Here is a 288,358-nt window from a genome sequence, read left to right on the forward strand (position 1 = left end):
TTGCATGCACCAACCATAACAAATAATCTTTTGTCTGTGGGTCAAATGGCAAAACTGAATTTGCAAGTGAGATTTAACAAAGATGGATGTTTCATTAAGGAGTATGGAAATGGCTGCAAGCTAATTGCCAAGGGCAAAAGAGATGGCAGGATGTTTACTTTGGATGTGACCATTCCAGGACTTAAGGCAGCCATGTTTGCTCATGATGAGAGTGCCATTCGGGATGTAGAGATTTGGCACAAGCAGATTGGACATGTCAATGTACAAAAGCTGAAATCTATGTAGCAGAAGGAAGTAGTACTTGGATTACCTAAATTCAAGTATAATGACTTTGGTCATGTATGCCCTGCATGTTAGTTTGGGAAGCAGGCACGGTTTTCGTTCATGAGACATGTAAAAAACAGCACTAGGCCTTTATAGTTGGTACACTCTGATGTCTGGGTTCCTTCACATAATGCTTCATTTGGAGGTGCATGGTATTATGTCTCATTTATCGATGATTTCAACAGGTACATTGGTTTTATATTTTGAAGCATAAAGATGATGTGTTTGATGCATTCAAAGATTTCAAGAAGCATGCAAAGAATGAGTTGGGCTGCTACATATCATGTTTGAGATCAGATGGAGGAGGTGAATATGTCTCTAATTACTTTGATAGGTATCTTGCTAAATATGGGATCAGAAGACAGCTTACTTGCAACTATACACCGCAGCAAAACGGTGTTGCAGAGAGGAAAAACAGGGTCCTGATGGAATCAGCTAGAGCTATGCTAAATGAGAAATGTTTACCAAATGGTTATTGGGCTGAAGCAGTGAAGACTGTTGTCTATGTGTTGAATTGAACCCCTATAGTAGGGATTCATGATGTCACTCCATATGAGAGGCTGTATGGTCATAAACCTGATATTTTGCACTTGAAGGTATTTGGAAGCATTGCATATGTGCATATACCAGATGAAAAGAGGAAGAAATTGGATCCTAAGGTAGTGAAGAGTGTGTTTCTGGGATATGCACAGGAACGGAAAGCTTATAAGTGTTATGTACCTTCTAGGCATGAGACACTCATAAGCAGAGATGTGGTATTTGACGAGTTAGCATCTTGGTATGGGAATCCTGTTGTAGTGCCTACTGATGGCTCACCCAGTATGAGTCGTGCTGAGAATACTCCTGCAGAGAGTACTTCCATGAGTGGTCAAACAGGTGATGTATCATCTGTAGTGAGTCCTTGGACAGGACGATTGCGTAATCACACTACTGCATCCACTGACATGGATATGTCAGTGAGGGGGAGAACAGATAAGGGAAAAGAAAAGGTTTCTAAAGATGTAATAGATCCACTCACTGCAGGTTATGAGTCATCTAGCAGTGATAACTTAGACAGTGAATTGGGGATTCCATCTATTATGACGCCAGGTGCTAGGCAGAGTCGTTATGTGCTGACTCATGAGAGGCAAGCTCATAGTGAGCCACAGCTCAGGAGATCAGAGAGGGTCAGACGACCTGTTGACAGATGTTGAGAAACACGAATCTAGAGCTAGTTGGCTATGGTGGACGCAAGTCAAACACACGATACATTATCAGAGTGAGAGATTGTAACTCAAATGAATTAGGTTCCAAGATAGATTAGCTTGGACTCATAAAGGTAGTTTTGAGTGACTCAAATTAATAGTGTCATTGCATTGAAATGAGTGTCAAGTACATGCCTTTATAGCTTTTTGGATAGTACCACTGTACCTCACTCTACATATGGGATTTTGAACATCTCTTCTTAGAGCTTCTAGAGCATACATCTTTGTCATATCTCTCATACAAAGCCACTTATGGGGAAGCCTCTTTTGGGCACACATTCAGCCTCTATGGGTATACATCATTTGCTATTCTCAACACCCCCCCTCAAATGATGAGTCTCTAACCTTGCTCGCTTTTGCCCCCCTACATGTAGACATGGACCAAGAGACTAGCTCTTTGGCAGCCTAGTCAAGTTAAGCCTTGAAACTTTACATCTTTGGTAGGGTTTTCACAATATCCACTACGGGAACAAATTCCTTAAGACAGTTTATCATAGTTGTTGATGGTAGCAGAAGTATCTTTTTCTTCTTCTTCATTAATGAATTGATTTTGGTGGTGGTTATTCTGCATCTGCTGTGCTCTTTTCGTGGAAGCATTCACTGGCAATATGGCCAGTTTTACCACAATAATGACATGTCATCCGATTCCTGTTGTCGGTGTTGAATCCTCGACCTCTTCCCTTGGGTCCAGTAGCTCCTCTAGTGTATAAGAGGTTTTCCCTTGAGCTGGTCTCTTTTACATCTTTGCTTTTAAATTTGTTTTCTCCATCAAGCAGTGAGTGCTCAATATCTTTGAGCGAGAGACTCGGAACATTACTTAGAGTGGACACAAGGTTCTCATATGGATCCTTGTTTACACTTGCAAGCAGTATGGCTATTGCTTCATCTTCATCAATATTCTTTTTAAGAGTTGCAAGCTGAGTATTTAAACTCTTAAACTTATTAATGTGTATGGTCATAGAAGCACTGTCTTTGATATCCAGTTTATAAAACTGCATGAGAAGTTTTACCTTTGAGTTCTTTGCTTGGGTACCAAACATTCTATCCAGTTCCTCCCAGGCGGTTCTAGCATTTCTTATGCCAGATATATGATGTGGCACATCATCACTTAGTCCCCAGGCAATGATGCCTAGTGCCTTATTATTCATCTTCTTCCATTCTTTCGATTTGAACTGGTCTTCTTCAACGAACCTGTCTTCATCATCTTCCTTCTTGTTATCTGCATCATCTTCAAACAAGTCCCATAAGTCCTTCCGCATAAGATGGTACATGGTCTTCTCCTTCCAAGCATGGAAGCCTTCACCATTAAATTTTGCTATATGTTCCACTTCGGTCATCTTTAGTAGGAGATCTTACCACGAGAACTCTCGGGCAGTGTCTATCCTTTTACAAGAATATAAGGGATTTGATAATTGTGGCAAGCAAATAATTTCATGCGGGAAGGTCTTACCAATTGGCAATCTTGCTCAATGGCAGTGTCTAATCACGTACAAGTGCTTCAGATATTGAAGAAATGGCACAAAATGCTAGTGTCTAAAGAAACTTGATGGAGTAGAAAATCGATATTAAAAACTAAGATCGTCGTGAATAGCTTAGAGTGTGGGAGCGTTGGTTTGAAACAAGCAGAACAAGGGTATTTGAAGAAAGGCTTATTGAAGCCTTAGAGATAAGGCTCTTTAAAAAATTTAGTCGTGAATTTCTAGAAGAGCCCGCCGATTCTGCACATGTCGCTTAATGTAAGCTTTGTAATAGGAGGAAAGGCGGCCTCTACACCACCAGTATCATCCGAATTCACAAGAGGATATGGGAACGAAAATGCAACAAGAGCATCCGTAACATCTGAAGCTGGAGCGACTGGTTCGTGCTTGTTTGAGACATCAGCAGTACCTTCCACGGAAACTGCTACGACGTCTACATTTTCCTTTAATGTTGGACGGGTGTAGTAGCGTCGCCGTGAAATGCCAGGCTGTAGATTAGCCGAAAGATCTCTTGCTGGTTGCAGACTTGTTGCAGATGGAGAGAGCTGGCCGAGTAGATTCGAGGTAGTAACGATGCAGATCAACCTTTCATATGGCCTGTCTGCGCTCCTGGATGATGCATCAGTCGTCTTCTCAAGCGTCGATAAGGGGCACAAGTCGAACCCTTTTACCAGGACGGTCCGTCAACAAGACAGATCAGTCTGATCTGAGGTGGTTCCAGAATCTCCACCTAACAACCCAAACACCAAGTCTTCTCAACTTGACCTCTCTTCCTTCCTCTCTATTTCTCTGTTCAAAAAAAACAGCCCCTGTGCTTTATGGAGTAAGCAAGCCCTTTGCTCCAGGTAATAAGCTGAGGATAATACCAAATGATTTGATCTTGAGGCTGGCCTTCAATGGTTGCAGCCTTCTTCTTCTTCTTCCAAACGATAACTTGAGAAATGGAAATAGCAAGACCTTCCATACCCTTGAATATAAACTCTAAACTGATCTTCTTGAGTAGCAGCACTTTCTTCCTTGAGCTCCTTTGGTAGCACCTCCTTCCTTAAGCTTCTTCTCCTCGTACACACAATGGATGTTGGATGGTTTGAAAGATTGGGATTAATGAGCTTGTAAAAGGAGAAGAATGAAGGAGGGAAAATCCTAGAGCGTGCACAGAAGAATAGATTCCACCTACTAGCTTCCTAGCTCAGCCATGGCTCTAATACCATGTTGAGAAACACGGATCTAGAGCTAGTTGGCTATGGTGGACGCAAGTCAAACACACGACACATTATCAGAGTAAGAGATTGTAACTCAAATGAATTAAGTTCCAAGATAGATTTGCTTGGACTCATAAAGATAGTTTTGAGTGACTCAAATTGATAGTGTCATTGCATTGAAATGAGTGTCAAGTACATGCCTTTATAGCTTTTTGGATAGTACCACTGTACCTCACTGTGCATATGGGATTTTGGACATCTCTTCTTAGAGCTTCTAATGCATACATCTTTGTCATATCTCTCATACAAAGCCACTTATGGGGAAGCCTCTTTTGGGCAAACATTCCGCCTCTATGGGCATACATCATTTGCTATTCTCAACACCCCCCCTCAAATGATGAGTCTCTACCCTTGCTGGCTTTTGCCCCCCCCCTACATGTAGACATGGACCAGGAGACTAGCTCTTTGGCAGCCTAGTCAAGTTAAGGCTTGAAACTTTACATCTTTGGTAGGGTTTTTACAATATCCACTATGGGAACAAATTCCTTAAAACAGTTTATCATAGTTGTTGATGGTAGTGGAAGTAATCTTTTTCTTCTTCTTCATTCATGAATTGATTTTGGTGGTGGTTACTCTGCATCTGCTGTGCTCTTTTCGTGGAAGCATTCACTGGCAATATGGCCAGTTTTACCACAATAATGACATGTCATCCGATTCCTGTTGTCGGTGTTGAATCCTCGACCTCTTCCCTTGGGTCCAGTAGCTCCTCTAGTGTATAAGAGGTTTTCCCTTGAGCTGGTCTCTTTTACATCTTTGCTTTTAAATTTGTTTTCTCCATCAAGCAGTGAGTGCTCAATATCTTTGAGCGAGAGACTCGGAACATTACTTAGAGTGGATACAAGGCTCTCATATGGATCCTTGTTTACACTTGCAAGCAATACGGCTATTGCTTCATCTTCATCAATATTCTTTTTAAGAGTTGCAAGCTGAGTTTTTAAACTCTTAAACTTATTAATGTGTATGGTCAATCGAAGCACTGTCTTTGATATCCAATTCATAAAACTGCATGAGAAGTTTTACCTTTGAGTTCTTTGCTTGGGTACCAAACATTCTATCCAGTTCCTCCCAGGCGGTTCTAGCATTTCTTATGCCAGATATATGATGTGGCACATCATCACTTAGTCCCCAGGCAATGATGCCTAGTGCCTTATTATTCATCTTCTTCCATTCTTTCGATTTGAACTGGTCTTCTTCAACGAACCTGTCTTCATCATCTTCCTTCTTGTTATTTGCATCATCTTCAAACAAGCCCCATAAGTCCTTCCGCATAAGATGGTAGATGGTCTTCTCCTTCCAGGCATGGAAGTCTTCACCATTAAATTTTGCTATATGTTCCACTTCGGTCATCTTTAGTAGGAGGTCTTACCACGAGAACTCTCGGGCAGTGTCTATCCTTTTACAAGAATATAAGGGATTTGATAATTGTGCAAGCAAATAATTTCATGCGGGAAGGTCTTACCAATTGGCAATCTTGCTCAATGGCAGTGTCTAATCCCGTACAAGTGCTTCAGATATTGAAGAAATGGCACAAAATGCTAGTGTCTAAAGAAACTTGATGGAGTAGAAAATCGATATTAAAAACTAAGATCGCCATGAATAGCTTAGAGTGTGGGAGAGTTGGTTTGAAACAAGAGAGTGTGAACAGGGGTATTTGAAGAAAGGCTTATTGAAGCCTTAGAGATAAGGCTCTTTAAAAAATTTAGTCGTGAATTGTTAGAAGAGCCCGCCGATTCTGCACATGTCGCTTACTATTGTAAGCTTTGTAATAGGAGGAAAGGCGGCCTCTACACCACCAGTATCATCCGAATTCACAAGAGGATATGGGAACGAAAATGCAATAGGAGCATCCGTAACATCTGAAGCTGGAGCGACTGGTTCGTGCTTGTTTGAGACATCAGCAGTACCTTCCACGGAAACTGCTAGGACGTCTACATTTTCCTTTAACATTGGACGGGTGTAGTTGCGTCGCCGTGAAACGCGAGGCTGTAGATTAGCCGAAAGATCTCTTGCTGGTTGCAGACTTGTTGCAGATGGAGAGAGCTGGCCAAGTAGATTCGAGGTAGCAACCAACCATGCAGATCAACCTTTCATATGGCCTGTCTGCGCTCCTGGATGATGCGTTAGTTGTCGTCTCAAGCATCGGTAAGGGCCACAAGTCGAACCCTTTAACCAGGATGGTCCGTCAACAAGACAGATCAGTCTGATCTGAGGCGGTTCGAGACTCTCCACCTAACAACCCAAACACCAAGTCTTCTCAACTTGAGCTCTCTTCCTTCCTCTCTATTTCTCTGTTCAAAAAAAACAGCCCCTGTGCTTTATGGAGTAAGCAAGCCCTTTGCTCCAGGTAATAAGCTGAGGATAATACCAAATGATTTGATCTTGAGGCTGGCCTTCAATGGTTGTAGCCTTCTTCTTATTCTTCCAAACGATAACTTGAGAAATGGAAATAGCAAGACCTTCCATACCCTTGAATATAAACTCTAAACTGATCTTCTTGAGTAGCAGCACTTTCTTCCTTGAGCTCCTTTGGTAGCACCTCCTTCCTTAAGCTTCTTCTCCTCGTACACACAATGGATGTTGGATGGTTTGAAAGATTGGGATTGGAATGAGCTTGTAAAAGGAGAAGAATGAAGGAGGGAAAATCCTAGAGCGTGCACAGAAGAAGAGATTCCACCTACTAGCTTCCTAACTCAGCCACGGCTCTAATACCATGTTGAGAAACATGGATCTAGAGCTGGTTGGCTATGGTGGATGCAAGTCAAACACACGACACATTATCAGAGTGAGAGATTGTAACTCAAATGAATTAGGTTGCAAGATAGATTAGCTTGGACTCATAAAGATACTTTTGAGTGACTCAAACTGATAGTGTCATTGCATTGAAATGAGTGTCAAGTACATGCCTTTATAGCTTTTTGGATAGTACCACTGTACCTCACTATGCATATGGGATTTTGGACATCTCTTCTTAGAGTTCTAGAGCATACATCTTTGTCATATCTCTCATATAGAGCCACTTATGGGGAAGCCTCTTTTGGGCACACATTTAGCCTCTATGGGCATACATCATTTGCTATTCTCAACACCCCCCCTCAAATGATGAGTCTCTTCCCTTGCTGGCTTTTGCCCCCCCTACATGTAGACATGGACCAAGAGACTAGCTCTTTGGCAGCCTAGTCAAGTTAAGCCTTGAAACTTTACATCTTTGGTAGGGTTTCTACAGTATCCACTATGGGAACAAATTCCTTAAAACAGTTTATCATAGTTGTTGATGGTAGTGGAAGTAATCTTTTTCTTCTTCTTCATTCATGAATTGATTTTGGTGGTGGTTACTCTGCATCTGCTGTGCTCTTTTCGTGGAAGCATTCACTGGCAATATGGCCAGTTTTACCACAATAATGACATGTCATCCGATTCCTATTGTCGGTGTTGAATCCTCGACCTCTTCCCTTGGGTCCAGTAGCTCCTCTAGTGTATAAGAGGTTTTCCCTTGAGCTGGTCTCTTTTACATCTTTGCTTTTAAATTTGTTTTCTCCATCAAGCAGTGAGTGCTCAATATCTTTGAGCGAGAGACTCGGAACATTACTTAGAGTGGATACAAGGCTCTCATATGGATCCTTGTTTACACTTGCAAGCAATACGGCTATTGCTTCATCTTCATCAATATTCTTTTTAAGAGTTGCAAGCTGAGTTTTTAAACTCTTAAACTTATTAATGTGTATGGTCAATCGAAGCACTGTCTTTGATATCCAATTCATAAAACTGCATGAGAAGTTTTACCTTTGAGTTCTTTGCTTGGGTACCAAACATTCTATCCAGTTCCTCCCAGGCGGTTCTAGCATTTCTTATGCCAGATATATGATGTGGCACATCATCACTTAGTCCCCAGGCAATGATGCCTAGTGCCTTATTATTCATCTTCTTCCATTCTTTCGATTTGAACTAGTCTTCTTCAACGAACCTGTATTCATCATCTTCCTTCTTGTTATTTGCATCATCTTCAAACAAGCCCCATAAGTCCTTCCGCATAAGATGGTAGATGGTCTTCTCCTTCCAGGCATGGAAGCCTTCACCATTAAATTTTGCTATATGTTCCACTTCGGTCATCTTTAGTAGGAGGTCTTACCACGAGAACTCTCGGGCAGTGTCTATCCTTTTACAAGAATATAAGGGATTCGATAATTGTGCAAGCAAATAATTTCATGTGGGAAGGTCTTATCAATTGGCAATCTTGCTCAATGGCAGTGTCTAATCCCGTACAAGTGCTTCAAATATTGAAGAAATGGCACAAAATGCTAGTGTCTAAAGAAACTTGATGGAGTAGAAAATCGATATTAAAAACTAAGATCGCCGTGAATAGCTTAGAGTGTGGGAGAGTTGGTTTGAAACAAGAGAGTGTGAATAGGGGTATTTGAAGAAAGGCTTATTGAAGCCTTAGAGATAAGGCTCTTTAAAAAATTTAGTCGTGAATTTCTAGAAGAGCCCGCCGATTCTGCACATGTCGCTTAATGTAAGCTTTATAATAGGAGGAAAGGCGGCCTCTATACCACCAGTATCATCCGAATTCACAAGAGGATATGGGAACGAAAATGCAACAGGAGCATCCGTAACATCTGAAGCTGGAGCGACTGGTTCGTGCTTGTTTGAGACATCAGCAGTACCTTCCACGGAAACTGCTACGACGTCTACATTTTCCTTTAACGTTGGACGGGTGTAGTTGCGTTGCCGTGAAATGCCAAGCTGTAGATTAGCCAAAAGATCTCTTGCTGGTTGCAGACTTGTTGTAGATGGAGAGAGCTGGCCGAGTAGATTCGAGGTAGCAACCATGCAGATCAACCTTTCATATGGCCTGTCTATGCTCCTGGATGATGCGTCAATCGTCCTCTCAAGCATCGCTAAGGGCCACAAGTCGAACCCTTTTACCAAGATGGTCCGTCAACAAGATAGATCAGTCTGATCTGAGGCGGTTCCAGACTCTCCACCTAACAACCCAAACACCAAGTCTTCTCAACTTGACCTCTCTTCCTTCCTCTCTATTTCTCTGTTCAAAAAAAACATCCCCTGTGCTTTATGGAGTAAGCAAGCCCTTTGCTCCATGTAATAAGCTGAGGATAATACCAAATGATTTGATCTTGAGGCTGGCCTTCAATGGTTGCAGCCTTCTTCTTCTTCTTCCAAACGATAACTTGAGAAATGGAAATAGCAAGACCTTCCATACCCTTCAATATAAACTCTAAACTGATCTTCTTGAGTAGCAGCACTTTCTTCCTTGAGCTCCTTTGGTAGCACCTCCTTCCTTAAGCTTCTTCTCCTCGTACATACAATGGATGTTGGATGGTTAGAAAGATTGGGATTGGAATGAGCTTGTAAAAGGAGAAGAATGAAGGAGGGAAAATCCTAGAGCATGCACAGAAGAAGAGATTCCACCTACTAGCTTCCTAGCTCAGCCATGGCTCTAATACCATGTTGAGAAACACGGATCTAGAGCTAGTTGGCTATGGTGGACGCAAGTCAAACACACGATACATTATCAGAGTGAGAGATTGTAACTCAAATGAATTAGGTTCCAAGATAGATTAGCTTGGACTCATAAAGGTAGTTTTGAGTGACTCAAATTAATAGTGTCATTGCATTGAAATGAGTGTCAAGTACATGCCTTTATAGCTTTTTGGATAGTACCACTGTACCTCACTCTACATATGGGATTTTGAACATCTCTTCTTAGAGCTTCTAGAGCATACATCTTTGTCATATCTCTCATACAAAGCCACTTATGGGGAAGCCTCTTTTGGGCATACATTCAGCCTCTATGGGTATACATCATTTGCTATTCTCAACACCCCCCCCTCAAATGATGAGTCTCTACCCTTTCTAGCTTTTGCCCCCCCTACATGTAGACATGGACCAGGAGACTAGCTCTTTGGCAGCCTAGTCAAGTTAAGGCTTAAAACTTTACATCTTTGGTAGGGTTTCTACAGTATCCACTATGGGAACAAATTCCTTAAAACAATTTATCATAGTTGTTGATGGTAGTGGAAGTATCTTTTTCTTCTTCTTCATTCATGAATTGATTTTGGTGGTGGTTACTCTGCATCTGCTGTGCTCTTTTCGTGGAAGCATTCACTGGCAATATGGCCAGTTTTACCACAATAATGACATGTCATCCGATTCCTGTTGTCGGTGTTGAATCCTCGACCTCTTCCCTTGGGTCCACTAGCTCCTCTAGTGTATAAGAGGTTTTTCCTTGAGCTGGTCTCTTTTACATCTTTGCTTTTAAATTTGTTTTCTCCATCAAGCAGTGAGTGCTCAATATCTTTGAGCGAGAGACTCGGAACATTACTTAGAGTGGACACAAGGTTCTCATATGGATCCTTGTTTACACTTGCAAGCAGTACGGCTATTGCTTTTGCAAGCTGAGTTTTTAAACTCTTAAACTTATTAATGTGTATGGTCAATCGAAGCACTGTCTTTGATATCCAATTCATAAAACTGCATGAGAAGTTTTACCTATGAGTTCTTTGCTTGGGTACCAAACATTCTATCCAGTTCCTCCCAGGCGGTTCTAGCATTTCTTATGCCAGATATATGATGTGGCACATCATCACTTAGTCCCCGAGCAATGATGCCTAGTGCCTTATTATTCATCTTCTTCCATTCTTTCGATTTGAACTGGTCTTCTTCAACGAACCTGTCTTCATCATCTTCCTTCTTGTTCTCTGCATCATCTTCAAACAAGCCCCATAAATCCTTCCACATAAGATGGTAGATGGTCTTCTCCTTCCAGGCATGGAAGCCTTCACCATTAAATTTTGCTATATGTTCCACTTCGGTCATCTTTAGTAGGAGGTCTTACCACGAGAACTCTCGGGCAATGTCTATCCTTTTACAAGAAGATAAGGGATTCGATAATTGTGCAAGCAAATAATTTCATGCGGGAAGGTCTTACCAATTGGCAATCTTGCTCAATGGCAGTGTCTAATCCCGTACAAGTGCTTCAGATATTGAAGAAATGGCACAAAATGCTAGTGTCTAAAGAAACTTGATGGAGTAGAAAATCGATATTAAAAACTAAGATCGCCGTGAATAGCTTAGAGTGTGCGAGAGTTGGTTTGAAACAAGAGAGTGTGAACAGGGGTATTTGAAGAAAGGCTTATTGAAGCCTTAGAGATAAGGCTCTTTAAAAAATTTAGTCGTGAATTGCTAGAAGAGCCCGCCGATTCTGCACATGTCTCTTAATGTAAGCTTTGTAATAGGAGGAAAGGCGGCCTCTACACCACCAATATCATCCGAATTCACAAGAGGATATGGGAACGAAAGTGCAACAGGAGCATCCGTAACATCTGAAGCTGGAGCGACTAGTTCGTGCTTGTTTGAGACATCAGCAGTACCTTCCACGGAAACTGCTACGACGTCTACATTTTCCTTTAACGTTGGACGGGTGTAGTTGCGTCGCCGTGAAACGCCAGGCTGTAGATTAGCCGAAAGATCTCTTGCTGGTTGTAGACTTGTTGCAGATGGAGAGAGCTGGCCGAGTAGATTCGAGGTACTAACCATGCAGATCAACCTTTCATATGGCCTGTCTGCTCTCCTGGATGATGCGTCAGTCGTCTTCTCAAGCGTCGGTCCACAAGTCGAACCCTTTTACCAGGATGGTCCATCAACAAGACAGATCAGTCTGATGTGAAGTGGTTCCAGACTCTCCACCTAACAACCCAAACACCAAGTCTTCTCAACTTGAGCTCTCTTCCTTCCTCTCTATTTCTCTGTTCAAAAAAAACAGCCCCTGTGCTTTATGGAGTAAGCAAGCCCTTTGCTCCAGGTAATAAGCTGAGGATAATACCAAATGATTTGATCTTGAGGCTAGCCTTCAATGGTTGCAGCCTTCTTCTTCTTCTTCCAAACGATAACTTGAGAGATGGAAATAGCAAGACCTTCCATACCCTTCAATATAAACTCTAAACTGATCTTCTTGAGTAGCAGCACTTTCTTCCTTGAGCTCCTTTGGTAGCACCTCCTTCCTTAAGCTTCTTCTCCTCGTACACACAATGGATGTTGGATGGTTTGAAAGATTGGGATTGGAATGTGCTCCTGGATGATGTGTCAATATGATCTTGATACAAGGCCAGGCTGGTTGCAAAAGGGTATGCGCGAGAGTATGGTCTTGATTATGAGGAGACTTTTAGCCCTGGAGCAAAGATGGCTACAGTTAGAATTGTGATTGCTTTGGCAGCAGCTAGAGGCTGGAAACTATGGCAGATGGACGTAAAGAATGCATTTCTGAATGGAGAGTTACAGGAAGAAGTTTACATGGAACAGCCTGAAGGCTATGTGCATCTAGAATTTCCAGCACATGTATGCCGGCTGAAAAAGGCACTATATGGGTTGAAATAGGCACCCAGAGCATGGAATGCTCGCATCAGTAGTTATTTGCAGCAACATGGTTTCCGATTGGGTGATGCTGATCATAGTTTGTTTGTGAAGAAGACAGATCGTGGATATGTATTCCTAGTTGTCTATGTTGATGACTTTATCATTACAGGAGATGATGAAAGCGGGATTGCTAAAGTAAAGACATGTTTATAGGCTGAGTTTAAGGTCAAGGACCTAGGAGAGCTGAAATATTTTTTGGGGATTGAGGTTGTCTCTACACCTCAAGGCATATGGCTGCTACAGAAGCAGTATGCTCAGGACACGTTACAGAAATATGGTATGGCTGAGTGCAAGCCTATGGATACGCCTTTCGAGCAGAATGTCAAGTTGTAGATTGATGTTGAATAGAGATGGAGAATGTTACCATGTACAAACAAATGGTAGGCAGCTTGATCTATCTCACGATCACTAGACCTGACTTCAGTTATGATGTGGGGCTGATCAGTCAGTTCATGCAGAAGCCTCGCAAACCACACTTGGATGCAGTCAGGAGAATTCTGAGATATGTAAAGAGTGCCATAGATCATGGGCTGTTTTATGCATATGGGAAACCCCTTGACTTGATGGGGTATACTGATGTTGACTGGGCTAGTTGCACTTATGACAGGAGGTCAACCAACGGCTATGCATTTGGATTGGGTAGTAGCTTGATCAGTTGGCAGAGTAAGAAACAACCTACAGTTGCACTGTCCAATACGGAAGCAGAGTATCGTGGTGCGGCCTTAGCGGCCTGTGAAGCTATGTGGTTACAGAAGTTGCTGAATGACATGGGAATACACTTGGACAGCAAAGTAAGGCTGTACTGTGACAATTAAAACAGTGTCATGTTAGCAAGCAATCCTGTTTATCATGCAAGATCGAAACACATTGAGGTCCACTACCATTTCATCAGGGAAATGGTTTTAGCAAATCAGATTGACTTGGAGCATGTGAAGATTGAAGATCAGGTAGCAGACATCTTTACCAAATCACTTGGTAAAGATAAGTTCATTCACTTTAGACAGCTACTTGGAGTGATGCAGATGGTTTGAGTTTTTTGGTTTAAGCTTGAGGGGGAGTGTTAGAAATCAAGCTCCACCCATCAGTTTGTCTTGGTGTGTAACCGACATCTGTGAGACAGCTAGTGTACACCTGTCTCCATGTGACTATATTAAATAAGTCGAGTTAGTAGTTAGTCAGTGACTTGACTAGAGTTAGCCAGTCTAGTAAGTCTAGTTTACTATACATTGTATTGGGTGGTTTAGTGTTATGTTGAACAATGAAGAAAAGACATTGAGAGCCTGAAGGCTCATGGAGATGGAGTTTTCCCTATCTCTCTCTCTCTCATCTTTGAACACAAACCCCCAAAACGGTATGTCCACAGCCTCAAGCAGCCCCTGGGCACCTAGCACCACCAAATGAACAAGGTGGAACATCAGGAAACTCTAAAGCAAAGAACAAGGCCAAGGCAAAAATGAAACGAAAGACGAAGGCGTGCCAAGAAAAATATGGAAACACAAGAAGTGTAGAAAAGTCCTAAATCAAGGAGAAAGGTGTACAAGAAAAAGCGCAAGTCAATACTTTTGTAAAGAAGCGCAAGGTGCACCATGATTTATTTTAAGAGTGTTGCATGCAAATTGTAAAGGTAGATGGGCGGTAGGAAGGAAGCCAGGAAGATAGGAGGACAATGGAAAAAAGAGTCTAGGTTATGACCGGCCATGTAAAAAGGGGATGACCGCCCAAATGGGATTTAGGGCTTTGTATATAAAGTTCAAAGGGTGAATGAGAGCTCATTATTTGGTGTATGGCAAAGTGGACTCTTCTTCTTCTCTCCTTCTCTTCTCTTTGCTAGCTTGTGTGTGCTTGAGGGAGGGAGTGTGAGAGTGTGAGGGAGTGAGTGTGTGAGGGTGAGGGATCGAGGAGGTGAAGCTCTCCACTATCTCCTCTCTTCTTCTTCTCTCCTCTTCTCTTCTCTTCTCTTCTCGCATGTGGCTATGGAAGATGGAGCTTAGAGGTGGAAGTTTGAGGATGCTTGAGCTTGCATCAAGAATTGTGGAGCTATCGGAGTGCTTGAGAGAGGAAGAAACTCAATCAAGCATCAAGGTAAACTCACTACATTTGTAGAGAGAGAGATACGACGCATCAACTATGTGAGAGGTAGCCATTAGTGCTCGCTTGAAATTCTTGAATAATAAGCGGTCCATGGGTCTTGGCGGTAGAGCTTGTGCTTGCCTCAAGAGGAGCTTGTCAATACCTTGAGTGAGGAAGATGTGTCTTAGTAGTCCCCCAGCTTCAAACTTCTTCAACTTCTCCATTGACACTAGTTCTGTTGATCCAAAGTGGTAGCTCATGGCGAAGCACAAGTGTTTGAGTAGTGGAATGTAGAAATAGAGGAGAGGATCCACGAGTGCTACAATAGGCAATGCTAGATCTAAATTGGGATTGAAAGGCAGAATTCGATCTTCTTTGGCAGTACATTCTAGAGGAATAGTAGGCTAGAGTAGCCCAAGACATAAAAAAGACATGTATTCCCCATGTGAGTTAGGATTCAATGGACCCATGCCCTACACCAAAACGTCATCAGAGTACATGCCTCCAGTCCCCAAGACTCAAGTCAGGAGGGAACTGTGCATGGATCACGGAGAAGGATCTCTGAATCCTGATGACCTAAGAAAAGGTCAAGGAGGGGAGATTCTAATCCTGATGATCCACTCTTTGAATACCCTTCCACTGCCACCTCTAATATCCTAAAGTTAGCTAGTATTAGGGTGCACCTCACCGAGTCTAAAGCCCTCTCCCTCAAGTGATGGCACTGCATCCATGCCCTCCTTAGTGCCAAGTATATGCATAAATTGAAACTTGGAGGAATCTAAGCTTGCCTTGTTCAGATTACCTTTGAGTGTGACCAACTGTAATAGCAAATCTAGCTCAAAGTTGTCTACCTAAAGAAGCCAGCAAACTGAGCTCATCTACCATCATGTCTTGCATCCTCCTCTCTAGACTCCCATGAATATTTGGTTGCAGAAGCACTACCCTTAGTATATCTCGTTCTCCCCTACTCTGACACCACTCCCTCAGACCAACGCCTATGGCCTCCTCCAAATCCCAACCTACCCCACCCTTGGTCCTCATCGCCCCACCTCTATCCATAGACCAGATCAAAGAGGACGATGTGCCCAACACATAGGATGAAGGCAACATTAGCAAGGAAGTAATTTTGTGGGTTCAAGTTCACTATGCATGCCAATGTTAAAGGAAACAATAGTTAGCAGCCTTTAAAGCTAGGAGCAACCAATGGCACATTAATGAGCCGACGGGTGCAAGAACAGTGGACCATTTGGCACAACACATGGGTGGAGAGAATGTCACAATAGGTAGTGGGCTAAATAAGGAAGGAAGCGAGGAGATCAAGGGTTGTACAATCCAAGAGTTTAAGGATCAAGTAGCTAAGGGAAATTAAGAGTTAAAGGCAAAGGGCTCCCATACTTGACTCTTAGACCCTTCGCGAGCCCCTTTGGTCAACAACGAGACTGGCATCCTAAGTGATATCTAGTAGAGTAGAGCTAGTTCTTGTGTTTTCCTTAGTCACAACATTTGGTAGTAGTACTTCCATTGTCATGCATTCTATAGTTGTCTTGTATGCACAAGGGTTTTGTGATCCCACACTAGTTGTTCCCTAAGTATTGTATCACTATCACTTTCCATCTCTGCTAAGACAATTGTATTGTGTTTTTTCATATAGTAATATACATTTGGGTTTGATCATTTGAGTACACATTGGTATCTGATTTCATTGTTGTGACCATGTCGAGCTTTGAACCTTGGACGTTGATAGAGTATGATGTCGATATCCACTTATGTCGATTTTGAGTATGACCCCACTCACTTTGTTAAGGCTCAAAGTACACTTTTAACCTTAGTATGCATGTAGATGTCTTATTTACTATGTATGAAACAAAGCTTGAATGCCATGTGAATGCCATATGAAGGGTGGATGTCCTAGTTGTAAATCATTGTATGCATCTTTTTGGATCTATCTTTGATATATAGTCAAAATCCTTTAGGGTAGTGTCCTATTAGGATTGTAGAGGTCATAACTTGAATATCTGTCTCTGTCTCTTGAAAATCTAATGTCATTCATTGTAGTTTCTTCATTTTAAAAATATATGATTAGCAATATTTAGAACATGATTGTTCTTGGCTGTCTATGATGTGACTTAAAATCCTATACGAGTTTCCTAAAAATTGAATGTTGTTTTCTCATTCAAGAAGAATGTAGATCGTAGTATTTTCAAGATAGTGTTTTCCTTATGTTTTCTACAATGTAACCTAAATTCTTATACTATTTTCTTGAAGAATATTTATTGTTCCAATACAATTTGGCAATCTTCCCTAGTTCATGTTGCATTGTATGATCATTGCATGATTATAATATCTAGAGATCCAATGTAGCTGAGGATTTAGATCTAGTCAAATAAAATTTTAGTCATGCCTATAAGGCAAATCATTCAAGTTTCATCTTTCTTCTTGAAGTTCTTGTTGTAAGTTTTATTTTGATGCTCTAATTTCAAGATTCATGCAATGAAGCAATGTATTGTTGCAATGGTTTAGTTGATAGCCAAAAGATCTCAATTTATCTATTCAAGAGTTCTCAATGATGTGGATTCAAAGCAGTTTGGTTCAAGTTGAAATCTCAGATATGTGATAGCTAGTAGTTTCACGATGTAGCCCTAATTTCAAGTCTTTAGGTTTCTTCTTCAAAATTGAAATGTTAGTAGAAGAAGATACAAGAGTAGCAAAAGAGAGTGCAGTCTGTTGAGAGGAAACTGGAGATGATGAGAGAAAGGCGACCTTTTTCTAGGAAGACATTATGATTCATTTCTATAAATGGAGGATATTATGTTATCCTTTCTTTAAAATGTCTTACATTCAAGCTATTTTAAAGCAAATAGAGATTTAACTAGTTTTAGGGTAGACATACACTCAAGAAGATTCTTGTAGTTCAAGCATATTCTTGCAACTGAGGTAGTTTCTTGCAATTTAGGTAGATTCATGCAATTCATGGAGATTCATGTAATTGGGATGTTTAGGAGAGATGGTGGAAAAGAATATGAAGAAGACTTGCCAGAAAAGTGCTACCAACAAAGAAGGAGATTAGAATCAACTTCAAAAAAATGCAATAATGAGGAATGGATTGGTAGGAAATACTTATTAGGCTAAGATGATGAATAGGAAGATATAGAAGAAGATAAGATAAAGAACAAGGAGAAGAAAGAAATTCACTTCATGGAAATCAAGCTTAAGGAAACAATCTAAAGTGCAAAAGTGTCAAGGATTTGTAGAGATAACAAGAATAACCTAAATTGCAATAGTTTCAGGTATAACCTAGAGTGCAAAAGTGTCAGGACGAGCTACAAAAATGGCAGGAGTAACCTAAATTGTTGAAGATCTATTAGAGATGGCTTGATAAGATAGAGAAATCTAATTCAAATAATACTTGCAAAAGAGTTTTTTAGGTAGCCTGAACTACAGAAATTGCAATAATAACTTAAATATCATAGGCTGAAAACCTATTACTTTATCATTGGAAAAGTTAGGAGGTTGACAAAAAAGAAAAATAGGTCATTTGCTAACTATGTGCATGTTTCATCATGAGTAAATCTAAGAAAAAGCAAAAAAGATACAAAGTCTACTTTGAGCATGGACATACCTCAAGATGTTGTCCTTATATTTATGAGTCTTGTGAAAGAGGAAAATCTTGCAAGTATTTCTACATGGTTCATTTATGTATGCAATTCAATAGTATCCGCAAGAAGCTTTCTTTAGTAGCAAAGAGAGGTGTAGGTTCAGGGATGGATAGAGCATGGGAATAGTTGAATTCTTTTGAGAATGTACTTGATGATGCTTATGAGTGGCATGATGACCATGAAGGCCAAAAGTTAAATCTTGCTCCAGTTTCACAGGTTGCTTAGAGCACTTGAGAAGATCAAGGAGAAATACAAAGGTGTTCTAGTCTCAAATTCGGATAAAAGTTTAAGTGACTATGATGATGATTGCTACCCTTTAGTTATGGCATTGCCAATAATTGAGGCTGAGGGAGTAAGAGAGGACAAGAGCCAAAGTAGCCAAGGATCCTTGAGGGCTCCAAAACCCAACAAAGGAGCTTACCAATGGGAGATTGGAGCATCATATACCTTACATGGATAGCTTGAAGGTATTTTATATATTTTGGTCTCTTTGCAAACTATCATAATCAATCTCTAATCAGTTTTGATGAAGTAGGAAGAAGTAATGAAGTTATCATTAAGGAAATGGATCAATTTGGCGATCAAGAAGATTGGTTTTGTGTTTAAGAAGATGATGTTATCATCGATGAAAATCGTGAAGATTATGATTTTCTCAATGAAGATGCTATTATGGATTATTTTCTTGGTTCTCTTATTGGTTTTGAGAAGGATAATGCAACTAAGAAGTCAAATTTCAATGAAGAGACTTTACAACTACTTGAAATGCCATTGCCAGTAGTACAAAATGCATCATTTTTAGATGTAGTTTTTTAGGGTACCTATATACCCAAAATGATGAATATTATTACATGTCATTATATTATTCAATTTGAAGAAATTCAACAAGTTTATGATGCTGTAAACTTTTAGGTTAATTGCCTATATGAGTAGTTTTAAGGACAACAAGTTTCAAGATAGCAAATGAAAGCTTTTTACAGTGTTCAGATTTACACTAGTAGGCTGAATGTAAAGATTTATAGAAATCAATAAATTCATGTGGTTTTCTTGAAGATTTGCAAGAGATATTCTCTATGAATTGATCTTCAATTGAGATGGTTCAATTGATTTCTTTTGAGTTGGAAAAGGAAAGGAATGAATCAAAAGTTGCAACAATTGAGGCTTTGTTTATTATCAATTGGCTTCGAGAAGAGAAAGCTTTCCTTCAACAAGAGATTTCTCATGTCAAGAATGCAATGGAATTGTAAAATTCACATTATTTTTAGGTTATTAATGCTCTTGATATGAAATTGTTGATTTGCATACTCAATTAGCATTTTCTCGTATTCCAAGTTAGGATGTTATTCTTGAGGATCTGTATAGACAAATAATTAGTTTGGTGGATGATGTAGAGGGTAATAAGAAGGAGTTATTTCTGCAGGAAAATCCTTCAGTGGTTCTAGTGTGATACAAGAATCAAGAGCAGCCTATAAGTGTAGGAAATGGAGTTTATGGACATCAAACTATTCAACCTGTAGTTCAAAACTTGTCACGACACCATCCTGAAGATCCTTTTACAAGTCAAAACCAGTTTGAATTTTAGGATAGGTCAGGAAGTGAGTAGTATGAAGTGGTTCAATACCATGCAATTAGTCATCTTGAATTTGGAAAAACAAATGGTCCCCCATGCACACCCTTCTTACTAGCACTATCCCATACCACCCTTAAAGAGATAAAAGTATACATGCTTTACGGATCTGTGAGTAAAAGTAGTTTTATGCATGTCATCAGATCTCGCATCCAATTGTAGAATGATGCTCTGATTCCAATGAAATATCCCCCTAGGATCCAGTCATGAGACACAATACAAGCCATATCCACAAATGAAAGCGATTGGACATCAAACTCACTGCTGGCATGTTGAGCTATCAAAACTCATCTTTAATTTATCCTAATTTTTCCACGATCGGCCATGTAAAAAAGGGGACGACCGCCCAAAAGGGATTCGTGGTTTTGTATAAAAGGCAAAAAGTTAATGAAGGCATAAGTGAGGAAGAAGTTCCAGAGGGGTTGCAAAAGCCAAAGATCCCATGGTGTTATATGGAATGACTATGATTCCCTTATTTTAGTGCTCATGTGGACACACGTCCTCTGTGGTATGAATGCCATGTCTTGGCATGCCCCCCTCTCCCCCACCACCTACTATGAATATTACTAAAACAAAAACCTATTGTAAAGGAAGAGTGGTTGCCGCACAATACAGTCAAAAGAAGCTTCTATTGTCAGTTTTAAGAACTTGAAAATAGACTTGAAAGTCAGTAGATACATGTTTTATTAGTTTGAATCAATAGCAAGCAATACTTTGTATATGGCATGATGCAAATTGAAGTTATGGAAGATAATGATGTAGATGTTTTCTTTTGCAGGTTTCCTTCGATTATCTTGCATATTTCTTTGGTGATACTCTTTCTTGTTTGAGATTCAACTTGTGTGGTATATTGCCATATATCTCTTATGATGCAGATGCTGAGCATCATCGATATATTTCTTTGTTGAGATAGCAAGCTCAACATGTGCAGATGTTGATGATGGACCGCTTGGTTAGATGGGTTTGCACATTTACACTTAGCGTGTTGGTAGTCATTATGATCCTCACATGGCCACTGACTTATCACTTATTATATTTAGTTTGTTGCACCTACCCACAGCTGGTATAGTTATAGTGCAAATCAATTAGTATAATTAGTTATGCTCTATTTGACCTAGTAGGCCACTTTCCTTTATGTTGTATCTTATCTATACTTTGTGTACATTATATTGTGTGAAGAAGACGAAGAAGAAACCAACAAAAAAAACGCTTTGGTCCCTATCTCTCCTCTTGTATTCTTGAGTGAGCTTCCTCTTGCATGTATGGTGTGTGTTTGGTGCAACATCTCAAGAAAGTCCCCCCACCGTGCGATTTGTGACATGGTATCATAGCAGTGCCACTGAGAGAGACTAGTTTTAAAGGCTGAAGTGAAGCAGAAGAAGCAAGGATTCAAGCAAGCAAGTAATGGGTAAGAAGATCTCCCATTCTTTCACTCTTTGCAAGCGTTGTAACTTATGAGCAAGGAAAAGTTTCTTAGGGATGATACTTACCTTGACATCATTGAATTTTCTTCCCAAGTACTCTATTTGAATAATGGATACCTTATAATCTACTATCTATGTTTAGGTAGGAATAACTACCTGGCATTTTGGCATACCCTTTGCATGCTTCAGCATACTGTTGCCACACTTTTCCTTGGCTGATCATAATTCTTGATAGTAACTTTTCTTTAAAACTTGGGATTAGATCTAAAATTTGTTCTAGGTCAATTGCAAGATGACTTAGCCAATGCTATAAACAACTCATTAGAGCCCTCTTATTATTTATGCACACTTAAACCTTTATGATCATCATCTTTTTGCTGCAAAATCTCTTTCTGACATTCATGTTTTTCAACAAATTCTTGTCTTTTCTACATTCCCTTACAAAGGATCTATGGGGCTAAACTAATTTATCAATCTTTTTCTTTGTAGTCTTTGCACCTCATTTGATGCTACTTCCCTACACTTTCTCTTGCACATCCCAATCTATCTTTTTCTTTGCTTTGGCTTTGGTAATGGCTAGAATTTGTGTATCCTCTAGACAATCCTCCAATATAATACAATATGAGCAATCACAACCCATGTGTTATTCCAACACCTATTGACTCGTAGACTATTCCTTTATGCATGACACTCTTTGTTAAATTGAACTTCCTTATGTAATTCTTTGCTTAAGTTGTTGACCTATTATTTTCCCTTATTTGATCTCTTTAGGGATTTCTCCTAGGACAATTGCTATATCAGTTTGGTGGTTATTGACCATGAGGCACTAGTACTGGTTGCACTTCTTATAGATTTTCAATCTGCATCCCTCTTTTAGCCCTATGGTGTACCCATAACTCACACTTTGGCCCTAAGATATGTCCCTCTCCACAGTAGTAGCAGTGTTCTTTTGGCCTTTATGGTGCATTGATCCATTGCCTTGGCTAGTCATTATTCCATTGTTTGGGTTCTTGAACTTTTCTAGCAAATCCTCTAAGTCCTCATTGTTGTGATGTCATCTCGAATGCAATTTGATTTACATGTGTTACTTGCAATGTTGGTGGCATCCTAGCATTCCTAACACTTGGGTTGTACCAATGTTCTTTTGCCTCGTGTCATATATATTGACAAATGTTGTAGAATCTTAGGTTCTATGGAGTATTCACCAACCCCATTTCCATCAAACTAATTTTAAATCTTTTTCTCCAGCCTCCTTTTTAAGGACATCTTTTCTTCTTTATCCTTGCCTTTGCTCCTATCTCAAAAGGACTCTTTATATTTTTTAGAGTTATTTTTGTGTCTACTTCATCTTCTTTTACTATCTTAGTCTCTTGGCTAACTATTGGAGTCTTTGACCCTAAGGAAGAATCCTCCTCTTCACTACTATCATTTGAATTAGAGTCTTTTGATTTTGAATCTAAAGACCTCTTACCCATTTCTTTAAAAAATTGCTTTCCCCCTAGTCTTTTCTCCACCCTTTGGGTAGCATGAGCAAGTACATCAATGATGCCATTAGACCAAAACTCAATGTTAGTAGTAACACTTACTATAGTCTTATCTAGGCCCTTTGCAAAGTAGAAGCCTTGAAATTCTACTAAAGGTCTATCATAGCAGCATCCAAACCTATTCAAGTGCATTATAGGTAGCAAAATAGGCCACATTATAGTATAGTATCAGTCCATAGCTTTCCCCTTAAAATTAGTAGCAAATTGTTGAAGCTTGGCTTGATCCTTGTACATATTTTTGAAACCAATGACAATCCATCTTGTTTCAAATTGCGCCATGGTAATCAGGATCCGATTTGCTTTTTGCTAAAAATTTAGAGACTTCAACCTTAGGGTTAAGTGGTGGTTGTTGAGCCATTATGGGTTACTTATTTTTCTTCTTCAAAAGAGCTAAAGTGTTGAAACTCAAATATTTCTTTGTTGGCACTAGAAAAGTCAGCAAAAGGACTGCATTACCAAGCACTAATCATTGTAGTCCTTCAGCCACTTTCCGAGGAGGAGTGGTCTGGTTTTGAAGTAGAGATACTACTTCTTCTTCATTGGTAGAACTTGTAGGACAATGATACACTAGGTACTCCTCCAGAGGTACCCACATCTTGGTAATCCTTTGTGTAAGTTGTATCTCTTTCCTCATATAGGGTTGCGAATTCTCCTGCTTCTCCTCCTTCATTCTACAATGACTCCTATTGTTGTACTTTGCTAATAATTCCCTCAACTCCTTGGGTTTGCTTCTTGTCAAAATGACATCGGATGGGTGAGGTTGATTTTCTAACATATAAGCAGTAAGACAAAACCATCCCCTTAATGAGCACCATCCCAATGAATATAGTGTGCCATCGACTTCAAGGTTTGTAGGAATTTCAAAAATTTGCAATCAAATAGTCTCATTTTTGCATGAAATTTGAAGTAGAGGTATAAGGTGTTATAGGCAAGATCACCAAAGTGTTACAAGCCTAAGCCTAATACATAATAGAAGAAAGAATTGCATTACTAATGTAAGTATTATAGCAAAATTTGAATAATTATATAAAAAACTATAGCAATGAGGCATAAACACTATTATAGAACCATGTAGAGGAAGCATACAATGAGAATAATGATATAGAATGAAGAACGAACAAAGAATAGACACAAGAAACTTGGGTGCAATCATCAATGATCATTATGTCATCTTGCTTGCATATAATACTCTCATCCATAATGCTCATCATGGTGTCATGATCAAGAATGATGTCTTGAGCTGTAGGCCACACCTACCATAACAACATACAAACATACTGATTACAAGAAAGATAAAGTCACTTTGCATATAATCCAAGTCTATGACTCGAGTAGAATAAGGCATACTATTGTATAATAATACTAGCAAATGTCACTATCAAAGTCAAGGCATAGCTTCCCACCCCAAAAGTAACCACACACACACACACACATAAAATACATAATAGGAAGAGAGAGCTTGTTCTTGGCTATGCAAGCTTCGAAAGTCCTTATCTTACCTTGTTATGACCTTTCATAGGATATTTGAACTTTTAATTATTATTTTATTAATTGACCCCTTCACTTTCGTGAGCTTTGAGTTTTCATTTTCATGAATCTTTCACTAACATGATTTGTCATTCTTATTTTTCTTCAAGAATGCACTATGAACATGCTTGTTGCTCCCAATCTTTTGTAGTGCCTCTTTGTTCAAGTGCTTGCTTATTTTAATTGATTCCTCTTTCACTTCAAACTAAGGAATACCCATAGTTTACTACTTTTGTTTATATGCTTGCTTTCTTAATAAATTGTCTTTCCTACCATTGCTTTTAATTGTTCTTAGATCAATCACTAGTTTTTGCAAGTACTATATCATGTGCAATGGTTATATTCCTTGCATATAGAACATATATGAATAAAATATGAGATCTAGCCTTTTCAAGATCGGAACATGCCAATATTTGAGGGAGTGTTTTCTCTAGTCTAGAGGAGACAAGCTTTTTTGTTAACTCAAACAAGACAGTGAGTTGAAGGAAAACATATTAAACTCTTACTAAAATCTTTCCCAATGTTATAGACTATCCATCCATCAATAAGGTAAAGCAAGAAGTTTGACCCATTCATGACCCACATATATAAGAATCTTATGTGGTGAAAAGTTGCAAGTCTTATAGAGAACATAAAATAAGTTGCCTCTAAAATCAACCATATTATTGGAGAATCTATTTGTTCTACCCATGTAGGTCCCTCTTAGGTAACGAAAAGCCCCTTGGAGCTATCAAAATCATCCCCATAAGATAGAAGTAGAGATATGATGAGGTGAAGTTGACACATGTGTGTTTAATGGGGCTGGACAAAATGAAATTAATGTTTCAAAGGCATTCACTCATCGGCTATCAATTAAAGAGAGCATTTACCCTATTTTGCAAACCACTAATTTTCTTGTATGGCCTTCTTAATTGCTTGCATATTGAGGTGATGGCTTTGAATAACATAAGCAAAATCCACATCCATGCACTCAATAATTGCATTGTTACATTTGGTTAGGGAATACCTTTGTAGGGAGATGCTTCTTTAATTGCTTGCATATTGAGATGATGGCTTTGAATAACATAAGCAAAATCCACACCCATGCCCTTAGTAATTGCGATGTTACATTTGGTTAGGGAATACCTCTGTGAAGGGAGGTGCTTCACCACTTAGTAGGAGGAGATTCTTGTAAGCAAGGAGTCACGAACTCCATATCATGGATGCATGTTAACAGGGGTTTTTTTGGATGAAAAATCATGTCAACCATGACCCCGAGCTGTATTTGTTATCTTTTACTTATAGCAATGATAAGGTGCCTTTCTAAAACAAAAGCCAAAGTTTGCATATATTTTTGCCACATGTATTATGATTGACCAAGAAGAGATACATTCTTTCCTCTCCTCCATGGGGACAAAATCATAGACAAAGTGCGCATTGTTTTAAGCATGACTACATTCACCACATAAAGTATCAAAGAGCCTAGGCACATGCTAGTTGAAAACTTGCATTTGACAGCATGAAATAACTCCATATTAGCACCAACCACATGTAGGTTTAGGACCCAGGGCTTGATGGGTTGTGCAAAGGAGAGAGAAATCGAGATCAAAGGAGAGAGACACAATTGTACATCAAATGAAGTAAAATCAAGTACCTCCATTTTTAGAGCTACTTGGTGGACTCGATTGAGTTCCCCTTTTCAGGGGGTTGAAGTCAATGCTACCAAGACATGCTGCCACATGAGCGATGGAGTATGGAAACACACCTCACAAAACCAAAGACAAGACGACAAGGAGTCTTGATAGTAATGTTAGACTCTTTCTAGGTACTAAACTCGACTGGAAACTCCAAGAACACATGACCAAACACTAGCAAGCCCCATCCTCAAAACAACAACAATGCCTCATATAACCTCAAACACACACAATAAGTAGAGCCTCAATGACCACAAAACGAGACCAAAAAGTCTTGAGTTCAGATTTCATTCATAATAGATACTACTACTTGAGGAAGAATAACCAAAGCAGTGCCTTATGTAACTCGAGAAAAGCTTTAGGATATCATTGTAAATCTTACTCTTAAACAAACAACAAAATCTTATCCTTTATCTCAAAACATATGGCTTCTGTTCTAAGACAATCATTACAAATCCTCGAGAGTACTAAATCACAACCACAAATCACAACAATGCTTCTATAGTTTTAGACATAGCATCAATATTGATATTCCTTTCCTTTAACAATTCCAATGAATTCACATGCATCATGTTACTTGACAATGCTTATATCAAAATCCATCTTCCCAAGACAGCTTCTATTCTTGAATTAAAGCAACATCATGCTCTTACAACCATTTAGCAATACTAATGAAAAAAATTCAATACTCTCCAAACATGAAGCAATGTATTCAGCATAAAATAACAAGCCCTACTTGTCAAATTTCTTCACCACCAATCCGTCAATTTAGTATTGGACAACTCCACTATTATCATGATGTGGTAGTCGATGATCCAAACATAGGCTGGGGAAACTCTTCACTTCAACCAACACACTAAAACACAATCTGTTTCTCCCCTTGATCATGCTAGCAGCTCAGCCATAAAGCCCACCATAGAAGCCCTCTTGATTAATGCTACCACTTCCCCTCTCGCATTGACTAGTTGTGCCCTTAGTTTCCCAACCACCAATCAACACATAGGTTTGTATTCAAGAATAGTACTCCCATTACATGCAAACCACCAATTCTGACAACCAGCTTGCTCTTCATATTCCTCTTTCTACTCAGCCACACAATGGCCACTACAATCATGATTGCATGCTAGTCTTCTTCCACAACTCTCACTGGCTCTACTCAATCTAGATAGGGCTGGCCCTTTGCCCACAACATAGGCCTTAAAACATGTAAATAGGCAACTCCCTTCAAGCACACTGACTAGACAATCAATCAACATCATAGCCACCTTTTCGTTTTCTTACAATAGCCCCTCCTAAGGCTTTTAAAAGACTTAATTTTTTTAAAAAGCAAAGCTTTTAACGTTTTGTCTCGCACCTTTCTTCAAATTTTTAGAAAAAAAAATTCAATTACAAAAGTTTTTCTTCCTCCCTTAAATCAACTATTGGGTCTTGAGTATGTCCTAGAGTCCAATAATTTTCAAAATGCCGAAGTATATTGTCACTGGAACTACCCCTTTAAAATTCCATAGCCAAACCTCTTTTGACATCACCGAGCATCTTAAAACCAAAATCACACTAAGCTAAATAAAATATCGATGTTGATCATAAGAGAAAGTATGCCAAGAAGGACTCAAGTGTGTCCTAGCTTCCCTTTGGGCCTTCATTAACATCTTTAACTTCTTTGAAACCTCCTCATGCGGCGCTTCTACTAGAAATATGCCTTGTTGATGTACCAGGTGCTCAACCAATCTTGCTTTGGAAGAAATGCAAAGTGAAAGCAATGCTTGTAGTTAGCTAATCGACATAATACACGAAAGATGAATGCATTGAAAAGATTTGTGACTAGCTTGACTATAAGTGTTCGTGTATTATGTAGGATGCAAACACAATTCCTTTATTAAATTAAATTCCTTATCCTCACCTCTCATCTCTCAATTGAAGAAAGAATTGTTGTGCTCCCCTCCACCCACCCAATTCTCACAAACATTGAGAAAAATAATGGTTCTCATGATGTTTGACCAAATAAAAAATTCCATCTCACAACTGGAGGTGTCCTTTACGACTCTCAAACTCACCCAACCATCTTTCCCACTTGCCCTGAGATTCTTAATTTAGCGAAGAATATCCCAACTCTCGTGTGTGCTTAAAAAAACAATGTGTGCACAATAAAAGGTGCTTTCTCAAGTGCGCATGCATCTAAAGTTTACTGCATATAGTTGTAGCGGGCATCGTGCCATGCTAGTGCTCAACAATGGTGTAATTGTGCATTAACCCAACCCATGGCATGGAAGTAATTGAAAAAAATAAGAGATAACCCCCAAGTGCAATGTATTTGACAAGTGGCAAAAAATATACTTGATTGAGGATGTCAAATAACTACCACAAACTCTTGCTCCAATCTGTCCAAAAAAACACCAATCTCGACCAATGCTATCAAGTTTTCAAGCACATCAAATCCAAAGAAACGACACAAACAATTCCTACTCTAGACAAACATGAAAAGTTCAGCTAAAGAATAAGTCAATTAGTCACACAAATAACTAAATAAACAAAATCCTACTACCAAGACACAACTCTAGGGGTTTTTAGTTTATGCAAAAATGCATGCCAATGCATAGATTTTTGAGCTCCATGAGCCCTTACCTCACCCGCGGTGTCGCGTCGTGGTGGAGAGCAGGTTGATATTGCGCCATCCCGTGCCCGCGAACCTTGTGCCTTGCACGTTTCGCGCCGTGTTACCTTTGCGAGCCTTCGTGCTGCCTTCGTAATATACTCAGGACCTCAAGAGGGGCCCTTCGTTTTTAGCCCCGTGCTACTTGAAGTTGTTGCATCTGTTTGGGCATGTCAATTCACTTGTGTGTCTCGTGGCTCAAAGTAGGCATGCCCCTCCACGTGTTGATCAAATGAACCATGTTGAGTCCACCAACAAATTTTGCCTCTAGGCGGAGGCGCTATTACTTGCAAGCAGAGTGGTGATCTCGTGAAACAAATATAGTTTGAGCAGTGAAGTGATGACACCATGCAAGAGTTCTCCATTTTGCTAGAAGCGACCTTTCTTTCGCGCGCGCGCGCGCGAGAGAGAGAGAGAGAGAAAAAGAGAGAGAGAGGGAGGAGGAGGAGGAGAGTGTGCGTAAAAGAAGCACAGAGAGAAAGAGAGAGCTTGCTTGCTTCCAGTGTCCCAATGAAAGAAATCGTCACGCTCCAAGTGGGTAGCTATGCCAATTTTGTGGGGTCTCACTTCTGGAACCTGCAGGTGAATAATCTCGTGTAACCATATTCTTTTGCGAGGCGCTTCAATCGTCTTAAGAATCTCACGTCTCATGTCTTTCAGGATGAGTTGCTGGGCCTAGAGAATGACCCAGAGGCTGAACCTGTATTTGCCAATACTGGTATCGACTTTGATGTCCTCTACAGAATCGGTGAATCGCGCTCGGTATGATAATTAATCCTTAAGTTTGATGTGCCCTTGATAATTTGTCATTTTTCTTTTTCTTTCCTTTGAAGGGCCCTTGTGAAGTATACCAATAGAAGCACATTCTTCAGCATTTTGCCGCTTTCCAATCAGATGTACTAAGGGTCATCGAAGGCGTGACAATTTTTCATGGATGATAGTTTTTGATTTTTATTCTTTGAATGGCCCTTACAAATCAGTCCTGATTTTGTCCCCAAATCTTATGCATCCTGCTCATCTCGTGCTTGTGAGCCTCAGTCAGTTAGTGAAGGACATTCGGAGCTTTGACATTGTGTTTGTGTGTCATGTTATACGTCCTAGGCACTTTAGGTGGAGGGTACACTAGTGCATTTCATTTCTTGCATGGTGGCCGTTTTTTTAGTGGGTGGGTTGATTTGGGTGCCCTTTTTGGGCTCCGTCCAACTAGTGTGCTAGTGTGGCATTAGTTTTCCTACCTATAGGCAGCCTGCCTCACTGCATTCATCCATTCTTCATTCAGCCAGCCCTCCTCATTCTTCTATCTGTGTTTGTTGTCCACAATGATGCTCGTAGCTGTGTGTTGCCCCTGGCTGTTGGAGCCTTGCTACATGGAGGATGAATTTGCATTTTGATGGACCATCTTCAAACCCTCTGTTTACCACATTGGAGATAACTTTACCAAATTAGCAGATGGATAATTGGGGCGACTATTCCTCAGATGAGCTTCCAGGCCAATGTTTTTAAATGGTCAAGCCACATTCCCATAATGCACTTAATCTCTTTCAATTTACTGAATAGCTGCCGAATTTAGAATATAAAATGCTGATGCTCAGATGGGGAAGGTTCTAGGCTAGTATTTGGTGATGACTATTGGCTCAAATACCATTTTTGGGAATCATGATTAGTAGATCTAACAAATCATATATGTTGTATGCCTTAATACATAGCAACAAATCGGTCTTGATTTTGTCCCCAAATCTATAATGCATACTGCTCATCTCGTGCTTGTGAGCCTTAGTCAGTCAGAGGAGGACATTTGGAGCTTTGACATTGTGTTTGTGTGTTATTTTATATGTCCTAGACACTTTAGGTGGAGGGTACACTAGTGCATTTCATTTCTTGCATGGTGGCCATTTTGTTAGTGGGTGGGTTGATTTGCGTGCCCTTTTTGGGTTTCGTTCAACTAGTGTGCTAGTATGGCAATAGTTTGCCTACTTATAGGTAGCCTGCCTTACTCCACTCATCCATTCTTCATTCAGCCATCCTCATTCTTTTGTCTTTGTCTATCGTCCACAATGATGCTCCAAGTTGTGTGTTGGGGCTGGCTATTGGAGCCTTTAGTATTTTGTCAAATTGTTCCTTCTCTTTTCCGCATTTCTTCCAGCCTCCTTTATTCACTCTGTATTTACTTTCCTTTCTACTTCATACTCTCACACAGTATCGTTTGCCTTAGTGGGAGCCAAAGTTGTTTGAAGAGGAGCATGGTTTTGAGATTAAGCTTGCTTGGCGCCTTCATTTTAGTCCTATACACTTGCATTCTGATGCAGGTTAGCCTGTTTACAGCCTGCACTAGTTGCATTGTACCTCGAACCTGTGAGTGCGCAACGGAAAGAGAAAAGTGAATTTAGAGAGAACAACACACATCTCTACGCATCCGTGTGGGCACCGTATGGTAGCAGGGGGATGAGAGAATGAGAAGGGTTGGCTGATCACGAAGGATCAATGATGGATAATGGATAATCAAAGTGGGAGGGTAGGCTGCCTATATATAGGTGAAAAAGGGAAAACCTTAAATGTGGTCAAATCCCTAAAAAATATCCAAAAGTGCACAAAAAGAGACGTTCTATGTGCCCTCCACCTAAAGTGTCTAAAATACAGAAAATGACAGACAAAGACAATGTCAGAGCTCTTAATGTCCTTATCTGACTTAGACTGAGGCTCATATGTAGGAGATGGCCACACAAGACACATGACTGCTAACACCCCCTCTTAGGTTCTGGATGTCATGGAAGGCCAAAGGAGATGCGGATTTGAGCGTGATAGGAAGAGTGTCAATGCTGATGTAGTTTGTCGATGAAGAAAGCTAGCCAAGGAGCAAGACACTGATCAAACGAAAGGCCATCAAAGAGCAATGGAAGTGGAGAGGCCTTGAATAGATCATGCTAGAAAACTCTAGGTGGGGATGGGTGAGTGAAGCCTCTAATCCAACTATGAGACGATACCGAGGAACTATTGAAGGTGCCATAAGTTGCATAGAAACACCAAGGACCAAGGGCCAAGCGGTAGGGAATGGTGACTTGATGATGAAGAAAACGGGTAGTCGCATGAAAGAAAGGCCCAAAATAGATTGGAAAACCTTGAAGCAACTCCTCACGATCTTGGAAATCCCCCTCTGAAACACAAAGGGCTAGGAAATCCACAGGCACATCACCGATATTCCCCTCTGAAAGGGATGGGAGGTACGAGGGAACTACTAGAGGAGATGATGGGGGATGGGATGGAACCTGTGGGATAAATGGTGCACAATTGGGAACGGGTGCGGTTATAGAAAATTGCCTCGGAGGGCCTTGTACAATGAAAGGGGAACGGAGCATAGACCTCTCTTGCCAGCTTGTCACAAAAGTGGCTCCAATAGAAGAATCCCCACTAAAGACGGCTAGCCCGATGAAGGTAACGTGGGTCCTGAGTCTAGGAAGGCCATAAAGTGAGGGAAGAGGGAAGCCCAAGTTAGGAACATATAGGGCCTCAGAAATGGAGCTCGATGGACGGTTAGACAATAGAGGCAAGGTGCCAATACCACTAATAGGCACTATGAGGAAATGTCACTAGCAGTCATGATACCCTCAGATGGATGGAGAATTTGTAGCATAGGACTCCAAGCACCACTAGCAACGAGCCAAGGTTGCTTAGAGGAAGAGATAGTCAAAGAAGGCTCCTCCACTTGATAAAGTGGAAATAGCGGGTGACGAAGTAGAGGTAGATGAAGGTTCCGATGTAGATCCACCCTTTGCTCTTGACGAAGGCGAGGATATATCCTTCAACACTTTTCCTTGGGCTATGAGGTCTTCCCTCAATGGGGACACATGGGATATCATCTATGCTTCCCCACAAAATCTGTATTAGAGTCGAAAGAGGACTCCAACTTATTTCTTTTCGTTTTCTTTAGCTTGGCGTGTCCTGTACGTGTAGATAAACCCTCACAAGCACGGCCATGTGCACCAGCTCCTCAAGAATTTGGCTCACTGTGATGCGCATCCTGCTCAAGCACCAATGGGACCAGCTCCTCCCAAGTGAGTCTCTCCCGGCTACGAGAAGCGAGAAGATTGGTGTAGAACACATCATAGGTCGGTGGCAAAAGATGTGAGAGAAGTGTCACAACTAGGTTCTTGGAAGACATGCTTGTACCAAGGGATGCAAACTCATCCCAAATCTCCTCCATTCGGTGGATGTGATCCCTTATCACAGGGGAATTTGCGACGATGGAAAGTTGTTGTAGTTGCAACTCAAGAGATAAGGGATGCCCAAATGTCAAGATCCAGAAGAGAGATGCCAATCTCCAAATCTTTGCAGCAGTGTGGAGATGTTGAACATGCATGAGCACAAGATCTGTACAATTCAAAAGGAAAGAGGAGCGGGCTTTGGCATTCAATTGATCCCATAGAGCTGCCGAATTCATAGTCGTACCATCATAAGGATCCATGGTAGGTCAGGGTATAGGGACCGTAACAAAATCCCAAAGGTCACAATTGTTGAGGAGACACTCCATGTGGCACGACCATAGAGGGTAGTTCGTCCCATCCAGCTTGTTGGATGCGGAGAGAGGGAGGGTAGGATCGGCACTTGCTTAGGAGATGCCATCAATGCCAATTGGGGACTAGAAGCCTTGGAAGAATATAATAGGAAAGAGTAATAAGATGGTGGTCGGTCTGAATGATCATGGAACCATACAATCCCCCATAGCATACACATCGGCCATAGATGTCCTTCAATAAAGTACTTGCAAGAAATAAAGAGGATGTTGCCACTGGAATAAAGGTGACCAAGAAGAGGTGTCCTCGAGATAATTGGGCTTTGTTAGGCCACAATATAGAAGAAAATTGATTGGGGCAAAGTAGATGGGGAGTATCCGATGCCAAAGGGCACACATAATGCTAGGTAGAGAAAGGGATCAATAAATGCAGAGGAAAATAGGGCGTCAACCGCCGCCAAATGAGTGTAAACGCAAACTGTGGATGTCGCTTGGATGGCAAGGAGCACTGACACCTATCGCACCTGGAGGAAGAGACACCAAACGCAAGCAACTGGAGTGTGTAGGAAGATGCTAGCGATGGCGGGAAGATGCAATGCAGCTTGGAGGAAGGCGCCAAACAATGGGTGACAGCCTGGAGGAAGGTGCCAGGGCATTGCAAGGGCTGATGGAGAGGTGGTAGAAGTCTCGAAGGCTGGACAGCCACGTAGAGATAGACTAATGGACGAAATCTGCACTCAAGGGTGTGAAACCTGCAGAGACGGGAATGAGGTTGAATAGGGGTAGCCTGTCTATTTATAGATGTTGAAGGGTCCCCCAAAGAATTAGGGTTTTTGGGGAACCACTGAAACTCTCTCAGACCGCTCTCCTTTTTAGGGTTTTTCATTAATTAAGTGTGTTTTGGGGCTGTTTTAAGAATGCTAATTAGTTGAAAAGTGTGTTTTAGCTCAACACCCCTCTCAGGCCCAAAATGGAGTCTAAAGGTTAGGCCAACCACTTTGATTTTTACTTACCCCAAGGTGTCCACTCAAGGGTGTCGATGATGAGGAAAAATATGATGAGGAAGTATGGTGGTGTGGTGTCAACATCCGCCGTTGAAAACAACTTAGGATCCGCTCAAGTGGTGCTTTGCACAATGAGATGCAAAGTATGCTACATGCTGAAGAATGCTCATGGAGCAGGTGCCACTTGGACAATGTCCGTTGTGGGAAAATTGTTTACTTGTCTAAGTGTCCTAGTACAAAGATGATGAAATCATGCAATGCAAAGGGGAAAGTACAACAGGGGAGAAGCTGATGTCAAAGAGAAAGTGCTGGAGCCTATAGAATACCAAGAAGGGTAGGAACCCCCTCTCAACCTGGATGTAAATGCGGAAGAAGGAAGAGGAGCTTGATGTCGGTCTTTGTGTGGTGCTGAGGACCCTAAGGAATGGAAGAAGATGAAGTGGATGAAGCACCCGGCTAGAAGAGCAAGGTAAAAGTCACCGCCATGATAGCATCGAGAGAGATGCTGCACGATTCACCTCGGGAGGAAAAACCTCCATGCTAGAGGAAGAGCAAGCACTCCTAGGATGATGAAACCATGAAAGGAACGGTGCGCATCCCCATGTCTCTAGCCCAGGTAGGACCAAAGCAATCGGCAAGTTAGCCCTACACTGAAAGACAAAACCCTACAAAAGAGATGAGAATATGCAAACATAGAGGTCAATGATGAGATACTCCAAAGCAAAACATAACAGAGAAAATTTAACTGAAAAGACAATGCAATGAATGTGTGTGTGTGCGCGAGTAAATGCAGCGGAAGACTTAAAAATGGAAAAGCTAAGGACAATGAATCCCATGGGTCTGTTTCTAAGAGTGCGAAAAATGGATGCTAGATTAACCTAATGTATCCTAAAGGACCTAGAGACATTCTAGTCTAAGAAGGTGTCCACCATCGCGAAGGTCTAGTAGTAGGTCTCTGCCAAGGGAATGCTTGACGAGGTGGAGAGGAAGGTGAGATGGATGCATGAAATGCAACGGGATCGGGACGTGTAGACCAATCAGCCAGTCCCTCAGGGGTAGTGAAAGAGACTGTTTGCTGAGGTTGTGCTTGGGCCACATGTCCAGCAGCAGCAATGGGTATTGAAGGAGCAGATGAAGCAGGAGCGGAAGGCGTAGCCCCACTAGACTGTGCAATCACAGTGGTCTGCTGAGGCTTTTTAGGTGGAAGACCTTGGGCCTTGGAGTGACACTCCTTGTCCATATAGCCTGCTCTTTGGCAATGTGTGCAAAACCGGTTTTTCTTAGGGAGTTGTTGCCAGATAGGTCTAGATTCTTTGGTTCCATTTAAGCAAGAGGAGTCACTCTTTGATTGGCTTGTCTTCGCATTTGGTGAGTTCTTGCTATTGTTGGTTAGCATAGGCTCTAGACCAATGACGAGGTCCCAAAGACCCTGAGACTCAAGTACTTGTTGCATGAAATTTGACCAAGTGGTGAAATTCGACCCGTTAAAACGAGTTTTATCTGTGAAGGTATTCTTGGCGTTGCAACAAGAGTGATAGTGCTCGGAGATGGGTAGTGTGAAAAAGTGTAATGGGGGTGAGATGGGGGAGTGGAGTGCACTTGCGAATGGGCCGTAGAGTGCCCATGAAGCATTCGGGTAGTGTGTAAGGTGGATCCATAGGTCGGGATGGGCTGACTAGATATGGGCATGGTAGTCGTATGAGTAGCCCATGGTGGAGGTGGGATGGGAACACATGGAGCGAAAGATGGAAATCCTTGCGTAGATATAACCCAAGGTAAGTGGGATGATGCACCATAAGCAGAGGATGGAATCCCTTGCATCTGAGTGGTCATGTGAGAGGTGAATCTGGGGGTAGTGAGGGGGATGCCCATCACAGCCATCCCAAGTGCCATGGGTGTGCTCATTTGCAGAAAGGTGAGAGGCATTGCGTTAAAGGGTGGCATTCCCCCTAATGAAGTACCATGGAGCAAAGAGGTAGAGAATGGGATAGAGAAGGAGAAGGTGCTAGGAGCGGAGATGGAAGATCCAACCCCTAGTATGTGTGAAGCGGATGTGGAGTATAATCCGAAATTTTGAAAGGATGAAGAGAGATGACCAAGGGTGGAGGTAGAAGAGGGTGGGATGGGAAGGAATTGAGAAGTGTGTGTTACATGCTCAAATGGAACAGAAGCTATAGATGTATCTAAATTCCGTCTGCTTCATGAGCTCCCTCTATTAAAGTTCACATACGCAAAGCCATCCGGATCCTATGTCTCAAAAGAAGAAATAGGCGAGGGTTTTGATTCATTCAACTCAAAAGGGTTGTACAAACGTGACACTAGACCTGGCTGACATGATGAAGATGGTTGGCGAGACGCTCCAAATGCCATATGTCCTCCATGATCGAAGAGGTGGCCAGCCTTGCCAACCGGTCCGAATGTAGTAGCAAAGCTTGTAGGGGGGGTGTAAACATTACCATACTTGTTGCGATAGTACTCCTCAAAGTCCTCCTCTGTCATGTTAGTGAAATTTGAAATAGAGTAGAAAAAGAAGGTGAAGGTGAAAGTGGAGCGTCGTCCTCCTCACTGAGTCCATAATGCCGTTTCAAGGCCTCCAGTGATGGAGAAGCTTGATAGGACATCATAGGAACTGGAGAAGAAGGTGTTTGGGACATTGTGATTCGGTTACGAGTTATATTGTGTGTCTTGCACAAAGACTAGCTCTCCACAATATCCGTAGGATACTCTTTACAAGAGCATTGGCTCTGATACCATGTAAGGAAAACTGCTAGGGTTTGCACCGAGGAAATAGAGTGTACGACCACGACAAAAACACAAAGAGACAGACACATACACAGACACAGACTCAAACCCTAAACGCAAAACTCAAAACTCAAAAACTCAAACACAAATTGAAGAAGGGAAAGAAGAACACAACTTTGAAGTGAATGAATACTGCAAATGAATGTAAGTGTATAGATACTCAAGGGCAGAGGAGTGTGTCGGAGAGTGACATCCACTGGAGATGGATCCCAAGTCTGTGACCACGAGTCGGAGTGTGTAGTCTGCAAAATGATGATGCCAGAAGGGCATGGAGCACCAAATGCTAGTAGGAGAAGCAGTGGAGATGGAAGGCGGCCCCCAAACGAGTATAAACACAAACTATGAATGTCGCTTGGATGACAAGGAGCACCAACACTTGTCATGTGGAGGAAGAGACACCAAACGCAAGCAATTGGAGTGTGTAGGAAGACGTTGGTGATGGCTGGAAGATGCCAAATGCAGCTTGGAGGAAGGCGCCAGGGCATTGCAAGGATTGATGGAGAGGTGGCAGCAGTCTCGAAGGCTGGACAGCCACGTAGAGGTAGAGTGATGGCTGAAATTTGCACTCAAGGGTGTGAAACCTGCACAGACGGGAATGAGGTTGAATGGGGGCAGCCTATCTATTTATAAATGTTGAAGGGTGCCCAAAAAATTAGGGTTTTTGGGGAACAACTGAAACTCTCGGATCGCTCCCCTTTTTGGGTTTTTCATTAATTAAGTGTGTTTCGGGGATGTTTTAAGAATGTTAATTAGCTGAAAAGCGTGTTTTAGCTCAACACATGTGAGAGTGCAACAGAAAGAGGAAAGTAAACACAGAGAGAAGACAAAGAGAATGTAGGAGAGAGAAGGAACAATGTGACTACAATCGCTGAAGGTACAAGGCTGCAACAGTTAGCCCCAACACGCAACTCCATGCATTAGTTTGGGCACCAGATGGTAGTAGGGGGATGAGAATGAGGAGGGCTGGGTGATCACCAAAAGCCCTAAATGTGGTCAAGTCTCTAAAAAATAGCCAAAAGTGTACAAAAAGAAATGCACTAATGTGCCCTCCACCTAAAGTGTTTAAAACACATAAAATGACAGACAAAGACAATGTCAGAGCTCCTAATGTCCTTGTCTGTGAAGCTCATAGGTAGAAGATGACCACACAAGACACGACTGCTAACAAAACCATCATCTCTTTGCTATCTTTTCTATTTTGCAATCTCTAGGTAAAGGTGCCTGTGCCTAGCTGCCCGTGTACTAGTTACACTTATAGTACCCGCATACCGGCACACCTGTACATTGCAGGTGGTGGGCACCCATCACAATCACCTCATTCTTTACTGTGACATTTGAATAAAGGGAAGGCCGGTCACACATTATGACTGTTGGAGTTTCCACATTGTGTCTCTCTCTTTCCACATTGCACTTGAAGTGCATCTAAATTGTATTGAGTTTGTATACCATTTTGTACCTACTCACCTAGTTCACCATAACACTAGATAGTTGCTTTACTAGGACTTGGAAAACTTCCCAAACATTTTGTATGTAACCTTTTGGTCTCATAGGCCAAGTTGGCCTTTTGTAGACGTTCATATAACTCTCTCTCTCTCTCTCTCTCTCTCTCTCTCTCTCTCTCCCACAGCTCTGACTTCCACTCCGTGCTACTTCAGGGCTCACTTCCTTCAACTGATATTAGAGCCATCTTCCTTGAGAGGTTTAGCCTGACCCGGTATTGCTTCAGGTTGTGGAGAAAAGCTTCAGCTCACAGTTTCAATGGCAGCCATGGATTCTTCTTTCCAAGGTATGAATCTTGCTCCCGCTTCTTTCCTGGTTGCTCCCTCCACTTGAGGCTTGTTTTAGAGCTTCAAGACCATTGCCCGAGTTTCGGCAAGTGCTCAGTAGCACTCATCACTAGCAGTAGGAGGAGCAACAGGGGCAGCAAACTCAGTGTGATTTGTGCCTGTTTGCTGCCCCCTTCCTCCTGATCAGTCTGCCCTGTCCTCTAGCTCCTGGCACTCTTCTTTGCTCTTGACAATCATCCCTGACACTCCCCGCCATTGGTCACTTGAGTCTTGGAGCTCTCAACCTCCATTCCTTGCTGTCATAAACAGCAGACCTGCTGTCATAAACAGCAGACCTGCTGTTATACAGGTCTGAACAGAGCTTTCTCAGACATTGGAGCTTGTATATGCTTCCCGGGATGTCCGTATGCTTATGTATTGATGTCGGATACTTGGGGGATGCTATGACATTGATGTGAGATGGCGTTGGACTGATTTGAGCACTCTTTTGCTCAATTTTACAGAGGCTTTTCATTGCTGTTTATAACAGGGCTGACTGCTATTTATCAGTGAAAGCATATGCCTATTGCTCCCAGGTGGTTACCGATTATTTTGGGTGATATATCGATGCTTATGGTTCATGTTATATGCTTGGTTATGCTTTTGGATTACATTTGAGTTGAGATTGGAGCTTTAAATCTTGACATTGGCTGTCATTCACTGTTATGTATGGTTATTTGATGCTCTAGTAAGAGCTTTGCAAGATACTTGGGTCGGATGCTCCTGGATGTATGCTACTTGGATCTTGGATGTATGGATGCCTTCCATATGATGTTTGAGCTTTGTTTGCCTGTTTGGCATTCGACTTTCATTCCGATGGAAGCCACTTCTTGACATTTGGAGATTACATTGAGCTTTTGGTTACGTGGTTGAGCTTGAGGGTCTTATAGTGCGACAATGGGACTTGGTGACATGTATATAGTCTTGTCATGCTTTATGTATGCAGTTGATGCTTAGCGGGCTGATCTAACATTACTTTTGGGCCGGTACCTATCTCTGTCATGATATCAATGATGTATGCATCTTGGTTGGTTATGTATTGATCTTCCGTTATATTGCTCAGTCCATTGTGCTTGTAGTTTTTTTTTCTAGTAAAATATGGCTGATTATATTACTTAGAAAAACTGATTACAACGGAGTGCTCATGCTCAATAGACTAGCTGGAGCTGATGAAAGTCACAAGTACATCATGTATACAAGCCTCTCAAGGTGGTCTGGGGGGGATGGGGGCAAGAAGCCATGGAGGGGGGGTGTATCGCCATTTGGGGCTGCTTGCCTGCATTACGAAAAACAGGTCCTAGCCGCCCCAAGTGCGCATGAAATGACATTGGAGCTCTTGATGAGCCCTGGAATCACCCTGCACCTGATCCCATGAGTTGCAGAGGGAGTGGATGATGGAGGTCCAGAGCTTTGCTAAGGCCACTTGTACTGAAAGTCTCTCCGCCTATAGCCTCCTGACACTGCGCCTTCCAGATATGCCAACTAGTAAGACTCCCAATGATCTCCCATACCTTTGAGCGGTTTGTAGTGGGCTCCAGTACCTGGCGGATGGGTAGAGCCTCCAAACCGACCACTGCGCACAACCGTGTCTCGATAAAGAATATCGTATCCTGCATCCCGGCCTCATACAGAAGGTGGCGGCCCTGGCTGACTACTTGCCAAGAAAAAGCTCTCCATGAGATACATCCAAGGTTGGGTGCTATACGGAAAAGGATGTGGCATGCACCTCTCCACACGAGCTGCGCTGCCTCACACGACCAAAAGCAGCGCTTTGGTGTTTCCAGAGGCTGCTGTGTGCAGCACATACAACCTCCCTCTTGCATCTGGGCAAGCCAACTTCCCACCACCAAGCCTCCATGTGCCACCAGCCATAAGAAATACGATACCCTCCTCGGCCTCTAGCTATCCCATAGGCGGCGCTAGAAGGTCCCTCGAAAAGGCTTCGTGATGCCATGCTCCATCCAGTGCCTACTACGAGACGACGCCCAATCCATATCCTCCTGCATCAGTATGTGTCTGCCAATCCTGGCAATGTACTCCAAGAACCTCGGTGGCTTCTTGGCGACCACTGTGGCCGGCCATAGCCACTCTCTCGGGTTCCATTCCAGCTCATCAAGTGGCCTACCCTTCCAGATCCAGAGGTGCCACTCCCTGAGCTCTTGCCAGAAGACAAAAGGGTCCAGCCACCGTGACTTTTCCTAAAGGCCAACCACCCGGATCCTCCTTCGTGAAAGGACAGCTATCCTCTCATCCTGCTGCCCTCTGTCAAGGGCCAAACTGTGAGAGTGCGCAACGGAAGAACACGAACACAGAGGAGGAGAGAGAGACAGCAGAAAATGAAGGAAGAAAAACTGCACTGACTGTAATGAATGCTGAATACAAAACTGTGGACTGATCAGTCCCTGCACGCAGCCCGAAGCGTCAGTGAGGGCACCAGATCAGGCTGATGATGACGGCAGCACCGAAGACAGAGGAAGATGACGGAGTCGGATTGTGCACCTGCCAAAGAAGGAGGGAAGATGATAATACAACTGACTGCCAAGTGGGAAATGGCTATAAATAGCCAAAAAACCCAAAAATTGGCCGACCTGAAATTTGAGGCCATAAATATGTCCGACCAGCATTTAATGCTGATCCGACCAGCATTTAATGCTGGTAAAAATGCCAGGAATGCTCAGAAAAATCTTGGAAAGGGTGGACAATGTCCGGCAGGTGAGGCAGGCTGAAGAATGCAGAAACTGCCCCGGGAAATGCACATAAAATCCCGACTGGAGGAGAAAATGCACTGAAATGCAATAAACTGAGTGCTCTAGAATGAGCTACCTCCTCCGTCAAAACAAGTGATAGACAAGTCAGAGCTCCTAAAGTCCTCGTCTGACTCAGACTGAGGCTCACAGGCAGGAGATGACAAGGCATGACAAACATGACTGCTAACACCCTCTCTCAGATCTTGGATGTGGCAGAAGGCCAAGGGAGAAACGGATCCTGGGGTGGCAAGAGGAATGCCAAGGTCGATGAAGTCCGTCCATGTAGACTGCTGCTGAAGGAGCTCCTCACGATCCTGGGAATCCCCCTCTAAAACACTAGGGGCTAGGGAATCCACAGCCGCATCACCGAGATCGTCCCCCTCTGAAAGGGATGGGGGGTACGAGGGAACCACCGGAGGAGGTGGGGGATGGGAAGAAACCTGTGGAATAGAAGGTGCACAAGCGGGAACGGGTGTAGCAATAGACTGCCTCGGAGGACCCTGCATCAAAGAAGGGGAACGGAGCTTGTAAAGCCCGCTCTCCTGCCAACCTGTAGATAAGATAGCTCCTGTAAAAGAATCCTCAATAACAACGGCATGCTCGGTGAAGATCACTCGTGTGCCAAGCCTCGTAAGGCCATAAACTGAGAGGAGGGGAATGCCCAAATCCGGAACATGTAGGGCCTGTGAAAAGGAGCTTGAAGGTCGGTCGGGAAACAAAGGCAATGTGCCAACACCATTAATAGGCACCGATAAAATGTCACCAACAGTGACTGAACCCTCTGATGGACGGAGATCCTGTAACAAAGCACCACTGTCCACTAACCAAGGCTGCGCAGAAGACACTGTAGCCACGGAAGAAGGATCCTCCTCCAAAGCATGGATATGAAGGAACACTGACTCATGGGTAACAGTTGGTGTAGAGGTAGAAGAAGGCTCCGATGTAGATCCACCCTTCGCTCCCGGACGAAGGTGAGGGTACTTCTTCCAGCATTTCTCCTCGGGATGTGTCCCTTTCCCACAGTGTGGGCACTTCAGTCTCTCTGAATCTGAGTCAGAGCGTGAAGAATTGTCCTTCTTCTTAGCCTTTCACTTCTTCTTCTTCTTCTGTCCTCCTGAACCTGCAACAAAGGCTCTAATGGAGTCGGATCCACTAGCACTGACCTCTCTGAGTCGCTCGTCATGCTCCCAGACAAGCGGGGATAGCTCCTCCCATAGAAGCTTCTCACGGGTCCTCGATGTAAGAAGGCTGGTGTAGAAGACATCAAACCGAGGCGATGGCAGCTGAGTCAAAAGAATCATAGCCATATCTTCAGAAGATATTATCCGACCGAGGGATGCAAGCTCATCCCTCATATCCTGTAATTTGTTGATGTGGTCCTTCATGGAAGGACTATTATCAATAGCGAGCATCCGCAACTTCTTTTCAAGAGATATCCGGTGGGCAAACGTCTTCTGTTGATAGAGAGACGCGAGCTTTCTCCACACATCTGCTGCAGTCTTCAACCTGTGAACATGAACAAGGACAGAATCTTGCAAACTCAAAAAGAGGAAAGATCTGGCTCTAGAATTGAGCCGATCCCATAAGGCTGCATGATCCATAGATGTCCCATTTGCAGGATCCGCCTTAGGCCGGGGAATAGGAACAGAAACAAGCTCCCAAAGATCGAAGGAGTCCAAGATACACTCCACCTTGCAGGACCAGAGAGAAAAGTTGGAGCCATCCAACCGGTCCTCTTGGGGCAGTTGAGGAAGTACGGGTACCTGCACAGGGGGTACCAAAGGCTGCATCTTCGGCCCACTGGAAGGGGATCGCCGAGATACATGAATAGAAGGGGGACGGGAAAGAGGAATAGACTCTGGACGACGGTCCTCGTGATAGAAATCACGCCTCCGTTCACATGAGTGTCGAGACAAAAGCTCGTCATCTGAGTCATCAAAGCCCGTAAACTGATGAGAAGACATCTTCCAATCTGCAAAACACCAAACACCAAAGAAAATTGTGCCGAAGCCGAAGTAGGACCAGCAGTTTGGTCACCAACCACCAAGACGCAGGCTATGATAGCCTACAAACACCTGGAGCTGCAAAACGCAAGGGTATCTGATGAAGATCACCAGAACAGAAACCGCCAGCACCAAAACGCAGCCTGGGAGTGGGTCGCCAGCAGGAGATGAGCCACCAGGAGTGGAAACGACCACCAGATCTGCAAAACGCAGCCTGATGATGTGTCCCCCAGCTGAAGGAGGGGCCGCCTGATGGTAAACGCAAGCAAGAGGGGTCGCTTGATGACGTGGCAGCCTCGGGAGTAGTCGTCTGCAGCAAACGCAAGAAGAATGGCCACCTGGAGGGGCCGCCTGGGCAGTTGGAGATGAGGCGACAGCAGCAGAAGAGGGGTGAGGTATCTCTCCACAAGGTTAGGTCCTCCGTGCTCTCAGTCAGGCGATGATACCATGTGAGAGTGCGCAACGGAAGAAGAACACAAACACAGAGGAGGAGAGAGAGACAGCAGAAAATGAAGGAAGAAAATCTGCACTGACTGTAATGAATGCTGAATACAAAATTGTGGACTGATCAGTCCCTGCACGCAGCCCGAAGCGTCAATGAGGGCACCAGATCAGGCTGATGATGACGGCAGCACCGAAGACGGAGGAAGATGACGGAGTCGGAGTGTGCACCTGCCAAAGAAGGAGGGAAGATGATAATACAACTGACTGCCAAGTGGGAAATGGCTATAAATAGCCAAAAAACCCAAAAACTGGCCGACCTGAAATTTGAGGCCATAAATATGTCCGACCAGCATTTAATGCTGGTAAAAATGCCAAGAATGCTCAGAAAAATCCCGGAAAGGGTGGACAATGTCCGGCAGGTGAGGCAGGTTGAAGAATGCAGAAAGTGCCCCGGGAAATGCACATAAAATCCCGACTGGAGGAGAAAATGCACTGAAATGCAATAAACTGAGTGCTTTAGAATGAGCTACCTCCTCCGTCAAAACAAGTGATAGACAAGTCAGAGCTCCTAAAGTCCTCGTCTGACTCAGACTGAGGCTCACAGGCAGGAGATGACAAGGCATGACTGCTAACACAAACGCCCCCCCTCTTGTATGGTGAACAGGGTCCCAGGTGGAGCGCTGCCTACTCTACTTGCCACTTGGAGGGGGATGCCTGCTGGTGAAAACCTAGCAGCCCATACCTCCCCGGGCTCTATCGGTTCTCGTCTTGGGGAAGCAAGCCACTCCTGAGGTATTGCTACGCCTATCTCCCTTCTCCTCAGCTCCACTCCTCTCTGGCAGCCTGATACTCACTGTAGCACCTCCTCGTCCACCGTCATGTATACCTCCTGCCATGTCCTGATGGTACAAGCCGGGCCGGCCTCCCAACTAGCCCACTGGATGTGGGGGCGCTGTCAGAGTGCAGCGGTGCGGAAGTGTAGGACTGAGAGAGAGAGAACGCAGAGAGAGAGAAGAGAGAAAGAGACAGTGGAAGATGAAGATCTGCTGTATAAAGTGTGCTGTATACAAAGATATGCAGATATATACATGGGCGCAGTGCGCTGAACTATGTGTCTCTACCTAGACGATGCAACCTGCTGTTCACTTCGAAGTCCGTTGCAGTCTGCACGATCTCCTGTCTGAAATCTGCGAACAGAGACGGAATCTGCGCGAGCCTCTAGCCTGTAATCTGCGAGCAGAAGAATGTAGGAGACTGCCCTTGCCGGACGGATCAACATCTCCCTCCTCAATGTCTATGCCCCTACAGAGGTTAGGGCACGCAACAAGTTTTGTGTGGAGATCGTGGATAGACTCCCAGAGGTAGACTCCAAGATCGTTGGAGGAGACTTCAACAACCTGGAGGCTTTGGAGGACCAGCAGGGCAGAGGCAGAAACTACCGGGGCATGGCCGGGGAGGAGCAGGAGACATGGAAGGTCTTTCTACTGGCAGTAGGAGCACGTGATGCATGGAGAGACCCTGACTTCCACAGGAGGGAGAGGTCGTTGGACTTCTCTTGGGGATACAGGGGGCTAGGTGGAGTCCTGCTAGAGCGGTTGGACAGGTTTTATGTGGGAGAGTGGGGAGGCTCTCGTGGAGGCCAGATTGGGCAGTTGGCAGGCACCACATTGACCGATCATTGCCCGATTCTCCTCACACTAGATCCCCCACCATCTACCCTAGACACTCAATCTTGTCGGATCGCTGACTCGATTTATAGGAGAGAGGAGGTGATGAGACAAATAGTGCAGATTTGGACCAGGGAGTGGGGAAAGAGGAACCAGATCGCAGAGGATCCTAGCCGAGTCGAGCAAAATCTGCCAAGAGGCAACCATACAAGCCAGGCAACAGAGCTAGGAGGAAGAGAGAGCACTCCGGCGGGACCTTGCAACCACACAGAGATTATTACAAGAGGCACCAGGGGATCCCACCCTCCACGCATAGGTGTGCGCACGAGCAGCTATTGCTGGTCTAGAGGACATGCACTCAGAGTTCTCTTTCCACACCTCGGCAACTTTCTGGGCACGAAAGAGAGACACGATGTGCAGGGAATTTTTCTAGGCGCACCAACCTCACACCTCAGGAGAGCAGATACGCAGTCTTCAAGATCGGTGTGGGAGGACTCGCTCTAGCCCAAACGAGGTGATGGAGATTGCCGCCGACTAGTACAACCCCTGTTCCAATAGGAGACAGCCTCATCTAGAGGACAGCGATGTAGGCAGTAGGTCTAGGATCACATCTCGTCCCTCATCACAGAGATGGGACGCTCCCTCCTAGCCCCCTTCATAGAGAAGGAATTGGAGGAGGCTTTCCATACACAGGATGGGCAGAAATGCCTGAGAGAGAATGGCCTCTCTAAGGCCTTTTTCACTACCTACTGGGAAGTGGTGAAGGAACCCCTACTGATGGCCTTCCAGGAGATTTTCACTTCAAGACAGATGCTAGGGAGCCTTTCGGCAGTCCTTATCAGTCTTCTCCCCAAAGGGGAAGACCGGTTGAAGCTTTCCCAGTGGAGACCGAGCACCTTATTGTCAATGACCTATAAGGCACTGTCAAAGATTCTTGGTAGGCGACTATGCCCCATGCTTCCAAATATCATCCATGATACATAGACAGGCTTTGTCCAGGATAGGAGCATCCTCGACAATGTATTCACCTTCTTTGAGGCGACAGAGTGGGATCAGCACAGTGGGCAGAAACTGGTTGTACTACTCTTGGACTTCGAGAAAGCTTATGACAGGGTGGACTGGGATTTCCTAGAGGGCACCATAGAGAGGTTGGGTCTCCACCAAGCTTGGATTCGCGGGGTCTCCCCACTTTACAGATCGGCCACCAACAAGGTTCTCATAGATGGTAGGCGAGAGGAGGAGTTTCGGTTGGAGAGATCGGTCCGACAGGGCTGCCCCCTGGCCCCGTACCTATTTTTACTCTTTGCAGAGGCGATGTCTCATTTCCTCAGGTCACGTGTGAGCAGATTACACGGCGTCCAACTTCCCGTGAGAGAGGAGACTGAGTTGTTAGACTCAAAGTATGCAAATGATACATCACTCTACATAGAGAACGATGAGTTGATGCTAGAGAGAGTGAGGCTGACTCTTGAGGTGTTCTGTTCTGCAGAGCAGGAGAGAAAATCAACTGGCGAAAGTCGGTTGATTTCCTCACAGACCCGGGCTCTAGTACAGAGTGGAGCGTCCACCTGGGATTTTGATGGGTGAGCAGAGGGCAAACCGTACGGCCATGCCCCGGTAGTTTCTGCCTCTGCCCTGCTGGTCCTCCAAAGCCTTCAGGTTGTTGAAGTCTCCTCCAATGTTCTTGAAGTCTACCTCTGGGAGTCCATCCACGATCTCCACCCAGAACCTGTTGTGTGCCCTAACCTCTAGAGAGGCTACAGCCTGCCCTTGCCGGACGGATCATCTTACTTCTACAAGAGCACAAGCTCACTCCCACCCAGGCCCAACGGGTAGGAAAGGTACTCTTGGGCAGCTCGCACACTTATTGGGAACTCTCCACGCTTTGAGGTAGTGGGAACTATCCACTCTCTGCAACTCTCAGGTAGGACCAGGGGCCACTGCGGAAGAACTCTTGTGGCAACATCTGTGCTTGTCTCGAGAAAGTGTATCGAGACGTAGGGGCAGAAGAGCTAGTAGCTGTGTGGTGTTAAGAAATACCCTAACACAGAAACATAAATAGAAACCGTATGACAAAGCACAGACTGATAAAAGAACACAGTTAGGGTTAGGGTAACTCAGAGACAATGAACACAGTGAATAAATGAAGTGATATAACTACTGAATAATACGATGCTCATGCAGCAAACACACTATGCAGTGAATGAATACTGAACCTCGAACTCCTGTATCTCAAGGATCAGGGCAGGGGTAATGAGCTGGAGAGTGTGTCATACTCCGGACGAATCCTGAATCACAGCAAGGCAGCCTCTGGATGTTGAACACCAGCAAATGCAGTAGTGAGAAGTTGGATTTGATGTAGACAGTAGTGAGGAGAGAGAAAGACTAAAAACGCAGGTAGGACAGCCTGCAAGAGAGAAAAAGACTAAAAACGTAGGCAGCAGGTGAGAGAAAGACTAAAAACGCAGGCATGACAGCCTGCAAGAGAGAAAGACTGAAAATGTAGGCAGCAGGACTGTGATGACGTGACAGGCTGTACAATAGTAGGTTTGCACAAGAACAGTAGTTGCCTAACTGAAATCAGTTCCAAACTGCGTGAAGAGGGCTGGACATCAAGCGCCAACTGATGGAGACAGCAATGGATAGCTTTGACTGAGATGTCCTCCGCAAACGGGGTGTGGGTAGCAAGCTGAAACACTTGAAATCTGCACAAATGAGATTAAGGGAAGAGTGAAGGGCTGGCTGCCAATTTATAGGAAATTAGGGTTCTAGATTCTCTCCCACTTAACTCTCTCGATCCGCTTCCCATTTTAGGGTTTTGGCTAAAATAAACCTAAAATAAGCATGTTTTGGGGCTGTTTAAGTGACTAAGTGCATTTCTTAGCACAACACCCCCTCTCAGGCCCAAAATAGGGCTAGAAAAGTAGGCCAGCCTAAATTTTGATTTACCCCAAGGCGCCCCACCCCAAAGTAGCCAGGGCATCGGACAAAGGGTGCGCATCGGTTGCCTAGTGGCCTACCAAGGTTATAGAGGTGATGGTTATCTTACCAAGGGAGCCCAAGTGATCACCCTAGAGAGGCTAGGGCATCGGACCAAGGGTGCACATCGGTTGTCCAAGGGCCTACCAAGTCTTACAAAGACGGATGGATACAACAATGGACTGTGTTGGTTGTGTTTTGTTTTTTTTTTTTTGGGTTGGAAAAGTGTTTTGAAAATACATAAGGAATATAGGGGAAGCGGTCGATTAAGTGACAGATAGGAAATGATAAAGAGAGTTTTAAACCCAAGGCATTCACAAAACTAGCAAGCCAATCCCTCACACTGACTAGGATAAGTGCCTAAGGGTGATAAAAGTGTGTGTGTGTGCCAATCATGTGGTGAATATATGTAGAGTAAAAGAAGATGATGGTGGGCTTAGCAAGATAAGCAAAGCAAGTAAGTAAGCAAGCAAGTAAGGGTAAGGAAACTGCCTTTTAGGAGAACTGCCATGTGTTATGCCACGAATATGGTGGATCCTAGAGTCGACCACTCCAAAAGACCGAAGAGGGATAAATGCGCATAGATGCATATTTACATGAACAGAATGTCAATGCAGGGGGTAATGCAAAGGGAGATGCAAGATGACATACTCCTGCAAAATGCTATGCAACGGTGCCACTTGGACATTGCCCTTGCAGGGGAATTGTTCACTTGTCCAAGTGCCCTTTTACAATCATGTCATCTTGACAGCGCGGATGAAGTTACAAATGTCCATAATACAATACAAAAGAATAAATGAATGTAATGTCTAAAAAATGTAAGCATCATTACTGTCACTATCAAGAGTAGAAGCCACCCCCTCTCAAACTGGAAGGGAAAGCAAGAGGGAAGCACCCTCTCCCCGTCAAGCTGAAGAAGTAGGGGAGGGTGTATCCAAGCTGATCCTCGGTAGCAGGTATTGAAGAACCGGCCGGTTGACCACTTTGGTCAAAATGTCTGCAAAATTATCTGATGAAGGCACGAACTCTAGGCGAATAGGGCCTAGCTCAACCTGCTCTCTGGAAAAGTGAAAGTGGACTTCCACATGCCGTGTCCGTGGTGTGATGATCGGATTGCCCGCAAGGGCAATGGCACTCTGGTTGTTGCAGTAGACAACTGTGGGAGAGTCACATGGTAAATAAGGTGCCGCTAGTAGACTCCTCAGATAGATGGCCTGGGTGGTACCATCAAAGAGAGCCCGGTACTCGGCCTCAGCCGTGGAAGCCGCCACCATCTCTTGCTTACGGCTGGACTAAGAAATGGGAGCCGTGCCCAAGGTAAAGAGGTAGCCGCTATGGGAACATTGGGTGCCAGGATCTCCTACCCAATCAGAATCAGTGTACCCCTGCAAACATAAACCAGAACCATATGTCAGGCCATAAGAAAAAGTACACCGCAAATAACGCAATACACGAAGACATGCAGTCCAATGTGACATCCTAGGTGTTGTGAAATACTGATTGAGTATACTAACTGAGTAAGCTAAATCTGGCCTAGTGTGAATTAACCAAAGAAATTTTCCTACAACAGAGCGATAGGTATGGTCATCGAAGGGCTGTCCTAGGGTATCCTTTGACAAGTGGACAGTAGGATCAAGAGGCGTGGCCACTGGCCATGTCTGATCCGTAGTGTACTGGTCCACGAGTTGAAGTGCATACTTCTGCTGTGACACAAAAATACAGCCTGGATATAGCTAACCCCCTCGACAGTAGATCGAACATATAAGTTCGGGTCATAAGGGGTAGAATGGTATCCATGAGTCTGTAAGAACTCATCCATCCTATGGAACCAAGACCGCGGCACTTGCTTCAGCCCATAAAGAGCTTTATGCAAGCGGAATACCTTATTCCTCGGGTTGCTAGTAGGAAAGCCTGGTGGCTGCTCCACATAGACCTCCTCCTCGAGAAAACCATTTAGGAAGGCACTCTCGACATCCATTTGATGTATCGGCCAACCGTGGTGAGCGGCTAGCGCGAGTAGCAACTGAAAGGAAGTCAACCGTGCACTAGGGGCAAAGGTCTCTTCATAATCAATGCCATGCTTTTGTCGAAACCCTTGCACTACAAGGCGAGCCTTGTACTTGTCTAAAGTCCCATCAGCTTTTAGCTTAGTCCTAAAAATCCACTTTGTCCCGATGACTTTCTTGTGGCTCGGACGATCTTTCAATGTCCAAGTCGCATTTCAATCAATACTCTCTCGCCATTGGGGGTGCTGAAGAGCGTCTTGCCATGTATCCGGCTCAGAATGCGCTATCTAATCAGCTGTAAACGATGCAAATGGTGCTTGAGGAGCAAGCCGGGTAGATCTTCTAGGTCTCTCCGTAGTGGAATCTGGTGGTAGGATCCCCGAATCTCGCAAGGTCTGTTGGTACCAGCAAGGTAACGGGTCTTGCGAAGGGGGCCTAGAAACTGAAGAATTTGCGGGAGGGTCAGGAGCGGGAAGTAGACCAGGCTCAGTGGTCACGATCTCCGATGATGTGGAAGAAGGAATCGCCGGTGCAGAAGATTGCACAATATCCCTCTCGTCAAAGATGACATCCTGCCTAACGATCACCTTGTTTGTCTGAGGATTGAACAAACGATAGGCTTTCGCCTTAGAGGAATATCCCACAAAAATAAGAAGATTAGCTCTAGGAGTGGGCTTTCCTATCTTGGCGTCAGGCGTGTGTGTGTACACACGATACCCAAAGACTTTGAAGTGGGAAATAATAGGCCGAGAGCCAAAGAATGCCTCATACGGGGTCTTCTGAGGAAGAGCCGCAGGCGGGCACCGGTTAAGGATGTATACTGAAATGTTAACAGCCTCGACCCAAAGGCTCTTAGGAAGCTCTGCTGAGAACAACATAGAGCGTGCCATGTCCATGACTATCCAGTTCCTACGCTCTACAACTCCATTCTGAGAAGGGGAGTTGGTAGAGGTGAGCTGGCGAGAAATGCCATGCTGCTGTAGAAACTCGGAGAACTCGTTGGAGATAAACTCACCACCGCTATCACACCTCATGCAACTAACATGACGACCAGTCTGGTTATGAACTAGCAGCACCCAAGTAGAAAAGTATGTGAGAGCATCAGATTTATGCTTGAGGAAGTACACCCACAAGTATCTAGAATGATCATCCACTATCAAGAAGAAGTATAGTGCGCCATTCAAGGCAGCAGTGGATGTCAGCCCACAAAGATCAAAATGAATCAATCTAAGAGGCGCCTCGGCTCTATGAGAGGACTGTTGAGGAAATGGGGTACGGTGCTGTCAGAGTGTAGCGATGCGGAAGCGTGGGACCAGACTGAGAGTGAGAGTGAACACAGAGAGGAGAGAGAGAGAAAGAGAGAGTGGAAGATGAAGATCTGCTGTATAAGGTATGCTGTATACAAATATATGCAGATATGTACACGGGTGCAGTGCATGGGACAGCGTGTCTCCACCTCGATGATGCAACCTGCTGTTCACCTCGAAGTGCGCTGCAATCTGCACGATCTCTTGCTGGAATCTGCAATCACAAGTGGGAAATAATGTGCTGGTTGCCGGCTATAAATAGCCTGGGAATATGCGATAAAATATGGCAGGTCGGCTGCATTAAATGCAATCGACTGGTACAGATCTGTCCGACCTGCACCAGACTGCCACATGGCAGCTGACGTGGCACTGGTGACGTGGCTGCCTGCTCCGCCAGGGGATGACAATCGCTAACACCCCCTCTCAGAGCTTGGACGGGGCATAAGGCTGAGGGATCTGGCATGTCTCCGAAGTAGAGCCTGGGGAAGCGCCTTCGTAAACAAATCTGCAAGATTGTCCTCCGTCTTGCTGTACTCCACAGCTATGGTCTCATCCAGAAGCTTCCTGATGAAGTGGTACTGGATCTCTATGTGCTTCGTCCGGGCATGGAAAACAAGATTCCGTGCCAAGGCAATGCAACTCTCATTGTCACATCGCAGAGAAGTAGGACGAGTTTGGGGGCATCCAAGCTCCTCCAACAATCTCCGAAGCCACACAACCTCACATGTGGTGGAAGACGCGGCCCGATACTCCGACTCAGTAGAAGAAAGGGCTACCGTGGGCTGCTTCTTGCTACTCCATGAGATAACACTTGCACCCAAGGTAAAACAGTAGCCTGTAGTAGACCGCCTGTGGTCCACATCGCCAGCCCAATCCGAGTCGCTCCAACCTGCAAGTACAAGATCTGAACCACCTGTGCTTGCTGGATAATGAATCCCTAAGTACAAGTATCCTCTGGGCAGCCTGCCAATGCACCTGTTGAGATTCACTCATGAACCCCGCCAAGAGACTTACAGCAAAACAAAGATCAACATGAGTGTTGAGGAGCCAAATCAATGATCCAATCAACTGACGGTAGCGAGAAGCATCCGCCAAGGGAGAATCTGAATGTGAAGTGGCCTTCCAGTTCGGATCCATAGGAGTAGAAATGGTCCGACAATTCTCCATCGCAAAAGAAACCAAGAGCTCCTGTACATATCTCTGCTGAGAGATGAAAATCCCCCTTTGAGACTGATAAATCTCATGGCCCAAGAAGAAGTGGAGTAGACCCAAGTCCGTCGTCTCGAACACCTGATGTAAAGTTGCCTTCGTCTCGTTAACCTTCTGTGCATGATCACCTGTGACAATCAAATCGTCAACATACAATACAAAAAGCACACAACCAGCCTCGGAAGTGTGTATATAAAGCTGCGGATCGGCCTTGGAACGCCGATATCCCAACTGTGACTGAAGGAACGAGTCAATCTTCTCGTTCCATGCACGCGGAGCCTGCTTGAGGCCATATAAGGCCTTCTTTAACCTGTAGACTTGCCCATCTGAAGATCCAAAGCTAGGAGGCTGCTCTACATAGATCTTCTCCTGCAAATCACCATTGAGGAAGGCCGACTTCACATCCAACTGGTAGACAGGCCATCTCCTATGGCCAGCCAAGGCAAGAACAGCTCGAATAGTCGCCATACGAGCAGTGGGGGCAAAAGTATCATGACAGTCAATCCTTAGGCACTGTGCAAAACCTTTAGCAACAAGGCGAGCCTTGTGCTTGTCTAAAGAACCATCGCTAAGGTACTTGGTCTTGAAGACCCATTTGACGCCAATCACCTTCTTATGAGAGGGGCGAGGCACGAGGTACCAAGTGCCATTCCTCGCAATAGCCTCCAACTCGGCTTCCATAGACAAGCTCTGTAGAATGTGCATGGTGCCTCCGTGACCGCCGTGGACCATCCTGCGGTCCCCACTCCTCAGGGACCCCCTCGATCCCTGAATCTCGGACTGTGTCACGGGCCCAACGAGGAGGAGGCCGGATCTCTCCTCGTCGCTCTCCATCAGCTGAAGACTCTGGGATATCCACTGGTGGTAACTCCTCGGGGGTGACCGGTGGAAGAGTAGGCTCTGTATCTGAAACAGAATTGGGATCAAAAGGCGCTGGCTCCAAAGGAATTGTCTCGGGAGCCCAACTCTCCCTTGGATCTCCAAGAACGGGATGCTCCCCACCCGCTGCTATGGCCGGAACCTCCACGAACCGCACATCTCGACTGGTGTACACATCTCGCTTTACGGGATCATACAAGCGATAGCCTTAGGATTGAGAGCTGTAGCCAACGAACACCTGTCTTCGGGAAGCCACTTCAAATTTATCACGACGAGTCTTGGGAATGTGAACATAGGCATCACATCCAAAAATCCTAAAATAAGAAACATCGGGCTTAGTCCCAAAGTAAGCCTCAAAAGGTGTCATCCCATCAACGGCCGAAGTGGGTGATCGGTTGAGGATGTGAATTGCAGTAGCCATAGCCTTGGCCCATAGAAACTGAGGTGTCTGTCGGTGCTCCATCATGGTGCGCGCCATCTCGATCACACTTCGGTTCTTCCGTTCAAGAATGCCATTTTCTTGAGGAGTGTTGGTGTTAGCAAACTCCTGGTGAATGCCTCTATCTGCACAAAAACGAGCAAACTCATGAGAAACAAATTCACCACCCTTGTCTGAGTGCAAGGTCTTCAATCGCCGGCCCGATGGTTCTCCTCAAAGAGAAGCCAATCCTTGAAGTGGGAGAAAGCCTCCGACTTCAACACCAAGAAGTAGGCCCAAGTCATCATGCTGTAGTCATCTACGATCAACATGAAGTAGGAGCTTCCTTTCAAGGACTCGTTCCTCATAGGGCCACAAAGATCCGTAGAGACAAGCTCCATCGGTGAAGTAGACCGCCGCGAAGCTTTGGTGGGAATCGCATCCCTATGCTGCTTCCCACGAATGCAGGAGATGCATGGCTGCTGGCTTACCACTATGTCCCGCAACCCTCGAACAAGCTGTCCACGTGACGCCCTCTGAAGATAATCATAGTTTAGGTGACCAAACCGAGCATGCCATAGCTCGGACTGTGTCTGAGAGGTAAGAAGAAGAGTAGGGAGAGCGGTAGAAGACGTCAATTTGTAGATGCCGTTCTCATATCCTGATGAGAGAACTTTCCTTGATCCACGATCAAGGACTCGGACCGAGTCACTATCAAACTCCACCAAAAGTCCAAGTGAACAAATCTTATAAACCGAAAGTAGATGATATCGTAAACCTGGCACATGCAACACCTCTGAGGTATGGGTACCACCACGTCCATCTGGAATAAGTTGCATCTCACCCCGTCCTGCAATAGACACTGAAGAGCTATCTCCAATGAGAATCTGCCCACGCGAAGGTCGCAACTGGGCAACACCAACTGATGAAGGAGTCATGTGTTGGGAGGCACCACTGTCTATGATCCACTCTCGAGCCTGTGGGGCTGTCATCGCAGCATCAGAAGCCTTTGGTGTAGAGTCCTCAAGGACTGCTAAATGAAGAAACGCAACTGATGAGGGTGCAGCCACCGCTCCAGAATCCTTCGAGTCCTTGTTGGTGTCCTTCTTGTTTTTGTTGGGGCAATCCTTTTTCCAATGGCTGGTCTTACCACAAATATGGCATGTTGATTCTTTTTCCTTGTCCTTCTTTGGCTTGTTGTCCTCCTCCTTCTTCTTTTGGTCCTTCCCCTTCTTTTGAGAGGCTTGACCTGTCAATGCTTCCGACTTGGAAGCATGCTGTCCCTTCAGTTGTTCCTCTTGGTCCAAGACCATAGGAACCAACTCTTTCCACCGAAGAGTAGACTCACGCCCCGAAGCAATAAGGGCGGAGTAAAAAGCACCGAATCGTGGCGGCAACTGGGACAAGAGTGTGATCGCCATGTCTTCGGAGGAAATGGGCTTCCCTGCATTCTAAACTCTTATCTGAAGCTGTCTAAGCTTGTTGATGTGCTCCCACAACGAAGAAGACTTGTTCACGGACAAGGTCCGCATCTGCACCTCCAAAGAAACCCTCTTCATAAGGGTCATCCGGTTATACATTTGATCAATCTCCAGCCATATCTCCCGAGCCACCATCAAGTGCTCGATGTGGGCTATTACGGTTGTAGTACAAGACAGAAAAAGAAAAGTACGAATCCGGGCATTCAGTTTGTCCCAGTGAGACTGGGCCTTGGCCAACTCTGCACGAGCATCGGAAGAGAGTTTGGACTCATCTCTCGTCGAGGGCCGGTTGATCTCCTCCTATACAAGCTCTGCCAAATCGTAAGACTCAAGGATGGTCAACATCATCACGCGCCAGATGCGGTAATTGTCACCATCGAGCTTTTGATTTGAGGGAAGAGCCGGTAAGACAAGCACCTTCCGATCCATGATCGTCTGGAACTCCAAGTCAATCTCTGTAGACATTTTCACCTGCAATGCCTGCACAAACGCAAAAGCAGCCCTCTCTGACTGTGAAAACGCATCTTGCTAGGGCTCTTTCTTCTGCATCTCGAAACTTCTTCAACTGCCGAAGGCGATGAAAAAGTAAAACCTGCACTTGAAAGCTGAAAACACAGCCTTCCTCCTCTTCAAACAGCAGCAAACAGCAGCAAACAGCAGCAAATTTACCAACTGGATTCCTTTCCCGCACGCCCACGCTCGCTTCAGCCTTGTTCCGATGCGCAGCCTTCCCGCTCGCCCTCGAACGCTGGAAACGCAGCCTTGTGTTGCGATGGAATCTCCTCTTCAGGCAGGTTCTTCACTCAGTCAGCCCTTCTTCACTACTTTGATACCATGTCAGAGTGCAGCGATGCGGAAGCGTGGGACCAAGACTGAGAGTGAGAGTGAACACAGAGAGAGAGAGAGAGAGAGAGAGAGAGAGAGAGAGAGAGAGAGAGAGAGAGAGAGAGAGAGAGAGAACACAGAGAGAAGAGAGAGAGAGAGAGAGAGAGAGAGAGAGAGAGAGAGAGAGAGAGAGAGAGAGACAGTGGAAGATGAAGATCTGTTGTATACAAGGATATGCAGATATGTACACGGGCGCAGTGCATGGGACTGCGTGTCTCCACCTCGATGATGCGACCTGCTGTTCACCTCAAAGTACGCTGCAATCTGCACGATCTCCTGCTGGAATCTGCAATCACAAGTGGGAAATAATGTGCTAGCTGCTGGCTATAAATAGCCTGGGAATATGCGATAAAATATGGCAGGTCGGCTGCATTAAATGCAGTCGACTGGTACAGATCTGTCCGACCTGCACCAGACTGCCACATGGCTGCCTGCTCCGCCAGGGGATGACAATCGCTAACAGGTGCTGCTTCTCGAGCTGACAAGCTTTACAGACATCTCGAGCGAGCTTCAGGCGCGGAAGGCCCTCAACGAGCTCACGGCGTGACAACTCATAAAGTGAGTCATAACCAAGATGCCTTAAGCAAAAATTCCAAAGGCGCTCATTGTTCGTAGGCTCCCGAGAGATGGCTAAGGCTTGGAAGCTATGGAACACGGAGCCCTCAGTTATTGGCTCGGTTAGAAAGTATGTCATGTGGTGTAGACCATTAGACTGTGCCTCACCACGAGCAATCACTAAACCAGTCAGAGAGTCAAGCATCTCGACTGTGGTTGCTGTAAAGAAAACTGCTCGCCCCAACTGGCAAAGCTGTTGAACAGATAACAAGTTCACCCCAAGCTGAGGGACATGATATACATTGTCGAGCGTAGCGAGATCCGGATCCTTATCAGTGGCAAAAATGATGCAACCTTGTGTCTGAATCTTGACCGAGGAGTTGTTTCCTATGCGGACCCGCCCAACTGCAGGGGCTCGGTTACGGAATATGTTTTCTATAGGAGTCATGTGATGTGTAGCTCCATTGTTCACAATCCAAACAGGAGCTGAAGTGCTTGGTTGTGTCGAGTGGGCCTCTGTGGTAACCTCATCAGGAGGCAACTCACAGATGTGGACGAGACTTGCATCTGATGTCTCTATGGAGACAATGTGGGCCTCTGCAGACTAGTCAGACAAGCTCTCCGGAGTTGAGAACGTTGTCGATTGAGATGGTTGTGCGGTGGCAGTGTGAGTCTGACCTTTAAATTGCCCCTTGCCATCACCCTATCTCCCCTGCAGGGGGTTGCTCGACTGAGGGGCGGGGGTCTGAGACCTAGGTTTTGGTGCTGTGCCTCTTGCCTTTGATCGACACTTGTTGTCAAAATGGCCAGCCTTTTGACAATGTTGACAATACTTATTCTTTTTATATACATTCTGCCACCCAGGTTTGAGAGATTGGGATGTTCCTTGTGATTTCCCGCATTGATTTTGCTTTTGATTTTGATTTTGATTTTGATTTTGAGTGGAGGTTTGGTTTTACTTTCCCTTCCCTTGTTACCCTTTCTGAGAATGAGCAACAAGAGCCCCCTCTGAAGAGGAATTCATATGAAACTGATCGAACAACCGTGCGCAACGTAACAACTGACACTCAAATTCATAGAATGTAGGCATGGTAGGTGGGTCTTTTTTTCCAATAGGGGGGGCCATCCCTGACGGAGGTCTCCGGCCCTACAACATCATTAGACTTACGCGCAAAATTTGAAGAGAGAAATCCATGCATACCGTCATTTAGGAGATTTTCTTGAAGGACAATCCTTCAATCGAGCTCCTCAAGCTTCTTTCATCTATAAGCTATGATCAGTTTATATTCTTCAGAGGTCAGCTTGCCTATCTGTTCTTTCACGTAATTAGAAGTGTCATCCACCATGTCGAAACTTTGTGGAGCAAGGTGATTGGCCCACTCTTGCTCGGTTCTCGACATAGTTGGTTTTGGAGACTGAATCGATGTTGTTATGTTCGAAGTCATTTGAACCTATTGTTGTTCTTGCTTCTTGTGAAGAGCTTTCAGATCAAAGGCCTAGGTTTCTCAGATAGTATCAGGCTCTAATACCATGTTAAGAAATACCCTAACACGGAAACATAAACAGAAACCGTACGACAAAGCACAGATTGATAAAAGAACACGGTCTCAGAGACAATGAACACAGTGAATAAATGAAGTGATATAACTATTGAATAATACGATGCTCATGAAGCAAACACACTATGCAGTGAATGAATATTGAACCTCGAACTCCTGTTTCTCAAAGATCAGGGCAAGGGTAATGAGCTGGAAGTGTGTCGTACTCCGAATGGATCCCGAATCGCAGCAAGGCAGCCTCCGGATGTCAAACATCAGCAAACGCAGCAGTGAGAAGCTGGATCTGATGCAAACAACAGTGAGGAGAGAGAAAGACTAAAAACGCAGGCAGGATAGCTTGTAGGAGAGAGAAAGACAAAACGTAGGCAGCAGGTGCGAGAAAGACTAAAAACGCAGGCAGGACAGCTTGTAGGAGAGAGAAAAACTGAAAACGTGGACAGTAGGACTGTGATGATGTGGCAAGCTGTACGGTAGCAGGTTTGCACAGGAACAGTAGTCGCCTGACTGAAATCAGCTCCAAACTGCGTGAAGAGGGCTGGAAATCAGGCGCCAATTGATGGAGACAGCAATGGTAGCTTCGGCTGAGTTGTCCTCTGCGAACGGGGTATGGGCAGCAAGCTGAAACACCTGAAATTTGCGAAAACGAGATTAAGTGGAGAGTGGAGGGCTGGCTACCAATTTATAGAAAATTAGGGTTCTAGATTCTCTCCCACTTAACTCTCTTGATCTGCTCTCCATTTTAGGGTTTTGGCTAAAATAAGCCTAAAATAAGCATGTTTTGGGGCTGTTTAGGTGACTAAGTGCATTTCTTAGCACAACATGTGGGAGGGTGACAATTGTTGGTGTGAGGAGGATGTCGATGTGTGTGACTCCTTAGCTCTTGTGGGAGGGGGAGGGGTGGATCTGGGGGGGATCACCTGAACTGGATGCGGATTAGGGGGGATGCTTGGCAGGGGAGGTGGTGGTGGGGGGGGGGGGGGGAGAGGATTGAGGGATGGTCTGAGGTACGTGGCGGGTGTTGGGGGGGGGGCTGGTGGCCCTGGAGGGGAGGGGCTATGAGCCAGTGTTAGTGGGGGGCGTGGGTGGGTGTGAAGGTTGTGGGATCTTCGGTAAGGTAGTTTGTGGCGCGGGTGGTGGATGTGGGGGATTGCGGTCCTGCCAGGTGGGGCAGTGGGCTACGGGGTGCTCTTTCGAGGGGGCGTCGCTCGGCCTCTTGCTCCTTGTTGTCGAGGTTGTGTTTGAGGAGCTGGTTGTGGCTCCCTCTGCCGTCTCCCTCTCTATTGTCTTTGGACCCGTGTGAAGCCGTCAGTGTCCACCTGCAGGCTTATCGGCGGAGCCGCCTTGGCTCCGAAACGTGTGCAATCTATTGCCTGATTCCCAAAGTCGTGGCAGCGTAGCCGGTTGCCTAGTCACGATGACCTGCTGCCTAAAGGAGTAACCTCCTGTCTCAATCTCCAGGAACTTTGGTATATTCTTTGTGTCTTTCATAGCCATTGGTACCTTTGGGACTCTTGCAGCTGTCACTGCATCCGTGAAGGAGGCATGAAAAACTATGCCAAAGAGTCGTCCGAAGTCCTTCACCAGCTGGTGGTACTCTGCTGCCAGTTCGGGGAAAAGTAAGGTGACTGGGTGTCTGAGAAATATGTTGTGGAGCGCAAAAGTCTCCACAGTGAAGCTGCTATACTAGGGAACCATGTAAATGACCCCCTTTGTGGAGGCATAGGGTGAGCTCTCCACTAACTCCCGAGCTGTGTCCGCAGAGGTGAGTCGAACCATGAAGATCCCTCGGCCCATGAGGACTGTCTCCACGATCTGTGTTGTGCCAATGTGCAACGTGGAGTGGAGCCAATCTCGCACCTGGGCCCTTGTTGGGGAGTGGCCAACTACTTGACCAAATATCGCTATTTTTTAAAGCTCCAACTCTGTGGCCGGACAGCTAAGAGCTATTCCTCAGAAAGGACGATGTGCAAGGTGTTTGATTGGGGGGCACCGCAAGGGCAGGGCCAGGGCTGGTGTAGGCAAAGGGGGGGCAGGGTGGGCGTAGGCGGAGCGGAAGTGCAAGTGGGGGGGGGGAATGTGACGAGCAGGTGCTGGATGAGGCAGGGGCTGGCGATGGCGCTAGATGAGGCAGGAGGGGGGATTGGTGATGGTGATAGGGGGGAACGGCGGGGGCAGGTGCGGTGAATCCAGCGGGGGAGAGGTGGCGCAGTGAACAGTTGGGGGGTGGGGTAGCTTGCGCGACGTGACGGGTGGCCGGTCAATGGTTAAGATTTAAAGGCTTGTTACAAATGTGCATATATATTGTGCTTGTAGTTGGTCTCTTTTGTTACCCATGAGACCCACTCTATGCATGATGGTTATGCCTATGGGATGTATCTCAGTTTGACATATTGATTCTTTGACAGTTCTTGGTGTTAGTCGCATATTCACTCATTGCTAGTTGGATGTATTCCTTGGCAGTTGTAGTTTGTCTTATATCAGTGATTGCCCCTCTTTTGCATTGACTTCTTACTGATGTACTTCATCTTCAGCATGCTGTTATTGTAGTTTACTACACTATTTATGCAAGCAATCACCTTCATTTGATAGTTCTTTGCATTGAGTTTGTGGACAGTTCATTACTTGGTTAGTACCCCTTGTTTTCAGCTTGATCTGGTAGTGGTTTCAGGGCTGTTTGTAGTAACTACAGCAGCAGCCCATTTTGACAGTTTGTGCACTTGTTTGCCTTTATTATGGCAGATGGCTCGATTGATAGTGCTATCTTTAATATTGATAAGTTGGATGGCACCAACTATAGCTATTGGAAGGCCCAAATTTAGCAAGTTTTAGTGTAAAAAATGCAGGTTAGGCCCTTGAAACATGAGTGTCAAGCTTGAACTTATTGATGTAGATGATTGCACTCAATTAAATGAGCTATGTAAGTCCACTATCATATTATCACTCTCTAAGCAGTTGTTTTATAATGTTGTCTCTAATGGGCAGTCCGCATGGGAATTATGGGAAAAGATTCACAATATCTATGATAAGCAAAGCCTCACTTCTTAGATGTATTGGTTGAAGCAACTCATGGACCTTTGCATCAAGGAGGGCACTTCTATATGAGCCCACTTAAACGAGTTCCATTGCATTATCAATCATTTGTTTTCACAGGGGATTGAATTTAAGAGCACTCTTCTTTCCTTGTTTCTCTTAGTTACATTGCTTGAGTCATGGGATACATTTTGTATTGCTATGTGTGTCAACATACCTACTGATGGGTTATAGTTGTAGGATGTAGAGGGTGCACTCTTAACCAAAGAGATTAACAAGAAGAATGTCGATGCTTTCCGCACACCTCATGCTTTGACAGTTAGAGACAACAATGGTAGGGGCGGTAATGATTGCCGTGGTAGAGACTCTCAGCAGTCTCACTCTTAGTCACATGGACAGTCTCGTAGTAAGTCCCGTGGTCGTAAGTTCTCATTGACTTGTCATTATCGTGGGAAAGCAAGGTATATTCGGCTGCAGTGCCATAAAATGTGCAAGGATAAGCGCAAGGAAAAGGGCAAGGGTAAAGCATTGGACAAAAATGATGATTACAACATTGTCCCTAGCAAGTCTAGTGTTAAGATTGAAGAGATTAATGTTGTGTAGATTGACTGTGATGATGATTTTATACTTGTAGCTTCTTCTCTTGATACTTCATAGCTGACTGATGCTTTGTCAGGATATACTCAGTGTTGGTGATAGATTCAGGGGATTCTTTTCATGTGACCCCTCATGGAAAGTGGTTTCACTCCTATTGTTGTTTGATTGGATTTGTTTGTTTGGGTAATGATCTAGGATTGGAGATAGTTGGTATTGGTGATGTTTAGCTATTGTTTGGTTCAAGTTGCATGTTTACTCTTCATGATGTACGTTATGTACTGGCTCTCATGAAGAGTCTCTGTGCTGGCACTTTGGATAATGCAGGTTGTGTGGTTTCTTTTGGTGATTCCTTATGGAAGATTACTCGTGGGAATCTTGTCATTGCACATGGTGCTAAGTCTAAAACTCCCTACCTCTTGCTTGTATTTGGGTCAGTTGATCATATTTTGACAGTGGATGTAGTTTCACATGTATCTCGTTAGCATCATTGCCTTGGGCATATGTCCTTGAAAGGAATGAAAATGCTGACTTGTTTGCGGTATCTTCCCCTTCTTGACTATAAGTGTTTTGAGTCTTGTGATCATTGTTTATATGGTAGGCAAATATGCAACACACATAAAAAGTCTGGTATGACATGCACAGGTTGCTAGTAGAGCATGTTAGCTTATGTGCGAGTCTAAGCTTGTATTGTGGGTTGGCACATGTTAAGCATTTTTATTGTGTAGCATTTTATGCTTTATGGCATTTATTGTTGCTAGTTGGCTAGTATTAAATGCTAGCCGACTTGACATATTTTATGACATTATTCATGCCTATATATTCTAGGCTTCTCTTTGTCAGTCAGTTAGTTCACCACTTGGAGGTCCCGTGGAGAGAGGAGCTAGTGGTGTTGCCCATGCAATTAGTGACTCAGTGTTGTATGCGACAATCTCGTGTCTGATATATGGATTCCGTTTCTTGAGCATACATTTGAGCTCACATCTGTATTGTGTTCTCTTTTTCTTTTCTCTTTTGTCTTGTGTTTAGTAGTTTATTTCAGCATACGTTTACTCTTCCATTGCTGCTCCACTTTTGACATGGTATTAGATTTCAGGATCTATGCTCCTGTTGTGTTTTCTTGCTGATTTTAGGACTGTTCAGACCATTGCTGATTAGGTGACTGCTGGTCCAACTAGGCAACCTGTTTTACCTGCGTTTTGTGCCGATGTCAACATCCGTACAGCCTGCGTTATTGTGTCTCTACATCTCCTCTTGGCTGGGCGCTTGCATTATCAGGCCATTTTTGCTATTTCTGGCAATTTTTGATTGATTTTTTGACTTTTTGTAGTAGCTTTTGTCTTCTATTGGTCAGATTTTGGGTTATACAGTATATTGAATGTGAACTCTCATTTTTTGCAGTCTCTGCTTGTGGTTTGGCTGTGTTCCCTCTGCACATACTTTCTATTCTCTACTTCTCTTCTCAATCCTCTAGAGATGGCTCCTCCATACACATCCATTGATATCAAGCTCCATGGACCTGATTATCACACGTGGAGTGGGGTGATGAAGGCCTGGTTTATCTAGAAGCGGTTATGGTACGTGGTTTGCGGAGCTATTGAATGTCCTCAATGACCTTCTCCTGTTTCAGCTGATTGTGATGAAGACAACCATGAGGAAGCAATGCTTACATGGGATTTAGATGATGCCCGTGCTTACTCGGCCTTACTTCGGTGTATTTCCAAAGAGGTTTTAACAGCGGTCACTTCTTGTAGGATATCTTTTGAAGTATGGATGAAGTTGCAGCTGATATATGAGGATCCTTCCATCATGAGGGCCGTTATTCTCTATGGCCAGCTGCGGCAATTGAAGTTTGAAACCAAATATTTAATCCAATCATTCCTACTTCAAGTTACCCAGATCCAAGACCAGCTTCGGACTATACAGTCTGCCCTATTAGAGGCACATCTTGTTGGTACGGTACTCTACAAGCTTCCTCTAGAGTTTGATGGAGTGGCGAATGCTTTACGAGCATAGACATCTATGACTCTTGTAAGTTTTCTTCATATGTCCTCGATGCTGCTTCAGCATGAGGCGACTTTGCGACTATAGGGGCGGCTTCCATCACATTATGGAGGTTCAGGTGAGGCTCTTATAGCCTCAGAGAGAGGTTTGAAGAAGACGAAGAAGTTGAAGGCCCAGTGTTACCATTGTGGCAAGAAGGGCCATTTGCGGAAGGATTGCAAAGAGTTAGCGGGTTCTCGGAAGAAAAAGAAGCAGAAGACAAAGCGTGATGTGGACTCCTACTACGAGTCATTATTTGCCTCAGATTTCAACTTAGATCCTTTGGCTAAGGTGAAGTCCAAGGTGCGGAAGGGATTCTCTTCTTCAGATTGTGGGAAGGGCCTGGTGGCCTCTTTCTTAGTTGCTTTCAAGTGGTGGTGATGAGGTCATCCCTCATGACTCTCCAGTGCTAGAGAGAGAGTGTGAGAGGATGGTGAGATGGGGCGGCTGTATCTCATCTACATTTCTATACAGATGCACAAGATCCAGAGAGGGACGTCCCTGACGCATCAACCGAAGTCTGGCAGGTTTAAATCCTGGAGCTAAGATTGACATCTAGGTTTATGATGGGGTGGTTATTTGACAGAGAGTGGGTGGTTTTTATCTGGAGCTCACATGAGGGGACACTTTGGCAGTCTGGCCAAAGAAGAGGGATCCATGGTCATTTACGTTACGTGGCATTGGTGACAGGATGGTCATGTGTGCTACATCAGAGGTATTGTTGATAGACATTGAGAGCTACTATGATCTTCTCTATTTTCAAGAGCTGGTACGATCGACATCGACATCAGGTTCTCTCCGAGGCACCTTGGTGGTGGCTTGATCACTCACTACCTTGGTATCCATGGTTCTACTTGGTGGTTCTTTGTTGTATGGACTATGATGAGTCATTTATCATTGTATCATTGCATTGTATTAGATCACCCATGATTTGAGAGAGGGTGTAAGTAGAGTATGTCAGCTCACGTATGAGTCTGAGCTTGTATTGTGGGTTGGGCACATTTTAGGTATTTTTTGTGTAGCATTTTATGCTTTATGGCATTTATTGCTGCTAGTTGGCCAGCATTAAATACTGTCCAACCAAACATATTTTATGGCATTATTCATGCCTATATACTTTGGGCTTCTCCTCTTTAGTTAGTTAGTTCACCACACCTGGAGGTCCCGCGGAGAGGAGCTGGTCCTGGTGCCTACGTAGCCAATGACTCATTGTTGTATGCATCAGTCTCGTGTCTGATATATGGATTTCATTTTCCGAGCATACATCTGAGTTCTCATCTGTATTGTGTTCTCTTTTTCTTTTATCTTTTGTCTTGTGCTCAGCAATTTATTTCAGCATATATTTTCGCTTCCATTGCTGCTCCACTTCTGATATGGGTGAGCCTTTGTCTCTTGTTCATTTGGATATATGTGGTCCCATGCCCTCTAAGTCGTTAGGTGGTGCAAAGTACTTTGTTACTTTCATTGATGACTATATGCATAAGGTGTGGGCATATCCTATTAAGTAGAAATTAGAAGTCTTGGCTACATTTCAGGGTTGGCTAGTTTTGGTTGAGAACCGGTTTGGGTATAGGTTGAAATGTCTAAGGTCAGATAATGTGGGTGAGTATATCTCTAAAGCCTTTAAGCAGTTTTGTGACGAGAGGGGTATTAAGCGTTAGTTGACTGCTTCGTACACCCCACCCTGGAATGGTATAGTTGAGTGTATGAATAGGATGATTCAGGAGCGAGTTCGCAGTATGCTTAGCTAGGTAAGCTTACCATAACATTTTTGGGCTGAGGCAGTTATTATTGTTGTACTCTTGATAAATCGGTCCCCATGTACTGCTCTTGATTATCAGGTCGTAGAGAAGGTAGTGTCTGGAAAACCTCCCTCGTATGCTCATTTGCATGTCTTTGGTTGTGAGGCTTTTTGCCATGTATCCAAGGACAACCGCAGTAAGCTGGATCCTAAGTCTAGGAAATGCATCTTTCTTGGTTATGGGGATATAGGTGAGATGGGCTATCACTTATGGGATCCGCATGCTCGGAAGGTTATCCCCAACCATGATGTTTTTCATGAAGAGAAAATGCATAAGTAGCTTGAGCATGTTGTTGAGGTACAGAGGGTGAATTGTAGGAGGAACCTCCTGTTACTATATAGCTAGCTCGATAGCTTGCAGCAGCAGTTGATGCCCTAGTGGCCCAATGTTAGTAGATATGTCAGTTCATGTGTGAGTCTGTGCATGCAGAAGCTGGGCACATTATTTAGGATATTTTAGGCATTTTTTATGGTCTTCATTTTGGTCATATTTAGCATTTATTGCTGGCCAACCAGCATTAAATGCTGGCCGACTTGATTATATCGAGGACATATTTTTGTCCTATATATTGAGGCTCCTCCTCCTCACTCAGTCACTCATTTGCCATCACACGTGTGGAGACTCCGTGGAGAGAGGAGCCAGTGCTAGTGCCACACAACCAATGACTCATAGTTGTATGCGACTGTGCTATGTTGGATCTATGAATTCCATTTTCCCAGCATACATTTGAGTTCTCATCTGTATTGTGTTCTTTCTTTCCCTGTCTCTTTTGTCTTGTGTTCAGCAGTTTATTACAGCATATGTTTATGCTTCCAATGCTGCTCCACTTTTGACATGGTATCAGATTTCAGGTTCTATGCTATTTCTGCTGTGATTTGTTGATTTCAGGATTGATTCTCTCTCTTGCTGATCAGGCAACAGCCGCTGTGACATTAATGTGACATTAAAGTGACATTAAGGTCACAAACCTTAATGTGACATTAATGTGACATGAAAGTGACATTTAATGTGACATTAAAGTGTCACAAACCTTAATGTGACATTAAAGTGACATTTAATGTGACATTAAGGTCACAAACCTTAATGTGACATTAAAGTGTCACAAACAGTGACACTTTAATGTCACATTAAGGTTTGTGACCTTAATGTCACATTAAATGTCACTTTAATGTCACATTAATGTCACAAGCCGCTGTCCACCATTCAGCCTGCCCTACATCCCCAACTGCTTGGGTTTTTTGCCTAGAAGGCTGCATTTACAGCTGGCGACACCTTTCAGCCTGCAGGCGACATTATTGCTGCATCAAATTTTTTCTCAGCTTGCATTTTTACACTTGCTGTCATTGTTTTTTATTTTCTGAGTATTTTATTGCAGCGATTTCAGCATTTAATGCCTGCTCTTGCTGGGCGACAGCATCTTTTACATTTGCCATTGTCTATTTGCTGTTTTCCATTTTCTGCAGTTGATTTGTGTGATTAGCCTGTGAATACTACGTGTGAACTCATTTTTGTGTAGTCTGTGCTTGTGTTTTGGCTGTGTTCCCTCTCCAAATACCTTATTTTCTCTACTTCTCTTCTAAATCCTCTACAGATGGTTCCTTCCTGCACATCCACTGATGATAAGTTACATGGACGTGATTATCTTACATGGAGTGTTGTGATGAAGGCTTGGTTTATATAGAAGCAGTTACAGTACGTGGTTTATAGAGATATTGAACGTCCTTAGCAGGCCTTCTCTTGTTCCAGTTGATTTTGATGAAGACAACCATGAGGAAGCGGTGCTTACGTGGAATTTGGATGGTGCGTGTGCTTACTCTTACTTTGGTGTATTTCCAAAGAAGTCCTATCGGCGGTTACCTCCTCCAGGATATCTTTTGACGTATGGATGAAGTTGCAGCTGATGTACGCAGCACCTTCCACCATGTGGGCAGTTACTCTCTATGGACAGCTCCAATAAATTCCTTTCGTAGCCAAAGATACTATCCAGTCTTTTTTACTTCGTGTGATCCAGATCCACTCTAGCTTCGGCAAATGCAGTCTGCTCTTCCAGAGGCTCTCCAAACTCCCTCCAGTGTTTGATGGAGTGGCAAATGCTTTGAGGACGCAAACATCATTGACTCCCGTTAGATTTATATATATGACCTCCATGCTGCTCGAGCATGAGGTATCATTGCGGTTATAGGGGAGGCTTTCGTCAAGTTCTAGTGAGATTCTTGTAGTTTCAGAGAGGGGTTTGAGGAAGAAGAAGTCGAAGACCCAGTTTTACCACTGTGGGAAGAAAGGTCATTTACGGAAGGACTGCAAAGAGTTAGTGGCTTCTAGGAAGAAGAAGGAGAAGCAGACGAAGCCGATTGTGGACCCCTCGACGAGTCATGATCTGCCTCAGACTCGGACTCCAATTCTCCAAGCAAGGAGAAGTCCAAGGCATGAAAAGGATTAGCTTTTTCGGATGGTGGGAAGGGCTTGATGGCCCCTTTCTCAGTTGCTTTCTAGTGGTGGTGATGACGGCATTCCTCACGACTCTCTAGTGCTAGAGAAGGAGTGCGAGAGGGTGGTGAGATGGGGCAGCCGTGCCTCATCTATACATCTATATAGATGCACATGATCTAGAGAGGGACTTCCCTGACACATTGATTGAAGTCTGGCAGGTTCAAATCCTAGAGCTAAGATTGACATCCATGTTCATGATGAGCTGTTTATTTGAAAGAGAGCGGGATTGGTTCCTAGTCATGAGCCCACATGAGGGGACACTTTGGTGGTCTAACCAACGATGGGGAATCCATGGTCACGTATGTTTCAAATGTATTTTTGTTGACAGGATGGTCATGTATATTACTGAGAGACATTGGGACAAACCCAGAGATATGATATAATCTTCTCTATTTTCAGGATCTGGTATGTTCGACATCAACATCAGGTTCTCTCCGAGGCACCTTGGTGGTGGCTTGATCACCCATTGCTTGGGTATCCATGGTTCTACTTGGTGGTTCTATGTTGTATGGTTTATGATTCATTCTCATTGTACCATTGTATTGTATCAGATTACCCACGATCTGAGAGAGGGTGTTAGCAGATATGTCAGTTTATGTGTGAGTTTGTGCATGCAAAGGTTGGGCACATTATTTAGGATATTTTAGGCATTTTTTATGGTCTTCATTTTGATCATATTTAGCATTTATTGCTGGCCAACCAACATTAAACGCTGGCCGACCTGATCATATTGAGGATATATTTTTGTCCTATATATTCAGACTCCTCCTCCTCTCTCAGTCACTCATCTGCCATCACATGTGGAGACTCTGTGGAGAGAGGAGCTAGTGCTGGTGCCTATGTAGCCAGTGATTTATTGTTGTATGCGATTGTTACTTGTTGGATATATGGATTCCGTTTCCTAAGCATATATTTGAGTTCTCATCTGTATTGTGTTCTTTCTTCCCCTTTCTCTTTTGTCTTGTGTTTCAATAGTTTATTACAACATATGTTTATGCTTCCATTGCTGCTCCACTTCTGACACCTAGGTTCCTAATTCTCCACAGGATGTATAGGCCCCCAAAGCCAGCTTTGAGGTGGTCTACTAGAGATAGACGATAGCTTGCGTGGTTTGAGTCTTCAATGGATTATGTTATGATGATAGATGCTTGTGAGCCTCTTACTTATAATGAGGCCATGTGTAGAGGTTATAGTCACTCTAGGGAGAGAGCCATGTAGTTAGAGTATGACTCATTGCAGACAAATCGTACGTGGGATTTGGTTCCTTTGCCTAGTGGCAGGTGTGCTTTACCATGCAAGTGGGTGTACAAGTTGAAAAGTACCCTTGGATGCCCCAAGTCGGGATACAAGGCTAGATTAGTTGCCAAGGGCTTCAAGCAAGAACGTGGTGTAGACTTTGATGAAGTATTTTCTCTTGTTGTGAAGATGATTACCCTACTCTGAGTACTGGCTTTGGTTGCTCAGCTTGACTTGGATCTTTATTAGATGGATATCAAGATGGCTTTTTTTCATGGGGACTTGCATGATGAGATTTACATGGAGCAGCGCAAGAGTTTTGCAGAACATGGCAGGGAACACCCAGTGTGCAGATTGAGGAAGAGCCTTTATGGCCTTAAGCAGGCTCCTAGAGAATAGTACCACAAGTTAAATCATTCACATGGATATTCCCGTAGTGATATGGATCCGTGTTTATACACGAAGAAGGCTCGTGATGGAAGCCTTACGATTTTGATTCTCTATGTGGATGATATGTTGATTGCTAGGAGTGCTCATGATGAGCTGGATGCCTTAAAATGTTAGCTCAAAAAGAGCTTTGAGATGAAGGACATGGGACAGACCTCACATATTTTTGGAATGCACATTACATGCGATCACTCTAAGGGGCTCCTCTACTTGTCAGAGAAGGAGTACATCTAGAAGGTCCTTGAGCGGTTTCATTTGCAGGATGTTAAGTCTAGTGGCTGTCCCTTACCTTCTCATGTGAAGGTTAGTCAGGCTAATTGCCTGCAGTTTGATGAGCATAAGGCCAAGATGGCCAGGATTCCCTATGCATCTATGGTGGGCAGTTTGATTTATGCTATGATAGCCACTCGTCATGACATAGTATTTGTAGTGGGAGTTGTGGCACGCTATATGGTTACACCTGGCAGTCCAGAGTATCATGAGGTACTTGAAAGGCACAACAACTATGTGCATCTGTTATGGTGGCCGGGATACAGGAGTCGTGGCCCAGGGATTCCTAAGTGTGTATGTGTGTGCCAATCATATTGAGAGTATGTGAAGAGAAAGGAAAAATGGGGAAGCAAGCAAGACGAGCAAAGTTAGCTTGCAAGCATAGGGAAAGATTGCCTTTGAAGAACTGCCGTGTGCAATGCCACGAATATTGTGGATCCAAAGTCGACCACTCATGAAAGACCGAAAAGGGACAAGTGCACACAAATGCATGTTTACATGAATATAATGCCAATGCATAGGGTAATGCAAAAGGGTATGCAAGATTTCATGCTCATGCAGAATGCGGTCGTCTTTGTCGAGGGTTCTATTTTAGGATCCATTCTTGCGATATATTGGCAAAAGAGAGGGCTCTACAAGCTCCGCTTCTCTTCTAGAGTGAAGGGTCTTCTGAGGCAGTTTAGCCCTTATGTGAGTTTGGGCATGTGTAGTATGGGGCCTAGCATTTTCATGTTATTTAGGTATTTTTTGTTTTTTAGTATGGTGATCATTTGGGCATTTATGGCTAGCTGACTAGCATTAATTTCTGGCCGACCTGATCACTATATTGGCATATTTTTGGCCTTTATATTTAGGCTTCCTCCTCCACAATCAATCATTTACCACTTGCAAATTCTAGTGCAGGGTCTTGTTGGAGAGAGGGAGCTGATGCCAGTGCCCATACAACTAGTGACTCTTTGTATGCAACTATCTTGTGTTTGGTAAATGGATTCCATTTCCCGAGCACATCTTTGAGTTCTCTTGTGTTTTCTCTTTTCTCTCTCTTCTGTCTTGTGTTGGGTAGTTTATCTCAACATTCTTCTATGCTTTCATTGTTGCATCCACTTTTGACACCCCCACTATCTCCTCTAGTGATTCCCTCTTATCCTTGTCCCTTTTAGAGGTGGACAATATTTGAGGTGTGGCAGTGGATTTCTTGGTCCTTTGTGTTCCAAACGGGGGATTTTCAAGATCGGGAGGGGACTCTCTGGGGTTTTTTTTTTGCAATCTTCTATAGGCCTTTCCTTCATTCTACAACTTCTTTTCTTAATCATTGAGCTACCATTTGTTGCTTTTTGCATGGCCATTCCATGCTCTTGGTTTTTGTTGCTATTTTTTGGTAGGTTATGTTGCCTTGATAAGCTCCTAACTTTCATCTCTTAGTTGGGTTAAAGGTGTCGCTCAACCCTTGACTAGACATCGCCACAGTGATCATTCACATCAGCCTATGGTAGCCTCACATTGATCACGGGCTTTCATTTGGAGAGGGGGTCTTATGGTAGCCTATGGTAGCCTCACATTGATCACGGGCTATGGTAGCCTCACATTGATCACGGGCTTTCATTTGGAGAGGGGGTCTTATGCCTTGGTTGGCATTCATCATTGACCGACTTTCACATCGGCCTATGGTAGCCTCACATTGATCACGGGCTTTCATTTGGAGAGGGGGTCTTATGCCTTGCTTGGCATTCATCATTGACTGACTTCATCAACAGTTGTACTCCTGCTATCCTCAGATCTATTCCATCTTTGGCCTTCCGCAATGTCTAGGATCTAATGTTGAGCAAAAAATTCATCCCATTCTGATTAGCTCTTTAAAAAACAGCCCCAAAACACGTGAATTACCAAAAATGTCATTAAAAGGGGGGTAGTTCTAAAGAGTTTCTGTATCCTACATACAAAATCCTAGTTTGGAAGGATATTGCTGTATCTATAAATAGACAGGCTGCTCACCATGCAGCCCCCCCCATCCTTGTCTTGCAAGTTGTGGTCATAAGCTCTCTTCCACTAGCTGTCCAGCCCCCAACGACTACTGCTACGTGGTCTATGTTATCGCCCATCCTTCTATTGTTTCTGGTGATCAGTTGTCATTGTGAGAGTGTGCAATGGAAAGAGGAAAGTGAACACGGAGAGGAGGAGACATAAAGAATGCAAGGGAGAGAAGGAACAATGTGACTACAATGGTTGAAGATACAAGGTTGCAACAGTTAGTTCCAACACATAGCTCTATGCGTCAATGTGGGCGCCAGACGGTAGTAGGGTGATGAGAGGATGAGGAGGGCTGGCTGATCACGAAGGATCAATGATGGATAATGAATGATGAGAGTGGAAGTGCAGGGTGCCTATTTACAGGCAAAAAAGAGGGAAAACCCTAAATGTGGTCAAACCCTAAAAAATAACCAAAAGTGCACAAAAAGAAATGCATAAATTTGCCCTCCATAAGTGTCTAAAGCACATAAAATGATAGAAAAGTATAATGTAAGAGCTCCTAATGTCCTCATTTGACTCACCTTGAGGTTCATAGGCAGGAGATGACCACAAGAGACACACATGGTTGCTAACACCCCCTCTTAGATCTTGGATGTGGTGGAAGGGCAAAGAAGATGCAGACCCATGATTTCGGAAGAAATGAGAATAAGAAAATAGGGTGCGATAATGGCAGAACCTCGTGATAACTACTCCTTTTCCTACCCGGGATTGAGGCCCCATAATAGGGAAGCACTCGGGTAGGTATTCCCGCTTTCAGAAGGCTTTGAAAGGCTTTCGAAGGCTTAGTACTTCCAGCTTTAAGCTTGCTTAAAGGCAGTAGCCTAGGGAAGTTCTTCATTGAAAGAGAATGCCTTAAAGGTCTTCTTTCAAGGCCTCGCCAACGGTTCCAGAGCTTGGAATAAAGGCAGTAGCCTACGGGATTCCCTTTGAAGGCTCCTAAAGTTTAGGGATTCCAGCTTTTTTTCAAAGGGTCGTAGGAAGAGTGCCAATGCTGATGTAGTCTGTTGATGAAGAGAGCCAGCCAAGGAGCAAGACCCCTCTCCATATAAACAATGGATCAAATGGAAGGCCACCAAAGGGCAATGGAAACGGAGAGGCCTCGAATGGATCACTCTTGAAAACTCCAGTCGGGGATGGATGAGCCAAGCCTCCAACCCAACAATGAGACAATAGTGAGGAACTATCGAAGGCGCCATAAGCTGCATAGAAACACCAGGGACGAAGAGCCAAGTGGTAGGGAATGGTGGTTCGATGACGAAGAAGAGGGTTAGCTGCATAAAAGAAAGACCCAAAGTAGATTGGAAACCCTGAAGCAACTCTTCACGATCCTGGGAAGCTTCCTTTGAAACACAAAGGGCTAGGAAATCCATAGCCGCATCACTAATATTGTCTCCCTCTGAAAGGGATGGGAGGTAGGAGGGAACCATCAGAGGAGATGGTGGGGGATGGAATGGAACCTGTGGAATAGATGGTGCACAATCGAGAACAGGTGCGGCAATAAGAAACTGCCTTGGAGGGCCCTGTACAAAGGAAGGGGAATGGAGCATAGATAGCCCCCTCTTCGGCCAACTTGTCACAAAAGTGGCTCTTGTAAAAGAATTCTCAACAAAAATGGTTGGCTCGGTATAGACAGTGTGGGTCCCAAGATTAGGAAGACCATGAACTGAGAGTAGAGGAAAGCCCAAGTTAGGAACATGTAGGGCCTCAAAAACGGAGCTTAACGGACGGTCAGACAATAGAGACAAGGTGCGAGCACCACTAATAGGCATTGAAGCTGTGTCATTAGTAGTGATGATACCCTCTAACGAATGGAGAACATGTAATAAATCACCTCGGGGAGTCACAAAACTTGATGCACCACTAGCAATGAGTGAGGGTTGCTCAGAAGAAGAGATAGTCAAAGAAGGCCCCTCCACCTGATAAATATGCAGAAACACTAACTTAGCGGAAATAGTAGGTAATGAGGAAGAGGTAGACGAAGGCTCTAATGTAGATTCACCCTTCTCTCTCAGACGAAGGTGAGTATATTCCCACAATGAGGACACGTGGGATATCCTTTACACTTCCCGACAAAATCTATATCAGATTTGGAATATGACTCCAACTTCTTCCGCTTCCCTTTCTTTTGCTTGGCTTGTCTTGTATCTGTAGATAAAACCACATAAGCATGGCCATGTGCACGGGCTCCGCAGGAATCTTGCTCATTGGGACGTGCATTGTACTCAAGCACTAATGGAACTAGCTCCTCCCAAGTGAGAGTCTCCTGGCTATGAGAAGTGAGAAGACTGGTGTAGAACACATCATATGTCAGTAATGAAAGATGTGAGAGAAGTGTCACAGCTAGGTCCTCCCAAGAAATGTCTGTACCAAGGAATGAAAGCTCATCATGAATCTCCTTCATCCTGTGGATGCGATCCCTCATCGTAGGGGAATCTGCGATTGACAAAAAGCTGTTAGAGCTTCAACTCAAAAGTAATTGATGCCCAAATGTCTAGATTCGGAAGAGAGATGCCAATCTCCTCCAAATTTCTGCCGTAGTGCGGATATGTCTAACCTGCACGAGCGTAGAATCTGTACAACTCCAAAGGAGAGAAGAGCAAGCTCTGACATTCAACCGATCCCATAAAACTATTGAATCCGTGGTCACACCATTATGAGGATCCATGATAGGTCAAGGTATAGGGATTGTAGCAAAATCCCAAGGGTCACAAGTGTTAAGGAGACACTCTATGCGACACGACCATAGAGGATAGTTCATCACATCTAGCTTGTCGGATGTAGAGAAAGAGGGTAGGATTGGCACCTGCTCAGGAGATGCCATCAATGCCAATCGAGGACTAGAAGCCCTGTAAGAATATAATGGAAAAGAGTAATAAGATGGTGGCTGGTCTCAATAAACCACAAAATCCCCGATAGCATACATGTTGGCCATAGATGTCCTTCAATAAATTTCCTGCAAGAAAACAAAGAAGATGCTATCATTGGAATAAAGGTGACTAATAAGAGGCATCCTCGGGATAATCAGGGTTTGTAAGGCCACAGTATAGAAGAAGACTGACTTGGGCAAGGTAGATGGGGAGTATCCTATGTCGAAGGGAACACACAATGCCGTGCAGAGAAAGGGAGCAGTAAATGTAGAGGAAAACATGTCTGGAAACACAGCAATCTAGGGGCTGGCAGAGGACTACGAGTGCCTGGAAATCGAGTCCCTGCAATGGAGGCCTCCTAGCATAAAAAAGAAGTCACGTTGGTCAGCAAAGACTAGCCAATATGAGAACACATCAAATAAAGAAATCTGTCCACTTGTAAACAGGCCGCCCAGCAGAGAACAGGTGCTGCCCAGCCTATAAATGGGCTGCCCAGGAGGACTAATGACCTACCTGCACAAAATGCAGAGATACAGGGACTGCCTGAACAAAAACGTAGGTAATGCAAGGTCTGGTTCTACAGCATGTGTGCCAGGGGCTGCCTGCAGAAAATGTAGTTCTGTTCTGGTGTTGCCCAGCCAATAGAATGGCCGCCCAGCTTGTTTGACATTGCCGGGTGTAGTAATGGTGCCATCAAGCCTGGTAGAGTCTGCCCAGGAGCAAAAACAAAAATCTGCCCTTGTAAACATAATCTTAAAAAGGGCTGGAAACATGCCGCCCTGCCCTATTTGACTCCAAGCTCAAGGTTTACAGCACGTGGGGATAACACTTGGCAAGTTTTGTTGCGGATAGCACGTTCCTCTTTGAGATCTCCAACTTCCACGTATGGCTCTAATACCATGTGAGAGTGTGCAACAGAAAGAGGAAAGTGAACACGGAGAGGAGTGAAAGAGAGAATGTAGGAGAGAGAAGGAACAATGTGACTACAATGGTTGAAGGCACAAGCGTGCAACAATCAGCCCTAGCATGCAGCTTTACGTGTCAGTGTGGGTGCTAGATGGTAGCAGGGGGATGAGAGAATGAGGAGGGCTAGCTGATCATGAAGAATCAATGATGGATAATGATGAGACTGGGAGGGTAGGCTACCTATATATAGGCGAAAAAGAGAAAAAATCCTAAATGTGGTCAAACCCCTAAAAAATAGCCAAAAGTGCACAAAAAGAAATGCACTAATGTGTAAAGTGTCTAAAACACATAAAATGATGGATAAATACAATGTCAGAGCTCCGAATGTCCTCATCAGACCAGATTGAGACTCACAAGTAGGAGATGATGAAACTAGCCTTCCTTTTGGGAAAAGGGTGGTAATTCCTTGATTAATCACTTAACTACAACAATCAGCAAATGAATATGACTTGAAATGCACAAATTACCTCAATAATCTCGGACATTGGACACCTTGTTGGCCCTAAAACTGACATCCCTTTTGGTATTTCTTTAACTTGATTGCTAATGGAACAAGTACAAGCTGAGATTCATAATCTCCTTTGTTGTTTCAAAAAGCCTCTTTGCTGTAGCAACGATCAGGAAATCAATTCAGGCCAATTGCCCCTTGATTTTTTACCCAGGACTTGCACAAACGGAACCACCAATTGGCCAAATGCTGCCCCAAATTACAATGAATGGGCTGGCGTTTGAATTCCCTGACAATTACACAAATTTCCGGTGCTGAATTTAGTGTACGATGTCTGCACCAATTGGCATGGGTCTCAAGGTGGCTATCAAACCCTAATTTTTACAAAAATTTAGTTTATAGTAGAGATCTCTCTGCTGTCCACCAAATTTGATAGAGATCTGCTAAAAATGCTTGAGAAATGTTGAGATCACTTGAGAATGGGTTGGTGAAGGTGAGAGAAAGCCAAGATGAGATAGAAATTTGCTTTTCTTCATGAGAAAAACCTTAAAGTTTGCTTGCTATCTGCTCTAGCTTGCATTTAATGTAGTCACCTACTGCCAGGCATCTCCAAAATGCTGTCACCTAATCAACAATGTTGTTGTGAGGCCCTGGAAGGTGACTCCTGGCTGTCTCTTGTCTCGACTGAGGCCCCCGAACGGCTGTGTTTTGCAACAAATTGTTATTCTTTGATCACAAAATGAACTAGCAGCTCTCTCTTTCTGTCTCTCTTTCCCAAGCTGTAAACTGATTGAATGACTGAGATCCAGCCCCTAAAAACGTTTTCTCAGTTTGCATGGGCATTTTTGCTAAGTGGCAACATTCTAAACCCATTTTTCACCATTATCAGGCCATTTAATTAAATTTTCAGAACTAAATAATCCCAAAAATTAATATCAGCCCTTTTGATCTTGCCCAAAATTAAACCATCCATAATTAAATTGGCTAGGTCATTTGCAACTTGGAGTGGTCCCCAATATCTGTTGACTCTTAGATTGACATTAATTAACTACTTAATGCTAGTCCCTAGTGTCATCACCGACACTCATTGGCCAAATAACTGTCCTAGGGTCAAAACTGATACCAATTAACCCCCAAAGCCTAGCTAGGATAACTTATTACAACTTTTATCGTTGACACTGTCACGGGGACGTGAAGTTTTGAGATGCTTTAATCTTGTTGGATAACTTTTGATTAAGATATTAATAAAATGTGCAAGGTTGTTTAGCACATGTGATACTGTTATTTCGTGGTAACAGGCTAAGGACCTCGAGGATGCACTGGGCGTCAAAGGCAAAAGTTGTAATTAGTTATGTCTGACAGATACTAAGTGGTATCCAATGTTAGATTTGGGCCTACACCAATTTATTGGTCTCTAATATTAGTGGTGACATTAAAGACTAGGCAATAATTAATTAATTAATGCCAGTCTAAGGGTCAATAATTTCTCAAGGATACTTGGAAGACAAATTGGCCTGGCCAATTTAATCATTGGTTGGTGAAATTAAATTTTTGAGCACTTGGAGTACTTATTAAATTAATTTTCAAAAGTAATATTTTTAAAAATTAATTTAATAAGCTGAAAATGCTAAAAAATGGGATTAGAAGACTGTCACTTGGCAAAAATTCCCCATGCAAGTGGGAAAAACGTTTTTAGGGGCTGGTGGAGTATTCTAGCCATTGTGAGCGAGGAGGCTATTAGAAAGCAAGGAGAGGCAACTCACATGATTTCCCGCCGCCATGGATTAGTCCTATAGCATGTGACAACAATTTGGAGTCCCCCAGGAGCAAGTGACAGTAGCCCAAGGTCCTTCTGGTGCAAATGATTGCATACAAGGGGGGGCAACAGTTTTTTTGGTGATTCTAAGGTCTGTAGGTGACAGCTTTCATGGCTGTTTGAGCAGGGAAGCAACAAAATTTCAGTGTTTTTCATGATGAAACTTTGAAATTTCTCTCTCTATAACATTCTTTCTCATCCCCAATTGTCTCTCAAGTTATCTCTACATTTTCCAGCAGTTTGAGCTATTAGAGGAAGAGATTTCAGTCAATCTTTGCTGTAAGCCCTACTTTACAATAGAAATTAAGGTTTTGATAGTCGCATTGGGATGTGTGCTCAGAATTGAGGGCCTAGGACTTGAATTCCAGTAGCTGAAATTGAGGAATTTCAAGGAGACTCAAGAGGCCAGCTAGCCAATATTAGATTTGGGGCTAAATTTGTCTTTTAAGGAGCAAGGTGAAGGTCAATCCCTAAGCAAACCAAGGGACAAATTGGTTTGGAGGCTTGCTGGTTAATTTTGATAGCAAGAGGCACTTGGATTAGCAAAGGAGGCCGGAGGATCTCAGATGTCATCCATCCATTTGTAATAAAAGTTAAAAGAAATACGTCAAGGGGTGCCAGTTTTGGGGCCAATAGGTTTCTAATGTCAAAGATTGTATGTTGAAGTGTGCATTTCAAGTTATATTCATTTGTTGATTATTGTAGTTAAGTGCTTAATCAGGGAATTACCGGCCTTTCCAAGAAGGAAGGCCGGTTTCATAGTTCCATTGCCGGGATACCATTCAATCCCTTGATTTGGTGGGCTTGAACCACCTGATTGCAAGCCAAACCTTTGTGCTAGTACTGATTTTTGCTCTTAGCAGAGAAATTATAGCAATATGTCTTTATACAGTGAGATACAATTGAGCAATGATGATGCCTCTTAGTATGAACATTCACATGGAAATGAAGGAAATGTAATGCCAGATCTTGGACAAGGCTTAGACCATGGACAACAAGCTGAAAATGTTGCTATTGGGCAAGATGCAGGGCCTTCAAGGCATAAGGAGGCTGATGACCAGCAAAGTGAAGAGGAATTTGATGGTTAGTTTAAGAATCAGATGAGGACAATAGCAAATCTCTTTGCTAAATTGGCAAAGGATTCTCAATTTACTTGATTCTTGAATGCTCCGAAGAAGGACAGCAAGGGCAAGAAGAAGAAATCTTCTACACCTTTGGGACATCAAGGTGCATTGAAGGTAATGCCAAAACCTTTATTTGAAGCTCCTAAAGATGCTAATGAAACAAAACAGTTGGTACCTATGGGGCAAGGAATGCAAATGCAAAGCCTTTCATGGAAGTGCTAATCCAATGGATTTTGGACAGCCGTGCATGCATGCTACGATGGGGTAGCGAGGATACTTTGGTAGAAGCACGATTTCTCATGCTATGATTGGACAAGGACCTCATATGGGAATATATGGTGTAACGGTCAATGCATGGTGTGCAAGGCCCAATGTATTCGGATATGTTTGGAAATATGCAAAACCCTATGTGTGGTAGCATTGGCTTGATGCCTGGGGCACAAAGTAGCATGTTTGGTAATGCATCTGCACCCCTTGAATGCTTATGGGGCTCAAGGAATGAATGTTGGTCATGCAAATGCTCCATTTGGTGTTGGTTTTGATGTAAATTTAGCAAGTGTACCTTTTTGCAGCAACCAATGTATGACAACTTGACACCCAAAGGGGTAGCAAAAGACTATGACGAGGGTGGAAAAGCAGTGAAGTTGGAGTCCTTCAGTGGTGCACAAGATAGGTTGAAAGCTTTGACTTTCATTCAGGAGTTTGATGTAGTCTATTCAGGGGGGAACTTCATCGAGTCCTCAAAGATTCGAAGGGCAGTCACTTTCTTGAAAGGGAATGCATTGTAGTGGTGGTCCACTCTTTTGATGCAAGGCAGAGCACTGTCAACGTGGATACAATTCAAGCAAATGTTTGTATTGAATTGGTCGACAAGTACCTTTGAGGTGGACATTATGATAGCTTGGAATAAGTTGGATGCTAAGGAATGTAAGAATTTGGAGCAATATAATAGAAAGTTTTGGGATGCATTGTTATCTATTACTTCTTATTGCCCCATACCCCTTCATGATCAAGTGGGAAAATATATTTGTGGGCTGCCCAAAGGAATTAGGGATTTTTGGATGAATCCATCGTGTCTAGTATGTCTTAGCTCATAGAGACTGCTGCTACAACTGATGCTTTGCTACGTGGAAAGGATTCGGGCTTTCTAGAGAGTGGAGAGAAGCAGAATAAAAGTTGTTTAAGATTGAGAAAAGTGGTTGATTTGAAAATCATCCTGCAAGAGGCCAAAACAGCAAAGAAAGGGCTTGAAAACATTGACACAATGTAGGGAATTGATGACTGCAATAAATGTTTTATTTGTGAATATAGGAGGGTCACATTGCAAGGGACTGTCCCAATAGGCAGTAAGCTGGAAAATCAAAAAATTAGGGAGATTCTAAAGGAAAGAAGCCCAAAACATTAGCGGGATTGGTGCCTGATGTTGTTAGTGATCAGTTCAATGATAATGCTAGTGAGTTGTGTAGAGCATGGGGTCAAATTAGGGATTAGTATGCATTGATTTTCTTTGACAATGGTATACATGTCAACTTTATCTCGGTTGACATGGTAGCTTGTCTAGGCATTAGAGAGGATGAGATGGGACCCATGGGAGAAGTTGGAATGGCATGTAAAGGCCATGTAGAGTCTATCACTCCACTCATTGAAAAGCTTTGCTTGCATATACAGGGATGTGTGGACAACAAAGAGTTCTTCATTGTTTCGCTTGAGGATTGTGATGTATTACTTGGTATGCCATGGTATCACCATATGCATGCAGTAATTGATTCCTGTGCAAAAGAGATCACTATTTGGTATAAGGGAAAGGCACTCACACTTGATGTAAAGTTGAAAAGTGAATCTGTCCCTGTTGTATTTGTAGATGCCATTTCTAGAGGAATGAAAAATCATCTTTCAAAGTACTTGGTTTTTACTAAGGATAAAGACGATAAAGGGAGATGTTTGTCACAAGGACGTGAAATTTTGAGATGCTTTAATCTTGTTGATAAATTTGATTTAGCTATTAATCAAATGTGCAAGGTTGTTTAAGCACATGTGATGCACATGGTAGAGATTCTAGAGTAACAGGCCAAGGACCCCAAGAATGCAATGGGTATCAAAGGAAAAAGTTGTGATAAGTTATGTTGATTGGGTTCTATTGGTCAATTGGTATAAGATTGGACCCTAGGGTAGTGGTTTGGCCAATAAGTGTCAGTGGTGACACTAGGGACTATCATTAATTAACTAATTAATACTAGTCTAAGGGTCAACCGAGGTTGGGGACCACTCTAGGTTGCAAATGGCATAGCCAATTTAATTATGGATGGACACATTTAATTTTGGGCAGGGTCGGAAGGGCTGAAATTAATTTTCAAGATTATTTAATTTTGAAAATTAATTAAATGGATGAACAATGCTGAAAAATGGATTTAGAAGGTTGCCACTTAGCAAAAATTTATAGCTTGGGAGAAGGAGAGAGAGAGCTGTTGGTCCATTTTTGGATAAGAGAATAGAAAATCACTATAGAAGATAGCCAGCTGGGGCGACATCAGGGAGGCACCTTCCAGGGGCTAGCAACAATATTGTTGATCAGGTGACAGCATTTTGGAGGTGCTTAGCAGTTCAGGTGACTGCATTAATTGCAGGCTGGAGCAAGCAACATGCAGAATTTACGGTTTTCTTTCGAAGAAATTCAGATTTTTCTCTCATCTTGGCTTCTCTCACCTTCTCCAACCCATTTTTTGGAGATCTCAGCATTTCTTAGCCATTTTGGGAGGATATCAACCAAATTTGGTGGACAACAGAGAGATCACAGTTGAGAATCCTAAATTTCTTGAGACACATGTCAATTGGTGAAGGTATCGTATACTGAACCCAGCACTTGAAGTTTGTGTAATTATCAGGGAATTTAGATGTAAGCCCATTCATTGTAATTTGGGGCAGCATTTGGCCAGTTTGGTGGTTCCATTTGTGCAAGTCTAAGGTGAAAAATCAAGGGGCAATTGGTTCGAAGTGATTGTTGATTGTTACTACAGCAAAAAGAGGCTTTTTGGAACAACAAAGAAGATTGTGAATCTCAGCTTGTACTTATTCCACTAGCAATCAAGTTAAAGAAATACTAAAAAGGATGCCAGTTTTGGGGCCAACAGGGTGTTCAACGTCTGAGATTATTAAGGTAATTTGTGCATTTCAAGTTATATTTATTTGCTAATTGCTGTAGTTAAGTGCTTGATCAGGGAATTACCGCTCTTTCCAAGAAGGAAGGTTGGTTTCATGGTTCAATTGTAAAGGGGATGTAAAGTTTTGAGATACTTAATCTTGCCAACAAGGTTATTTAGCACATGTGATACACGTGGTAGTTATTTCATGGTAACAGGCCAAGGATCTTGAGGATGTAGTGGGTGCCAAAGACAAAAGCTATAATTAGTTATGTTTGATAGGTACCACGTGGTACCTGGTGTCAGATTTGGGCCTACACCAATTATTGGTTACTAATGTCAGAGATGACATTAGAGACTAGGCACGAATGAACTAATTAATGCTAGTCTAAGGGTCAATTAGTGCTCAAGGATACTTGGAAGACAAATTAGCCTAGTCAATTTAGTTATTGGCTAGTGAAATTAAATTTTTGAGCGCTAGAGTAATTATTAAATTGACTTTTAAAATTAATATTTTGAAAATTAATTTAATAAGCTGAAAATGCCCGAAATTGGGATTAGAAGGTTGCCACTTGGCAAAACTTGTAGATCGTTATGTGAAAAACTTGGATGTAGCCTATGCAAAGATAAAATATGCACTTCAAAGATCTCAAGAAAAGCAAAAGAGAATAGTTGATTGCACAGATGTGCTTTGTAGTTTGTAGAGAGTGATTATGTATTGCTACGTTTTAAAAAGGCAAGGCTGAAAAAGATGAAAGAAAGAGAAAGATTGTATTCGAAGTTGAGTATGAGATACTATGGGCCCTTTCAGGTGTTGGAGAAGATCAGTGATATGGCATATCGGCTGAAGTTACCTCCACATTGGCGGACACAATGCCTTTCATGTCAGTTTGTTGAGGCCTTTTCATGGTGATGTGTCAAAGGATATGTTTGCTAAAATTCAGCTTGAGGTTGAGGAGCTGGATGAGATTTTGGTACCTGAGCAGATTTTGGCATATAAGGAAAGAAAGGTCAAAGGTAAAGTTTCCAGGAGATATTTGGTGAAATTTCAGAATTATTCACCAATGGATGCTAAATGGATGGAAGAGAATGACTTGGTAGACCATTCTCGGTTGTTATAGCTTTACCTAGATGCCTTTCAGTTAGAGCCGACTTTAATTCGGGCTCTGTTAGGTTCAACTGAGCAAGGGTCCGGAGCACTGCATGATGCTCAAGGGGGCTCTTCCACTCCTCCAGTTATGGACAGGTCTCGTATGGATCTCGGATGTATTCAGCATGCATCAAGGTACTGCACTAAGAATATGTTTGCCGTGAGGTCACTACTTAGTATACTAGTCATTGTGAGATGTATGTAGATGAGAATGAATTTCACCCGGGCATTGGAACTATACTTTTGCATCAGCTTATGATCAATTTGGCATGAATTTTGCCTCAATTTTGAGACAAAAATTCTATCACGAGGACATGTATTTTTGAAACCTCACTTAATTAACATGCAGATTAACTTTTAATCACATGATTAAGTAAATGTTACACATGTGAGGTGCAACTGGGGTTAAAGTAAATTTACGAGCTCGAGACTCGAGAAAATCACGGAATGTCAAAGGCAAGTGTTGCTATAAGTTATGCGGCACAGATACTTGGTGGTATTTGATGCGAGTTGTTGGCCTAGGTCATTCATTTGGTATAAGTGTCAATTGGTGATACTAGAAAAGTGACGTTTAATGGTATCTAACGCCAATCTGATGGTCAAAGATGACGCAGAGGCACTCAAGAGTGGAAGATGCCTAGCCAATTTAATTATTGGCTGGTCAGATTATTTTTCAGGGCACCAAAATAATTATTAGATTAATTTTCAGTATCTAAAGATTGAAAATTAATATTTAAATATGGATAATGTTGGAAAAACCATTTGGAAAGACTGTCACTTGTCAAAAATGCCCATGCAAGAGTGCAAAACGTCTTTAGAGGCTAGAAAGAGGCATTTTTAGTGTATTCAGTCTGCAAGAGAGTGGGAGAAGATACTGCTGGTCAGATTTGCAGCCATTGAAGAACCTTCTGAGGCAATTAGGGGCTGTAGAAGACCAATCAACAGCAGTTGACAGCATCTATAGGATGTTGAGACAGGGCAGCAGCAGTAAATGATTGATTTTCTTCAGCTCTTTGCATCTGCAAGCTGTTGAGACAGGGCAGCAGCAGTAACTTTTCAGATTTTCTTTAGTTCTTTACGAAGAAACTTTGAATTTTCTCTCTCATCTCCTATCCATTTCACAACCTTGCTCTAAAGATCTCAGTATTTGGAGCCTTGGAGGTTGAGAAATTGCAGATTTCTTTGCTGTAAGAAATTAGGGTTTAGCAACAGCCTCGAGAAGCGTGCCAAAAATTGGAAGTTCCAAGACTTGGATTCAACAGGGCTGAGGCTGTTTTAGCCTATTCAAGTGGAGAGACTAGTAAATAATTGAATTTGGGGCATTTTCCATCTCCATCAAAGTAGGTGAAGGCCAATCAAGGGGCAAAACAGATTGAAGACTTGCTGGTCACTTTGGATAGCAAGGGGAGTTTGGATTGCAAAGGGGATCGAGAGAATCCCATTATAAATGAACTTCTTCTTCAATAAAGTTAAAGAAATACCGAAAGGGGCGCCAATTTTGGGGCCAATTGGGTGTGCATTGTCCAAGATCAGTAGGTAAATTTGTATTTTCAGATTTGCATTAATTGCATGTTGCTGTGATTAAGTTGTAATTAGGGAATTATCACCCATCCACGGAAAAAAGGATGGTTACAAATTCTGTTAAGTTTCAGCTCAATTTTTGATGCAAAATGAGTTTGTGATCAATTTGGAGTCACATTTGCAAGAGTTTGTGATCAGTTCTTAGATCAGCAAGCGATCAGCTTATGATCAGATTATACTCAATTTTCAATGCTTTACATCTAGTTCCATAGACAACAACATATGTTATGATGCCATTGATGTTTTAGCCATGGTTTATACTTGGTTATGCTATGCTATGGTTTTGTTTTGCCAGATGAGTTGAGCTCATGAGAAATACACATGTCACATGATTAATCTGGCAATATTTTTGAGATTCTTTGTGAGTCTTATGTTATGTTGTGATAGGTTGGTAATTTTCAGCATGTGCTAGGCATATGGAATGGTTGAGCAATAGTGTGCAATATTTTGTTAACTATGATGCCTTGTGGAAGTTCTAATCCACTATTTTATTTTTGATACATTTGATAGTGCAATTGAGGACGATTGCAAGGATTTTAAGGGGGAGGGTTGTCATGAGGACATGTATTTTTGAAGCCTCACTTAACATGTGGATTAATTTTTAATCACATGGTTAAGTAAATGTTGCACATGTGAGGTGTAACTGGGGTTAGAGTAAATTTACGAGCCTGAGACTCCAGGAAATCACGGATGTCAAAGGCAAAAGTTGCTATAAGTTATGCTGCACAAGTACTTGGTGGTATGCGGTACTAGTTGTTGGCCTAGGTCTTTCATTTGACCATAAGTGTTAGTTGGTGACACTAGAGAAGTGGCGTTTAATGGTACCTAACACCAATTTGATGGTCAAAGATGATATAGAGATACTTGGGAATGGAAGTTTCCTAGCCAATTCAATTACTGGCCAGTCAGATTATTTTTTAGGGCACCGAAATAATTATTAGATTAATTTTCAATATTTAAAGATGAAAAGTAATATTTAATTATGGATAATGCTGAAAAAGCCATTTGGGAAGGTTGCCACTTGTCAAAAATGCCCATGAAAGATTGAAAAACGTCTTTAGAGGCTGGAGAGAGGCATTTTAGTATATTTAGCCTACCAAAGAGAGGAAGGAGATGTTGGTTTGATTTGCAGCCATTGGAGGACCATCTGAGGCAGCTAGGGGCAGAAGAAGACAAATCAACAGCAGGTGACAGCATTTGCAAGCTATCGAGACAAGGTAGCAATAATAAATGACTGATTTTCTTCAGTTTTTTGCGTCTACAAGCTGTGGCAACAGTAGTAAATGACATATTTTCTTCAGTTCTTCTTGAAGAAAGTCTGAATTTTCTCTCTCCTCAGCATTCTCTCTCATCTACCAGCTTTTTTATAACCTTGCTTCGAAGATTACAACATTGAGATCTCCGGAGGCTGAGAAATTTCAGATTCTTTGTTGTAAACCCTAATATGTAGTAGAAATTAGGATTTAGCAGCAGCCTCGGGAAGCGTGTTAGAAATTGGAAGTTCCAAGACTTGGATTCAATAGGGCTGAAGTAGTTTTTAGCCTGTTCAAGTGGAGGGACCAGCAAATCAATGAATTTGGGGCATTTTCCATCTCCATCAAAGCGGGTGAAGACCAATTGATTGCCCGAATCAAGGGGCAGATCAGATTGAAGACTTGCTGGTCATTTTGAACAGCAAGGGGAGTTGGAATACCGAAAGGGATTGGGAGAATCCCATCGTACATCAACTTGTTCTTCAATTAAGCTAAATAAATACTGAAAGGGGTGCTAGTTTTGGGGCCAACAGGGTGTGCAATGTCTAAGATTATATGGTAAAGTGTACTTTTCAATTTTGTGAATTTGTTAATTGCTGTGCTTAATCAAGTTATTTACCGCCTTATCCGAGGAGGAAGGCTAGTTTCAAGACTTCTACAGATCGAGTAGCCTTGTGGGATCGACTCAATTCTCAAGCATGATTCTTTCTCTTCATGAGTTTGCAGGATTCTTTCCTTGTGCATGTTTGCAGGTTGAAGACCATGGCGAAAGTGTGGAAGAAGATTGTGCCTTTGTATCGGCATAAGATGTTTACCCACAAGATTTCCCTTGAGAAGAAGTTATGGATGCTCAGTCTTGATGAGTCCTCCTTTATGAAGGAGCACGTCACGAAGATGGAGGACATGAGAGGTGAGCTTGCGTCTCTTGGTTAGATGATATCCTCTGCAGACATGGCTATGATCCTTTTGACTCACTTGGCATCTCCTTGATTTGATGTCTTCTGCACCAATCTTATCACATCAAGGACTAGTGAGACACTCTTAGAGGAGGAGCTTTCACCGCTTATCTTAAGAGCATGACGAGCGACTCAAAGAGGTTGGGGCTAGTGGTCTTGGCTCCACCAAGGCATTTACTGTAGGTACAGGTGGAGGGAAGAAGAAGAAGGCACATGCCAAGGACAAGAAGTAGGAGGACAAGAAGGATGAGAAGGAGAAGAAGCCCAAGGGCCCACACTATGGGAAGGGCATCCATCCCGAAGAGAAGTGTTGGCAAAAGTACCCCCATTTGAAGCCAAGGAGAAGGATTCAAAGGATACAAAGGTTGCCTTGGTGACAATAGAGTTTGTCTTTGTGTATGTATCTACTGAGGAGGACACAACCCTTGCTTTCGCTCAAGAGAAACCTTGGTTCATTGACAGTGGGGCCTCTTCTCACATGATCCATAGACAAGATTGGCTTTAGGATTTGAGTGCTAGAGGGGCCACAGTCACCATCAGTGACAACTCTACCGTTTCTGTTCGAGGAGTGGGGACTATTCCTTTATTGCCAGACAGGTAGTCTTATTTGGCCAAAGTTCTTGTCTTGGATTTAGGTTTTAATGTATTATCTATTCATGGTCTTACATGGCTTGGTACCCGCGTGGTATTACACAAGATGCGGTGATAGTGGAGGACTTCTATAGGTACCGTTCTTTGGACAGGATCCTAGGAGAGTGGGCTTTACATGCTCACAACCTTAGTCGCGAGGCCTTCCCACAAGCTTTGGCATGCTCGTTATGGTCATCTAAATTTTGACACTATACAATGGGCTTCTTGGAAGAAGATGGTGGAGGGACTTCTTGATTTTCCTCCTATTGACATTTTGTGCCCTAGTTGTGTGCGAGGCAAGTAGCATAGGCAGCCTCATCCCTAGGTTGCCACTTGGAGAGCTTCTACTCCAATCGAGTTGGTTCATACTGACCTTTGCAGATCTACGGGCATGGTTTTTGTCATGGGGATGTGAAATTTTAAGATGCATTAATCTTGCCGATAACATTTGATTAAGTCATTAATCAAATATGCATGGTTGTTTAGCACGTGTGATGTACATGGTAATTATTTCATGGTAGCAGGCCAAGGACCCTAAGGATACAATGGGGTATCAAAGGCAAATGTTGTGATAAGTTGTGCCAATTGGTATTTGGGGATTAATTGGTGTCAATTTTGACCTTGGGACAGTTATTTGGTCAATAAGTGTCGGTGGTGATAGTAGAGACTAACATTAATTAGTTAATTAATGTCAATCTAAGAGTCAATAGATGTTGGGGACCACTCCAAGTTGCAAATGATCTAGCCAATTTAATTATGGATGGACATATTTAATTTTGGGTAGGGTCAAAATGATTGAAATTAATTTTCAGGATTATTTAATTTTGAAAGTTAATTAAATGGTTGGATAATGTTGAAAAATGTGTTTAGAAGGTCTTCTGCTTGGCTTGTCTTGTACGTGAAGATAATGCCACTTCAGCACGGCCATGTGCATAGGCTCTGCAAGAATCTATTGCACTTTGAGGCCCATCTTGCTTAAGCACCAATGGGGCTAGCTCCTCCCAAGTGAGTCTCTCCCGGCTATGAGAAGTGAGAAGACTAGTATGGAATACATCATATGTTGGTGACAAGATGTGAGAGAAGTGTCATAGCTAGGTCTTTCGAAGAAATGTCTGAACCAAGGGATGTGAGCTTATCCCGAATCTTCTACATCATGTGGATGTGATCCCTCATCGTAGGGGAATCTACTACAGAAAGCTGTCATAGCTTCAACTCGAGAGAGAATTGATGCCCAAATGTTTGGATCTAGAAGAGAGATGCCAATCTCCTCCAAAGCTCTAAAGCGGTGCGGATACGTGTAATATGTATGAGCATAGAATTTGTACAACTCAAAAGGAGAAAGGAGTGGACTCTAGCGTGCATGGAGAGAAGAAGGAGACGAAGAGAGAACACAGGAGAGAGAAGGAACAATGTGATTGCAATGGTTGAAGGTACAAGGCTACAACAGTTAGTCCCAACACGTAGTTCTACGCATCAGTGTGGGTGCTAGATGGTAGTAGGGGGATGAGAGAATGAGGGCGGGCTGATCACGAAGGATTAGTGTTGGGTAATGAAAGTGGGAAGGCAGGCTGCCTATATATAGGCAAAAAAGTGGCAAGACCCTAAATAGGGTCAAAACCCTAAAAATGGCCAGAAGTGCCCAAAAAGAAATGCACTAATGCGCCCTCCATCTAAAGTGTCTAAAACATATAAAATGATAGACAAATACAATGTCAAAGCTCCTAATGTCCTCGTTTGACTTAGACTGAGGCTCACAGGCAAGAGATGACCACACAAGACACATACGACTGCTAATAGATCCTTTGTGAAGATGTGTGCCACATTGTTGGCTGAAGATTAGAATTTTTGATGAAGCCACAAAAACCCCAATCATGAATGATGTACAACTTGGATTTGTGGCCAAGTGTTTTTTGGTAAAGTTTATGACAATATTGCAAGGATCTATTGTAGTAATCCCCAGGAATGAGCGGAGTTTTGGTGCTGTCCAGTAACTCATTAACCTGCTACTTTGTGTCTTATAGACTTATCGACCTCCAATAAATCTTGTACCTTTATGGTGTGAAAACAATTTCCACATATGATCCTTAGCAACCTGCTCGTGCGTGGCATGCCTTGAAGCTGGCAAAGGCTCCAAACAGGCCACCAATCCTCCAGATGAAGTCATCCATGTGGCAAAACTAGAATGCACATAATGAAACAGGCTGAAACCAGTGTGATCAGGCTGAAAACAGCACTAAGACATGAATCCTAATGCATGCACATGCAAAGACATGTAGAGCTCCTTCATCTCCATGAGGCTTTAATAGAGCTCTCAACCAGGACATGACAGCAAAACACACAGAATGTTAACACTTTGTGCTCCGTAACATTACCACATGCTTGTCTTGCTACTGCTTCTAAATTCTCTTGGACCTTTGCGAACTATCTAGCCATTGCTGAATGAGAAATTGAACCCTTGACCCCTGCATTAATTGTTTTTTTTTTTTGGGTGTTTTTGGGTTTTTGGGGCCGCGGGGGCGTGGGGTGGGGTGGGGAAGCAGCAGCTGTCATAATAGGCAACTCATGGCTTAAATCTCCATAAATAGAGACTTCATCTGGTGGGTCAACTTGAACTTTGAGATTTTTTTGTACAAAGCATTTGCCCATCTACTAGTTTGCACATTTTGCAGAACAATGTTTCAGTTTCCTCATTTAAAAAGATGTACCTCCATGCCTTCTTTTGATGAGGAAATGCAAGATTTCTAATTGTTATCTTACTGTCCATTATTTCTTTCAGGGTATCGCAACCTATACCCCCCGCCTACTTGCTATTGATGCCCGAGGTAACATTTGGAGCATGGTTATGTCAAATCTCATACTTTTAGCTTGGCAATTAGCTGTGTGTTTAGATTAGGAATATACTCAAAATCGTTGGATGATTCAGTGTCTATGTGACATGGTTAACAATGCAGGCAGCTTGGGAGCAGTAAGAGCAGCTGGATCATTGTATGGCCAGCCTTCAGCTGATGAAACATCTATCGGAAGTTCTTGGTAACCTCCTTAATCACCCATTAAATTTAACTCTTAAGTTTCCCAACTTTATATTGTATATCAGTGCAAAAGTCATATTGTATGAATATGGAAAAGACAGAAAACTGTATTTCCAGAGATAAGCTGTTGGGTCTAATGGATGATTGTGATAGTGCAACCTTATAATGGTGTGATAAGCAATCCACACTCTTAAGAAAAGCTTCAACTTGCTTAGACGTGTGATGATAAGCCTTGGTTATATGATGGCTCATTTATTATGGACATGTGCAACATCTTTTTGTTTTAAAGAGAAAAGTAAAAATTCTATTAACACATAGAACAAAGTGTCCCATGGCAAAAAAGCCAAGTACAAAGCAGCCCTGTAAGGGACTTCCATATCAAGAATTATATAACAAGGGGAAGTCTATTACAAAGCTCGAGTGAATAGCCAGTTGGGAGGTCTATAATGCCAAAGCATGTGGGTCTGGAAGAGGAAAAAGGTGCGAGAATCCCTTGTCCTAAGAAAAGCAACTCTCCTCTTCCTCATAGTCTTTGAGCTGCCTTGTATTCTCTCCCATCTCCCACGAAGAGTATGCATAGTCTTTGTCTAGATCTTGGAGAGAGTCTTTGTAGTAGATATGTCCAAAAAATCAATAGCCTAGCTACATTTGGCTCCATATGTAGCAAGCAATAATGCTAGCTATGACTCATGAGTTCCCATCTGTGACAATGTCCCTGAGTCCTTATTGTCTGTGAGAAATCTGGCACGAAAGTCCTGCTCACAAGTTGCCTCAAGATGAGATAAGTGTGACAACCTTGTACATCCTCATACCCACAAACCCCATGCAAGTGTTCTCCACATAGCAATCATAGAATTTGTAGTGCCACAAAACATTATCCTAAGGGCTCTCCTCTAGACCTTCTGAGCCCGTGGTGGACAATCCCATAAGCAATGCCTCCGAGTCTCCTTATGCTCCCCACATATAGTGTAAGGAATAGGGTCTCTACCATAGCCAAGCCATGTACCAATTGCTAAATTCTTGTGTGCTAGTAACCAAAGAAAGAGTGAAATCTTTCTTGGTCTAAAGCTATCCTCCAATCTCCTCCAGGATTTTGCTAGGAAAGGCTGTGATATACCTTGGATAGTCCAATGCTCAGTTGTGCAGCTGGTACAACTTTGGTCTTGTTCATCTTTATCTTCTCCCCAACCTAGTGGTATAGCCAAAGAAGGGGACATCCTGAGACGTCTTTGCAAATGGATCTCTCCATACCCACTCCCCAGGGTCCCATTGAAGCCTCTGCATCGGCCTCCTCTATATGCCCAATGTCTCCATCCATCTTCCATACAAGTCTGAGGGTTCGGGTCTAAGTACCAAGTCCTATCACAATGAGCCACAACTCTAATCCTTTGTCGAGGGCGTCTTGTGAACTCTAACTGATCCAAATCCTCTTGCCTTAGTTTGCCGTTCATTTCTACTAAAAAAGTAAAAACACACCCTCTCCATTGGTGGCAACCATTGCAAGAAGGAGCTCTCCTGTGGTAAAGAGCCCTATCCATGTCTGATTTGTCATTGTGTCATTCCTCCATTCAAAGGATACCACCTCAGTGATGCTCTTCATTATGTCTCTAGCCCCCCTGATACCTCGAAGTCTCTGTCTTTGTATATGGACCAATAGCTCCAAAAAGGCATACTTGTCCCCCACTGTAAAAGCTACCTATGTCGAGAATCTCCCCCAACATAGGAGGGTCCTCTCTCCAATGGTGTGGTCTCTCTGTTGGGGATAAAGGGCCATTGTGCCTTTTATATGTGCACGGGTGTGAACACACCCTTAGGACATTTGTACATTCATATATATATCTATCTAAAAACTTAAAGAGGTACACTCGTCATTGTACCCAAGAACGTCGTGCTCACTCTCCTCTCTACTCTGCACTCTCTCTCTTTGTCTCTCTGCTATGAGAAAGCATTGTGTGTCTCGATCCTCGTGCTCTGTCTTAACAAATTGGTATGAGAGCAGAAAGTGTCGCAAGCAGGCAAGTGTTGCAGGTGGGCAGGTGTTGCAGGAGTCCCAGGCGGGCTTGACGAGTAGTAGACGGCAGTTTGTAGATGTCATCGGAGGGCATAATATAGGTCATGGACAGGGGGGGTCAGGTAACTGATGCGTTGCTAGACGGATGGATCAGGCAGATGACGCACGGCGACTAATGGGCTGCAGACGACACGCTCCAGGCAACACGGGAGGCCACTCGACTGACGGCGGGCAGGCGAGCTAACAACACATGCTGCCGGGCGCCAGGCGGGATGCGACACATGTGGACAGGCGCCAAACGGGACGGACTCTTTTTTTTCATCATTTTTTGTCAAATTCTTGGAATTTTTCCTTCTCCCCTTTGTCGGACGTTCATATGCACAAGCACAATGTGCAATTTTGACCTAGAAAAATCAGGGCTTTTCTCAGATTTGGGGACCTTAATATAGAACTGGACAATCTGACTCAGAAATTGCAAAATCAGTGCGCATTTGCTTAGGAGTTTTGGGGCTTTTCACATTTTAGTGATTTTTTTTCAATTTCACTGAAGTTTGTGCACATTGGACTCGAGAAATTTGGGGATTTGTCTAGATTTATGCAAAACAAGACCATTTGTCTCAGAAATTGCAGGAATTTGTGACATTTTGCCTTTGACATTTGGGGCTTTTCATGTACATGCAAGAATTGGGCTGAAATTTGCCCAATTTCTCGACATTGATGCACATTGGTCCCTGTACAATTTGGGGCTTTTGTTGTTTGGGCGAAATTTCTGTGCCGTTTGGTCATTTTATGTACATGCGACTTTAATTCGATGCAATTTGGGCACTTAGCACTTGGAAAAATTTGGGGGTTTTGCTGAAATTGCTCTATTTTGGCAAAATTGGTCTATTCTATGCATGTCAAAGACAGTGCAGATGTATGGTGGATGCTTTGAGCACAAAAAATTTTGGGGCTTTTGACCGTGCGTGTCAAATTTTGTGCCCGTGGGTGCATGTACAATAGAAATTGCAGCTAAAATTTGGGACTTCTCATGTAATGTGATGTATTTGCCCTTGAAACAGTGTAATCAGTTGTGGAGTGCTGTAGCACAAGATTTAGTGCTTCTGAAAATTTATCTGCAGATCTGAAATTTCTGCTTCTATGTGGTTATTTATTGCTGGTTGGTACTTGTTTGTACCTTGGTCACTTGTGTGCAGTTTGGGCCTGCATTTGCTGAATTTTTTGGTCACATTTGGGCTGAAAATCATGGCTGGCAGCAGTGACAGGAATAATCTCATGCACATTAAGAAGCTTGAAGGAGCACATAACTTTGCAGTCTAGCAAAAACAGTGCTATAATATCCTGTTGCAGAAGAAGCAAGCAAAGCCGATTAAGACCAAAGGGGCAAAGCCTGCAGATATGGAATAGAAAGATTGGGATGAGTTAAGTGAGCTTGCACGCTCAACCATCGAGCTATCGATTTTTTATGCCTTGCTGTTTAACATTGAAGGTTTGGATTGTGCCTATGCTATTTGGGCTTGATTGGAAGAATTGTATGCACAAAAGAGTGCCGCAAGCAAAGTTTATTGGCTGAAAAAGCTTATGGATTTGTGTATGAAAGAGGGTATAGTAATGTCTACTCACTTGAGTGAGTTTAACTCCATTTTCAGCCAGCTAGTTGCCTTGAAGTTCATGATTGATAAAGAATTTAAGGCTACGTTCTTGCTTTGCACCCTGCCAGAGAGTTGGGTTACATTCAGGACTGCTATGAGCAATTCTAATGCGATCCTTCTGTATGCTGATGTAGAGAGTGCTCTACTCATGGAAGAAATGAATCGGCAGGCATATCACAACAGAAAGGCAAATTTGATAGCAAGGGACGCAGTAAATCACGTAGTAAGGATGTTGAATGCCATCATTGTGGCAAGAAGGGTTACTTTAAATGTGACTGCTACAAATGGAAGAAAGAGAAAGAAAAGGGCAAGAAGACACATGATAGCAAGAAAGATAAAAAAGAGAGTCAGCCTAGAAAGAGCACTGTCAAAATTGAAGAAGTGAATGTAGTCACTCATGACAGTGATAGTGGGAATGACGTACTCTCTGTCTCTTCACACTTTAGTACACATGCTTTACTTGCAAATACGGATGATGACATGAATACTTGGATTCTAGATTTAGGTGCTTTCTTTCATGTCACCCCTCATCATGAGTGGTTCTCTAACTATACAGGGGGTTGACATGGTGTTCATCTTGGGGACAACTATGCATGTGACATTGCGGTATTGACAGTGTGCAGTTGCAGTTTCAACATGGTTTTGTCTTCACACTTCAGCATGTACGGCATGTACCTTAGCTCAAGAAGAGCTTGATTAGCACATGGCAGCTAGATGATGATGGATTTCATACCACCTTTGGTGATGGGAAATGGAAGATTTGTAAGGGATCTAGAGTGATTGCCAGAGGTTGTAAAAGTGATACCTTGTATTCTCTCCATGTATCTAGTGTGCTTGACCATGTTGTTGCCGTCAACCCAAGAAAAGGACAGTCAACCTAAGAAGAGCAGTGTAAAAATTGAAGAGCTGAATGTAGTCACTCATGACAGTGACAGTGGGAGTGATGTACTCTTTGTCTCTTCACACTTTGGTGCACATGCTTTACTTGCAGATACAAATGATGACATGTATACGTGGATTCTCGATTCAGTTGCTTCCTTTCATGTCACCCCTCATCGTGAGTGGTTCTCCGTCTATATAGGGGGTCGACATGGTGTTGTCCATCTTGGGGACAACTATGCATGTGAGATTGTAGGTATTGGCAGTGTGCAGTTACAGTTTTAGCATGGCTCTGTCTTTACACTTCAGCATGTACGGCATGTACCTCAGCTCAAGAAGAGCTTGATTAGCACAGGGTAGCTAGATGATGATGGTTTTCATACCACCTTTGGTGATGGAAAATGGAAGATCTATAAGGGATCAAGAGTGATTGCCAGAGATTGTAAGAGTGATACTTTGTATCCACTTAATGTATCTAGTGTGCGTGACCATGTTGTCGTGACCGAGCAGCCAAGTATTTCTTTGTGGCATGGCTGGTTGGAACTTGGGACACATGAGTCATAGGAATGAAAGTGCTTTCTCGTTTGGGTTATTTGCCTTGTCTTCATTATGCGTATTTTGAGCATTGTGTTTATGGTACATTCCGATGTATGTTAGATGCCAAGGTTATCTTTAGGGGGAAAGAAATACTTTGTCATTTTTGTCGATGATGCTACATGGAAGGTATGGGTTTACCGTGTTCGTAGCAAGGATGAAATGCTTGACAAGTTTAAAAAATTCTTGGCATTGGTTGAGAATTAGACTGATAAGATAAGTGTCTTCGCTCTGACAATGGTGGGAAATATGTGTCCAAGGCCTTTTAGGCATAGTTACTAGGAACGGGGAACGGGGAACGGGACCCCCTGGAACGGGGGAACACCCAAAGCTAGGGAACAGGAACAGAGGGAACGGCATATATATATATATATATATATATATATATATATATATATATATATATATATATATATATAGAGAGAGAGAGAGAGAGAGAGAGAGAGAGAGAGAGAGAGAGAGAGAGAGAGAGAGAGAGAGAGAGAGAGAGAGAGAGAGAGAGAGAGAGAGAGAGAGAGAGAGAGAGAGAGAGAGAGAGAGAGAGAGAGAGTAGGAACGGGGAACAGCGAACGGGAATGGGACCCCCTGGAACGGGGGGAACGCCCAAAATTAAGGAACGAGAACAGAGGGAACGGCACGCGCGCGCACACACACATACATACATACATACATACATACATACATACATACATATATATATATATATATATATATATATATATATATAGAGAGAGAGAGAGAGAGAGAGAGAGAGAGAGAGAGAGAGAGAGAGAGAGAATCAACACTTAAGTCTTAGAATCTAGAGAGAGATATCATATCAACCATAATTGGTGAAATTAGAGACATAATAATCAAGTTTCAACAATAATAAAGATTCAAAACATTGTAATCGGAAATAAATTGTTGCATTCATGATTCAACATTGTAATCAACAATGTTGCATAAGTCCAACAAGTGTGCATTGCAAAGACACAAAATATGCACGAAACTTTAAAGTCTAAAGATCCAAGTTACAAGAGCCCCAATTTCCAAGTCAATACTCTAAAGTTCCAAAAGGCTAGCTGCTAAGGCTTAAGTGCTCTAATTCATGGAAGATGGCTCCACTGTGCTTGAATGCTCATCCTGTTGAACAACATTCTCGCTATCACCATCTCTATCATCATTATCATCGTCATCTTTTTTCCAACGTATAAAAGAATCAGCCTTTGCAAGTGATGTACGAGCTAGCAAGCGAAGATTGGAGCTCACATAAACTAGGTCATTTGTCTTCATTGTACCAAGACAATTTCTCTTCTTTGAGTGAATGTGATTGTATGAGCTTCATAGTTGCTCTAAACAAGAAGAGCTAATTGTTTGGCTAAGAATACAGATAGCCAAACTCTGCAACTCTGGAAGTTCTGCCTTGTAGTCCTCCCACCATAAAGCAGCCCCAATATTGGTCTTGTCCTCTAGTGCATCCTCTGTATCAAACATCCCTAATGTTTGCCGATACACAGAGAGCTGATTTTTAATTTTGCGTTGCATTTCACGGCTAGGATAAAGCCTGGCAAGCAATGTGTTCCAAGCCTTGACCACCTCAAGGTCTCTTTCTTGCATCTTTCCTTGAAACTCAAGATCAAGCACATATGCTACAGCAGGCATAGGAGAGTCATACTCATTCCATCTGTTGATGCATAACTCCTTGATCTGCTCATACCTGTTTGCATTTGGTTCCAAACTCTCCAACCTCTCAATCATGCGATCCATACCTTCATAGATCTTTCCAATGCATGGATCCATGCCATTTGCAAGCCTCAACATGTGCATAATAGGATCAACCATTTGGTTGGTGCGATTCACCTCATCCCAAAAATCTCTATCAGAGACATATGCATTGCATAACACAGCTGTAGTAGTGGCAGCCCCAGTCCAATTTTCATACTCATCACTAGCAAATAGCTCCCTAATTGCACCTTTGCAATAGTGCAATCGACCAAGCATAAGAAAGTTATATGCAAATCGTGTATCCGAGTATTTGAGAAGTTCTTTGTCACTTCTCTTGCGAAACTTAGCATGCAAGTACTGATGATTACATATAAATGTGATAATCTTGTTGCCTTTCGTAACAAGAGATGCAATCCATGGAAAGTCCCCAATATCTTTCAACAAGTTATTCAAGCAATGCGCCATGCATGGACTAAAGGTGATATGTGGATACATTGCCATTAAAATGTTTCTTGCTGCCTTGTTTGTAGGTTCACCATCTGCCACAAACTGCACTACATTTTCTACCCCAACAGCCTGCATTGCCTCGCACCACTCGAATGCCAATACATTTGCACTCTTTCCAGTCTTTGAAGCATCATGACTACCAATAAAGTATACATCTCCACAAGAATATGCGACAATGCCATGTCTGGATCTATGCTATGTTTCACTTTATCCATCTGCTATCAATGTCACTCCATTTCTTGCCCATTGATTGCGAATATTGTTGTTGCAATCTCGATGGCTGCTTTCTCCTTGTGAAGTAATGTAGTCCTGATAGTTTTTGATGAAGGGGGCTTATATGTGGGTCCATACTCTGCAATCTTTGTCACCATATTTAAAAAATAAGGTGACCTGGCTGATTTGAATGCAATATGGTCATGGTAAAAAAAAGCGTGCCACTGCTGCATCTGTTTCCTCTTTTTTCTTTGGTTCCCATGAAGTGTGCAATGAACTCTGTCTAACGCCACGACCTGCTACCATTGATGGTCCACGAGAAGGCTGTGCAGCCACTAAACCTGGTGGTCTTCTACATGAAGCACCATGCCCTGCTGGCCTTGGAGTCCATGTTGTTGGATCCACTACTATATTTGGAGTCCTCCTAGCATGTGAATTTCCCATAGAAGTGGCTATGGGGTCAAGTAACTCCTGCCTTTTCTCAATTGATACATTGGTGCAAAAACGCACCTTTCCCCTCCTTGTGTAGAAGATGGGCTCTCACTTTATCAACCCCACTAGTGCAAGCATAAGAGCAAAGTTTGCATTTCCAAGGGCGAGCCCCTCCACATCTCTATGGCGCCCCTGCATCTACCTCATCCCACCATGACCAGGTAGTGCTTCGACTTCGTCGAGTTGTTGACGAAGTACTTGCTGAGGATGATGAAGATCCCATAGATGTCAATGTTGCCATCTATATAAAAGTGACAAATAATCAGCAAAGTTCAATAAAATTGCAGAAATTTGCAGCCAAAATTTCTACATGTGTGTGTTAAATTTTTAGCAATGCTAAAAATTCCAGAACTTTGGTGCTACTTCAGCTTGCATTCCTTTTACTGAAAATGCCACAAATTTGGGGCATTCTAGCCTGCATTCCCTTGCTGAAAATGCCCCAAAGTTTGGCGTATTTTCAGCTCCCAAACTTGGGGCAATGACTGACTCAAAATGCCCCAAATTTGGGGCATTCCAGCCTGCATTTCCTTGCTGAAAATACCCCAAAATTTGACGCATTTTCAGCTCCCAAATTTGGGACAATGAATGATTTAAATGCTTCAAATTTGGGGGCTCTTTTAGATCTCGGGATGATGGATCCCAGTGCCCCAAATTTGGGGACATTGCAGCCAAATTTAAGTCCCAAATTCCAATCCTTGAGAAAGGCCCAAATTATGGGGCAACTACCAACAATTGAAGTCTGATCCAGAACGCCCCAGATTTGGGGGAGAATCGAGATAATGATCCTCGAAACCTCACCTGATCGCGGGCAGGAGTCATGCCAGGCAAGAGAGGCAGGCCAGGTAGGCAGGTCCCGAGGGCAGGTGGGAGTAGGTAGTGGGGGCAGGCGGGGCAGGTGAGACAATCGGCGGAGTAGGCGGGCAAGCGGGGCAGGTGGAGCGGTCGGCAGGATCAATGCAAGCGAGGGATAGTCGACGGGCAAGAGCAACAACGCGATTGCAGTCGACGGGCAGGAGCAGCAGCGTGACTTGCGAGCAACGGGTGCAGTCGGCGCGAAACGGGCCAAGGAGTCGGCGGGAGCGCAACAGGTAACATGCGTGAAACGAGCCTGCTCAAATAAAAGTAAAAATAAAAAATAAAAAAAATGTCTTGTGCTTTGGAACGGACAGGAAACGGCCCAGAACAGGAGGGAATGGGCCATGGAATGGGCTGGAACGTTCCGCTAGCGTTTCTTGGGCTCAAACCTCTTGAAACGCGTTAATCCGTTCCTATGTACTGGAATGGGCGTTCCTTGTCTCTATGCTTTTAGGTATTTTGTGACAGCAAAGGGATAAAGAGGGAGCTCATTGCCCCCATAATCCACCCCAAAATGGAGTTGCAGAGCATATGAATCGGACCATACAGTATAAGGTCCATACGATGTTGTCTCATGCTGCTTTACCTCATGGTTTTTGGGTAGAGGCTGTTATGACAGCCGTACACTTGATTAATCAGTCACCAAACAGGTCTTTTGGGGGGGGGGGGGGGGGAGTTTCCCAAGAAGCATGGTCGGGCAAGCCACCTTCATATGCACACTTGAAAGTGTTTGGGTGCGAATGATTTGTGCACATACGTAAGGAAGAACGCAACAAACTTGAGCTAAAGTCCTGTAAATGTATTTTCCTAGGATATGGTGATGAAGGTGAAATGGGATCCTACGAAAAGAAAAGTAGTACACAACAATGATGTTATCTTCCAGGAAGATCGCATGCACAAACAATCCGAAAGAATAGAGGAAGTCCGTAGGGTTGTATTTCGGGAAGAAATACATTTTGGACAGTAAAATGTGCCTGCCGTACAGCAACAAATACTTGCTGTAAATGAACCTGCAAATGCAGAAAATAATGCTGGAAATGATCAGCCAGCTATTGCCCCTAATGATGAGCCATTGGATGTGTAGGAACAGCTAGGACAACAAGCTGTTAATGCTGATTTGCAGGCTGAAATGCCAGGAAAGCAAGCCGAAAATGGAAATTTGCAGGCTCAACAACTAGCGAACAATGATCATTGGGTTAGGAGATCGTCTAGGGCTACTAGACAATCTGATAGATTCGTTCTTGGTGCAAACAATGTGGCTGATTATGTCATGTTGACAGACTGTAGTGAACCGTCTTGCTTCAAGGAAGCAATGGACATACAGGATAGCAAGAAATGGTATAAAGCCATGTTTTCAGAGATGGAATCTCTTGAGAAAAATGGCACTTGGGACTTGGTGCAGTTGCTGAAAGGGAAGAAAACACTTCCATGCAAATGGGTTTACCAGATGAAGGTCACTTCTGGTTCCTCGTCAAAGTACAAAGCAAGATTGGTTGTGAAGGGGTACAAGTAGGAACATGGAGTTGACTTTGATGAGATCTTCTCTCCTGTAGTCAAGATGACTACATTGAGAACCATTTTGGGCTTGGTTGCAGCTGAAGATATGGAGCTCATACAGATGGATGTAAAGAGTGCATTCTTACATGGTGATCTGCATGAAGACATATATATGCAGCAACCTGAAGGGTTTGTGGCAAAAGGGAAAGAGAAGATGGTATGTAAACTCAAAAGAAGTTTGTATGGGTTGAAACAAGCACCAAGAGAATGATATCATAAGTTTGATACATTTATGTAGTCTCAAGGTTTTTATGGAAGTCAAGTGGATCACTGCTTGTACACCAAGAAGGCAGCAGATAGCAGCTTGATTATCGTGGTTCTATATGTTGATGACATATTGATTGTTGGTAGGGATGCTTATGCCTTGGCCTCACTGAAGCCAAGTCTTCATAGCAGCTTTGATATGAAGGATCTTGGTGATGCAAATCACATTCTTTAGCATGCGAATACTCAGAGATAGGTCAAAAGGATTACTCTCTCTATCTCAATAGTAGTATATCTCCAAGGTTTTGCAACGTTTTAATATGGAGGGGGGGAAAACAATTCGGGTTCCATTGCCTCCATATGTGAAACTTAGTGCAGAGGACAATCCTACCTTTGATGATGAGAAGGCTAAAATGACCAAGATACCATATGCTTCAGCTATTGGCAGTTTGATGTATGCTATCGTTGCTACACGTCTTGACATTGCCTTTGCAGTGGGAGTGGTTAGCAGATACATGGCAAACCCTGGTAAAAAGCATTAGGAAGCAGTGAAAGGTATTATGAGATACCTCAAAGGCACAAAGGAGTTGTGTATCTGCTTTGAAAAGCAGAAGGTATCTGTTGGCTTTACGGATGCAGACTATGCTGGTCATGTGGACTGCAGAAAGTCCACTTCTAGGTATGTGTTTACCTTCATAGGAGGAGCAGTCTCTTGGATCTCTAGACTACAAAAGTGTATTGCATTGTCTACTACAGAGGCAAAGTATGTAGCTGCCATTGAGGCATGCAAGGAGGCTTTATGGCTTTCACGTCTGGTGGGAGAGCTTGGCATTACAGAGTTACCTATTCTCCATTGCAATAGTTAGAGTGCTATCATGCTAGCACGGAATCCCGTCTTCATGCAAAGACGAAGCACATATAGGTGAAGTATCACATCATTAGAGATGTACTTGACAGCAAGAGCATTAAGCTTGTCAAAGTGCATACAGATGATAATCATGTAGATCTTCTCACGAAGGGTCTTGAAGCAGAGCGGTTTGCTCATTGCTGACAGATGATGGGAGTTGGATAGATATATGTATTTCAGCTTTGTACATACCTAGACTTAGCTGATTCTTTTCTCCCCTTAAGGCACATTGCCTTTAGGTGGGAGGTTGTTGGGAATAAAAGGCCATTGATTGTGCCTTTTATATGTGCACGGGTGTGAACACACCCTTAGCACATTTGTACTTTCATATATATATATCTATCTTAAAACCTAAAGAGGTACACTCGTCATTGTACCCAAGAACATCATGCCCACTCTCCTCTCTACTTTGCACTCTCCCTTTCTCTCTCTGGTATGAGAAAGCATTGCGTGTCTCGATCCTTGCGCTCTTTGTCTTAACACTCTCTTTGTCTTGGGTAGCTGATTAAAAAGAAATGGCTGCATCAGCTTCTCTTCAACACTTGCTGGGTTAATTGGATGAAGTCATGTTGATACTGATCTCTAAGCCCATATAATAGATGCAGCAAATTTGGCCTCAAAATTGTTCCCAAGCCCTGTAGCTTGGATATGCTGAAATAGCTAGTGTGTGCTAGGCTGCCATGGCTCTTCATGAGCAGGAACAATGGTCTCTAATCTCCATGATAGTTGCTTCTTCCATGGCTCCTCACCTGGGAGCAGGTCCCTCTCCCATCAATGCTCTACTTTGACAATCTGGGTCAATAACCCCCAAACCACCCCTGGATCTAGGCTGGATGATAACATCCCAAGCTACCTTAGCCCTCGTAGGACTAAGGTAGCTTACATGGCAGCCTAGGTATCTCACAGAAGTGCCATGGGGGACCCAAGTGAAACTCACATGTGGTTTCCAGTCTATTTGTCGAGTATCGCAAACCCAAAATCCATAGGATTGGTGCCAGTTAATAGGAGCTCCTGAGGCTCTGCAGAAGACCTCCATTGCAGCCACAAAGGCCCTAAAATTCTCCTCCTCCCCATCCAAGTAAACAGATGTTTATCTGCAAACTCTACATCCAACAACTGTTAGAGATATCATCATCCCCTGCATTCATTAGAGATGGGCGTGTTACATGCATTTCTTGTCAGTCTGGGCATCCTAGAGTAGTCACTTGCAGTTGTGGTTATCACAGCAGGTTTCCCGCACATGTGAGCAGTCGGGCCAGCCAAGACCAGTCAGCAGCATTAGCCTTGTGTGATGGTCAGCAGGTGATGCATTTATGATGGCAGTTGTCACTTTTCTCATAGCAGTCGGCAGCTTTTTATCACATGTGCAGCTGCATTTTATGGCTTTGCTTTTTCAGCCTATTTATACCTTCCCCCCATCCCACACTTTAGCATATCAGATCGCAGATCTTCAAGATCAGCGCATGGAGATTGGTGCAGACTTCGAGATTCACAGCAGGGTTAGATCGTCGAGGTGGAGATACATAGACATACACACTTTGCCCGTGTACATATTTGCTTCCCTTATTCAACATTCCTTCATTGCAGATCTTTCGTGTTCTTTTGTGTGTGTCTCTCTCTCTCTCTCTCTCTCTCTCCATGTTCACGCTATCTCTTAGTCTTGGTCACATGCTTCCGCACCTCTGCACTTTGACATGATATTAGAGTAACATAGAAGGATTGATTGATCCGTGGCAGACCTGAAGGGGAGATTTTAGTGTGACACAAGGCTACGTTTTCAGTATTTGAAGGCGAGTGGGAGGGCTGCACATTGACAGAAGGATGAGGTGAGCACAGGTGTGTGAGAAAAGAGTCAACTTGCGGAATTTGCTCATTTTTGTTGTTTTTGAAGGAAGAAGGTTGCATTTTCAATTTGCCTTGGCAGATTTTACCTTTTCATTGTCCCCGGCGGGTAAAGAAGGTGTGGGATGAACATAGAAGAGTCCTAGCAAGCTACATTTGCATATTCAGAGGGGGCTACTTTTGTGTTTTTGTAGGATTATAGGTGAAGATGTCTTTTGAGGCTGACACAAAGTTTCAAGTGATCATGGACCGGACATCCTACTGGCTCTTCCATCGGATCAAAAGTTCGATGGTGAGAACTACCGCATTTGGCGCGTTATGATGCTTGCCATATTGGAGTCCTACGATTTGGCGGAGCTTGTGACGGAGGCTATCGACTGCCCTTCATTGAGAGACGAGTTCAAACTTTCTACAGTAGACCGTTTAGAGTTGGCCAAGGTTTAGACACATTGGGATAAACTGAATGATTGCATCCTTTCGTTTCTCTTTCTTTCATGCACTATAGCCGTGATTGCCCATATAGAGCACCTGATGGTGGCTAGGGAGATATTGTTGGAGCTTGATTAGATGTATAACAAAATGACTGTTATGAAACATCTCTTTGGAGGTACAGAGATGAGGACCTTGAGTGCCAACAAATCTTTTATGGAGCAGTATGTGAACAAGTTAAGGCAGCTTATAGATGCAGGTGCAAAACACGAGGAAGGTGATTACTTCCGAATACATGGCGATAAAGCTCCTTTTGCAGTTACTGCCTAGATTCAATGCATTTTACTCCACTTAGATTGCTTTAGGGTGGTCAAAGACTCTTCGTTGGGAAGTGTTGGTTTCTATGGTTTTAGACTAGTAGAAGCAATTGAAAGAACAAAATGCGTCCAAATCGGAGGCATTGAGAGGTTAGTCCTCTTAGAAGAAGGGGAAGCACTAAAAGAAGAAAGAGGACAAATCAAAGAAGGACAAAGAAAAGGATTCCACTTGTCACATTTGTGGCAAGACAAGTCATAGAAGAAGGATTGCCTCGACAAGGAGAAGAAAAAGTCTTCAAAGGATTTAGGAGCGGTAGTTGCTCTGTCATTAGTTGCCTTCCTCCACTTGGAGGTGATTGAGGCATCTATCCCTAGGGCTTCTGATGTTACATTGACAGCAAGATGACATAGGGTTATTTTCTGAAGCTGAAGTTGGAGGCTTTCTCCAACTTTACGAATTGGTTGTTTTTTGAGGAGAACTGATTGAGACGGAAGCTAAAGACCTTATGATCAGATAAGGGCGGAGAATTTGTTTCTAAGGAGCTTGCTCGTTTTTGTGTAGATCGTGGTATGCACTGGGAGTTTGTCAATACAAACACCCCTTAGGAGAATGGCATATTGGAGTGAAAGATTCGTAGTGTGATCGAGATGGCCCGTACCATTAGGGAGCACTGTTGAACACCTCAGTGCCTATGGGCTATGGCTGTGGCTATTGCAATTCACATCCTTAATTGGTCCCTTGCATTCGCTGTTGTTGGTATGACTCCATATGAGGCGTACTTTGAGTCTAAGCCAGATGTTTCTTATTTCAAGGTTTTTGGGTATGATGCCTATGTTCACATCCCTAAGACACAATGTGACGAATTTGAAGCGGCTTCCAAAAGATAGGTGTTTATGGGCTATAGCTCACAGTCTCAAGACTACCGATTGTATGATCCTGTTAAACGGGATGTCTACATGAGTCCTGATGTTTGGTTTGTGGAAGTTTCAGCCTCAGAGGGGGGTGAGGAACATCCTGTTCTTGGAGATGTTGATGATAGCTGGGCGCCAATGACTGTTCCTTTGGAGCCTGTGCTTAATTCTCAGCCATAGGATTCACCGATTGCTCCCTTGCCATCGGTGGACCTTCCAGAAACTTCAGCAAATGGAGAGCGATGAGGGGAGAGCCGGCCTCCTTCTCGTTGGGCTTGTGATACTCTTCATGATGCAAGGATTGAGGGGGTCCTTAAGGAGTGGTAGCTATAGGATGGTCTGTGGTGTTCTCAGAGGAACCAAGTACACCGGACCGAGCTTGTTTACACTAATTACTATTTGATGACTCTTGTCATGTAGCAAGATCGGGAGGCCACCTCCATGAATGAGGCTTTACAACATGATCATTGGCGGCAAGCGATGGAGCAGGAGCTGGAGTCAAATGAGAGGAATGGCACTTGGTATCTTGTGTCGAAGCCTCCTCATAAGAAGATCATCGGAGTCAAATGGGTCTTCAAGACCAAGTACGGCAGTGATGGTATGTTGGACAAGCACAAGATCCACCTTGTTGCTAAAGGTTTTGCACAATGCCCAAGCATTGATTTCCATGATACTTTTGCGCCTACAGCTTGGATGGCTACTATTCGCGTTATTCTTGCCGTGGCTAGCCATAGGAGATGGCCGGTCTATCAACTGGATATAAAGTTTGCCTTCTTGAATGGGGAGCTGAAGGAGGAGATCTATGTTGAGCAGCCTCTAGGTTTCGGTTCTTCTGATGGTAGGGTGCACAAGTTGAGGAAGGCTCTCTATGGCCTTAAGCAGGATCCTTGTGCTTGGAATGAGAAGATTGACTCATTCCTCTAGGAGACTTTGGGATTTCGGCGTTCTACAGCCGATTCCCAGTTGTATGTACACACCTCAAGTGGAGGTCGTGTGTTGTTTGTCCTCTATGTGGATGACTTGATTGTGACAGGTGACCATACTCCGATGGTTGAGTAGATGAAGGTAGCACTTCATGAGAAGTTTGACATGACAGATATGGGCCTTCTTCACTTCTTACTAGGTCATGAGATTTATCAGACTTCGAGAGGGATCTTTATTTCCTAGTAGTTGTATGTCCAGGAACTCTTGACTACGTGTGAGATGGAGGGATGCAAGTCTCTTATGAATTCTATGGATTCGAATCGGAAGGCTATGGCCATTCCGATTCTCCTTTGGCAGATGCTACCTGTTGTAGGTAGTTGGTTGGTTCCTTGATCTAGCTTCTTAATACTCGTGTTGACTTATGTTATGTTGTAGGTGTACTGGCTGGGTTCATGAGTGAATCCAAGATGGTGCGTTGGCAGGCTGCTCAGCGGATTTTGCGGTTCCTACAAGGGACTCCTGATCTTGGGATCTATTATTCCGCTGGTACAAGTGCTACAAACTTGGAACTTAGAGGATGGAGTGATTCAGATTGGACTGGCGATGTGGATTGTCGGAGGTCCATGACAGGTTATTGCTTTATCTTGGGCAGTGGTACTGTTTCATGGAGTAGCAAGAAGCAACCCATGGTTGCCCTCTCTTCGATTGAGGTAGAGTATTGGGCTGCGTCTTCTACTACATGTGAGACAATGTGGCTTCACAAGCTCTTGGAGTAGCTTGGCTGCCCGCAGAGAGGTCCTAGTGTTCTGCAATGCGACAATGAGAGTTGTATTTCCTTGGCCAGGTGTCTCGTGTTTCATGCTTGGACGAAGCATATTGAGATCCAGTACCATTTCATTTGGGAGAAGATTTTGGATGAGACCATTTCCTTGGTCTTTTGCAAGATAGAGGACAATCTTGCAGACTTGTTTACCAAGGCGCTTCCCCAAGCTTTACTTCGACAACACTCCAGATTCCTTAGCCTTCTATTGTGTCCATGATTTGAGAGGGGGTGTTAGAGCTGGATAGTTGGACATTCCTTGGAGGGGCGTAGCAGTAGAAGTAGGTGACACATGGCACACGACAATAGTTTTTAAGGTTGGATAGGCTGGTTTGACAGTATTGCGATAGGTCGGCTGCATTTAATGCGTCGACATGGTATTTTGTGCCATTTTCTGTTGGCCTATTTATTAGCCCTGCCTTTTTGCAGTCCCTTACAGTTGTGCACTCAGATTTTAGGCTATAGACTATGGAGACTACCCTTGGGGTTGACGGAGACTAAGATCTTCGAGGTGGAGACATACGTAGACATTCTCTCTGCACCCGTGTATATTTCTGCATCCTTATATAGCATTCTTCACTACAAATTTCGCGTTTCACTATCTCTGTCTCTCTCTCTCTCCTCTCTCTGTTCACTCTTTGTCTTGGTCATTCACTTTCGCATTGCTTCCCTTTGACACCTAGCTCCTAAGATCTATTAGACTCGGAGGGGCATTTTCATCTCCCAACAATGGTATGTATAGGAGCTGTTGACTACGTTTTAGATGGAGGGATGCAAGCCCATTTCGATTCCTATGGATCCGAATTGGAAAGCCACAACCCATGCAAATTCTTCTTTGGCAGATGCTACTTGCTATCAACAGTTGATTGGGCCTTTGATTTGGCTCCTCAACACTCATATTGACTTGTGTTTTGTTGTGGTTTTGCCGGCAAGGTTCATGAGTGAACCCAAGATGGTGCATTGGCAAGCTACTCACAGGGTTTTGCGGTTCTTGAGGGGGACCCCCGATCTAGGGATCTATTATCTAGCAGGTGTAGATGGTTCGGATCTTCTACATACAGGTTGCAGTGATTGAGATTGGGTTGGAGATGTGGACCACAGGAGGTCCACGATAGGTTATTGCTTTACCTTGGGTGCTGGTGCTATTTCATGGAGTAGAAAGATGCAGCTTGCGGTTGCCCTATCTTTGACTAAGGCGGAGCATCGGACAATGTCTTGTACCACATATGAGACAATGTGGCTTTGGAGGTTAGAGGAGCTTGGCTGCCCGTAGATAGGTCTTTCTACTCTTCAGTGCGACAATGAGAGTTGCATTGCTTTGGCATAGAACCCTGTGCTCCATGCTCAGATAAAGTACATTGAGATACAATACCATTTCATTTGGGAGAAGCTTTTGGATGAGAATATCGATGTGGTGTATTGTGAGACGGAGGACAATCTTACAAACTTGTTTATGGAGGCGCTTCCACAAGTTTTACTTTGGTAGCATTCCAGATTCCTTAGCCTTATGCTGCATCCAGGATTTGAGAGGGGGTGTTAGAGACATGGTGTAATATCCTTCCCCCTTAAAATTAATCGAAAAATCCCCTGTCTCCGCCCCCCCCGCCCCTCCCCCCCCCCCCGGGTTGTCACCGACAACAGGTGGCGAGGAGGGGGGAAGGGAAAGGACGAAGAGAAGGAAGCTGATGATGTGGCAGAGAGAGAGGGAGACAATGGCGCCAACACTAATGATGTGGAGGAGATGATGATGACGGCAACGAAGGAGTTGAAGTGTAAGATGATGGTGGGATGGCAGAAGAGGATGACGATCAGTTGACGATGAGATCGAAAGAGGAAGGGGCACATGTGTGCCACCTCACTTCCCCCTCCCCCCGCACCCCCCACCCATCATGAGCAAAGGGGAAGAGGAGGCCTTGAAGTGCTCGACATGCTAAGAGAGAGAGATAGAGGGAGGAGAGGAGGCCTCGATATGCTGATAGGGAGGGAAAGAGGGAGGTGAGAAGAGAGAGAAGAAGAAAAAGGAGAGGTGAGAAGAGAGAGAAGAAGAAGAGGAAGAAAAAAGAGAGGTAAGGAGAGAGAGAGAGAGAGAGAGAGAGAGAGAGAGAGAGAGAGAGAGAGAGAGAGAGAGAGAGAGAGAGTCCTTCAACCTCCTTTTCCCCTGCGTAGAGGGTGTCTATACGCATTCTTTCGTTCCCCGTTGCTTGCGAATCCGTATCCCGTTTCCGCAAGATTATCCTTCAATCGCAAGCTCATTTCGCTCCCCAATTGGCCCCCACTAATCGAGTACAAGGCGTGGATGTCTTGTGTAATTCACGTCTAAGGGAGACGAAGATCGAGAATGGCCCCTAGGCGGAAAATGTCGTGTGCGGATGGCAACCCCGCAACGAAAGCCTCGAGCGAGGACATCACTGCCCATTCAACTGCGGTATCGATCGTAAGTAACGTATTTCCAAATTGATGAATGCTTGCTTTGATTCTCGCATGAAGTTCGTTAGGCTCCATATATACTACACGAGAATAGGTCTTCAAAAAGGATAAATTTCATTTCACATATTTGAAAGGTGGAGTTTACAAAGTGCATCTAGATGCTATGCGACAAATCCATACGTAGTATGAATGACATACAAGGTTCCAAGGTGTTGTTGACTCTCTTTTCTGGAAAATAATAGTTAAGTATTTTACCAAACTGAAAGTACATTGAGCTTGCACGCTTGATTGATCACATGGTAAGTAATCTGTCCTAGAGGTAATTCAATCTCGAAACTCTAATGCGTAGTTAATACAAACAACAATCATAAGGATTAGAATTAAGAGACCTTGAGACCCGTCCAATAGCGACTATGTTTATCAATTCTATTCGGGGTTGGGCTAGATGCAACAACAACTCTAGGGCAAGGGAAGAGCTCAAGGATTAGGAAACCCTAAGTCGAAGGAAAGACCGATGCTTTTGTACTTGTTGGGAAGAAGGTTGGGTTATCGATCAATGTAAGTGATTAATAGAACTTATGTCTTGTTTAGTGTTTGAAACCTTAATATACGCCTTAGTCGAAAGAAGGGTGTGTTAAGTAAATTTTACATAGAACCGCTCTTGGTCCCAAGGGGGAGAGCAAATGTGCAAAGGAAATGTTATCGCGTCTATTACTGCAATGTTTGGAAAAGAATACCATTGTTTTTGTGATTGATCGAATAACGTCCTAAATGCTTGTGCATTAAACTAATTGTGGGATGTGATTTGAATGATTATTCCAAGTGTTTGTGTTTGATGGTAAATGCATGGTTTCAATGTTGACAAGTTGCCATGGGGAATAAAAGAATGTTTTCTTGGAAGATGATATTAGGGTGATTGCCTTGATTGTGCTTGATTCTTAATTGGATTAATAAAGGAAGGATATTTTGCGTGGGTGGGTCATCTTGAAGGTCGCGCCACGTTTCAATCGGAGAGGGCATTGCTCGATTCATGGGCCGAAGGTCGAGTAGTGAAAATACCATCCACGAAAATTGTCTCTCACTCCTAGATCGCTTGGGGTCAGTGGAGCTTTGGACACCTCTTGTCGAGTTCGGGACGGAGGTGGAGACTATCGTGAGCCCAACGTCTGTGGTGTTGGAAGATCCTATTCTAGATAAAGGATGGAATTTGTGGTGCCATGTGATTTGAACCAGTTACTTCTGCAGGGCAGAAGGGGTACTTCTATTGCACAAAAGGGGATACATAATTTCTCCTGTATGGGCAGGAGACAAAGATTAACTTGAAGATAAGTTAAGGAACTTGTTTGTTAAAAGGACTGCTTGCTTTGTTTTTGTGTTGTGCCATAAATTATGCAAATGAACCCTGTTTTCTGAAAGGTTTAATTAAGGAAGCTGATTTTGAATGTCACACATAAACGTGATAGGACCTAATTAGAAAACTAAAGCTATCAAGGGAAGCGGGTGGGCAGAACACTGACGGGTCTGTCCTACGGTAGGGTGGTCCCAGAGAACTGGGAGGCTTCTGACAAGGTTTTACGGTTGTTCGACCTTTAGGTATTGCTAGGTTAAAACTTGATTCATACCGTTTTAGGGGACCGGAATGAGACTATGTCCTACGGGCAAAGAGGTTGAGCGTTGCATGCCTCTCGTTTCCCATTCTCTTTGAACCAAGTGCGGCGTGGATTTGCTTCGGCTTTGGTGTCTCTGCGTAAAGTAGGATATGCAAGACCTGACGCCAGAATGCTGTTAGGAGACCTTGACCACTGGGAACCGGGATTTCAAGTCGATCCTAGTGGGTTCAGCTGCGAACGTTTTGTTGTAAGGCGGACTCGGGAAACCCTAGACGACAAACCCCGTGACATTTCATGGGAGTGATGGGCGGCGTTGCTTAGACTTGTCTCTTGATGGACCGCTAAAAACGTGCCTAGACAGTCGATAGGTGGGCATGCTACACATGGCCATCCCTTGGACAAGCATTCATTAGAGATGGGCAGGTTCCATGCATATCTTGTTAGTCTAGGCATTCTGGGACAGCCGCTTGCTGTTGTGCACTCTCGTAAGGCAGTTTGGATAGGTACCCAATTGTGGGCAGGCAAGAGGTACCATGTGGTATGTCTGATAGGTTATTGTGGCAGGTTTCTCACACATGTGAGTAGTTGGACCAGCCAGGATCAGCTGGCAACATTTGCTATGTGTAATGTTATGAGGACATGTATTTTTGAAGCCTCACTTAACATGTGGATTAATTTTTAATCACATGGTTAAGAAAATGTTGCACATGTGAGGTATAACTGGGGTTAGAGTAAATTTACGAGCCTGGGATCCGAGGAAATCACGGGATGTCAAAGGTAAAAGTTGCTATAAGTTATGTTGCACAGGTACTTGATGGTATCTGGTGCCAGTTGTTGGCCTAGGTCATTCATTTGGCCTTAAGTGTTAGTTGGTGATACTAGAGAAGTGGCATTTAATGGCCCTTAACGCTAATCTAATGATCAAAGATGGCGCAGAGACACTCGGGAATGGAAGTTGCTTGGCCAATTTAATTATTGGCCAGTCAAATTATTTTTTAGGGCGCTAAAATAATTATTAGATTAATTTTCACTATTTAAAGACTGAAAATTAATATTTAATTATGGACAATTCTGGAAAAACCATTTGGGAAGGCTGTCACTTGTCAAAAATGCCCATGCAAGACTGAAAAACGTCTTTAGAGGCTGGAGAGAGGCATTTTTAGTGTATTCAGACTGCAAGAGAGAGGGAGGAGAGGCCGTTGGTCTAATTTGCAGCCATTGGAGGACTTACACGACAAAACTTTGAATTTTCTCTTTCTACAACTTTCTCTCTCATTTCCCAGCCGTTTCACAGCCTTGCTCCAAAGATCTCAGCATTTGGATCCTTGGAGGTTGAGAAATTGCAAATTTCTATGTTGTAAATCCCAATTTATAGTAGAAATTAGGGTTTAGCAGCAGCCTTGGGAAGCGTGCCAGAAATTGGAAGCTCCAAGACTTGGATTCAACAGGGCTGAAGGTGAATTTCAGCTAAATTTAGGTGGAGGACTAGCTAGCCATTGAGTTTGGGGCATTTCTATCGTCTATGAAGTGGGTGAAGGCCAATTAAGTGCCCAAATCAGGGTGCAAATCAGATTGAAGACTTGCTCGTCACTTTGGACAGCAAGGGGAGTTTGGATTGCGAAGGGGATCGGGAGAATCCCATTGTAAATCAACTTTTTCTTCAATAAAGCTAAAGAAATACCGAAAGGGGCGCCAATTTTGGGGCCAATTGGGTGTGCATTGTCAATTAGTAGGTAAATTTGTATTTTCAGATTTGCATTAATTGTTTGCTGCTGTAATTAAGTTGTAATCAGGGATTTACCACCCTATCTGAGGAGGAAGGCTGGTTACATGTGATGGTCAGCAGGCAATGCATTTATGATGGCAGTCGTTACTTTTCTCATAGTAGGCGGCAGTTTTTTTTATCACATGTGGGTAGTCGGCTGCATTTAATGCAGCCGACTTGCACTTTATGGCTTTGATTTTTCAGCCTATTTATTCCTGGCCCCCAGCCCATACTTTAGCATATCAGATTGCATATTGCAGGCTCAGCGTGTGGAGATTGGTGCAGACTGAGAGATTCACAGCAGGGTGAGATTGTCAAGGTGGAGATATGCAGACATACGCATTGCACCCATGTACATATGTGCTTCCCTTATTGAGGATTCCTTTATTGTAGATCTTCTGTGTTCTTTTGTCTCTTTCTCTCTCTCTCTCTTCTCTTCATGTTCACTCTATCTCTTAGTCTCAGTCATGCGCTTTGCACCACTACACTTTGACAACAACTCAAACTCTGGAATGGGGAGTCTGATGCCTTGAATACTTGTATTTCTATCCCTAAAAAAGGAGCTCATAGCCGCTGCAACAAATAAGAAAAGGAGAGGTGCAAGGGGGTATCCTTGTCTCACTAACATCTGAATACTGAATCTGGCACCTGTGGTCCCACCAATGAGGACCTTGCTGTGAGCTGATGAATATAGAACCGATATACCTTTGATCCACCGCTCCGGGAAATCCATCCTCAACATGGTGCCCTCTAGAAATTCCCAATCAACTCTATCATAGGGCTTCTTGAAATCGAGAAGCAAAACAATGAGATTTTGTCCCCTGGATCGTGCGTGAGTTGTGGATTCCGAGAAGGTGAAAATATTGTCAAGGATGCTATGCTCTTGAACAAAACCAGTCTGGGTAGGGTGAATGAGGTCTGGCATCAAGAGAGAGAGTTTGAGGCTGATCATTTTGGCTAGGATTTTATATGCCGTTCCAAGCAAAGTGATTGGTCTCCACTGGGTGATCTCCAGTTTGTCTCACATGTGCAGCATCTTTATTTTGACCATTAAATATCAAAACAACAGTAGGAGTACAAACACATAAGGACCTTGAATCTTCTGTCAGCAATTATGCTAGGGAGATAACATTGGGCTTTCTTTGCCAAGCAAGTCTGCTGTCCCTTGTAATATAATGGCATGCTGTAAAACATAGTGTATGCAACCTTATCTGCATATGGCAAGTTGCAGGAGACGGTAAGATTTGAGGCAGGAAGGTTCATTTTTTGAGAACTGACATAGTTGTACTTATGGCCCTTGTTCTGGATCTGTGTAGTTATGGCCCTCTCACAGTAGATTGGACGTCTTATGATCATTCTGTCATTGTGCTTGATGTTATGTAGGTTTCCCTGTTAATTGAACAGTTGAATTGTAGCACTTAAAGAAAGCTTTATAACCTGGGTTGCATTGTCCCAGCCTTATAGCCAGGTGGAATATAGACCTTGACAATTTAGTTTTGTAACTTCAAAAATAAATGGGACGTTAAGGTGAGCGCAAGACATCTATATGTTATAGTAAGGTTTTGTATGCTTTTGTGAGCTTTGGAGGGTTTATTTGTTGTCAAAAAAAATCCCATATGGAAGTGAGATGCTTGGATCTGTTGGTTGTAACAGGAAAGGAAAAATATCCAAGCATACAGCCGATCCAGTCCCCAAGAATAAATTTCTTCAAAGTCTTGAGGATGAGGAAGTTGAGAAGCAGCAGGGGGGATTGGGTGAGCCACTGAGTAGTATGGAACACAAGGACTTAGAAAAAATCACGAGGAGCAGATTTGAAGAAAACATCATTCAAAACCTGGAGGAGAATGTTTCCTTCTGGACAGACTATTCCAAGGTTCATTTCCATCCCTCAAGCCTTTATGAAATTGAAGGTTTATGGCAGGGGATCTCTCCATTTGATGACTTTGGGAGTGGTAGAGGGATCTTGACACGTTCCTCAAAAGAAGATATTCATGACAGATTACGCCTTCTCATTGAGGAATCTGACCATATGCAGGTAATGTAGTGAAGATTGTAGATATCTTCATTAGTCTAGAACAATAGGACAATAGTTGATTTAAATTTCATCACAAATGATAATGCAGGGACTGCAAACTATTGTGGATGATTCAAATGGCTTTGCAGGACTATCATTAGATATTCTTGAATCTGTTGTGGATGAGTATGACAAAACCCCGGTCATGATTTTTACTGTGAGGCCCCCATCCAGTTTTGTGAAGCCAAGGAATAAGTATGCTTTCACTCTAAGGGAACTTCATGATGCTGTCTCATTCAGTGAGCTGACTTGTCTCAATCAATTCATGATTCCCATGGGGATACCCAGCTTTTCCAAAGGTTATTAGACTGTTCCCATAACAAATGTGATGAGCTGTATCTGCAGCTGCTTATTGTCCTTACCCTAGGTTGTACCCATCTGATATCTCTCTCTTTGATACAGGCAAACTATCAAGATTTTTGCAGATAAATGAGGGGAAAAGTTTTCACACTAGTGCAATTTATGGAGCGGCTTTCAGCTGCATCACGCTTCCATTGCGCTTGAAATCCTCACAGCAAAGTGTTCCCACTGTGGGTTTGGGAAGCATTGATATGGGAAGTCTAATATATCTGCTATCAGGCCAAACTGGAAGGCAGGTTTCTGTTCTGGATCTGGCATTGCCAGGACATATGGTACCAGGTAATTATCTTGATTTCTGCAAAGAGTGCTATTTTTGAATTGCATTTTGGCGATGACATTCTAGCACGGATGGTCCATCCCTCACATGATTGTTGAATTCGCCTGAAATACTATCACTTCATGAGAGAAATCTGTTTTGGCATGTCGATTCTTCTCCCATTGGTGTTCCTTGCTTATTGTGCTGCCAAAAACATTGATTGATATGCAAATAACATGCCAAGGTGACATTTTGGCAGTTATTTAAGTGTGTATATGCCGCTCACAAAAATTAATGGTCCTCCAAATTCCTGGCTTCACATGCTATGGATGCTCCAACAGCACATCACCGATTTCTGGACAACCAACCTATTTAACATTTATTTTGGTGCTAGATGAGGAGACCAGTATTGTGAAGATGGGAAGCCAAGGTACCTACTAATGACTTTATCAGCAAGCAGTGGGATGCTTGATTTAGTTGTGCAATACATGGCTGGATATTTAATGTGTGGTCATCTTTGAGAAGATTCATGCATAATCCAGATACTCGCATTGGCAGTAAAAAATGAGCCTTTTGTTACTTAAAAGTGTTAGTAGTATAGTGAGCTCATGAGTGAGTTTGGAATGTGATTCAGTGGGCCAAACATTTTAGATGATTTTTGGCATTTTTTTAGTGGTCATTATTATGAGATTTATGGCATTTATCGCTGGCTGACCAGCATTAAATTCTGGCGGACTTGATGCATTTATTGCATTATTTTTGGCCTATTTATTTGGCTTCCTCTTGTGAAGAAATACCCTAATACAGAAACACAAATAACACCGTATGACAAAGCACAGATTGATAGAAGAACACGGTTAGGGTTAGGGTAACTTAGAGACAGTGAACACAGAGAATGAATGAAATGATATGACTATTGATTATACAATACTCATGCAACAAACACACTATGCAATGAATGAATATTATACCTCGAACTCCTCTATCTCAAGGATCAAGGCAGGGATAATGAGCTAGAGAGTGTGTCGTACTCCAAACAGATCCTGAATCACATAGCAAGCTAGCCTCCGAGTGTTGAACACCAGCAAATGCAGCCAAGGAAGGTTGAATCTGATGCAAACGGCAGTGCAAGAGAGAGAAAGACTAAAGCGCAGGTGAGAAGAGAGAAAACAGTGAATGTAGTTGGGAGGAGATAGAAAACAGTAGCGACAGGCTGAGAAGAGAGAAAATCTGCAAGGTGGCAATTGGGGCCTGCAAACACAGCAGTATTTTGACATGGTAAGCTATATGACAGTTGGACGACGGACAATAGCAGTTGTCTAGTTGGAAACAACAGCTAAATAATGATGGAGGGTTGGAAATAGACGTCAGATGAGTGAAGACTGCAATGGATAGCTTGGACTGCGATGTCCTTCACGAACGGGGTGTGGACAACAAACTAAAACCACTTGAAACTTGCAAAAACGAGATTAAGGCTAAACAGAGGGCAGTGTACTTATTTATAGAAAGATTGAGTCATTCCAAGTGGTTTTGTGCTTATGGAATATAGACACTCTCTAGGAACGCATTTCTTTTCAAATAAACAATGTTTCTTTCTTAGTTAAGTATGTTTTGCAACGACTCCACGAGAAGTAGGCTAGCCAAGCGCTTTTTTTCTTTATCTTTTATCCCAATACATCCCATCCCAAAGCAACCAAAGCATCGGACAAAGGGTGTGTGTCGGCTGCCCAATGGCCTACTAAGACTAAAAAGGCGATGGTAATCTTACCAAGGGGCCCAAGTGATCACCCTAAAGAGGCCAAGGCATCGGGCAAAGGATACATGTCAGTTGCCCAGTGGTCTACCAAGTCTTGCAAAGGTGGATGGAATCAGCTATGGACTTTAAAAAAAAAAAGGGCTTTGTAGTTGTGATAGATTTAACATCAAGTGAGGGTTTTAAATCAGTTTTCGCCCTATTGAGTATCCGTGCCCCAAACAGGAGAGTAATAAGGAATGGTTAGATCCAAGACCTTCACAAAACAAGCGTACTATCCCTATCAATATTAGGTGTCGGTGAAGAAGGAAAATGACTAAGGTGTTGGTGACACAAATATAACAAAGATGTGAAGCAAGCAAGACAAGCTAAGCAAGCAAGCAAGCTAGGGGGAACTGCCTTGGAGATTGCCATGTGCAATGCCATGGATATGGTGGATTCAGAGTCAGCCACTTCAAAAGACCGAGAAGGGATAAATGTGTATAGATGCATATTTACATAAACAGAATGCCAATGCATGGGATAATGCAAAGGGAGATGCAAGATGCCATGCTTATGTAAAATGCAATGCAACGGTGCCACTTGGACAGTGTCCTTGCAGGGGAATTGTTTACTTGCCCAAGTGTCCTTTTACAATCATTTCATCTTGATAGTGTGGATGAAGTTACAAATGTCCATAATTACAATGCAAAAGAATAGATGAATGTCTAAAAACTGTAAGTATCATCACTGTCACTATCAAGAGAAATAGCCACTTTCTCTCAAACTAGAAGGGAAAGCAAGAGGGAAGCACTCGCTTCCCATCAAATTGAAGAAGTAGAGGAGGGTGTACCCAAGCCAATCTTGGGTAGAATATAGTAAGAACCGGCGAGTTGATCGCTTTGGTCAAAATGTCAGTAAATTTGTTTGATGAAGGCACAAACTTTAGGCGGATAGTGCCTAGCTTAACCTACTCTCTAAAAAAGTGGAGGTGGACTCCTATATGTTGCATCTGTGGTGTGATGATCGGATTGCCAGTAAAGGGCAATGGCACTCTGGTTGTCGCAGTAGATAATGGTGGGAGAGTCACAAGGAAAGTGGAGCACCGCTAGTAAGCTCCTCAGGTAGATGGTCTCGATGGTGCCATCGAAGAGAGCCCTATACTTGGCCTCGGCCAATGGAAGCTGCCACTATCTCTTGCTTCGGACCAAGAAATGGAAGCCGTGTCCAAGGTGAAGAGGTAGCCGCCATGGGAATGCCGGGTGTCAGGATCTCCTGTCCAATCAGAATTAGTGTACCCTTGCAAAAATAAACTAGAACCATAAGTGAGGCCATAAGAATAAGTATATCGTAAATAACACAACACATGAAGACATGTAATCTAATGTGACATCCTAGGTGTTGTGAAATATTGACTGAGAATGTTGATTGAGTAAGCTAAGTCTGGCCTAGTATGAATTAACAAAAAAAGTTTCCCTACAATAGACCTATATATATGCGCATCAAAGGACTGACCTAGGGTATCCTTGGACAAGTGGACAGTAGGATCAAGAGGCGTGGCCATTGGTTGTGTGTTTGATCCGTAGTGAATTGTTCCACGAGCTGAAGTGCGTACTTTTGCTGTGACACAAAAATACAATCCACAGATCAAACTATCTCCATCCCTAAGAAGTAAGACAACAAACCGAGGTCTGTCATCTCAAATGTAGCACTAAGCTTTGCCTTGTTTCCGCTATGGCAGCAGAATCTGAGCTTGTGATAAGTAAGTCATCAACGTACAATAGGATATAGTTGATCCCCTCTGCAGTAGATCGAACATATAAGTTCAGGTCATAAGGGATAGAATGGTATCCGTGAGTAAGTAAGAACATGTTCATCCTATGGAACCAAGACCGTGGTGGCTGCTTTAGCCCATAAAGAGCTTTCTGTAAGCAAAATATCTTATCCCTCAGGTTCGTAGCAGGAAATGTGGATGGCTGCTCCACATAGACTTCCTCCTCCAGATAACCATTCAGGAAGGCACTCTTGATATCCATTTGATGTATCAGCCAACCGTGTTGAGCGGCTAGCTCAAGTAATAACCGAAAAGATGTCAACTGCGCAGTAGGTGTGAAGGTCTCTTCATAATCAATACCATGATTCTGTCAAAACCCTTGCAGGACAAGGCAAGCCTGGTACTTGTCTAAAGTCCCATTAGCATTTAGCTTGGTCCTAAAAATCCACTTCGTTCTGATGACTTTCTTGTGGCTCGGACGATCCACCAATGTCCAAGTCTCATTTCGGTCAATACTCTCTAGCTCCTTCTCCATGGTCTCTCGCCATTGAGGGTATTGAAGAGCCTCTTGCCATGTATCCGGCTTAGAATGTGCTATGTAATCAGCTATAAACAACAACGCAAATGATGCTTGAGGTGCAAGCCGGCAGATCTTCTAGCTCTCTTTGGAGTGGAATCTAGTGGTAAGATCCGTGAATCCCACATGGTTTGTTGGTACTAGTGAGGTAATGGGTCTCACGGAGGGGGCCTTGGAGTTGACGAATTTGTAGGTAGGTCAAGAGCAGATAGTAGACCAAGCTCAATAGGCACGATCTCCAATGATGTTGAAGGAGGAATCGGATTGAAATCCGGTGCAGAGGACTGCACGATATCCCTCTCGTCAAAGATGACGTTCCTCCTAACGATCACCTTGTTCTTTCGAGGATCAAACAAACGGTAGGCTTTCACTTCGGAGAAATATTCGACAAAGATAAGAAGATCAGCTGGAGAAGTGAGCTTTTCTATTTTATCATCAAGCGTGTGTGTGTATGCACGATACCTGAAGACTCTAAAGTGGGATGTGATAGGCCGAGAGCCAAAGAATGTCTTGTACAAGGTCTTTTGAGGAAGAGGTACAGTTGGGCACTGGTTGAAGATGTATGCCGCACTGTTAGCAACCTCAACCCAAAGGCGCTCAAGGAGATTTGTTGCGAACAGCATAGAGAGATGCCATGCTGTTGTAGAAACTCGGAAAACTCATGGGAGATGAACTCACCGCGGCTATCACTCTTCATATAACCAACACGATGATCCGTCCGGTTATGAACCGGTAGCACCCAAGCAGAGAAATATGTGAAAGCATTGGACTTATGCTTGAGGAAGTACAGCCACATGTATTTCGAATGATCATCCACTATCAAAAAGTACATTGCGCCGTTTAAGGCGGCAGTGGATGTTGGCCCACAAAGATCAACGTGAATCAATCTAAGAGACATCTTAGCTCTATATGTAGACTACTAAGAGAATGGGGTACGATGCTAATTTCTGAGCTGACATGCTTTATAGACATCTCAAGCTAGCTTCAAGCAAAGAAGGCCCTCAACCATCTCACAAAGAGACAACTCATAAAGAGATGCCAAAGATGCTCATTGTCCGTAGACTCCGGAGATGTGGCTAATGCCTGGAAGCTATGGAACACGGAGCCCTCGGCTATTGGCTGGGTGAGAAAATGGGTCATGTGGTATAGGCCATTAGGCTATGCCTCATTGCGAGCAATCACTAAACTAGTCTGAGAGTCAAGGACCTCGATTGTGGTCGTTGTAAAGAAAATTGCTCACCTCAACCGGCAAAGCTGTTGAACAAACAACAAGTCCACCCCAAGCTGAGGGACATGGTATATTGTCAGATGGGAGAGGATCGAGGTGCAGCTGAAGTGCAGTAGACAGTGTGAGAGTGAGAGACAGAGTTGAGCACGATACCCAATGCAATAGTACTGAATGAAGTGTTAGCTGAAAGTACAAATGATAACCCTTATACCTTAGGGTTATAAGGGGCTGTTCACACCCGAACACAGTAAGTGCCCGTAAGTGTGCACCACAAGCACATACAAAATAGTACACATAATCTGGGGGAAAAAACCTCTCCTACCGAGAGTAAAAAGTGCCCCAGTGTCCTAGTGATCACCCGCACACTCCCATATGAGCGTAAGCGTAAGTAAGGCGTGTGAGATACCCAACAAACCCCCCTGGAGTGAAGAGTGATCAAGTGTACAAGGATCATCCGCCACCAAAGGGCGTCAAATTCAAAGCATCGCGAAATGCTTCAAATTTGTCTCGTGGAAGAGCTTTGGTGAAGATGTCTGCCACATTGCTGGTGGTAGGGCAGTAGACAAGGTTGATATCACCTGCATGTAGCCTCTCTCTGACAAAGTGGTAGTGAATCTCTATGTGTTTCGTGCGAGCATGAAACACAGGGTTCCGTGCCACTGCAATGGCACTCTGACTGTCAGTATATAAAGGAGTAGGCTCCGTAACAGATACATCCAAATCAGCAAGTAAGCGTCTAAGCCATACGCACTCAACTGCAGTAGTGAAGGCTGCCTTGTACTCAGCTTCACATGACGACGTGGCAACAGTGGATTGTTTCTTGCTAAGCCAAGAAATGCATGACGAGCCAAGAAAGAAACAATTGCCACTAGTGGAGTGACGAGTATCAAAATCACCAGCCCAATCAGAGTCACTGTAAGCATGTAACTGCAGTGGTCCCCCCTTGGCATAAAGCAATCCAAGAGCTCTAGTACCCTGCAAGTAACGAAACACACGCTTCACAGCTTGCCAATGCGACATATGAGGCTGATGCATGTACCTGCTCAAAACTGAAACGGCAAACTGTATGTCTGGCCGAGTGTGGCATAGATAGATGAGACATCCCACTGCTGGAGCATAAGTATGGATATCAAACAAATCACTGTCATCATGTAATGACAGTTTGAGCCCAGGTTCCATGGGTGTACAAACTGGCTTGCAATCCTGTAAGCCAAACTTCTCAAGAAGTTGCCCAATGTACCTTGACTGACATAATCCAATGCCTCTAGCATCATGTACAAACTGGATGCCCAAGTAATAGTGCAAAATACCGAAGTCAGACATGTCAAAAGTTTGCTGTAAATTATTTTTGAATGCTGAAATCTGATCAGCACGTGTTCCAGTGAGCAAAAGGTCGTCTACATATAGACACAAAATCAGCATGGATCCCCCCTCTTTATGTACATAAAGGGTAGACTCAGATGGGCTGTTTACAAACCCCTGACTAAGCAAGAAGGCATCTATCTTTGCGTACCAAGCTCGTGGAGCTTGTTTCAAACCATATAGAGCTTTTTTCAGCTTGCATACTAAATTTTCTGAGCCTTCAACTGCAAAACCAATGGGCTGCTGTACATACACTTCTTCCTGAAGTTCCCCATGTAAGAATGCAGTCTTTATATCCAGCTGATGCACTTTCCAACCAAAATGTGCAGCCAAGGCAATCATAGACCGAATGGTCGTCATACGGGAGGTAGGAGCAAAGGTCTCCTCATAGTCAATGCCCTTTTTCTGTGCGTAGCCTTTAGCTACCAGCCGTGCCTTGTACTTATCTATGGATCCATCTGCATTCCTTTTCAATTTGTAGACCCATTTCGTACCAATGGCACGCTTGCCAACTGGCAAAGACACCAAATCCCAAGTATGATTCTTATGAATAGAATCCAATTCAGCTTGCATGGCTGCCATCCAATGCACACTATGTCGTGCATCCTCAAAACATTCAGGCTCCTCATTATCATGAGTACATGCTGCCATAACAAACTCCATGGAATGTGCAGAATCATGCAGTCGAGTTTGCCTTCGAGTACGACCAGCCAAGGGTGTTTCCAAATGACTATCTCTCATAGTCTGCGTGTACCATCTAGGCACCTGTCTTGCTTCCTGACTGTGTACAAGTTCCTGCTGAATTTCAGTTTCAGCAATGTGCTGATTTACTGCATGTTCCATAGGAGCAGCTGGCTGAACATTAGGTTCATTTGCTGAAGTACCAGCTGAATCACCAAATGTGATGGGCAGCAGCCCTTCAAAGACATCACGGGCAGCCTGATATGTATCAAAACCAGCCAAGGATAATTCTGATTTTTCATCAAATACAACATCCCTGCTGACAAAAACCTTCTTGGTCACGGGATCATAGAGTCTGTAGCCTTTGCTTTCGCTGCTATATCCCATAAAGATGCATTTTACAGCCTTGTTGTCCAACTTCTTTCGAAGTACCTGTGGAATATGGGCATATGCAAGACACCCAAAAGTACGGAAGTGGCCAACAGAAGGTTTGCGGCTGTGCCAAGCCTCAAAAGGTGTGACGGTTTTCAAGGCCTTGGTAGGGCATCTGTTCAAAATGTGGCAAGCGCTCATGACGGCTTCCATCCAAAAACTATGAGGCAAACTCTTTGCCTTCAGCATACATCTGGCCATCTCCATGAGTGACCGATTTTTCCTCTCTGCTATCCCATTCTGCTGTGGAGTATATGCAGTAGTGTACTGATGGATAATGCCCTTCTGCTGCAAATAAGAATTCAGCATAGAGGACATGTATTCCCCCCCTCGGTCCGAACGGAGAGTCTTAATCTTGCAACCAGACTGAGTTTCCACAAGTGCACTGAAAGCCAAAAATGCATCATACACTTCTGACTTCTTTTTCAAGCAGTAGACCCAGCAAAAACGTGTAAAGTCATCAATAAATGTTACAAAATAGTAACAACCACCCAATGACTGTGTCTGCATGGGCCCACAAACATCCGAATGCACAAGCTGCAATCTGGCTGTTGCTCTAAAAGCAACATCACGGGGAAAAGAGAAACGATGCATTTTCCCCAAAATGCAACCCTCGCATAAATGCTCAGGAGGTCTCTCCAAGAGAGGTAATCCATCCAACATCTGAGTACGCTGTAATAGCATCAAGCTGCCATAGTTTACATGCCCCAAACGAGCATGCCATAACTCTGCCTCTAACATAGCAGGAGTAAGAGTGGATGTCAAATATGCAGACTGATCTACCGAAAGAGCATCCAACTCATATAACCCATGACACAGAGAACCTGTCAAGACCAATGTCATGTGTTCCTTGTCACGGACCATGCAACGGTCATCATCAAAGGTGACCTGCAAACCACAACGTGCCATAGAAGAAATGGAAAGCAGATTCTTCTTAATGCCAGGCACATACAAAGCATCCTGTAGGCGGAGAATTGAGCCATCAATGGCTGTAAGCTGAATCTCCCCAATACCACGAACAGGGTATGATGCATTATTAGCACACTGAACAGACTTCCCAACGGGAGGTGCACCAAGAGAAGCAAACAAATCTCTACGAGATGTGATATGCCGTGAAGCACCACTGTCAAAGAACCAAGTGTCAGCATCTTCTGTAGAGCTAAATGCTCTATCAGCCCAAGAGACATCATAACTGCAAGTGTAAAAACAATAGTCCCTGTCTGCAACAAAGGACGCGGACTCACTAGCAGTGGAAGGAGCTGCAGAAACAGACATCCCTGACTCCTTCTTCTTCTCTTTGGCGATGCGCTTCCTGCACTCAGTGATATAGTGGCCAGGCTTCTTGCAGTAATGGCATTTTCCTTTCTTGGCTTGCGTGCCCCCCTGTTTCTGACTTGTCTGTGAAGTGCTACTACTACCAGAACTCTGCGAAGCATTTTTCCCTTGGCTGTTTTTACCCTTCTGCCTTGACATAAAAGCCTGCTCAGAGGCTATACCATCCACACCACTGTTCCGTCTAGTTTGCTCCTCCTCTAGAAGCAAACTGACAAGCTGAATGAAAGTGATGGGCTCTTTCGAAATCCTCATAGTGAGGTTCAAGGCAGTATGAAAAGCCAAGTAAGAGGGAGGCAGTGAATTCAATGTCGTAGAAAGCAGCTGCGCATCTGAGTAGTACTCATCCACATTCATGAGTTGCTCCCGCAAGTCCTGAATTTTGTTGAGATGATCCTGCATAGAATCACCCTCATTCATCTTTAGAGTCTCTAGCTCTTTCTTCAAGAAAGAGATGCGAGTCTCATTCTTTCCTGCAAACATCTGCTCCAATGTCAACCAAGCTTCTTGTGAAGAAGCTGCTGAACGAATATGAGGAATGATAGAACGCTTAACTGCCAATGCAATCAGCGACATAGCCTGTGCATCCCGTGTATCCCAAGCTTTCTGAGCTGCAGTTCTTGGGGGAAGTGGCTGAGCGGGCTGAGGTGGAGGGGGCTGAGGTTGCCCTCTTGCACGTCCTCCTGGAGGAGGAGTAGCGGGAGCCACAACTCCCGGTCGTGCTTTCTCTCCACTGATATAATCCCACAAATTTTTTGCCACTAATACATTCTTCATCATGAAAGACCAAAGGGAATAATTGTTCCCATCCAATCGGTCTTCCTTGGACACATAGGTGAATACATCTCCTCCCTGATTTGCCATTATTTACCAAAAGGCAATTGAGCAATGTCAATGCAGTACGGGCTGGAAATCTGCAAATTTCCAGAAATTGCAGCAAACACAAGTCTGCAATTAATGTGCAAAGGGTACTCTGTCACAAAAACTGTCACTGATGCACGCTTTCCAAGGTGCAATTAGTGCTCAGCAGCACTAAAACATCAAAAGCCCCAAAATTTTCTGCCCAAAATTTCTGTCACAAATGTCTGTTACAAAAGCCCCAAAATGTGCATTCAATGTGTCACAGACAGACACAGCACGTTTCCCAATGCTGAAAACTGAACCTGCTGTTCAGCACGTTTCCCAATGCTGAAAACTGAACCTGCTGTTCAGCACGTTTCCCAATGCTGAACCTGAACCTGTTGCAGGAACTCCTGTGTAAAAGAAAAGTGCAGAATGTTACCTCTGCGTGTTGACGACGGGCACGATTCCCGAGGTAATGACTGCTGGGTACAGTCGGACTGACGCACAGGTACAGGCGTGCAGGTCCAGTGACACGCGCAGGCAGGACTGGGCGCGCGCTGGGCAGAGGAGGCGGCACCCAGGACTGGCTGGTGGAGACAGGTGGCGCGCTGGCAGCTGGAGCTGACGGCACAGGCTAGCTCAGCGCAGGGAGGCTGCGCAGGCAGACTGACAGGCGAAGGGGCACGCTGGGCAGACACAGGGCAGAGGACACGCTGGGCAGAGGTGGCAGCACGCAGGTACAGGTGGCGCGCTGGGCAAGGCGGTGCTGCGCGCTGATTGTTGGAGCTGCACGCTGGGCAGAGGAGTCGTCTGGTGCTGCGCGCTGACGGACTGACAGGCGCAGGCAGGACTGGGCAGGAACAGGCGGCTGGGGCAGAACTGGCGGGGGCTGCAGACTGCAGACTGAAGACTGCTCTGAGCTGAGCTCTGATACCAAATGTCAGATGGGAGAGGATCGAGGTGCAGCTGAAGTGCAGTAGACAGTGTGAGAGTGAGAGACAGAGTTGAGCACGATACCCAATGCAATAGTACTGAATGAAGTGTTAGCTGAAAGTACAAATGATAACCCTTATACCTTAGGGTTATAAGGGGCTGTTCACACCCGAACACAGTAAGTGCCCGTAAGTGTGCACCACAAGCACATACAAAATAGTACACATAATCTGGGGGAAAAAACCTCTCCTACCGAGAGTAAAAAGTGCCCCAGTGTCCTAGTGATCACCCGCACACTCCCATATGAGCGTAAGCGTAAGTAAGGCGTGTGAGATACCCAACATATATATTGTCCATCGAAGCTAGATCCGGACTCTTGTAAGTGGTAAAACTGATGCAACCTTGAGCTTGGATCTTGATCGAGGAGTTGTTTCCTACACAAACCCGTCTGGCTACAGGGGCTCAAGTACAGAATATGTCCTCTATAGGAGTCATGTGATGTGTAGCTCCACTGTCCATAATCCAAACATGTGTTGATGTGCTCAGCTGTGATGAGTGGGCCTTTGCGATAACCTCATTAGGAGGCAACTCACAGATGTGGACGAGACTCGCATCGGATGTCTCTATGGAGATGATGTGGTCCTCTGTATACCAGTCAGACAAGCTCTTTGGAGTTGAGAACGTTGTTGGCTGAGATGGTTGATCGGTGGCGGTGTGGGTCTGACCTTTCCACTGCCCCTTGCCATCACCTTGCCTTCCCCTTGATGGGGGTTACCCAACTGATGGGCGAGGGTTTGTGACTTGGGTTTTGGTGCTGTGCCTCATGCCTTTGATCGACATTCATCGTCAAAATTGCGAGTCTTTTGACAATGTTGACAATACGTATTCTTCTTAGGTATATTCTGCCACTAGCGTTTGAGTTGAGATTGGGTGTTTCCTTGTGATTCCCTTGCTTGATTTTGTTTTTGATTTGGATTTTGATTCTGATTTGAAGTTTGATTTTCTTTACCGTTTTCTTGCTGCCCCTTTTGAGAATGAGCAATAAGAGTTCTCTCTGAGAGATTATTTATATGAAACTAATCGAACATCCATGTATAACGCAATAGTTGACAAATTCATGGAATGTGGGTAAATTGAGCAGAGAAGCCATTTGCTGCACAAAATTGAACTATTTATGCGGCAGCTTGTTAATAAGCAATGTGACCTGATCGTCAGAGAACTTAGAAGTTCGTGTAGTGGAGGATTCGGCAAGGAAACGTTGATACTTAGTCAACTTGACTTTTAAGTCATCCCGGTTAGAGATCTTGAAGTTTTGAAGCTCATGGTCAAGATTTATTTGACGGGTCCTATCCCGAGTTGCATAGTGGTCAATCAAGTGTGCCCATTGCTCTGATACTAAGTCAAAATGTTGAAGTTGAGAATGAAACTTAGGCAATAAGTCCTGCATCAGCTCGACAATAGCGGAGGCATTCCTAGCCTTTCATAAGCGGATGACCTTGTATAGAACAAGTGCGAGATCGGGTTGGGATTCCAACAGTTGCATAAGATCCCATAGGTTTTGTGAGTCGGAAGATGAGGTAGAACCATGAGGTGGGAATGTGGAGTAAGATGGATGTGGAGGATAAGATGATGGTGGTGGTGGTAGTGGAGGAGGTGTCTGAAAAGGAGGAGGGGGAAGAGGTGGGTAGGCAAAAATAGGCCGTGAGTGTCCAATGAATGCTGATTGATGCGGAGGCACTAGAACATGAATATTTCCATGAGGTGCTGGTGGAGGTGGATGCACAGGGACACGTAAGCCTTGTCCAAATATCGATTGGGACACAGCATAATGACCAGAGGGTCTACTAGGTAATGCCATGGAGGCAAATTGTGGCACCAAATGATCACCATTCAGGAGAGATTGGGGGGAATACCCAGGTTGCAATGATCTCGAAAGTGTATAAGAAAGAGATGGAACACCACGTGGCTGAGGAAGAGATGAGGTCCTAACGGTTATGCCTAAGTTTGAAGAACCTCTCGATGTGGTGAATGAAAACACATGTGATCCTACATGAGATGCAACATGTGGTGCACTTAATGGAGGCTAAAAGGATGTGGCAACGGAATAAGAGGGTGGGATGGAAGGAAGATTAAATGGATTTGTGATAGGTGTAGATGTGGAAAATAATGTGGGTTTCTATTGTCCATTAAATGCATTAAATTGAAATGATGATGATGAAGATACACCTACTTTATTTTGATCTTTGAAAACAATATTGTTTGAAGGAAAAGGAGGAGGAGGAGTACTCATAGTTTTTTGTTTCAGTTGCTTACCTAGGCTTGAGTTCATAAAGAAATATCTGTTTTCCTCATTACTTATAAACCAAAAGTTGTTTTGCATATGTCCTTCATTATGAAAATCATCCATACCAATAGGAGAAGGGGAATCATCATTAACAGAATCTGAAATGATAGACATACCTAGCACTGGAGAGAATAAGTATGAAGGCAATGGAGTGTACTCTATGCCAGTTTCCACTTGCGGATGGCCAGTCCTAAGTGGAGATTCCACTCTTCCAGCATGGTTAGTAGATCCGTGCATCGAATCTAAAGGGTGAAATTCAGACTTACCTTTTATCTGCTATTGGGCTCTATGCATCAAAATGAGATTGTACTCAGCTGTAGTGATCTCGTAAGGTCATGGAACTGCATGGTAGTCCAATGTTTGTTCGGCCATGTCGGGAGCTTATGAAGCAAGCTGTGAGGCCCACTTCGACTCGTTCCTCATTTAGCTCGGATGTGAGAAGTGGTACAAAGGTAGTGTTTGAAGTCATCCGCCCTTCTGTTGTTCCTGCTTCTTGTGTAGAGCTTTCAAATCAAGGCCTAGGTTTCTCTTAGAGAACTCGGCTTTGATACGATGTGAAGAAACACACTAACATAAAAACGCAAATAACACTGTACGACAAAGCACCGATTGATAGAATAACACAGTTAGGGTTAGAGTAACTCAGAGACAATGAACACAAAGAATGAATGAAATGATATAACTATTCAATATACAATGCTCATGCAGCAAACACACTATGTAGTGAATGAATATTGTACCTCAAACTCCTGTATCTCAAGGATCTAGGCAGGGGTAATGAGCTGGAGAGAGTGTCGTACTCCGAATGGATCCCGAATTGTAGCAAGGCAGTCTCCAAGTATCGAACACCAACAAACGTAGCTAAGGGTGAATTTGATGCAGACGGTAGTGCAAGAGAGAGAAAGACTAAAAATGCAGGTGAGGAGAGAGAAAACAATGAACGTAGCTAGGAGGAAAGACAAACCAATAGCAATAGGTTGAGGAGAGGGCGACAGTCTGTCTTAATCTCCGTGCCTAACCGGTCCCTACAAACTGGTATCAGAGTGTAAGGTGATGCAGACTATCATCAGTCTGAGGCAGAAGACTAGCGTGGTGACGAGACAGCTCAAAGGCGAGCAGAAGAGTCACAGGTGTGAGCTGCAGGCATCGTGTTGTTAGTCATAACTGACGGGCGACTCCAGCGAGACGGGCTGTGATGTGACATGCAGGTAGTGGGTAGCGGGAGCAGCAGTCGACTGCAGTTGACGTGAGTAGAGAGAGGGGGTGTGGCGTGACATGCAGGTAGTGGGTAGCGGGAGCAGCAGTCGACTGCAGTTGACGTGGACCAGGTGTGCGACGGGCAGCAGCTGATGGGTGACCTGCTAACGGCGACTGCAGCGGACCAGACGTCTCCAGCGGGGTGGGACCAGCGGGTGCTGACGAGTGCGACCAGCACGGACGGAACCGGCAATGGGGCTCACGACGCTTGACTGACGGGTCAATGGACTCGTCATCTATTCCTTTTTTCAAAATTTTTTTTGTGGAAAAGTCCTCTCCCTTCTAACCAAGGTTCGCGCGCATAAGCACAAAATTTGGGGCTTTTCCCAGATTTGGGGAATGTGATGCAAGACAAACAAATTTGTCTCAGAAATTGCAGGAATTTGTGACATTTTGTCCCCGACATTGGGGCTTTTAATGTACATGGCCAAATTGAGCTGAAATTTACCCGATTTCTCGACATTGATGCACATTGGACCCCGTGCAATTTGGGGCTTTTGCAATTTGGGCAAAATTTGTACAGCATTTGGTCATTTTATGTACATGCAGGTTGAATTCCACACAATTTGGACATCAACACTTGGTAAAATTTGGGGGTTTTGCTGAAATTTCTCTATTTTGGCAAAATTGGCCTGTTCTATGCATGACAGAGAAAATGCAGATGTGTGTTTGATGCTTTGAGCACAAAATTTTGGGGCTTTTGATCATTCGTGTCAAATTTTATGCACATGGGTACATGTACAACAGAAATTGCAGCTGAAATTTTGGGATTTCTCATGTAATGGGATGGATATGCCCTTGGAACAGTTGTAATCAGTTGGATAATGCTGTAGCACATGGTTTGGTGCTTCTGAAAATTTAATTACAGATCTGAAATTTGTGTTGGTTTTTTTGGTCACATTTGGGCTGAAAATCATGGTTGGTAGCAATGACAGCAGTAATCTTATGCACATAAAGAAGCTTGAAGGCACACATAACTTTGCAGTTTGGCAAAAGCAGTGCTACAATATCCTATTACAAATGAAGCAGGCAAAGCCGATCAAAACCAAATGGGCAAAGCCCGCGGACATGGATTAGGACGATTGGGATGAGTTAAATGAGCTTGCACGCTCAACCATAGAGCTATCGATTTCTGATGCCTTGCTCTTCAACATTGAAGGTTTGGATTTTGCATATGCTATATGGACTAGACTGGAAGAACTGTATGCACAAAAGAGTGTTGCAAGCAAAGTGTATTGGTTGAAAAAGCTTATGGATTTGCGTATGAAAGAGGTACATCAATGTCTACTCACTTGAGTGAGTTTAAATCAATTTTCAGCCAGTTGGTTGCCTTGAAGTTCATGATTGATGAGGAATTTAAGTCTACTTTCTTACTTTGCACTCTACTAGAGAGTTGGGATACATTTAGAACTGCTATGAGCAATTTTAATGTGATCCTTTTGTATGCTGATGTAGAGAGTGCTCTACTTATGGAAGAGATGAATCGGCAGAACAATGCATCCAGTAAGTCTTCCAGTGCTTTGCATACTAGGGGCAGATCACAACAAAAGGGCAAATATGATGGCAAGGGACGCAGTAAATCACGTGGCAAATATGTTGAATGCCATCATTGTGGCAAGAAGGGTCACTTTAAATGTAATTGCTACAAATGGAAGAAAGAGAAAGAAAAAGGTAAGAAGATAGATGATAACAAGGAAGAGAAAAAGGACAGTCAGCCTAAGAAGTGCAGTGTAAAAATTGAAGAGCTGAATGTAGTCACTCATGACAGTGATAATGGGAGTGATGTACTCTTTGTGTCTTCACACTTTGGTGCACATGCTTTACTTGCAGATACAAATGATGACATGCATACTTGGATTCTCGATTCAGGTGCTTCCTTTCATGTCACCCCTCATCCTGAGTGGTTCTCCGCCTATATAGGGGGTCGACATGGTGTTGTTCATCTTGGGGACAACTATGCATGCGAGATTGCAGGTATTGGCAGTGTGCAGTTACAGTTTCAACATGGCTCTGTCTTTACACTTCAACATGTATGGCATGTACCTCAGCTCAAGAAGAGCTTGATTAGCACAAGGTAGCTAGATGATGATGGTTTTCATACCACCTTTGGTGATGGAAAATGGAAGATCTATAAGGGATCAAGAGTGATTGCCAGAGGTTGCAAGTGTGATATTTCATATCCACTTCATGTATCTAGTGTGCGTGACCATGTTGTTGCCATGACCGAGCAGCCAAGCGTTTCTTTGTGGCATGGTCGGTTGGGACACATGAGTCATAGGAATGAAAGTGCTTTCTCATTTGGGTTACTTGCTTTGTTTTCGTTATGCTGATTTTGAGCATTGTGATCATTGTATTTATGGTAAACATACACAGACGTTTCACAAAAAGTCTCTTTCTTTGAAATCTTCTCCTCTAGAGTTAGTACATTCGGATGTATGTCAAATGCCAGGATTATCTTTCGGGGGAAAGAAATATTTTGTCACCTTTGTCGATGATGCTATACGGAAAGTATGGGTTTACACTATTCATAACAAGGATGAAGTGCTTGACAAGTTTAAAAAATTCTTGGCATTGTCTGAAAATCAGATAGATAAAACCTTAAGTGTCTTCGCTCTTACAATGGTGGGGAATATGTGTCCAAGGCCTTTCAGGCATTTTGTGACAGTAAATGGATAAAGAGGGAGCTCATTGCTCCTCATAATCCGCCTCAAAATGGAGTTGTAAAGCGTATGAATTGGACCATACAGGATAAGGTCCGTATGATGCTGTTTCATGCTACTGCATTACCCTATGGTTTTTGGGTAGAGGCTGTTATGACAGTCGTTCACTTGATTAATCGGTTACCAAACAGGTCTTTGGGGGGAGGGGAGTTTCCAAAGAAGCGTGGTCGGGCAAGGAACCATCATATGCTCATCTGAAAGTGTTTGGTTGCGAGGCTTTTGTGCACATTTGTAAAGAAAAACACAGCAAACTTGAGCCAAAGTCCTGTAAATGCATTTTCCTAGGATATGGTGACGAGGGTGAAATGGGGTATAGATTGTGGGATCCTGAGAAAAGGAAAGTAGTACGCAGCAATGACGTTATTTTCTGGGAGGATTGCATGCACAAACAGCCCGAAAAGACTGAGGAGGTCCGTAGGGTTGTATTCCGGGAAGAAATACATTTTGGACAGCAAAATGTACCCGCTGTACAGTAGCAAATACCTGCTGTAAATGAACATGTAAATGCAGGAAATGATCAGCCAGCTATTGCCCATGAAAATGAGCCATTACATGTGCAGGAACAGCCAGGACAGCAAGCTGTCAATGCTGATTTGCAGGTTGAAATGCCAGGACAGCATGCTGAAAATGGAAATTTGCAAGAACAGCCAGCAAACAATGACCATTGGGTTAGGAGATCGTCTAGGGCTACTAAACAACCTGACAGGTTTGTTCCTGGTGCAATTAATGTGGCTGATTATGTCATGTTGACAGACTGTGGTGAACTGTCTTGCTTCAAGGAAGCAATGGATAGATAGGACAACAAGAAATGGTATAAAGCCATGTTGTCAAAGATGGAATCTCTTGAAAAAAATGACACTTGGGACTTGGTGCAGTTGCCTAAAGGGCAGAAAACCCTTCCATGCAAATGGGTTTACAAGATGAAGGTCACTTCTGGTTCCTCACCAAAGTACAAAACAAAATTGGTTGCAAAGGGGTATAAGTAGGAGCATGGAATTGACTTTGATGAGATTTTCTCTCATGTAGTTAAGATGACTACATTGAGAATCATTTTGGACTTGGTTGCAGTTGAGGATATGGAGCTCATACAGATGGATGTAAAGACTGCGTTTTTACATGGTGATCTGCATGAAGATATATACATGTAGCAGCCTGAAGGGTTTGTTGAACAAGGGAAATAAAAAATGGTATGTAAACTTAAAAGGAGTTTGTATGGGTTGAAACAAGCACCAAGAGAATGGTATCATAAGTTTGACATATTCATGCAATCCCAAGGCTTTCATAGAAGTCAAGTGGATCACTGCTTGTACACCAAGAAGGCAATAGATGGGAGCCTGATTATCTTGGTTTTGTATGTTGATGACATGCTGATTGCTGGCAAGGATACTCATGCCTTGGATTCATTGAAGCAAAGTCTTTATGGGAGCTTTGACATGAAGAATCTCGGTGATGCAAATCACATTCTTGGCATGCGAATACTCAGAGATAGATTGAAAGGCTTACTCTATCTATCTCAGCAAGAGTATATCTCCAAGGTTTTGCAACGTTTCAATATGGAGGGGGGGAAAACAATTGGGGTTCCATTGTCTCCATATGTGAAACTTAGTGCAGAGGAAAGCCCTACATTTGATGATGAGAAGGTTGAAATGGCCAAGATACCATATGCTTCAGCTGTTGGTCGTTTGATGTATGCTATGGTTGCTACACGTCTTGACATTGCCTTTGCAGTGGGAGTGGTTAGCGGATACATGGCAACCCCTGGCAAGAAGCATTGGGAAGTAGTGAAAGGTATTATGAGATAGCTTAAAGGCACAAAGGAGTTGTGCATCTGCTTTGAAAAGCAGAAGGCATCTGTTGTTGGCTTTACGGGTGCAGACTATGTTGGTCGTGTGGATTGTAGGAAGTCCACTTTTGGGTATGTGTTTACTTTCACAGGAGGAGTAGTCTCTTGGATCTTCAGGCTACAAAAGTGTGTTGCATTGTCTACTACTGAGGCAGAGTATGTGGCTGCCACTAAGGCATGCAAGGAGGCTTTATGCCTTTCATGTCTGGTGGGAGAGCTTGGCATCACAGAGTTACGTGTTCTCCATTGTGATAGTCAGATTGCTATCATGCTAGCATGGAATCCTATCTTTCATGCAAAGAAAAACACATACAGGTGAAGTACCACTTCATTAGAGATGTACTTGATAGCAAGAGCATTGAGCTTGTCAAAGTGCATACAGATGATAACCCTGCAGACCTTCGTGAACCTTGCAGACCTCCTCACGAAGGGTCTTCCAGCAGAGCGGTTTGCTCATTGCTGACAGATGATGGGAGTTGGATAGATATATGTATTTCAGCTTTGTATATACCTAGACTTAGTTGATTCTTTTCTCCTCTTACGGCACATTGCCTTTAGGTGGGAGGTTGTTGGGAATAAAGGTATCGTGTCTTTTAAATGTGCTCGGGTGTGAACACACCCTTAGCACTTGTACTTATACATATATATCTATTTAAAAAACCTAAAGATACACACTCGTCATTGTACCTACATACGTTCTCACTCTCTACTCTGTTCTCTCTCACTCTCTCTATCTCTCATTGCATGTAGCGGCAGTTTGTCTTGATCTCTGTGTCTAACCGGTCCCTACAGATAGAGAGCTGGAAATAGACACTAGATGAGTAAAGACTGCAATGGATAGCTTGGACTGTGATGTCCTTCGCAAACGGGGTGTGGGTAACAAACTGAAAACTCTTGAAATTTGCAAAAACAAGATTAGGCTAAATGGAGGGCAGCATACCTATTTATAGAAAGTTTGGGCCCTTCCAAGTGGGTTTGTGCTTATGGGATATAGACTCTCTCTAGGAACGCATTTCTTTTTAAATAAACAAGGTTTCTTCCTTAATTAAGCATGTTTTGGGGCTGTTAAAGTGAAGCTAATGCATTTTTAGCTCAACACCTCCTCCATAGTTTGGTCATTTATCACTTGCAGATTCCAATGCATATCTTGTTGGACAGAGGGAGCCAGTGTCAATGTCCACACAACCAGTGACTCATTGTTGTATTCGACTGTCTCATGTTTGGTATATGGATTCCATTTCCTGAGCATATCTTTGAGGTTTGCTTTGCAGTGTTCTTGTGTTTTCTCTTTATTTCTTTTTTGTCTTGTGTTCAGTAGTTTGTTTCAGCATTTTTTTATGCTTGCATTGTTGCATCCATTCTGACATGATATCAAATTTCAAGATCTATGTTCTTGTTGCTGTCTACTGTTGATTATTAATCATTTGTGTTTGTTGTCTACTTTTTTCAGCTAAGGCAACATCAGTTTGTTGTCAATCAACTTGCCTATTGCTCCCAATTCTATGTTTTCATCAACAAAACATGCGTTTACTACATTCAATACTGTGGCAGTCTACATTTTGACATTTTGCACCTGTGTTTTCAATTACATTATCTCTTGTAGTGTTAACCCCAGTGCAAAGCAAGCAAAAAGAAAATTAAAAAGACGTAGGGCGAAGTGAAAAAAGATGCCGGCTGAAGAAATAGGAGGAATTAAGGCCAAAAGCGCAAGGATAACCTTAAAAGTTCAAGGCAAGCACAAAAGAGAAAATGTGTATTTTAAATATAAAAGCGCACTCTAAATCCTTGTAAAAGAGCGCCAGGCTCCTTGTGCAATTTGTAAATGTAGATGAGCATGGGTGAAGGCACAATGTAAATTGGAAGAGAATAGGAAAAGAGGACCTAGGCTAAAATGGCCGGGCATGTAAAAAAGGGATGGGTGTTCAAAAGGGATTAGGGTTAGGGTTTTGTATAACAGGTAAAAAGTGAATGAAGAAGCTCATTCTTGTGTGTGGCCAAAACTAGCTCTCCTCTTCTCTTCTTTTTCTTGTTCTTGCTTGTTGAGCTTGTGCTTGAGAGAGGGAGTGTGAGGGAGCAAGGGAGTGAATGTGTGAGGGAGAGCGACCACGGTGAAGCTCTCCATCTTCTCCTCACTTCTTCTTCTTCTTCTTCTTCTTCTTCTTCTTCTTCTTCTTCTTCTTCTTCTTGTCTCATCTCGTGCGTGGCAATGGAGCATGGAGCTTGAGGATCGAGCTTGCACCTTGGATTGTGGAGCTACTGAAGTGCTTCAAGAAGGAGACAACTCAATCGAGCATGGAGGTAAGCTCACTACACTCATAGGTGTGAGAGTGCGTACTGCTATGTGAGAGGTAGCCATTGCACTCGGCTTGAAACGCTTGAAGCAATAAGTGGTCCTTGGGTCTTGGCGGTCGAGTGAAGGATTTCACATTTTGGTCCCCTTGTCGGGACCAACGGATTCAAGCTTTGAGTTGCGTGCTCCGAATTGAGCATTGAAGTAGGGTTTGCCTCGAACTGATGCTTGAGATAGATAGGAAGCAAGGGAGTTGAAGAGGTATTCGATCTTCTTTGTAAGTAACCTCTTCTGGTTTTTTGGATTTAGGGAAGTAGATTAGAGTAGTGTAAGTTGTTGCTTGTGATTTGAATGTATTTAGGTAAGGAAAAAATCAGAAGAAAAAAGAGAAATACACAGCAGGGTGTATACTGTAATAGCAGGCCCAAAATAGGAAAAAGTGAGCTTCAAGGCATTAACACAGCAAAGAGAGTGAAGGGGGAAGTAACAAGGCAAGAGAGAAAGGGTTTAAGAAGCCGCGAGGGCAAAGAGAGCTCATTTGTCATTTTTGAGTTGAGGGAGAGAGCTTGATAGAGAGAGAGCTACGGGGTTGGAAACCATTTCGTACTTGGCAATCTTCACCACTACGTCTTCCAGCCTTGGAGGTAAGCTCTGAGTGTGCCTTTGTGTTGGTTAATTGCTTCCAAGATCATAGTCAAAGGATTGATCCAGGCGCGTGTGAGATTCGGTGAGATTTTCATCATCCTAGGACTTCTGCCACCGCGTTTGGACAATCGGAATGTTCGACTGCCTTAAAGTCGTCCGATTGCAATCAAATCGTTGAATTGGACAAAACTTTGACCAATCCACAATCAGACTGCCCAGAATTGGATATCCTAGAATCGGATAGTCAATTCTGGAAATTAGACGGAAAAATGTGCAAATTAGTTGGGAATAGAACATCAAGTTTTGATAAACTCTGACCTCATTGGACCTTGCAGAGACCAAGCTTGCTATGAGATACCCCAGTGGATCCCCAGTTGAGTGAACGGGGCAATAAAGCCAATTAACTTGAGAGTAAGATTCAACAGTCCAGAAAATGACCGCAACATTGACCCTCAGCCCCGTGTCCCGATAGAGATCCGGACTAATTGACCAAACTTGCTACCCTTTAGACCACACGTCTAGGATGCTATAGAGACCAGAACAAACTAGCTAGAGTGGTTGTTAAATGCACGGACAAATCAGGAAAGCGTATGCTGCACTGTATTGTTTTCATTGGATTCGCACATTGCATCAATTAAACATTTGACGTGCACAGAAAAGCTGAAATCTTGATTTCGCACAACACACTTTGAAGAGCACACCACTAGCATTTGAGTGCCCATAACATTGGGGATTACTTTAAAGAACAAGAAATTCACCCAAGATAAGATAAGCTGAACAAACCTACTAGTAGGAGGAGACCCCAGACATTGAACAGTGGCCAAGGACCCCAATCACGAAAGACTGAGAGACTTGAATCGTCAACACGTTTAGGAAGCAACAACAACATGCACGATTAAGGACATAGCTCTACCCGGTTTGATCAATCTGATCGACGCCCTAGTTGCTCAAGAAGTCAACAATATGTCAGGAACCAGTATCAGCCCAGAAAATGACGACGAGCTTGACCTGGGAGAATTCCCAATCGACACCCAACAAACTGATGATCCGATATGACTTGTAGACCAAAATGAAGCATCATGGTAGACCAATCGAGGACATCTTAACTGATCTAGAGGAGGAGAGAAGGTTAGCAAGGGAAGCACTACAAAGCATGGCCATCTACAATTGAGAGCAGCGAGCTCAAAAGATGAGATAAGATATAGAAATGCGCGAGGTTCAACGTGTCTTAGCTCTCGTCAAGAGAGCTAGGATGACAGAACCAAATGTTGAGAGGGAGAGAGTCTTAGGGGCTGATCTTACGCTAAGCAAGCTTCTAACGAAGCGACTCTTAGACAACACAACGGAGGAGCTCTAGCGATTACGTTGCTAGTAGGATTAGGAATCACCTCAAACTCTAGGAGCCGGACCAAGATACTTGCAGTTGCTAAGCAACTTGGTAAGTATTAGCTTGACCTATACAACTTTGTGGAGCAATTTGAGCAAATATGCAAGGTGAATGGCCTCACAGACCTTGCTCAGTCCGCATAAGCTTTCGGACTTTGCCTAAGAGACAAAGGATGGATGTGGTACGCTAGTCTAGACAATGCCAAATGCAATAACTTTAATACCCTTAATAGTTTATTCATCAAGAGATTCTCTAAGGTGGGATACTCTGACAACGTCATCGTTAGATTGATGAACGTCAGTCAAAAGGACAAGGAAGATATTCAAGACTATGTCACCTATGTGCGAAGTCTCTTTAAGAGAATCCCAGCCGCAGAGCAACCTAGCGAACGAGTGGTCTCCATTGTGTTCATAAGTGGAATCCGAAGTGAAGAGCTTTACAAGCTTTGGTGAGCAGCAAAGGGATGTGCTAGCTAGGGACTTCGAAGAAGCCATACAAGTAGATAACCTACTCAAGGAGAGGAGCTCAAGATCCACAACCTGAGACATCATTGTTTTGAGAACTTCAGAAAGGGTTACAACCATTGGTGAAAAATCTAACCAGAGTACCTAACAAGACGAGGGAAAGAGTGTCGACCAGAGCCAAGAGTTGGCAGACATGAAACTAGAGTTAACTAGGCTTCAAGAGATGATGAGAAGGCTTGTATGACCTCACGGGCAATGTGTGCATTATTGTGGAGGAAATCACCTTTCGACCGAGTGTATGAATTCTAGATCGAGACCTTGGTTAATTGTGGTAGGTTTGGCCATGATGCAATGCATTGCCAATTACTGAGGCGATTGCTACATCCACAGCCATACAATCAGCCTTACTACCTAGGGAATAGACCGCCACATTACAAAAGGGGAGCTCCACTAGCTCTTCTAGCACCTAATAATTCAAAGCCAGCTATCCCTAGGATGGACATCAACCCCATAAGGATACCTAGACTACCTGGATCCATCGTGACCCATCCATCGAGTGATGCTCCAATACATTACGTAGAGGAGCTGAACGAGGACGAAGCATACGTGAACCCTTACGTCTCATATGATGAAGAGAGTAATCCCATCTTGATGGATTTCAAACGAGAGCCGGTGATGGTGTTGGCCAGGGGAAGAGGTAGAGGTCTAGGAGGACAGAACCGGGAACCCATTATATACTAGACTTGTGGTCACCCAAGACACATCTCATCTCGATGCCTTGAAAGGGAGTGAGTTAATCAAGAGAAGACCGACCTAAGATGCCATGAGTGTGGAATCACACACTTGTACGCTGAGTGCCCTAGGTGGAAACCGTCCACTAGTTCGGCTATCGTGCCATCTGTACCATTGAGACTGTTCAGAGTTGAAATACTTGATGGCAAAGCATTACCAATTCCGTTGAATGTCATGATGCGAGCATAGGCAAAGCTAGCCGGTATTTTGTTACCAGGATTTAGCAACCTTGATGCAACCTCAATAGGGAAGAGAAGTCGAAGAAGGAAAAAGTGGAATGAGACGAGGATTATGCTTAAGATAGATAGTGCCACCATGTTACCAAAGGGGAAGCAAGTCACATATGTAGAAGCAGAGACATTTGCTCCTAAGATGTCAGAAAGGGGAAGTGCCAAGGTTGGAGAATATTCCGATTTGAGGCACCAATTAGAAGTGGTTGATAAGGTTAAGGAGTGGGTGAGAGAAGCCCAAGCGTACCTAAAAGATGCAAAACCCATCATGGAAGACGAGATCGATGAGCTCTCTAGTGTGAGCACACCAGTCTTGTCTACTCAGTTCAGATCAAGAGACGCATCTACACCCCACGCAACACTGCATAGACAAAGCCTAGACGCCACAGGTGGGCAGACTGCCCAAGATCATTGGCAAAAGAGTGTAGAGCCTAATGAAAAGTAGGCGGTTGGCAACTTGCTCACGACATTGATATCGGCTCCTGTGACCCTACCTCTGGGAGAGCTGCTTAGGTAGAACCTGATGCTATGGTAAGGGTTGAAGTAGTGGGTAGAACGACATGACGAGTTTGGAATGACCGACTTACCTGACCACGACATAGTAACACACATATCAAGCTTAATCTTAAACTCAATGTCTAAGTCTTTGCACATAAATGCCTTTTGGGAAGGCACAGAGATACACGCAGTCTTGCTTGTCAACGCATTAGGAGATGCTACAAGAAAGGGGATTGTAGATACGGGAGCTAGAGTCGGTGTACTTAGCCATGCAGTCCTATAGGCTTGAGGTAATCCACCTGTGGAGACCGCAAGGTTTAATGTCACATTCCCTAACGGAATGAAGGTCCGTTTGGAGTACTAAAAGACTGGCCCTTGAAAATAGCGAGAATCTAGTTAGTGAACTTCATAGTTATGAAGGGAGTGGATTATGATACTTTGGGAGGGAGGCCATGGATGAGAAATGCATGAGTGATAGAAGATTGAGGCAACGGTCTAGTGTTCTTAGGCAACAGATCGAAGGTTGTAAGAGTCAAGATGTATACTTGGAAGACCACTCCGGTCAACCTAGATGCCATCTCTGCTATGTTGAAAGGAGACACTCACAAGTCAACAAATCCTATGGGCCACTAATAAAGTGTATCCCTTGCTCCGAGGATGAGCGAGATTGAATACATGTGCTAGCCACCATCGACGTGCTGTTCTCAAATGATGAAGAGGATAATAAACAGGCTGCAAAGACAGCCAGTGAGTCCCATAAAGTCACAACATCTCAACTGCCAAAGGGTAAGGTCCCACTATCAATACCACTTTACATGATGGCTAGAAGCTCTAGTAATTGACCAATACGAGCACATCTACCACACTAGCCTCCAATGCTAGAACCCCTTGTAAAAGTAAGAGTAGCCACCATCATTGAGATTGAGAAAGAGGGTGAGGAAGTAGTGGCACCCGCCTACCTACGCATATCAGTGACTGCCCAAAAGACACATGTCTTTGACGCACTCATTGATGAGGGAGCTTATTGTAATATCCTTATGCACGATCATTGGACTCTCATTGGTCAGCCCCAACTGCAACCTACCAATGCCAAACTCAACCCATTTGGGGGATAGTCCTATCCACTACTGGGGAAATGTAAAATAGCGGTCTCTATTGAGATTGAAAGCCTACCTATGATATTCTGTGTGATGTCTAATACCGAGGCCGTTGGCAAGAAATCGTTGCTAGGACGCGCATTCAAAAAACAAGCACACTGCAATGTCGACTATGACTCGCAGCGCATTCACCTCGCCATTGGCAATGTTAAGATAGTGACAGCTTTCAGCAAGGGTAGGGCAACTCCATCAAAACCTTCAATGCCATTGGCAGAGGAATCTAATGCAAGGTCTAAGGAGGGGGGTTGCGACTTGTCCCACCCTGCCAAGACAAACCGTTTGCAACCCAAAGGAGACATATCCAAGACCATTGAGCAACAACTGAAATGAGCGCCCAAAAGCCAATTGCAGTCATCTAGAAGCCAAACTGCACAAACTTGTGACCACAGAACATCATGTCCTAGGCCTAGGAGGCAAAGTTGGTGCTATTGAAGCAGACAAACGATCAAGCTGTGATGGGTTCCCAAAGACCTTTTGCGTGCTCAAGGCTACTACGAAGGCAACAATTGGATTCGGTTGCCCAAGACTAGGAGTGGCACGTGAGCTTCTCAATCCCGGCCCTCCAATCCATCTCCACAAAGTGGTGAGCCAACTAGGAATGAGAAATTCATTGAATCAAAAAGCACCAAAGCCATAGGACCTCAACGAGTCTATCAACCAAAGCCGCCAGTAGCTGGCCCTAGGCCATATCAACCTAACACTTCCAATGTTCCAATCGCTCCACACGTCGAGAGTAGCACATCAATTGGGCCACAAGACCAATCCATCACACAAGTGGCCGATAGACACCCCATTGAATAGCCCAGAAGACAGACATTAGTAGTTGAGCCATCTAGCTCAACCAAACCCCAACCTCCCACATGCCTCAGACCCTCCTACAAGCGTAGATCTATCCTTACGTTGGCCGTGGATCTCGTCGTGAATACGGGGGATGCCTTAGTCACCTGCATCAAATGCTTGGATGCCACATTCACCATGCTAGCTAGGAACTATGAATGGTTGGATTTAGGCCTCCTTGATGAGACATTAGTAATGGAAGTGCGCTCCTTGTCATGCACTTGGGAGGACTATGAGTTCGTGTTCGTCAAGATTCTCGAGGTAGTTGAGGAATTGATTGACAGAGAGATCTCACGAGAGCAAGCTTGTACACAACGGCTGATCACATTCTATCACAGGTGCAAAGTCTTTGCAACAAGCCACGAGTTAGAAGAGTTGACAAAGCTAGCCAACTTTGACTCTTCCTTTCTGCGAAAATGGTACGCTCTGTGTCTCCAATGGGAACAAGAGGGTTGCCAAATCATGACCAATGCCAAGCAGAGACACACAATCAAAACCGTTGAGTATGAACTTCCCTATGTGGCTTCTACCTCGTTCAGAGTCTTGGCCATCATGTGCAAACGACCTTTAGAGGAATATGTCATGGCCCACCCCTATTTTGATCGAATTGTGATCAAGGAAGAACTGCATATTGCTACCAAGATGAACTACGGTGACTTCCTCATTGATGTCTTGATTTACATTACATATGTAGGTATTAGATCTCATGACATGGACTACCACACCCACTTGGAGTATAACTCAAACTTCTACAATTGGCTCATGACGAAGTAGAGCACAACAAGCATGCGAGTAAATGCCCTTAACCCTTCATCCTTCAATCCTAGGAAAGATTTTCATCATTCTCGAGGTGGAGGGGGTAAGATGGAAAAGAAAACATGACTTGAACTTCAAAACTTCAAACCGAATTTCAAAAGCAAAAGAAGAAGAAGGAAAAGGGATGAATAAAGGAAACTTTTACTTCAAGAAAATCTTTTATGAAAATTGTGCTTGGAATGTATGGAGTGGTTGAAGTATAAAAAGTTCTCATTCCCTACTGAAACAATCACACCATTCTATAATGTTTCATCTTAAATTTTTTTCTTTTTTGCAAAAAGTACTCTCTTAAAGGAGCTAATTGTAAGTTGTTCCATAATAGGAACTCAAAATGGCAGGCCAACTTCCATTCTCAGAGGAAGAGTACAACAGGTACTGATTGGCCATTGAAACACAAGTCTACAACTAGCTAAAGTACTGTAATGTTAGCAATTTGAGAGAGTTGGTGAACAAGAAAGACGTGGTGAGACAAATAGTCGACCATTGCAATCTCCACAGATACATGGAGAAGGTTGGCTAGAAAATTGACCACGGCAGATGCACAGAATTTCTAAGTACTTTCGACGTAAGAAGAAACATTAACATGGTAACCATCAAGCATCCCACCATTCGCTTGTAGGTTAAAATGGTCTACATCCTTTTCTCAAGCCAGAGATATAATGTTTTCATGAACAAAATAGGTATACCATTGTTGGAGAGTCTTGCAGCCAATGCCTTAGACAAGGAAAATTGGAATGCCTATGTCTGGAAGATAATACAAGCATCGGCAAAGGTACTGGCCACATCATCAAGGGTGGCAAAAAAGGAGTCTCCGGCTACCATAGCAGAGTTCGAGAGAAAACAACTTGCCTCCCAAGCTTTGACTGTAGGCTTTGGAGGAGTGCTAATTGCCTTCATTCGTGAAACTCGGGGAGATGCAGAAAGAGAAGTAGCAGAGAAGACCTTGGAGCCGTCACCAAATCGGAGAGGAGCATTGCTCTTCCACCCCAGGAAGTCCAACCATCTTACTTTCAGCAGGAGAACAAGGGGGAGACGAAGTCCACAAGGATCAGCAGAACAACATGGAGAGAGTTACTAATGAAAAGGAGAATGATCAATCATCTCAACAGCAAGAGCGAGAGGACAATTAGTGAGCAACAAGGCTCAAAATTGTTGAGCTAAGGGGTGAGGAAAAGATCACTCTTAAAATCCCCATAAGAAGAACTCAATCCACCTCCAAGGGAAACAGAGAGCTACAAAGGGTGGAGGAGGAATTGAAGAGACATGCACATGATGATGCCTTTGAGCCTTGGTTAGGCTTGATGGGATCTACAGTAGGAATGGTGAAAGCCGCCTCCATCTCCAAATGCTGTATAATGCTGTGCTCAGCTCAATGCATGCCTCTGGTGAGGCCCCAATTATCATAATCTGCATAAAGTTATGTCTACCACATTCAGCAGACATACCCTAGGACAAATGTTCAGGTATTTTAGCTGTTTGTATGTGCTTGGAGAGGTTGAGGTTCACCTGCTAAGATATTCTGTCCGTTCGTGTACTCTTGGAGCTGGAATTTCACTTATGCCTCGACAAATTTCTCTCTTCAAAACCTCCGTTTATGCTTCTAATGTTTAGATTGTTTGGAGTTTTTCCAGTTTCTTTTTCAACCTTCAAACTCTAGCTGTTAGTCTTGCAGATGTATTGCTTGTAGTTTCCTCAATTTGTTATAGCAGTAAACGCTTTGTGAGTCAGTTAACAATCCAATGTGTTTACCTATTTAGAGGATAAAAGGGTATTGCTTGTAGTTTCCTCAATTTGTTATAGCAGCAAACTCTTTGTGAGTCAGTTAACAATCCAATGCGTTTACCTATTTAGAGGATAAGGGTATTGCAGAGAAAACAACTGATCAATGAACTTAGCAGGAAGCAGCCAGTAATGTGGGCCAAAAGGAACAGTTTGTATGCCATGCAGAGTAATGCTATGTACTGCGTTTCTCAAAGTTAGAATAGAAAAGGAGCATATTTGCATTTCTTGTATATTGTGCAAAAATACTGCTGTCTTTCAATTTCTTAAGAATGCAAAACCTGCTGTCCTTCTATTTCTTAAGAATGCATATGCAGGATGGAGGTTGTGATGTTGCAAGTTTTGGCTTCTGTCACCTTGTGTTTTTGCTGATTTTACTGTTTTTTGACTTTAGATGTGAAGGGGAGGGCATCCTATGACTTTTCAAGATTCCAAAGGTTGACTTCAGATGCAGGCTCACCAGATAATGCTGCTGCAGACTCTTCAGAGGCATTGGTTCTTCAAGGTGCACTGATGGAAGGTACACAAGATCTGCTACAACTTTACACTGGCTTTTAGAACAATTCTTTCTATCAATTTTAGATGAAATCAGACTGCATGTGCATGCACACGTCTTTCATGGGTCTATGCGTAGTAAATGTGCACTTGGCTGTTTGTCTCTCTAAAGGGGCAGTTCTTACATTAAATAGACAGTATCCTAATGCTTTCAGGTTTTCTAAGCAGAACTGAGATTAGTTGAGAATTGCAGAAATTTTACTGGTGAGGTTAAACCAGTTAGTGAAATTTTCTTGTAGATTCAGACAAATATGGCACTATCAAAGAATTGGTGAATGGCTTGGATTGGCAGCATGAGGCAGTCAAGGGATTTCGTTCAACCCATCATCACTTATCAGCATCCCTTTGCCCTATGGCTGTTCCCTTGCCATTTCCTAGAATATTTGGCCCTCTAATCGGCCAGAGGGGGCAAATATTGAAGAATGAGTTAAGGAGCGGGTCATTGGTATGGTCTGTGCCCGTAGCTGCACGCCTTTGTGCAAGCCCAGCAGTACTGCCCCACATGGAGAGCAGGCTCCACTGTCTGCAGGACCTGTCAAGTGGCAGCAAGTCCATGGGAGCTCAAGTGCTTGAAGGATGGGGTATTGAAACAGATGAACTTCGGGAGCTTCGCGAGGGTCTTACCAAGACAGTTGCTACTTATGGAGGGGACACAGATTTTTCCGCTTCTTCAGACTCAGACTAGTACTGGTACTAAGGATTTTATTGTAAGTTGATTGAAATGTCTGCCTTGCTGAAGCTTGCAGGGGTAGGATCAATCTGAGAGTTTTTATCATCTGTAGCATGCAAAAAGTCACAACATTTGGATTGAGATCATAGCAGGATTCCCATCTCAAGACCTGTATTATAGCTGACAAGTGGTTGGAATGGTTGTCTATGGGTTACTTTTCTGTATTATAGATGGAGTGTTGGCATATTAGAACAAATGTAGAAAGACATAGGGTGTTTCCAAATTTTATTGTTGGAAGAGAGACTGTAATAAATGGTAGGTGAAAGTTATGTAATATTTTATCAAAGAAAATTATATGGGCATCTAACTTATGGGATCACACACCATGAAAGCTTTATCAAAATGGCATACCCTATGCAATGCAAAATGACAACTTTTGGCATAGTTAGGATGACATGTTTTCACTCGATCTATGATCGACAGTCCAAATCATTGGTTTATCCGACTATCTTTGAAGAGACACTAAGTGTGAAAAGATTGAGGATTTTGAGATGTTTTTCTTTCACCTACAATTCATGAACATCATTGTTTTCATCCTAATTTGCTAACATTGGTCTACATGTTCCTTTGTAGTGTGATAACATTTTAATTGCATTGAGAGTCCATCTACAAAAACTTATGGTATAAAACTTTGATTGTTGTGTTATTTAATGTCACTATGCCAAAGCTTTGGACACTTATGTAAAAGATGAAGTTTTGTATCTTGCTTGCCATATTTTACATCGTCAATAACTTGTCATGGAAAATGTCTTGCTATGTTAAAGGTGGTTTCATATAAATTTCCTTCCATACAATTCAAAACACAACCATTCTTATCTATGTTTGTTGAAATTGGTCCACATGCTCCTTTGGTAGGTTGTGAACCTTTCAGCAAACTCACAATACCTTTGATGCTTTGTATCATATTTGTCTTATGCATCTCTATAGGGAAACTTTGACTATCATATCATATCATTTTCATATTGTCGCACCATGCTATTGATAAGTATTATTGTTATAGGTTCCTTGATGCATTTTCAATTTTTGAAATTGTCTTTCTATGGTTTGATACATTTTACATTGGTCTTTTGATGCATTTCCAACTTGTGAAGTCCTCTATTTGTTTTAGTTATTTTAAGTGTACATTGCTATATTTTTGAACGAATTTCAATGAAAAAAGCACCATTGTACTTATCACATGTAGGTTATTGATAGTTATTTTAGAGTATTATTAGTATTTGATGCTAATGTCTTCTCAAACGCCATCATACTTTTATTCTTTCATCGTGTGTGTAACTTATGTTGTAGGGTTTTAAAAATGTGTTTCTTTTTTGAGGGAATAGTTTGTTGATTTTCATTAAATAATATTTATAGTTATTATCCTTGCCCATAAGGGCATGCTTAGATGATAATTTACCTTGCTCAAGCTTTAAGGATTTATCCCAAGTTAAACTTGAGTTAGATAGGCGTGTTACACAATTGCTATATTACATTTTACTTGGGATAAATCCATGCATTCTTGGGACACACATGCACACACACACACACATGTAAAGGAGCAATACTTCAACATAGGTTGCCTTGTGTGCAACATTGATTTTGCAACAAACTCTGCGATGTTTTTGTCATCATGTTTTGCCTTCCAAAGAAAATAGCAACTCATAGTAGGACTTTTGTCCTTGGAAGATGCTTATTATTACAGTCAACTTTACAACCATTAAGAAAGCAAGTAATTCATGATTTGCCATCTTATTAACCATGAAAACTTTGTGGTGTTGAAGTTTTACACTCTTTGGTAGTATAAGATGGTTATGGGGAAAGTAGGAAGGAAAAGAAGATAGAAGCATTAACTTTTCAAGTTTGCAAACCCAAGAATGAGAGTTTTATTTCTTTTCAACTTTAGATACTTATGGTGTCATAGGTAACCACCCTTAATCCTCCTCCACTCTCTTGTTCGATTTATTAGTGTCAAAAAGACGGATCTAGAGTATGGCAGGAGCTATGGAGGTTGGAAAATGAATATAAGACTCATGATGACATAGATAATGGACTGACTGTTACACAAGTGAATTAGGTTCCAAGATGGAAGCTTGGACACATAAACACAATTTTGTATAAGAGATTGACAATGACACTAACTAAAAGAAAAAAGCATCATGATATATTGCATTCAACTTTGAAAGTGATAATCAAGTACAATGCTTTATGGTAGTTAGATAGTAGCATTCTGTCTCATTGTGCTTATGTGATTCAAAGCATCTCTTTTTAAAGCATATATCATTTGTCATATCTTTCAATACCTCCCCTCAAATGACGAGTCCTACATTTGCTAGCTTTTGCTCCCTTTACATGATGACGTGGATCGAGAGACTAGCCTATAAGTAACCTAGTCAAGTTAAAGCTTGAAACTTTATATCTTTGGTAAGTATTTTATTACAACATGGAAAAACACAAGATCCAGTATGGGAAATATACAATGAAAATTTCTTCAAAACAGTTTATCAGAGCTGATAGCGGAAGCATCTTCTTCATTCATGAACTGTTTTTGATGGTTATCATTTTGCACTTGTGTTTATCTTTTTCTATGAAAACATTCACTGGCCATGTGTCCAGTCTTACCACAATAATGACATGTGACCTGATCCTTGTTGGTGTTGAATTCTCATCCATGTCCTTTTGCTCCATAAGTTTCCTTGGTGTACAAGAGATTGTCTTTGGAGATGGTTTCTTTTGCATCCTTGTTTTTAAGTTTACTTTCTCCATCAAGTAGAGAATGCTCAATGTCTTTGAAGTGAGAGATCAAGAATATTACTCAGGGTGGACACAAGGTTCTCATATGGTTCTTGATTTACACTTGCTAGTAGTACTGCTATGGCTCCATCTTCGTTTATATTCTTCTTTAAAGTTGAAAGTTGTTTTTTAGGCTCTTAAACTTGTTAATGTGTATGGCCATAGAAGAACTATTCTTTATATCTAGCTTATAGAACTACATGAGTAATTTTACTATTGAAATTTTAGCTCGAGTTCCAAAGATTTTGTCAAGCTCATCCCATGTTTTTTTTGTATCTTTGATATTGGAGATATGGTGCAATACATAATTAGATAGTCCCTAGGCAATGATGCCTAGAGCTTTGTTGTTCGTCTTTTTCGATTTTTTTGTCTTGAGCTGGATTTCTTCAATGAACCCATCTTCATAATCTTCCTTCTTACCATTTGTATCTCTAGTATCATTCTCAAAAATAGATCCCAGAGGTATTTCCTCATGAGATAATACATTATCTTTTCTTTCCAAGTATGAAAGCCTTTACCATTGAATTTAGCTATTTGCTCAAGTTTAAACATTTTGAAGGAGATCTTACCGTGAGACTACTCGGATAGTGTCTCCTTTTACAATGAGATTGAGGCTTACAAGGGATTTAATCAATTGGGCATTCCACATTAAGAATCTTCATGTTTATCATTGCAAGAACTGAAGTAAAACTAACAAATGAGTTGTTCTTGAATGTGCTAAGAACATAAGTGCCAAGAAGCAATGGGTTAGTATTAAGAGATACTAGCTTGATTTCAGGTGGTATTCTTGATCTTCAGATGGATTGCTTGAAATTAGGTGGGTTGCTCCAAATCTTCTTTTTGAGGTTTGACTTGTTGGAAACTTCAGATCTGAGTGACAGAACCTTTAGTGTACTAGAACGGATGATAAAATAAAGTGGAAAAGAGCTTGAAGAGTACTTGGCTGTAGAGTCTCTATTTAGGGTTTCCTACAGATCTAGTTTTTTGCTTATAGCAAGAGTTGTAGTACATCATTTGAAGAACCGTCTAGTGGGGAGAGAGCTTATACAATGGGCTTCAAATGCCCTATACTCGCAAGATGTATCACAATGCATAGATGTAGATCAGGCTACTGAACGACACTAAACACGTGCAGATATGACAATGAAGACAAAATCACGCAATGTTGGTTGGTCCGTGCATCAATCGACTCAATTTTTGTGATGGGATAAAGCGCCTTGGATTGTAGAGCAACTCTCCAAAAGAAATTGATTTGAGATATGGCATGTAGAGAGAGTTATGATTATTAATACGAGATTTTTATGTGCGAATATGAGACCCACAAATTGAATACAAGTTGTATGACAGTGAGTTCCTGATGCTTGAATTGTACAATAATAACTCTACATGTTGCAAGTTTCATAAAATGAGTATAGATGTATTGAGGTCTAAAATCATTACAAAAAATCGTTTTTATTAAATTTTCTTTTTGGGCTTGACCAGTTGCTTTCTTGATGTTCCTAACTTTAGGATACACACTGTTATATTTACTAGTTTACATTCACATATATGCTATTTTTGGTAGTTTGTTGCTTATAGGTTCTTAGCTTTTTTATTATTGGAGTATCGGCATTTGTTGACTCTATTTGACTTTTCTTTGATTTCCTTTGACAACTTTGACTTACTTTAATCTCTAGTCCTTGCCATTTTGGGTTAACAATATTAAAAGGAAAAATTTGAAGTGAGGCTTTTCTTACAATGTGCATTATAGTGTAATATGAAATTATGTGGAAATGAACTAACCAATATTGTGAAATAGAAAAAATTCATTTTACATTCAAGCCATATCAAATGTTTATAATCTTAAAAAGGATGTACAAACAACCATATTTCTTCTTATTGTCTTTAAGTCTATGTCAATACATTTATTAGCTTGCACGTTATTGAAACATAGTTTGTTTCCACCTCGAGATCATTTGTATTGCTTTCTTAGAATAATAAAATAATAAATAAATAATTTCTTAAATTCAATTCTAATTTAATCTTAGTTTATACATATTTGGTTTGTTATATTGTAAGCAAATGATTTTTATAAGGCATTAAGGTGGAAGATAAAGGTAGTTGCTGTGTGTAAAAATCACGATGAGTTTTTCCAAGACACATTGCGATTGTAGATTTTTAAAATCCCTTTTAAGAAAACTCTATTTCCCATAATCAAAAACCTTATTCTTAGTCTACCAAAGGTAGATGCCATTGTGATCCAACAATTGATCTTAGTTTACCAAAGGTAGAGGCATACATAGCTCATCAGAAATTATTAAAGTGAACATGTAACTATTTTTTAATTTTGGATATTTGGACCAATTTGCCTTGTTGATATGGCAAGGCGCGAAATATGAGTCCTAGATTACGAGATACCCAAAAGGTCGATATAATTCTCTTTGAGAAGAATAAAAGTCTAAGAATTCCTAAGAAAAATGCTTGTCTTGTTGACTCATGTAATCTCCAAGGAAAAATCACAATTCCAAGATTCGATTATTTTTCACAAATTAGGATAGATTCTAGATTCCTAAAATGAAGTTAAGTGACCAACCTTTGACAAGGGTTATGATAAATTACGACGAAAGACTAACATTAACCAATAAAAGACCCAATTAAAAAAAGTTAATTGAAGTTTAGATCTCAAAAAGAGGACTTAGAAAAGACAAATCTGAAGAGAAACTAGAAAAAATCCAAGAAGATAGGAAGAGGACCAAGTTAGAAAGAATTGCCTCCAACTTAAGGTTTTGCTTGAATTGCCTCTCTATTTGTTACGAATATTGTTTGAAGAAGAATTGCTTATGCTTGTAACGGTGCATACAAGTTTAACTTGATACACTTAGGTAATTGATTGAATTGAAGCGAAAATCCTAATATACTAAGTTTGCAATCGGATAAACAAGGACTAGACCTTTTCCAAGGCTACTTGCAAGTGTTGGGACAAAAAATGGGCTCGACATGAGATTTAGTCAAAAGAACGCATTTGTAGATTCAGACCCTATCGCCTAATGGCCAGGAGTGTATAGAAATTATGAACTAATTTATCAAAAGAACGCATTTGTAGATACTATCTCTAGATTGTAGTCCAACTTGATGTCCTTCCCAACCCCAAGCATAGCAAGTACACAAACATATCGGTGACTAGCACCTCGTAGCACAAACGAAGGGAGTACCCCCTAGCTTATTGCTGTGGCCCCACTATGACTTTGCTACACCGGATTAGCCCCACGATGCGTCGTTTCAACATAAAGCACACACACAACATAGTCCTTTCTTTTAATAAAACGTTCAAGGAGATAATATAATCCTTACCATATCAACCCCCAAAGAAAATGATAACACTAGACCTATAGCTTAGGGAACCTCACACTTAATGTGGGTCGATCGTTCGAAATCAAGTACTATGCATCCAGGAGATAATACTCTCGATACCATGTATGAAAATTTGGATGCAAAGTGAATGATATAGGTGCTCAACCAAGTAAACTTATAGATCAATCAGTGTGGATGTGTATAAAAAACCCTTCCATGATTTCACTCTAGCGAGTGCATCGTTGCTAAGGCAGCACTGGAATAACTCGTGCTATTGTCCTCTTTTAAGACTCAAATCAAATGCATCCTATATGACACAATATGCATAAAATCAGAATTCAAATGATAACTCCCACAAACCCCTTTCCCCTACCATTTAAGATTTTGCATTCAATTGGTGGGTATGTTAAAAGGATTTTTCATGTATATTTCTTTATGGAGAAAGCAATAAACATGCAATTTGATATACAAAAGGGGGTAAACTAAGGTCAATCCTCATGCTTTACCTTTTTTATACTTGCACAATCATAATTCTAATCTTTCATAATTTTCTAGATGCAAAACTATTTTTTTCGTATATTCTTTGGCAAAAATCACATTTTGAGTATTTTTATTATTTTATTTATATAGATTATTGTATTTTTTAATTTTTTTGATTCAAAAAATTAATTCACATTGTGAACCATCATCACATTTGATTTAATCCCACATGAATATGATTTGATTCCTCAATAAAAACATCATTTTTTCACTTGAAACACACATTTTGAGCTTTTAAAAATTAATAGCTCATGATTATGAATACGGTTTTGCATTTTATGATATACAGTCCTCACACCCATTGCAACCAAGTTTCAAATAAATTTACATCGCATATGAACAAGATTTGCATCATGAAATGTCAAAAAAGATCCAAATCTCTATTAAAAAGCAACTTACCGCCATTTTTCGGGTTTTGGGTATCGAGAATTGAATTTTTAGGCAGCCACCGGTTTTGCTATTAATCTCCAAAATAGCACTGGTTATCACTCCTCAACGTTGGATAATTGCTTATCAATCCGATTCAAGCGGGACAACTAGTCTTCATCCCAATCTCTTCCAAAGAATACTTGCATGAACAACCCATTGGAGTAGGGAGAGGGAGGAGAGAGAAAGATTGATTTTGGTTCTTCATGATCAGGCTGCCATTTTTGGATCAGAGACAAGCAATTTAGAGCAAAAAAATCAAGGAGTAGGCTGGCATAATCAGATTATAGGCTTGCTTTTGAGTCCCATAGCCCCTCTCCCAAATCGTCATGGCACTTGTCATGGTGGCCGTTTTTTTTAATGCGTCTTCTAAAAAACGACCCCCCTCCCTCCCTCACCCTCACCCTCACCCTCACCCTCACCCACACCCCCCCCCCCCCCCCCCCCCCCCCTCGCAACAATTTGAAAATTTGGGCTATCAAGGGCCCCAAAGGGCATGACCCTTTAAGTTTTAAGCCTCTTTTATACTATACTTGACCCTCCTCTTTCCGGCCTTTGACTTCTTCCGCGTTTGGCATCCAACTGATAAATCAAAATTTTTTGCTTGATAGCCTTGGAGTCCTGCACTGCTCGAGCTTGTCGTACTTCATTTCAGCACACCCGAAAAAATTATGAAGAATCCGAGACCACTGTGAAGTTTGTCTTCAAAAGTGATTTGAATTCTTGTCCTCCACGACCACTTAATATTGTCAGATTTGCATCTGTCGCTTCCAATGAGCTTTGAGTTCTGGTTCAAATTGACAAAATTTGGCAGTCTTCATCAACAGTCAACTTTGAACTCTTGTCCTTTATCATCATGTAAGCCCACCAAAGAATCCTCATGCGTAGATTATTGAATGGAATTGATTTGCCCAAAGTCGTAGGTAGCCTAGAGGTAAATTACAACAAAAGGCAATCACAACAGTGGCCTAATAGATCCTAATAGGTGCAACAACATTGAAGCACAATATCTTATTAAACAAATGACAAGCAATATTGACAACAATTTTGAAAGTATAGCTATGTATTGATTTTTCCATAAACATGCAAAATCTGTAAAATTGCACTTGTGTTAATGGCGTTCTCATGGAATGAAAATGATTCTTAGAAAGTCTAATTAAGTCAAATAAAAAAATCAATAAATATTAGTATTTATTGATCAATAAATAGAAAAACATAGAGAAAATATAAAAAAATAAGTTTTTAATGCTTATAAAATAGAAAAAAATAATATATGTGTCCGTGGATGTATGGTAGGACTGAAGCATGATGTTTTCAATTTAGCCCTATCTTTATGCTCAAGTGAGCATTTATCGCTCTTTATGAAGAAAAAGACATCAAAACACTCTCTAAACCTACCACGAAATGCACAACCCTAATAATGGTAGGGAGAGGAGGGGATAATAAGTGCTGATTGAATGGTGAATCTAATTTTTTCTGATGCACTTTGCATATAGGATACATGTGTTTTGAGAATTAAAGGGTTCAGAAGTACGAGCATGCTTGGTGCTGATCCTATGTAATGCAGCAATTATGTTTAGAATGAAAGCATGAAAAGAGATGGTTTCACATTGTCACAATTTCTATTTTAAATGAATAAAAATGGTTGAGCACTATGAATCATTCACAGTTGCATTGCATTCAACACATGGTATCATTCTGGGTGCATGGAAATTGTCTTCATAAACATTGACGCATGCTGAGAGTGAGGTATCCCAAGCCATAGGATTAGTGATTCGTTTTCTTTGGGGAGTGTGTAGTAAGGATCATATTCTGTCTCATGGAACAATTGGCCCATGCTGAGAGTTAGGTATCCCAAGCCATAGGATTAGTGATTCGTTTTCTTTGGGGAGTGTGTAATAAGGATCATATTCTGTCTCATGGAACAATTGGTTAAAAGAGAGGATTATATATTGTACATTCTTTATGTGTTCATTGGGCATCTCAGGGCTAATCCTCGAGGTATAGGAGAGCTATAGAGAGGGGCCATGACAATTAGCCAAGGGATGCTCCCTTGTGTCTAGTTTATGTGCTATATAACACTAAGGTAAGGAGCTGGGAATAAGGACTTAGTGTAAAAATAATATTGATACTATGCCATGTCACACTGACATTGGTATAAAAGGAGAGGACATGTAAATTTTCACATCTTTTTGACACATTAATACAATTACTGTTCTTCTCTCCCATCTTGCTCACAACTTCCATGGCTTCTCTCTCTTTCTTGTCTTTCTCTTTCTAAATCTAGTCTTTCTCTCTCCTCGCCATTCTCTTTCTCTCTCTTCTGTAGCCTTCTCTCTCCTCTTTCTCTCTCCCTAGTTCTTTCTCTGAAAAGTGGCATCAGAGCATTGTTCTTTTTGATCCATTTTTCCTTCTATTTTCAGTCCTATTTTCTTCCATCAAAATCAATTTCAGACAAGTATTGTACAAGACAGTGACTAGTGGAGTGTTGCAGACCATGTACAGTTAGTAAGAGTTTACATCTAGAGATATCCAAGGTCAGATATAGCGGAGGATAGCTAAAGTGGCAGGTCATCATCAAATTTCATGCAAAATTGGAGGTAACTAGGGTAAAGGAGAGTTAACCAGGCTTAGTTTGGGAACAAACTGTGGTTACTTTGAAAAGAGGGAGTTCTCTTTCCCCTTTCTTGGAGCTTCCTGCAGGTTTCATGGAGTTTCCAGCCAAGATCTCTTCCTCCCACACAAATCAGTGATCATAGACCTCATCTAAGCTGGGAATCAGTTGCTTCAACCCTTCAGCTTCAAGTTCATAACCATTGTGGAGGGCCATTGCTGCCCAGGTAGGTCCCGAAAATTGTGGCGCAATTTTTGGGCTGCATCAGGCCTCATCTCCCTCTCCTCCTTGACTGATTCTCATCAATCTTGGATGCTCCAATCTTCAGTAAGATAAATCCTTCACTGAATGCTCAAGATTGTACTCCTATTGTGGATCTTTAGCTCTCCTGTAAACCCTAGATGAACAGTCCATGGCAGCCATGAAAGCTTCAGCCCAAGCTCTCATTCTTTAACAATTTCTTGAAGATTCTTCATCTTTTCAGCCCGTGGGATCATTTCAATAAGGATTCTTCAACAAATTGCAAGGATTAAGCACGAACAGTCAAAGATTGAAGCTCAAGAGCTTCCATGGAGCCAAAATTTGGGGGAAACGGGTTTAATGCTTCAATCCCAAGCATCTGAAACTTCAAGATTGTTCTTAAGCATTAAATACACAAGTCTTGAAGATTATTTTGGCAATATTGGACCATGGAGGCTTTATCAAGCATATGAATATTGATCAAGTCATCATCAACCATGTCAAAGGTACTCTTCTTCAATTTTTAATCTCTCTTATTAATCCATTTACTGAGCTTAATCCATTTGATTGAGAGATTAAAGAATTGAATAATATCCATGAAATTTCAGCCAACCCTTGCTTGAATCAATCCATTCATGTAATGCAATGTTTGCTCTATGCATATTAGTTCTAATAAGTGAATTAGAGGCTTCAATCTGAAATTTCCAGCATAACACTTAAATCCAATTGATTGAATTTATTGATTGATGAATTTTCTCACTCTAATCCATTGATTGGTTGAATTCTTTACCCAAGCTGAAATATTGTAAAAGGGTAAGTACTAGCAATCAGTGAGTCACTCAATTGCATTGGTAAGACCCTTATCCTATCCAGTTTTGCAAAATTCTATACAATTGCATCTCATGAAAAGGACTGAATGAATATTTTAAAAATGCATTTCATACTGATTGATTAGATTAGCAAGCTACTGCCATGTTGATATTCCCACCGGGGAAAAAGGTGGATGGCCGGGGAGATAGTGGGACAAAAGAGAGGTGACCCTCCCTCACTATCAAAGATCCCGAAGGGGTGCAACCAACCGACATGGGGGGAACTTTGCCCACCTCCCGGTGATTTAGAGCGCGTGTAGGGAGCCTGTCATGCCATTTTATCCCTCACATAGTTACAACAAGTGGAGAATTGAATATTGAAGAGTTTCCAAAGGCTCAAGTATCTTCAGGATCAAAATAGGGTAAAACAGGGATTTTACAGGGCACTGCAGGGCATTTACAGGTTGTTACAAGTACACCCTTCATTATTAAAGTACAGATGCAAGTACTACAAGGTACCCATAGGTCCTACTCAGCCTTCTACAGGGTTTGGTATGGTAGCCATTTTGGGTTACTATTTTACTTTATAGGGTCAAAATAAGGCACTTACAGGTTAAAACAAGGTGTAGCTCTGGACAATTTAGACTCAAAAATTGAGTTGCAGAATTTTCTTTCCTAAATTTCTTATAGCGTGCTATAGCTCATCTCGAAGAGGGAATTCTTGGCTTCGATTTGGACTAAAAAGTTTTGAAATCGGAGTTCCGTAGAAAAAATTATAGCCATTTTTCTGACAGGGGTACTGCAGGACTGCACTATTATGGCAGGACATAAGGGTAAAAATAAGGTCCAGGATGATTATGCTCAATAAATCAGAGATTCCATTTTGGATAATGCACCTCAAGAGAGCCCTGAAGAGCGTCAATAACAAGGGGAAGTTAGTATACTCAATAATACCCTGTGCGTACATGAACAAAGACACAGAGTACGTCATGAGGCCCTATTATCAAGAATGGAGCAAATGGTTTTGTCTACTGATTAAACGAAGTCCTTCATTGAGAAGTTAGTAGATTCAACGAATCAAACAAAGGCTTCTATTCACAAGTTGGTGGAATCTAATGCTCAAAATATGGCACAATTCTCCCAATGGATGCAAATGCAAATGGGATCTAAAGAAGCTAAGGAGAAAGCCTATTCAAACAGTGAGCCTTTAGTCCCACTTCAGCCATCTAACCAAAATGGTCATGGTCATGGGATTATTGGAAGAAGAGGCATCCCAAATAGCCAATATGAAGTAGGTGAGGCTTCACAAATGCATGATGACTATTTGGGCAGTTTGAATGGAGGTATCTCTCAAGCTTTTGGGCTAAATACTCAAATTCCTAGGGGTCCTCTACCAACAGGAAGATTGCATAGTGGTTCTCAACCACCTGTTGTGGGAGATTTCCATGTCAATTTGGAGGTTCAATGCATGGTACTCATGATCAGTCTATTTTGGGACAGCAACCATTCCATAAAAGAGCGCTAAAGGACAAGATTGTTTTAGCTAAATTTAATGGTCACTCATCTTCACCATCTGATTTAGAGGAGTGGACTTCTAAGATGGAATCCTACTTTGACATATTCCCTAAAACTGATGACATGAAGATTCATTTTGCTTCCTTGCATTTGGAGGGATTTGCCCATACTTGGTGGAGATATATAAAAAAAGAAAACATACTTGTAGAGAATTGGGAAGCTTTCAAGGCACTTATGGCTGAAGTATTTGTCTCCCCTCTTGAAAAAGAAAAATTAACATGGAGATGGTATGGTTTGGAGCAAAGAGGCCTAAGTATAAGAGAGTACACTAACCAATTTCTCAACCTAACTATGTATGTAGAAAGCATGAGTGATGAGGCCAAGCTCCACAAGTATATGTATGGTTTAGAGCCATCTTTATCAGCTGATGTCATGGCATAAAACCCTACTTCCCTCTTTAAGGCTATTGAGCTTGTGGGGCGCTATGGAAGAAAATATAGAAGATAATCTTCATTTCAGCTTGGTTTTGGACAACGAAGGACTGTTTTTAAATAGGGGCAAGTTAATAACACTTATGGCAACAATCATGTGCCAAATGGGAGCTTACGGGCACCAACTTATCCACCATTCAATGCTTCTAGAACTCAAAGTAATTTTAGGATAGCAAACATGTCAAGAATCACGTGGTGGGGGGATTTGCTTGAGCTACTGCGCCAAACACACACTGTATACACAAGAGGAAGCTCACTCAAGAACACAAGAAGAGGGATGGAGGCCAAAGCGTTTTCTTGCTGATTTTTCTTCTTCTTCCACACACTATACAATGTACATAAAGTATAAATAAGATACAACATAAAGGAAAGTGGCCTACTAAGTCAAACAGTGCATAACCAACTATACTAATCGACTGGTGCAATGTCTTTGTCAGCTGTAGGTAGGTGTAACAAACTAAATATAATAAGTGATAAGTCAGTGGCCATGTGAGTATCATAATGACTATCAACGTGCTAAGTGTAGACGTGCGGACCCATCTAGCCATGTGGTCCATCATCAATGTCCGCATGTGTTGAGCTTGCCATCTCAAACACACTCCCTTAAGCTCAACTCTATCTTTGCAACTCCAAGTAAGCTTCAGAACTTTTGAAGCTTCTCTGCACCCAATGCCTTTGTGAAAATGTGAGCTATCTGATCGTGTGTGCTAACATATACCAGTTCAATCTCTCATGCAAGTACCTTCTCTCTCACAAAGTGGTAGTGCACCTCAATGTGTTTTGTCCAAGTATGGAACACTGGATTTCTAGCTAGCTGTATGCTGCTCATATTGTCACAATGAATGACAACCGGACCATCTCCATGCACGTCCAAATCACCTAATAACTTTTGCAGCCATACCACCTCACACGCTGCCACAGCACCTCTATTCTCAGCCCTGTACTTGATAAAGCAACTGTAGGTTGCTTTTTGCTGCTCCATGTAACTGCTGCACTACCAAGGGAAAACATGAATCCACTTGTAGATTTTCTGTTTGACATGCTACCAGTCCAATCTGCATTTGTGCATCCAAAGACCTGTACGTCCTTACCTGCCTCATAAAAAAGTCCATAATGTAAAGTGGACTTTATATACCTCAATATACGTCTAACTGCATCCAAATGAGGCTTTCTAGGCATCTGCATAAATTGACTGACAAGGCTAACAATATAGCTCAAGTCTGGCCTTGTGATAGTCATGTAAATCAAACTCCCTACTATTCTCCTAAACATAGTAGGGTCTTCTATCTCATCCTCAATATTAGGACTCAACTTCACATTTTGCTCCAATGGTACTGAAAGAGGCTTACATGCTGCCATACCATACTTGGATAACATATCCAAGCCATATTGCCTTCTTTTGCGACCAACCTGCATTTATCATTAAAGTCTTCTACAAAACAACCTTTTGCATTGAATCGGACCTGCAACCCTTGCTCTATCATTTGGCCAACATATACTAGATTCTTTGTAATTGATGGCACATGTAATACATCTGTCAGACTCTTTGTATGGCCATCATACAAGGACAAGGGAACCTTTCTAATGTGTGAAATTGGGTGGCATGAATCATCACCCGTCTGCACATAAACTGGATTTTGTAAGTCTTGCATCTCTCCAAACCATTCAACATGATTGGTCATATGATTAGATGCACCTGAATTGACATACCATACATCATCATGTATCCCCTTTCCTGTAACTACCTTCATCATATGCTGCATAACAAACAGATGCTCATTTTTGTCTTCATTCTATCGTGAAGACGATGCATAGTTTCCTTGCTGCAATTTACCACTGCGAATATCATCCTTCTTTGTATAGCAATGAGATGCAATATGGCCTGTTTTGCCACAATAATGGCAAACAATAACAGAATTTCTAGAGCCTCTATTCTGCCATCCACCTCTTCCTCTAAAGCTCCCCCTGCCTCTAAAGTTTCATCTACCTCCAATAACCTGCATTTCACCAAACTGTTGATTGAACCTGTTTTGCTGGTTATCGCCAGCACGTCCCATACCATGGCCTCTCGAAGAGGATCTACCACGTCCCCTTCCTGAACTCGAGTAAAATGCTTGGACTTGTTCACCATTTCTTTCAGAAGAATTACCCTGCATATTGATCTTTTCAGTAATCATGAGAGAGATCAGCTCATCAAAATCTGGAAATGGCTTCTGTACATATACTGAAGTAACAAATGATTTCCATGCCTTCTCATTGTTAAGGCCACTCAGAGTGGATGAAACCAAATCATCATCATTCAGCATTGCATCAATCGTTGCTAAAGCATCTGCAATGCTCCTCACCTTCAACACATACTCATTGACAGACATTTTCCCTTTCTTCAAGTCATTCAACTCTTGCTTGAGTTGAATCTTTCGTGCCTTTGTATTTACTGAAAACATGCTCTCAAAAATTGTCCAAGCTATATGTGAAGTTTCTGCATTCCTGATATGTCCCAACATCGTATTATCAATGATTGTAGATAACTAGTACATCACCTTTTTGTCTTTTGCATTCCATTCTTTCCATGCTTTTAATTCATCTATAGTCGGAGGGATACCTAGCTCTGGCTCCTTTTCTTCACCTGAAACAAATTCATAAAGGCCCTTTTCAATGAGGAAGTTCATCACACAGAACTTCCATGAAGGGTAGTTGTTCTTGTTGAGCTTCTCAATAATGGGATTTCCATTGTTCTCTACCATTATCATAAATAAGGATATAACACATCAAGCTAGTCTTCTGCAATCTTTCACAACACGTGCACAGCAATACACCAAGTAATCCTTTTTACTGATTGCTCAATAGTACATGTAATCTGCAACATGTTTGCAGATATATCTTATGTTTGCTTCATGCAAACACCTCAAAAATTATAGATTCGCAATCTGTAACTTGTGCACCCACTTTTGATCAATATAGCCGAAATCATAGTGTACCCATAAACTACTGTACGCAACCTTACGGCTCTAAAACGGGGCCTGAAACGGCCTCAGATGCCCAAAAGAATTGCAGGAAAACCTTGAAGGGCCTATCTGCAAAATATACAGTGATCTGCTCGCACACCAAATCTCACAGCAATCTGAGATTTTTGCTCGACCCTGCTTCCGGTGCCTCCACAGGCACTATCCAAGAGAGAGAGTGGAAGAATGGGAGAGCTTCTTACCCATTTCTTGCTTGCTCAGACCTTGCTTCTTCTCCTTCACTTCAGCCTTCAAAATCAGCCTCTCTCAATGGCGCAACTCTGATACCATGTCAAGAATTATGTGGTGGGAGGATTTGCTTGAGTTATTGTGCCAAACACACACTGTATATACAAGAGGAACCTCACTTAAAAACACAAGAAGAGGAATGGAGGCCAAAACATTTTCTTGCTGATTTTTCTTCTTCTTCCATACACTATACAATGTACACAAAGTATAGATAAGATACAACATAAAGGAAAGTGGCCTACTAAGTCAAACAGTGCATAACCGACTACACTAATCGACTGGCGCTATGTCTTTGCCAGCTGTAGGTAGGTGTAACAAACTAAATATAATAAGTGATAAGTCAGTGGCCATGTGAGTATCATAATGACCACCAGCGTGCTAAGTATAGACGTGCGGACCCATCTAGCCAGGTGGTCCATCATCAATGTTCGCATGTGTTGAGCTTGCCATCTCAACAAAACAGTCCTAGAGTTGACTTCAAACAAGGGGATAGTAAGCCTAAATCTATTTCAACCAACATGAATCCTAAGTCTATTCCTATGGATCTTTACAAAGAAAGAAAGGAGAAAGGCTTATGTTTCAAGTGTGGAGAAAAGTATACACCTGATCATGCCTCAAAGTGTATATACAAAAATGTCAAACCCAAGCTTCAGAGTATGTTAGTCTTTGAGGATTTTGAAGATGAGATGGATGAAGCTAATGCAATTGCACTTAATGCTGAAAATGAAAATCTTGAGGAAGAAGTTGGGCAAGAGTATTTCTATGATCAAGTTGACTCTTTTCCTTTTGATCTAGGTGGAATTGTTCCTTTTGATCCGGGTGGAACTTGTCAGGAGCCACTTGTTGCCACTAATTGTTCTATTTCCATGGATGCTTGGACAGGATCTAAGAGCCCTAATATGGTCCGTATGAAGGGTAACATTCATGGAAAGCTAGTGTTCATTCTGATAGATAGTGGCAGTACCCATAGTTTTGTGAATAAGTCCATCATGGACAAGCTGAATTGTATTCCCACAGATTTATAGCAACCCATTAGAGTTCAAGTGGCCAATGGTGAAGAGGAATAAGCCATACAAACACTTATTTGGTTAGATCAGTGCACAACCTCTCTGGATGCTGCTATGGCCGCAAGGCTGCGGGGTATTTTGGTTAAGCATAGAGGCTCAACTAGAGCCTTAGAGCCAATGTTGGGCCCGTTTTAGGTCTTGAGAGGTGCTGTGTTTGTTGGGAGCCACTAATAAGTGGCAGTGTTTGAATCTTAGTTGATTGTGATCAATTTATTAGTGAATGCCAAACAATAGTGAAATGGATCCAAAAGACCATCAAGTTGAGCTTCAAAAGCAAGAAAGAGTTGATACGGCTTGATGGGAGGCCGATATTATTAGGATATATTCTCATGAATGGAATGGTTTGATGTCCCTACAAGGGAGGGGTTTTAGTAACCCTAGTCCCACGAATAGTTCGTTAGGAGGAGGAGGAAGTTCTAGTACTTTCCCTCTTCTAGTTAGTCAACCAGCTCTTGAGGTGGGGTAATAGTTCCCATAGTTTAGGGATCCTTAGTGAATCCAAAAATTTTGGTGCCATGTGATTTGGACCAGGTACTTCTATTGGACAGAAGGGATATATAATTCTCCTCTATGGCAGGAGACAAAGAATAACTTGAAGATAAATTAAGGAACTTGTTTGTCAAAAGGTCTGCTTGCTTTGTTTTCGTGTTTGTGCTGTAAATTGCGCGAATGAACCCTGTTCCCTAAAAGGCTTAATTAATGAAGTTGATTTTAAATGTCACACATAAATGTGGTAGGACCTAATTAGAAAACTAAAGCTATCAAGGAAAGCGGGTGGGTGGAATCCCCGACGGGTTCGTTGGGTGGTGCCAGAGAACTGTGAGGCTTTTCACAAGGTTTTACCAACGATGACTTTAGGTATTGCTAAGTTAGAACCCGATTCATGCCGTTTTAGGGGATCAGAATGGGACTATGCCCTATGGGCAGAGAGGTTGAGTGGCATATCCCTCTTGTTTCCCATTCTCTTTGAACCAAGTGCGGTATGGATTTGCTTTGGATTGGGTATCTTTGCGTAAAGTAGGATGTCCAAAACCTAACGCTACGATTCTGTCAGGAGAATTTGTCTACTAGAAACTCAAATTTCAGGTCGATTGTAGTGGGTTCGACCATGGACATTCTGTTGCGAGATGGACTCGGGAAACCCTAAGCGAAAAACCCTGAAACATTCCATGGGAGTGCTAGGCGGCGATGCCCAGAATTGTTTCTCGATGGACCGCTAAAACGTGCTTGGACAGCCGAGCACGTTACAGTTGGTATCACAACAAAAATTCATGATGATGTGTGATTGATTAATATTTGGTTCATAGACATATCCTAAACAAAAATAACCTGAGTGGTATGGCTTGATTGTCAGGCACCTTCTGCACCCACGAATGTTGACATTCAAGAGAAGAAATTCCTTCTCAAGAAAATTAAGGCACCCAAGTTTGATGGAGAAGGGATAGATGTTGTAGTAGAGGCGGAGATATGGATTGAGTTGATGGATGAATATTTCTCTGCTTTGGGAACTGCCTCCATGAATCAAGCAATGATAGCCAAACTTAAGCTAGTTGGCCAGGCTCGGTTATGGTGGAAGTAATGATGCAAAGATCAAGGTATTTCTGAAGCCGTTATCACTTGGGCTCAGCTAAAAGATGTTGTACGTGGATGATACCTCCACCAACCTACCAGACATTGAAGATGAATGAATTCTTCAATCTCAAGCAGCTGGAATTAACCCTGGAAGCTTACTACTCAAAGTTTGTAACCCTACTAAAATATGCGCCACCTATGGATATTGCATAGCAAGTATCCAAGTTTTGCCATGGCTTGAACACTCCTCTGAACCACCGTCTTGAAGCAATGCATCCGACAGACTTGCAAGATGCATTACTTAGAGTGAATCCAATCGTCCAAAAACTTAAAGTAGGCAATTGTAGCAAAGATGACTCCCGAGATTAGGGTAAGAAATGCCATACGTGCAGAGAAATAGGACACATCTGTAGGAGATGTCCATACCATCAATGCTTCCATTGTAATGAGCTAGGACACATCCAAGTAGGCTACCTTGATCTAAGTCCAGAAGACATTGAGCCACCAAGAAAACGAAGCTACACAGGTGTAGTCTATGGATATATAGAGGAATCAGATGAAGACGAAGACCTAGAACCCACTACACCTTATTAGGAGGACTAAAAATCCTAGGAGCTTAATTAACATGTAATACAATTGAGAATAAATCCTACTCTTGTACCTATGGTTAATTGGAATAATATAAGTTGCACTACATGAAATAATAAGAGTAGCGCAATGGATGCATGGTGGGTCCTAACCCATAGGCCCTAAGCCCCATTAATGCTTGCCTTCCTCGGTTTCTCTTGAGATGAGGACATCTTGATTTCTCTACGGGGGGGAGGATGTAATATTTCTATGAAATAAAAGTTAGTTGGTTAGTTTGAAAGTTAGTTAGTCAATTAATAGTTAGTAAGATTACTAACTAAAGACTAACTAAGGTAAAAACTAACTAACATTAATAACTTATAACTTTTATTTAATTAAAAATATATTTTAAAATAAATTGAGAGTCGTAAACTGATATTTTTCTTGGATTAACAAGGATCGTAGCCACCCTACGGAAGTTACAATGTGAAGGAGACTTATGAGAGAGATTAATCACTAGTATTAATGTGTATAGTTTGGATGGTCCAAAAATACTAGTATATTTTAGATATTATCCTAAAAGATAGAACTGAAAGTCATTTAAAAGAAAAGACAAGTGATGTTTTAGTTAGTTTTGGAGATTTTATAAAAATAAAAATAAAGAAAAGTGATGGGAAAAATCGTGCGTACTAATCTTAGTCTACATGTAGTAGACATCACTTCAAACAAAGAAAAGAAGGAGTGGATTGAGAGCTTTCTAAACAAGTATCTTGCGATTTTAACCCCCTATTAGATTTATGATCCAAGCATCAGATCACTCAATCTTCCAAGAGTCCCTTCACTCTTGTTCTTAGCCTTATCCCCTCCTCTCTAATTCATTATAAATATAGAGGCTGCGAGAGAGAGGTAGAAAGAAGGATACCCCTCAAAGAGATTGCGAGGGAGAGCTTGAGAGAGAGAGAGAGAGAGAGAGAGAGAGAGAGAGAGAGAGAGAGAGAGAGAGAAGAGTCACCCCGAGAGGCTGCAGGGAAGAGAGTTAGCCCAATTCCCTCTATTTTGATCCTCGACTTACCCATCTTCTCTTACGCTCTTCCAACTCGAATCTATTCTACCTTAATCTCTTGAGTCTTTTTGTGGACGATGGCCTCCAAGCGAAGAATGTCGCGTGCGGATGGCAATCCTACAACCGGCAACGAAGCTTTGGGCGAATGCATCACTGTCAATCCAACTGTGGTTCTGATTGTAAGTAATGTATTTTCTAAATTGTTAGATGCTTCTTTTGATTCTCACATGAGATACATTAGGCCCATGCTAGGACATATGAGAATAGGCCATGGGAAGGGATAAACCTCTTCTCACATATTCAGAAGATGGAGTTTGCAAAGTGCATGTATCAAGGGAAGTTAATTGCACTAGTTGCATATGGCTTATTCATTGACAGGGCAATCAATTAGGGGTTATGAATAGCATAATCGTAAAAAGAATACATTAAGAAGTGTGCATGCAAGTATTAAGTAAATTTTGCATAGAATCGCTCTTTGATCCCAAGGGGGAGAGCAAATATGCGATGGAATTATTATAGTGTCCATTCTTGTATTGTTTGGGGAAAATACAATTAGTTTGTTGGATTGATTGAACAACACCCTAAATGCTTTTTACAATCAACTGATTGTTGCATTGTGATTTGGATAACTATTCCAAGTGCTAATGTTTGATGACAAAAGCATGGCAAGGGTTAGAAATGACAAGAAGCCATGGGAAATAAAGTAATGCTTCACTGGAAGATGTTATTGGGCTGTTTGCCTTGATTGTGCTTGATTCCTAAATGGTTTAATTAAGGAAGGATATTTTGTGCGGGTGGATCATCTCCAAGATTGCACCGCAGATTACCCCAAGAGGGCACCGCTCGATTCACAGGCCCATGGTCGAGTGGTGAAAAGGCCAACCACGAAAAGTTTATCTCGCTCCTAGGTCACTTGGGGTTAGTGGAGCTCTAGACACCCCTTAGCGAGTCCAAAACGGAGTTGTAGACTGCCGTGAGCCCAATGTCTAGGGTGTTGGAAGATCATATTCTAGATAAAGGATGGAAATTTTGGTGCCATGTGATTTGGACCAGGTACTTCTGTTGGACAGGCGTGATACATAATTCTCCTCTCTCTATGGGCAGAGACAAAGATTAACTTGAAGATAAATTAAGGAACTTGTTTGTCAAAAGGTATGCTTGCTCTATTTTCGTGTCTATGCTATAAATTGCATGAACGAACCCTGTTCCCTAAAAGGGTTAAATAATGAAGTTGATTTTAAATATCACACATAAATGTGGTAGGACCTAATTAGAAAACTAAAGCTATCAAGGGAAGCGGATGGGCGGAATCCTCGATGGGTCCGTCCTATGGTTGGGTGGTCCTAGAGAACTGGGAGGCTTCTCACAAGGTTTTACCAACGATGACTTTAGGTATTGTTAAGCTAGAAGTCGATTCATGCCATTTTCGGGGACTGGAATGGGACTATGCCCTATGGGCAAAGAGGTTGAGCGGCACATCCCTCTCATTTTCCATTCTCTTTGAACCAAGTGTGGTATGGATCTGCTTCAGATTGGGCATCTCTGGGTAAAGTAGGATATCCAAAACCCGATGTTAGGATGATGTCAGGAGACTTTGTCTACTAGGAACCCAAATTTTAGGTTGATTGTAGTGGGTTTGGCCGTGGACATTCCGTTGTGAGGCGGACTCGGGAAACCCTAGGCAACAAACCCCGAAACATTCCATGGGAGTGTTGGACGGCAACGCCCGGAATCGTTTCTCGATGGACCGCTAAAACGTGCTTGGATAGCTAATAGGCAAGCATATTACATCAAGGATGAGATGTATGATTAAAAATTTCTTTCAATCTTAAATGATATGCATGATTGATCAATGAAATATTGGAATGAAGAAATAAGGGTTGGTTGAGGGTTTTATTAGTGCAATTTAGTGACTCAACTAATTGCAAGTACTTTACAACATTTCTTTCTTGGGTAAAGAAAATCATATAACCAAATCACGGTTATGCATCACAATAATGTAAACATCCATGATGAAATAGAACTAAACTGCATGTTGAATTTCAATGAAAAGGGCTCTAATCAATGAAAAGAACACTAATCTCTGATCTATTGATCAATTTAGAGAATTAATTGATCAGTAATCTATCAACAAGTGGACAAGCTTAAAAACAAGTGAACATTGAGAGATTTTAGAGATTAAGCAAGTAAAATACCTTGATCAAGCTTGAAGAAGATAGTTGATTCAAACCTCAATCCAATAGTTGAAGAAAATTCCATAATCCATTATGAAGCTCCAATAATCCATAAGATTCAGTCCATACATGCTTGAAGCAGATTAAATTCATGAAGAATCAATGCCCCAAGCTTGCTTAAATACTTGAATGTCAAAGATTCAAGCTCCTTGAACAAAAGCCCCAAAATATATCTTCATTATAAGCTTCAAGAGGCTCAATGTGCTGACATCTTTGAAATGTCTTCAATCTTGAAGCCAATCCTGCTCCAAAATGATAGTAGAGAAGCCTTGAAGGTTAAGAAGAGCCAAATATTAAAGAAATTGAAGCTTCCAGGTTTGTGGCTATGGCTGTTGCTCTATATTAGGGTTTCTAGCCAAGAGAATGAAGTTTAGAGCTTATAAAGTGTGTATCCTTGCTAGGAATGACATAGGAAACTTGACCAAGAAGTAGACAAGCAGTAGGGAAGAGCTTGAAGCCTACCTTTAGGTAAGAATGGACAATAGTAATTCAACATATTTTGTGGCACATTTTTTGGGTTGGAACTAGAGTGTCTCTACTAGTCAATGCCTCAAGCTAGTTGTTGACATGATCAGCAAGGGATGAAGAATCATTGCCCCATGCTTCTAGATGAAAATAAGATAGCTATTACTGATCAAAAGAAGGGGATCTTTGCTATCCACAATGAGAGCTTCAGCCAAAAACTTGAAAGAGAGATGAAAGAGAAAGCTTGTCTTGAAAAACTGGACTTCTAACCAAGACTAACTCCATTCTTCTTGTCTTTAACCATTTTACCTCCAAAATGGCCTATTATGGATGGACAACTTGATATTTTATCCAATATGCCTCTAACTTTGTCTTCAAGTATTCCAGTTAGCTTTGACTAGCTATCCTTGGTCTCCTTGGTCATTGCACTTGTCCATTTTCACAATTGATACCTTGTCCTTGAGTAACCAAGAAGCAACAAGATTGTAGGAGAAATCCAAGAAGAGATTGTACCAAATGGATCAAAGATCAATGCTTTGATACCACTTTTCAAGGAGAGGGTTGCTAGGTGAGAGAAATAAGAGTAGAAGAGAGAGAAAGACCAAAAAGATAGAAAAGAAGAGAGAGAAGACATGAAAGTTGAGTGGTCCAAGTAGGTGAGATGAGAGATTGTAATTGTATTATGATCAAAGATGTCAAAAATTACATGTCTCACACCTTTTATACTTGTGATAAAAATCATCATGACATTGAGCATGATCATAATCTCCCATAAAATCAAGGTTCTCACAATCCCCTTGAAATGATTAGTTATAGTAGACACCTCTTAATCCTTTGCCCCTTAAAATAGTTAATTATAGTGGATAGCCCTTTGTCCTTTTTCAAACTAATTGATGAGGATATAACTATATTTTTTAGAATAAAAAATGAGAATTTTCAATTCACATCTATTACATATACTGAATTTTCAATTCAAATGTATCACATATGCTGAATTTTCAATTTTCAATTCCTCTGTTTGCAATGTTGAAACAAAAGTTAAAGCAATGTAGATCACCTACTAATGCTTTGAAGTAATGTTGATGCAATATACATCACATGGCAATGTATTGAAGTAGCAGAGTAGCATTCAATTGAGCACCTTGTCTAGGCTCTCTCTCAGGCATCATAGATCTTCTCGGAGAGTTAGGCTCTCTCTTAGGTTACATCTAAGAGAAAAGGAACACATAGTAACTATGATGTTTCATCCATGAGATGAGAGGACATGAAAATATACAACAAGGTTTTATTAGACAATTATGCATGTGCAACCACACCTTATATATTTTCACCATTTTTCCTTTTCAAAATGAGCACTCTTGATATCTTGGGCTATAATAACTCTACTCATATGTTGCATTAATATGCATTATAGCAACAATCATAATAGTTTGGAAAGATCACTATTTATAGTCCACAACTACACTTCAATGTGCATGGGATCATGGTTATACACACATTAAAAGAAAGCAAAAAATATGATAGGCTTTGACATGTCCAATGAGAAGCTTAGTGAACCATGCTAATTGAGTTTGAACATCGGAAAATATGATGGTTAATTGGCTCAATTGTAGTTAGGAATCATCCATTGCACATCAAAGTATTATCATTGTAGGTATGCCTTTTCATATCATGTGTGTAGGGTCTGAGAGAGCTGGGTCTACACTTGGATATAGAGTTGCGTTTACACTTGGGTATAGAGCATGTGCCATGAATACCTTCATGTGTGAATTTTTAAGTTCACATGAACTAGCACATTTGGAATCCAAGATAAACCTAAGGCAAATGGCATATCTATATGTTGGTTGCTTTGGAAATATAACGTTTTGATCACATATAGACCAACACTAAATATATGATGATCTCACTTTGATGTAGAAACACCAAGCCATATTTTGCCAGCTCATGCCTTTCATTCTTGAATTAGACACCACTAAATTATCTAGTTGATGGTCACACATGTTCATGATTGGAGGAGATTGGATGTTCTGGTAATAGAAGGTAGTTCACCTAAGCAAATGCTACCATCTATTGTTTGAGAGTGCTATGGCATGTGTCATAAACTAGTTGTTCTTCTTGATCCTCACATAGGTTTCTTTGATCGAAAACCCATGGGCCCTCCCTAGATTGGGCATATTGATCTTGCATGACCTTCCAACCATTACTGTTTTATGAAGATTTTTGCACCAATGATCTCACATTACTATCAAGAAGATTTTTGTATCAATAATCTCACATTATCGTGTTAAGAAGATTTTTGCATCAATGATCTCACATGAGTGCAAGCATGATGGCATCCACTTCATCAAGCTATCGGCTACATGCTATTGGTATTTGTTGAGGCGTAGAAGATATTTTTGTGGATCAAATCAAAATAAATTAAAATGAAATGAATAGAGAGAGGAAAATTTCTATGTTGCAAATTAACTAGGTTCTCTGAGAGCCTCTATGCTATTTAGCAGGTTTCAACAAAAATGAGGCTTTACCACAAAATGTTTATTCTTGTGAGAGTAAAGTGAGAGAGAGAGAGAAGGGGGGGGGGGGGGGGGGGTAATGTAGGCATCATTGATCCTATGTGGGTGCAATCAAGTTGTTGGAATTTTGATCGTCCAATAAAGAACTTCCTCTTTTGCTTTGAACATTGTAGACATGTAAATGCCACACCTAAGTGAATATAGTACTCCTCTCAAGACTTAATTTATACCAATATATCACTCAAAAAAATGATAACTTGGTCTCAAATGTTTGATGTGCCTTTCACAACTCTGTGATGCTATCGTTTCTTCTATTTTCATATTTTGGTTGTGTTACTGATGTTTTATCTGCAAGTGCTATAGAAGGTTTTACTATTTTACACCTCTAGCGCCTTGGTGTTCATGAGCTTTCAAATGCTATTGCTGATATTTTCCTCATTGTTGAGCTCTTTCAAATGCTATAGAAGGTTTTACTATTTTACACCTCTAGCGCCTTAGTGTTCATGAGCTTTCAAATGCTATTGCTGATATTTTCCTCATTTTAGAGCTCTTTTTAAATTGGGAATGTTTTCCTTGCTATAGTTGGAATTGGAAGTGGAAGTGGTGGATGAGTTGGCAAAGTCTACCTTTTTTTTACAGTCAAAAGTGCTCCAATTGGTTTTGGACATATTTAGCCCAGCTTTTCATTTCTAGAAATAACAAACTGGTTATAGGGAATAGATGTTGAAAATATATGTATTAATGTCTCTAAAGAGGCAAAAATGGTTTATGAGACCTAAACAATGAGTACATCTCTTAGTGTTGTCTTGTCAATTGCAACAACAAAATGAAATAAATGTGGCATGAATGAACTAACAAATCTCATGGTCATACGGGATGCAAGTGTCATGTATATTGTCTCTAGCGCAATCGAGGTGTCATTGGTTTATGTGCTAACTAGAATGCTAGAATTGGAGAAATCTATTGAGGATCCTCTATCTAGGGAGTCAAAGGACCTGAAACGTATTATATTTTGCATGAATCCATTTGACCAATACATGGACTAGAATTTTGACCTATGGAATGGTAAAGATAGGGTACAACCAACCAAAAAATGATGATAAATATGTTATTTTAATGTGACCAAATCCATGTTGGTGACTAAAGAAAGCAAGAATGGATGACAAAAAAAACTATATAATAGTTTCACATAGTTGTTGTGGAATAGCTCTATATGGTTGCTATGGAATAACTACATTTGTGGGATAAGAAGTAGAGGAAACATGGAGCTTGGAAAAGGAGTGTGGATTGGTTATGCTTGTGAACAAGGGTGGGCTACAAGCTTCCGATTCAAGATGGAGTCTATTAAAGTGCTCTAATCAATAGATATGTGTTGCATAGGCTTAGTAAGAAAGCTCTAACTTTCTTTAGAAAAATGTAAGATGAGGGCTTTTCCTATAAACACAATGAATTTTTAAAGCAATTTAAAATCTTGCGGTAGCATAGGAGCAATCAAAGAGTGAAGAGATACATGGGGAGTGGGAAAGCAATTGGGGGGTCTAGTAAAGCAAAGAAATAGTAGTTGGCATTGTGATCATGAGACACAAAGAATGTTTTTATTTTATTATGATGGTGATCATGAGACACCTTGAATGTTTTCATTTGATCAAGATAGTGATGATGACAAGGAGGAGTAAAATTTGGGGCTTACTTGCAATAGAAATTGTGTCCAATCTACTTGCATAGATTCATCCATCCTTCCATAATAGGTGATGAAGTTAAGAAAATTCTAGACAATTCCAGACAATTCTAGACAATGATCATTTTTTGGATCCCAAACAAAGTAATACCATGGAATCTTACCTCTACGCTTCATTGAGGACTTGTTTTCATAACCAAATAACGTTTTCTCATATTGCTCCATGGAGCAACTATCTTTGCTTGCACTACTATTTGGGGTTCATGTCTCCTTTGGCATAATACTCTGGTGTCTTGTTGATTTCATCCCCTCCTTACACTTCATCATTGGGGGCTTCAGTGGGGTGGTGGATTTAATAGTCCCCCTTTCTTGATGGAGTCCTCGTGACAATATGCAAACTAGGTGCAAAGCACAAAGAAGAGTGTTTGAGTGGCACAACAAAGTCCCCCTTTCTTGATGGAGTCCTTGTGACAATATGCAAACTAGGTGCAAAGCACAAAGAAGAGTGTTTGAGCGGCACAACAAAGAGCCCTAGGGGCTATGTTGAGAGCTTAATGGCTAGAGGGGTCTTGTGTTGTATCTAGGGAAATGAGCTTTAGTATGTCTCTTGTGCCTCCTTAATTAGATGATGGTGAGATTCGTTTATGGGATAGGATGTTTCTTAGTAGTTCAAACTCAAGTCTACTTAACTAAACTCCATCCATAGGCAATAATGATACCATATACATATCTCGCGACTTGACATAATTTGAACCAATGATATGCTCGAAATTATTTACAATTTTAAGTTTTTAAATCTAGGGTTTTCCATCCAAAATCAAAATTAAAAATTAATGGAAGCACCAACCAAGCACAAACAAATTTGGTCCTTTTCTTGTACCACCAAACCATGCTTTCACCTACCAAGGGCTAATTTTTCCCTGGATTGTGTTTTTTTCCCCAGTGGTGTATTTTATCAATTGCATAGCACTTTTTCTCTCCTCAATTTCTTAGAAACCAAGAATTGACCTCAAATCTGCCCTAATGGACTCTTGAAAATTGTTGTATTTATCAATTGGCATATCTTGTACCTTGATGCTCAAGAAGCTCTAATTTACTCATTTGCTATGATAAGTCCAAGGTCTTTGTTTGAGCAATGTAGGAGTTTTGCTTATATGCAAGGCATTTGCTGTTAGTTAATTTTGTGGCTTAATGTTTGAAAAGATTCAATTTATTCAATTGATGCGATAAGCTTAGGGTCTTTAATTGGGCACTTTAGGAAATTTGCTTATATGGAATGGATATATTCATTTATTCATATGGTGTCGATGGGAGAGATTTTGCAAATTGATCTTGATTGTAGAGATGTTTTGATCAATGGTCTTTATGTGGTCTAGTCTACACATAGTGCTAAATTTGATGAGACAATGGTAGTTGCTGTTTGCTTGGGAGTTGACCCAAAGAGGTCATATTAGGTACACAACCTTCTTCAATTCTTTCAATGTCTTAATCGTACACTATTTGATGCCTATTAGTGGCTTTTATTGCTTTTTGCATATTCTTGGTGGTGCTACAACTTTATTGCATGGTTGTGACAATGTCTTTTATCTTTAATGAAATATGTGTTTTCTGTAGGCAGAGTTTGTTACCTTGGATTTTGGAGGCATTAACATTCTCCCTATTCCATCACAAGTTGTATGAGTCACTATTTTTGCTGAAGATTATGGGGTTGAGGAAGCTAGGCATGCATGTGCTAATGTGGTGGGGTTAGATGATCATGATGATACTACAAAGTAAGCCATTTTAGTTTTTTCATGTTTATTATGATTGCTATTGTTTTATGTGACATAATGTTCTTGTTTGAATTCCTTTTTTCATGTAATGGCTTTGTTGAAAAGGTTCTACTTTGGCAAAGAAACATTTCAAGTGGAGTCAAGCTTGATTTTGACAAATGTATTGCCACACCAACTATGATCCCTAAGATCAGCAAGGTAATTTTCTTGAGCTCCTAAGATCAGCAATGTAATTTTAGAAATTTATGACAAAGCTTCAAACTTCTAGGTAATCTTTGTAGTTGGGTCATGATCTTTATTTAGAACATAGATTGCTAATGTCATGAATATACATGCTTGTGTATACAATTGTATGAGTACTTGCATGTTGCAGCCTAGCCAAATGCACAATTTTCTCTTTTGTGTGTTTATTTTTAAGACAAGATCACAGTTATTGGCATAAATGAAGACATTCAAGTATATTCCTTGTCTAATTGCCCCATTATAGTATACAAAATTCTTTTCAAATTGACAAAAAAGTAAAAAAATGAGTGTTTTTATTATTGCACTTATTCTTAACAAAAACAAGTATGCAAAAACGAGTTATCAAGACCTAAAATGGGCTCAACATTGGCTCTAAGGCTCTATCCAAGGGCCTCTATACTCAAGCAAAAAACCCCATGCCCTCACGGCCAAGAGTGTCCGGAGATTACACACTGATCTAACTAAATAAGCATTTGTATGGCTCATAGTCTAATGGATAACCCTTCCAAAAATCCTCACAAGGAGTCCCTATACATATTGGTGTTATACACCATGTAAAATAAACACAATGACCACCCTCGGCTAATTGTCAGTGGGCCTTCTCTACGGCTCTCCTACACCTCGAAGATTGGCCATGAGATGCACCATAGACACATAAAGCACATATGATACATAATACTCCCTTTTAAACAATCATTCCAGGAGACATAATATGATACTCATTGTACAATCCCCAAAGAAGACAAATCACTAACCCTACAGCTTGGGATACCTCACTCTCAGCCTCCTGTCAGCGTGGTCAATGCTTATGAAGAAAATTTGCTTTGCATCTAGGATGATACCATGTGTTGAATGTGATGCAATTGTGAATGATTCATAGTGCTCAACCACTTTTATTCCTTTAAAATAGCATTGTAATAGTGTGAAACCATCTCTTTTCATGTTTTCATTCTAAACGTAATTGCTATGTTGTTGCATAGAGTGGTCAACATGAACATGCTCGTGCTACTAAACCCTTTAATTCTCAAAACATACGTATCCTATATGCAAAGTGCATATGAAAAAATCAGATTTAGTATTCAATCATCACTTATTACCCCCTCCTCTCCCTACCGTTTAGGGTTGTGCATTCAGTGATAGGTTTAGAGAGAAATAAATACTCACTTGAACATAAAGATAGGGCTAAAATGAGGCTAAAGCTCATGCTTCAACCCTCCCATACATCCATCGACACATATTATTTTTCCCCATTTTATAAGCGTTAAAACCTATTTTTTTCCATTTTCTCTATTTTTTCTATTTATTTATCAAATATTGATATTTCCTAGTTTTTTAATGTGCTTGATTAGAATTGTTGAGAATTATTTTCATCCCTCATTTCACCCCATGAGAATGCCATTAACATATCAAAATCCCCAAAATCCATGATTTACCCTAAAATTGCAATTTTGTAGGTTTTGCATGTTTATGGAGAAATCAATAGATGATCGATTCTTGTTGATTTTCTTAGTTTTTCTCATAAAACATATCATTGACAATCAATTTCAACCATTTTCAACCATTTGCAAATCAATAGATGATCGATTCTTGTTGACTTTCTTAATTTTTCTCATAAAACATATCATTGACAATCAATAGCAACCATTTTCAACCATTTGCAATAAAGATCTATCATAAAATGATGAAATTTATCACCTACTCATAAAAACGTGCTTTATCTCACACGTATCTCGTATTTGGAAGGTTGATGATGCTCACTAATAGTTGCTAACGCTCCTCCAAACATCAATCTATGCTCCATTGTGTCTCAGCATAATCTTCCAATCAAAATATCTCAAATCATCCCACCCCCTTTTCTCATATATTGAACCATAGAAACATACCCACATAGAGAGAGAGAGAGAGAGAGAGAGAGAGAGAGAGAGAGAGAGAGAGAGAGAGAGAGAGAGAGAGAGAGAGAGAGAGAGAGAGAGAGAGAGAGAGAGAGAGAGAGAGAGAGAGAGAGAGAGAGAGAGAGAATTTGGAGATCTCCATCCAGGTAGCCATTTCATGCAAGGAAGGTAGCAATTGAGAGCAAACAAATTGAGTAATCCATAGCAACGATTAATTTTCTTACTTCTTCTCAGCTTCACATCTCCAAAAATCAACGCCATGAAAGAGGATGTCATCTCTGATCAGTGTCATCACAAAAAATGCCCCCTCCCAAATCATTAATTGTTGGGGATCCAAGGGCCCCCCAAAGGCTAAAAGGCCATAACCATTAAAATCTTGCACTTTTTGACTCCCAAAGTGCTCAACTTTCTGCAGCTTCCGTATTTGACGACCGATTCAAGATTCAGAAAATCCTATGCATTCGGCTTGAGGTCTTGAATATCCAAGACATCATCTTACTTCGATCTGGCACTCAAAAAAAAAGAAGAAAAATTTGCAACCATTGCAAAGGTCAAAATTTGTATTCTCCTCTTCCACGGTCACTTAAAAATCATCGAATCTGCATCTTCCACCTCCGTCGAGCTTTGAATTCCGTATAAAATTTGCATCATTCCACTCCTTTATAGTATGTCCTAGGTATTTAAATTCTACTCTTATTGGCGACCACACGATAGGACAACTCAACCTGTCGAATCCACAAACTGATATGCACAAACTGTAATATTTTGATTTTTCCAAAAACACGCATGAACCGCCTCTATAAGTCGTGAGGATAATTAAATGATTAATTGCAAATTTTTTTAATCCCTCTCTCCTCCAGCCGCCTATCGTGCTGGAGGACAAGGGAATAGCAAGGGGTGAGCAAGCTCCTTTGCTGGAGCTTGCTGAAGGAAGGAAGCATGTGAGATGCCACATGGGGGAGGGAGGATCCCCCTCCCCTCACCTATATAAGTAGGTGGGGGACATAACCAAGGGGGTGGTCTCGCTGCCGTGGAGAGAGAGCAGGGAGCCATCGGACTGTCTACACACTACCATAGAAGGAGAGGGTGGTCGTGAGAGGAGAGGAAGGCCGTCACTCTGTTGCATCGTGTCGCCGCCGAGAGTGGAGGGAGGAGCCATTAGTGTTGCCGAATCGAGGAGCAGCCGCCGTCATACGCCCCGTTGCATGTATTTGCCACCGTCCCAGTCTGGCCATGTACTAGGCCACAGACCAGAAGCTTCTAAGGCTCTTAGAAGTTTCTAAGGGGGAGGGTCCTTAAGCCCCTTTCCTCCCCCCCAACACACACACACACACACACACACACACACACACACACACACACACACACACACACACACACACACACACACACACACACACACACACACACACACACACACACACACACACACACACACACACACACACACACACACACACACACACACACACACACACACACACACACACACACACAAAATCCCTTCCTAAGGGTCTTCTACACCTTTTTTTTTCCCCCACCTAAAAACCCCTCTTCAAGGTCTTATACACCCCTTCCTTCCTCCCCCTTTTTGCCCACATAGGGCATCCAAAAACTACCCCCTCGAGGTCAAATAAAAAGCCCCATTCCTGTGGCTTTATTAAACCTTCCTCTCTAAGGGTTTTATAACCCCTTTTCCACCCTCCCTGAGATTTAAACCCTTTCCAATCCATTAAGTCCAGTTAGTCCCCCTTTCCAGTGAGTGGGTCCTATCCAAGGCCTTTAAAAAGGCTCATTAAGCTTTTTCCCTTGGATTTCCTTGAATCTCCCAATTAGCCCGAGTGCTAAACCCCTTTCTGTGTATATAATTTGCACCAGAGCTTTTACGAAAAGAAGAAAAAAAAATTCATAAAGGACGGTGGAATTACAAAGGGAGTTTCGCAAAGCCGCATCCAAGATGGAAAGGCCGCATTCGCGATGGCTCCTAAGAAAGCACAAGTCGCAATCGTAGGAGGATCGTCTCCTAACATCCATGTGGACATTTCACCACAAGTCCAGGTTTTTTCTAATTTTTGATTTATGTCGTTATAATCCAATTGTGCATGGATCATTTTTGGAGATAGGATGCACATCTTTCGTTTTAAATACTTTGACTAATTTAAAAGAATTTGCTCACGGCGAAAGAATTCGGTCATTAGTATTTTCAATAAAACGAACAAAATAAAGTGAGCATAAGATTCCTATGCATTTCTAGCAAGTAGTTTTTATGCATTGCAATGAATTGAAATTAGATTAATGTCCATTTTTACAAAACAGAATTATGATAGTACATGTCAATTAAGCATGGAAGAAATAAACCGCATATTGCATTATCGAACATCTTTTTCGAAATGATTCCTAAAGAAAGTTGCTAGCAACCATAGGAAATTGCTAAGGTTGCATGAAGAAGATTTAACTCTAGGCAAGTGGCCTAAAAACTTAAATCAACGAAAGGGTATGTAAGTTCAGCATATGACAAATTCATTCGGAAAAGAAAGTAGAAAAAGGCTGCATGTTCAAACATAAAATCCTAAAGCTTTAGTAGCACGAATCTTGTTTGCATATTATAGGATGACCAATTGAAATTATGCCTATACTTTGATCTTAACTCGAAAGGTTAGGGTTTGTAAATCAACTTATATGTAGACAATGAATCATGTTCAAGACCAGACAAGTTAAACTAGTTTAAACCTAAATACCTAAAACCATGAAGTACTCATTTAGGAAGGGTTAATTCAATGCAACGTATCCGAAAGAGCTAACTAGGATTTAACACATTGAAAACATTATCTAGTCGCTCGTATTACCAAAGATGAAACTCCTATACCCTAAAAGACTTGCCTACATTCACGCAATGTAGGGACATTGGAACATATGTGCGAGAAGTGATCTAGGGTTTTCCCTAAGAATCTCTCACTAAAAACATGAATTTCGGAACCCTAGGACCGACAATGTCAGCCTAATGCAATCAAGAACAGATTGTTATATCTAATCACGATACCGTAATTAGAAGACACCGTTGATGGGTAGAATAGTCCCATAGTTTGATGTGATACTTGTGCAACAAGTTGCAGAGTCGCATGATCTTGTGATTTAATCACAAGGGAATGGACAATTCCTCGGAATGAGGTTGGCAGATTCTTACATAAGTTTATCTTGCAAGAGGATGAATAAATTGTCCTGATATAGTACCTTTCTTGGGTAAAGATAATTGCCTGGAAGCAAAAGACCAATCAATAAATTGGAATAACATATGAACTTAAGGTATTGATCAAGTCGGTTTAATAGAGTATGACCCTAATCCATGATATAGGGGATCTTGCCAAGTCGCAATTGATCTCGGATTGAGTGCTGGACGCATTCAGAAAGAAGGATTCGCTCCTTAGCAGTTGGCCAAAAATAACAATCAATGGAAATGATTGTGTTTGTAACAGCTTTTAGAGCACTGTTTTGCTTTGTTTGCTCATAGAATTAAAGGATAAATGGATATCTAATGCTTCAGGTTGAAGGCCTGAAGGGAGAGGCAGCTTCAGTTACCCCCGACTGCCTGCCTGACCCTAACCAAGGGGGTTGTTAACCGCACCGAGAAGGTGGACCAAACCCGCCGTGAGAGGTCTCTTCGTTGAGCGCTACTTGGAGCAAGAGGACGCTTGGGTACCAGAGGGGGCTCTGGCCGTAAATCCCTTGCCTTCTGGGCCCTGCACAAGAGGCTAATATGACTCGGGATTGGATCTCGAGGCCCGCATACTAGTCTACGGGCAGAATCTTGGATTAGTAATCCCTGTGGATTGCTGGATAGCATTCGGGCGGATTATGGATAAGCCTACGGGCTGGACTATATGTATTTCAAAGATAAATATGATAACCTGTTGAAAAGGAACTTGTTTGACATTGTTTTTCTATGTCAAGTGCCAGTGTTACGTGAAGGAACCAGTGCCTAACGGGCTAATCAAGGAAGCTGTTTGATGCATGTCCAACTAAATGTGGTAGGTAATTAGATAACTAAAACAACCTGAGGAAAGTGTGGTGGATGTGGCCATAGGTCCGTCCTACGGATGGGTGGTCCCGGTTGGCCGGGAACTTTTCTCAATCAAGATAGATAGCAAGAAGATCGTTCAAAGAACACGAACAACAATAGCGTTGACCTAGAGTCTAAGTATAAATGAACCCGATTTACACTATTTTAGGGGAACGGAATGGGGCTATGCCTTATGGTAGAGAGGTTGAGCTTCGCATCCCTCTCGTTTCCCATTCTCCCTGAACCAAGTGCAGCGTGAATTTGCTTCGGACATGGCGTTTCTGCGTAAAGTAGTTCCCTCGGGTTCGACGCTAGTTGCCGTAGGAAATGACCAATAGGGAAAACCCAAATTCAGGTCAGTCCTAAGTGGGAATGGCCGGAATACTTCCGTTACGTGGCAGGCGCAGCAAGTCCTAGATTGCAAACCCCGTAACATTCCATGGGAGTGCCGGACGGAGCTTTCTACACATCCTTTCCGATGGATTGCTAAGATGTGTCCTGAAGATAACAGGCGGACACGTTACACAAACAATGACCATAAAAAGCATCAAGCTGTCACAAAATAGAATACATAACAATGCACAAATACAACTCTCATTCTACCCATTTGGAAAGATCAAGGCATGAAACCCACAAGGGATAGGCCCAACATAGTTTAATAGAAATCTAGACTAAGTCGCTAATCAACTACTCCAACACAGACAGTTGAAAAGAACTATCAAAGAAGTTATCCTAGGTGGTGACCTGAACTTCCTACCCAACTTAGGACAACTAGACCAAGAACTCCTATTAGGCGAGGAATCCTATAGCCTAGTCAGCATATATTTTCATTTTATGATAATTTTTCTTCAAGTTTTCATACTTGAGCGTGTAAAAAGGAGGGAGTTGAGCGTAGTGACCCAAAAAAATTAGGGCATCGGACTTAGGTCTTGACTTGATACCCAAGAACCTACCAAGCCCTCGTGAGGCGACACTTAAATATTTATTTCTTCTTCTCACTTTTATTTTAGCTCCAACCTTCCTTAATCTTTTTCTAGCTAGATGCCACCCCTAGGAAGACAAGGCATCAACCACATACCTACTGACTCGTCCCCAAGAATCTACTAGGCCCTTGCGCAAGGCGATGATCAATTGGTCTCAAGATTTTTCTTATTTTTCTTTACTATTTGAAGGGTTAGAACCCCTTTTTACACACCTCTGTATTTTTATATTATAAGTATATTGAACATTTTTTCTTCTTTTTAATTTGGCAGGCTCCTCTAAGTGCCTCACTACGAACAAAAGCTCCTAAAAACAACTACCTAGTAGACTAGCAAAACAGGTCACTAGGGCTACCTTCTAAAACAGTTCTTAGAATGCTTGACGGGACAACTGCTCAGAATTTCCTCAGACACACCTAACCTAACTCTAGGACTTCATGCCTTGATTGCCAGTCCCCAATAAAGGAAAAAAAATCCCCTCAAGTACATAAACACATATAGCATAGACAGAAAGTACTCATGTAAAGGAAAAGTATCACATGGACTTGGCCACAAGAAGGTTCTGTGTAACAAGAGATTCTCCTAGGTTCCCTAAATCTATATAGCACAACACAAACAAAACCATTAACCACACTTGCACTAGAAAGGCACATGGCCCTCTTGGCCTAATGAAATAATTCATGAAACGACCATTCAGCAATTTACTATTGAAACAAATCCCTGGTCCTGACATAATTCTACTAAAGCATAGGACCAACTAAGATTGAGGGCTTCTCTGGCCCTACACTAAGTGTATTAGGTTATTAGCTAACCCCCTACATAAATAGCAAGGGATATCTGACGAATATGACAATAAACAATCCTATGTATCCCTAACAGAATAGGAAGGTGATATCAACTACTATTCGACTCATAATCTATCCTAACTAGTGGTAGTTAAAATAGGATGTGTCAGTAAGAAATCCCCAAAGTATCTGTGAAATAATATTAGGAGGCAATTGTAAAAGTGTCCTAAGACCACAATTGAAAAAGATATCCTTGACAAAATCATAATTGGCCAGGGAGTCAGCAAAGTGATTCCACTATCGCGGGGAATGAGCTCGCAAGTCACTACCTAAAAAATGTATATCATATCCAAGGCTGTACAGTGGTACATCCATAGAATAGGATCCCTCACACTATAGGTCCCATTCAATTGATTAATCACTCACTAGCTACGAGTTACCTTTTACCAATAACCGATGGATACCACCACATTGGGCTACATGCAGTCCCATGATTAAGGCCTTGTATTCTACCATGTTATTAGTAAAAGAAATACCAAGATATGCTCCCATTTTCATAACAACTCTACACTGAGGATCTTTAATGACCACACCAACACTCTCATGCTTAGGGGGCCCTCTAGAAGCTCTATCAAAATACAAAGTATAGACCCAGTCTTCATTGATAGGCCACACCAAACTGATCAGCTCACTCATACTTATGATAATCAAACTTGAGTCAAGAGAAAGGATGTGTAATAGTTATAATCCCTCCTTCCTTGCTAAACTCAATAGGGACACTTGTAAGAATCCTTTGATAATGGTGGCATCCTAATATTCCATGTGAAAGATCTATCTTGCCACTCAATAACCTGATAACCTTCACTCCATCTAATCACTCGACCTTGGTGGTAATGTTTCTCTAAATACGTAGGATAGTCAAGATAATGAATGATTCTTCCCATCCCATTGTCTTGGTACCTACTACAAGTTAAAGCTGAATCTTGAAGGACCTGCACAGGCACTAAGCCCAACGTAAACCCTTATATGTAGTAAGGCTTCAACTTATTCAAGTTTATCTTATCTAAAAGGGCTGTAGAGCCATTCTTTATTACACACAATGTTATATGGCCCATCCCATTTGGGTTCTAGTTTATCAATAAATAACTCATGATGAGCATAATAGTACATCACCAACTAACCCTTCATAAATTTATGTTTTTAAGCCCGAAGGTCATGAAGTGCTTTCATTCTCTTCTTCCCTACCTCTTGATGTAATAGAGCCTACATTAATAGTGCTGCAGTCACTTGGAGCAGCAAGAAACAGCCTACAGTTGCCTTGTCGAGCACAGAGGCTGAGTATAGGGGTGCAGCAATGGCTGCATGTGAGGTAGCTTGGTTGCATAAGCTACTTTATGATATGCATCAGTCTAGAGATGGGCCAGTTGTCATTTATTGTGACAACATGAGTAGTATACACTTGGCAAATAACCTAGTCTATCATGCTAGAACAAAGCACATTGAGGTGCATTATCACTATGTGCGGGAGAGGGTTTTACTAGGTCTTATTGATCTAGTTTATGTCAGCACAGAGGATCAGGTAGCTGACATATTCACGAAGGCATTGGGTGCAGAGAAGCTGCGCAAGTTTAGAGACCTGCTTGGTGTGCAGGAATTGGGATTGAGCTCGAGGGGGAGTGTTGAGATATCGAGCTCCACTCGTGATATGCCAGGGTGACCGTTGTGCATTTATGTCACCGACTTGTTAGCTGCAGATGCGGTTGGTACACCGCCCATGAATAATAGCTAGATGACAACTATCCTTATCTACTCTAGTTCGTGGCTCAGTTAGTATGCCACCTTAGTTAGTTGAGTTTGGTTTGAGACCCATATATAGGGTTCTTCTATTTCTTTGTACTTGAGTTCTTTTGGCTTACACAACTAAGAAGAGGAAAACTGTTTTCAGCCTCCACCTGTGTGTGTATTCTCCCATTTTGCAAGCAAGAAAGCTACAAGTGAGACTCCTTCCTTCTCTCCCACAATCTTGACGAAGTATGACCAACCATATGGACTAAAATTGAAGAATAGGAGTAGGCCTCACCTATATACATGATCTGGAATACTTCAAAAGTATATGGAACCATAAAATCTTCAACAGATAATCTCAAAATGAAGTAGACAGCTTGCTATGTAAACAGGCCCTACTGGACCAAATCTGCCATAACTTCTGGTAAAAGTGTCCAAATGAGATGTGCCATATATCAAAATGGAGCCCTTGAAGAGTAATTTAAGCCTATGTAGATAGCTTAATTCTAAAAATTAGGCACGATAAAAATTGTTCTAAAACAACATGCTGTCTTGATCCTGTCTATATCATCACTAGCTCCATAATCAATAAGCTTAAGCCACCAATGTATCCCTTAAGAAAGAAACTCATCCAATATAGAATCAGGCCTCCAAGAAGCTTCCTCAGGTGGTAAACCTATCCATTTGATCAAATATTTCATAATAGAATGAGATCAAAGCTTCTTCTCACGCTGACCTATAACAACCTCTGGGATGTATTGAATAAGGCATTCTTCATCAATAGATGACAGCTCATCAACTATATCCACTCAATCATCATAAAAAGGCTTGAGCTGACTAACATAGAAGACATTGTGAATCTTTGTGGAAGAGGGAAGCTCTAATCTGTAAGCCAAGTCTCCAATACACTTAAGGATCCAGTAAGGGCCATAAAACCTGTGAGCAAGCTTATTACTAGATCCATCTTTTAATGTAGAGTACCTAGACTTGGGCACCTTCAGAAAGACCAACTCTCGTTCTTGGAACTCTAAAGGCTGCCTCTTCTCATCAGCATACATCTTCATTTGGTCTTGAGCTTTCCTAAGATTCATCTTGCATTGTGCTGAAGAAGGGTCTGCATTCTTTCTAACTCTTTCTTCCCATGAGGATTAATCCTTTCATTAAAGATGACTGTGGGTAAGGGCACCTTGTAACCATACAAAGCCTCGAAGGGTGAAATGCCGGTACTAGCATGGGTAGAATTGTTATAAGCAAACTCAGCCAAGTGTAACCAAGAATCCCATGAAGTTTGGACATCATAGCAGAAATGGCAAAGATAAGTCTCCAACCATTTATTGACTCTTTCTATCTGTCCATCAGTTTGTGGAGGATAGGCCGTAGATGGAGCCAATTTAGTGTCCATAGATGTAAATATCGCCTACCAAAAGTTACTCATAAACTTTGAGTCTCTATCATGAACAATCACCTTCGGTAATCCATGTAGTCTAAAAATTTGCTCCATAAACTGACTGGCCACTTGAGAGGCCGTAAACTAAATCTTGGTTGGAATAAAATGGGCTGCCTTGGTGAGTCTATCTACCATCACATATATACTATTCCATCCCTTCTTGGTAGTAGGCAAGCCAGTAATGAAATCCATAGTAATATGAGTCCATTTACCTGCAGGAATAGGTAATGCCTGTAACAAACTTCCTGGCTTATGGGTGCTGTCCTTATTCTGCTGACAAGGCATACACTTCATGACAAAGTCCTTGATATCTTTCCACAGTCCTTTCCAATAAAAACTTTTACTGATCCTATCATAGGTCTTGAAAACTCCTAAATGTCCAACTAAAGGTGAAGAATGTTGTTCCTCCATATTTTCCGTGTAAAACAAGAGGTAGAAGGAATAACAATCTTGCCTTTCAACCAAATAAAGCCATTTTTGAACTGATAATGCGAGTTTTCTTCCATAAGACCTTGCTGTAATTTTTGAAAAATATGGCTGAATTCTTCATCCAAAAGATAAGCCTCCTGTAATTCTTCAATCCAATCATTATGCAATTCAGTCATAGCTGAAACTTTGCAAGCCCACATACGAGAAAGAGAATCGGCCACTATAGTCTTTGCCCCTTGTATGAGTGATGTCAAAATCATAATTCTATAGTGTAACTACCCACCGACGTTGCTTAGGAGTAAGATTGGACTGAGTAAGGAAATACTTAAGAACCTTGTGATCACTGTGTACTTTGAATCGACTGCCATATAAATAATGGTGCCGCTTCCTAATTGCATGCAAGATAGCCAACATCTCATGGTCATAAACATTCATGGCCATTTCTTTATCTATAAGATTACGGCTCTCAAAGGCAATCACTCCATGCTCATGTAATAAAACAGCCCCAATGCCATGGCCACTAGCATCACACTGTATGGTAAATTCTTTGGAGAAGTCCAGGCATACTAAGATAGGAGCAGAGGTAAGGAGTTCCTTTAACTAGTTGAAGCTACTATCTGCAAGAGCATCCCAAAAGAAAGCCTCCTTCTTCAGCCTATCAGTCAAAGGAGCTGCAATGGCCACATAATGCTTGATGAATCGACGATAGAATGAAGATAAACCAAGGAATCCTCTAAGAGAAGTACTAGTAGTGGGTGTTGGCCAATCTTTTATACATTGCACCTTCTTGGGATTAGCTTATATTTCTTTTTCACTAACAATATGTCCCAAGTATTCCATTCAGTCTGCATGAAAGAACACTTCTTCTCCTTAACAAAAAGCATGTGATGTCTCAATACATCAAAAGCCCTCCTCATATGTGCCAAGTGATCATGTAAAGTCTTATTGTAGATCAGAATGTCATCAAAGAACACCAAGACAAAGTGAAAGAGGAAAGGCTATAAAATCTTATTCATGAGGCTCTCGAAAGTAGTTGGAGCATTTGTAAGCCCAAATGGCATCACTAAGAAATGATAGAGTCCCTTGATCAGTCCTGAAAGCAGTCTTGACTTCATCACCCTCTCGCATGCAAATTTGATGATACTCGGACCTCAAATCAATCTTCGTAAATCATCAATCCTGGGTATCGAATACTTGTTCTTCAATGTGATCTTATTAAGATCCCTGTAGTCAATGCACATTCTGAAATATCCATCTTTCTTTTTAACTAACAGAAATGGAGATGCATAAGGTGAAGAACTTGTCAAGATTGTGGGAGAGAAGGAAGGAGTCTCACTTGTAGCTTTCTTGCTTGCACAATGGGGGAATACACACAAAGGTGGAGGCTGAAAACAATTTTCCTCTTCTTAGTTGTGTAAGCCAAAAGAACTCTCGTACATAGAAATAGAAGAACCCTATATATGGGTCTCAAACCAAACTCAACTAACTAAGGCGGCATACTAACTGAGCCACGAACTAGAGTAGATAAGGATAGCTGTCATCTAACTATTATTCATGAGTGGTGTACCAACCGCATCTGCAACTAACAAGTCGGTGACATAAATACACAACGGTCACCCTGGCGTATCACGAGTGGAGCTCGATATCTCAACACTCCCCCTCGAGCTCAATTCCAATTCCTGCACACCAAGCAGGTCTCTGAACTTGCGCAGCTTCTCTGCGCCCAATGCCTTCGTGAATATGTCAGCTACCTGATCCTCTGTGCTGACATAAACTAGATCAATAAGACCTAGTAAAACCCTCTCCCGCACATAGTGATAATGCACCTCAATGTGCTTTGTTCTAGCATGGTAGACTGGGTTATTTGCCAAGTGTATACTACTCATGTTGTCACAATAAATGACAACTGGCCCATCTGTAGGCTGATGCATATCATAAAGTAGCTTATGCAACCAAGCTACCTCACATGCAGCCATTGCTGCACCCCTGTACTCAGCCTCTGTGCTGGATAAGGCAACTGTAGGCTGTTTCTTGCTGCTCCAAGTGACTGCAGCACTCCCAAAAGAGAACACATATCCACTGGTAGATCGTCTATCAGAAATGCTACCAACCCAATCAGCATCAGTGTATCCATGCAACTGTATCTGAACCCCAGTCTCATAAAATAGTCCATACTGCAATGTGGACTTCACATACCTGAGTATGCGTCTAGCCGCATCCAAATGCGGTTTCCTTGGAGCCTGCATAAACTGACTTACCAATCCAACAACATAGCTCAAATCTGGCCTGGTAATAGTCATATAAATCAAGCTTCCTACTATGCGTCTGTACATAGTAGGGTCTTCTAGAAGCTCACCTCCATCTGTGCTCAGCTTCACATTCTGCTCCAAAGGAACTGAAATAGGCTTACAGCCTATCATCCCATATTTGGACAGCATGTCCAATCCATATTGCCTCTGCAAGAGCTGTATTCCACTTGGTGATCTAATCACCTCAATGCCCAAGAAATAACGCAACTCTCCCAAATCCTTCATCTCAAACTTCTGCTTCAATAGCATTTTCACATGAAGGATATCTTCATCACTGTCACCTGTCATAATCAAATCATCAACATAAATGACAAGTAGCATAATACCTTTCTCTGTTTTTCTCACATAAAGTGAGAAATCTGCCTTGGAAATCTGAAAGCCAATAGTGACAAGATACTGTCCTATCTTGTCAGACCATGCTCTAGGTGCTTGCTTCAAGCCATACAAGGCTTTCTTCAACTTGCAAACAAACTCAGGATAAACAGCATGCACATAACCTGGTGGCTGCTCCATATAGACCTCTTCTTGCAAATCACCATGCAAGAAGGCATTCTTTACATCCATCTGATGTAAAGACCATCCCTTTGATGCAGCCATAGCAATGACTGCTCTTACGGTTGCCATCCTTGCAACCGGACTGAATGTTTCTTCATAGTCAATGCCATATGTTTGTGCATACCCCTTGACTACTAATCTTGCCTTATATCTGTTCATAGAACCATCTGCATTGTGCTTCACCTTATAAACCCACTTACAGCCAATTGCATTTTTACCTTTAGGCAAAGGTACCAATTCCCATGTAGCATTTACTTCCAAGGCATCCATTTCTTCATCCATGGCTTTCTCCCATTTTTCTTTTCCCATGGCTTCCTCAAAAGAAGTGGGTTCTGGTTCCTGTATCACTTTAACCATATATGCATAATGAATGGCTGTAAATCCATCATATTTCAGCCTATCCACAGGATACCTAGCTCTGGTAGACCTGCGCAAAGTAGGTTCACTCCCAGGTGCTCTCAAAACATCCCTGGTCTTCCTTACTCTAGGTGTAACAATAGAAGGAATACCCAACTCATCATCAATGCTCTGTTCTGAGCCACTGGATTCACCATACACATAAAAGTGACCTGCATTCACATCAAACATGGGCTGATCAACCTTCTCTTTTCCTTTTCGTGATACCTGCATACCACTATCTGCATTGCTTTGAGAAGATTCTCCTGATCTCAATCTGCTTGTCCATGGCGAAGAATGTGAACCACTGCTAGAGGACGCTCCAGGTCCACTAATATTTTGTGACTGCTGCTGTGAATTCTGTGCAGCATTACCATTTTGTGCATCTACATCATCAATCACATTTACTGGTTTATACCAGCTACTCATCTCATAAAAAATAACATCTCTGCTCACTGTAAACTTACGAGTAGAAGGGTTATAGCATCTATACCCTTTTTGCTAGAGAGTAACCAATAAAGATGCACTTCTCAGCTTTTGGATCCAACTTGGATCTCAACTCATCTGGCACATGTACATAGGCAATGCAACCAAAAATTTTCAAATGAGAAATATCTGGTTTCCTACCAGTATACCTCTCTGGAGTCATCCCATGTATTGCTGCAGTGGGAGTCCTGTTCATTATGTAGACTGCTGTAGCAACTGCTTCAGCCCAGTAAAAATCTGGCAAGTCTTTTTCATTAAGCATGGCACGAGATACCTCTCCAATATGCCTATTTTTCCTTTCTGCAATTCCATTTTGTTGTGGGGTATGACTGCATGAATATTGCTGCTTTATGCCATGCTCCTGCAAGAACCTTGCAAACTCATTTGAGAGGTACTCTCCCCCTCCATCTGACCTTAGGCATTTTATTTGCAGGCCTGTTTCTTTTTCAACCATAGCTTTAAGAGTTTTGAAATGCCCAAAAACTTCACTTTTCTTTTTCATAAAATACACCCAAACTTTTCTGCTATAGTCATCAATAAAAGTGACAAAATAATGACAACCTCCAAGAGATGCAGCTTTAGTAGTCCACACATCAGAGTGGATTAATTCCAATGGCTTCTCACTCTCTTGAACATGTCTAGGAAATGGTTTCCTTGCCTGTTTTCCAAATTGGCAGGCTTCACATACCTTATGCATTTCTGTAACCTTGAATTTAGGCAATCCTACAACAATATTTTGGGCCTGCATTGATTTAAGTCGCTGTACATTAACATGACCAATGCGTTTATGCCGGATATCAATATCTGCAACTACACCGGTCCCATGTGCAAACATTGCTGTACTCAATTCAGGCATGTCTGCATCCAACGTAAACATTCTGCCCTTCTTCTTTCCTTTTGCTATCAAGCGACCTTTATTTTTCATATCCTCAACAAAGCATCCATGAGGATTAAATCTGACCTGCAAGCCCTGCTCAACCATTTGACCAACAGAAACCAGATTCTTGGTGATATTCGGGACATGAAATACATCAGACAGGTATTTCTTTTTCCCATCCTCCATAGACAAAGGAAATTTTCCAATCTCCACAATAGGATGTGCAGTATCATCACTAGTCTCCACAAATCCTGGTTTTTCCATTTTCCTTGCATTCTCCATCCATTCTGCATGACCTGTCATGTGGTTTGATGCACCTGAGTCAACATACCATACATCGTTGCTTTCTTCTGCACTTGTCACAGAATTGTTCATGTGCTGCACCATAAACAAATGCTCATTTCTGTCATCACCCTGTCTACTAAAAGATGCATAATTTCCTTGTTGCAGTTTTCCATTCATGATGTCATTCTGATTTTTATAGCAGTCTTTAGCCATATGACCCATTTTACCACAGTAGTAGCATTCAACATTACTGTTTGCATTTTGACCTCTTTGCCATCCACCATGACCTCTTTGGCTCCCCCTGTCTCTTGAGTTACCACGTCCTCCTCCATAGGATAGGTTTTCTTGAGTTTGCTGCATATTCTGATTTCTACCACGGCCTCCAAATCGGCCTCCTCTACCTCTGCCTCTACCTCTTCCAGCATTTGAGTAGAAGACAGCTTCTTTTGAAGTTCCTCCTGAAGAGGATGCACCACCATTTCTCTGCTCCTCAGAAATTAAAAGAGCAATCAACTCCTCAAAATCAGGAAATCTTTCACGGACGGAAATGGATGTTCGGAACTGTGCATAGTCCTTTCCTACACCATTCAAGGTCACTGAGACTAAATCATCATCTTCCACTGGCGACCCAATGGAAGCAAGTGCATCTGCAATCTTCTTCACCTTCATGTGGTAGTCATTGATGCTCATACTTTCTCTTTGCACATTGTGCAACTCTTGCTTGAGCTGCATTTTCCTGGCTTGCGTATTTGTGCTATACATTTTTGACAAAGTATCCCATGCCTCCTTTGGCGTACTTGCATCTTGAATATGCACAATCATAGAGTCTGAAATGTTGATAGACAGCCAGTACATAACTTTCCTGGCTCTCTCATGCCATGCTTTAAATGAGTGCATTTGCTGTTGATTGGGAACATCAGGAAGAACTGGTTCTTCTTCATTTCCTGCAACAAATTCCCAATATCCTTTTCCCATAAGGAAATTCGTCATTCTAAACTTCCATGCTTGGAAGTTGTTCTTGTCAAGCTTTTCAGTGACAATCTGTGAGAGAGAATCAAACGCCATTACAGAACACTGCAAAAAATTCTGTCACTGCAAAGAACATAGCTTCAACCTCACAAAGGCAAATCTGCAAAACTGACGAGAGTGGTATTTGACCACACAGTCACTTCCTAGTGACGATTTTGCATCAACAGGCAACGAGGATGATTCTGTAACTCCCAATGTCTCTGCGCACAGGTATATGATGCAATTTCTACAGTAACTTTTCACCGACCTGTAGAGCAGTGGTCGCATAGCATAAAACTGGGCCTTTTCCTGAGTGCGTGCAGAAAACTTCCGCCTCCAAAACAGGCCCCGAAATGGCCTCAAATAAAAAAAACAGGGTCGCCAAGGGCTAAAGCCCTATCCCGCAGCATATACTGCCCTCTTGCTTCACCGCGAAGGGCGTCTCAACCTGAGACAATGCACTCTTGCAATTTCTGACTGTGCTACGTGCAGAGATCTGCTCCCAAAACAGAAAATGAAAGCAACACTGCTCCTCTTACCAGAACACCGCGAGCTTGGCTTGCTTTCTTGAGCTCCTTACCACGAACAAGGGTCTGATACCATGTCAAGATTGTGGGAGAGAAGGAAGGAGTCTCACTTGTAGCTTTCTTGCTTGCACAATGGGGGAATACACACAAAGGTGGAGGCTGAAAACAGTTTTCCTCTTCTTAGTTGTGTAAGCCAAAAGAACTCTCGTACATAGAAATAGAAGAACCCTATATATGGGTCTCAAACCAAACTCAACTAACTAAGGCGGCATACTAACTGAGCCACAAACTAGAGTAGATAAGGATAGCTGTCATCTAGCTATTATTCATGAGCGGTGTACCAACCGCATCTGCAACTGACAAGTCGGTGACATAAATACACAATGGTCACCCTAGCGTATCACGAGTGGAGCTCGATATCTCAACAGAACTTGGTTCAATGAATCCCATCTCAATTGATTTGCTTGGCTACTTCCTCTCATTCACACTTTGATAATCTGTAAGGTGGCTTATTGATTGTCTTTGAGTTGGGCTCCAAATCAATGGGGTGATCTACTGCTCTCTTAGGAGGCAATGAAGTAGGTACCTCAAACAAATCCCTATACTCCTTAAGAAGAGCTGTCAAGGCTGGATGGTTTGCTGAATTATTGGGCTGATCTTGTATCTCTTCATTCAAATCCAAAACAAATATTTGTGAGCACCTCTTGTACTCCCTTTTGAGTTGTTGAATGGTAATAAGCTGAAAATCTAATCTACTAGGAATTCCCTGTAAATTGATGAGCTATCCATTGAAGATAAACTCCATATACAATTGTGCAAAATCCATAGTGATCCTACCTAATGTCATCAACCAATCACAATCGAGTACGATGTCTATAGGCCCCATTTCCAAAGTGATCAGGTTTACTTTTGCTTCAAAATTTTCAGCCAGTTGTAAAGAAACCTGTGGGCATATCTGTGTGCTAATTTCCTCTTCACCATTGGCCACTTGAACTCTAATGGGCTGTTGTAAATTTGTGGGAATACAATTCAACTTATCCATGATGGACTTATTCACAAAACTATGAGTACTACCATTGTCTATCAGAATGAACACTGGCTTTCCACAAATGTTTCCCTTCATACGGAGTGTATTAGGGCTCTTAGATCCTGTCCAAGCATCCATAGAAATAGAACAATTAGTGGCAGCAAGTGGCTCATGATAAGTCCCACCTGGATCAAAAGGAAAAGAGTCGGCTGGATCATAGAAATACTCTTTCCCAACTTCTTCCTCAAGATCTTCATTTTCAGCATTAAGTGCAATTACATTAGCTTCATCCATCTCATCTTCAAAATCCTCAAAGACTAACATACTCTGAAGCTTGGGTTTGACATTTTTGTATACACACTTTGAGGCGTGATCAAGTGTATACTTTTCCCCACACTTGAAACATAAGCCTTTCTCCTTTCTTTCTTTGTAAAGATCCATAGGAATAGACTTAGGATTCATGCAGCTGAAATGGATTTAGGCTTGTTGTCCCCTTGTTTGAAGTCAACTCTAGGATTGTTTGCTGTCCTGAAATTACTTTGAGGTCTAGAAGCATTGAATGGTGGATAAATTGGTACCCGTAAACTCCCATTTGGCACATGATTGGTGCCACAAATGTTACCAACTTTCCCCTGTTTAAAAATAGTCCTTGGCTATCCAAAACCAGGTTGAAATGAAGATTCTCTTCTATATTTTCTTCCATAGCGCTCCGCAAGCTCAATAGCCTTAAAGAGGGAAGTAGGGTTTTGTGCCATGATATCAGCTGATAAAGATGACTCTAAACCATACATGTACTTGTGGACTCATCACTGATGCTTTCTACATACATGGTTAGGTTGAGAAATTGGTTAGTGTACTCTCTTACACTTAATCCTCTTTGTTCCAAACCATACCATCTTCGTGCCAATTTCTCTTTTTCAAGAGGGGAGACAAATACTTAAGCCATAAGTGCCTTGAAAGCTTCCCAATTCTCTACAAGTATGTTTTATTTTTTTATATACCTCCACCAAGTATGGGAAAATCCCTCCAAATGCAAGGAAGCAAAATGAATCTTCATATCATCAGTTTTAGGGAATATGTCAAAGTAGGATTCCATCTTAGAGGTCCACTCCTCTAAATCAGATGGCAAAGATGATTGACCATTAAATTTGGCTTAAAAAATCTTGTCCTTTAGCTCTCTTTCATGGAATGGTTGATGTCCCAAAATAGACTAATCATGAGTACCATGCATTGAACAAATTGAGATGGAAATCTCCCAATAGGTGGCTGAGAACCACTATGCAATCTTCCTGTTGGTAGAGGACCCCTAGGAATTTGAGTATTCAGTCCAAAAGCTTGAGAGTTAGCTCCATTCAAACTGCCCAAATAGTCATCATGCCTTTGTGAAGCCTCACCTACTTCATATTGGCTATTTGGGATGCCTCTTCTTCCCATAATCCCATGACTATTACCATTTTGGTTAGATGGCTGAAGTGGGACTAAAGGCTCACTATTTGAATAAGCTTTCTCCTTTGCTTCTTTAGATCCCATTTGCATCTGCATCCATTGAGAGAATTGTGCCATAATTTTAGCATTAGATTCCACCAATTTATCAATAGAAGCCTTTGTTTGAGTCGTTGAATCTACTAACTTCTCAATGGAAGACTTCATTTGATTAGTAGACAAAACCATTTGCTCCATTCTTGATAATATGGCCTCATGACATTCCCTATGTCTTTGTTCATGTATGCACAAGGTATTATTGAGTATAATAAATTCCCCTTGTTGTTCAGGCTCTTCAGGGCTCTCTTGAGGTGCATTATCCAACATGGAATCTCTGATTTGCTGAGCATAATCATCATGGACCTTATTTTTACCCTTATGTCTTGCCATAATAATGCAGTCCTGCAGTATCCCCCTGTCAGAAAAAGGGCTATAACTTTTGCTAGGGAACTCCAATTTCAAAACTTTTTAGTTGAAATCGAAGACAAGAATGCCTATTCGAGATGAGCTATATCATGCTATAATAAATTTAGAACAAAAAATTCTGCAACTCGATTTCTGAGTCTGAATTGTCCAGGCCTGCACCTTGTTTTAACATGTGAGTGCCTTGTTTGACCCTGTAAGGTAAGATAGTAACCCCAAATGGTTACCAAACCTTGCATAAGGCTGAATAGAACCTATGGGTACCTTGTAGTACCCACACATGTACTTCACTAATGAAGGGTGTACCTGTAACAACTTCTAAATGTCATGTACTGCCCTGTAAAATCCCTGTTTTACCCTGTTTTGATCCTGAAGATACTTGAGCCTTTGGAAATTCTTCAATATTCAATTATCCACTCGATGTACCTATGTGAGGGATAAAACGAAATGACAGGATCCCTACACGGGCTCCGAATCACTGGGAGGTGGGAAAAGTTCCCCCAGGGTTGGTTGGTTGCACCCCTTTGGGATCTTTGATAGTGAGGGAGGGTCACCTCTCTTTTGTCCCATTATCTCCTCCGGCATCCACCTTTTTCCTTGGTGGGTATATCAACATGGCAGTAGCTTGCTAATCTAATCAATTAGCATGAAATGCATTTCTGAAACATTCATTCAGCCCCTTTCTTGAGATGCAATTGTATGAAATCTTGAAATTTTGGATAGGGAAAGGGTCTTGCAAATGGAATTCAATGACTCACTGATTACTAGTACTTACCATTTTACAATATTTCAGCTTGGGTAAAAGAATTCAGCCAATCAATGGATTAGAGTGAGAAAATTCATCAATCAATAGATTCAATCAATTGGATTCAAGTGTTATGCTGGAAATTTCAAATTGAAGCCTCCAATTCATTGATTAGAACTAATATGCATAGACCAAACATTGATTCAAGCAAGGGTTGGCTGAAATTTGATGGATGTTATTCAATTCTTTAATCTCTCAATCAATTGGATTAAGCTCAGCAAATGGATTAATGAGAGAGATTAAGAATGGAAGAAAAGTACCTTTGACATGGTTGATGATGACTTGATCAATATTCATAATATGCTTGATAAAGCCTCCTGTGGTCCAATGTTGCCAAAATAATCTTCAAGACTTGTGTATTCAATGCTTAAGAAAAATCTTGAAGCTTCAGATGCTTGAGATTGAAGCATTAAACCCGTTTCCCCCAAATTTTGGCTCCATGGAAGCTCTTGAGCTTCAATCTTTGACCAATCGTGCTTAATCCTTGCAATTTGTTGAAGAATCCTTACTGAAATGATCCCACGGGCTGAAAAGATGAAGAATCTTTAAGAAATTGTTGAGAAATGAAAGCTTGGGCTGAAGCTTTCATGGCTGCCATGGACTATTCATCTAGGGTTTAGAGGAGAGCTAAAGATCCATAATAGGAGTTCAATCTTGAGCATTTTGTGAAGGATTTAACTTGCTGAAGATTGGATCAGCCAAGATTGATGAGAATCAGTCAGGGAGAAGAGGGAGATAAGGCATGATGCAGCCTGAAAATTACGCCGCAATTTTCGGGTCTGTTTTGACCTGCTTGGGCAGCAATGGCCCTCCACAATGGTTATGATCTTGAAGCTAAAGGACTGAAGCAACTTTCTCAGCTTAGATGAGGTCTATGATCACTGATTTGTGTGGGAGGAAGAGATCTTGGCTGGAAACTCCATGAAACCTGCAGGAAGCTCCAAGAAAGGGGAAAGAGAACTCCCTCTTTTCAAAGTAACCACAGTTTGTTGCCAAACTAAGCCCGGTTAACTCTCCTTTACCCTAATTATCTACAATTTTGCATGAAATTTAATGATGACCTGCCACTTTAGCCATCCTCCGCCATATCTGACCTTGGAGATCTCCAGATGTAGTCTCTTACTAACTGTAGATGGTCTGCAGCACTCCACTAGTCACTGTCTTGTACAATACTTGTCTGAAATTGATTTTGATGGAAGAAAATAGGACTGAAATATAGAAGGAAAAATGGATCAAAGACCAATGCTCTAATGCCACTTGTCAGAGAGTGAACTAGAGAGAGAGGAAGAGGAGAGAGAATACTGCAGAAGAGAGAGAAAGACTGCAAGAAGAGAGAGAAGAAGAGTGACAAGGAGAGAGAAATACTAGATTTGGAGAGAGAAAGACAGGAAAGAGAGAGAAGCCATGGAAGCTGTGAGCAAGATGGGATAGAAGGATAGTAATTTTATTAATGTGTCAAAAAGATATGAAAAATTACATGTCCTCTCTTTTTATACCAATGTCAGTGTGACATGGAATAATATTAATATTATTTACACTAAGTCATTATTCCTAGCTTCTTACATTTTGTCATGCTTATCTTCTCCTAATTTTGAGCATTGCCATGTGACCAAGCCTTACTATGCTTTGCCATTTGAATAAGGTTAATATTCTTATTCCATAGTTAATATTGATGGTGACATGGGGATAGTGTACAATATGTTGGACCACTTTAGCAACTCCATCAATAGAATCTAATAATAAATCTCAAGGTAGGGTGGTATTTTGAAACACTATACATACATACATACATACATACATACATACATACATACATACATATATATATATATACATATATATATATATATATATATATATATCTCAAGAATTGATTTTAAGTTTCATTGCTCTATATAGAAAGTCTTCTTGAGTTGAAAGCTTACTTAGTTTTTGTAAAAAGAGGATGAAATGAAGATTGAAAACTAAATTTAATAAAATTTCTTGAAAAAAATTCATATAATTTGAGTTACATGGTCACTTACCTTGATGTATTATTTGGTGTGTTCTCTCAAACTTCATTAAGAAAGTAAGCTTGATTGTGCCTTCTCACATGTAGCCTTTGGTACCTTTACTCTTTTATATTTACTCTATCCATTTGATTTCCATGCCCGAACAATTGAATCAATAATTTCCCATACCTTTGGGTCTACCTTGTTCTCTATCCAATAATTACTTCAATAGTCATGATATACCTCTACATCATTCGTACATTTTCTTTTTGCACATGGTGCCCAATATTGTATGAAAACCTTTTGGTAGTTTGGTGATGCCTTATCCACCTCAACATTTGATTGAGCAACATCAAGCCAAATGGGATAAATGGTGGTGTCATTTAGATGTTGTAGGAGAAAATATCCTTACTGCACATCAATACATTGTTGAGATATAAAGCTCTACATGAGTTGGCATCCATTATGCGTCTTGGTGATGTGGCAAGATATTATTCATTGGCATGCTAGGTGACTAACACAAGGATATGCCAGAGATCTACAAGTAGACTACACCCATATAGTCCATCCTTTGCTATGGCATATCATTGTGCCACCTCTTCTTAGAGGATTCATACTTAGTGTCTGCTTGTACATACATTGTGATACTTTCATATTAGTATTTTATCATATTGTAGACTTATTTCTTTTTGTGTGAAAGTAGAAGAAAGAAGAAGAACAAGAATTTGGCCCTATCTCTTTGTGTTCTCAAGTCTCCATTGCTTTTGTGTATATGCTCCTGGGTTCTTCATCTCTCTACCCTCTTGTCTATTTTCATGGTATTAGAGCCATCCTATGGTGGTGCAAAGCTTGATTAAAGGCTAAGGTGAAGGCATTAGAGCACAAAAGCAAGAAAATGAGCAATGGATAAGAAGCTCTTCCACCTTGATCGATTTGCCTTAGGTTATAGATGTAGGAGGCTCCTAAGGCTAGCAGGGTTGTAGTCTTCGATTATAGTGAAACTTGATTAGCAGGGACAACAATTTTCTAGACCTACAATTGGTCTCATAAGGCCTTGTATGGGTTGAAGCAAGCACACATGGTATGGCATGATAGGATTGTAGAACACAATGTTAGCATTGGATTTCACAAAGCACAAGTTGATTACTCACTCTATGTATGTGAGAGTGATGTAAGTAATGTGGTCATTACTATATATGTGGATGATTTGATCATTATGGGTGATAGTGAGATAGAGATTGAACATGTGAAGGGTCTCCTCAAGACTAAATTTGAGATAAAGGATTTGGGAGAGTTGCACTATTTTCTCAGCATAGAGATAATTATACTTTAGAGGGTATATGGTTGTCATAAAGATAGTATGCATTGGATATATTGAAGAAGTATGGTATGGTTTATTGGAAGCCTATTTCTAAACCTTTGGATGTTAATGCTAAGCTTAGTGCAGATGAGGGTGACTTGATTGAGGATGTCACTATGTAGTATCGGAAGATTGTGGGCAGCCTTATCTATTTAACAATCACTAGGCTAGACCTAAACTACACAATTAGTTTGGAGAGTCAATTTATGTAGCTTCCATGAAAGCCACACTTTGATGTAGTGCAATGCACATTGCACTATGTTAAGTCCACATATTCTATGGTGTAGGTGTATCATTGGATTTGCATGGCTACACAAATGTAGATTGGGCTGGTAGTATATTTCAGATAGGAGATCTACTAGTGATTTTATGTTTTTCTTTGGCCCGGAGTGTTGCAATCACTTGGAGCAGCAAGAAACAACCAATAGTTACCTTATCTAGTATAGAGGTAGAGTACAGAGGTGCTGCAATTGTAACATGTGAGGTAGCTTGGTTAGGCAAGCTACTTGGTGATTTGGGAATACATGCGGATAAGAATGTTATCATTTATTGTGATAACTTTAGTAGCATTCAATTGGCTAGGAACCCAATGTATCATGCACAGACCAAACACATAGAGATCCATTACCATTTCATTTGGGAGAAGGTTTTGGTAGGTGATATTGGCTTGTTCTATATCAACACAAAGGATCAAGCTGCTAACATTTTCACCAAGGCCTTGGGAGCTGAGAATCTTCAATGCTTCAAGAATATGCTTGGAGTTCACAAGCTCATGTTGATCTCGAGAGAGAGTGTTGAGACATCGAGCCCTACATGAGTTGGCATCCACTATATGTCTTGGTTATGTTGTAGGATATTTTCATGCATGGCTTGAATACTTCCTTTGGTCTCATGAAACGTGACCCACAATAGTGCTCATTCTATTTCTCAAATTGTAGCCATTATTCCTCTTTTATCTCTCTACTTTTTCTAACCTAATACTAAAATCTATTGTTTGACATGTCCTTGGCCAAAAGTCTACATGTAATGCCAAATCCTACATTGTTTGAGAAATAGGCCTCAATCTCTTTGATCATATTGTTTCAATAGTCAATGACATGTTTAAAGTACAAAGGAATATCATCATCCTTTCTTGTGCTCTCCCAAAACCTCATATGAGCCTTTATTCCAGATACAACTACCTCATCATCTTTAATAAAATTAGCCATTGGCAACAAATTGGAACATCCATTTGGGAGTATTGAATTGCTAAGCTTATCCTTCTTTCATAACTCTATACCCCCCTCCTTGGGCATCCAATCAACTATTTTTGGATACACTTTATATTGCATGACTAGATTATTTCCTTGCATAAAAGATAAAAATGGGAGTGGTTTTGAGTGGCCAACAAGATCATCATGTCCATCATAAAGATATTATTCAACAAAATTCTTAAAGTCAAGGATCTGTGTGAGTAAAAAAGGGACTAGAGTCGATAATGTAGATGTCCATAGTATCTCCATCAAGTGTGGAAATGTGTATAGCGTTTCTACTCTCAATGCTTTTGAATATTGGTGAAACATGGCATCTATATCCTCATGTGTATGACTCACCATAAAAAATCCAAGATGCATTGTTTTGAAAACCCCCCTTGCAATAAGAAGAGAGAGATATGTAGACATATCGATTCTTATTCTTTAATGCACAATTGTCTGTTTATAGTAACAAATTCTCAGTAAGCTTATGAAATGAGCACTCCTTATTAGAGGAAGTACTCCTTGGTTTTTGTTCTTTGTCAATACCAATGTCCATTGGTATTTTTGGTGTAGCTCTCTAGTTGACTCGTATCAATTTATATATGATGTAGGATTACAAGAATTTTTGTTAAGTGGTTGTAGTTGTCCTTTGTGCTATGTGGTAATCTAGATCATTTCTATAGTTCAAAGCATGAAACAATGAATCATTACCTCTTGGTAGACCATTTGTTGCAAGATCTCCAAACTCATGTCTATCTCTTCTCTCTAAGTTATGCTGCAAACAAAATGCAAGAGATCCAATTGTGAGATTGGGATCATAAGGCCACAAACCATTCAACAGAAAGTGCTTGCAGTAACCTTCTCCATGCTCATGAGGAGTGATTACTCCAATAAGTGATACTTGGAGTTGCCATGTTGAGTCCAACTCTTTTGGAACTTGAGTCAATCTAGGGACTGCAGTCTTCTTCTGATCCATCTTGTCATAGATGATACGCATATACATTTCAGGTTGAAACTTAAAGTATGTAAACCATGTATGGTAAATATTCATGCAACTCAATTGTTATTTCATATGTAATGGTCTATTTGTAGAAAATATTTGTCTCTCCTAGATATCCTTTGTGACCTCTAGTTGAGCTTTTAAAGAGCTACAAATAATGCATTTAGAAAATTGATTAGACTTGCTCAACACCACGTATCGATATTCTTTATTCCAAATTCTATTGAATGTTGACTTCGATATTCTCTCTTTATAACCTTGTTTTTGTAGTGATGAGTTCACCTCACGTAAGATATCAACATGGTTATATGTGTTTGGAATAACCAATTGAATCTCCGTGGCTCCATCAAGCAATGTTCTACTTCTATTTGGCATATGTTCTCCATTACTTTTAACAAAGTCAATTAGTTTGATCTTGCCATTTCCATATATGGTTGAATTCTCTTTAGTCTCTATGTAATTCCATGGATATAACACCTTGCTCCATTCTCAAATTTGTTTTTGTAATGATAAAAAAGTTGTTTTGGGAATCCAATGCATTGTACACTATGCCTTGCAACATACATGGAACCATCTATTCTGAAATCATACTTGATCTTTCCTTTAGTGTCATGGTGCCAAGCAGTGGACAACATATCAAACACATAATTAGTTTGAGATTCAGATTTTTGACCCCAAAATTGTTTACATATTTGTATAACATAGTCACAATTTGTAGATTGGCAACATCTATTAGAACAACAATCCATAGTAGCCACTTGTTGTATTGAATTGATTACAATACATGTGCTAACACTTGTCAGACCATTGTCTTTCAGGTGGACATAGCCATAACAAGTTACTATCATGTGACAAATAGATAAATAAAAAGTATCTTATTTTCATGGTAATTATCATCAAAATTCTACAAGGCTTTAATATCTCATTAATGTTGATTTCATCTCTCACCATCATCATCTTCCTTTGATCTCAGTCTTTGTCTCTCTATGTGCTTAAGGTGAAATAGAAGAATATATAATGGTTTTACATCTTTATTCACCATCCTCTATCTTTATCTTTGTCTCTTTGAGTGTGTAAGGTGAACCATAAGAATGCATAATGGTTTTATATTGTTTCATTCATCCTACATGCATACACACGCCTACACATAGTAAGTTTACCTAAAGAACATGATTAGAAGAAACCATCGTCCCTTGTTTTTGAATCTTCAAATTTCTTGGAGGGACGTACCAAAAGTTTTCAAAGTATGCCTCCAACATAGAGGCAAAAAAATGACCCCAAGAAGTCATGTATGGCAAAATGTCCAAAGGAAGAGAAGCTTGAACATGAAATAAAATGAGTTGAAAAATGTATGGAAAAATGTCCAAAGGAAGAGAAGCTTGAACATGAAATAAAATGAGTTGCAAAATTTCCAAATAAGTCCTTAAAATTTTGAAGAAGAGTGCTTATAGTATTGACAATTAGTATTTTTGGATGCCTATTATTATACCATTAAGGCTACAACCTAAGGGTTTGAGCTCTCTCACCCATGAAGTGAACATACCACTAACCGTGCAATGTACAACCTCATTGAGATAACCATTTTTTCTTTTAAAATGATAAGTACATATAGGAGTGATGATACATCTATTCTAAAAATGAGTTGCGAAATTTCCAAATAAGTCCTTTAAACTTTGAAGAAGTGTTTTTATAGTCTTGAAAATTATTATTTTTGGATGCCTATTTATTATACCATTAAGGCTACAACTTAAGGGTTTGAGCTCCCTCACCCATGAAGTGAACACACCACTAACCATGCAATGTACAACCTCATTGAGATAACAAATGTTTCTTTTAAAATGATAAGTACATATAGGAGTGATGATACATCTATTCTATTTATTATTTAGAGCTTTGCCTTGGGAATCCCGAAACCAACAAGAAGCCCCCAAGCCTATGTGACACATGAGAAGAAGTTTAGTATTTAAGAAATAAAGAGGGCTTTTTCTTAGAGGGTGGGTGGGTGTCATATTTATTTTCTATCATCTCTCTCTCTCTCTCTCTCTCTCTCTCTCTCTCTCTCTCTCTCTCTCTCTCTCTCTCTCTCTCTCTCTCTCTCTCTCTCTCTCTCTCTCTCTCTCTCTCTCTCTCTCTCTCTCTCTCTCTTTTTCTCTAACACATATATACATATACACACTCTCTCTTTTAATTCAACACACATACACACACTCTCTCTTTCTCTTTTTTAAATTGAATGAGGATATGATCATGGAAAGACAAAATGTAAATATTTGAAAATTTGTATGTGGCTCTCTCTCTCTCTCTCTCTACCATCCACCTTTTCTTAGAGAGATGAATTTTTTAAAATTAGACATATGAAATAATATGATATTTGAATGTTTGAACATGTGTATGTAATGTGTAAACTCTTTAAAAACATTTACAAATGCACATACACTATTAAACAAAGGGTTGATTTTTTCAAGTTGAACATATGGGTAGAAGCACAGTTCGGTAGTACTAAAATTCCACTATTTGGGTGGTCTTAAAAAGTATTCCCAAAAGGGGTTTCTTTCTTGCCCAAAGGATTTTTTAAAATGATTTAATTGGATAAAATATGGCACTATGAGTTACTCATGGCATGCAAATATGGACATTTGGAATGATTGTTGGCTAAGGTACCTTTAGTACCCCACACCTCCAATTGAAACAATCTCTTGCATGTGTGCAATGTCTTCTATCCCTCATTCCTGCTAGATTGGAGTTGCATTCTAGGCACCCTATGTTTGAGCTCTTCCCTCCACCCCCTCCTCTTGAATGTATGCATTCTATCATTACCAACAATAGACATCTGTGTACACTTTGTCATTTCTTGTAGCTTTCTTTTGAAAGCCCTCGTCACCCTATGCATTCCCACAGCAAAGCCTAACCCCCCACAAAAATCTATTTGTGTTCTCTTCATGCTTGCAATAGAGATCACTTTTGAAAGCCCTCATCACCCTACGCATGCTAGCAGAGTTTGCTTTTGAGCTCTTTTTCCCCTCCCCTCCCCTTCGCCCCGCGTCTTTGTGTCTACAATTTGTTCTTGCTTGCAATAGAGCTCACCTTTTTTTGGCGAACACCCTTGTCACCCTATGCTTACCAATAGTAGTAGACATCTATTTTGTGCCCCTTGGTCCAATGAACCTCGACAACTCTAGCAAGGCTCCCTCCAAAGGCAAAAGAATCGAGTCCTTGTTAGGTAAATCTTTATTGGGATATGAATGTTTAGTATGTTAGCTACCTTGAATGCTGATTCTAATTTGTTCATAAATCATTTTTTTTGGGTGCTCACTACATGACATTGATATTGCATTTACAAGTCTTAGATGGAGGAGGTGCAATAGCCAAAACTTTGAGTATCCACACTTGCCTTGATTGTACTACACAGTAGAGGAGTTGCATTAGGTCTATGGGCTAAGCTTGTCTAGAGTGCTCCCCCAACAATTGCAAACCATTCCAAAGAAAGATTGGCTATTAGTTTTCAAGGAGGTTAGTCATCAAGGCTCCAAGATCTACCTCAACATACTAAGGCCAAAGTTTATGGTTGAGTGTTGCCTCCTTTATCACAAGGTCTACTAGGGCACATCGAGTAACAATGAGATCCCCACAAAGTTCACAAAGTACTTTGTGTGGGAGCGCTGTCCATCAGCCACCAAAGGAAAATGCTTCTATTCAATAGCAAGTGCTTATTTAAACATATTTTCATGGAAAATAAGCACTTGCTATTGAATAGAAGCATTTTCTCCAGGAAGGAAACAACTTGTTGGACTCCTTAGAGCTTTTGTATTGGGCCAAAAATAGTTTGGAGACAAGGAAAAGCTATTCCTATAGCCCTTTCTATGCATTAGGCCATAACACTTTGTATCGGTCAAAAGAAATTTCTTAGAAGAAAAACACTTTGCATATTCTTAAAAGCACTCTCTCTAGTAGTGAAGCAATTTTAGTAGTGAAGTACTTGCCTTAGTGAAGAAATCACTTTTTCTGAACGTCACAAATCACTTGCATTAAGCTAGAAACACTTTGTCTAGATAAAAAAGTAGTTTTGGTACTATGAAGCACTTTGTATAAAGGAGGTTTTTTGCCGTGGCTAGGTAAGTAGTTTTTCATTTTCAAAATATCTTTTACTGACCCCAAAGCACTTTCTTTTATGTCAAAGGAGTTTTTTCAAAAAGAACTTTGTTTAAAGAAAAGTTATTTTTATGGACCAAAAGTTATTTTCTTGAAAGGAAATGTCATTTTTATGTGATAAAGCACTTTTTTCTCCAAAAGCACTTTGTTAAACTGGAAAGCACTTCTGAGTATGTGGAGCTCACTACAAGCCTATAACAAACATTTATTTGGTGTCTCACACTCTCCATGATGATGTGCATAACTTAACTACAAGATTACTTTGGTAGAAGAGAAGAATGCAACCATGCACTTTGGGTTTTTAAAGCACCTTGTTGAGGAGCTTAAGAGGGGGTGGTGCACACCATTACTCCCACACGACCCATTCCATCGACGTCATGTGATGCAATTTGTGTCAGCGGGGAATGTGCTGGTTGTGCCTTGCCCTTAGAGGCACTAGAAGTAGTTGGTATGTGCATGCTAGCTTGCTCTCATCGATACCATCCCTACTACTTTGCATCTATGTGCTCTACAAGGGCTACATGTGTGAAGTTGGGATGCCAACAATTGCTACCTGAACTTGCCAGGTCCTGGGTTACTATGAGACATGCATAAGTAAAATGTAAGCTTTATGGTGTAGTTGTTGCAAGGTAGGCATATACACTTTTTGAACATATTAATGGTGGTTCTATTTTTTGGCTTGTAGTGGAGTACTCTACCAATTTCAAGTAGGAGACCAACAAAACTTGTCAAGAGCAGACCACAATTGCTACCTCTAACAAGCTTGATTGAGGCAAGTAGCAAGAATTTTGGAATGAGAAGACAGATAGAACTTCTGCAAGCTCTTTAGTCATCAGAGATTGATTGGATTGTCTTCATGACATTGGATGATATCATTGGATACTTGACTGCTCATATGCTTTGGATGTCTTACTGATGTATGATCTTGGATACTCCATCACTGGTGCTCTTACATGCTTTGTTTGAGCTGATTTACTTGACACTTACGGCCTTTGTGCCGGTGGGAGTGTCTTTGTATGCTTATTAGACATTGAGCAATGCAGGTTATGCATATTGAGCTTTTGGATCTTTGAGATTGGGATCTCCTCTTCGATGATGTATGGTTGATATACCTTGGTCCGTGTAGATGTACTTGGGATGATTCGGCTTTGTATTCATTGAGCAGACACCGACTTGTGTCACGTCTTGGCAGTGGTATGTGCATTTTGCCTTGTTGATTTTGGGGTGTATTGACTTTACTAATTGACTTTGTCGGACATGCTTGGGTGTTGGCTCATGTCAGTTTAACTGTTACATGCTTTTTTATGCCCGTTTGATGCTTTTTTTGCATCAAAAATCAGTGATTGACTTTGAATATTGGGTTTTGCCTATTGCTAGCTCTCATTGTACACTGCTGTCATAAATTACAGCAATTATATATCTTCGGACTGTCATGTATTTTTCATGGAGAATCATCCTGATTTGATGTACTTTCGATGGTACTTGGTGGATAGCATCGTTAAATACTCGTTTCCCACCATTTTGCCTTGGTTTTGGTGGTTTTTTTTGTCATTTTTTGCAGTTTACTACAAATAGTTTTTGAACTGTCTGCACCATTTTGGACTGCAGTATGGCATCTTCTTCCACTGACAGTGCTATCTTCAACATCACTAAGCTTGATGGTACGAATTATGCCTATTGGAAGAGCCAAGTTTGGCAGGTACTGGTACAAAAGTCGCAGATAAAGCCACTAAGGATGCATGGCGACGAGCAGCCTGAAACTATGACTGATGACGAATGGGATGAGCTTGATGAGTTATGCAAGTCCACCCTCATCTTGTCTCTCACTGAATAGGTGCATTACAATGTGGTTGAGGAAGCACAGAGTGCTTGGCAAATTTGGGATAAAATCAAGAATCTCTATGACAAGAAAAGTCGAGCAAGGTAGATGTATTGGCTGAAGCAACTTATGGACTTGCGCATGAAGGAGAATATGATGATGTCTACTCATTTGAGTCAGTTCCATGTTATTCTCAAGAATTTGACTTTGCAAGGTATTACCTTTAATGATGAAGTTACTCTGTTGTTTTTTCTTGGGACTCTGAGTGAGTCATGGGATGTATTTGGCATTGACTTATGTGCTCCTGCTACTATTTTGAACTTGCCTAATGTAGAGAGTGCTCTTCTATAGGAAGAGATTAATCGTAAGAACTTGGATGCCTCTCGTGTGTCGCATGATTTGACTGTTAGAGGCAGAGATGGTACTGGAAAGAGTGACCGTGGGAATGGCCGTGGCAGAGACTCGCAGAAGTCTAGGTCTAAGTCTCGTGGTAAGTCGCGCAACAAATCTCATGGAAGAAATGCTATGTGACATGCCATCATTGTGGCAAGAAGGGTCATATAACCCCACAATGTCATGAGTTGCACAATGAGAAGTGCAAAGAGAAGGGGAAAGACAAAGTACAAGAAAAGTAGTTTGATTGCAACATGGTACCCGCAAAATCCCATGTGAAAATCGAGGAGATAAATGTAATGCAAACTAATGACTCTGATAGGGGACTACATACTTGTAGCTAGTTCTTGTGATGCTACGTCATTGAGCGAGGTTCACTCTATGTATGCGCAGTGTTGGCTTTTGGATTCTAGTGCTTCATTTTATGTTACACCATGCCGTGAGTGGTTTCACTCCTATCGCACTATCTTTGGTTTAGTTCGCTTGGGTGATGATAGGTCACTTGCTATTGTTGGCATTGAGGGTGTACGACTGCAGTTCTCTATCGACAGTACTTTTCTATTATTGCAAGATGTACGTCATGTAGCTGCACTTACACACAGTCTTATGTTTGCAGGGCAGCTTGATAATGCGGGTTTCATGTTTCATTTGGAAATTTTGCTTGGAAGCTCACCTATGGGGGTAGACTTGTGCTTGCTAGAGGTGCCAAAGCTGGCAGCCTCTATCCTCTTGTAGTTGATGGGTCCTCTGTTGACCATGTTTTGTTAGTGGATTCCATCCCACATGTATCTCTTTGGCATGCCCATTTGGACCATATGTCCTTGAAGGGAATGGAAATGCTTTCTGGTTTGCAGTACTTACTGCCCCTTGACTGTGCATGTTTTGATTCATGTGAACATTGTCTTTATGGCAGATAGACTAGGAATACGCATAAGAAGTCTGGTAGGACACGCATGAGTGAGCACTTGGTATTGGTACATTCGAATTTTTGTGGGCCCATGCCCTGTCAGTCTATGGGTGGTGCAAAGTATTTTGTGACGTTCATTGACAACTTTTTGTGTAAAGTCTAGGCTTACCCCACTAAGCTTAAGTCAAATATCTTGATTGTGTTTTAGAGATGGCTTGCATTAGTTGATAACTAGAGTGGGCATAGGCTTGAAATGTCTTAGGATTGAAAATGGGGGAGAATATGTCACGTGCTTTTGAGCAACTATGTGACAAGAGGGGTATTAAGCGTCATTTGACCGCCCCCTATACCCCACCCCAGAATGGTTTGGCTGAGTGGATAAATAGAACCATCCAAGAGTATGTACGCAGTATGCTTAGCCATGCATGCTTACCGCAGAGCTTTTGGGCTGAGGCAGCCAGTACAACTGTGCATGTCATAAATAGATCACCTTCTAGTGATTTGGATTTCTAGGTTTTAGAGGAGGTATGGACTGGAAAACCTCTGTCTTATGCACATCTACGTGTCTTTGGGTGTGAGGCATTCTGCCATGTGCCCACAGACAAGCATACTAAGTTGGATCCTAAGAGTGTCAAATGCATTTTTCTTGGCTATGGAGATGCAAGAAAGATGGGTTACTATCTTTGGGATCCGCAAGCATAGAAAGTCATCTGCAGCCATGATGTAGTCTTCCATGAAGACAAGATGCATAGGTAGCCTGAGAGGTGGTAGAGATAAGCAGGGTTATATTCCAGGAGGAGCTACATGCTCGTGAACAGCCTCCAATTGGATAGCGTGCATAGTAGTAGTTGGTACACATGGCTAGGGTGTTGGATAGGATGCTGCACATGTAATAGAGCCACCAGTGAGATGATCTACTAAAGCTAGACATCCACCTGATAGATTTGTGCCCTCAATGCATTATGTGGTTACAGATTAGGAGAGCCTCTCACCTATGATGAGGCTATGTGTAGGGGTGACAGTCACTCGTGGGAGAGGGCTATGCAGTCTGAGATAGACTCCTTGCATAAGAATATAACTTGGGATTTGGTTGCATTGCCTAAGGGTAAGAAGGCTCTGCCATGCAAGTGGGTGTACAAGCTAAAAAGTACACTGGACACCCCAAGCTGGCATACAAGGATAGATTGGTAGCAAAGCATTTTAAGCAAGAGCATGGTGTCAATGAGGTCTTCTCTCTTGTGGTTAAGATGACCACCCTGCGCTTAGTCTTGACTTTGGTTGCACAGCTTAACTTGGACTTGTACTAGATGGATGTCAAGACGGCTTTCTTACATGGGGACTTGCATGATGAGATTTACATGGAGCAGCCTAAGGGCTTTGCAAAACCTGATAGGGAGCACCTAGTGTGCAAGTTGAAGAAAAGTCTTTATGGCTTGAGGCAAGCACCTAGGGAGTGGTATCATAAGTTTGATGCTTTTAAGCAGTCACAAGCCTACAACAGAAGTGCTATGGATCATTGTCTTTACACAAAGAAAGCTCGTGATGGCTCATTGCTTATTTTGGTACTTTATGTGGATGATATGCTGATATCAGGGATAGTTCATGATGAGCTTGATGTTCTTAAATCTTAGCTAAAGAAGAGCTTTGAGATGAAGGATTTGGGATAAGCCTCTCACATTCTTGGTATGCCCATTAAGCACGACAGGCATAAGGGACTACTCTACCTCTCACAGAGGGAGTACATTCATAAAGTCCTTGACCGTTTCTGCATGCAGGACATTGGCTATTCATTACCTTCTTATGTGAAGGTTTCATAGGCCGATTGTCTACAGACAAATGAGCAGAGGGTTGAGATGGCCAAGATCCCTTACGCATTATCCATGGGTAGTCTAATGTATGCCATATAGCCACTCGTCCAGATATTGCCTTTGTAGTTGGTGTTGTGGCATGCTAAATGGCTACACCTGGAAATAAGCATTGGGATGCCATGAAGGGTATCATGAGATAGCAAATATGTGTATTTGCTATGGCAACCAGGATGATATAGGAGTTGTGGGTACACAAACTCTGATTATGCAGGACATGCAGATAGTAGGAAGTCCACTTCTAGCTATGTATTCACCTATGCTAGAGGTGTTGTCTCTTGGATATCCATGGTTCAGAAGTGTACGGCTCTATCTACCATTGAGGCTGAGTATGTTGCAGCCACCGAGGCCTACAAGGAGGCCATATAGTTAGGCCGTTTGGTTCATGACCTTGGGATTGATGATATACCTATGCTGCATTTGGATTCTATGAGTGCTATTCAGCTAGCCAAGAATCCAAGAATCCGGTCTTCCATCATTGAGGTGAGGTATCACTTCATACATGGGGTCATGGAGGATAAGTTTGTTGACCTTGTCAAGATCTCCACTAACAAAAATCCTATAGATTTTCTCACGAAAAGCCTCATTACTGAGTGCTTTTCCTTCCTCAGGAGATTGATGGGCATTGGATGAGATGACGTTTTTCCTCATCCTATTGTACATGTGTACATTGTACTATCTTTTCTTTTTCTTTTCACTCCTCATTGGGGCAGATTCACCTTTAAGTGGGAGTTTGTTGGGGGTAAAGGTGCCTCTGCCTAGCTGCTCGTGTATTACTACAATGACAATACCCGCCATTGCACACTGCAAGTGGCGGGCGCCCGTCACCATCACTTTATTCTTTATTCTTTTAGTGACAGTTTGAATAAAGGAAGGCTCAGTCACACATTGTGACTGTTGGAGTTCCCATTTTGTGTCTCTCTCTTTCTTGCTCTTGCTCTCCTGCCATAGCTCTTCCAAGCAAGCTTCAATCCTTCTCACCTTTCAAAGTTCTCAATCTCCTTACAGGTGAGGATAATAGAAAACATGCATATCCATGCTTGGAAACACATTTCTTTCGTTGGATGCCACAAGGGAAGCATGTCGGCAAGGAAACTCCATAGAGAGAGAGAGAGAGAGAGAGAGAGAGAGAGAGAGAGAGAGAGGATAATAGAAAACATTTCAAAGTTCTCAATCTCCTTACAGGTGAGGATAATAGAAAACATGCATATCCATGCTTGGGGGTGGGTGGAACTCCCGACGGGTCCATCCTATGATAGGGTGGTCCTAGAGAACTTGGAGGCTTCTCACAAGGTTTTACCAACGTCCAACCTTTAGGTAGTGTTAAGTTAGAACCTGATTCATGTTGTTTTAGGGAACTGGAATGGGACTATGCCCTATAGGTAGAGAGGTTGAGTAGTGCATCCCTCTCATTTTCCATAGGTGAGGATAATAGAAAATATGCATATCCATGCTTGGAAACACATTTCTTTGGTTGGATTCCACAAGGGAACCTTTCAAAGTTCTCAATCTCCTTACAGGTGAGAATAATAGAAAACATGCATATCCATGCTTGAAAACACATTTCTTTGGTTGGATGCCACAAGGGAAGCATGTCGGCAAAGGAAACTCCATAGAGAGAGAGAGAGAGAGAGAGAGAGAGAGAGAGAGAGAGAGAGAGAGAGAGAGAGAGAGAGAGAGAGAAGAGCTTGGCCAACCACGTAACCTGGTGGGCACACACACACACAAAGGGGGGGAGGAGTGATGTACTCTCTGCTAAGAGCTAGAGGGAAACTATTACAACTCGTGGCACATCTCTTTCTTTAAAACTAAATAAATTTAATACAATAATAGCCTAATATACGTGGAAGTTTTGGCTCAATTGCCAAGACTCACAAAATACTTATTGTTTCAAGCATTTCAAGCCTAATGAAATGGCTACTTCTCACATAGCCATGTGCACTCTTACACCTATCAGTGTAGTGAGCTTACCTCCATGCCCAATCAAGTTGCCTCCTCTCTCAATTTCTCCAATAGCTCCATGATCCAAGGTGCAAGCTTAATCAAGCTTGATCCTCAAGCTCCAAGCTCTAATCTCCATGGCCACATGTGAGACAAGAGAAGTGAAGAAGAAGAGAGGAGAAGATGGAGAGCTTCTCCACCACGATCCCTCACCCTCACACACTCACTCCCTCACACTCCCTATCTCAAGCACAAGCACAAGCAAGAAGAAGAAGAAAAAGAAGAAGAGAGAGAGTTTTGGCCACACACAAGAATGAGATTCTTCATTCGCTTTTTTCTTTTTATACATGCCCTACTCCTCTTGGGTGCCCATCCCCTTTTTTACACTATCGTCCATTTTAATGTAGGTCCTCTTTCCCTTTTCCCTTCCTATTTACATTGTTCCTTCATCCATGTCCATCTACATTTACAAATTGCACTAGAGGGAGCTTGGTGTTTTTTTATAAGGATTTAGGGCACACTTTTATATTTAAAATGTGCCTTTCCCCTTTTGCACTTCCCTTGGACTTTTAATTTTTCTTCTTGTTCTTTTGGCCCTTTTCCTTATGCTTTTCCATTGGGCTACCTTTTTCCACTTTATCCTATGTATTTTTAATTTTCTTTACTTTCTTTTCACTTTCTTTGCACTAGGGTTAACATTGACCCCCTCTTAGCCAAGTGGCAGTCCCATGGCACTTGTTGGTGAGGGCTCAAGTGGTTGACTGGGATTACCATGTGATGGGGCTTTAGGGAGATTGGCCGTGGAGAAGAAGCATAACAAAATGGATGAGAGGTTGGAGAAGCCAAGGATAGGTTAAGTGGGTGATGGGGCCTCCGATGTTGATGGATGATCATGAGTTGTCAAATGGGCATGTAAAGGAAAAGGAAGTGCACTACTTGGGGGGTGTCTACCACCTCACCGTGCAGTGCATGATTTTGTGTTAGTGGAACTGGCAGTTAGGTCAAACTCCAAGCCCGTGGTGTTTTTCCACACTTGAAGACCTAGTTCATGTAGGAGGGGAGGTGTTGTAGACTCAGGGGGAGACAAGTCTAACCTTAGGCAAGTGTAAACTCCCTAGGTGTGTCGTGCCCTTGATGTGCCTTGAGTGTGAAGTGGGGGAGGGATGTAATTGTTTCTAGGTGCAATGTCCATGGCACTCAGATGGTATGTGAGAATTCTATCTCATCCTTTTCTTGTGCTTCATGTTTTGTCCTTTCTTTGACTTCTTTCTTTCTTTTCTCTTCTCTTTTTTTACTTTTGTTATTCTCTTAACTTCTAATACATTGAGAGAGAGCACAGTAGACATCATCCCAATGATCTTCATGAGCTACATTGCAAGGAGGTCTAAGAGACTTAGTAAGGAAGGGTCTATTTTGCAACTAGCTCTCTATGTTAATGTGTACATTTAGGCATGTCGTTGATAGGAAGGGGTGGTTGCACTTAGTGAAGCAACTATCATTCATATCTTCAAGGATGCTCATGCAAAAAGAAGGCAAGAGTGCGGCCCTCATCATAAGATAGGCCATTGCACAATTATCGATTCCTGCATTTAGATTAAAAAAGGGTGGTGGGAGTCAAACTTCTTCCCCCATGGGCTTTTTCTTGAGAAAATTCCTAAGTACCCTAGGATAATTACATGTAGTAATAAAGGTAGGGTCATGGCAGGATGAGAACTAGTCAAGGAACTGCATGATGGATGGTGATGAAGCTTAGGCAAGCCTCTGGACTTTCTACATTCATGTTGTAGATCCTTGGAAAGTCATATACCTGCCATGCATATATGAGCTATAATCTACTCCTATTCTTTGTGGATATGACATGTAGGTGGGATCATTGGGCTTGTCTGATATGGTGATGCAAAAGGTCATCCAAGCATCAAGATCTGAGTTTGAGACACATTAACATCATTTTGGTTGGGCTTGTAATTGCTGACGGTCTTTGGAATCTCCCAAAACTTGTCTTACCAATAATCCGCAGGCTCTCTCTGCCACCTTGTGGAGTGTTTTGCTCTTTCCTTTGTCAAAATTTTCCCCAACCTTTGCACAAGAGTGATCACCTACTCCAATACCCTTAGGTATAGAACCTTGTCTAAGGAATTAGTGGAAGGAGAACTCAAAAGGTCAACCTTGGCTTTCCCATTACTCGTGGACAACCAATTCCTGGGCCTAGCTTATAGAATAGCATTACTCTCGTTGAGAAATCTAGACCTCAAGAACTTGCTATGGCCTTGCTTGGAGTCTCCTTTGTGCCAGCTCCACTAGCTCTCTCTGCTTACGATTCCTTTCCATGACTCTCTTAGGAGCAGCTTTCTCACCCTGTTTTTTTGTTCATGCTTACACCTACTATGCTCGGCTCGGCTCTAGTGGTGGCTGCTCTTCTTCATCTTGGCATCACTCAAAGTTTGGCCCTTCTTCTCTTGGTAGCTCCATTGGGGCTATAGTGGGTGGTTGAGCTACTTGTTCTGGCTTGTCAAACCCTAATTCTTCTAGCTCCCTCCTCGAGAGACCGTGCCTGCCTCTAATATTGTCATTGTTGCTCCATGCTCAAGCTAGTGCTCTCTTTTAGAAATTTTTCATAGAGGCCATATCTTAGGGCTCTTGTAAGTTCTAAATTCCTCCTTGGCCCTTCTATGGTATCCTCATCCTTGGCTTGGGTCACATGCAAGACCATGTTGAAAAAGGCTTGCTAGACTTTGAGACCTGCCTCCATTGCTTCCTCCCTTATCAGTACTATGATTCATTTTCTTTCTACCAAGGCAAGGTGTTCGATGAGGTCTTTGAGTCTTCTAGTAGTATCTTCCTCCTAATCCCTAGCCTTTTTGTTCATCCTCTCCATGCCTTGAATTTGGCATTGAGGCAGCATCATGACCATCTATTCTTGCTTTCTCCAGATTTCGAGCATCTCTTCTTTCTATTGTTTGAGGTGGTTCAGCTACTCCATCAATGGTTCTTGCTCTCTAAGGGGGCCACATAGAGTTGGTTTTCCACCTCTATGTTAGCTTCTTGGTTGACACTTCATCCCTCTATGCCTTAGCCTCGTGTATTTCCTTGAGTAATTGTTCATTTTGTTGTTTCTCTTTCTGAACTCTATGTAGGCCTAGGTCCTAACCCTTTCCATCTCCTCAGTGAGCTTATCTCTAATCTTCTTCAGGTGGTCGAGGTATTATTGTATCTACTTGTTTTGTTGTAAGAGGACCAAAAATTCCTCCTCCAGCATTATCTGTTCTCATTTTTCCTTATCGTGGGGCTATTTTGCAACCTTCTCCTCCATCTTCCCTTCTAGTACCTATTTGGCTTCCAACTCCTTTCTCAAGTTGCTTATCTGCCTCTGCTAGGTGGCTATTTGGCATGTTCTTTTGAGTTGGTAAGCTGAGAATGTTTTCCTTTCTATTTCTGGCTCCGCCAACCACTACTACCCTCCTCTCTTCTTTCACTCTTTTTAGTTGGTCTAGGAGTTCTTGGACATATTTTTTGTACTGTGCCGACCCTTGCATGGCAGAGGGTATGGACATAGTTGAGGCCTCTACCTTGGCTTTCTTCAGATCTTTTCTTGATTCTGTGTCCATAGCGGCAAGCCTCTTCATCCTTGGCACTAGGACTCCTCCACTATGTGCTAGACCAAGTTGTTGCATCATGTTGACTAGCTACTATACCCAAGCCATCACGTTGCTTTAGTTCACTATTGTATCCATGGTTTCTTGGATGGTGGTAGCAATGGCAGCCATGGGGGGTGAGAGCAGGTCTAATGGGGTCTTCCCTTTTCCTTCCACTATGAGTCCTTGAGTCACTTTTGGCATTGTGAAGCTGGTTCCAGGCATGTCTTCTAGCCTCCTCTTGGCCAACTCTTTTGCACATGAGGGTTGCATGATTGATAGCGTGATGGTGAGAGCCATTTTCTTATCCTCTTCTCTCCTTAGTCTTTCCTCCTCCTCTTGTCGCTTTTTCCTTTGTTCTTCCTCCATCCTTCGGGACCCTTGTTCTACCTTTCATAGATGTTCCTCCTCTTTTTCCAACTTCTTCTTTCATTCCTCCTCTAGCACCCTAGATTTCCTCTGCACAACTGCTAGAGCTTTGTTCTCTCTTCTTGTGGTTTCCTTCTTCTTGTGGCCTAGATTTTCAACATGATTTTTCCTTGCTCCTTGTGGCTTGATGGGACCGAACCCTCCTTGCCTTGCTCACTAACGGTCCTCTCACTTGACCCCTTCTATTTTTTTTGTGCTTGGAGTTGAGCTCCTTTCTTCCTTGTAGCTCACTCTACCTTCTCTTTCTATGGCTTTTGGGCTTCATCGTCTCCCACCTTTCTCACCTTTGGAGATGTTGATGGGAATTTTGTGACTAGGGAGAGGTGTTGCTATTGAATAGGATATCTCTCTAGAGTCTGCCCTACTTCTTCTTTCATTTCCATCTCTCCATGGCTTCTTGGATAATGGCCTTTGGCACCCCTCCAAACCCTATCATGGATGCTTTCAATGAGAGCATTTTCTAGTCTGATTCAATTGTGGTGGGTGGTGACTCACTTCTTGCAAGTCTTTGGCTTGATGAAAATGCCTTGGCTAATAGTTCAATCATTTTGCAGACATAAGCATTTAGATTTATTTCATCCAGGGCCCCTATACTGCAATACTTTCAAGCATCGACACTGGGATTTAAGCCATAAGGGTGTTGTATCAGTTACTAGAGAATATGGTGTGCACTGTCTTTGCTTGCAACTGGACAATGAGTTCAGGGATGTCTGCTAGACTGATCCCATCGTTGCCGTACACCTTTGTCTTCAGCATCTTTATTATGCCATAAACATCCCTCTTTGGTCTCTTTCCTTGTGTGTTGGCCAACCCTAAAGCCTTCTCCACTATTTCAGGGCTAAGCACAACTTCTATCCTTTTGGGTGAGCCTTCTTGCTTGACGATTACTATGCCACTATTCTTTCTTGTGTCAAAAGTTCTTAGGAACTCTATGCTCCTACCATGGTTGAAAACCTTCTCTACATATCCGTGGAGATTGCATTGATCGATTATTTGTCTCACCGCGTCTTCCTTGGTCACCAGATCTCCCAAATTATTGATGATGTGGTACTTTAACTAGTTGTAGACTTGTGTTTCAATGGCCAATCAATACTTATTTACTCTTCCTGAGAATGGAAGTTGTCCTGCTATCTTGAGTTCCTGTAATGGCACAACAACTTACAATTAGCTCATTTGAGAGTACATTTTTCAAAAAGGGAAAAAGTTTAATGACAAACACTATAAAATGGTGTGATGCTCCAATATGGAATGGAATCTTTTAATACTTCAAGTAGTTTACACATTCCAAGCACGAATTCCATAAAAAAGTTTTATTTGAGTACAATTTCCCTTTATTCATCCTTTTTTTCTCTCAAAGTTTGCTTTGAGGTTCTGAAGTTCAAGTTCTTTTCTAGCTCACACCATTTCCTCCAGAAATGATGAAGATCCTTTCTAGGATTAAAGCATGAAGGGTTAAGGGCATTAGCACCTGATTCTTGTGCTTTATTTCTTCATGAGCCAAGCATAGAATTTTGGATCAAAGTGGGTGTGACTGTCCATGTTTTGAGGCCTAATGCCTATGTGGGTAATGTAGATCAGGACATCAGTTAGGAAGTCACTAAAGTTCATCATGCTAGCGATGTGCAGTTCTTTGTTAGTCAGGACTCAATCCAAATAGGGATGGGCCATAACATGCTCTTCTAAAGGTTTATTGCAAGTGATGGCCAATACTTTGAATGAGGTAGGAGCCACATAGGTTGGATTGTACTCAGAGGTTTTGATTGTGCATCTTTACTCTGGTGTTGGTTATAATTTGGTAGCCCTCTTGTTCCCATTAAAGACAGAGAGTATACTATTTTTGTAGAAAGGAAGAGTCAAAATCGGCTAACCATTTTATATCTTCTAGTTCTTGGGTTGTTGCAAAGACTTTTCTCTCGTTATAGGAGGTGAGCAAATGATGTTTAAAAGCTTACTCTCAAGAAATCTCATTGGCAATCAAGTCCTTGGCCACCTCAAAAACTTGATGAAAATGAATTTATATTCCTCCCAAGTGCAAGGTGGGGAATATACTTTCATTGCTAATGGCTTGTCAAGGAGGCTTAAATTCAGTCATTCATAGCTTTTAATAAATGTGGTGAAGGTAGTGTCCAAGTGTCTAATACAAGTGATTTGGTCATCCCATGTGTTCGTGGCTAGGTCTGAGGTCAACATAAGGATGGATATCTTCTTTTAGAAGGGTTGAAGGCTTGCAAGAGGTTGGGGTTTGTTTGGGGCTGGATAACTTAACTATTGATGCCTACCTCATGGGTTGTTCAGTGGGATGCCTGGTAGATAGTTGTGCAATGGATTGATCTTCTAGCTCAATTGACGTGCTACTCTCTATTGCTTATGGAGTAGTTGGAACAGTAGACGTGTCAGGTTGGGTCAATTCGAATGCAATTGGCAATGGTTTTTGTTGATAGGCCTGCTGAGGCTTAATGGGTTTGGTTTCTTTTGGGTCAGTTCATTTCTCATATCTAGTTGGCTTATAGTCTCATGGAGATGGGTTGGAAGGCGATGGTGGCTGAGGGACACATGTGCCATTTGTGGACTTGGACAACCAAATCCAAGTATTGCCTTTGTAATAGCCTTGAGCATGCAATAGGGCTTAGGACACCCATCGCGGCTTGACCTTTTGTCGCTCCTATAGCACCAACCATATCTCCTAGGCCAAAGGGTGTGAGGTTTTGGGATTATGAATTCATGCATATCAGCTTCTAGGCAACTGTGATTGTCATTTGGATACCCATTTGAGCTATTGCTCAATGGCTTTGGGTGTGTTTGCTGGTGGTTACAACCAGTTTATTGTGGTGGGTTGGAATAAGTCACAACTCCCTTGCTTAGGTTTGACATTAAGTTACTCTATTAGTGGTGATGTGGTCTTAGATGGACTTGTGCTGCCCTTGCTGAAAGCCATCATTATCCAAACATTGCCAATGGTAAGGTGAAGACATTGTGAGTTGTAGTCGACATTGCAATGTGCTTATTTCTTAAATGCACGCCCTAATAGTGATTCCTTACTAGCATCCTGGGTGTTAGGCATCATGTAGAAGATCATTGGTAGGCTTTCAGTCTCGATAGAGACCGGTACCTTGCACTTCCTAGTAGTGAATAAGATTGTCCGTCAAATGGGCTCAATTTTGCATCAATAGGTTGCAACTAGGGTTGACCAATGAGGGTTCAATGATTGTGTGTAAGGATATTATGGTCAGCTCTCCCTCATTAATGAGTACATTGTAGTGTGCTTATTTCTTGAATGCATGCCCTAAGATTCCTTACTAGCAACCTAGGTGTTAGGTATCACGTAGAAGATCATTCGTAGGATTTCAGTCCCAATAGACTGGTACCTTGCACTTCCTAGTAGTGAATAAGATTGTCCCCCAAATGGGCTCAGTTTTACAAATATTAGGTTGCAACTAGGGTTGACCAATGAGGGTTAAATGATTGTGTGTAAGGATATTATAGTCAGATCTCCCTCATTAATGAGTTCATCAAAGGTATAGGTCTTGTGGCTAGTGATCAATATGTGCGAGTATACAGGCACCACTGCTTCCTCATCCTCATCCTCTTTCTCAGTGATGGTGGCTACTCTTACATTCACAAGCAGGTCCAGCATTAGAGGGTAGTACTTCTTGAGACAAATACCATTAAAGAAGCCTATGCTCTCTCCCTCTAGAGTCTTGAGCTCTACATTGCTAATTCAACTAATGTTGCGGACCTTGAAGGGTCCTAGTCCATTGAACTTCATATTTTTCTTATGGCCCTTCACCAAGTACACGATCACTAGGTCACCCTACTCGAAGTTGTGTTGTTTGACATGCTTATCAAACTAGCTCTTGCATCTCATCTTTTCACATATTAGTGCATGAATTGCTAGGAGTCGAGTTTTAGATAGGCATTCTAACTCCACTAGGCATTCTCTCCATGCTTACTTTCCATCCCATATCTCTTGTACTGCCACTCTCAAGCTTGGAACGAAAAGCTCCACTGGTAGGATTGCTTTGGTCCCATAGATTAGCTTGAATGGTGTTTGCCCTGCAACCATCTTGTAAGCCATCCTATAGGCCCATAGTGTTGCCATGAGTTTATTGTCCTAGTCAATGCGAGAGGTGGAGACTACCTTAGTCAAGACATTCTCTAGAATCTTATTCATGGATTATACTTAACCATTAGCTTAACGGTAATATGGTGAGGATTTCCTATGGATGATCAAGAAGGTGGATAACAAATGGGCAATCAATTCATTGATAAAGTGTGTGCCTTGGTCACTAACTAATTCGATGGGGAAGTCGAATCATGAGATCACCTGCTCCCAAAGGAACTTAGCCATGGTTCTAGCACCATTATTTCTAGTGGGTCCCAAGCTTCAATCCATTTCATGAGATAATTCGTAGCCACAATTATGTACTTTTCCTATGAGTGTTATGGGACTAATTGGCCCAATGAAGTCGATTTCCCACTTTTTAAAGGGTTGTTGTGCTATCACCAAGGTTAACTCATATTGTCCTTTCAAATGGGAACTTTGGTTCTTTGGCACTCGTCACAATGTTTCACAAACTTAGCCACATTGTGGAATAGGGTGGGCCACAACAGTTGAGATTGTAGCACCTTGCATATTGTGGTGTCTCCACTAAACTTTCCTCCAACAATTCCATGATGTGCTTCAGCAAGTGTGTCATGAATCTTGTGCTCACACACGCATCTTTGTAATGACCCATCTATTCCTAGTCCATAGAGTTGGTCGGCTATTAACTGATAGGGATGAACCTTGAGGATAAGGCACTTCAACCTAGCCTTTTCAGTAGGTCACTTAGGCAATCCATGCTCTAGGATTTGGACTATGTCATTTGCCAATATAGTGTTAGATCGGCCTTGAACAGGTCTCTCCCACTAGACATGCTAAGAAGGTGCACATCTAGTAGGTCATCCATGATGCCCTAGTCAGCACCTTATCATGTGGGTATACGAGACATGTGGTCTACCATGTAGTGCTGCTTACCCTTGCATATAACTACAGAGAAGTCAAACTCTAGAAGCAAAAGTAACCATCTAGCTATGCATCCTGTAGCATAAGGTTTGTTTACTAAATAAAGCAAAGCTTGATATGGTCAACAAACAAGGTGAAGGGCGTAAACTTCTTCACAATAAACACAATAGCTAGGCCTTCCCTCTCCAACGTGGAGTAATTCATCTCTGTATTTGTGAGTTTTCTGCTAGCAAAGCTCATGGGATAATCGAGATTATGTTCACTAGGTTGGTACAAAATAGCTCCCATGGCAAGCATCAATGTGCACGTGGAATGTCATGTTCTAATATGGGGCTTATAGGATTGGTGTTGTCATATGAGTGAGCCTTCTTTAGCTCCTCATAAGCACATTGCAATTCCTTGGTCCACTCAAATACAATCAGCAATTTGTAAAGGGGTCTAGCAATCAATGCATAATTTAGAATGAGTTGACGATAGTACCCTATGTGTCCTAAGAAGCATTGAACTCCCTCATAGTTTGTGGTGGATGGTGGAAAATCGACAATGACCGTAACTTTGGAGAAGTTGGTGGCAATGCCATTCTTAGACACCACGTGCCCTAGGATACATCCATGTTTTACCCAGAATTGGCACTTTAGGAGATTCAAGGAGAGATTATACAGCCTACACCATTCAAAGACTACGTGAATTTTATCTAGGTTTTCCCTTCAATTGGAGTGGACACATAGATCATCAATCAATACCTCCAATTCTTGTCTAAGCATGTCTTTGAAGATGGTGCACATGAGGTGTTGAAAGGTAGTTGATGCATTCATTATCCCAAATGGCATGACCATGTAGACAAATACGTCCCACTCGGTCACAAACACTATGTATGTTGTTAGGGTGTATATGCACCTAGTTTTAGCCTGAGAAGCTATGTAAGAAATTGTAGGCTTCCTTCCCTACTACTCTTTCAAGCATGTGCTCCATATAGGATAGTGGATAGTTGTCCCTCTTTGTTGCAACATTGACATTTTTATAATTCTCACACACTCAAATCTGTCAGAAAGACGGATCTGGAGCATGGCAGGAGCTATGGAGGTTGGAAGATGAATACAAGGCTCATGATGGCATAGATAATGGACTGACTATTACAAAAGTGAATTAGGATCTAAGATGGAAGCTTGGTGAGAGCAGCTTTAAATGACCCACGAAGTGCCGAAACGAAGAGGATTAATGTAAATTTTATGTAGGAATTTACAGCCAATGGAAGTGGAACATGAAGATTCGACAATTTTTAGAGACCGAGGAAGGCAGAAATGCAAACTTTAGTCGTTGTGATGGTTACGGATTTTTAGTAATTTTTTTAATAGCCAGATTGAAGAGAGAGACTCTTGGCCATTTGGGATGTCAAGTCAATAAGGCACGATTTTACGGATTTGAAAGCGGGCATTGGACATAAGAGATACGGGAGGCCGGACATTGCCAAAGTTAAAGTGGACAAAGGAAATTTAAAAAATTGAGCATGCCCTCCCAAAAAAAAAAGTGATGGGGGGGCCATTTTCAAAATAGCACAGGAAAAAAAACAATGCCCCCCCTCTTGGCGACGATTTGTGGAGGGGGGGTTTGCAACCTGCACACAACCAATCAATCAGAGAATGCCAATCATCATCTTTAATTCTTTGCTTCTCATTGCCGATATCTGATCAAAAAATGGCTGCCCGGTGAAGAAATTGCAAAACTAGTCTTTCTCTTGCTATTCACATGCATGGTTCTATGGAAGAAGGGGTAGGAGTTGGATGCAATATGTTGATGGAACAATGGAACCGCAACGAAGGAGATCATAGATTAGAGTTGGAGAGAGTGTGACCGGCCATAAATGAGCATCAACAGCCTCCGAATGATAAAATATGTGCCTCCAAAATCGGGTTTCTATGCGTAAGCAATCATTTCATTTATTTTATGAAAGATGTTCGATGAAATTGTTTGTAAATGGATGCCTTTGATTGATAATGCTGAAATCGATCAAAAATCTTGAAGAAAACCAAAAAATTTAGTCATTTAACAATTTACATCAAAACACACAAAACTCACAATTATGCGGTTTTCATGAAAATGATAAATTTTGGGGTTTTATTGTGATTTTGGGGTTCACATCGATTAGAAATGGATATAAAATCAATGCTCAATGATTGTGATTAGCTCCAATCCATAAATAAAAAATATCATAAATTTTATCTAAATAAATAAAGAAAAATAGTGAAAAATAGAGAAAATTAGTTTCTTACACTAGAAAATTAAGAAAAAATATACTTTATGTTTATGAGTGTATGGCATGGCTATAGCATGATGGATAAGCCTTAATTCAGCCATGTCTTCATGTTAAATTCCGTTTTTATCGCTTTTTATAAGAAAAACACATGAAAAAGCCGCTCTTTACACCTATTAACAATGCATAACCTATACAGTAGGGGAGAAGGTGGGCTTTGATGCTAACTAGTTGCTAAGAATGTATGAAATTCTAATCTATTTGTTTTTTCATACCATATAGGATGTTTAAAGCAAAAAGGGGTCAAGCAGCATGAGGATGCTCAGTGTTGACCTTTAGCAATGCAGCATGACATGTAGGCTAAAATCATTGAAAGAAATGTTTGTTGCACACTCCATAATGCTGATTTATAAATTATAAAATGTTTGAGCACTATTGCATTCATAGTTGCGTTGCGCATATCACATAGTGTAACTCTTGGGTGCATTGCAATTGGTTTCTTATGCATACGACCCACGTTGAGTTGTGAGATACCTAAGTTGTTGGTTTAGGCGTTCAGGTTCCTTGGGAAACTATTAAGTGAGAAAATATCTTATCTCCTGGGATGTTCTAAAATAAGAGTGGAGTTTGTGATGCCTATGTTATTTGTGTTAGCAGCGCATTGAGAGGCCAATCCGTAAGGTGTATGATGCCAGGAGGCATATTCCACGGTGGATTCCGTGCCACGGTGGATTCCGTGAGGTTTTACGGTGGATTCCGTAAACTTAGATGACCGGGGCTCATACACAAAGAGGATTCTTTGTGCGAGAAGTTGATGGGGACGCCTGTCCTTTTCGGGCGTTTCATTAATTTAGTGTGTACATGGGTGATTCGATAGCGGGTGATTCCGCAAAATGCATATTAAATTAATAAACGTTTATGAGTTTAGAGTGCGCACTCGTAATAAATTAAGGTTAGGATTTATTTCTAACCAGTTAATTTATTTATGTAGCTGAAGACTGCTAGGTATTCACTTTTGTCGGTTTAATTGTGTTATTTTACTAACGATTGTGAATGCTTCAGTTGATGTGTAGAGATAGCAGCAGTGGCGGAGGAAAGCATTGGAGTCTAGCGGGTATTCGACATTTGGACTATATTTTGATAGGCGCCACGCCTATATTTTGTTATGTCTATTGAGACATTGATTATTGATTATTATTTTGTATGCGCCTATGGGCACGGATATGTTATTTCTATTTGGACATTGAGATTGGGCGTGCCAAACTCTATGGGCACCGTCCATTAGCTTTATTTTCCTATTTTTGTAGAAAGCAAACTCAAAAGCTAAAAGCTTGTCATATTTTTGTAATTGGGCTATTATTGAGCATGAAGATTGGAAATATACATTAAATACATGCTTTGTGAAGCGCTCACACAAGGCATGGGGGAGATTGAACCCAATTTGTTTCTTGCCTCTTGTCGTGCATGCTTTTACATGGTTTTTTGTGCAAAAAGGTAGAGTACTTTGTTCTTGGGGACCTTCCGGGATTCACCACGTGAGCTATCTGCGACCGATCTGCGCACCAGTGGTATCAGAGCGGAGCAGAGATCAAGAGCTTCCAATCGCTACCAATCTCGGGCGAAGGCGGAGCTCCAGGAACAAACGGGCTCTACAGTCAATCTCGTCGCGAACCGTCGATACAGGCAGACTTCTGGCGATCAAGAACCCCTGTTTCCATTGTCAGATCGCGAAGGACCAAGCTCTGCAGGCGGAGGACCACGCAATCATCTCCATCAACAAGTCGTTGAAAAACAGTGAGCAAACTCTTAATCCTCTTCACTAAAAGCTTAATTACAAAGCTTTAAAAGCTTAAAAGAAGCTTAAGCTTCTTCAAAATCACCTCGGCGTATCAGAAGATGGGCCCGAAATTATCGCGCGGCCAAAAAACGGCCCCCCCTCCTCACGAAATCGACGACGCCCTGTTAGTCCTTCCTTAAGCTTCATAAGCTTAAGCTTAATCACTTAAGCTTAAGGCTTTCTGCAAGTTACACAGGTCAGACAAGTTCGCAAACTCCGGGTCTCGCACTTCTGAAGTCAAGTTCCGCAAGTCGACGATAATCAAGTTCTGCAAGTTCTGCAAGTCGGCCTAAGTTCAGCAAGTCAACAACTCTGCAAGTCTGCTAAGTCTGCAACTCTGCAAGTCAGACTAAATCAGAACTGACTAGTGCTTAAAACTCCTAGAAGACTTGTTCGTATGCAAAAACTCTGAACTGGAAAGTTGTTCGCAGCAAGCTGTTCTACCTATCTGCAAGTTCGTTGAAGTACTTTCAGCAAACGGAGACAGAAATATTGCAGAATTTCTGAAAATTGAAGAAGAAAATACCCAAAAATACATAGCCTTGTAACCCCAAATTTGAGCTACGCTCATCCCGCTAACCTGATTTTGAGTGAGAAAGGTTTGTTGAGTTTTACAGGATGACTACCCCACATATGGATGATCCTATGGCTGAAGACGACTTACCTGAACCTACCATGGAACAAAAGCTGGATCTAATCATGCTACAATTGGAAGAAGAGCGAAGAGCTAGGCAAGCCTTGCAAGCACAATTGACAAAACTTCAAAGAGCGTCCACCGACAAAGAAGAACCACAAGCTGAAGATTTGATTCGCCGTACCATCGACGCCACCCTTGAAGCACAAACCATTCGCAAGGAATCCAAGATAAGTAAACGAAGTTTCAAGTTTCGCACTTTCAATGGCATAAGAGAAGGAAAGACTGTTTTATCATTCATTAGCCAGTTTGATGACTATTTCCATGAGGAAACTTATCCCGAAAAAGATAAAATCAAGTGTGTTACTAATCATCTGATAGACAGAGCATCACTTTGGTGGACTGTAGTCCGCAAGAGCATAGAATGTCCTGCTACATGGGAAGATTTCAAGAAAAAGTTCATGCAAAATTTCCTACCACCGCAATTTCATGAGAAGGCTATCAAGCAATGGGATTTACTTCAACAACGGGATCGTGAGCCTATTCCACAGTATACAGAGTGTTTTTGGAATGCACTCCTACAGCTACGCATGCTTGAAGACGTACCAGAGATGACGCATAAGCGGAAGTATATGTCTGGACTTCTTGGACATTACTACGCTGAAGTAAACATGTTCAAGCCTGCTACCCTTGAAGACGCCATCTCCTTAGCTCACGACACTGAAGATAAGTTACGCGGAAGAGATCGACGACCACAGCAATTCCAAGCCAACGGTAATTATGGATCTAAACAATTCAATTCCAATTTTAGAAGGTTTAATCCAGGTCGTTTCTCATCACCATCTTTCCGCAAGAATTGGCCTAAACCACCTGCATTACCATCCACTGTCAATCCAAATCCAAAGCCTATTCCACAAGCAAATCCAAATGTACCCAGGCTTCCAGCCATTGCAAATAATGTGACCAAAGCCAAGCCAATAGTATGCTACAAGTGTCACCAGCCAGGGCATCTCGCAACAAATTGTCATTCAAAGAAGCCATCAGCACATATCAACTACCTTGGAGCTATGGACGAAGAAGAGCATGAGGATATGCCAGATTTCACTGAAGAAGAGGATGATATTACTATTACTTCCGACACTTTACCAGGTATGCCTACTTCACATTCATTGTTGACTATGAAATGTATGGTGCATGGAAAAGAAAGAACTATATTGCATGATGACGGTAGTACCCATGACTTTATTTCATCAAAATTGGTAAAGGAATTGAAATTGCATACTGTACCTACGCATTATCGCATAAAAGATGCATTTTTAGGCACTAGGTACAATGGCACACAAGAAGTACAAGATTTAGAAATTCAAATTGGTTCATATATTGAAAGAAGAAATTTCTTAGTTGTCCCATTACAGTCAAGCGACATTATTTTAGGAATGCCATGGAGACACCAGCATAATCCAAATATAGATTATTCTACGCACACAATGAATATTAATTTTCAAGGAAAATCTATTACATTATTTGGTATGCATGCATCTCATATTTTTCCACTGCTTTCGCATACTCAAGCAAAACGTGCACTACGCAAGAATACTAAATCATATCTCATTTGGGTGAATGAATTGCACACAAAGGAAAATCATATGCACCCTAGGCATAAGGAATTTCTTGCATATTTTAAGGACTGTTTTGCAGAAGACCTACCACTAGGTTTACCACCATCACGTCCAGAAGACCATAAGATTGATTTAATTCCTGGTACACAACCACCTTGCAAAGCACCATATAGGCACAATCAAATAGAGCAAAAAGAAATCCAGAGTCAAGTTGAAGAATTACTAAATAGAGGCCTATTTCGACCTAGCAGTTCTCCATTCGGTGCACCTGTACTCTTAGTCAAGAAAAAGAATAATACCTATCGTATGTGTATTGACTACCGAGCATTAAATAAGATCACTGTAAAGAATAGGTATCCTATACCTAGAGTTGATGACCTTATGGACAAACTGCAAGGATCTTCTATATTTAGTAAAATTGACCATAAGTCTGGATATCATCAGGTGAGGTTAGATAGATCCGACATATTTAAGACTGCATTCAGGACACAGTTTGGCCATTACGAATTCTTAGTTATGCCATTCGGATTAACTAATGCACCTGCTACTTTCAGTAGAATGATGAACCGTATTTTTCTGAAATATCAATATTGTGTGATTGTTTTCTTTGATGATATTTTGGTGTTCAGTCAAAGTGAAAAAGAGCATTATGAGCATTTATCATTAGTTTTTCAATTACTGAAAGAAAATCAATTGTTTGCAAATCCTGAAAAGAGTGAATTCTTTAAGACAGAAATAGAATATTTAGGTCATATTGTATCAAAAGAAGGAATTAAAGTTGATCCTAAGAAAATTGACGCAATATTGCATTGGCCTGTTCCTAAAAATGTACATGAATTACGCTCATTCCTTGGTCTTGCTAGTTTCTATAGGAAGTTTGTACGTAATTTTTCATTACTTGCTTTACCATTAACCAAACTTCTTAAGAAAGGAATTGTTTATCAATGGACTAAAACTTAGCAGAAATCCTTTGATTTACTGAAATGTGCATTAACCAATGCCCCTGTTCTACAATTGCCTGACTTTAACAGACCATTCTTTCTAGTTGTGACCGATGCTAGCGGATCAGGAATAGGAGCCGTATTAATGCAAGACAACCATCCAATAGCATATTCTAGTTCTAAGCTGAAACCCTCTGAGCTCAAATATTCCACTTATGACAAAGAACTATTAGCAGTTGTACAAGCATTAAAACAATGGAAGCACTATTTAATGGGTTCAGAATTCATGATAAAGACTGACCAGCAAAGCATTAGACATCTACTTAGCCAACCCCAAATTTCTGACCGTCATATCAAATGGGCTTCCTTCATTCAAAGTTTTCATCCTATCATTCAATACCAACCTGGAAAAGAAAATGTAGTTGCTGATGCATTGAGTAGAAGACCTGCAATTCATAATATTTCTATCATATCTTTTGATTCTTTGATTGCTATGAAAGACACATATCACCAGGATATTACTTTTCATTCTGATTGGCAAAAATTAGTTCAAAATAATTTCATTCCTGTTGATTCATTGTCATATAATGATGGATTTATGTTTTTTGAAAAGAGACTGTGTGTTACTATTCCATTCCGATCTTTTGTTTTGAATGAAATTCATTGTCCCCCATATCAAGGTCATAGAGGTATCATTTCTACATTACGCATGTTAACTGAAGATTTTTATTGGTCGCATATGGATGCAGATGTATCTAATTTCGTTTCTGAATGTTTGATTTGTCAAAGAATAAAGAGACATCATGGTAAACAGTATGGATTATTAATGCCTTTATCTATTCCATCTAAACCTTGGGAACATATATCTATGGATTTCATTACTGGTTTACCAAATACTAAATCTAACCATGACATGATTTGGACAATTGTAGATAGATTTAGTAAGCAAGCATATTTCATTGCATGTAAGAAAACTTTAACAGCATCACAAGCAGCACAGTTATTTTTGAAAACTGTTTTTACTAACCATGGATTGCCAAAAGTGATTATTTCAGATCGAGATTCTAGATTTTGTAATAATTTTTGGATTACACTGTTTGCAAATCTAGGCACAAAGATTGATTTCTCATCTGCATTTCATCCAGAAACCAATGGACAAACAGAAGCCACAAATAGCACTATTCTAGATCTTTTACGTGCATACACTATCTCTAAACCTCAGACATGGGATACTCATTTACATTTATTACAGTTTGCATATAAGAATACAACGCACACATCTACAAAGAAAGCACCTTTTGAAGTTATTTATGGATATAGATTATCTACCCCTGTTGCATCTTTGTCTAATAGAATTCAGAGTGCTGATGATATTGCTGTTATGCATAATAGTATTTTTGATAAGGTTAAGGATATGATTGCTAAAGCCCAACAATCATATACCAAACAAGCCAACAAGAAAAGACAAGCTATGAATTTCAAAGTTGATGATTATGTTTGGCTTAGAATAGAAAAGCGTAGACTGCAAAGTGTAGATAGACATCCAGTTGTCAAATTAGCTCCTAGATTCTATGGACCATTTAGAATTATTCATAAGATTAATGATAATGCATTCAAGTTAGAATTGCCATCTCATTGGAAAATTCATAATACATTTCATATAAGTTTATTGAGACCATTTAGAGGCCAATTACCTATCCACCCTGTTTATGAAAACCCACCTTTACTAGAAGAAGAGACTGAAATACTTGAACCAGAAGCCATCATAGACACTGACTACATGATCACTAGAACTGGCCGAAGGTATTCTAGATATCTAGTGAAATTTAAGAACCATCCTGTAGAGGAAGCACAATGGATGCACGCTAGAGACTTAAATGCTTTCCCCACTCTGTTAGCTCCACATTGAGCTAATAGCAATTGAGGTCAATTGCTATCCCACCCCGGGGGTATGATGCCAGGAGGCATATTCCACGGTGGATTCCGTGCCACGGTGGATTCCGTGAGGTTTTACGGTGGATTCCGTAAACTTAGATGATCGGGGCTCATACACAAAGAGGATTCTTTGTGCGAGAAGTTGATGGGGACGCCTGTCCTTTTCGGGCATTTCATTAATTTAGTGTGTACATGGGTGATTCCATAACGGGTGATTCCGCAAAATGCATATTAAATTAATAAATGTTTATGAGTTTAGAGTGCGCACTCGTAATAAATTAAGGTTAGGATTTATTTCTAACCAGTTAATTTATTTATGTAGCTGAAGACTGCTAGGTATTCACTTTTGTCGGTTTAATTGTGTTATTTTACTAACGATTGTGAATGCTTCAGTTGATGTGTAGAGATAGCAGCAGTGGCGGAGGAAAGCATTGGAGTCTAGCGGGTATTCGACATTTGGACTATATTTTGATAGGCGCCACGCCTATATTTTGTTATGTCTATTGAGACATTGATTATTGATTATTATTTTGTATGCGCCTATGGGCACGGATATGTTATTTCTATTTGGACATTGAGATTGGGCGTGCCAGACTCTATGGGCACCGTCCATTAGCTTTATTTTCCTATTTTTGTAGAAAGCAAACTCAAAAGCTAAAAGCTTGTCATATTTTTGTAATTGGGCCATTATTGAGCATGAAGATTGGAAATATACATTAAATACATGCTTTGTGAAGCGCTCACACAAGGCATGGGGGAGATTGAACCCAATTTGTCTCTTGCCTCTTGTCGTGCATGCTTTTACATGGTTTTTTGTGCAAAAAGGTAGAGTACTTTGTTCTTGGGGACCTTCCGGGATTCACCACGTGAGCTATCTGCGACCGATCTGCGCACCAGTGTAGGAGAGCTACAATGGGGCCACGACATTTGGCTGAGAGGTGCCTCATTTTGTTCATGTTATGGGGTGTTTGACATCGATCTATGTGTAGGGACTCCCTCTAAGGAGTGTAGGGAAGGCTTAACCATTAGACTACAATCCAAAACAAATGTGAAATTTACGATAGAAGTTAGGGTAGTGTGTCCCTTAAACGATCTTGGCTCGAGAGGGTGTGTTCTTTGAGTATAGAGAGGCTCGGCTAGTGCTTAGAGCCAGTGTCAGGCAGGTTTTAGGTCTTGATAGGTGGTGTAGTTGCCAAGAGCTATAATAAGTGATGGTTTCTAAATCTTGATAGGTCCTGATAGGTGGTGCAGTTGCCAAGAGCCGTAATAAGGACGATTTCTAAATCTTGGTCAATTGGGACCAATTCATTAGTGTATGCCAAAAATTAGTGAGATAGACTCACATAACCATCAAGTCGAGCTTCAAAAGGCCAAAATAAATAGAAGATATTCTCCACAAAGGAGTAGTCCAATATCCTTACAAGGGCAGAATCTTAGTAACCCTAGCTCGACACATAGTCCATTGTTAGGGGGAGGAGGAAGCTCTAGTACTTCCCCCCTTTCAATCAATCCATCCACTTCAAGTGTGTGTGTGTGTGTGGGGGGGGGGGGGGGGGGGGTGGATAGTTCAAGTTGTTCAAAATCCTTTAGCAAATCGGGTTGTTACCATGGCGGCGCAACCTATTGCAATCCCAGTAGGGATGACAGATTTGCCAGCCTTAGGGTTTTTTCTACCCATTTTTAATTGGTTAGTAGAGGAAGATGCAGAACTACATATCAATGAATTCCAAAAGTTAATGTTTAACTGTCAAATTCAAGATGAGGGACACTTGATGATGTTCTTCAACATGACTCTAAAAGAACAAGCTGTAGTGTGGTATCATAGCCTAGAGGCTAGAACCATAATTATGATCGATTTGTTCATTGCATATTTTTTAAGAGAGTTTGCTCCTAAAAGGGGAGGTCAGTATTGGCTACGAGTGCTCAATGTTACACATCAAGAACCTCACAAGAATGTCCGTGGTGGGTATGCAAAGAAACTAAAGGAGGTATTCCATAAGTTTCAAACATATATTCCTATTCCAGTTGCTGCTCAATTGCAATATTTTTTGAATGGGCTAGACTTTAACATTCAAGTGCAATTGAGCAGTGTTGCTCTTGCCAAAATTGATACAGCTATTATACGAGCTGAAGAGATAAAATGGCGATTACAAGCGGCTTATGCCTCTAGGTCAAACTAGAATTCGATTTTAGGGTTTGGAAATACTCTAGCACAGACTTTTCCCCCTAACAAATGGAGGTCAAGGGATGCCCATGAGTCAATGGGAGAGAAAGCATAATTCCAAATGTGCCCATGTTGCCAACTCCTCCTAGTGTGACCATGCCTATGACTAGTCAGATGGCTTCACCGATTGTTGGAAGACCAATGATAAATCCTACCATTGTTCCAAGGAATCAACAGCCAATCCCTAATCAAGTAGTTAGGCCAATGGAACGACAGGTAGATGATCATGGCTATGAGTCGAGTGCCTCAAATATCCTTGGTGAAGTTAAGGATATGATGAAGCACTATACTGATATGATTAGCAAACAATATAGACAAATAGTCATTGATGTCAATTTCCTTAAAAAGAAGTAGAATTTGATAGGGATTCGACGCCCTAAAGAGGGTGGCCCCTCAAGATTCAACTCTAACTGGTGTGGTGGCCAACATTTCCCTATGAATTGTCCAAATGTTGAATGCGATATATGTGGGAAGTCCAACCATTTAGCTAGTACCTGTTGGAGTAAGATTATCTCTCTCCACCAAGGAAGTAAACAGTAGGTCGAATTAATCATTGAGCATAAGGGAATAATCTCCAGTAAGATAAAGGACCAAAACAAATATTACAAAGAGGGAAAGCTATGGTAGAGGAACTACCTAGTGGCAGTGGAGTTAGCCTTATAGAAGCTATTTGTGTTAATGGTACTAAAGCTTCTAATCTATGGGTTATTACGAGAGGTCAAAAGGGTAAAGAAGTCGACAAAGCTAAGGCAAATCCTATCGAGGGAAACCCCAAGCAAGATGATAAGGGGACGCAAGTCCTTAATCTCAATTTGGAAGGTGGACCCCTCAAGGCCGTAGATAGTAAAGCCAACCCCAAGAAGGATAAGGAGTCACCAAAGAAGACGGCAAAAGCCAAGAAAGAAGCACCAAAGCCGATTCAAAGACCAAAGGAGAGAATGGTCTAGCAAGAAAAGCGAGCTCTTGCTAGCTATCATGAATTTGATTTAGCAAGTTCTCTTTGCGAGAAGTTAAGCCAAATGTAAATCTTCTACTATTGATTAAGTTGTCTCTAGGAGTGTGCAAGGAATTTAAGAAGATTCTATGCATTGGGTATATTTTTGAGCCCTTGGAAGTAGCATGAGTAGGAGATGATTGATTTGAGCATGCTGAAAAGCATTGTCCAAGGATAGCAGTATATGTTGATGGAATATTAGTGGACCATGCTATTGTGGACATAAGATCCTCTATCAACATTATGAGTTTAGAATTGATTGAGAGACTGGGATTAGAAATAAAAAAAGATGCCTCCACAATGGCTAATGACAATTTAAGACAACCCAAAGGTTGCATTACTAAAGTCCATGTGATCTTGCCAATTAGAATGCATTCTGGACTTTAGGGTCATTAGGTTTGCAAGGCAACCTAGCTATTAAGTATTACTAGGCAGGCCATGGATTTTACAAGCAAACTATCAAGTTGATATACCTGTTAGGCGATTGATCTTTGGTCAAGGTGCTAGACGTGTAGTAGTAGATGCTTATCCTGAATCTCCGGAGAGTGAGAGAGTTCCTTTATCTTCATCAGATTTTGATATGCTAGATGCTCCATCTGCTAGTGAGACATCATCAAGTGATGAATCCAATGAGGACTCCACTATAGAAGATATCTACCAAGTGACTTTGAATGAGCCAATAGAGGCTTAGAAGAGGACAAGGGATGCAGATGTAATTGAGCTTGACCTTGGTACACTGAATGATGCGTAGCCAATTAAATTAGGGTCCATGCTCAGTTTGGAAGAAAGGAAGGTCTATGTGTCCTTGATTTAGGAATTCTGCGATATTTTTGCTTGGAGTTATGATGAGCTGAGAGGAATTCCTCCTAACTTGGTTGTTCATACGATTCCTTTGAAGTAAGGTAGCTGCCTTGTGTGACAAAAAGAAAGGCATATGCCTTTCAAATTAAGAGACTGGCTATTCAAAGAATTGACAAAGCTACGAAAGACTGGCTTGATATTTTTGATTCAAGACATAGAATGGTGTTCACCAATTATTATTAGGAAAAAGAAGAACAATCAGATTCGTTTTTGCGAAGATTTCAAAGAGATTAATAAGTAGATGGATAAGGACTACTACCCATTGCCATTCATTGATCAGATTTTGGATTAGTTAACAGGTAGGAAAATCTATTCGTTTATGGATTGCTTTGCTAGATATAACCATATGGCTATTGCGGAGGAAGACAAATTGAAAATGATATTTATCAATGTCTTTGGTACCTTTACGTATCATGTGATGGCCTTTGGTCTATGAAATGTGCATGGGTCTTGGCAACGAAGAGCTGATAAGACCTTTGGTGATATCTCCCCAAAGGAATTAAAAGTCTTTATTGATGATTTGAGGGCAACCACCATGAGGAAGCGACAATGATCATTCTAAGGAAATGTTTTGAGCATTATAGACAGTTTTGCAATACTCATAACCCTAGAAAGTGCATATTTGGAGTGATCCATGACTTGTTACTCAGCCATGTGGTTAGTTCAGCTGGTATTACGATTGACCCTGAGAAAAGATAAAGGTTATCATCTCTATGAGCCCACCGCATACTCCAAAAGAGGTGCACAACTTTCTGTCATCAATGGGATACTATTGAAGATGTATCAATGCATTGGTGGAAAGAGCGTTTCCATTGACGAACCTTCTATCTTTTAATTGTTTTTTTGAGTGGAATGAAGCCTGTCAAGTCTCCTTTGAGGATGTGAAGTAGGAATTAGCAAAAGTGCCAATCCTAAAAGCATCTAGAAGAGGTGAAGCTTTCTACATATTTTCAAAAGCCACAATGCATAATTGAGAGCACAGTTTTGAGCCCTGGATGTGCCTAAAATTTGCCAAAAAATCTAGAATGTAGGGGAAAAATATTCAACATCGAAGGCGGCGGTTCCAGATAGGACGATTTTAAGCACCAAGTGAAATATGACTTTTAAAAGGTGCCCAAGCGACACTTGTGGATTTTTTATAATTATCCTGACTACCGTGCGGGTTGTCAGGAGTTTCCAGTCAATGCGGGATGTCAAGACGAACGCGCAGAAATTTACAACACTCGAATCGGATGCCGAACGGGGAAATGGCCAACAAACGGTCAAGATTTGAAAGGGTGGCCACAACATGGACCAAAGGGGGGTGCCCTTTGGGGCAACATCACGTTGGCGCAAATTGCGCCCTCTCTCCTCTCTCTCATGATTGGGGGGTTGAATACAACCCATGGAGCAGACATTGGCCCTTGATTCCTCCCTGTGGGCTGAGCATATCGCCGTCCTTCGCTCGTCCAATGGTGGCTTGAATGAAGAATTCTGATTCTATTCTTTCTCTCTCCTCCCTCTCTCTCCCCTAAGGGGCTGTTCTTGTATGCAAGAGGAAAATGAAGAATGGTGAAGGAAAGCTTGTCTGGTTGGGACCGGATGTCTTCCGGATCGTTAAAGACATGAAGATTGTTGATTGTGAAGATGTTGGACATTGAATTAGGACTGACCCGCAGTCCCGCACCAAAACCGAGATCCCGAAACATGAAGTCTAAGCGGTAATTCAATTTTTATGAAGAAAAAATAAGTTTTTATGCTATTTGTTTGATGAAACATTGTTCCCATGGGCTGAATATGCATTATGATGTTGTTTTCTATGATTTTCAACAGTTTATAATCAGAAAATCAGAAAATCATAAGTGATATGGCTGAAATTAGTGTTATGAAACCCGTAAAATACACGTTTAAGGGGTAAAATGGGGTGTTTTTGCAAAATAAATGGGAAATATGAGACATAACACCTACAAAACCTTGAAATTTTGCTGTCAAGGAACCTAAGGGCCACAGCCCACAATCAATCTTAATTTCTAGTCATTTTTTATTAAAGAAAATAGAGGAAAAATACCAAAAATGGGTTTTAAATGGGAGAAACTTAGGAAACGGTAAAAGGAAAATTCTAGAAAATTACATGTGTGTTTGTGCAATGTATAATGAAGGTAGAGCACGAGGTTGGCCTCGGTTTACCCTCATTTCTATGTTTCCATCCGTGTTTATCACTTTCTTTGTAAGGAAATACACATAAAACAACCTTTTTACCTATCAATGAATGCAAAACATTAAACGGTAGGGTGAGAGGGGAGGTTGAGCGTCGAAATATAAATTAAAATCTGTTTTATGTGTTGCATCATGCAATAAAGGGAAAGACAGCATGAGCGTAAGGTTGAGTGTCCGTTCTCATTACATAAATGTTAGCATGGGAATCATGAAAAGATTGGTTTCGCACGATGCACGATGTTGATTTTCTTTTGTTTGTGCACTAAACCATTCACATTATGCACTATGCATGGTTCATGATATCAAAAGAAAAGCTCCTGGACTGCATAGCAATTGTTTTCTTAGGAATTTGACCCACGATTGAGAGTGTGAGGTTATCCCTTGCTGTAGGATAGAGGGGCGGTTTCCTAAGGGACTATTAAGTAAGGACACATGGTATATATCCTGGAACTACGAGGAATATAAGAGAGAGGAGTTTGTGATCGTTTGTGTTATATGTTGAGCAGCGCATCAAGGGGCTAATCCTTGTGATGTAGGAGAGCTGCAGTGGGGCCGCGGTGTTTCTACCGTGAGGTTGCCTCCATGTATGTGATCATGGCATTGCCAATATGTATGGGTTCTCCCTCTGAGGAGTTTATAGAAAGGGAAACGTTGGACTACAAAACGATGAAACTGTAAATGCATAGATCAAGCTTCAGGACCGGTTGTCCTTTAGCATTAGATTGACGCTCCTGGTTCGCGAGGCCGTGAGGTTATTTGTGTGTCATGAGCATGAGGTCCGGCTAGTGCCATAGCTAGTGCCGGCCCATTTCACGTCCCATCAGTGGTGCATCTACCAAGAGATGCCAAAAGTGGTGGTTCTCGAATCTAGGGTTTTTAGGGACCAAAAGGAAGTTGATTTATATCCTTTGACAAGGACCATCAAGCCGAAATACAAAAAGCAAAACGTGCTAAGAGGGCTAGACGGCGGTTAGAGATCGTACGTCGCTATTCTCCTCAAAGGAGTAGCCCGATATGCATAGTAGTCTTAGTAACCCAACTGCTGCACATAGTCCTTTAGGTACAGGAGGAAGCACAAGTTCTTCCTCTCTCCCACCAAGTCAACCCACTTCAAGCGGGGGTGTGATTCCATCAGTTCAAGCTCCTATTGTGAATCCGATTGTCGTCATGGCACAACCCATTGCAATTCTTGCAAGGACGCAGGATTTGCCAGCTTTAGGAGTTCCTTTGCCCATTTTTAATGGGTTAGCCGAAGAAGATGCGAAGTTTCACATTTGTGAATTCCAAAGATTAATGTTTAATTATCGCATCCAAGATGAGGGACATCTTATGATGTTCTTTAACATGACGTTAAAAGGAAGGGATGCGGTATGGTATCATAGCATAGAGACTGCAACCATAACCACAATCGACCAATTCTTTGCAGCTTTCCGAGGAGAATATGCCCTTGAAAGAGGTGGCCAATACTGGTTGCGTGTGTTGAATGTAACACGCCAAGACCCCCATGAGAATGTGAAAGCCTATGCCAAGAAGCTTAAGGAAGTGTTTCGTAAGTTACAAACTTACATTCCTATTCCGCGCGGCTGCCCAATTGCAATACTTCTTACATGGATTGGATTTCAATATTCAGGTACAACTGAGCAGTGTGGCTTTGGCTGATATAGATACCGCCATTACGCGGGTAGAAGGAGTAGAAGCACGACTACAAATGGCCTACTCCTCTAGAGTAAATCTTAATGCGGGTCTAGTACTTGGAGGCAATCTACCATTGACGAATGGGAGTCAAGGGATGCCTGTGAATAACCCTAATGGGAGAGGAAGCATGGTTCAAAATGTACATTTATTGCCAGCTCCTCCCAGTGTGACTATGCTTATGGCTAGTCAATTGGCTCCACCAAATGTTGGAGGCCAAGTTTCGAACCCTAATGTTGATCTTGTGAGTCAACAAGCAATGCCCAATCAAATTGTTAGGCCAATGGAACAACAGATAGACGATCGAGGCTATGAGTCGAGTGCATCTAATGTCCTTGGCGAAGTTAAGGATATGATGAAGCACTACACTGACATGATTTCTGAACAATATCGGCAAATAGCTGTTGACGTTAATTTCTTGAAGAAGTAGCAGAATCTGATAGGGAGTCAACACCGTGAAGAGGGTGGCCCCGGCGGATAACATTTTCCTAGAAATTGTCCAAATGTTAAATGTGATATTTTTGGGAAGTCGGGCCACTTATCCGCTACCTGTTGGAGTAAGATTAGTTCCCTCCAACAAGGGAGTAAACAGCCAGGTTGTCAAGATTGTGGGAGAGAAGGAAGGAGTCTCGCTTGAAGCTTTCTTGCTTGCACAATGGGGGAAGACACACAAGGGTGGAGGCTGAAAACAGTTTTCCTCTTCTTAGTTGTGTAAGCCAACAGAACTCAAGTACAAAGAAAGAGAAGAACCCTATGTATGGGTCTCAAAACCAAACTCAACTAACTAAGGTGGCATACTAACTGAGCCACGAACTAGAGTAGATAAGGATAGCTATCATGTAGCTATTATTCATGGGCGGTGTACCAACCGCATCTGCAACTGACAAGTCGGTGACATAAATACACAACGGACACCCTGGCGTATCACGAGTGGAGCTCGATATCTCAACACTCCCCCTCGAGCTCAATCCCAATTCCTGCACACCAAGCAGGTCTCTGAACTTGCGCAGCTTCTCTGCGCCCAATGCCTTCGTAAATATGTCAGCTACCTGATCCTCTGTGCTGACATAAACTAGATCAATAAGACCTAGTAAAACCCTCTCTCGCACATAGTGATAATGCACCTCAATGTGCTTTGTTCTAGCATGATAGACTGGGTTATTTGCCAAGTGTATACTACTCATGTTGTCACAATAAATGACAACTGGCCCATCTGTAGACTGATGCATATCATAAAGTAGCTTATGCAACCAAGCTACCTCACATGCAGCCATTGCTGCACCCCTGTACTCAGCCTCTGTGCTCGACAAGGCAACTGTAGGCTGTTTCTTGCTGCTCCAAGTGACTGCAGCACTCCCAAAAGAGAATACATATCCACTGGTAGATCGTCTATCAGAAATACTACCAGCCCAATCAGCATCAGTGTATCCATGCAACTGTATCTGAACCCCAGTCTCATAAAATAGTCCATACTGCAATGTGGACTTCACATACCTAAGTATGCGTCTAGCCGCATCCAAATGTGGTTTCCTTGGAGCCTGCATAAACTGACTTACCAATCCAACAGCATAGCTCAAATCTGGCCTGGTAATAGTCATATAAATCAAACTTCCTACTATGCGTCTGTACATAGTAGGGTCTTCTAGAAGCTCACCTGCATCTGTGCTCAGCTTCACATTTTGCTCCAAAGGAACTGAAATAGGCTTACAGCCTGTCATCCCATATTTGGACAGCATGTCCAATCCATACTGCCTCTGCAAGAGCTGTATCCCACTTGGTGATCTAATCACCTCAATGCCCAAGAAATAACGCAGCTCTCCTAAATCCTTCATCTCAAACTTCTGCTTCAATAGCATTTTCACATGAAGGATATCTTCATCACTGTCACCTGTCATAATCAAATCATCAACATAGATGACAAGCAGCATAATACCTTTCTCTGTTTTTCTCACATAAAGTGAGAAATCTGCCTTGGAAATCTGAAATCCAATAGTGACAAGATACTGTCCTATCTTGTCAGACCATGCTCTAGGTGCTTGCTTCAAGCCCTACAAAGCTTTCTTCAACCTGCAAACAAACTCAGGATGAACAGCATGCACATAACCTGGTGGCTGCTCCATATAGACCTCTTCTTGCAAATCACCATGCAAGAAAGCATTCTTTACATCCATCTGATGTAAAGACCATCCCTTTGATGCAGCCATAGCAATGACTGCTCTTACGGTTGCCATCCTTGCAACCGGACTGAATGTTTCTTCATAGTCAATGCCATATGTTTGTGCATACCCCTTGACTACTAATCTTGCCTTGTATCTGTTCACAGAACCATCAGCATTGTGCTTCACCTTATAAACCCACTTACAGCCGATTGCATTCTTACCTTTAGGCAAAGGTACCAATTTCCATGTAGCGTTTGCTTCCAAGGCATCCATTTCTTCATCCATGGCTTTCTCCCATTTTTCTTTTCCCATGGCTTGCTCAAAAGAAGTGGGTTCTGGTTCCTGTATCACCTTGACCATATATGCATAGTGAATGGCTGTAAATCCATCATATTTCAGCCTATCCACAGGATATCTAACTCTGGTAGACCTGCGCAAAGAGGGTTCACTCCCAGGTGCTCTCAAAACATCCCTGGTCTTCCTTACTCCAGGTGTAACAATAGAAGGAATACCCAACTCATCATCAATGCTCTGTTCTGAGCCACTGGATTCACCATCCACATAAGAGTGACCTGCATTCACATCAAACATGGGCTGATCAACCTTCTCTTTTCCTTTTCGTGATACCTGCATACCACTATCTGCATTACTTTGAGAAGATTCTCCTGATCTCAATCTGCCTGTCCATGGCGAAGAATGTGAACCACTGCTAGAGGACGCTCCAGGTCCACTAATATTTTGTGACTGCTGCTGTAAATTCTGTGCAGCATTACCATTTTGTGCATCTACATCATCAATCACATTTACTGGTTTATACCAGCTACTCATCTCATCAAAAACAACATCTCTGCTCACTGTAAACTTACGAGTAGAAGGGTTATAGCATCTATACCCTTTTTGCTGCAGAGAGTAACCAATAAAGATGCACTTCTCAGCTTTTGGATCCAACTTGGATCTCAACTCATCTGGCACATGTACATAGGCAATGCAACCAAAAATTTTCAAATGAGAAATATCTGGTTTCCTACCAGTATACCTCTCCTCTGGAGTCATTCCATGTATTGCTGCAGTGGGAGTCCTGTTCATTATGTAGACTGCTGTAGCAACTGCTTCAGCCCAATAAAAATCTGGCAAGTCTTTTTCATTGAGCATGGCACGAGATACCTCTCCAATATGCCTGTTTTTCCTTTCTGCAATTCCATTTTGTTGTGGGGTATAACTGCATGAATATTGCTGCTTTATGCCATGCTCCTGCAAGAACTTTGCAAACTCATTTGAGAGGTACTCTCCCCCTCCATCTGACCTTAGGCATTTTATCTGCAAGCCTGTTTCTTTTTCAACCATAGCTTTAAGAGTTTTGAAATGCCCAAAAACTTCACTTTTCTTTTTCATAAAATACACCCAAACTTTTCTGCTATAGTCATCAATAAAACTGACAAAATAATGACAGCCTCCAAGAGATGCAGCTTTAGTTGTCCACACATCAGAGTGAATTAATTCCAATGGCTTCTCACTCTCTTGAACATGTCTAGGAAATGGTTTCCTTGCCTGTTTTCCAAACTGACAGGCTTCACATACCTTATGCATTTCTGCAACCTTGAATTTGGGCAATCCTGCAACAATATTTTGGGCCTGCATTGATTTAAGTCGCTGTACATTAACATGACCAATGCGTTTATGCCAGATATCAATATCTGCAACTACACCGGTCCCATGTGCAAACATTGCTGCACTCAATTCAGACATGTCTGCATCCAATGTAAACATTCTGCCCTTCTTCTTTCCTTTTGCTATCAAGCGACCTTTATTTTTCATATCCTCAACAAAGCATCCATGAGGATTAAATCTGACCTGCAAGCCCTGTTCAACCATTTGACCAACTGAAACCAGATTCTTGGTGATATTCGGGACATGAAATACATCGGACAGGTATTTCTTTTTCCCACCCTGCATAGACAAGGGAATTTTTCCAATCTGCACAATAGGATGTGCAGTATCATCACCAGTCTCCACAAATCCTGGTTTTTCCATTTTCCTTGCATCCTCCATCCATTCTGCATGACCTGTCATGTGGTTTGATGCACCTGAGTCAACATACCATACATCATTGCTTTCTTCTGCACTTGTCATAGAATTGTTCATATGCTGCACCATGAACAAATGCTCATTTCTGTCATCACCCTGTCTACTAGAAGATGCATAATTCCCTTGTTGCAGTTTTCCATTCATGATGTCATTCTGCTTTTTATAGCAGTCTTTAGCCATATGACCCATTTTACCACAGTAGTAGCATTCAACATTACTGTTTGCATTTTGGCCTCTTTGCCATCCACCACGACCTCTTTGTCTCCCCCTGCCTCTAGAGTTACCACGTCCTCCTCCATAGGACTGGTTTTCTTGAGTTTGCTGCATATTCTGATTTCTGCCACGGCCTCCAAATCGGCCTCCTCTACCTCTGCCTCTACCTCTTCCAGCATTTGAGTAGAAGACAGCTTCTTTTGAAGTTCCTCCTGAAGAAGATGCACCACCATTTCTCTGTTCCTCAGAAATTAGAAGAGCAATCAACTCCTCAAAATCAGGAAATCTTTCACGAACTGAAATGGATGTCCGAAACTGTGCATAATCCTTTCCTAGACCATTCAAGGTCACGGAAACTAAATCATCATCTTCCACTGGCGACCCAATGGAAGCAAGTGCATCTGCAATCTTCTTCACCTTCATGTGGTAGTCGTTGATGCTCATACTTTCTCTTTGCACATTATGCAACTCTTGCTTGAGCTGCATTTTCCTGGCTTGCGTATTTGTGCTATACATTTTTGACAAAGTATCCCATGCCTCCTTTGGCGTACTTGCATCCTGAATATGCACAATCATAGAGTCTGAAATACTGATAGACAGCCAATACATAACTTTCCTGGCTCTCTCATGCCATGTTTTAAATGCCTGCATTTGTTGTTGATTGGGAACATCAGGAAGAACTGGTTCTTCTTCATTTCCTGCAACAAATTCCCAATATCCTTTTCCCATAAGGAAATTCGTCATTCTAAACTTCCATGCCTGGAAGTTGTTCTTGTCAAGCTTTTCAGTGACAATCTGTGAAAGAGAATCAGACGCCATTACAGAATACTGCAAGAAATTCTGTCACTGCAAAAAACACAGCTTCACCCTCACAAGGGCAAATCTGCAAAACTGGCGAAAGTGGTATTTGACCACACAGTCACTTCCTAGTGACGATTTTGCATAAACAGGAACCAAGGATGATTCTGAAACTCCCAATGTCTCCGCGCACAAGAATACGATGCAATTTCTACAGTAACTTTTCACCGACCTGTAGAACAGTGGTCGCACAGCATAAAACTGAGCCTTTTCTTGAGTGCGTGCAGAAAACTTCCGTCTGCAAAACAGGCCCCGAAATGCATATACTGCCCTCTTGCTTCACCGCGAAGGGCGTCTCAACCTGAGACAATGCACTCCTGCAATTTCCGGCTGTGCTACCTGCAGAGATCTGCTCCCAAAACAGGAAATGAAAGCAACACTGCTCCTCTTACCAGACCACCGCGAGCTTGGCTTGCTTTCTTGAGCTCCTTACCACGAACAAGGCTCTGATACCATGTCAAGATTGTGGGAGAGAAGGAAGGAGTCTCGCTTGAAGCTTTCTTGCTTGCACAATGGGGGAAGACACACAAGGGTGGAGGCTGAAAACAGTTTTCCTCTTCTTAGTTGTGTAAGCCAACAGAACTCAAGTACAAAGAAAGAGAAGAACCCTATGTATGGGTCTCAAAACCAAACTCAACTAACTAAGGTGGCATACTAACTGAGCCACGAACTAGAGTAGATAAGGATAGCTATCATGTAGCTATTATTCATGGGCGGTGTACCAACCGCATCTGCAACTGACAAGTCGGTGACATAAATACACAACGGTCACCCTGGCGTATCACGAGTGGAGCTCGATATCTCAACACAGGTCCAGTTAATCACAGAGTGCAAGGTAATAACCTGCAGCAAAATGATGGACCAAGACAAATATTGCAAAGGGGAAAGACCACTATAGAAGAGTTGCCACAAGGCAATGGAGTTAGCCTTATCGAGGCTGTACCCGTCAATGACGCTGAGACCTCTAACCTAAGAGCCATGACAAGAGGCCAAAAGGCTAAAGAGGGTGATAAAGATAATGCAAAACCAGTCGAGGGAAACCCTAAGCAAGGGGATAAGGGGACACAAGTCCATATTCCCAGCGTGGAAGGTGGACCTCTAAGGTCTGTTGACAAAAAAGTTGATTTTAAGAAGGATGAGGAAGTGCCAAGAAAGAAGGTAAGAGCTAAAAAAGAAGCACCAAAGCTGGTCCCGAGACCAAAAGAAAGGATGGTTTGGCAAGAAAAGAGAGCTTTGGCTACCTATCATGATTTTGATTTAGCAAGTTCTCTTTGCGAAGTCAAACCAGATGTAAACCTCTTACAGTTAATTATATTATCTCCAGGAGTACGCAAGGAATTCAAGAAGATCCTATGTATCGAGTATATTGTAGAACCTTTGGGCATAGTACGAGTAGGGGAAAATTGGTTTGATCATGCTGAAAAGAATTGCCCTAGGGTTCTAGCATAGGTGGATGGAATATTAGTGGAGCATGCTATTGTAGACACTGGGTCCTCTGTCAATATCATGAGTTCAGAGTTGATGGAGAGGTTAGGTCTAGGCATCCAAAAAGATAGCTCCACCCTTCTTAGAATGGCTGATGATAATCTAAGACAACCAGAAGGTTGCGTTACTAAATTCCATGTTACAGTTGCAAGTGTAGAATGCTTCTTGGACTTTAGGGTGATAAGATTTGCAGGACGTCCTAGCTATCGAGTCTTGCTAGGCAGGCCTTGGATCTTACGAATAGACTGTCAAGTCAATATACCCGCCGGTCGAGTAGTTCTAGGCAGGGGTGCTAATCGAGTAATAGTCGATGCTTACCCTGAGTCTCCTCAGAGTGAGAGAGCTCCTTTATCCTCTACTGAATTAGAAACAGCTGATGATCCATCTGGTAGTGAGACATCATCCAGTGATGAATCTAAAGAGGGGTCCACTATAGAGGATATTTATCAAATAACTCTAAATGAGCCGATAGAACTGCAAGATAGGATAAGAGACACGGATGTAATTGAGTTGGACCTTGGCACGACGAATGATTTGCGGCCAATTAAATTAGGTTCCATGCTCAATTCAGCAGAAAGGGAGGACTATGTGTCCTTGATTGAGGAATTTCACGACATCTTTGCTTAGAGTTATGATGAGCTAAGAGGCATTCCTCCCAACTTGGCTGTTCATACTATTCCTATAAAAGAAGGCAGTTGTCATGTGCGCCAGAAGGTAAGGCATATGCCTTTTAAATTGAGGGACGGGCTATTTGAGGAGTTACACAAGTTACGCAAAGCTGGTTTAATCTTCCCCGTTCAGCACACAGAATGGTGTTCACCAATTGTTATCAAGAAGAAGAAAAATAACCAGATCCGACTGTGTGTAGATTTTAGAGAGTTGAATAAGCAGACGGTTAAGGATTACTACCCGTTGCCATTTATTGACCAGATTTTGGATCAATTAGTGGGTAGGGAAATATATTCATTCATAGATTGCTTTGCGGGTTACAACCAGATGGCAATTGCAGAAGAGGACAAGTTGAAAACAACTTTTATCACTGTCTTTGGTACTTTTGCATACCATGTGATAGTTTGTGCAATGCACCTGGATCATGGCAACGAACAGCAGACAAGACCTTTGGTGACATCTTCCCAGATGAGTTGAAAGTGTTTATTGATGACCTAGGGGCAGCCATTGTGAGGGAAAGGATGTTGATTATCTTAAGAAAGTGCTTTGAGCGCTGTAGAAAATTTTGTATCGCTCTTAACCCATGGAAGTGTGTCTTTGGAGTGCCTTATGGGCTATTGCTAGGCCATGTGGTCAGTTCAGTAGGGATAGCAACTGACCCTGAAAAGATCAAGGTTATAGTTTCCATGAGTCCACCACGCACTTCGAAAGAGGTCCATAGCTTTCTGTCATCGATAAGGTACTATCGGTGGTTTATAAATGCCTTGGTAGAAAGGACGTTGCCACTAACGAACTTGTTATCCTTTAGCTATCTATTTGTATGGAGCGATCCTTATAAGGTAGCTTTTGAGGATGTGAAACATGAGCTAGTAAAAGCACCGGTTTTAAAAGCACCCAAAAGAGGCGAGGTGTTTTATATATTTTCAGCAGCCACCATGCATAGTATCAGCTATTGTTTAGCCCAACTCTGGGAGGAAAAGTGGTACCATCCGATAGCTTTTGCTAGTTGAAAATTGGGCATATCCAAAATTAGCTACATCTACATGGAGAAGTTGTGCCTTGCGATGGTCTTTGGGACTAAAAAATTCAGGCACTACAACCTCTATGAGAAGGTAGTTTTCTATATGAAGGCAGAAGGGCTTAGATTGCTTATGAACAAGCTACAGCCGCCTGATCGTTTGGCAAAGTGGTTAATCACTTTGCAGGAGTTTGATTATGAGATTAAGAGTAAGTCACCGAGGTTGCAGGGTATTGTGAAATGCCTTGTGGATTTCGGGGAGCTGAAAGAGACTTTGGCTTAAGGAAGCGATATTGAAGAAATGTTTAAAATTAATACAGCTTCTATCCCATCTTGGTATGCTGCTATTACACATTATCTATCAACAGGAGAGACTGGAGCTGGTCTATCAAAATTTGAAAAGAGGAAAATCAGACAACAAGCTTTGAAGTTTTCCTGGATCGCATGAACACTATATCGGCAGGGTGTTGATGATATCTACCGTCGATGTGTGATGCTTGACGAGGTTCCTTTCATCTTGGAAGAGTGCCATGACTCTGCATGTGGAGGGCACTTCACGGGACGGTTGACCGCACAGAAAGCTTTAAGAGCTGGATATTGGTGGCCGTCCATCTTCCAAGATTCCTTTGAGTACGTTAAGAGATGTGATACCTGTCAAAGACATGACAGCAGAGAGAATAGGAAACACCCACTTACGCCTATCATGGCTATCCTTCCGTTTGAGAAGTGGGGCATTGATTTTGTGGGTCCTATCACCCTGTCGTCTACTACCTAGAAGAGGTACATTATAGTAGCAACTGATTATTTTACAAAATGGAGAAGTGCAGGTGACGAGGCAGGACAATGCAAAAGAGACTGCAAGTTTTCTTTTAGAGTAGATTATCTACCGTTTCGGTCCACCGAAGGAATTAGTGTCGGACCGTGGAACCCACTTTCTGAATAAGGTGATCAAAATCTTGACTGAAGCTTGGCAAATCAAGCATAATAAAATGACCCCCTATAATCTGCAAGCAAATGGGCAAGTCGAAAGTACTAACAAGCAGCTTGTGGGTATCTTGTCTAAAATAGTCTCTGAGAAGAAGCGAGACTGGGACAGGAAGTTGTATGTGGCAGTATGGGCGTACAATACAACGTTCAAGTGAGCTACCGGTCATACTCCATTTAAATTAGTTTATGGGGAAAAGAGTGTGTTACCCCTTGAAATCGAGCTGCCAACCATACGGTTTGCAATTAACCACTCTTTGGGAGATGAGAATTCCCTCTTTGAACATTTCACGACCATAGCCCACCTGGATGAACTAAAGTTGCGGAGCTTATTACACCAGGAGGTAGCCTAAGCGTCGGATGAAGCACTTGCACGACCTTAAAGCAAAGAAGTATACCTTTAAAAAAGGCAATTAGTTTTGTACTATGATGCGCGTAGGGAGCTGTTTCCAGGGAAGCTGGAACCTAAATGGGATGGTCCCTACAAGATTGTTAGGATATGGAACAACAGGTCTACGACTCTCCTAGCTGATCTGCAGGGAGTAGAATTTCAAAATAAGGTTAATCTTAATAAGATTAAACCTTATTATTTCTAAGTATGCTAATACAGAAAAATGCATTACAGGTCCGTGCTGGGGCTGATTTGAGACCTGCAAAAGAGCTTCAAGTTGGTTGATGGGGCGGTTAATTCCTTATTTGGAGCACCCATATCTGGAGCAGAGATACCATCAGGGCAAACTTATCTGGTGGAGCAAAGGATACAAAGTGATTGAGCAAGAAGATAGAATCTTTGTGTGGGAGATCAAAGTCTTCTGCCATCACTGCTTACAAATGTTGACAAGTATTCCTGTTGAGTTTAATGAAGAAGGTGGGATGGAGTTGTCAGTTCATCCTCTAAACATGCTAAAATTCGACTATCATAATTACAAATAGAGGAGTTCATGATGGCAGGCTGTGTAAACCCATTGTGGATGTACACATTATATTTTGACGGAGCGTCCAGGGGCTCTAATAAAAAAGGGAGTGTTGGAGTAGTAATCTGAGATCCCCGATGTAGAGTTAGGATGAAGTTAGCTGCTTATCTCGGAGTAGGATTCACTAACAATATGGCAGAGTATAAAGCCTTGATTATGGGACTGCATATTGCCAAACAAGGTGGTATTCGGTGGTTGTTAGTAAAAGGGGATTCCCAGTTGATCCTAAATCAGCTAGATGGGACCTACATAGTGCAGAATCCCATCCTTTGTATGTATCATCGAACTGCGATGACCCTACTCGAGGAGTTTGAGAGAGAGTCTTTTCAGCTGATTCCACATTACTGAAATTAGTTTGCGGATTCACTGGCAAATCTTGCTTATGAAGAAGACCTTTTCTTCAACTGTGGTCCTAGTTTGGATATTGCTATCACTAATGAGACAGGACCCGATCGCTTGTGGGGAATGTTATTAGAGTATGCAATATATGGCAGATAATGGTTGATATGGGTGATGCAAAGAGTAGCCGAGACCAATCTACCGTTGTTATCTTGGACCCATAGATTGATTAGACAACATGTTATGGGTACGCCTCTTGCTATATATGCAGGAGGGATGGTTCATAACCTTATGCATTTAGTTTAGGGCTGCGAGTCATGTTTTTCCTCCTTGGAAAGGAGCCTATTATTGTATATCTATACTATTTCGGGGAGGCATGTGTAGGTGCTATTCTATTTGATCTCATTAGGCCAAGAGAGATCGTTTTGCAAGGTTTTAAAAGTTTTATTTCGCTAGGCCAAGAGGGCCACTTATTTTTTGTAGTGAAGTGTTTTATTTCATTAGGCCAAGAGGGCTAGTTGTCTGTTTAGTACAGGTGCAGTTAATGGTTTCTTATTTTAGTTCTATGCTAGACAGGTTCGAAGAAGAGCTTGAATGGAGCCTTTGTTGCATGGAAGCTTCTTGTTGCCCTATCCAGGTGATATCTCTCCTTTATGAGTACCGTGCTTTTATGCTATATGTGTCTGTGTACTTGTAGGGGATTTTCCTTTCTTGATTGGGGATCGGAGTCCAAGGCATGAAGTCCCAAGTTTAGGTTCGGTATGTCTGAGGGAGGTTTGAGTAGTTGTTGCCTCCTGTAAAGACATTGCCAGGCATCGAAAAATCTATTTTAGAAGGCTGTTCTAGTGACCCTGTTATGCTAACCTGCTAGGCGGCCGCTCTAGGAGTTCTTGTTAGTTGTGAGGCAGTTAGAGAAGTCTACCGAAGAAATAATGATGATGATGGCAAAAAAGAAACCCTGAATATCTTCAAGACAATAAATATATACAAAGGTGTGTAAAAAGGGGTTTTAACCCCCTTTCAAAAGAGAAAAGAAACGAAAGGAAAATCTATAAGCAGTTGATCATTGCCTTGCGAAGGCCTGGTAGGTTCCCTAGGGACGAGTCAGACCCGTGGCTGATGCCTTGTCTTCCTAGGGGTGGCGTCTTGCTGGAAAAAAGAAGAAATTAAGGAAGGTTGGAGCGAAAATAAAAGTGAGCGTCAGAAAAGGATTAAGTGTCGCCTTGCGAGGGCTTGGTAGGTTCTTGGGTACCGAGATAGGACCTGAGGCCGATGCCCTATTCTCCTTGGGTCATTACGCTCAGCTCCCTCCTTTTTACATGCCCGAGTATGGAAAAATAAAAACCCTAAAAGAAGAAATGTGCTAAAAAGAAATACTTCTTGATCAGGCTATAGAGGTCCTTGCCTAGTAGGAGCTCCTGGTTGTGTTGTCCTTAGTTAGGTAGGTAGTTCAGACCACCACTTAGGGCGACTTCTTTGATAGTTCTTTTTAGTTTGGCCGTGTTGGAGCAGTCGGTTAGTGACTAGCTTCGAACCTTCTATCAGATTTTACTAGGCCTACTCCTTGTGGATTTCGTTGTTTTTGTGCAGATCTGTTGTGGGATTCGACGGGCTGAGTCACCCTATCCCATGGTCGCCAATGAGAGCGGATTTTTGAGCCCGGGATGTGCCTAAAATTTGCCAAAAAATTCAAAATTTAGGGGAAAAATATTCAACATCGAAGGCGGTGGCTCCAACTAGGACAATTTTAAGCACCAAGTGAAATACAACTTTTAAAAGGCGCCCGAGCGACACTTGTGGATTTTTTATAATTATTCTGATTGCCGTGCGGGTTGTCAGGAGTTACCAGTCAATGTGGGATGTCAAGCTGGATGTGTATAAATTTACAGCACTCGAATCGGATGCCGGAAGGGGAAATGGCCAACAAACGGTCAAGATTTGAAAGGGTGGCCACAACATGGACCAAAGGGGGGGTGCCCTTTGGGACATTTTAACCCCCCCAACCACAATGCATGAAAAACAAATGTGAGGAGCATGAAGATGGAGGCGGCAGCACACTAGTGCAAATTGCACCCTCTCTCCTCTCTCTCATGATTGGGGGGTTGAATACAACCCATGGAGCAGACATTGGCCCTTGATTCCTCCCTGTGGGCTGAGCATATCATCGTTCTTCGCTCGTCCAATGGTGGCCTGAATGAAGAATTCTGATTCTAGTCTTTCTCTCTCCTCCCTCTATCTCCCCTAAGGGACTGTTCTTGTGTGCAAGAGGAAAATGAAGAATGGTGAAGGAAAGCTTGTCCGGTTGGGACCGGATTGCTTCCGGATCGTTGAAGATATGAAGATTGCTGATTGTAAAGATGTTGGACATTGAATGAGGGCTGACCCGCAGTCCCGCACCAAAACCGAGATCCCGAAACATGAAGTCTAAGCGGCAATTCAAATTTTATGAAGAAAAAATGAGTTTTTATGCTATTTGGTTGATGAAACATTGTTCCCATGGGCTGAATATGCATTATGATGTTGTTTTCTATGAGTTTCAACAGTTTATAATCAGAAAATCAGAAAATCATAAGTGATATGGCTGAAATTAGTGTTGTAAAACCCGTAAAACACGCGTTTAAGGGGTAAAATGGGGTGTTTTTGCAAAATAAATGGGATATATAAGACATAACACCTACAAAACCCTGAAATTTTTTTGTCAAGGAATCTACGGACCACAGCTCACAATCAATATTAATTTCTAGTCATTTTTTATTGAAGAAAATAGAGGAAAAATACCAAAAAATGGTGAAAAATGGGTTTTAAATGGGAGAAAATTAGGAAACGGTAAAAGGAAAATTCCAAAAAATTACATGTATATTTGTGCAATGTATAATGAAGGTAGAGCACGAGGTTGGCCTCGGTTTACCCTCGTTTCTATGTTTTCGTCCGTGTTTATCGCTTTCTTTGTAAGGAAATACACATAAAACGACCTTTTCACCTATCAACGAATGCAAAACATTAAACGGTAGGGTGAGAGGGGAGGTTGAGCATCGAAATATAAATTAAAATATGTTTTATGTGTTGCATCATGTCTATAGGACATTGTTTTAAAATAAAGGGAAAGGCAGCATGAGCATAAGGCTCAGTGTCCGTTCTCATTACATAAATGTTAGTATGGGAATCATGAAAAGATTGGTTTCGCACGATGCACGATGTTGATTTTCTTTTGTTTGTGCACTAAACCATTCACATTATGCACTATGCATGGTTCATGGTATCAAAAGAAAAGCTCCTGGACTGCATAGCAATTGTTTTCTTAGGAATTTGACCCACGATTGAGAGTGTGAGGTTATCCCTTGCTGTAGGATAGAGTTTCCTAAGGGACTATTTAGTATGGACACATGGTATATCTCCTGGAACTACGAGGAATATAAAAGAGAGGAGTTTGTGTTCGTTTGTGTTATATGTTGAGCAGCGCATCAAGGGGCTAATCCCTGCGATGTAGAAGAGCTGCAGCAGGGCCGTGGTGTTTCTACCGTGAGGTTGCCTCCATGTATGTGATCGTGGCATTGCCAATATGTATGGGTTCTCCCTCTGAGGAGTTTATAGAAAGGGAAACATTGGACTACAAAACGATGAAACTGTAAACGCATAGATCAGGCTTCAGGACAGGTTGTTCTTTAGCATTAGATTGATGCTCCTGGTCCGCAAGGCCGTGAGGGTGTTTGTGTGTCATGAGCATGAGGTCCGGCTAGTTCCATAGCCAATGCCGGCCCATTTCAGGTCCCATTAATAATATTAGCTACTTTTTAGCTCAAATTTGGGAGGAGAAATGGTATCATCCAATTGCCTTTACTAGTAGGAAATGAGGGATATTTGAAGTTAATTATACGTACATGGAGAAATCGTGCCTTGGAATGGTCTTTGTGATGAAGAAATTTAGGCATTATATTCTTTATGAGAAGGTAGCATTCTTTACAAAGGCGGAAGGACTTAGATTGTCACTGAAAAAGTTGCAATAACCTGACCATTTAGCAAAGTGGTTAATCACTTTTGCAGGAGTTTGATTATGAGATTAGGAGCAAGCCACCAAAACTGCAGGGTATTGTGGAATGTCTTATGGATTTTGAGGAGCCAAATGAAATTCTGGCTGAGGTAAGTGATATTGAAGATCTATTTAAAATTGATACAGCTTCTATCCCTTCATGGTATGCAGCTATAATGCATTATTTATCTACAAGAGGATTCGAGGCTGCTTTATCGAAGTCTGAAAAGAGAAAGATCAAGCAACAAGCATTACGCTTTTCGATTATAGCATGTGTCTTGTATCAAAGAGGAGTAGATGATATCTATCATCATTGTGTACTCTATGAGGTACCATTTATTCTTGAGGAGTGCCATGATTCAACATGTGGGGGACATTTTGCTGGCCAGCTTACCACCTAAAAGGCTCTCCATGCTGGATATTGGTGGCCATCGATTTTCCAAGATGCTTTCAGTTATGTTAAGTGTTGTGATGTCTATCAAAGACATGATGCGAGAGAAAATCATAGGTGATCTCTAAATCCCATTTTGGTTATGCTACCCTTTCAGAAATGGGGTATTGATTTTGTGGGACCAATATACCCTTCATCAACTACACGAAAGTAGTATATTATTGTAGCAACAGACTACTTTACAAAGTAGTATGAAGCTCGAGCAACGGTGAAGGACAATGCTAAGAAGATGGCTAGTTTCATCATGGAGAAAATTTTTTGCTACTTCGGCCCACTAAAGGAGATTGTGTCTAATCAAGGGCCGCACTTCTTGAACAAGGTTATAACGGCCCTAATTGAAGCAATGAAGATTAAGTACAACAAGACTACCCTGTAAAATCCTCAAGCAAACGGTCAGATTGAGAGTACAAATAAACAACTGGTAGGGATCTTATCCAATATAGTATCAAAAAGAAAACACGACTGGGATAAGAAATTATATGTGGTAGTGTGGGCTTACAACATGACATTCAAGAGAGCCACAGGAGGCCACACCCCATTCAAGCTAGTGTATGGGGAGGAGTGTGTTTTCCCATTAGAAATAGAGCTTCCCACTATGCGTTTTGCCCTCAATCATTCGTTGGGGGATGAAGAGATGTTACATGAACAGTACACTTCTCTAGCACATCTTGATGAGATTTGGTTGCAGGCCTTACTACATCAAGAAGTAGAAAAGAGGAGACTGAAAGCCCAGCATGATCTTCAGGCTAAGAAGTACAAATTTGCAAAAGGTCAATTAGAGTTGTATTATGATGCTCATCGGAGCTCTTTCCAGGAAAATTAGAACCCAAATGGGATGGACCATATAAGATTGTATGATTAGGGAAGAATGGCTCTATGGCCCTTCTAGTAGATTTGCAAGGGGTAGAGTTTAAGACTGAAGTTGATTTTAATATGCTAAATCCTTACTATGTGTAAGGGCTAACGTTGGCCTTGGTGCTTGTGCAAGTCCTTCAGGATTCAACCTTATCGTGTAGTAGATACCAAGAAGAGTGGATGGGAGGCATCATTCCCTATCTGGAGCATCTGTACCTTGAGCAATGTTACCACTACCAAGGTCGAGTGATCTAGTGGAGCAAAGGGTATCAAGTTATTGAGCAGCAAGATGGATCCTTTACATGGAAAATTAAGGTCTACTACCACCATTGTCAAATACTTATGACTAGCATTCCTATCAAGTTCAACGAGGAAGGAGGGATTGTGCCTATTATACACCCTCTCTTTCAGCTTGATTTTGATTATCATAAGCACGAGTGAGCTAATTATTATGGTGTGGCCAACATGGAGCCCCAAGAGAGACACCAAGGAAAAGGGGATTCTACTACAATAAAATCTATCTTGTAACATCAACGAGCTTTTATTTCATTCTTTAGATGACCAAAACAAGGAAAACAGCAAATCTTCATGCAGCATCATAGTAGATATCTCCCACGAATTTGATAGAATCAAACCATAATCTTCAACATCTTCAAAGAATCCATCAATAGAAAAAAGAACATAAAATAATACACAACTTTTGAATGGAAATCAATCACATGGTATTCATCTTCATTATCTGCATAGTTTTCTCTCTTAATCTCTCATAGAAAGATACATTGTTTTGATAGAATTGACTATCTTTGTCTCTCTCTCTCTCTCTCTCTCTCTCTCTCTCTCTCTCTCTCTCTCTCTCTCTCTCTTTATCAATAGTACATCATCTCTTTACTAAAATGCTCAATAATCACTTATAATAATCCTTCTTAGGTCGTGGATGCACCTCCCAAGAGGTATAGAAGGTATGAAAGGGCACCAGAGCCACTATAGTGTCTCTTCATAGCTCACTACTGTCACTGTCACTTCAATCTTCTCTTCAGTCTCTTCAGCAACTGCTTCTTCCATTTGTTTTAGCTCTTTTAAACTTAGATTCATCATTTTCAAAAGTTAGAAAATTTTCCCAAAGTCACACATACATTCTATAGAACACTCACAGAAGATCTACAGAACAGAACAGAACAGAAACGGAGCAGAGATGACAGAGACTCTACAGAGGGTTACAAAAGGTCATCAAAGAACATCAAATCCACATAAATCATACTAAAACCATTCCAAAATATCAAAAACTATTCAATAATCTTTCAAAAGACCTCATCCTTCATCAATCATCAATCCATGCTTCATACAAAAGAAAATCAGAACAAAACAGAAGCTAAACAGAAGGTATCAAAACCAATCAGAACCTCAACAAAACCTACCAAAACATCATGGAGCTTCATATTTCCACTAAGAATCATCATGAGCTTCCAAAATATAATCAATATCATCCAAAACACTCTCAAACACTTCCATTAACAACCAAACATCACTCTAAATCCATAAAAAAATCAACCATTCAGACCTCAAATATAACAAAAATCAGTCAAAAATTTAGTCTTTTTCCACTCTCAATATATCCCCACACTTAGAAAGGAAGCATCCTCGCGACCTAAGGAAAATAAGAATGCAAGTTGAGTAAAGAGCTCAAGTCAATCTTCTTTGGTATCTTCAATAATCACCCAAACATGACCCCAAGTTATCACCTGTATCTAAGAAAGATTACTGCTAAAGGAAAACATCGTTATGCATTCACACATCTTATAAACAATAGAAATTCATGACAAATTTGTAAAGGATATAAGAGGTTCCTCAACATTGCATCGTAGACTTGCCATCCACCATCACCATTAATATCAATAGTCAAAAAGACAGTTCTCGAACAAATTATTCAACCAGCACAAACTCATCACATACAAATTAATATAGCACAAACACAAACACAACCATCTGAATGGCACCTCCAAAAAATATATAATTAAGAAGCATAGAAGATACATTCAAGGATATCAATGAAGATGATCCCTCTTGAAGGCTTGATGATTAAGAAAGTGATCTAGGGATAAAGACTCATCTATAAAAGATTTTGGAGGATTCTGAAAGAATTGAAGGCAGCACATTCATTCTAGCAAAACAAGGTATCTGCTAGGTAGACAAAGGGCATGAAAATATAGGACATACAACTGTTGAGAATCAATGTTCACATTGACATTCATACAAAGCTTTGAAATTGCCTTTTGATCGTTATGGGAATGCATATGCATATATGCTAGGTACCAAGAAAAATGGACTGTCAATCTCACTGAAGGATCTAGAGATTGTGAATATTATTGGAAAAAATGGAGGTAATTTTGGTACGCTTGACTAGCAGTTGTCCAGTCCCCTAGAATTAATGGCCAATTAATCTGTGGTCTCATGAGAGAATCAGTTGAGCTCCATCCTCTTCTTCTTGGAATCTGCTGATCAAATCCTTCATACCCACTAACCAACTAAGGGGTTGAGAAATAGAAGTGGTAGGAGATGGAAGAGGAATGAGTAAAAGTGGATAAAGAGATGGGTAGGCAAAAGCATAAAATGAGGAATAATCTAAAGAAGGAGTAGCTGAAAATTTAAGCAAATCAGTTAAGAAAGATGTCAATTGATAAGTAGGAAAAGTAGAAGGTATTTGGATAGATAGGGAAGGACAAGGCGGAAAAGGGGAAAATACATGATCTTCAATGAAAGAACAATAGGTAAAAATTGGAATTTGAGGAAAACCCTGAGGCTGAAAAAGGAGAGGTAAGATGACTGCTGAGTTGGATTGATAAAGGAAAAAATAAGCATCATAGCGGTGGGCCATTTGTTGATAATATAATAAGCTAGGAACAGAGGGACCTAAAATAGATCGTCGATAGTAGGCATCAAAGAAGGATGAATCAAATGGATGGTTCTTGGAAAGATAAGCTAGGAGATCCACCCTCAGATGGTTAGTGCTCTGCACATGAGTAGAGGCTGTATTTTTTAGTTGGTTCAGGACTACAAAATCAATCATTGAATGCCATAAAGTGTTAGGAAAAGTAGCCACTTTAGAAGAATAGCACTGGAACATGTCATCTATCCTCAACTCCAAATGTTTGACATACAAGGCAGCTTGCAAGACCACATCCCCTACATACCAAGTCAGATCTACATCATCTAAAATTAACAGATCACCTCGTAGATACATATAAGATAGCAACATGGTATCCGTCATCACAGAATCTTCAAAGACCATACAAACAACTTCTGTTAGCAAATTAGAAGACCAAGCTCCACTCCAACCATCCTCTGGAAGAGTGAAATCCATCATTGAGAGCTTAATATAGAATGCCAACTTCTGCAACAACTGATAGCGGACAAAAAAGGAATGGTTAGGAGAGGTACATACTCCTGAAATTGCTCAAATGTAGACCATAATAAATCCATCCTGGACTGCAATATTGCACTTTGTCTTGAAACAACGGACATAATGTGGCATGTCTCTGGAGAACTACCAAGTCCTGTTGAGATATAGAAGGAATCATGGGGACACTAGGACTTGGAGGGATGGACCATGAATGTGCCAGTTGGTCCTTCAACTGTTTAATCTGGGAAGCTTGGGATTCCACTGTATTGTGAGCACTCTACAAAGCTAACAGTTTCTTATCCAAAAGAGTCTTAAACTCTTGAGCTTCTTTAGACATTTTCTCTTTCTCTTCTGAAACTCTAGTGACCTCTGACTGAGCTTCTGCTAACTGAGTTTTCAAAGAAGATATTTCTTCTCGCTAGGTCTCAATCATTTGTGTCTGCTTCTCCATCTACTTAAATAGATCGGAAAAAGTGTCTTTAGCAGAGGCTAGCTATGTGGTTGCCTTATTTATCTAGTCTTTGGATTGCATCAATTCTTCATAGAAAGAAGTATATAACTGTTGAACATAAGCTGTCACTAAGAGTTCAATAGAACTTTGGACGCCGTTACAAAGGAAAGGAATGGCATCCCCTAACACTAAACTATTCAGCAAAGGAACTGATATTTCCAAAGAACCCTCTCAATGTGCCCTGAATAAGTTATTGCATGTGAGGTAGGCAGGGAGGTCACTTCTAGAGGTAGTAGGAACTGACACTGAAGGAATGACTAGTGGAATTTTCTCTGCTACATGCTTCAAGCGCTTCCGTTGAATGACCAATAGAGGAGGGGAGTCAATATCCTCTATGTCAATGGGTTTTGAATCTTTTGAAGGTGGAGGGGGAGAGACTGGATCAGATGGAGAAGGAGGTAGCACACCCTTCTTAAGGCCTGAATATGTCAAGAAAGCATATAAATATGAACCATAGGTTACATTGGTAACATTCCCTCTAGTCACTTTGACAAAATGTTGGTCCATCTTCGTAAGAAGGTAAGTACTCCAGTCAATGGAAACCCCTTTTTTAAAACCATCCTGGAAGCTGTGAAGAGCTCCTTGGACAAATAGTGAGATGGTGTCTTAGCGGAAATGAACTTGTCCCGGAGAAATTGGCAGACTAGCTTCCAGAGAGGATCGGTGATCATTGAGAAAGACACTCATGAAGTGTTAATCACCTTCTTGACATCGATGACCTCTTTAGTCAGCTTATATAACAGCTTGAGGATCTCTTCATTTGAGAATAATTGTCTAGCTGTGACAAAGGGTTCTCCTTTGTAAGAAAGAGACAAAGCCTTCCCTAACCCTCTAGGTGTCAGGACCATGGAAGTACCACGAACTAGGCCCGATTTCTTACTATATGACGCGAGAAACTCATCACAAAGGGATGGATCATCTCGAATCATAGGGAGTGAAGCAACCACAAAAGATGCAAGGCCAGCTTTCGCAATAGGCTCAAAAGTCAGTAGGGAAGAATAATCCTTACTGATCAATGGGACATACTGAATAGGAGGAGGAGCTTGAGGCACCATTTAGATGAAATATACACACACACAGACAATCACAGTGAATGCCTGCAAAACAATAGAATATCTATAAAAAAGAAATCGATCAGAATACACGCTCCCAAACGTGACTAACCAACTGACCACCCTGAACAATTCACATCTTAGAAAAAATTCGGCATGACCTCTAAACATATGCGATTGAAAGCTTCATGCTATGCAACAAACAGGCACCCGAAACCCCGTATCAGGCAGAAAAGAAAACTACAAACCGCACTCGTAATCATATCATACAATCAAACCATAATACCTCAATAACCTTCTCAAGATATAACCAGAACTTCTATAAACAATAACAACTTGAAAGACTGCACGTGCCCATCCCACAAAGAGTATTTATTGAAAAAATGGGAAAAAGTGCAGTGAGGGGAATGATTTTAGTGAAGGGTTTGTTTTAATAAATTATTAACCACGGTTGACATTTTATTAGGTTGTAAACCTTAATAAGAAAACGTCGATTCATTTTTAAATTGTTAGTTACAATTTATTAATGTGAAACGGTGCCTTTAACGAATCTGAGACTTCGATACTCAGACTCAGGTCTCTAAATGCACATTCATTAATTATAAATTTAATGTGTCTGAAGCACTTTTCTTTTTCAGCGCGTGTATTTTTGTGACGGTTGGTTCATTTTTATTTAAAATTAAGGTTTCTCTAAAGCGCATGTAGCGCATGCAAAGTGAACGGTGGGTTGATTTTAATTTATTAAAAAAATGTGTGTTTGGTGTGAGTTCTCATGCCATGGCGGTGTTTAGGATTTATTTTAAAAATGAACCATGAATCTTGGGTAGTAAAAAATTAAAAAATAAGAAGGAAAAAAGAAAAATACTTGAAAGTGGATATGTGTATAAGCAATGAAATGGAATGTGCACGTCTCAATCCCAAGATGCAAGTCAATAGTCCAAAAAGGAAAAAAAAAATCACGAATTGAAAATGATATGACACGTTAAGGCAAGGTTAGTGGAAGTATATTTGTTTGGTGTGTGCAATTTATTTTAATTTTGTTTTTGTTAATTGTGTTGTTAGGTTATGCTTTATTTTTTTATTTTTTTAATAAATATGATTAAAATGAAATAAATGAGACACATAAATATATTGTAAATTTTGATGGTGAGATTTCAGCACTCTACCATGAATAAAAACTACACCATCAAATTTCAACAATGTTTTTGGATTTATCTAGTATTTTTCAGCTTATTTTCGGAATTGAAAATGATTTTTCCATGAATTTAGGTATTGAATTAAGCATTTTTACATTAATATAATATTTGGACCATTTGAGAAAATATTTTCAACATGTGGAATAGTCTAGAAATATTCAGATGAGTTGGTGGAAATTTTCAGAATTTTTCTAAAATTATTTTTTATTTTTATTGATTTTTAATGAATGCTGGGTAATTTTCAAGGGATTTTGAAGGATTTTTAATAGTTGTGATTTATGTGCAATTTATTTTCTGCATTTTAACCACGAAAATAAACCAAAGAAATTTCCAATTTGATAAAGGATTTTTCAGCTTTTTTTTTGTTTTTTAAATTGTAATTTTTATTATTTTTAAAGGAATTTTTAGGGTTTTAGGTGTTTTCTCAGGTTTTTAAGCGGGTTTTTAAATTTAAAAATAAGGACCCGAGCTGTGTGTGAACAGCTATGTGGAAATGGCTAAGCACGCACCACTGCACGAACCAGGCTGAACGTGTGTCCTCGTGCGTGAACACTCGCTAGCAGCTCACAAACACGATCACAAGTACATCCGTAGACGCGTATGAACACGTGAGCTCACGGGGCCACCGGGTAGGAAAGGGGGACCTGCATGTGGGGGGTTTTGTGTTGACTTTTTTGAGCGATTTGTTACGGGTGGGGTGGGAAATTGGGGTTAGGGGGGGTTGGGTTTGGTTGGGGGTAGGTTGGGTTAGGTAGCAGGGTAGGTTTGGGGGGGGGGGGGTTTTGGAGGTAGGTTTGGAGGGAGGTTTTGTAGGTAGGTTTTGGAGGGAAGTTTGGAGGTAGGTTTGGGAGGGGAGGGGATTGGAGGGGGCCGACGGGAGGGGTGGGAGGTGAGAGGGTTGGAAGAGGGGAGAGAAGAGAAGATGAAGATGAAGATGAAGAAGAAGGAGGACGGGGCGGCGGTGAAAGAGGAAGGAGAAGGGGAGGCGACGGGCGGCGATGAAGGGGGAGGGAGAAGGAGAGGCGGCATGTGGAAAAGGCGGAAGGGGAGGGAGAAGAGAGGTGGCGAGCATCGGGCGGCGAAGGCGGAAGGGGAGGGAGAAGGCGAGACGGCAAGCGATGATGAAGGAGGGATGGCAGTGACGAAGGAGGAGGGGAAGGAAGCACGACGGTGCCAATAGAAGAAGAAGGGAGGGAGGAAAGGCCAGGCCACAGTCGGTAACACTACAAGGATTGTAACGTATAGCGATGGCGGGTAGCGACGCAGGAATAGCGGCGTCGCTATTAAATAGCGACTCCCCACAGGGAAAAAAATAGGCCGAAACACGAGCGCAGTTCATTTCACGCATTTTCGTCAAATGTTTCGAGAGGGAGAGCGAGGGAGAGAGCGATCGTCTTGCATAGGGTGAGAGAGGGAGAGGAAGAAGGCTTGCCGCCGCCGCCACTGTCGCCGCCGTTCGCGAAGGAGAGGAGGAGCCTTCATCGCAAAGAGGAGCCGCCAAACCCTCACCATATCTCATCGGTGAGTCCATTCTCTCCTTCTTTTGCTTGTTTAGGAGAGGAAATGAGAGAGAAAGAGAGGGAGAGGGAGAGGGAGAGGGAGAGGGAGAGGGAGGGAGAGAAAGAGAAAGAGAGGGGGAGAGAAAGAGAAAGAGAAAGAGAGGGAGAGGGAGAGGGAGAGGGAGGGGGGAGGAAATGAGAGAGGGAGAGAAAGAGAAAGAGAGGGAGAGGGAGAGGGAGAGGGATGGGGAGGAAATGAGAGAGGGAGAGGGAGGGAGAGTGCATTCTCTCTCTCTCTTTTACTTTTGCTTATATAATTTGTGTATATACATTGAGAGAGGGAGAGGAAATGAGAGAGAAAGAGAGGGAGAGGGAGAGGGAGGAAATGGGAGAGGGAGGGGGAGGGGGAGGGGGAGGGAGGGAGAGGGAGAGGGAGGAAATGGAAGAGGGAGGGGGATGAAATGAGAGAACGAGAGGGAGAAAGAGTGTATTCTCTCTCTTATTTATTTATTTTTTGTATAATTTGTATATAATGAGAGAGGGAGAAGAAATGAGGGAGAGGGAGAGGGAGAGGGAGAAAGAGAGGGAAATTAAAGAGAGGGAGAGGGAGGAAATGGGAGAGGGAGAGGGAGGAAAAGAGAGAGGAAATGAGAGAGGGAGAGGGAGAGGGAATGAGAGAGGGAGAGAGAAAGAGAAATAGAAAGAGAGGGAGAGGGAGGGGGGAGGAAATGAGAGAGGGAGAGAAAGAGAAAGAGAGGGAGAGGGAGAGGGAGAGGGATGGGGAGGAAATGAGAGAGGGAGAGGGAGGGAGAGTGCATTCTCTCTCTCTTTTACTTTTGCTTATATGATTTGTGTATATATATTGAGAGAGGGAGAGGAAATGAGAGAGAAAGAAAGGGAGAGGGAGAGGGAGGAAATGGGAGAGGGAGGGGGAGGGAGGGAGAGAGAGAGAAAGAGAGGGAGAGGGAGACGGAGGGAGAGGGAGACGGAGACGGAGACGGAGGAAATGGAAGAGGGAGGGGGATGAAATGAGAGAACGAGAGGAAGGGAGAGTGTATTCTCTCTCTTATTTATTTATTTTTTGTATAATTTGTATATAATGAGAGGGAGAAGAAATGAGGGAGAGGGAGAGGGAGAGGGAGAAAGAGAGAGAAATTAAAGAGAGGGAGAGGGAGGGGGAGAGGAAATGAGAGAGGGAGGGGGAGGAAGAGAGAGAAAATGAGAGAGGGAGAGGGAGAGGGAATGAGAGAGGGAGAGGGAGAAGGGGGGAGACGAAAACATAATAGGGAAATGAGAGAGGGAGAGGGAATGAGAGAAGGAGAGGAAGAGAGCAAAAGGAAATGAGAGAGGGAGAGGAGAGATAAAAAAAGAGAGAATGAGAGGAGAGAGAAAAAGAGATAAGATATTAAACATAATAGGCAAATAGAGAAAGAGAGGGTGTGGGTGAGGGTGAGGGCGAGGGAGGGAGAGGAAATGAAAGAGGGAGAGGAAGAGAGAAAAGGAAATGAGAGAGGGAGAGGAGAGAGAAAAAGAAATGAGAGAGAGAGAGGAGAGAGAAAAAGAGAGAAAGATCATTAAACCTAATAGGGAAAGAGAGAAAGAGAGAGTCAGGGTGAGGGAGGGAGAGGAAATGAGAGAAAGAGAGAAAGAGAGAGTCAAGGTGAGGGAGGGAGAGAAAGACAAACCAGAGACCAGTGTTTTCCCTGGTCTGGATCCATCGGCACTGGTGATGGTAGCGCTCGACTTTGGTACCACCTTCTCGGGCTTCGCCTTCTCGCACCACTCCTCCCTGCATGACATCCACATCAACTGCGACTGGCCCCTGTAGCGTGAGGCCTCCTTTGTGCCCTACTGCAAAACGCAGACCAGCTTACTATACCATTGCATCTCCTCGCCTTCGACATCCACATCGATATCGTCTGCATCCAGCCGTAGAGTCCGGGCTATACCTGACCACGATCCCGATGTCGTGCTCAAAGATTGGGGCTGGCCTGCCCTTGTCCAATTCAGATAGGCCCTCCAACTTTTGGAGAAGCAACCTCGAGCGAAGAGAGCCTGCATGGATCAGAAGCTGGTGATGATTCAAACAGTCCTGACAGCAGCTGTCTTACTGATGAGATTGCCATCAAGACGAGTGTCGCATGCACGCAATCGCTTCCTTGTGGAAGTACTTTCATGAGTGGTTTCAAGTTATATCTAGCAGAACAAGCTCCTTACAAAGGTCAATCCAAATTGAAGGCTCTTCCTCAAGGCCTTTCAATTGAGTCTCTCATCGTCGACTACCTCAAGAAAATATCACAATTTATCTTGCATTATCTGAGGGACAGGTACGGTGGGCAATTGATGATGAAGGATGTTCAATGGTGTCTTACCATATCTGCTGAAAAGATTTCATGAAGCTTTTGAAGGGAAGGTTAGAAGAATATACAATCCCCCAGATCCTGGTAGTGCAATTTGTCAAGGGGTTGTGTCATTTAGCATGTCAAAGCAGCCCATATCATGCAGGGTTTCCAGGAAAACTTACGGGATTCGCTATGCAAAATATTTTAGAGATGGAGTTGATTGATTAAGTTACCTTTTCTTGGATGATGATGGCAATGCCATGTGCAAAAATGTTTTCTCAGTGCATGTCAAGATGGATGATGTAGTTCTCATTGATCAGAGTATAGAACATACATACTACCCCATATATCGCAACCAGAAAAAGATGAAACTCTCTTTTTACAGCAGTACAAAAGAGGTAAATCCTTCATACACAACTGCTGAAGGTTGTCAACTAGAGGGTAGTATTGTCATTGACATTTCACAGGACATGGCGAAAGGCAAAGCACGGGAGGTGTGTGTGCGCATGCACTTTGGCAAGTCTACCATTGAGATTTCTGCTAAAGGCACCAATTTTGGTGATGGCAGCACTTTGGGTATGCTACCTGTTAACTTTGATCAAGCCATGGATCTACGTGATTAATGAGCTAGGGAGAGAGAGGAATGAGAGGGAGAGGAGAGAGAAAAGAAAATGAGAGAGAGAGAGAGAAGAGACAAAAAGAGAAAAATCATTAAACCTAATAGGGAAAGAGAGAAAGAGAGAGTGAGGGCGAGGGAGGGAGAGGGAGAGGAAATGAGAGAGGGAGAGGAAGAGAGAAAATGAAATATTATGTGCTAGGTACTAAGTACTAGGTACTAAATACTAGTGTTCTATGATACTATATGCTAGGTCATAGAAAAAGAGAGAGATGGAAGGAGAGGATAACAATCTAAGAAAAGAAAAGAATGATAACAAAAACAAATTGTTTGTTGTAACGTAGACAAAATGGAAAACGAAGAAGGTCTTGTTGTTCAAGATCGCGAGGCGTATCTTAATCAGTGTGCACCCTTTGCAGCCAATTAGAAGAGTACGTGGGCGTGCGATGGATGGAGTGCAAGAGCCAATCCACCACTCGCAAGGCCAATCTATACTGTCAATGCTAGAGGAGACAAGCAACCTTCCAGACCTACCTACAATCTTGGAGCCTGAGATGGAGGCAATGATCTATGCATTGATTCCAATGGATGTCGAGACTTCTAATCCGCTTAGAGAGGAAGCATCCATACCATTATATGATGGATGTCGAGTATCTCGGCTGAAGACACTACTTGCACTCTTAAGTGTGCAAGCAAAATACGGGTGGAGCGATACGAGTGTGACCAAGTTGTTTAGGTACCTTGTACGTACGCTTCATTGAATTTTTTTTCGGTACTATTATTACAAATATTTGTGCTTTTTCAAGGTGTTTTATAATATTTTTTCAGGTTATTGAAATATCATATATTACCACCTGCAAATACCATGCCTGAGTCTTGTGATGATGCACAACATGTTTTACAGAAGCTTGGCATGGACTACAATAACATCCATGCATGTATCAATGATTGCATACTATTTTGAGGAGAATATGAGACTATGGAGACATGTCCAAAGTGTGGTGCTCACAGGTATCGACAGGACTTGCAAGGGCAAACCATCCCTCAAAAAGTTCACATACACTTTCCGCTTATCCCCCGCATAAACCACATGTTTCGTACGTCCGGCATGGCGAGCTTGACAACGTAGCATGCGCAGAATAGGTCCACGAATGGAATTCAACGAATATCAGTGGATTCACGCGCATGGAGCCACATTGACTCTACCTTCCTAGGCTTTGCCTGAGAGCCAAGGAATCTTTGGCTCGGTCTTGCAATGGATGGCGTGAACCCATTCAGTCTGCGCTTAACTTCTTACAATGTGTGGCCTATAGTCCTTGTCAACTACAATATCCCTCCATGGCTTTCTACGAAGAAAGGACATCTCATCCTTAGCTTGCTCGTCCTCGGCCGCTACAAAGTCAAAAAAATGGAAGTGTATCTTCGTCCATTAGTCGATGAGCTTAAGATTTTGTGGGAGGAGAGGGTCACCGTGCAAGATATGAGCAGGCGCAATGGTCGGCGGTCAGCCAATATTTGAGCAATTCTCATGTGGACGATGCATGACTTTCCGGGATTCGGAGAGTGCTCAGGTAAACAGGCCTCCGTTCTCGCTCATAATATCTATATTTTATCTCATTCAAGCACGTATTCACTAGGTCGTGGTGTTGGATCTGGTCTGGTTACCTCAGGTTATCATGCATGTCCATTGTGCGGGCCACAGTTAGACTCCCGAAGGTCACGAACCATGAAGAAGATGGTATATCAAGGACACGCTGCTTTCTTGCCATAGGATCATGAACTCGGGGAAGGTTTCCTTGGACGACCTCCAACATGTATGAATGCCGCAAGCTGGTACAAGCTGAAAATGGTCCACGCGGAATCACATCCAAATGGAATGCGGCGGTTCTCAGTTTTCTACGAGTTGCCATATTGGACCCACTTACAGGTCAACCACTTGTTGGATCCCATGCATATTTTCAAGAATGTGAGCAGCTTGTTACGGGACCACATCACAAGAAAGAGAGACACTATAGGGGTGCGAATGGATTTGAAGGAGGTAGGTAAGATGGAGGCGCTTTGGCCGCAGTCGAGTGCTGATGGTTGCATGCAGCTTCCTCGCGTTCCTTGGGTTTTGTCCACTAAAGAAGAGCGCATTATGAAGCAAGTAATCAAGTCTATCCGCACTCGGACGGGTATGATGCGTTCTCTCAGGTCCACATTTTCTAAAGACGACCAATTATCAGGGCTAAAATCCCATGACTAGCATAAGATATGTCAGGTTTGTACTACGAATGGATTGTAATTGGCATGGGCATTTTGCTATTTGGAATGTAGCCATTATTCATAATGCTTTCTCATTTGTGGTAGTTTGTACTACCGATCGTGATCGTAGGATGTCTTACTCCAGAAATATGTGGGACCATTTACAGGTTGTCGACTTTGGTGCAATGGATCTCACAAAAGGAGATTAAGTCATCCTCTATTGAATCCGCGAGCCGGGGAGCAGTGGAGACGGTCTGTCTCTTTGAGAAATACCTACCCACCAGCATGCTCGCGATACAAATCCACCTTCTTGTGCATCTTGTAGATGAAGTGGAGATTGTTGAACGTGTCCATACGCGATGGATGTTCTTCTTGGAGCACTTCATGAAAACCCTAAAAGGCTTTGTGCGACAACGAGATCGGCCAGAAGGTAGCATGGCTGAAGGTTGGTTGGTGTCTAAGGCGCTAGTGCATATTTCACAATGGCTACCAACGGTGGAACCAGACAATGAAATGCTATGGTCGTTGAAGGACGATGATAGACTAATTGGAGATGTGGTGGTTGGAAATGGGGTAGAACAAAGAATGGATGCCTCAATGGAAAAGAAGGTGAAACACTTTTGTATGTTGCACCATGCCTCTATGGAGACATGGCTCGCCAAGTACCAGATCGCTAGACAAGATCAAGAGGAAGCGCGCGCTGAATTCCGACGTAGTATACATCATCGACCAATTCGATCTTCTGAAGGCACGGAGGAGATGCCGTGGTTCATGTCAACGCGATGGTTGCATGGAGCTTTGACCGCACCGTCTCGCGAAGGGACAGAGGTCTCAATGGAGGAGTGGGAATTCTCGAGGGGATGTAGTCCAAAGGTGATGAGGGGTTTAGAATCTTCGTATCTAAATTTTATATGCGACATCTAATTTGAGTGTTTCAATGTACAGTACAAAATATATAGTGCAACATGGTCGCATGGACGGCATTTTCGCATGGAGCGTATTGACAAAATGCACTTCACAATGGACTGTGGTATCATGGCAAGGTTCGAGCAAGAGAGCCGGCGACGAGCAACGGATCCAAACACGGTTGTGGATGAGATGGAGCATTTTGGAAACTTGCAAAGTATTGTTATGATGGATTACTGTAGCTTCTCTACGATACTATTCGATGTGCAGTGGTTCAAAGTGGTACTTAGGAGGAGCTGGAGCAACAGTTTGACGAGCTCCATCTAGATTTCTCAAAATAGATTCTAAAAAAAAATGGACGGATTTGTGCGATACCTTTGTGTTGCTGGCCCATTGTGAACAAGTGTATGGACTCATTTGCTTGCTAATTGTATTACGACATGGTTTATGTCACAATGGTTTAAACTCTCTAGTACGTGTTTGTGAACAGGTAATCTTCTATCCAAACCCTCGACAACCTCGATGGTGGCATGTTATACCTTCAACTCCCTGAAGTGCGAGAGTATATGATCAAAGCGATGTTCCGAGCATAGATGAAGATAATATGCAAATAGAGGGGTTGATATTGCAAGGGGTGGAGGCCATCGAAAGCTTGGAGCCAGCATCGCCTAACAATGATGGAAATATAGGAGTCCAAGAATTCTTTGAGAACGAGGTGGACTCATTCTTTTGTGGTGACATGTCTATCGACCTTCCATCGTATGCAAAGTTGTGTCAGGAGATTAACATGGGACCATAGGATACTTCATACTTGTAGCGTCCACTTACTCAATTCGTTGACCAATCGCTTATAAGGGTACATAAGATATGTATTTTAAGTGATATTTTTTTTAAATGATTTATATTAATATGCTTTGTATGATTTGTCACACTTGTGGGGACATCTACTCCAGTTACTCCGGCTTTTGCTCCAGCCGTCAGCAGGTGGCACCCCTGTGGGTGCCATTCCGAGAGATATTACCCCGGTCGGTACACCGGATGCACAAGGGTCTCCTGGATATACCCAGAAGCATGGACGTAGGTGGGAGAGGACCCATCTTAGGCAAACTCTAGGGGATTATGGATATCTAGTCGATAGTAGGTCAGGAGCCATCATCATGAGATGAGGGGAGGAGGGTGATGGCTTGCATGAGAGAGTTGTGCCAACAAGTTTTTCGGCACAACATCTTGGATCATTGGAAGAACATACCAGAGGGCAGCAAGGACTATATAGTAGCATCCTTACACGAGGAGTTTCCGGTGCCAGCCTCAGTAGATAGATTCTCTACGGGCTGGATGATGGATTGCATGCGTGCATACATGTCACATAGACGATCCAACGCACGCAAGGCAATCAAGAGTGGGGTTGTAAAGCCCGAGTTGTTAGATGCAGACGACTAGTGCCGACTGAGGGAGGAGGCTACAGATTCTCCAGGACGTTGGAGTCAGTAGCGCGAGGCGGCGAGGGCACGACTCGAGGCCGAAGTGGTCCATCATCTTGGGAGTGGTGGCCACAGGACATATTTGGAGGACTTTGTAAGTTTTTCTTTTGTTTTGCTTGTTTATTTTTTTGAAATATTCTTTGTACTGACAATCATGTTTCTAACAGTTAGCATTTTGTTTTCTTTGCAGCACTCCATTACAAATCGCGATCCGACTGGCCTTGAGACTCCATATGCAGAGAGGCATGGTCTCATTTCATTGATCGACCGATTGTATAGACGCGGCGGCCCTGTAAGTCACTCATCTTTCTTGTCCGTAGTTACCATGAGATATTTGAATGCATTATTGTATGGTGGACTGATGTATTGTTTCTTTTTCTGCAGAGTCCGTTAGTCGATGCTCCTTTGCGGCGGAACGAGCTTTCGAGGGACGAGGATATGTAGCTCGCCCTTGGATCCCTGGAGCTCACACACCTTTATTTTTGAGTCACCTGATCTATGTAGACATTTTCTATGTATTAGTGATATCTTGTCATGATTGTACCAATCGCTTATTATGCGATCATGTATTTATTTCATGTATCAATTTTATGATTTCAGTATGCATTGTTTTTGTTTGCAAGCGCATTGTACACAGTAGTGCAAAAGCCATAAATTTTTTTTTCCCTATTACCGTCGCTATTAGCGTCACAAATTTTATTGCTCGCATTATTATTGGTGTCGTTATATACGTCGCAAACCGTTGCTATCAGTGTCAGTATTGGCGTCGGTATCAATGTCGCATACCGATGCTAATATCGACGCTGATAGCGACAGTGATACCGACTGTTCTATGGCATCGCCAATAACGACGCTTTTTGCGACGACGGGGGTAAATTTTGTTATTTGCATTTTCGTCGTTTTAAACGTCGATATAAGGCCTATATCTTGTAGTGTAAGTTAGTTGTTTTTTTTCAATTAATTTAATGATTAGTTTTTTGTTTTTTTTGGGTTTGTTTTGTTGTTTTTGGGTTTTCTGGTTTGGTTTTTGTGTGTGTGTGTGTTTTTTTTTTGGTTTTTTTTTAAATGGTTGTATGGTGGTGGGTTTTTTTTATAATTTTTGTTTTGTTTTTGTTTATTTTTTATTTTAAATTATTATGATGATTAGTATTATTAGTATTATTATTATTATATATTATTTATTTCATTTCATTTTATTTTTGCTTTTTTTAACAATTAGTTTTTTTTAAAGCATGATTAGGAGTGGTTGGTTGGTGGGTGTGTTTTTTTAAATAAAAATTAAAAAATAAAGGTTGGTGTTATTGTTGTTGGTGTTGTTGTTTTTTGTTGTTTGTTTGTTTTTTGTTTTGTTTTTGTTTTGTGTGTATTTTTGTATTTTGTGTTGTAGCAAATGTATGCATGACGTGTGGGTGTCAAAAGCACCCAAACATGGCCCATTAAGCATGGCGTTTACATGGCAAAGGACACTAGTATGTACACTAGCAAAAACCCCCAAGGATCAAATCAAACATGGCATTGGACATGGCAAGAGCTACTATCACCATACAAATCAAATTTCTGCATCCCATACACCATCACAAATACATTAAAATGAGAAGTGTAGCCCTTTGTCAAAAAGCGATGGCTGGAGATGATGAAGGCTCCAATACTATTCACGGTTGTGATATGCCCAATGGTTCTTTTCATAATCAAGACCTCTTGTTCTCCACAACTACCATGTTCTCAATCATCAACTTGACATGTTGAACTATGGGAGTACATTTACATGTCGATACATGCTTTGTGCTAATGCAACACCTAAAAACCGTTGGATGCTAAATCATGTTGTTATGCCCAAGAGGATTCGTAATTCCATGGTTGCTTTCATTTTTTAAAAAATAAAAAAATCACAAAGACTTAATTGCCAACAAGGGGAGATACAAAGGTTTCTACACCGCTATTGTGTTTTTCACGTGAGCTTCATTGATGGACCAAGCATGTTGGTAACATGGAGGATAAGAAAGGAAAACTTCATGGAACATGAGCTAGAACTCATCCTGTATAAAGAGTGAAGGGCGGCTTGTACTGTGAGTAGGATTGGAATCCGCTTGTCGTTTTCGTGGTGAGGGATTGGAACTTCTAGCTAAATGTTTCCTTGGAGCTTCATCTCCATTTTGCCTCTTCCTTTCAACAATTTCCATATCCCTTTACTTGATATCTAGTGAAAATTCTAGAAATATGCAACAAAAAAATTGTTGTGTGCGTACTGCTGGTAAAAGCAACCTACATTCGTTAAAAGATGTGGAGTATATGAGAATCTCATCGAAGGATCCCACAGCGCTATCTTGGTTCACTCCATGGATTCTGCGAGAGGCCTCCTCGATGGAGTCGAATTCACGTGCCACCTCGATAATGATTGTGGACAAAGGAGGCGAATCTAGTGCTGCATCACTTGTGAGCTTGAAGCAATCAACCACTGCTTGGAACCAATCTTCTGTTTCATGCCATCTTCGAGCCCAATAGAAGGACAACTTGTCCCAAATGTGCCAAGAAATGGATAGCGCATTCCTAACATGATACATCATAAAGCTCGTGAGCTGCAAGAGGCGCGGCCTTGCAATAAATGCCATAGCAAAGAAGCTAGACAAGTCGAGAAAAGATCTAGAGCCGTGACATTAAGGCACTCCATGTAGCCCGTGTCATTGAAGCTCATGAGCTTTGCATATAGTTTCTCAAGGTCTTCATTCGTGCATCTCTTTCGGAGAGAAAATATCCTCCGTATGGTTCTTCCTCAAACAGTATGAATAGAAGGCTCCAGAAATGGTTGGTTTTTGAGTACATTCAATGGCTAAATGTCCTACTTGATGGCACTTTCCGCACCATGTATTAGAACACATTACATCTCTCCCGGCTCCCGTAGGAGTGGATATATTAGCAGTATTCACCTTCAGCATCTGTAGCTACTCTGTAATCACATCCATAGGCACTTTCTTGATACTACTGTGACTGAGTTGGATAAGTAGTCCTTCAGATTTTCACCTTCTGGAAGTACTTATAGTAGGATTTTGGGAAGCTTCTGTAATTACTGCATACACAGGTTGGATTGATCTAGAGGGTCCTCTGTTCTGGTTCTGATTCAGATCTCCTGTTGAGACTTGGGGTTGTTGATTCCAGTTGGTAGGGTTCCACTGTTGTTGAGTCGCCATCGGAGGAATTTTGAGGCCACTATTGTTGTGGTTAAACCATCATTTGAGGCAAAGTCGTTTGTGGAAACCACAGTGGATTAGGTGCACTATACTGCGACACTATTTGCATTTGGGGATAGGGGTAGGGAACTGTCCCTCTAGGACTGCATTTGGTGGGTATACCATTCTTGGCATGAGAGCAACTAAGACTCCTCTTCTTGGAGTCATTGACAGCCTTGCTTCAACTTCGTTATACAATCTTGCACCTTCCACTGCAGCTTGCAGATTGACTGGTCTTCTCAATTTCATAAACTTGCAAACGTCTGGTTGTAGGCCTCTGAGGAACACTCCTTTCTGGATACCTTCGTCCAAATGATGGTTAGTCCATCTCTTCAAGATGGATTCCATTCACAAGACATAAGCTTCTACTCTTTCTCCAAAGGACTGACTTAGGTTCATGAACTCCTCTCGCATCCGCTCTTCAAAACCTTCACGCCTGAATTTAGTGAGGAAGGCCAACTTCAAGTCATTCCATGTGCCAAAAGTTCTTACTGCTTATCTCTCATACCACTGAAATGCTGCACCTTTGAAAGTGGCGGGGAAGATTGCTAACCAATGCTTAGGGGTTCTTGCATTGTTAGCCAACATGCTACCATAAACTCTGCTACATGAAGATCAAGGTCTTCATTGTACTCTCCCTTAAAAACTGGCAATGGGACTACATTTGCTGGCTTGTCATCAATATTTCCAAGACGAATTTGACTAGGAAGGGGACCTTGAGTCGCCATGGGGACTTTTGTAAAGAGTGCTTTTAGGGAGTCAAAGGAGGCTTTTACTGCGAGCTCATTCGCAGCCTTGATTATTGCCTTCTCTCTTCTCAAGTACCTCTGGACTCGTTCTAACACTTGCCTCTTGATTGCGTCATTCATCAGGGGGTTGGCTCCAACCAGTTGGTCTATAATCAATAGAATAGAATCAAAGAGGGCTTCAGTCTCTGGAGGATTCTTTGGCCAACATCTCTTCTACTTTCTTCTTTTCAACATCTCTGAATTCGGCTTTCAAACCACTATGGAGGGGGAGATATTCTGTTCTGAAAGTATCAAAACTCATTCTTCTTAGGATCGTTGTTGTGCCATCATTATAATGAAGGAAATGGCATTGCTAAGAAGAGAAGAATTCAATGGATGTTTGCAAAGTTCCTTCTTCCACTGAAGAGTTGGAGATTCTTATTGCCAAAGCCACTTTCCACAAGAAGTTTATCCCACAATGGCAGAAACATATTACTATCATGATGCAAGCTCTATGCGGTGGACTATTTCCTCTTCCTGTTGAAGCAATAGAGACATGCATCTTGGTGGCAAATTGTTTGGGAACAAATTGAAGAGCAGAAACAGAGAGAATAACCATTCATGGAAGATTTGGCATTCATTGAGAAGTTTTCGGACATTATCAAGTGGGAGATCATGAAGAAGCTTCAGGAGTTGTGGTCTATGGAGGTTCACAAAAACAAGAAAGAAAAGAGTTGAAATTTGTTCATGGACACTCAAGAGCAAGATACATGGGATTCTTGGTGTTCTGACAATCTTCTATTTGTCCAATTAGCAACCCACTAGAAGTTGGTAGATAGAGTATTTTTCACAACATACACTATTGAAACCATCAGAAGGTTGCATTATTTCAGCCTCTTCTGATGCTTGTCAATGGCAATCTTCCCCGGCTGCACACCAAAAACATGGAGCCCCAAGAGAGACACCAAGGAAAAGGGGATTCTACTGCAAGAAAATCTATCTTGTAGCATCAACAAGCTTTTATTTCATTCTTTAGATGACCAAAACAAGGAAAAAAGTAAATCTTCACGTAGCATTATAGTAGATATCTCCCACGGATTTAATAAAATCAACCATAATCTTCAACATCTTTAAAGAATCCATCAATAGAACAAAGAAAATAAAAGAATACACTACTTTTGAATGGAAATTAATCACATAGTATTCATATTCATTGTCTTCATACTTTTCTCTCTCAATCTCTCATAGTAAGATACATTGTTTTGATAGAATTGACTATCTTTGACTCTCTCTCTCTCTCTCTCTCTCTCTCTCTCTCTCTCTCTCTATCAATAGTACATCATCTCCTCACTACAATGCTCAATAATCACTCATAATCATTCCTCTTAGGTCGTGGATGCACCTCCCAAGAGGTATGGGAGGTATGGAAGGGCACAAAAGCCACTACAGTCTCTCTTCATAGCTCACTACTGTCACTGTCACTTCAATCTTCTCTTTAGTCTTCAGCATCTACTTCTTCTATTTTTTAAAGCTCTTTTGAACTTGGATTCATCCCTTCCAAAATTTAGAAAACTTTTCCAAAGTCACACATGCTTTCTACATAACACTTACATTAGATCTATAGAACAGAACAGAACAGGAATAGAGTAGAGACAAAGGCTCTACAGAGGGTTACAAAAGGTCATCAGAGAACATCAAATCCTCATAACTCATACTAAAACCATTCCAAACTATTAAAAACTATTCAATAAGCTTTCAAAAGACCTCATCATTCATCAATCATCAATCCATGCTTCATACAGAAGAAAATCAAAACAAAACAGAAGCCAGAACCTCAACAGAACCTACCAGAACATCACAGAGCTTCATATTTCCACTAAGAATCATCATGAGCTTCCAAAACATTATCAATATCATCCAAAAAACTCTCAAAAACTTCCATTAACAACCAAACATCACTCTAAATCCATAAAAAATCAACCATTCAGACCTCAAAAACAACAAAAATCAGTAAAAAATTCAGTCTTTTTCCACTCAACAAGCCTACCAATGAAGCTTGGGTTTATACTATATATTTTGACACAACTTCCAGAGGGGCCACTAAACATGCGAGCATTGGTGTGGTTATTAAAGATCCTTGACGTAGGGTTATCATGAAAATGGGAGTCTATTTGGGACCCTATTTTACTAATAACATGGTAGAATACAAGGCCTTGATCATGGGGCCAAATGTAGCCCGATGTGGTCTATTGATTATTGGTTAAAGGTGACTAGTAGTTAGTAATCAATCAACTAAATGGCACTACAATGTGCAGGATCCCATCTTATGGATGTACCATCATGCAACCTTGGATATGCTGCATATCTTTGAGACAGTGACTTGTCAGTTAATGCCTCAACAATGAAATCATTTTGTGGATTCCTTGGCTAACTATGCTTTCATGGAAGATGTATTTTTCAATCGTTTTCCAGGGAATCCCTTACAATTACCTCCTAACATTAGCCCTGGACTACTTTGGGGTCTTCTTGTTGATACGTTATATTTCGGCCATTGATGGTTAGTTTGGGTAATGAGTCAAGTAGCAACAAGTGAGCACCTTCCTACTCTGTCATGGGCACATAAGATTATGTATCGCCATATTCATCGGACACCCCTTGCTATTTATGCAGGGGGTCAGCTAACAACCTGATGCACTTAGTTTAGTGCCTAATAGGCCTTATCCTTGGTCAGTTTTGTGCTTTAATAGAGTAACATTAGGACCAAGGTATTGTTTCAGTAGTATGCTATGTTGAATGATAGTAAAATGTTTTACTTCATAAGGCCAAGAGGGTCGTTGTAGAGGCAATCAACCACTGAGACCCACGGACAGCTTATTACTTCAAGCGTTCCAAGCCGAGCACTAATGGCTACCTCTCACATATCCTATGCGCTATCTATCCATACGAGTGTAGTGAGATTACCTCCATGCCCGATCGAGTTGCCTCCTCTCCCGAGCACTCTGGTAGCTCCACGATCCAAGTGCAAGCTTCAAGCAAGCTCCACGCTCCAAGTTTCATTTCTGCAAGTAAGATAAGAGAAGAAGAGAAGAGAAGAAGAGAGAAGAAGATGGAGAGCTTCTCCACCACGGTCCCTCACCCTCACACACTCACTCCCTCACACTCTCACACTTCCTCTCTCAAGCACAAGCTCAAGCAAGCAAGCAATAAGAAGGAGAAGAAGAAGACAAAGAAGAAGAAGAAGAAGAAGAGGAGAGATACTTTTGGCTACACACAAGAATGAGCTTCTCATTCACTTTTCAACTTTATATACAAAACCCTAAATCCCTTTTGGGTGGTCATTCCCTTATTCCTTTTTTTACATGGCCGGTAGACTCTTTTTCCCATTGTCCTCCTATCTTCCTAGCTTCATTCCTACCACCCGTCTACCTTTACAATTTGCACGGCCGTCACTTTTAAAATAAAATCATAGTGCACCTTGTGCTCTTTTACAAAAGTATTGACTTACGCTTTTTCTTGTGCACCTATCTCCTTGATTTAGGACATTTCTGAACTTCCTGTGTTTCCATATTTTTCTTGGCGCACCTTTGTCTTCCATTTCACTTTTTCCTTGGCCTTGTCTTCCACTTTAGATTTTCCACCTTGTTTGTCTGAGGGTTAACATTACCCCCTGCTAGACGAGTTCCATTCCCATGGCACTCATCGTCGTACGTAGCAGGCTTTAGCATGCACTGAAGGCATGGTTGAAAGGGACTGCTGTGGTTTGTCATGGAGGAGTTGTGGTGGTGGTGCAGATGAAGGTCATTGGTGGTACTTTGGTGGTAGGATTGGATGGTGATAGGGTTGTTGTAGTTGGTGATAGAGTTGTTCTTTGTTGGGAGTTGCACTCATGGCTATCACAGGTGTTGGTGTTCTAGGGCTTCTACATGAGAAGATTCTTTGGTGGGCTTGCATGATGATAAAGGATAAGAATTCAAAGTTGAGTGTTGATGAAGGAATGGCGATACTTTCATTGGAGTCTTCAATACCTGCAATTGAAAACCTCTCATATGTGGTCTCTCCCTTGGGGTAGTGCTAGTCTTCTTATCGTGCACAATGTCAAGATTGTGGGAGAGAAGGAAGAAGTCTCACTTGTAGCTTTCTCACTTACACAATGGGAGAATACACACAAAGGTGGAGGCTGAAAATAGTTTTCCTCTTCTTAGCTGTGTAAGCCAAAAAGAACTCTAGTACAAAGAAATAGAAGAACCCTATATATGGGTCTCAAACCAAACTCAACTAAGGTGGCATACTAACTGAGCCACGAACTAGAGTAGATAAGGATAGATGTCATCTAGCTATTATTCATGGGCGGTGTACCAACCGCATCTGCAGTTAACAAGTCGGTGACATAAATGCACAACAGTCACCCTGGCATATCACGAATGGAGCTCGATATCTCAACACTCCCCCTCGAGCTCAATCCCAATTCCTACACACCAAGCAGGTCTTTGAACTTACGCTGCTTCTCTGCGCCCAATGCCTTCGTAAATGTGTCAGCTACTTGATCCTCTGTGCTGACATAAACTAGATCAATAAGACCTAGTAAAACCCTCTCCTGTACATAGTGATAATGTACCTCAATGTGCTTTGTTCTAGCATGATAGACTGGGTTATTTTCCAAGTGTATACTACTCATGTTGTCACAATAAATGACAACTGGCCCATTTGTAGGCTGATGCATATCATAAAGTAGCTTATGCAACCAAGCTACCTCACATGCAGCCATTGCTGCACCCCTGTACTCAGCCTCTGTGCTTGACAAGGCAACTGTAGGCTGTTTCTTGCTACTCCAAGTGACTACAGCACTCCCAAAAGAGAACACATATCCACTGGTAGATCTTCTATCAGAAACACTACCAGCCCAATCAGCATCAGTATATCCATACAACTGTATCTGAACCCCAGTCTCATAAAATAGTCCATACTGCAATGTGGACTTCACATACCTGAGTATGCATCTAGCCGCATCCAAATGCGGTTTCCTTGGAGCCTGCATAAACTGACTTACCAATCCAATAGCATAGCTCAAATCTGGCCTAGGAATAGTCATATAAATCAAACTTCCTACTATGTGTTTGTACGTAGTAGGGTCTTCCAGAAGCTCACCTTCATCTGCGCTCAGCTTCACATTCTGCTTCAAAGGAACTGAAATAGGCTTACAGCCTGTCATCCCATATTTGGACAGCATGTCCAATCCATACTGCCTCTGCAAGAGCCGTATCCCACTTGGTGATCTAATCACCTCAATGCCCAAGAAATAACACAGCTCTCCCAAATCCTTCATCTCAAACTTCTGCTTCAATAGCATTTTCACATGAAGGATATCTTCATCACTATCACCTGTGATAATCAAATCATCAACATAAATGACAAGCAGCATAATACCTTTTTCTGTTTTTCTCACATAAAGTGAGAAATCTGCCTTGGAAATCTGAAAGCCAATAATGATAATATACTGTCCTATCTTGTCAGACCATGCTCTAGGTGCTTGCTTCAAGCCATACAAGGCTTTCTTCAACCTGCAAACAAACTCAGGATGAACAACATGCACATAACCTGGTGGCTGCTCCATATAGACCTCTTCTTGCAAATCACCATGCAAGAAGGAATTCTTTACATCCATCTGATGTAAAGACCATCCCTTTGATGCAGCCATAGCAATGTCTGCTCTTACGGTTGCCATCCTTGCAATCGGACTGAATGTTTCTTCATAATCAATGCCATATGTTTGTGCATACCCCTTGACTACTAATCTTGCCTTGTATCTGTTCACAGAACCATCTGCATTGTGCTTTACCTTATAAACCCACTTACAACCAATTGCATTCTTATCTTTAGGCAAAGGTACCAATTTACATGTAGCATTTGCTTCCAAGGCATCCATTTCTTCATCCATGGCTTTCTCCCATTTTTCTTTTCCCATGGATTGCTCAAAAGAAGTGGGTTCTGGTTCCTGTATCACCTTGACTATATAAGCATAGTGAATGGCTATAAATCCATCATATTTCAGCCTATCCACAGGATATCTAGCTCTGGTAGACCTATGCAAAGTAGGCTCACTTCCAGGTGCTCTCAAAACATCCCTGGTCTTCCTTACTCCAGATGTAACAACAGAAAGAATACCCAACTCATCATCAATGCTCTGTTCTGAGCCACTGGATTCACCATCCACATAAGAGTGACCTACATTCACATCAAACATGGGCTGATCTACCTTCTCTTTTCCTTTTCGTGATACTTGCATACCACTATCTGCATTGCTTTGAGGAGGTTCTCCTGATCTCAATGTGCCTGTCCATGGCGAAGAATGTGAACCACTGCTAGAGGACACTCCAGGTCCACTAATATCTTATGACTGCTGCTGTGAATTCTGTGCAGCATTACCATTTTGTGCATCTACATTATCAATCACATTTACTGGTTTATACTAGCTACTCATCTCATCAAAAACAACATCTCTGCTCACTGTAAACTTACGAGTAGAAGGGTTATAGCATCTATAACCTTTTGCTATAGAGAGTAACCAATAAAGATGCACTTCTCAGCTTTTGGATCCAACTTGGATCTCAACTCATCTGGCACATGAACATAGGCAATGCAACCAAAAATTTTCAAATGAGAAATATATGGTTTCCTACCAGTATACCTCTCCTCTAGAGTCATGCCATGTATTGCTGCAGTGGGAGTCATGTTCATTATGTAGACTGCTGTAGCAACTGCCTCAGCCCAGTAAAAATCTGGCAGGTCCTTTTCATTGAGCATGGCGCGAGATACCTCTCCAATATGCCTGTTTTTTCTTTCTGCAATTCCATTTTGTTGTGGGGTATGACTACATGAATATTGTTGCTTTATGCCATGCTCCTACAACAACCTTGCAAACTCATTTGAGAGGTACTCTCCCCCTCCATCTGACCTTAGGCATTTTATTTGCAGGCCTGTTTCTTTTTCAACCATAGCTTTAAGAGTTTTGAGATGCCCAAAAACTTCACTTTTCTTTTTCATAAAATACACCCAAACTTTTCTGCTATAGTCATCAATAAAAGTGACAAAATAATGACAGCCTCCAATAGATACAGCTTTACTAGTCCACACATCAGACTGGATTAATTCCAATGGTTTCTTACTCTCTTGAACATGTCTAGGAAATGGTTTCCTTGCCTGTTTTTCAAATCGACAGGCTTCACATACCTTATGCATTTCTACAACCTTGAATTTAGGCAATCCTGCAACAATATTTTGGGCTTGCATTGATTTAAGTCATTGTACATTAACATGACCAATGCGTTTATGCCAGATATCAATATCTGCAACTACACCAGTCCCATGTGTAAACATTGCTGCACTCAATTCAGGCATGTCTGCATTCAACGTAAACATGCTGCCCTTCTTCTTTCCTTTTGCTATCAAACGACCTTTATTTTTCATATCCTCAACAAAGCATCCATGAGGATTAAATCTGACCTGTAAGCCTTGCTCAACCATTTGACCAATAGAAACTAGGTTCTCGGTGATATTCGGGACATGAAATACATCCGACAAGTATTTCTTTTTCCCATACTGCATAGACAAAGAAATTTTCCAATCTGCACAATAGGATGTGCAGTATCATCACCAGTCTCCACAAATCCTAGTTTTTCCATTTTCCTTGCATCCTGCATCCATTCTGCATGACTTGTCATGTGGTTTGATGCACCTGATGTTTCACACTTGAAAGTATTTGGCTGCATTGCGTATGTTCATGTGCCAGATGAGTTGCGGAAGAAACTGGATCCAAAGGCTGAAAAGTGTGTCTTTATTGGATACTCTTTAGAGCAGAAAGGGTATGGCTGTTACAACCCTGTCACATGTAAGTTCAGAGTGAGCAGGGATGTCATCTTTGATTAAATGAGCAGTTGGTATGCATCTAGTGGTGATGCATTGGATGATGATGATGATCATGACACTCATGTGCAGGCTGAAAAGCAAGAATCACGAACTCTTAGCGGACCAGAGACATCATCTAGTAGTCCTTGGTCTGGGAGACTAAGGAGTATCTCTACATCTTCGGGTGCATCTAGTAGCACTACAGGTAAAGACAAAGGAAAGAATAAAGTGTTAGAAGGCATTGATGCAGTTCTTGATGGAGACTCTAGTGGCTCAGAGAGCTTAGATAATGAGCTTGGCATTCCTTCAGTGAGGACTCCAAGTGTGCAGAGAGCACGCGTTAATGCAAAGACTCCATTGAGTGATCCAGTGGTACGCAGGTCTAGCAGGGTGAGATACCCTGTTAAAAGATTTGGTTTTGAAGGTTATGCAGCTCACCATTATGCTTATATGGTGAAACTAGTTGAGGATGTTGAGCCCACATGTTTTGAGGAGGCTGTTGGTCATGCTCATTGGGATACAGCAATGGATGAGGAGATGGCTGCATTAGAGGCCAATAAGACTTGGGATCTAGTATCATTGCCGAAGGGAAAGAAAGCTATTGGATGTAAGTGGGTTTATAAGATTAAGCACAATGCAGATGGTTCTATTAGCAGGTACAAAGCTAGGCTGGTTGCAAAAGGCTATGCCCAGACATATGGCATAGATTATGATGAAACCTTCAGTCCAGTTGCTAGGATGGCAACTGTCAGATGTGTGATTGCTTTGGCAGCAGCCAAAGGTTGGAGGTTGCAGGAAATGGATGTAAAGAATGCCTTCTTGCATGGTGATTTGCAGAAAGAAGTGTATATGGATCAGCCAGCAGGTTATGAAGATTTAGAGCATCCCACGTATGTGTGCAGGTTGAAGAAGGCACTCTATGGGCTCAAGCAAGCACCTAGAGCATGGTCTGACAAGATCAGAGAGTATCTTGTCAATATTGGCTTTTATGTTTCTGATGCTGATCACTCACTTTATGTGAGAAAGGGAGATGCAGGTTTGGTCATCATAGTCATCTATGTGGATGACTTGATTATTACAGGTGATAGTGATAGTGGGATTGCTGAAGTCAAGGGTTGTTTGAAGATGAAGTTTGAGATGAAGGATTTATGTGAGCTAAGGTACTTCCTTGGCATTGAGGTGATCAGATGTGATGATGGTATATGGCTGTCCCAAAGACAGTATGGCTTGGATATGTTGTCCAAGTATGGTATGACTGCATCCAAACCACTTTCAGTCCCGTTGGAGCAGAATGTAAAGCTGAGTGCTGATGTTGGGGATGAGATAGAAGACCCTACTATGTTCAGGAGGATAGTGGGGAGTTTGATCTACATGACCATTACAAGGCCAGACTTGAGCTACGTTGTTGGTCTTGTGAGTCAGTTTATGCAAGTACCTAGAAAGCCACATTTGGATGCAGTCAGACGCATATTGAGATATGTGAAGTCCACATTACATTACGGACTTTTCTATGAGGCAGGAACAGATGTACAGGTGTTTGGATACACAGATGCAGATTGGGTTGGTAGTATGTCTGATAGAAGATCTACCAGCGGATACATGTTCTCTCTTGGTAGTGCAGCAGTTGCATGGAGCAGCAAAAAGCAATCTATAGTTGCTTTGTCGAGTACAGAGGCTGAGTATAGAGGTGCTGTTGTTGCAGCATGTGAGGTAGTATGGCTGCAAAAGCTATTGGCTGATTTGGATGTGCAGGTGGAAGGTCCAGTTGTCATTTTTTGTGACAATATGAGCAGTATACAGTTGGCTAGGAACCCTGTGTTCCATGCCAGGACAAAACATATTGAGGTACACTACCACTTTGTGAGAGAGAAGGTACTAGTAGGTGAGATTGACTTAGTGTATGTCAGCACACAGGATCAGATAGCTGACATCTTCACGAAGGCATTGGGTACAGAGAAGCTTCAAAAGTTTCGAAGCTTACTTGGAGCTGCAGAGATGCAGTTGAGCTTGAGGGGGAGTGTTGAGATAACAAGCTCAACACATGCGGACATTGATGATGGACCGCCTGGTTAGATGGGTCCACACGTCTACACTTAGCACGTCGGTGGTCATTATGCATCTCACATGGCCACTGACTCATTACTTATTATATTCAGGTCGTTACACCTATTTATAGCTGGCATAGTTATAGCGCCAGTCGACTAGTGTAGTCGGTTATTCATTGTTTGACTTAGTAGGCCACTTTCCTTTTATGTTGTATCTTATCTATACTTTGTGTACACTAAAAAGGGTGTGGAAGAAGAAGAAGAAATCAGCAAGAAAACGTTTTGGCCTCCATCTCTCTTCTTGTCTCTTGAGTGAGCTTCTCCTTGTGCATTCTGTGTGTGTTCAGCGCAGCATCTTGAGCAACCCCCTCCACCACGCGATTCTTGACAAGGCCAAGTAGAGCTCAACCTGAAGTAAGGAAAGATTCCTATAGGCATCTAGACACATCGGATGGCCTCCAAACAGCAAAGATTGTGACTCAGGTACATAGGAAGTGACCTCAAACAAAGCCTTTCAGACCACCCATCTGAAACGTCTTAAAGGACCCAACCAAACTTGTTAGAGTGACCACCATCTAAGGGCACAAACTAGAAAAGTGTGTTGCATCACATTGTCCTTGCCACAGTCACACAGATTACATGAATAATCACTTGAACTGCATTGAGAAAGTAGAAATCCTGATTTCTCATTGCGCACGAAAAGAAGCACCCCTCGAACACTTGAGCGCACTTAAATTTGAGGACTAGCTGAACTAACAAGGAACTCACATGAAGATAAGCGACTTGAATGAACCCACTAATAGGAGAAGGCCCTTAAATCTCAAATGTGTGGCCAAGGCTACCA

General features: G+C 42.0%; 1 protein-coding gene across 1 annotated transcript; it reads left to right on the forward strand.

Moving 5' to 3' along the window:
* Positions 1-29,210: 29,210 nt before the first annotated feature.
* Positions 29,211-148,939, forward strand: LOC148014646 (plasma membrane, autoregulation-binding site, misato segment II, myosin-like, tubulin/FtsZ protein). Its single transcript, XM_087666477.1, has 9 exons — positions 29,211-29,488; positions 29,567-29,668; positions 91,829-91,874; positions 92,004-92,082; positions 116,356-116,737; positions 116,826-117,075; positions 117,179-117,415; positions 147,740-147,865; positions 148,140-148,939. Exons 1-9 carry the CDS (start codon positions 29,255-29,257, stop codon positions 148,583-148,585), a joined length of 1,902 nt encoding a protein of 633 aa, XP_087522603.1. The 5' UTR covers positions 29,211-29,254; the 3' UTR covers positions 148,586-148,939.
* Positions 148,940-288,358: the final 139,419 nt, after the last annotated feature.

This window comes from Lygodium microphyllum, chromosome 25, assembly GCF_053477565.2.
Source record: "Lygodium microphyllum isolate KBCC chromosome 25, Lygodium_microphyllum_v1.1.10, whole genome shotgun sequence".
Classification (NCBI taxonomy): domain Eukaryota; kingdom Viridiplantae; phylum Streptophyta; class Polypodiopsida; order Schizaeales; family Lygodiaceae; genus Lygodium; species Lygodium microphyllum.

Excerpts from the sequence above, each read along its gene's own strand:
- LOC148014646 (XM_087666477.1), top strand. The coding sequence starts at position 29,255 with ATGCAAGAGTTCTCCATTTTGCTAGAAGCGACCTTTCTTTCGCGCGCG. Across the intron at positions 117,076-117,178 it reads GATACCCAGCTTTTCCAAAG|GCAAACTATCAAGATTTTTG; the intron begins GTTATTAGACTG and ends TCTTTGATACAG. Across the intron at positions 117,416-147,739 it reads GCCAGGACATATGGTACCAG|ATGTGAAGGGGAGGGCATCC; the intron begins GTAATTATCTTG and ends TTTTGACTTTAG.